The following is a 257843-nucleotide window of genomic DNA, read 5'->3' on the forward strand; positions in this document are numbered from 1 at the left end:
AATGTAGGAATGACATGCTTCTATTAAAAGAGAATTGATCAATCAAAACCCATCCGTGAATTTTGATAAAATTTATGGAATTGATTAATATATTTATGATAATTATTGATTGGTCACAAATTTTTGGAATATCATGTATTTTCCATATCATTATCGAACCTGTTGGTAGCACCAGGCACTTTATTAGGGTAAGGCAGCTAATTAGTTTGTCAAAAAACAAGTAATATTAGAATAATGTTAATGGGGCGTATCGTTAATCGTAAGAAATCAGAAGGGAGGTTAAATAATTTTTCCATCTATTTTTTTCTTTCAATCTCTTCGTTTTTCTGTCTTTTTTTGTTAATAAAATAAAAAACAAATCCGATTTTCCTTTGACTTGACTTCTCTCTTTACATGGCAACAAGCAAACAAGTGGTCTTGTTAGTCTTCGTCGACACGTAGGATTGGTTGACACGTCACCAAACTTATATAAATACTTATGGCACCAATTTCAACGCTCCCCTCCTCGGCTCCTCCCCTTCTCTTCCTTTCGCTTTCCCGTGTTTCAGTCCACAGCAGCTAGCCAGCTACAGGAAGAGAGAGAAAGACAGAGTCGCAGACAGAGAGAGAGAGAGAGAGGGATAGACAAAAACCCAACGACCAGCTTTCATTCCACCATTGACAAGCGTTCGAAATACGAAAGAGAGACTCCGAGATGCATATGCACTTAGAAAGACGATAGACAAACGGAGAAAGAAGATTCATATGCTTGGGAAAGAAGAAAAGATCTTCGAATTACTTTCCTTTAGTCTTCATCTCTCCTTCGTGAAAGGTTCGTGGTTTCGCGCAAGAGCTTTCTTTATAAATGTACATAGACCTGGCAATTTCGCTTCTCGTGATCGTTTTAGTCACATTTACTTTTGTTTCTCTTTCTCTGCCAACTTTTTTAAGAGCTATGAATTCTTCCAATCTGAGTTATGTATGCCGGTGACAAGCTAATTTCTTTCTAATTCGATTGGAGAAATCGTTTAGGCTATTAGCATGTATGCTTCTTTGGAGTACGCCTCTTGTACGATTCAGTTTCTGTGATCTGGTTGAGTTTCTACTATTTTCTTCTTTGACAATGTAAGTTTATATTTTTTAAATTACAGACAATGATACTAGTTTTTCGATTTTTTTTTCTCTTTTTTTCCTAGAAAGTTAATGTAGTAATGCATATTCAGGTCTTACATAGATTTATACAATTTTTTAGTAGATTTGGAGCTACCTTGTCCAATTGTAATTTGTTCACTCTTAAAATTCTCTCCTCTTTCAAGTCCTGTTCTGTTCTGTGAAGCTGGAATACTTATTTGTTCTATTTCTTGAATTTCTTATATAGACTTTCAGCTAACCTTTCCTATAAAACTTTGTTTAGCCCAACTAGATATTTAGCTTTTGTGTAATCGATGCACCTCTTCTTTGCTTTCTAAGGGTTTTATACTATATGCATTTTTTATCAAAATCTCTGCATTCTCCCTCCTGTACATCTGTATCAGGTAGTCAAACTTGGTTTCTTTTCCATTTTCACTTTCCAAAATTTTTCTTCTGGTCCCAAATCCCCTAAACTCTCAAGAGCAGCCCAGTGCACGAGGCTCCCGCCAATGCGGGGTCTAGGGAGGGATAAATGTTACTCTTGTCCTTGTCCTTGTTTATTTGGTGCAATGATGATTTCAAATCCACCTACTACTAAATAAGATTGTTGGGGTTTCTTCCTTGTATGGTCTCAATAGAGCTTCCATGGGGATATGTTATTATCATGTCCCCATATTTTAACATTTTAAGTAGGTGAACCATTTCCTAGGAATATCTCATGAGGATATCTAATATAATTTATGGATGAACTACTTCTTAATATATCTAATAAATATGATGCCTAATGTTGTTTATCTATTACTTATATAAAACAGGGGGTGTTTGACCTCCCTTTGGTTGATCATTCCTACTTTTCCCTCCTATTTCATTGCTTTTCTCTGTCATTAATTTCTTCTCTATCGAATAGGAAGTTCAAATTTTTGGTTTTGAAGTTATGGATAGGAGGATATGTGTTGCATGCTTCCTGATTGATTTTTATGGTGTTTGCTACCAGATTCTTAGAAGAATATGACTAGAAGAACCGCTACTGGAGTTCGATTAGTTAAATGTCCCAAATGCCTGGTAGTTCTTCAAGAGTCAGCTCCTCTGTATAAGTGTGGTGGATGTGACACTATTCTGCAAGGTATATACTCTTTTAGCCATAGCCATAAGGTACATATATTAACTTCATATATTACCTAGGGTCGGGAAGGACGTGGGCCCACCATTCATTTGGTTCTACCTAGGGAGTCTCTTGCACTTTAAAGAAAATAGTTCGGATTATTCTAACTCTCTGATCTGTAAAAACATGTCAGTAGACTTATTTTTTTCTTTCTTTTTTTTTTTTGAGAGAGAGAAAGAGTAACTGAATTTATTAAGAAAGAAAAGGAAGGTATATGAGATGATGTACAAAAGGAAACCCAAAACAGAAATTACAAAGGCAGGTTTCTGTCACTGTAAAGAGCTTCCCTAAGAGCGCCAGATTTGGCCCAACTATCAAATAAATGGTTCAACTCCCTATGAATCCAGATAAGATTCACAATTGTGGAATTCAAAAATGTCTCTTGCTTCCATCAGAAAGTGAGCAAGCCTCCAAGGACCGCTTTCTCTCCTAGCCAGTTTATCGTGTTGACAGAATCTCCTTTGATAGCTAGATTAGAGAATCCCTGTTCTTTTGCTGTTCAAAGCCCAGTAAGCGCAGCTAGAACCTCAGCCTTTCTGGAGTCAGTAATCCCAATGGATTCACTGAAAGCCCACAAAATGCTTCCGTCTCTTCTTCTTAACACACCTCCAATTCCAGCTGTACTGGGATTTCTGAAAGCACTACCATTAAAATTTTAAACAAAATCCTCCTCTTCCCTATCTAGAAGGAGCTTGGGAACCTCTTCGAGGGATGGGGGAAGAAACAAAACCTCCACCACATTCATCTGTAGATCATTCAAAGAAATCCCTTTGAATTCTGTAGAACTCAGCACCCACAAGTTACACAAGTAAGCTATATGAGAGATTAAATCACCCACAGATCTACCTTTTCCTTCAAAAATGTGGTTATTTCTCCCTTTTCTACCAAGATCACTACCTTGCAATTGCCAAAGGAAGTTAACAAGGTTAGTCTTCCTCCTTTTGAGAGATAGCCTTTCTTCCACATGGCCATCTGTTTTGGCATGCCATTTCTGTGATGACCAGAATACTAGGTAGAACTTAGGATCCGTTTGGTTTATGGGAATAGGGGTCTGGAATCGGAATCAGAATGGTCCATTTCGGTTCCAACCGTTTGGTTGGGTGGAATCGGAATCCCATTCCCATTCTTGGTGAAATGGCATTTCCCTCCCTTGGGAATGAGAATCCATTCCAGCCAATTCCAATTCCCGTCTGAACCAAATAGGCAGGAGGAATAGACCATTCCGATTTCAATTCCAATGGATTTCGATTCTGATTCCAACTACAAACCAAATGGACCCTTCGTTACTTTCACCCAATTTAGTTCATACTTTTGTACACTACACGTAGTAGGTGTCAACCAGATACACCTCATTGTTATGATAATTCATATCATATTTTGGATGTGAGAGATAGTCCTAAATAGAAGCCAAAAAATTCTTAATGCCAGTACTGTTATAACTTATGTCACTGATGGATTATCATTATGGGATCCAACAATATGTACCTTTACTTCCTGGTCCATTCTTGTTTTCTTTTCAAGGGCCATTGCCCAATGTTAGTCCTGGCTATTCAGAGTCTTAGGAAGGGTAGGCTGTATATGGAGCTAACCAGCCTAACCTTTGGCATTCTTTCATAAAAGTGGCAGATCTCAAAGTAGAACCTACATTCTCATGCTTGTCAGCCCGGCACTTTACCATTGCACCAGGAAATGGCCCCTAACCATGTTTTATCTTTTGCAGCAAAAATTCACAAAGATGGGAAAAGTGTAACCCCAGAAGAGCTTGAAAAGAATCCTATGCAGAAGAATGGCCCTGAGGCTAACTTCGAAGATAAAGAATCGGCAAACTCTAGTAAAAAAACAACTCCTTGCATGGGAGAATCCCCTCCTAGGTTGAAGAGTAGGAAAGAAGAAATTGAACCAGGGGATTGCAATGAGGTGTCACCTGGAAATAGGAAATATCCAAATGAACTTACCACATCAAGTGACCTGGATTTTTCATTGCAGAAAGAATCATCACCAGAAGCTGGAGCAAATATTGAAGTCAAAAGAAACAATAAGAACAGCTCTAACTTAAGATGCCCAAGTCCTGACAGCCAACTATCTTCTAAAGGGAGGAGCTCAACCTCGGCAATTCAAAAGGTGTCAGATGAGGGAAATCCCTCAAAGCCCAATTCCTTTCCTTCGAATGAACAGGTGGAGCAATCTCAGAAGATTTCAGCCCATGACTTCAACCACATTACCCCAAGAGATACAGTGGAAACTATAGAGCCTATTGACCATGGTATGACTTCTGAGGAGCTCATTGGCACACTTCAAGGTATTTCAAAATCTCCAACCAGAAGCTCTTATGCTTATGATGGTAGCGTATCTTCTTATGATAACTGGGATGATATGCTCTCTGTAGATTTTTTGGGTACCAAAGACAGGGCTATGAGAAATAGTTCAAAAGTACAATCTCAAGCTAGGGAATTCTTTTCAATGTCATCAAGTGTTAGTGAACATGGCCCCGCTTCGATGGAGGGCCTTAATAAAGATAATGATGAATTACAAGAGCCTATTAGACAGGGCATTCAGGCCCAAGGAAATCTGAAGTCCCAGGGTGTTAAAGGCTTCCATCCAGTACAACACTGGAGGAGATCAGAAAAAGATGGCTTCCTTTCTAGAAAGGCATTCTATACAAGGGGTTTGCCCACTTTTTATGAAAATGGTAGCTCTTCAAACTATGGGCATCAAAACTATAAACACAGTTCAAGCTTGTATTCATCTGACAAGTTTGAGTATTGTGAACAAATGGAACTCCTAAGAAAAATCGATGAACTAAGAGAACAGTTTAATAGACTGTACAACCAGAGAGGAAAGCTAAAGGGTAGGGTTATTGCCAGATGCAGCCAGGAAAAGCAAAGACCATTGTATTATAATTACAAAAAACCTGACTCAGAGACACTCCGGTTCTACGATGGAAAATATTCTCAGTATCCTTGTGGGGCATACATGCCAGTAAATAGTGGGCACCAACAATGTAAATATGTGCAAACGCCTTTTTCAGGACAGGCTACACATTGTCAACACCATGTTGATTATTCCTGTTTGCGTTGCTGCTCAGAAGACTGGCAATGTCTGACACAGTTCCCTTCAGCCAGCTTGTGTTATAACAAAGGACCATGTGGAAGCCATCCTGGTCTAAGAAGTTGCGACCCTTATACCTCCACTTCTGCCAGCCCACAGCAGCACAAGGACTCCAATTTCCACCCATGTGGTTGTAAAACACTCTCCCATGAGCAGAGGCTAGACCATGAAGTGCAAAAATCATATTTCAGGGAGAAACATCATTCAAACAAACGCCATTGCCTGCCCATTGGAGGTGGAGCCCCATTTATAACCTGCCACAGTTGCCGGGAACTAGTTCATCTACCTGCAGATTCTCTTGCACAAAAGAGATGTCTTCGGTTACAGTGTGGTGCTTGTTCAAATATACTATCATTCTCACTTTTTAAGAGAGGTCATATCATTCCTTACACTTCTAGTCAGATGTTTTTTCCACCAAGTGAAGTTGGTAACAGTAATGATGCCACTGCTGGGATGAAAGTGGCATCTTCATCTCATTCTCGTGACTATCCACCAGGGGATCCAGTGTCCTATTCTGAAGAGTATGGACTCCCTTCTTGCAAAAGTTTTTCAACGGATGGTGAACCTGCTTTCTTGCCACATCGATTGCCCAGACTTCAAAGTAATACAGGTGTTAAAATGGATCCTTTGAGTAGTTGGCCTAAGACAGTGGAAGAGAGAAATAACTCAGCCTTGAAAGAGCCTTGGAACATGTTCAAGAATTCAGGAGAAGCCTCTACGTCCTCCAGTCAGTACTCCAATGCAAAAAAATTGGAAAAGCTATCCATGGAAGTAGAAGTGGTACAAACTGCTTCGCCACTTCACCGGCTTATGGGATATTCTTCACCAAGTGAAATGATTTATGGGACTGCTGCTGTGTCAGACGCTTGTAGCGATCCAGAAAGAAAGTTGCTATCCAGGGTTTGACAGACGATTGATGTCCTAAGTGCATAGAGGGAAATCATGTGCAATTATTCAAAATTATATTGAAAGCAGTGAAAGGGGCTTTCATCAATTGAAAGATTTGAGAAAAGAACCATGAAAAATGGAGGCATGCCTTGAAAACTTGTGAGTGGAAGAGTTGTCCCTTCTGTCCAGAAAGTCCGGAACAAGCACAACCTGTTATCCTTTCCTTCATAATAAGTGCATTTTCCATTGCTTTTAACATCACTTTATCTGAGCTTCTGTAAGGGAGACACTATTCTTCTTGGTTCTCTTAGATTTTCTTTTCCATCCATTTCTTATACAAGTAGGAAAACATTTTACTTGATTTCTCCGAAACCTATCTTAATTCCCATGTACATACATATTCAACACTCAGCATTCTTGTTAGTTTGTTTTAACTGTGTATTCATAGTCCAGTGGTGGATATGACATGTGTAGAACATAGTTTGCGACTTTGTGTACCTCTGGCTCTGGAAAAATAAAGTCCTTCAAAGTACTGAGGTTGCACTTGCAGTGAAGGAACAGGTAAGGTCAAACCTCTTAAGAAACCCGGGCTCCACTTGCTGAAGCCCAATTTGGTTAATATTGGGCATGAGTCATCAGTCATCCAGACTAGCAAATTTGGGAGGTATCAGATAACAGAACATATTCACGGGGCGTTGTGATTGGTCAAAGCCTCTCCGGCATGATATCTTTTCTAACCGACTCACACGGGCCAATTATTAACTAGCATTAACATTAACATAAACAAAGGAACAAAGTCATGGTTTCTTTGGGAGTGCTATAATTATGTTACAGTAAAAAAGTCTTTGCATACATGCCACATGCGTACATATTTATATAATTTTTGCATATGCCAATACGTCGGATTTGGATCGAATGGGATTGCCAAAGCCTCAACCCTAACCCTATTTTTATGAGTTTTTTTTTTTTTTTTTGTCACATAACTCAACTTTAGGTTGTGTTTATGTTTTCAGGCCCTGGTTTAAACTTTAAATACTCAACCCTAGAAGTGTAATGTGGGTCATGCCGACTTTTTTGGGATGTCTGTACTGTAGTGGGTCATGCCATGCCAACACACGGGCATATAAATAATGTATTAATATATATGTGGGTCGGTCCAGGCCAGCATGCGGGCTGTGCCATGCTTGGGCCATGGGCCATGCCAGCACAGACCAATTGTTTGTGTCATATGCCTGCCCATGGACCTCAAAACCCCAGCCCCAGCCCCAGCCCCATCCCAGTATGGCACGGGTTTGAGCAGGGCCATGCATCCAAGTTGTGCTGGCCGTTCTGACCCACAGGCGGCCTGGCCCACTTTATAATTCTGTTTATCCTTTAAAGCTATTTTGTGTCAAAATACTAGATGGTCTAGCACATAATGAAAGCTTTACTAGGCCCTCATTTAGAAATGCATGGTTATGGTTTGAATTTTGGAAACAACAGTCTGCGAAACTAAGGGTGAGTTTGCTGATAGAAAATAAAATATAAATAGAAAGTTGAGAAAAAGCTGGCGAACAGAATAACTTGTTTAATTTGATAGGGGCCACACAGTTTAACAATGGGAAGAAATATGAAAAATGGGAGAAGAAAATTAAGGCCCCATTTGGCACGTCTTTTTGTGCGGGCCATTGGCTTTTTTAAAAATCTGGCAAATCATATTTTAATCTTTTCCCGTTTGATTGGAAAAAGAGATAATCGCCAAAAATCACAGCCCCGAAAAAACACAGAAAACCCATTTTTGGCATTTTTCAATAAGCTCTAAATAGAATTTTTTACCTTTTTTCAACTCATCTTTGCACAGACAAATGCACCACCTTAACCAAACAGTCTCTAAACTGTTAAAATCTTAATGCAAAAACTCACATTATCTTTTGACTGTCAGAACTACCAAAAGATATTTCAAAAAAGACTTGTCAAACTGCCCTAAATTATCTTCTTTTCAATTATTTCTTTAATTCCTTTTTCTTTCTTTTTTCTTTCTCGGGAAAAATAAGATGAGTAATTGAGAGGAATAGTAACGCAGATGTGAGATAGGTGACCATGCAAAAGAACGAAGACCACCAAGATAACCATAGAAAACTTCGAAGAGGCGACTATTATCCTGTAAAATGATATACACCGTATTCTAATTATGAAATGTAGAGAAATTCAAGTTGATGCTATCACAATAAAAGAAAACTTGGTTGTATAAGTTGATCAAAAAGTATTCCTAATGCTACTGCGGTTGGACACGATGGTGATTCTTTGGTCCTGGAGCATGTTCAGATTCGGAGCCAATAGCCGGGTATAACGGTCAAAATAGAGAAGCTGTTTCATAAGAAGTGCAAACTCCCGAGGAAACCGTAGCCCATATGATTCACTAACTCGAACCTGCATAACAGATTTATAGCATATAAGTGGGGGGCCACATGCAGGAAACTTGGGGCCTGTGGGGAAAAAAGGCTGAGACGTTTAAAGTGATGAAACGATTGGGAATCAGGTTAATTTTGTGCATGCATCGTAATATAGGCCAAAATAAACAGCTGAGACCTGGGACCGAATCCCTCCTTCACCCCAATTCGGATCTCCTATCCTCTACATGAGGAACATGTTCTCAATGTGCAGTTGTCGTGACATGTGGGTGTGGTTCTTGTGGGCAGGAGATCCGAACACCCTTCACCTAGGGTTGGGGGGTGAACACCTGCATGCATAACATTCCGGGTCCCTTTGAACAGGAGCATTTCCATGGACCATCTTATCTTACCACATCAAGAAATAAAGCATTCATCTGCCTCTCATCCACAACTAAATTAGCAGAAATGGCAGCTGCATTTGCATTGGGTCCCCTGGTTGCTGCAACGACAATCTCTGTATCCAAATCCTGCATTACAAAAAGGATCACTTTATCCATGGGATAATAACTCAAAAAAAAAATAATAATAACAGCTAGCTAACAAAATTAAAGTAATAAGGTCCTTTTCCTCCAGGTTTTTTAGACTCCAAGGACAATCATCTATCCACCAATAACAGCACTAGAGCCAATCCTCAGTTTCCTGCAAGATCAGTATCTCAGCAGAAGCTGTTGGTATTCTGCTAAATTATGATTATTCGTATCATCAGGAGAAAAAAAGAAAAAGAAAAAAAGGGAAAAGCATAAAGCACTTGGTGATTGTTTCTCCCTCCCCCCATGTGAAATATCACTACATTCCATGCTTTTTATGAATTAAGACTTCAACATGGTTGTTAATTCAATTGTTTGTGAAAGAATATGCTGAAGCATTTCCATTAGTTCATGATCTCTTAGGTGCATTCTAGCCTCTAGGGGGAGATAATTGACTTAAGTTCAGTTTCCATCTTGATTCCAACAAATTATAAATGGCAGTATTCCCTGAAAAATCTAAAAGTCACCCTAATTCCAAGAACTTATTTTGATTATTACCCTGATAGCAAGAACTTCCAGAACTGGGGTGCAAATTAGGTTCAGCAGGGGTGTCATAGCTTCATAGGCATAAATACCAAGCAAGAGAATGTGCTACCTATATAATAGAGTTGGATGGGGGTTTCGGGGGAGGGGAGAGAGAGAGAGAGAGAGAGAGGCGCCAAAGGAGGAAACCATCTCCATGCATGAACTCCAAGAGTTGTGTGTCTGGCTACAACTTTAAAAAGGCCCCCTTATATCTGAAATGTTGCTATTAACAGATAAAGTTATTGAGTCTCCACAGTACCCATTAGTGGTGTAGATAATTGTTTCCTTCACTTAACATTCTAAAAGCTTCATAATAACAAAAATACCCCTTATACCAATGTTTAAATAGAAAAACTGTAATGGCCACACTAATCAACAACTCAAAAATGATAATTTAATCAGGCTTCAAACATAAAAACAAGCTTTTATCCCAATATGATCTAATCAGATTTCAGAGATATCAGAATTCAGACTTCCAAATGCCACCGAAGTCAAAAATGAGAGAATACAACTAATTATAGAGGGGCAATGTTCCTTTTAAAAAAGAAACCCTAACCTTAGCTAGTTATCCAAATAACCTAATAAACAATACAAAGCATTGGGTTCAACAACAGAGGCAATGTTCCTTTTACAAAGAAACCCTGACCTTAGCTAGTTACCCAAACAACCTAATAAAAAATACATAGTATTGGGTTCAACCATAGGCTGAATGAAAAAGGTCTATTGGCCCTTGAGTGATGGAACTAGACCTAGAGAGATAGTAGGGCCTGCTCAGTTTAGCTGGGATTCATCTTCTAGGCTGAGCATGTATCAACAAGTCAGGAATTAGAGATGCTGAAATAGAGTTGGCCCCCCATATTTCGGTTCCCATCATTGCTAGATGAATTCAACCAAAAAAAAAAAAGGATTGTGAGATGAGTGGAATCCACAAGAACAAAGTAGGATTTAAAGTAATGCATTGCACTAAGTTGAGTAAATTCATTTGATCGTTTCAAAATCTGAAAATCACCATCTTATAGGCTGTGTCTTTGAGGACATGGGAAAGGAATGAACTTCAATTCTATTTCTTCCTGAATTCCTCAAATATGAAATGACTACTAGCCCATGGAAGGAATATTGATTCTGTTAAAACTTAGAACCCACAATTTGTGGGCCTTTTTTTCTGTTTCTCTGAACTCTGTGATGCCAAAGAATTGCCCAAAAAATTCACCCTACTCCAAACACAGTAATGCATACCAGCCCACAAATCCAGCCGAAGCCCCAATCTCAACTTGATTAAACAGACATAACCATCTCTTTTAGGCCCTAGGGCCCCCTTTGGGGTTTAAAGTGAGGTGAATTTGAGTGCTTATTGGGCATTCTTTTGCTTTGGTGAAATTGCATCTTTTCCTATTTTCTTTTTTAATATTTTTTTATTTATTATCAAATGATACCAAAGAGTATTCTAGGAAAATGTTCAGAAGACAATATTTTATTTCTTTTTCAGTTTTTGTTTATTTGTCTTATTGGGTTGCTTGATTAGCAAGCTAGGATTAAGGTCTTTTTTGAAGAGAACCTTGCTTCAAGGCACTGCAAATATCTCTATATGGAAGCATGCTGCACCATACAGCCTTAGGGAATTTGTAATCAGTGTTAGCGTAGGGGTATTTCTGTCTTTATACCTTAATTGATGTTGCTGATCTGTAATGTTGTGTTGAAACATGTGCTCTTAACTTAAGTAAGGGCACATAGGTCTTTTCAGTTATGTTTTAATAATAATATAAATACTTACTGGCCGACTGGGAGAAGTCATGTTGACTCTTTCAGTTCGAACCAGAATTCTCTCTTCTCTCTTTCTCTCTTTCTCTCTTTCTCTCTTTCTTTATCACTTTTTCTTCTTCTACATAACTGAACTCAGTCAGGCCGAACTCTAAGGCAGACCTGAATTATAACATGGTATCAGAGCTAGGTTAAATCTGCCTAGATTTCTGCTTGCCTAGGGTTCATTCTCTGCGCACCCTATCTAGGGTTTTCCTCCTTTTTTTCTGTGTTCGATTGGAGATGAGGGAAAGGGCTGAAAAGGAGTGATCGCCCTCTTCCCTTGGGGGTCTCTATGCCTCCAGTCAGGTCGTATGTGGTCGGTTGCTGTGATTTCTGAGATCGCCCTCTCCTAGTAGAGGAAGAATAGAGGGCCGAACTGTGTGGCTGTTGTGTGTGAAGCGGCTGTTGTGTGTGGACTGCCCTCCTGCTTGCATGGGTGTTACTTCAGCGATAAGGTAAGAGATTTCAGTGCATGATATCTGTTATGGATTAAATAGGAGGTGTGTTTCAGACCATTTGCTAGGGTTTCGGCCAGTAAGTGATAGGGTTTATGCTGGTTTCTTTGTGCATTTTGAAGGAAGAGATATGATCATATAGTGGTGAGATTTCAGGTAGTTGTAGGAGTAGGGTTTGTGGTGTGAGCACACTTTTCAGCAACAACAAGTGCTGAAATCAGTGTGACAGGTGTGATTTAGGGTTTGTGGTGTAAAGAGCACACATTCCAGCAACAATTAGTGCTGCAATCAGTGTGACACCTAGTGGTGTGTAGTGTGCAGATCTCAGTGATAACAGAATTCAGCAAGTGTGCAGAATTGGTGATAACATAATGAGAGACAATAATGATTATAAACCTAGTGTGATGGTGCCTACAGACTACCTGAATGTTCAGATGACCTCCATTAAGTTAAATGGAGAGAATTATGTGCCTTGGGCTAAATCCGTTGAAGTCTTTCTAAAGGCAAAGAAGAAGGTAAAACACATCAGAGAGGAGAAACCCTCCTCTAACTCTCACGAGTATGAAGACTGGGAGCAAGAGGACGCTCAGATCATCACATGGTTGTGGAACAGTATGGAACCCAGGATTAGTGTGAACTTCATGTTCCTTGATACTGCCAAAGATGTGTGGGACCATGCGAAGAAATTGTATTCGGGGCAGGACAATACAACCAGAGTTTATCAGCTTTATCAAGAGTACTTTAATCTGCAATAGGGCAATCAGAGTCTTGAGGAGTACTATGCCAACATGAGGAACATACGTAATGAGTTGAATGTCTATCATCCTCTCACTTCCGATGTCAAGATTCAGCAACAACAGAGAGAGCATCTTGATGTGACTAGATTTTTGGTGGGACTAAAGTCTAAATATGAACCAGTACGGGCTCAGATATTAGGGGGATCAGCTCTTCCGTCCCTAGAAGAGGTATTTGCTCGACTTCGGAGGATTTCTATCGGATCTACTGAGAACTCTAATATCTCAGATAGATCTGCCTTAGCTGCATCGAGAGGCCGTGGTGGTAGAGGTGGAGCTCGGGGAGCTCAGTCTGGCCGTGGTGTTGGTAGTGGTTCTGCATATAGCCGAAGTGGCAATGGTGGGTCTACTTATAATCGTGATGGTGGTCGTACTGGGAGCAGAGATTCAGGGGGAGCCCGTGGTAGATGACGTAGCTCAGGCCCAAGGAAGTGCACTCATTGTGGTATGGATGGACATACCATCAACTATTGTTATGATTTACATGGTCCTCCCTCAACCTGGGCCAATCATGCCACGACCGATGACTCAAGTTCCAGCTTTAGACAGGAGAATCATTCATCTGACCAGTTGCCTCCTACATCCACAGATGGTCCCATGAAGGAGATGGTGAGTGTTCCCCGTGATGAATATGAGAGGTTTATCCAATCACAACAGAACACAGCGACTTTTGCTCACTCAGGTATGGCTTGTCTAGCATCTACACCCAATCCCTGGATCATTGACTTTGGAGCCTCCGATCACATGACTGGAACTCCAGGTGTGTTTTCCTCCTTATCTCATTGCTCAACATCACAATCTGTCACCCTTGCTAATGGTTCCACATCCTCAATTTGTGGTGTTGGTAATGTTGACCTAGATCCTGTATCCCTCTCATCAGTTCTGTATGTTCCTAAATTGCCTTTTAACCTTATGTCTGTTAGTAAGCTGATCAAATCACTTAACTGCTCCATTACCTTTTATCCTTCTATGTGTGTCTTTTAGGATCTCAAGACGGGGATGAAGATTGGTGGAGGGCATGAAGCAGGTGGACTGTATTATCTTGACGGTGGTGGTGGTAGAACTTCAACAGCTCTCCAGTCATCTCTTTCTCCTCTCCAGTGACACTGCCGATTTGGTCATCCGTCGCTCAAAGTCTTGAAGTCCTTGGTTTCGTCCTTGAGTCAGCTTTCTGTTTTGGATTGTGAGTCGTGTCAGTTTGGGAAACACCATCGTGTTCCCTTTAGTTCTAGGGTTGATAACCGTGTGTTGAGTCCTTTTTCTTTAATTCATTCAGATGTTTGGGGTTCCTTATAAAGTAATGTCATATAATGGATACAGATATTTTGTCATTTTTGTGGATGATTTTTCAAGGATGACGTGGCTCTATTTAATGAAAGAAAGAAGTGAATTGTTTACCATTTTTCAAAAATTTTATGCTGAAATTCGTAACCAATTTGGTACCCACATCAAAGTTTTTCGTTCTGATAATGACCGCGAATATTTATCCTCATCATTTCAGGAATACCTGGACCAACACGGCATTATACATCAAACCTCGTGTACCTACACCCCACAACAAAATGGGGTGGCTGAGAGAAAGAATCGCCATCTCCTTGAAACAGCAAGATCCCGAATGCATCACATGCATGTTCCCAAACCTTTTTGGAGTGATGCAGTGCTTACCTCTTGTTTTCTGATTAATCGGATGCCCACATTCATCCTTGATGGTCAGTCTCCGTTTCAGGTCTTGTTTCCCACTTTGTCTCCGTTCCCTCTTACGCCGAGAGTTTTTGGGTGTGTCTATTTTGTCCATAATCTGGGTCCCGGGAATGACAAGTTTGATGCCCGTTCTCTCAAGTTTATCTTCCTTGGCTATTCTCGGACCCAGAAAGGGTATAGGTGTTACCATCCTGGTTCTCGACGGTCCTTTGTGTGTGCTGATGTCAGTTTCTTTGAGTCTACTCCGTTCTTTTTGGGGTCTGGTGATGCTTCCTCCTCCTCTTCCACCTCCCGTTGTCGATCCTCCTTCCTTTGTTCCAATCGTGACCAAATCCTTGCCTCCGGTGCCACCACCTGTTGAACGCCCACCTATCCGTCATGTGTATACACATCGCCCACATGCACCAGCTACTACTCCTCCGGCTACATCTCCGTTGACAGATCCGGCACCAGACCCCCACTTAGCATCTGAGATTGATCTACCCATTGCTTTGCGGAAAGGTAAACGTACTTGCACCCTTCATCAGTTATTGTTCCTAAAGATGTCTAGGAAGCCCTTGCCTCTCCAGGGTGGTGCCGTGCCATGGAAGACGAACTCTCAGCCCTTCATCATAATCATACTTGGGACCTCACTGCTCTTCCTCCTGGGAAGCAAGCTGTTGGTTGTAAGTGGGTTTATACGGTTAAGTATCTGCCTGATGGTAGTGTTGAACGCCTGAAAGCGCAATTAGTTGCAAAAGGGTACTCCCAAACCTATGGCATTGACTACACAGAGACCTTCTCACCGGTTGCTAAGATAGGGTCAGTTCGTGTTGTGATCTCTCTTGCAGCCATGTATGAGTGGCCACTATATCAGCTTGATATCAAGAATGCCTTTTTGCATGGTGACTTACTCGAGGAGGTCTACATGGAGCAACCTCCAGGGTTTGTTGCTCAGGGGGAGGATGGTAAGGTGTGCAGACTAAGGAAGGCAAAGTTGACCATTCTATATTTAGTCATGACTCTCCGGGAGGAAAAATACTGTTGGTGGTGTATGTAGATGATATTGTTATTACTGGGAATGATAACATTGGTATTGACAGGCTGAAGACTTGTCTGCAGGATCACTTTCAGACAAAGGATCTGGGTAAACTGAAATACTTCTTGGGGATAGAGGTAGCGAGATCCAAGTATGGGATTAACCTGTGCCAGAGGAAGTATGTGCTTGATTTGCTGGAAGAAACAGGCTTGTTGGGTGCCAAACCAGCTGAAACACCCATGGACACAAATACCAAGCTAAGCAGTGATATGGGTGAAGTGTTTGAAGACCCTGGCAGATACCGACGACTTGTGGGAAAACTGAACTACCTAACCATTACCAGACCAGACATCTCATTTGCAGTTAGTGTGGTAAGCCAGTTCATGCAAAAACCTCTGATTCCTCATTGGAATGCGGTTCTGAGAATTGTGAAGTATCTAAAAGGGGCCCCGGGTCGCGGTCTGATATACAAGAGTGGGGGAAAACTTGAAATAGAAGGGTATTCTGATGCTGATTGGGCCGGTTCTATGTCTGATAGGCGGTCTACTATAGGCTATTGCACGTTTCTGGGAGGTAACCTGGTGACATGGAAAAGTAAGAAGCAGACGGTTGTGGCAAGAAGCAGTGCAGAAGCAGAATATAGGGCTATGGCGCATACCGCTTGTGAATTAGTGTGGCTAAGGAACTAATGAGGGTGGATTTGGCCCTCTAGTGAAATTGTGACACCTGGCACCTCATGCAAACCAAGTGCAGCCTCTTGACGACTGGGCAGCTTGGGCAGCTCGGCATAGGCAGCTCGATACAGCTCGGGCAGCTCGACATAGGCAGCTCGGTACAGCTCGGGTAGCTCGGCATAGGCAGCTCGGCACCTTACAGGTAGCTCGGCATAGGCAGCTTGCCACAGGCAGCTAGCCACTCCGCAGGCAGCCTGGCGTCTTACGAAGAGCTCGCCACTTAGGGGCAGCTCGGCACTTACAGGCAGCTCGGCACTTAGGGGCAGCTCGGCGTATCGTAGGAAGATCTCCTGCCTGACAACTGTACCTGACAGATCCGGAGACCTGCGCCCACGTCTCTCGCTAGGCGGCGCCGTGCCTGCCAATCCTGAGAGCTGTTCCTGGACTGGCAGAGCCGTACTCCGTAGCAGCCGCCTGCACCCGCCACCTCAGCTCTGAGAGTAACGGCTGCAGCAGAGAGACAGAGGCGGTTACGCCTAACTTGACAGAGGCTGTTACGCCTGATTTGATAGGACACCACTATATAAGGACTCTGACCCCCAAAGACAAGGGGGAGAGAATGAAAAAATGGAGGTAATCCTTGCTCTCTAGCTCTCTCATTTCTCTCCAAGCTCCCTACAATCAGAATGCTAACTTAGGCATTGGAGAGTCCCCGCCAGGAAAATACCCCTGGGTCCTCTGATTCAGTTCTCGCAGGTCCCTCAGCTCCCACCGCCTACAAAGAAGAGGAGATCACCTCATGCAGAGGGCAGTCGGGTTGCGCTACACCAGGGAGCTCCACCATCCCCCGAGTTACAGGCCGCCTAGGAGCAAGTCAAATGACGAGTCCACCAAGGTAGTTCACCATCAGGGAGCTCGTCACCAAGTAGCTCTCCACCAGGGAGCTCGTCACCAGGGAGCTCGTCACCAAGTAGCTCACCGCCAGGGAGCTCGTCACCAGGTAGCTCTCCACCAGGGAGCTCTCCACCAGGGAGCTCGTCACCAGGTAGCTCACCACCAGGGAGTTCGCCACCAAGTAGCTCATCACCAGGCAGTTTGCCACTAGGGAGCTCCACCATCCTCTGAGTCACAGGCCACCTGGGAGTAGGTCAAGTGACGAGGTACTTAGCCAAAAAATTGGTACATGACCAGAAACGGTTACATCAGGAACCTTCTACAGGAAGTAGGGTACAACATTAACACTCCAATGAAGCTCTATTGTGATAATCAGGTTGCAGTTCATATCTCCTCTAATCTAGTGTTTCATGAAAGAACCAAGCACATTGAGGTTGACTGTCACTTTGTGAGGGAGAAGGTGCTGAATGGAGAGCTAGACACTACACATGTTAATACAGGAAATCAGTGGGCTGACTTATTTACAAAAGGCTTGAGTAGGGGAAGAGTGGACTACATATGTAACAAGCTGGTGAGTATATAGTTGGTGAGTGGACTACGCTAACACTCCCCCTCACCAGCTTGAGGGGGAGTGTTAGCGTAGGGGTATTTCTGTCTTTATACCTTGATTGATGTTGCTGATCTGTAATGTTGTGTTGAAACATGTGCTCTTAACTTAAGTAAGGGCACATAGGTCTTTTCAGTTATGTTTTAATAATAATATAAATACTTACTAGCCGACTGGGAGAAATCATGTTGACACTTTCAGTTCGAACCAAAATTCTCTCTTCTCTCTCTCTCTTTCTCTCTTTCTTTATCACTTTTTCTTCTTCTACATAACTGAACTCAGTCAGGCCGAACTCTAAGGCAGACCTGAATTATAACAATCAGCAAGAGGAAAGCATTTTGAAATCCCTTCAGTGGTAAGTTTGATATTTCCAGAATCCAAAGAAAAGGTGAGGCAACTAATTACTTCAATACTAAGCTCATATTCCATGAACTTACTGATATGTCCTGGAAATTTTCACACACAATTCTCATACACACAGCAAAAATTGCACAACTCAAATGAAAAGAAACTGGTATTCATTCAGAGGAAAACATTAACAGTTGGTCGGTTCTTCGAGAGACCGCCGGCTCTCCCAAACACTCAAGATATTCTTCACTCAAAAAAAATCCCCTTCCCCAACCCCCAAAGACCCTTCTTATACTCTTCTGACAGCATAACTGACTCCCCCTATAAATGCCTAGCTGGCCTAGTTATCAATGTTCAACACTCTTCTTATTCATAACTGACATAGTTATAAATGCCCCAAGACTCTTCTTATTCCCTTCTGACTTCCTCTATAAATGCCCAGCTGGCAAGCCCCATGTGTTCAATCATTTCCCCCCTTAACCGATTGCTGCCCTTTCCTTCTCCTAGCATTCGTAAGGTTAATTGGGGGCCTATCACTTACCTATGTGAACAAGTCGATGAAAACAGAATGTTACAAATAAATGGAAACATATGTAGGTAACAAAATGCTATTGCCCAAATATCATGTACATCATAAGTACATGAACCATTTCTACATAGAATGAAAGTGGTCCCAAAAATCCAGATTGTCCATCTAATGAATCCTTAACTGGATTTACTGTATTAGTTAATTATTGTAGAAGTTCAAGACTGCTATCAACCTTGAACCCTAATAGATTTCAGGTTCAAAAATAGAAGGAAAATGTAGAGAAGAGAAGAGGAAGAGAAGAGAGAACTGTAGAACACAAAGGGTTGAAAGGAGGGACAGAACCTGAATGTTCTGCCGCCGCCACTTCTAGTTAGTATTTATAGATTATGCTCATTACATGGAAAGGACAGATCTGCCCTTAGTATTTACATAACAAATAGAACAAAATAAAACTGAAATAACCGACTGACCACCAACTAACCCTAGGATGACTAGAACACATTCTACCCTACGAACACAGTGGGATCATAGCTATGGGGCCCACATCAGTGTTCTCTACACTCCCCCTCAAGTTGGGAATAAATGTTTATCATTTCCAACTTGGACAGATCCGCCTCTAGCTTCTTCCTTGGTACAGCTTTGGTGAGGATATCTGCTAGCTGCATGTTGGATGTGATGTACGGGAAACACACTTCTTGTGATGAGACCCTCTCTCGTACAAAATGTCGATCAACTTCAATATGTTTAGTTCTGTCATGCTGCACCAGATTGTGCGCTATATTAATAGCCGCTTGATTATCACAATACAGCATCAAGGGCTTCTCATACTCAATACCCAACTCCTCAAGTAGTGATCTCAGCCATAGAATTTCAGCCACTCCGTTAACCATTGACCTGTATTCAGCTTCAGTACTAGATCAGGAGACAACACTTTTGTTTTTTACTCCTCCAAGAGACAAGGTTACCTCCCACAAGGGCACAATATTCAGAGGTAGACCTTCTGTCATCAACACTCCCAGCCCAATCGGCATCTGTATAGACCTCCACCTTCATGTGGTCATTGTTCTTGAACAGTATACCTCTACCCGGGCATCTCTTCAAGTATGCTAATATTCTTTCTGCTGCAAGAAGATGCGTGGTTCTAGGAGAATGCATGTACTGGCTGACAACACTAACTGCATAACTGATATCTGGCCGAGTGAGGCAGAGATATAGGAATTTTCCCACTAATCACTGGACCATAACTTTGTCTTCAAGAGGCTCCCCACTCTCTGCACTAATCCTGTAGTTCTGTTCAATGAGTGTATCCGCAGGCTTGACACCTAACTTTCCAGTTTCCGCCAACAAATCTAGAACATATTTCCTCTGAGAGACAAAGATCCCCTGTTTAGATCTAGCAACCTCAATACCCAAAAAATACCGTAGTGCACCAAAATCTTTCATCTCAAACTCTTGATGAAGGAGCTGTTTGAGGGACTCAATCTCATGGCTATCATTTCCTGTCACCACAATATCATCAACATATACTGCAAGTAGTGTTAGAGAGGACTCCACCCTCTTGATGAACAGTGTATGATCTGACTGGGCCTGTACATAACCGAACTTCCCAAGGGCTAGTCTGAATCTATCAAACCAAGCTCTAGGTGACTGCTTCAAACCATACAATGCCTTATTGAGTCGGCAAACCTTCTTACCTATCTCTGTATCATAGAATCCAGGAGGCAACCGCATGTAAACCTCTTCCTACAGGTCTCCATTCAAAAAAGCATTTTTAATGTCCATTTGGTACAAAGGCCAAGTGTGGCTTGCTGCAAGAGATAATAGAACTCGAATGGTGGTCATCTTGGCTACCGGGGCAAAGGTCTCCAAGTAATCTATACCATAAGTCTGGGTGAACCCTTTTGCAACTAGCCGAGTTTTGTACCTCTCAATGGAGCCATCCGCATTGTGCTTCACAGTAAATACTCATCTGCATCCAACTGGTTTCTTTCCTTTGGGTAGATCAACTAGCTCCCAGGTATTGTTTTTCAACAGGACATCCATTTCAACTTGCATTGCATCTTTCCACTCCGGGACTAATAGGGCTTCTTGCACTGTTCTTGGAATAGGGACATTGGCAACGGAAGTAAGATAGGACCTGTAGGAGGGAGATAGACGATCATAGGATAAAAACTGGGAAATGCAGTGGGTTGTAGATGTGGTACAATGTCGTTTCCCTTTACGGACGGCAATGGGAAGGTCAAGGTCGTCTGCAGGGGGTGAAGTGGCAACAATGAAAGGAGTCTCTGTGGGCCCTGGGACTGTAATACCTGGACTTGGAGCCGCAGAAGAGGTTGGAGCTGGCCTGGACTGCTGATGACCGGGATCAACCTGCCTGCATCGCCTGTGATAGACTCTCAACTCCTGATCCCTCTGACCACCCTCACTATTGCAGCCCTCATCACCCAATGGAATAGGTAAGGGAACAGCCCCAAAAGTATTAACCCTACCCTCACTGCGCTCCCCCTAAAGAAAATGACCCAAATCCCCACTCTCACTGCTCTCCCCTTGAGGTGAAACCTGAGAATAATAGGGTGTCTCCTCAAAGAAAGTGACATCCATGGAGACAAACTTCTTCCCTGAGACAGGATCACAATAGCAATAACCCTTTTGAGTTTGTGCATAACCAAGAAAGATGCATTTGGAGGCCTTTGGTTCGAATTTGGAGTGATGGGGTCCGAGAAGCTGAACAAAATAGGTACAATTAAATGTTTTAAGGGGAACAGAAAACAACTCTTCATTTGGGTATAGAAGGGAAAAAGGAGATTTCATATCAAGAACCCAAGAAGGAACCTGATTAATAAGATATACCACCGTGAGGATAGCATCACTTCAAAAGCAAATAGGGACATTAGAGGTAAACATAATACTTCTAGCCACCTCCAAGATGTGCCTATTCTTCCTTTCTGCAACCCCATTCTGCTGAGGTGTATGAGGGCAAGTGCTCTGGTGGATAACCCCATGATTAAGAAGGTAAGAGGCCAATGGCTTAGCAAAGTATTCCTAGCATTATCAGATCTAAGAACTTTGATCTTGGCATCAAACTGGGTTAGGATCATTTGGTGGAAGTTTTGGGTCAGGGTGGGAACCTTATCTCGTGAACGCATAAGATAAGCCCAAGAAAACCGAGTATGATCATCAACAAATAACAAAAAATATCTGTACCCACCCATAGAAGGGATGTGATATGGCCACAAAACATCAGTATGCACAATATCAAAAGAACTATTACTCCTTTTATTACTCAATGAATAAGATTTTCTACAATGTTTAGCAAACTCACAACTTTCACATTTCAACTGAGACAACTCAACAGACTCAAACAAAGTAGGAAACAGACTCTTTAAGGATCGAAAAGACAAATGACCCAATCGATTATGCCAAAGCATAACCGGACTCACAATTTGAGAAACAAGTGACTTCTTATCCACTGACTCTTCCCGACAAGAACTCTCCCCGAGCAGATAGATCCCATTCGTCTCACGGCTAGTCCCAATCACCTTCTTCGTCTCCAAGTCCTAAAAAACACATCGGTCAGGGAAAAAAGTTACTGAGCAGTTCAAATGTTTGGTAATACTACTAACTGAAAGAATGTTAGTATCAAGCTTAGGAACATGCAAGATAGAAGACAAAGAGATAGTATCTGACAGCTTGATGTCACCCTTGCCAGAAATGGGGACAAGAGAACCATCAGCAATAGATACTTTATCCCTACCAAAAGACAAATGATAAGTGGTAAACAATGAAGGCAAGCTAGTCATATGGTCGGATGCACCTGAATCTATTACCCAACAGGGTTCAGTAGTACCTGGAGCTGAGGCATGGTAGGCTGAGGCTCGAGTACCTGAATGTGCAAAATCAGATGTGGCAGGGGCTGGTGGTGGCTGCGGTGGCTGAGCTGAGTTCCCAACTTCCTTTTCCAACTATATTAAAGCAGCCCGAACTGCAACTAAGGTCTCTAAAGGTGTGCCTCTTGTGCCAGACGAGGATGCTGAATCAGTGTTCACGGCCACATGAGCATTACCCTTCTTGCTTCTCAACTTTGTCGGGACCAAATGAGGATGCAGTTTCCAACATGTTTCTTTTGTGTGTTTGGGTTTCTTACATATCACATCTCTTTTATCTTCCTTCTTCCTGTCCCTTTCTGAATCACCTCCTGATTTGGGTTTAACAGCTACAAGGGCTGGTGTAAGAGGCTGAGGTTGCATCATGACTTTCCTCCTGGTCTCTTCACCATGCACTAAGGAGTATGCATGGGAGAGAGTCAAACTATCTTTGGTCAATATCTGTTGCCGCACAATATCATACTCTGAATTCAGACCTGCCAGAAACTCAAACACCATGTTTGTCTCGACTTGCTTTCTATGGGTCTATGCATCTTTGGGACTCTTCCACTCAAGAGTCTTTAAGTGATCAATCTCATGCCACAGGGACTTCAAGGTAGAGAAGTAGACCGAAACCGGTTTCTCTCCTTGTTTAAGAGTGCTCACTTCACATTTCAATTCATAAGCTTTGGTAACATTAAGGGGTTGGGAATAAGTTTCTTTCATAACATCCCATATCTCCTTGGTTGTCTTTGCCCACAAGTAATTTCGGCTTATATGAGGCTGCATAGAATTACACAGCCATGTCATAACCAAGTAGTTTTCTTGGACCCACTTGTTATATACATGGGGTCTCCCTTGGAAGGTTCTTTCACATCTCCCAAGAGATACCCTAATTTACCCCTTCCCCCAATAGCCATCATGGCTGATTGGGCCCATTCCAAATAGTTTGATCCATCAAATCTTATGATTGTAATCTGAAAACCTGTCTCAGAAACACTACCATAACTGTTGTTCCTAGACTGCCTTCTGCCTGATTTTTAAACTCCATTTCGTTCAAGAACCAATAGTCTCAAAAAATAGGGTTACTACAGTCGAAGAACAGCACTTGGACTATCAATCACAATCAAAAATCAGTGTAGAACTAATCTGTACTCACGGTATATGTGCATGAAACCAGTATAAGTCTGATCTGAAACCAATTAGCAAACACAACAGCAACAGTTCGTACTGTTTTCACTCCTTAAAAGAGTTCGAAACCCCAAAAAAGATCTGAATACAGTTTGGAGAATGATCTAATATGAAGAGAATGTTGTTCGCTGCCTTCCAAGGTTACCCGAACCCTAGTCTTCTCTGATTCTTCCTGATCACCAACACTTTGCAACCGTGGCAAGTCTTCAACAGCTGCTAAACCCTCAGGCGATCTCCAAGAATCAGTCAACGAACTCTACTTTCTCAGCTTCCAGCCCTAGATGGTTTTCATGGGGTCGGTTGGACTAGACTCACATGAGAAACCCTAACCTTGCTCTGATACCATGTAGAAGTTCAAGACTGCTATCAGCCTTGAACCCTAATAGATTTCAGGTTCGAAAATAGAAGGAAAATGTAGAGAAGAGAAGAGGAAGAGAAGAGAGAACTGTAGAACACAAAGGGTTGAAAGGAGGGACAGAACCTGAATGTTCTGCCGCCGCCACTTCTATTTAGTATTTATAGATTATGCTCATTACATGGAAAAGACAGATCTGCCCTTAGTATTTACATAACAAATAGAACAAAATAAAACTGAAATAACCGACTGACCACCAGCTAACCCTAGGATGACTAGAACGCATTCTACCCTACGAACACAGTGGGACCATAGCTGTGGGGCCCACATCAGTGTTCTCTACAATTATCTCATAGATTACATTCTTTTGAGCATGACATCGATTTATGAACTCAAAAGGAAAAGAATTAATCGATTAGCCAGGCCTATCAATTTCATTCCATATTAGAGATACAACTTATCTGAGAGAGGTGGCCCATCATTAAACAGAATTGGTCACTCAGTGAACTCCATCGCAGAAGACCACAGAAAGTTTTTATTCATAAATCTATATACACCTCATACAAATTTCATGGAATATGGCCTGTAGGTTATGATGCCTTGCCTGTATTGATGAAAAAATCTTTTCCAGGTCTCTTGCAAAGGTCTTAACATCCACATCCTTGCCTGTAGCACCCATTTGGATTAAAGCGGATGCCATTTCCTCATATTCTTGACTTGCAATAGAAGTCAAAAATACCTCAATAGCAGCCCACGTTTTTGGGCATATGCGTCCAACAATTCCTGCAGAGTACATTTCAGATCAAGTTACTCACTAGTCACTACCTTCTCACATAGAGTACTAAACAATGCAATGAAAACACCTCTTCAGATTCCTGGGCAATAACAGAAGAATATGGGACACCTAGTAGAGCAGTAAATTTATATTACTGGTATTTTAGAATTAGGAATTCAATCAACATGTCTATGAATTAAGTTCCAAGTTGAATTTAATAAAGAATAATAATAGCCAACGAATGCAATCAGAACAAAAGTAAGAAAACTAAATGATGGCTATCAAGATTTAAGAATGATACATATGCTTCATAAGAAAAGAATAAGCTCAAGAGATTTTGGCAAAGCTAAATATCTCCAAACAGATATATTCCTAGAAACCATATGAAAAGGTGATAGCTCATTCCTTTTTCAAGTTTTTGGTGCCTGATTAACATTTGGCCCAAGTTACTATGAAGATACAGGTATGCTCATTATTCAATGTTATAAAATTCTACCTCTAGTGAGCTTTTTTGTATAAATAAATTATTGTTTAAATAATTAAAACAAGAAAAGGCCCTTTACATAATTGTATGGACATACACCCTGTTAAGCCTGTCAATGGACCGGATATTGGTCCAATCCAATCCAGTCCAGTATGAGTCCATTATAGATGGACCAGGTCCAATCTAATCCAATGAATACTTTGGACCATTCTGGATGGTCCAATTCAATGTCTGGACCATCCAAACTGTTCGAATTGGTTTTGATTTAGATTGATCCAACCCAAACATGGCTCATTGACACCCATATTCTTATCTTATGTCAATGGACCGGACATTGATTCAATCCAACCCAGTTCAATATAAATCCTTTACAAATAGACCAGGTCCAATCCAACCTAATAAATACTTTGGACCATTAAGTCTGGACTGGTCCAATTCAACATGTCTTATTGGTCCATCCAGTCCATTCAAATTGATTTTGATTCGGATGAGGTCCAACCCAAACCTGGTCCATTGACACCCCTACACCCTGTAATACAAATAAATCAGGAGAAATCCTTGCTAAGTGTCTTCTCAAACATAATCTTATACATTATATGTAAACCATTTTCAACCTTTCATTCTTATCCAATCAATTCATCCCTTATAGCCAATTTATCTGCCTATCTAAAATCATTAAATAGAACCAACAGATGTAAGATAAGTTCTCCAACCCACCCCCACCCCCCCAAAAACATTCCTTATGGGAATGCCTAAGACACAATCCCCTCCACCAGGGTTAAAATGAAAAGAAATAAAGGAAAAGAAAATAACAAAATGTCAAACACCACTATTTTCTAATTTCAAACTACGTTTTGGAGGTCTGGGTGTCTTGCTTGGGTTTTTGGTGGGCATCAGGATGGTTATGATGTTCTGGGTACTTTTTGTCATTTTTTGTCTTGTATTCTATTGTCATATGCTAAGGGGTTTTCGTTAGTTGGATCTTAATTTAGTTTGGTCCTGGTTCTGGGTGATTGGGTTTATTTATGACTCCTCGAGGTTTCTTTTTGGGTTGGTCTTTCTTTTCAGGTGATTGCTTATCACCTTCTTTGTATCTTCTTTTTTTTTGTTTCAATAAAATTTTCTTTTATCTTCAAAAAAAATCTAATTTCAAACTTATAGGTATGGTGATACTTTTTCAATTTTTAAAAAGTTTGCTTATTTATGGTACCTATTTTGCAATAAGAGGAAATTTCACTGAATTTTGTTACTTTGATGAGACTCTAGCATTCCAATTGCTAGAGTTGAAATCAGGTAAATCAGGAGGTAAGTTATATTAGCACAAACCAAAATCAAGAAATCCAATTCGCCCATCACGAAGTAGCCACAAGTTCCCTGCATGTACATCAGCATGAAAGGTTTCACAGGAAAGCAAACTTCCAAACCTGCACAATAATGTAAGGCAACAATTGTGGGAAAATATTTAACGAAAAAAAAAAAGGACAATAAAGACATCTAATCTTTGAGTTAAGGTTGATTTAATAGATAAAAATGAACACTTTGCAATTTGCAAGCATACAGTTAAATGAAGTACAAATAAAGACCTACCATACATTAAGCGCATTTATAAGACTTGTCTCTGGACTAGAAACAAGTGAGCTTATAGAGTCTAGGTCAGTCAGGGGAACTCCATATAGCCTCTCCATGGTCAACACTCGTGAAGTGCTGCATTGATGATACACCTTTGGAGCAGTAGCCTGCCATGTGAGTCCCATATCTTCTAGATATCTCCTGAAGGACTCAATATTTGTAGCTTCCTTTTTAAAGTCAACTTCTTCAAGCATAGATGTCTTTATATCCTTGACAATACCAACCTATATAAAGAATGTAATAATATTAACAGAAGCATCTAAATTACAATTCTCAGAAGAAACACAGGGAAGGGAAGCCTGAATAAAATGAAGACAGTACTATCACAAATTCTTTGTCAAAATGAAATAGAAGGAACAAAACACTTGGGAGGAAAAGAAAAATAACAAGGTTGTCAACTTTAAATGAACTACTAAGTATCAATATTTCAGTTGAACTCTATAAACTATCCCTGAATATACTTCATTAGCACTTGATGGTAGCTTCTCAAAGCTAGTAGTACTTGTCATCTTCTACTTCTAATACCTTGTAGATAACATTGTTTAAAAGGCTTAAGCCTTGAAGCGTGAGGTGTACACCTTGAAGCGAGGCGCACAGATTTTGCCTCAAGGCTTGCCTTACAACTTTGGTTTGAGGGTTAAGCCTTTGTCAGAATGAGGTGTAAACCTCAAGCCTCAAGGCATGAGGCGTAACTTGATGCGTAAAAAAGTGTAAGCCTCAAGTATCAACATTATTTAGTGATTTCATGCAAAAAATACATATTTTTACGCATTTCTTATAGTTCAAAATTTTTAGAAAAAGCACTTCAATGATTATGGGCCAAATAAAAAGAGTGAAAATGAAAAACCAATAGGGCAAATCAAGTTCTATTAGTTTCTCTTAGTATTTTAGCCTAAAAAGAGTTCAATGCAAGAAAAGGCCAACCAAGTTATTAGTTTCTCTTGGATAAATCATGTGGATTTTTTTTCTTAATATTCTAATTTAACATCCCAAGTTTGTTGTTTTCTCATTTCTTTTCCTAATGGATTTATTTTTCTTTTTATTGATTGTTTTTGCATAGATCAAATCAACTACATTGTTTCTTTTCTCCCTAACTGTTGGATGACCATAAATCTAATGTCCATTATATAGATGATTCTTCATATGAATAATTTCATAAGATTGAAATTTGAAACATAAAATGTAAAATGCTTACAATTGTTAGATGATTAATTATTATTTTATATAATGCTTAAAAGTTAAAACTTATTGCTTATCAACTTCTATTTTATGGATATTTGTACCTTTTATCATTCTAACTTGGTATATTACATGTCATTTTTATTATTTATAAACTTTAATCAACTTTTTTCTTAATTTTTAAGGCTTACACCTTGAGGCTTACAACCCACCTTTTTGGGCCATTATGCCTCAACTACACCTTTAGCCTTTTAAAACATTGGTAGGCAACAGCAATTTACAATGTTTTTTATCTTTCTTTTCAGTGGTAGTAACAGTATTATTATCGTACTTTTCTGTAGAAAAAAATTAAAGAATGAAACAAGGGATTCATCACTTATCAATCACAAATCAGATTCTTTATGAAGCATGGATATGCTAATCTACCACATACTAGTGATGTACGGCTGAGCTCCGGGTTCAAGAACTCCAGTATGCGGGCAACAATGTATACGAAGTTCAAATCTGCAACTAATATATCCTCTATTCCAGGCTTTAAGACCTTTATCACAACATCCTCTTGGGAACCTCTGAGCTTTGCACCATGAACCTGGACAAGAATTAGTTTCCATTTCCTATTATCTTCATTGGTTGCCTAATCATGACAACATACAAAATGTGAGCAAACCTGTGCAATTGAGGCTGATGCAATTGGCACAGGATCAACATACTCATAGACACTTTCTATGGGTCTTCCTAATTCTTCACGCAGAATAGCTTGAATTTCATCAAAAGGAACTGCTGGAGCCCTGTCAAAGCAATTTTGGAATTCCTGGACATATTCTGGCGGAAACAATGTTGGCGCTGATGCTATGAACTGCAATTAGAAGATCAAAATAAGCATCAACAGAAATATCACCCTGGACATGGAGGTTAGTCAAAGATAAGAAAAGAACAAATTTCAGCACTAATTAAAAAAAATGTTAGAAGTTTAAACTGATTCAAAGGTTGAGGCAACAAAAACAAAACCATGAAGCCCAATTCTAATTGACTTTTTACCACAACGATAACACAATAGTTCACTTGCAAGTTCAAAACTCAACTACAGTATGGACAAATATAAATGGAGCTCCAACATATTACAAAGATGTCAGAACAAGGATATAACCAGATATATCCTAACCTGACCTAATTTGATGTATGTCGCCCCCATGCGTTCAAATAATCTCCTTAGATAAAGGGGTGAAAGCAACCCAAGCTGCATTTGAGTTGGCAATCCAGCAGATGCATTTGCTACCTGCAGAAAATTGAGAACTGTTATTCACTGTGGCATTGCTTTATTTCTTCCAAGATCACAACAACAACAACAATATGATCATTGGCCATTTGGAAATAAAAGAAAATTTATCCAGTCTACTGACCTATTTTCTCTCTCTTTTTCCTGTGCCCGTAAGTGTTTCTAAGGTTTTGGATAAAGCAATAAGAAATATCGTCTAGAAGAGTTGGAAGAAGGAATTTAAATTCCACCGCGTGGATTGGAATAACGTTTTCTTATCAACAGCTAAAGGAGGTATTGGTACAAGACATTTGAGGACAGTCAAGATTTCCCACTTCATCAAATGAATAAAGGATGTACAAAACAGAAAGAGAGAACCTAAGGACAGAAAAATAAGGCCCCGTTTGGCATCACTACAGAGAATTGGTTCTCCCAATTCTCCAAATGAGAATGCCGTTTGGTGGTGCTCTTTCATGAAATCAGACTTCATCCTGGAATGAAAAATCACTCCAGATTCCCATTTCTCAAAGTGAGTTTTTCACTTCTGAGGATGGATTCTTTCGTCTTGGCAATTCTTGTTATGTCCATTTTAATCAACAAACAGACATGACAATAGGGGTAAAATGGTAAGTACACATGAAAATTAGATTTCAACTTGTTCCAATGCCCTAAAGCTATACATTTTCACTGCTGCAAACATTTGACCTTCTCGATCATGACAGCCATTAATTGGAACAATTGTTGCTCTCAAACAATAACTAATGTTCAGCCCTATAACCTTTCTCCAACAGCCATTTTATCTTCATTTTCTTATATTTGTTTCATTTCATTGATCCATCCAATACATCAAATTTTCTCTAGTGGCACAATAACTACTGTTTTGTTTCGTTCTCCCATCAACAAATAAGCCCCGTTTTTCTAGATCTGTAAACGCCTAGAATGAAAGCCCCAATTTCTTGTTCAATCCATTATATTTTATGAAAAATATTTACCTGATTTCTCTCCTGTAGGAGAGATGAGGGTTTATTGTCGTACAAGGATTGCCAAATGAAAAGGTTGGATTTACAAATACTACAAACACAGCTAGCACCGAAGAACGACCGTTGTCAATGTTTCGTAACATGGTCATCCTCTGTTTCATGCACTGTTTGGAAACCACCAAAGAACAACCATCATCGGTGTCGATCATGGTCTTGGTATTTTGGTGTCCATCCCCAACCAGTGAGTGTTTATAGTCTTTTTTTACCCTATATTTGGTTCTATTATGCAAAATCCTATGAGTGACCACTCACCTCTATTTTGGTCACAGAAAAACAAAGAAGAAGAAGTAGGAGGTGCCAACTGCCTATATTATTTTTCAAAAATCTAGAAAATTCAGAATCCATTCTTTCCTGGATGGATTATGGGGATGAGAAATTCTAGAATTGATGCCAAACAGGGCCTAAATTACTAACAAAAACAACAATAGTAGTTAGATATGGTCTGAGGACCAACAAGTGGAATCTCGGTGAACCTAGACAGTCATGTTGTCGTTCCTTATAGAAAGGTACGGGAAAATCATTCCTCCACTTCATCAAAGGAATCAGACATAAAATACAATATGGCACTAAGGTGAAGTGTTGGAGAGACATGGCATGAAGATAGACCTCTTATGGATAATTTACATGCACTGTTTATGGATTTCCAAGAAAGTGATACTACAGCACCTGATTGCGGTTCCTTACTCTATTCCTGCTTTTTATTCGGTTCAGCTTAGGGGATGGTAACCTCATCAAGTTTTGGACTGACCCTTGGTGGGGTCACTGTCCTCTTAGTGAAACCTTCCCTAGCCTTTTCAGACTTACTCTTTATAAACAAGCCCCAGAGCCCTCCGTCCTATCCCATGACCACACTGGTTTATCTCATAACTTCAACTTCTGAAGGAGTCTCACTGAGCAGAAACTTTTAGAAGTCTCCACTCTGCTAGCCAGCCAACCTAGTAGATGTCTCTCTCTCTGTCTGCCCTGGATAAAATAATTTGGTTGCTTACCCCAAATGATACTTTCACTATGAAATCTTTCTTTCATCATTTGACTGCTGGCCTTACCCCAAAAGATGTGGCTCCCCTCAGTGCCTCCTAGAGTTTCTTACTTTTTTGGGAGGTGTTTCATGAGTGTATCAATACCTTTGACATCCTACAACAAAGAAGAAATTGCAGCTCTACATCTCTCCCCATGTTTACATTGTGCCTTCAAAAGGGGAAATCCATTGGGCATCCCCTCATCAATTGCAGTGACTCAAGGCATTTGGCAGTTCTTAAAACTTTGTTGGGATGGAAGCTTCCACTAGGTCCCTTCCAATAGTCTTTGTGGCTTTTTGCATCAACGGAAGGGCATGGGGAAGAGAGGCAGTATGTACTGGAAAGCAATCTTACATGCAGTCATGTGGAGAAATTGGGAGGAGAGGAATAAGAGGATTTTGAAATAAATATAATTCTCAAGAAGACATTAAAAGACATATCTTGATATGATTAATTCTTGGATGCTCACTAGTAAACTCTTTGTAGGGATTAGCTTTGATGGTCTTAATAGAAACTTGCTTGACATCTGGAACTCTTCCCCTTCAGTGCACCAGCTCAGTTATTCTCTTCCCCCCAGGCCCACCACAGCTTTTACCCTACAATTTGATGGATGTCTAAGAGCTTCTAATGAGACTTGATGATGCGCATGTTAGACAGTTTTGTATGCCCTTAGCTTCAATCATTTTGATGTACTTTTGTTATTTAGTGGAAATAAATAAAGTGCATGTTTGATTCATGTTGTTTGGTTTAATTCTGTGTAAAACCCTAAAACTGGACATTTGTAGAGACTCATGTTAGTTTTAAATGTTCACAGCCGTTGGATAAGTCTGGGGAGATTTATCCTGCCAAGGCTGATACTGGTGTGCCACCAAGTGTTGGGATGGCCTGTCTCAGCCATCAGGGTAAGACCCGAGGCACATACAGCATGGGATTACTTGAATCCTTGAACCGGACCAGATTTCCAGTCTTGCCCTGGACCTTGGAGATAGATGGGCAAAACTGGAAAGTTACACCTGACCCCTAGACTCGATTATGACACTTCACTAGGTGCTAGATCAGGCTGCCTTTGATATGCCAATCAGTGAGATCCTTAGTGGGGATCAAAACCTGGGTATGTTGGGGCAGTTTGAGAATTCATCTGAGTGGGTGGTCATAGTGACAGAATCAGCCACTTTGTCGGACAAAGGGTAATGATCGGGAATGCACTCTCTCTGATGGAAACCAAACTGCCGGCAGTTGATTTCAATCGTTGGAATTTTGTTTTTGCAAAATTAATATATTTACATATATATGTACGGTTTCAAAATGTTTGCAAATGGTTTTAATTCCCGGGATCCATGTGAGAGGAGAGTGCGGCACTGTTCCTTGCAGCCGAGGGAGAGGTCCTCTCTTGTCGGGCAGTGCTTGATCATTAAGGGCTGAGAGGTTAAGTGTAAGACCATTTAGGATAATACCTGATGGGCTAATCTTGCACCTGCCCACAGTCCCTGGGTTTTTATAAGATGGCTTGGCCCAGGGACCACTTAATGTAAGTGTTGGGCCCATAGGGTTCATACGATGGACTCAAGGGGTTCATTGAGATTTTCAGTGAATTTGGCTGGGCCTTGTATTAAAGGCTGGGCCGAACCCATGTGGCTGGTGTGTAGATCAATGCTTGGGTCCCATGCCATACAAAGAAGCCCAACTGGGCAGCAGATTGGAAACTAATTAAACACTGAATACTTAATGGGCCAAAAGCCCATTTCGAAGTGGGCTGATATGATCACCCATCAATGGGGCGAATTTGAGATTGAAGTTAGCAAAAAGGATTGGGCTCTTAGCCTTATCCACTCTTAGAGACCAAATTCAAATCAGATTTGAATCTGGTAACCTCCTGATAAGATCAGGAGTAAGCTAACTCTATCTGGGAAAGGGATTAAGATTATCCCCTATCCAAATACTGATTTGGATTGGGATAACTCCTAATTAGGAGATTTCTTAATCAAGAAGAAAAGAGAGGAGATTTTCGAATGAACCAAGACAGGGAAATCAGATTTCGACCCAAGAGGTTCTGGTAAGCAAGAAAGGTTCCTGCGAATTGAGATTAGATCTCATTCTCTCCAGAAAAGAAAACAGTTCAGCCTTTTCGTTTCTGGAAATCTCCTCCTGCCGCCGCCATCTGCATTGTTGCAAGATTTGATCTTTGCAGAAAAGAAAGTCAAGAAACCAGTTCTTGACATCAGTCTTGCAAGAAAGACTGAAAGAATTCAGTGTTTAGTACATCCAGGGGATTCTTGTGAAGGATCCAGTGTGTAGGACGCACCCTGCTGGTTCTGTTCCATCCACAGCTGTGTCATCTTCAGCAGGGACAGATCTTGGAGCATTCTTTGGGCGTGAACACCAACTTTGGGAGATACTGCTTCTCCGGATCAGGTATAATCCTCCCATTTATCTTTTGGTACAGATCTGGTTTGATTAGGGTTCAAGTAGATCCTTGAATATTGTATTCTAAATTCAGGGAATATGATTCCCAGTTGGGAGAAGGTAGGAAATTTTTGAAATTCGCCCCACCCATTCCGCAACCTTTATGGCGTCCATTAGATGGATCCTACCATTCTTTCAGTGGTATCAGAGCCACAGGTTCGAATCTTGAACCAAAAGAAAATCAGATCTGACCCTGCGCAGATGGATAGAAGGTGTTCTTTCAAGATTTGCGCAGATTGTTTTCTTTTTTTTTCATGAAACTGTTTCTTGTTAAGGGCGATTGATCTGAAATTAATTTCTATTAAATCCAAAATTTATTTGGAATTGTTCTTTATTTATTTTGATTTAATGGACTGTTCAAACCTGGAGATCGCAGTGCAGTTTTAGCGCAGATGGTCTGCGCACCCTTTTTCTTTTCTATTTATTTATTTCATTCAATTCGGTCTGTAAATAATTTTTTTTATTTTAGACTGAATGTATAGGATTTGATCAAGAATGTAATTAATAGAAATAGGATTTCTGTTATTTTTCTTGATTAAAGAAGATGGAAGAAGATGGCGGCGCTGGAGATTTGCAGATGGAGAAATCGTTTTCTGCGATTTGCAGTTTATGAAACTGCAACCCTTGTGATTAACCTCTGTTTTGCAGGTGGTGCGAACAGTCCATAATTGTTTTGTGTTTGCTAGAAATCAAAACTATTAATTTCAGATCATTCAATAATTAATTCTTGAATTGAAAATCAGTTTTGGACCATTTCGGACTAGATTGGACCAAAACTGTTTGGACCAAATCTGGGTTTCGAAAGGGGCTGTTCTCAGTCCAATTGTCTCACACTTTTGTTCCAAATCTGATGTTCAATTACAGGGATTAATTCGGCCCACCTGTAAAGCCCAGTTTTAAAGGGTTAAAACTGCAAAAGCCCATTATTGTGAGATAAGCTGTATGGGCCGAACTGCTATCTGCGATTCAGCCCATACACCTAGTGGACATTAATCGTTAATGACTTGGTTTTTAAATGGACCGTTGAATGGGCTTTACAGCAATTAATTGATTGGATCAATTCCTCCTTTACATGTGATGTTTGGATGTTTGATGTGCTGCGGCCATGGGCCATAAGTACTTGGCCCGTGATGACTCGTTAGTGGCTCTTGCGCACACCATGGCTGAATGCACATCATTGCCATGGTGTCCCTGAAGGTCATTGGATGACCCCCCTCTTTGCCTGGTGGGCCCCACAACCCTGAAAAGGGATGCGTACGGAACCCCTAGCCGATTAAGGCCCACCAGAAATCTGACTTTATGAAAGTCAGTGGGAGCCACTTTGGTTTGACCTAAATTAGAACTAGGCCGTAATTTTGTTCCCTCCAGCAAATATGAATGCAAGTGATAGGGAGATCCATATGATGGACTCTCTAAAGGCCTTTCGTCATTAGCACAATGATGGGTCCATCAGTAATGAGGAAACGCACCATAAAATTGGGCTATCCATTTGCTGTTGGATCTGTTAGAGTGTTTCATAAGATGATAGGGGCGTCATAGACCGATGTGGGAGGGGCTTCACCAGAAAATGGGAACTCTCTCACGGTACCTTGGCGTAACCTGAATATGATGGGTGTGCACTCACTGGACAGAAGGGTTTACCTGAAAACGGCTCTGAACCTTGTCTGACAGAGGCCAAAGGGAAACTCATTTGATGAGTGGATATGATCCGTCACAGAAAGGTGGTGGGGTTATGCAGCTGAAACAGTTGGCTTCACGCACCCCATGTGATTTCCCACATTTCCAGAGACATTTCGTCGTCTCCGTCGCTGAGATAGGAGGGAAATCTCAGAGATGAACAAATGGGAATGGAACATAGATTAAAAGCCATATCTATGTAGGTAAACATGAATCAAACTAAGGTTGTGGACTAATGATTTTGCTGTTTTATCAGAAAATGGCAAACGGTCAATTTGCAAAGCTTCTAGACGATAACAAGCTTAAGGGCCCAAACTATGCCGACTGGTACAGAAATCTTATGCTGGTCCTAACTTCTGAAAAGTTAGACAAGGTAGTGAAAAATCCTGCCCCGGAACGTCCGGGTGATAGGGCTTCTGAGGCCCGTAGGAGGGACTACCAAGATTGGGAGGATAAGAACTCCCTAGCCCGCTGCTTTGTCATTGCCTCATTAGACAACTCAATACAGAGGCAGTTCGATCAGATCGAACTTGCCAAGGACATATTGGACAGTCTAAGGACAATGTATGAGGAGCATAACCGTTCTACTCGACAGAAGGTCCTGAAATTGTTCATGACCGCGCAGATGACCAAAGGGCAGAAAGTTCATGACCATTGTCTTCGGATGATGGGATACATCAACGAACTTGAAGCTCTTGGATCCGGGCTAGATCTTGGCACGCAAGTGGATGCCATCCTAAATTCTTTGCCCTCTTCCTTCAATGCGTTCACTATGAACTACAATATGAATAAGCTGAATGTCAGCGTCCAGGAACTCAGCAATATGTTGCAGAGGGCCGAGGATTTACTCAAGAAGGATGAGCCTGTGGTTATGCTTGCTGAAGCTAACAAATCGGGCAAGAGAAAGAGAAAGGCAAAGAAGCCCCAGAAGAAGACTACCAAACCCAAGAAGCAGAAGAAGAACAAGGCATCTGATGTCTGTCACTTCTGCAAGCAGACCGGCCACTGGAAGAGGAACTGTCCTACCTACCTGGAATCTAAGAAAGGTAATATCGAAACTTGTGTCATAGAAACTAATATGTTAGTTACTTCTGTGTCCTGGTGTGTTGACTCCGGGGCTTCAACTCATGCGTGTAACTCACTGCAGGGGTTCAAAGTTAGCAGAAGGCTGAGTGAAGGTGAAGTGACACTGTTCTTGGGAACAACTGCAAGTGTTGCAGCTGCGGCAATAGGAACCGTAGAATTAGTTTTTAAAGAAGGAGTCCTTGTACTTAAAGATTGTCTTTATGTACAGAACTTGAGAAGGAATTTAATTTCTGTTTCAAAATTGTGTGCTGATGGATATACTGTTTACTTTAGTAATATGATTACTGTTAAACGGAATAATAAATTCATCGCATGCGGGGAGCTAGAGAACGGTCTCTATGTTCTGCATCCTTCTTTGGAAACTAACTTAACCGAAACTACGTCGGTCGAAAATCCCAAGAAAAGGACTCGTGATACAGTAAATCTCACGTGCCTCTGGCATTACCGACTTGGCCACATCGGTATCGACCGAATCACAAGACTGGTAAAGGATGGTCCTTTGGATTTTCTAACCGTAGAAAATCTTCCCACTTGTGAACCTTGCCTCCAAGGTAAGATGACTAAGCGGCCATTTGACGGTAAGCCTGAAAGATGTGCAGGCACACTTGACCTAATACATACTGATGTATGTGGTCCCCTGAGTGTTAGGACACGGAATCAACACGTGTACTTCATCACCTTTACAGATGATTTTTCACGATATGGTTACGTGTACCTAATGAGACATAAGTCTGAATCATTTGAAAAGTTCAAAGAGTTCAGACAGGAAGTCGAGAAACAGTTAGGGAGAGAAATTAAGGCCCTTCGATCGGATCGAGGTGGCGAGTATCTCTCTGACGAATTCAGGGACTACTTAAAGGCCAATGGGATAGTGTCACAACTAGCTCCTCCTGCTACACCTCAACTCAACGGTGTTTCAGAGAGGAGAAATAGGACCTTATTAGACATGGTCCGGTCACTTCTCGTACGCTCAGAATTACCCACATCCTTTTGGGGATACGCATTAGAGACTGCTATCTACGTGCTGAATAGGGTTCCAACCAAATCAGTTCCGAAAACTCCATATGAGCTTTGGACCAGAAGGAAGCCAAGTGTGAGACACTTGAAGAATTGGGGTTGTCCTGCACACGTTAAAAGAACAAGTGCGGACAAGTTGGAATCTAAAACCAGCCGTTGCCTGTTTATAGGCTACCCAAAGGATTCGGTGGGTTATCTATTCTATGACCCAAGTGAGCAGAAAGTGTTCTGTAGTCGAAACGCCCGATTCTTAGAATCCGATTACATCCTGGACACCCATCGTCAGGAAATAGTTCTTGATGAGGAGAGCTCAGGAGCAGTGGGAGATGACCCACAAGTTCCAGGTAATGACCAACCTAGAAGGTCCACCCGGGTATCCAGACCACCAGTCCGATATGGTTATGACCAGGATAGTTACCTGGTGGAAGCCTTGACTAGTGAAGAGGATCCCGTGTCTTACGCGGAAGCTATGTTAGACATAGACTCCCAGAAGTGGGTGGAGGCCATGAGAGCCGAGATGGACTCAATGGAGACCAATGGAGTCTGGACTCTAGTGGATCCGCCCTCCGGGGTAAAAGCAATTGGTTGCGAATGGATCTACAAGAGGAAGAAGGGCCCCGATGGCAGGATTGAGACCTTTAAAGCTCGTTTGGTGGCGAAAGGGTATACTCAGAAAGAAGGCATCGACTATGAGGAAACCTTTTCACCGGTGGCCATGCTTAAATCCATTAGGATCCTGCTAGCTGTAGCAGCGTACCATGATTACGACATTTGGCAAATGGATGTCAAAACAGCGTTCCTGAATGGAGATCTTAGTGAAGATATCTACATGCAGCAGCCGCAAGGCTTCATTGCTGCTGGTCAGGAACACATGGTATGTAAACTTAGTAGATCCATATATGGACTTAAGCAGGCTTCTAGGAGTTGGAACATCCGTTTTGATTCTGCAGTCAAAACGTTTGACTTTGAGCAGAATCCGGATGAGCCCTGTGTTTACAGGAAATCCAGTGGGGATAAGATCACCATTTTAGTCTTGTATGTGGACGATATCCTACTCATTGGGAATGATGTAGGAATGTTGAGTTCGGTCAAGGTATGGCTATCACAGCAGTTCTCCATGAAAGATCTTGGAGAAGCTTCATACATACTGGGTCTTCGACTCTATAGAGATAGATCGAAGCGGATAATTGGATTATCCCAGGCTGCTTACATTGACAAAATTGTCAAAAGATACAGCATGGAAAACTCCAAGAAAGGAAACGTTCCTTTCAGGCACGGAGTCACTCTCTCCAAGAAGATGTCTCCCAAGACTTCTGAGGAGATTGAGAGCATGAGAGACGTTCCCTATGCCTCAGCTGTGGGGAGCATCATGTATGCCATGTTGTGCACTCGCCCGGACATAGCTCAGGCGGTGAGTGTGGTAAGCAGATTCCAGGCAAACCCAGGACAGGAGCATTGGACTGCTGTGAAGAACATACTCAAATACCTTCGAAGGACGAAAGAGTTTTGTCTGGTATTCGATGGTAGTTCACTGCAAGTTCTAGGGTATACCGATGCTGATTTCCAGTCGGATCCAGATGATAGAAAGTCTACATCTGGGTATGTTTTCACGATAGGATCGTGTGCTGTTTGCTGGAAAAGCAGCAAACAGGGGTCCACTGCAGACTCCACAACCGAGGCCGAGTACATTGCCGCAAGTGAAGCTGCCAAGGAAGCCGTGTGGATGAAGAAATTCATACACGAATTAGGAGCGATTCCATCCAGCACATCACCCATCCCGTTGTTGTGTGACAACAATGGAGCGATCGCCCAGGCTAAAGAGCCTCGGGCCCACTCGAAGTCAAAGCACATCGAGAGGAAGTACCATGTACTGCGGGAGATCGTTGGTAGAGGGGACGTCCTAATTCAAAAGGTAGCATCAGCGGATAATGTGGCAGACCCATTGACCAAGCCACTGACACAGAAGGTGTTTGAGAAACACGTGGAAAGTATGGGACTCCGGCTTGTACCAGATTGGACCTAAGTGCAAGTGGGAGCTGTTAGACAGTTTTGTATGCCCTTAGCTTCAATCATTTTGATGTACTTTTGTTATTTAGTGGAAATAAATAAAGTGCATGTTTGATTCATGTTGTTTGGTTTAATTCTGTGTAAAACCCTAAAACTGGACATTTGTAGAGACTCATGTTAGTTTTAAATGTTCACAGCCGTTGGATAAGTCTGGGGAGATTTATCCTGCCAAGGCTGATACTGGTGTGCCACCAAGTGTTGGGATGGCCTGTCTCAGCCATCAGGGTAAGACCCGAGGCACATACAGCATGGGATTACTTGAATCCTTGAACCGGACCAGATTTCCAGTCTTGCCCTGGACCTTGGAGATAGATGGGCAAAACTGGAAAGTTACACCTGACCCCTAGACTCGATTATGACACTTCACTAGGTGCTAGATCAGGCTGCCTTTGATATGCCAATCAGTGAGATCCTTAGTGGGGATCAAAACCTGGGTATGTTGGGGCAGTTTGAGAATTCATCTGAGTGGGTGGTCATAGTGACAGAATCAGCCACTTTGTCGGACAAAGGGTAATGATCGGGAATGCACTCTCTCTGATGGAAACCAAACTGCCGGCAGTTGATTTCAATCGTTGGAATTTTGTTTTTGCAAAATTAATATATTTACATATATATGTACGGTTTCAAAATGTTTGCAAATGGTTTTAATTCCCGGGATCCATGTGAGAGGAGAGTGCGGCACTGTTCCTTGCAGCCGAGGGAGAGGTCCTCTCTTGTCGGGCAGTGCTTGATCATTAAGGGCTGAGAGGTTAAGTGTAAGACCATTTAGGATAATACCTGATGGGCTAATCTTGCACCTGCCCACAGTCCCTGGGTTTTTATAAGATGGCTTGGCCCAGGGACCACTTAATGTAAGTGTTGGGCCCATAGGGTTCATACGATGGACTCAAGGGGTTCATTGAGATTTTCAGTGAATTTGGCTGGGCCTTGTATTAAAGGCTGGGCCGAACCCATGTGGCTGGTGTGTAGATCAATGCTTGGGTCCCATGCCATACAAAGAAGCCCAACTGGGCAGCAGATTGGAAACTAATTAAACACTGAATACTTAATGGGCCAAAAGCCCATTTCGAAGTGGGCTGATATGATCACCCATCAATGGGGCGAATTTGAGATTGAAGTTAGCAAAAAGGATTGGGCTCTTAGCCTTATCCACTCTTAGAGACCAAATTCAAATCAGATTTGAATCTGGTAACCTCCTGATAAGATCAGGAGTAAGCTAACTCTATCTGGGAAAGGGATTAAGATTATCCCCTATCCAAATACTGATTTGGATTGGGATAACTCCTAATTAGGAGATTTCTTAATCAAGAAGAAAAGAGAGGAGATTTTCGAATGAACCAAGACAGGGAAATCAGATTTCGACCCAAGAGGTTCTGGTAAGCAAGAAAGGTTCCTGCGAATTGAGATTAGATCTCATTCTCTCCAGAAAAGAAAACAGTTCAGCCTTTTCGTTTCTGGAAATCTCCTCCTGCCGCCGCCATCTGCATTGTTGCAAGATTTGATCTTTGCAGAAAAGAAAGTCAAGAAACCAGTTCTTGACATCAGTCTTGCAAGAAAGACTGAAAGAATTCAGTGTTTAGTACATCCAGGGGATTCTTGTGAAGGATCCAGTGTGTAGGACGCACCCTGCTGGTTCTGTTCCATCCACAGCTGTGTCATCTTCAGCAGGGACAGATCTTGGAGCATTCTTTGGGCGTGAACACCAACTTTGGGAGATACTGCTTCTCCGGATCAGGTATAATCCTCCCATTTATCTTTTGGTACAGATCTGGTTTGATTAGGGTTCAAGTAGATCCTTGAATATTGTATTCTAAATTCAGGGAATATGATTCCCAGTTGGGAGAAGGTAGGAAATTTTTGAAATTCGCCCCACCCATTCCGCAACCTTTATGGCGTCCATTAGATGGATCCTACCATTCTTTCAGTGGTATCAGAGCCACAGGTTCGAATCTTGAACCAAAAGAAAATCAGATCTGACCCTGCGCAGATGGATAGAAGGTGTTCTTTCAAGATTTGCGCAGATTGTTTTCTTTTTTTTTCATGAAACTGTTTCTTGTTAAGGGCGATTGATCTGAAATTAATTTCTATTAAATCCAAAATTTATTTGGAATTGTTCTTTATTTATTTTGATTTAATGGACTGTTCAAACCTGGAGATCGCAGTGCAGTTTTAGCGCAGATGGTCTGCGCACCCTTTTTCTTTTCTATTTATTTATTTCATTCAATTCGGTCTGTAAATAATTTTTTTTATTTTAGACTGAATGTATAGGATTTGATCAAGAATGTAATTAATAGAAATAGGATTTCTGTTATTTTTCTTGATTAAAGAAGATGGAAGAAGATGGCGGCGCTGGAGATTTGCAGATGGAGAAATCGTTTTCTGCGATTTGCAGTTTATGAAACTGCAACCCTTGTGATTAACCTCTGTTTTGCAGGTGGTGCGAACAGTCCATAATTGTTTTGTGTTTGCTAGAAATCAAAACTATTAATTTCAGATCATTCAATAATTAATTCTTGAATTGAAAATCAGTTTTGGACCATTTCGGACTAGATTGGACCAAAACTGTTTGGACCAAATCTGGGTTTCGAAAGGGGCTGTTCTCAGTCCAATTGTCTCACACTTTTGTTCCAAATCTGATGTTCAATTACAGGGATTAATTCGGCCCACCTGTAAAGCCCAGTTTTAAAGGGTTAAAACTGCAAAAGCCCATTATTGTGAGATAAGCTGTATGGGCCGAACTGCTATCTGCGATTCAGCCCATACACCTAGTGGACATTAATCGTTAATGACTTGGTTTTTAAATGGACCGTTGAATGGGCTTTACAGCAATTAATTGATTGGATCAATTCCTCCTTTACATGTGATGTTTGGATGTTTGATGTGCTGCGGCCATGGGCCATAAGTACTTGGCCCGTGATGACTCGTTAGTGGCTCTTGCGCACACCATGGCTGAATGCACATCATTGCCATGGTGTCCCTGAAGGTCATTGGATGACCCCCCTCTTTGCCTGGTGGGCCCCACAACCCTGAAAAGGGATGCGTACGGAACCCCTAGCCGATTAAGGCCCACCAGAAATCTGACTTTATGAAAGTCAGTGGGAGCCACTTTGGTTTGACCTAAATTAGAACTAGGCCGTAATTTTGTTCCCTCCAGCAAATATGAATGCAAGTGATAGGGAGATCCATATGATGGACTCTCTAAAGGCCTTTCGTCATTAGCACAATGATGGGTCCATCAGTAATGAGGAAACGCACCATAAAATTGGGCTATCCATTTGCTGTTGGATCTGTTAGAGTGTTTCATAAGATGATAGGGGCGTCATAGACCGATGTGGGAGGGGCTTCACCAGAAAATGGGAACTCTCTCACGGTACCTTGGCGTAACCTGAATATGATGGGTGTGCACTCACTGGACAGAAGGGTTTACCTGAAAACGGCTCTGAACCTTGTCTGACAGAGGCCAAAGGGAAACTCATTTGATGAGTGGATATGATCCGTCACAGAAAGGTGGTGGGGTTATGCAGCTGAAACAGTTGGCTTCACGCACCCCATGTGATTTCCCACATTTCCAGAGACATTTCGTCGTCTCCGTCGCTGAGATAGGAGGGAAATCTCAGAGATGAACAAATGGGAATGGAACATAGATTAAAAGCCATATCTATGTAGGTAAACATGAATCAAACTAAGGTTGTGGACTAATGATTTTGCTGTTTTATCAGAAAATGGCAAACGGTCAATTTGCAAAGCTTCTAGACGATAACAAGCTTAAGGGCCCAAACTATGCCGACTGGTACAGAAATCTTATGCTGGTCCTAACTTCTGAAAAGTTAGACAAGGTAGTGAAAAATCCTGCCCCGGAACGTCCGGGTGATAGGGCTTCTGAGGCCCGTAGGAGGGACTACCAAGATTGGGAGGATAAGAACTCCCTAGCCCGCTGCTTTGTCATTGCCTCATTAGACAACTCAATACAGAGGCAGTTCGATCAGATCGAACTTGCCAAGGACATATTGGACAGTCTAAGGACAATGTATGAGGAGCATAACCGTTCTACTCGACAGAAGGTCCTGAAATTGTTCATGACCGCGCAGATGACCAAAGGGCAGAAAGTTCATGACCATTGTCTTCGGATGATGGGATACATCAACGAACTTGAAGCTCTTGGATCCGGGCTAGATCTTGGCACGCAAGTGGATGCCATCCTAAATTCTTTGCCCTCTTCCTTCAATGCGTTCACTATGAACTACAATATGAATAAGCTGAATGTCAGCGTCCAGGAACTCAGCAATATGTTGCAGAGGGCCGAGGATTTACTCAAGAAGGATGAGCCTGTGGTTATGCTTGCTGAAGCTAACAAATCGGGCAAGAGAAAGAGAAAGGCAAAGAAGCCCCAGAAGAAGACTACCAAACCCAAGAAGCAGAAGAAGAACAAGGCATCTGATGTCTGTCACTTCTGCAAGCAGACCGGCCACTGGAAGAGGAACTGTCCTACCTACCTGGAATCTAAGAAAGGTAATATCGAAACTTGTGTCATAGAAACTAATATGTTAGTTACTTCTGTGTCCTGGTGTGTTGACTCCGGGGCTTCAACTCATGCGTGTAACTCACTGCAGGGGTTCAAAGTTAGCAGAAGGCTGAGTGAAGGTGAAGTGACACTGTTCTTGGGAACAACTGCAAGTGTTGCAGCTGCGGCAATAGGAACCGTAGAATTAGTTTTTAAAGAAGGAGTCCTTGTACTTAAAGATTGTCTTTATGTACAGAACTTGAGAAGGAATTTAATTTCTGTTTCAAAATTGTGTGCTGATGGATATACTGTTTACTTTAGTAATATGATTACTGTTAAACGGAATAATAAATTCATCGCATGCGGGGAGCTAGAGAACGGTCTCTATGTTCTGCATCCTTCTTTGGAAACTAACTTAACCGAAACTACGTCGGTCGAAAATCCCAAGAAAAGGACTCGTGATACAGTAAATCTCACGTGCCTCTGGCATTACCGACTTGGCCACATCGGTATCGACCGAATCACAAGACTGGTAAAGGATGGTCCTTTGGATTTTCTAACCGTAGAAAATCTTCCCACTTGTGAACCTTGCCTCCAAGGTAAGATGACTAAGCGGCCATTTGACGGTAAGCCTGAAAGATGTGCAGGCACACTTGACCTAATACATACTGATGTATGTGGTCCCCTGAGTGTTAGGACACGGAATCAACACGTGTACTTCATCACCTTTACAGATGATTTTTCACGATATGGTTACGTGTACCTAATGAGACATAAGTCTGAATCATTTGAAAAGTTCAAAGAGTTCAGACAGGAAGTCGAGAAACAGTTAGGGAGAGAAATTAAGGCCCTTCGATCGGATCGAGGTGGCGAGTATCTCTCTGACGAATTCAGGGACTACTTAAAGGCCAATGGGATAGTGTCACAACTAGCTCCTCCTGCTACACCTCAACTCAACGGTGTTTCAGAGAGGAGAAATAGGACCTTATTAGACATGGTCCGGTCACTTCTCGTACGCTCAGAATTACCCACATCCTTTTGGGGATACGCATTAGAGACTGCTATCTACGTGCTGAATAGGGTTCCAACCAAATCAGTTCCGAAAACTCCATATGAGCTTTGGACCAGAAGGAAGCCAAGTGTGAGACACTTGAAGAATTGGGGTTGTCCTGCACACGTTAAAAGAACAAGTGCGGACAAGTTGGAATCTAAAACCAGCCGTTGCCTGTTTATAGGCTACCCAAAGGATTCGGTGGGTTATCTATTCTATGACCCAAGTGAGCAGAAAGTGTTCTGTAGTCGAAACGCCCGATTCTTAGAATCCGATTACATCCTGGACACCCATCGTCAGGAAATAGTTCTTGATGAGGAGAGCTCAGGAGCAGTGGGAGATGACCCACAAGTTCCAGGTAATGACCAACCTAGAAGGTCCACCCGGGTATCCAGACCACCAGTCCGATATGGTTATGACCAGGATAGTTACCTGGTGGAAGCCTTGACTAGTGAAGAGGATCCCGTGTCTTACGCGGAAGCTATGTTAGACATAGACTCCCAGAAGTGGGTGGAGGCCATGAGAGCCGAGATGGACTCAATGGAGACCAATGGAGTCTGGACTCTAGTGGATCCGCCCTCCGGGGTAAAAGCAATTGGTTGCGAATGGATCTACAAGAGGAAGAAGGGCCCCGATGGCAGGATTGAGACCTTTAAAGCTCGTTTGGTGGCGAAAGGGTATACTCAGAAAGAAGGCATCGACTATGAGGAAACCTTTTCACCGGTGGCCATGCTTAAATCCATTAGGATCCTGCTAGCTGTAGCAGCGTACCATGATTACGACATTTGGCAAATGGATGTCAAAACAGCGTTCCTGAATGGAGATCTTAGTGAAGATATCTACATGCAGCAGCCGCAAGGCTTCATTGCTGCTGGTCAGGAACACATGGTATGTAAACTTAGTAGATCCATATATGGACTTAAGCAGGCTTCTAGGAGTTGGAACATCCGTTTTGATTCTGCAGTCAAAACGTTTGACTTTGAGCAGAATCCGGATGAGCCCTGTGTTTACAGGAAATCCAGTGGGGATAAGATCACCATTTTAGTCTTGTATGTGGACGATATCCTACTCATTGGGAATGATGTAGGAATGTTGAGTTCGGTCAAGGTATGGCTATCACAGCAGTTCTCCATGAAAGATCTTGGAGAAGCTTCATACATACTGGGTCTTCGACTCTATAGAGATAGATCGAAGCGGATAATTGGATTATCCCAGGCTGCTTACATTGACAAAATTGTCAAAAGATACAGCATGGAAAACTCCAAGAAAGGAAACGTTCCTTTCAGGCACGGAGTCACTCTCTCCAAGAAGATGTCTCCCAAGACTTCTGAGGAGATTGAGAGCATGAGAGACGTTCCCTATGCCTCAGCTGTGGGGAGCATCATGTATGCCATGTTGTGCACTCGCCCGGACATAGCTCAGGCGGTGAGTGTGGTAAGCAGATTCCAGGCAAACCCAGGACAGGAGCATTGGACTGCTGTGAAGAACATACTCAAATACCTTCGAAGGACGAAAGAGTTTTGTCTGGTATTCGATGGTAGTTCACTGCAAGTTCTAGGGTATACCGATGCTGATTTCCAGTCGGATCCAGATGATAGAAAGTCTACATCTGGGTATGTTTTCACGATAGGATCGTGTGCTGTTTGCTGGAAAAGCAGCAAACAGGGGTCCACTGCAGACTCCACAACCGAGGCCGAGTACATTGCCGCAAGTGAAGCTGCCAAGGAAGCCGTGTGGATGAAGAAATTCATACACGAATTAGGAGCGATTCCATCCAGCACATCACCCATCCCGTTGTTGTGTGACAACAATGGAGCGATCGCCCAGGCTAAAGAGCCTCGGGCCCACTCGAAGTCAAAGCACATCGAGAGGAAGTACCATGTACTGCGGGAGATCGTTGGTAGAGGGGACGTCCTAATTCAAAAGGTAGCATCAGCGGATAATGTGGCAGACCCATTGACCAAGCCACTGACACAGAAGGTGTTTGAGAAACACGTGGAAAGTATGGGACTCCGGCTTGTACCAGATTGGACCTAAGTGCAAGTGGGAGCTGTTAGACAGTTTTGTATGCCCTTAGCTTCAATCATTTTGATGTACTTTTGTTATTTAGTGGAAATAAATAAAGTGCATGTTTGATTCATGTTGTTTGGTTTAATTCTGTGTAAAACCCTAAAACTGGACATTTGTAGAGACTCATGTTAGTTTTAAATGTTCACAGCCGTTGGATAAGTCTGGGGAGATTTATCCTGCCAAGGCTGATACTGGTGTGCCACCAAGTGTTGGGATGGCCTGTCTCAGCCATCAGGGTAAGACCCGAGGCACATACAGCATGGGATTACTTGAATCCTTGAACCGGACCAGATTTCCAGTCTTGCCCTGGACCTTGGAGATAGATGGGCAAAACTGGAAAGTTACACCTGACCCCTAGACTCGATTATGACACTTCACTAGGTGCTAGATCAGGCTGCCTTTGATATGCCAATCAGTGAGATCCTTAGTGGGGATCAAAACCTGGGTATGTTGGGGCAGTTTGAGAATTCATCTGAGTGGGTGGTCATAGTGACAGAATCAGCCACTTTGTCGGACAAAGGGTAATGATCGGGAATGCACTCTCTCTGATGGAAACCAAACTGCCGGCAGTTGATTTCAATCGTTGGAATTTTGTTTTTGCAAAATTAATATATTTACATATATATGTACGGTTTCAAAATGTTTGCAAATGGTTTTAATTCCCGGGATCCATGTGAGAGGAGAGTGCGGCACTGTTCCTTGCAGCCGAGGGAGAGGTCCTCTCTTGTCGGGCAGTGCTTGATCATTAAGGGCTGAGAGGTTAAGTGTAAGACCATTTAGGATAATACCTGATGGGCTAATCTTGCACCTGCCCACAGTCCCTGGGTTTTTATAAGATGGCTTGGCCCAGGGACCACTTAATGTAAGTGTTGGGCCCATAGGGTTCATACGATGGACTCAAGGGGTTCATTGAGATTTTCAGTGAATTTGGCTGGGCCTTGTATTAAAGGCTGGGCCGAACCCATGTGGCTGGTGTGTAGATCAATGCTTGGGTCCCATGCCATACAAAGAAGCCCAACTGGGCAGCAGATTGGAAACTAATTAAACACTGAATACTTAATGGGCCAAAAGCCCATTTCGAAGTGGGCTGATATGATCACCCATCAATGGGGCGAATTTGAGATTGAAGTTAGCAAAAAGGATTGGGCTCTTAGCCTTATCCACTCTTAGAGACCAAATTCAAATCAGATTTGAATCTGGTAACCTCCTGATAAGATCAGGAGTAAGCTAACTCTATCTGGGAAAGGGATTAAGATTATCCCCTATCCAAATACTGATTTGGATTGGGATAACTCCTAATTAGGAGATTTCTTAATCAAGAAGAAAAGAGAGGAGATTTTCGAATGAACCAAGACAGGGAAATCAGATTTCGACCCAAGAGGTTCTGGTAAGCAAGAAAGGTTCCTGCGAATTGAGATTAGATCTCATTCTCTCCAGAAAAGAAAACAGTTCAGCCTTTTCGTTTCTGGAAATCTCCTCCTGCCGCCGCCATCTGCATTGTTGCAAGATTTGATCTTTGCAGAAAAGAAAGTCAAGAAACCAGTTCTTGACATCAGTCTTGCAAGAAAGACTGAAAGAATTCAGTGTTTAGTACATCCAGGGGATTCTTGTGAAGGATCCAGTGTGTAGGACGCACCCTGCTGGTTCTGTTCCATCCACAGCTGTGTCATCTTCAGCAGGGACAGATCTTGGAGCATTCTTTGGGCGTGAACACCAACTTTGGGAGATACTGCTTCTCCGGATCAGGTATAATCCTCCCATTTATCTTTTGGTACAGATCTGGTTTGATTAGGGTTCAAGTAGATCCTTGAATATTGTATTCTAAATTCAGGGAATATGATTCCCAGTTGGGAGAAGGTAGGAAATTTTTGAAATTCGCCCCACCCATTCCGCAACCTTTATGGCGTCCATTAGATGGATCCTACCATTCTTTCAGCGCAATCCGGCCGGTCTTAGCTGTCAGCGATCTTGCCTCTGAACCGAGTAACAGAGAACCTGAAACGGAGGAGATGAGGAAGCTCCGGGGAGGGCCCGATGTAAAGGCTCCGAAGCTTAAGTTAGAATCTTTCAAAGGTAAGATAAACCAGATAGCGCAAAGTTTGCATACCTCCTCTTTGGGGGTGGAGAGCCTTTTATAACCACCTCGCGCACTCACTCCTAGACTCCTGTCAGGTCGGGAATGAGTATTTCCGTGCTTCTGCCAGTTCGGGCGTCATCGCCTCTGCTGGGGCAGAACCGTCACTGCTCCTTTTGTCGGAGCCGTCTCTGTAACTGGAGGCAGTGGTGACAGGTGACAGTGGCAGGTGGCCGTTGGAAATGCAGCCGTTAAGCGTCAGATCCCAAGTCAGTCAGGTGCGCCGCCCCTGGATACGGACTCCTTCGGTGTCAGGTACGGCGTGGTTCGTCCAGTTCAATGCTCCGGAAGCGAAGTGCCTGGAGTGGTGCGTGAGGCAAAGTCTCGAGTTCGGATAAGGGGAGGCCCCGAACTATCATAAGACAGGCCAGTTCGGGTCTCTGCTTTGTGTGACTCGGGGTCAAAGGGAGAGTTCGGGCTCCTCGCAGGGAGTTCGATCACTAAGTAGGGAGCTCGGGCACCTTGCAGAGAGTTCGACCACTAAGTAGGGAGCTCTTTCGAACTCTAAGTAGGGAGCTCGGGCCTCTTGCTAGGGAGTTCGAGCTCTAAGTAGGGAGTTCGGGCACTAAGTAGGGAGCTCGGGCCACTTGCAGAGAGTTCGACCACTAAGTAGGGAGCTCGGGCCTCTTGCTAGGGAGTTCGAGCTCTAAGTAGGGAGTTCGGGCCTGCTGGTCCCTTCCCTTTGGCGTTTGTACCCTCGGTATGCTGTCTTGAGTGCCGAGCTACTTGCCTTTTATGGTACGTGCCGTGATTTGCGAGGTCGGGCCAAATCTTCCTTCATCAATTGCCCCCCACTCCTCGTGCTAAGGTCTTGCCCTGGCGCGGGGAGTTCGCAAGGTGTCAGGTAGATTTGTCCTGCACTTTGAATCTTGGTTCTGCTGGCACGAGGTGCGCTGTCAGGGTTTCTTGGGTTTCTTCGAGTGTCCATTTATGCGGGAAGCGTGTTGGCCTGTCTAAATGCTGATAGATGTGGCGGTGCGCGCGCGTTGCTTTCGAAATTTCAAAAAAAAAAGGACACGCCACTTGGGGGCGCGAAAGCGGGTGTTTTTTCAAATTTGAAAAAGACGTGCCGCTGCCGTTTTTTCTGAGACGTGCGCTGACGTTCCGTCGGTTTCGAAAAGATGCGCGCCGTCGCTGTCAGTTTCAGAAAGACGTGCGCCAATCACGTCTCGGTCTCGGGCGACGTGCGGTCAGGGCGTCCGTAGGCCGTCGGATTGGCTTTGATCTGAGCCGTTGCCTTTTGGTCACTGTGAGCATAAATACCGGGGGGGGACCCCGGTTTGTTGTCGCTTTTGTATTTCTCTCGAGCTCGCGTCTGAGTTTCAGCTCGCATCCAGTTCGCGTCCAAGTTTTTTCTGTTCGCGCTCAAGGTCTTCCGTTCATCCGAGCTCCTGTGGTCTACAGCTTTCGTCCGGGTGAGTACTTTCCTGGGTCTCGTCACTCCCAATGTCTAGCTCGGATGGCTCAGACAGTCATTTAAGCGGGTCAGATGCAGGTTCTACGAACCAAGTTGCACCCCCCGATAGCCTTAGCGAGCCGGAGGTAGAGCTCGAGGAAGAGTTCGAGCCTGTAGGCCGTGGCGCTTCGGGTAGTTTGGCGTCCACCTCTCGCCGGGGTCAGATGTTAGACAAGTTCGGCCCTTCAACCATGACGCCCGAGGGGCTCCAATCCCTCATCACTTACTATAACTTGCCCGAGGAGTATGCTTATTTCATACCTTCGGGTAGCTTTCCTTGGGAACACGGTCCTGATGAGATCGTAATATTCCGGGAGCAGCTCACCGCAGGGCTACGATTGCCTTTCCACCCCCTCTTCGTCGAAGTCTTGAACTACTTCGGCGTGACAGTCGGCCAGCTTCACCCGAACTCCATTCGGAACTTGGTGGGGACAATCTCCCTTTTCTGTGACGAGAGCTTTCCGTTGGACTTGGAGATTTTTTCTTCAATCTTGATGCTCAAGAAGCAAGCGGGTCCTCTCCTCGGGCACAGGCGGGCTTACTACCTGTCTCCTCGCCCGGGTTTTAAGCTTTTACACGAGCTCCCCAACAAGGTCCCAGCATGGAAGTGGGACTATTTCGGGGTGCGAAGTGTGCTGGGGTGGCCTTTTCAGACCGGGTGGGGGATGGCCGCTCCCGACTCCGGGGTTACACTTGACAAGGAGACGGCGAAGGGCCTCCGGCAATGGGCGCAGCTTGGGCTGAAGTGTGAACAGTATCTGACGGAGGCCAAGCTCATTGCGGCCGGCCTGAGCTCGGGTAGGTCCTTCACTTAGAGACTCTTATCTTGTTGTTTTTCTTGCCTTTTACTGATGGCGAACTTCTTTTCGCAGGTGTGATGGATTCGCGAGGGACCCGAGGTGGGCACTTGTTTCAAGGTATGAAGAGGAGAAAGCGGGTTGCCAAGCGAACTCGCGCCAAGGTGCCTCAGGATGCGGAGCCCGAGGTGTCGGGCTACCAGCCAGAAGATCCGCCCAGGGGGCCCTTATGCTGAGACTACGTACACAGGGGCTCCTACATACTCCGGTGCTCCTGCTTACTTCGGGTCTGCTCATACGCGAGCTGGTCCCTCGGGCTCGGGGGCCCCGGGGGATTTCAGGAGCGTGTTGACGCCGACCCATGCTCTTCAAAAGAGTAAAGAGGCCATCTTCCCCGAGGAGGTCGCGGCATGGACTGATCTCCCTCTGCATCAAGTGACCTGCCGTGCTGTTACCCATGCCATGGTGGTAAGTGTTCTCCTTTTTTAGCTCTTTGGCTTTTGTTTTGTTGGTTCTTTTGATCATTCGGTCTCTTTTGGCAGGTGAATTCTTCCATTCACGCCTTGGCGGCTCAGGTGGAGAGGAGCTCGAGGCAGGCGCGAGCTGCCGAAGAGGCTTGTCGTGCGGCCGAGGAAGCCGCTCGTGCTGCTGAAGAGACTGCTCGTGCTGCTGAAGAGACTGCTCGTTTTTCCCGGATCAGGCAGGCGAGGTCTCAGAGAGATGCCGAGGCCATGGGAGTGGTGGTGAAGCACATGGCGGACTTGAGGCTGGATCTGCAGCATCAGGTCGAATATCTTTATGAGGACATCAGGGAGAGGACGCAGATCTTTTCCCAAGGTATCGAAGATGCCAAGAAGAAGGCCGTCGAAGAGTACACCACTTCGCCGGGTTTTGATGATCTGATGGTGGATTCATATAGGAGGGGTTTTAAACTAAGTCGGTGGATGATCCGGAATACGTACCCCAAGCTCGATGTTAGCGCCATATCCACTTCGCGCATAACTCAGGAGATGGCTAATGCTGCTGACGCCGAGCCAGACTCCGAGGGCGAGGCGGGGCCTTCGGGTTTTGTCGAAGTGCCTTCTGACGATGATGAAATAGCTCCTGGCTTGTAAACACATTTCTTTCTTTTTTTTTTTTTTGTACTGCTCTACCTTTTGGAATGGAAGGATTTGTTTAAGTGCTGAGCATATTTGCCGAACTGAGAATTCTCTCCCGAACTGAGCATATTTGCCGAACTTCATGTATTTGCCAAACTGACTATTTGTTCGGTCTGTTTTCTGCCTAAGTTAACCGCACTCGCGTGGACTGTTTTCTTTGCTTGCTTGTGCCGAGATTCCTTTGTTAGCTCGGCATCCTAGCCCGTAGGCTTTGGTGGTGATTTTACCCATTTCGCTTAGCGGTCTATAGGTAGTATCGCCTTAGGTTGACAATGTTCCATGCTCGGGGTACTTGTTTTCCCTCTAGGGTTTCGAGCTCGTATGCCCCCCCAAGTGCTTTCTTTACTCTGTAGGGTCCTTCCCAATTTGGTCCAAGTTTCCCTACGCCGGGTTCGGGCACTATGACCCTACGGAGAACCAGGTCGCCGACGCGGAAGTTCCTCTTCTTTACTCTGGCATTATAGTACCGAGCTACCTTTTGCTGGTAGGCCGCAATTCGGATGTGCGCGAGGTCTCTTACCTCGTCCAGTAGGTCGAGGTTGGTGCGTAACTCGCCTTCGTTTGTCTGTTCGTCGTATGCTTCAAGTCGCAGTGTAGGTACTTCGATTTCCACTGGGATTACCACCTCGATGCCGTAGGTGAGGTTAAAGGGGGTCTCTCCTGTGGCGGTTTTTTCCGTGGTTCGGTGAACCCATAGAACACTTGGTAGCTCGTTTGCCCACAACCCTTTAGCTCGGTCTAGTCGTGCTTTCAATCCGCGGAGGATGGCTCTGTTCATTACTTCTGTTTGGCCATTTGCCTGCAGGTGTGCGACCGACGTGAAGTTCTGACCAATTCCCATACTTTGGCACCATTCTTGGAACTTGATATCCTCGAACTGTTTGCCGTTGTCGGAGATCAGTACCCGAGGTAGCCCGAAGCGACATACTATGTTCTTCCAAAAGAAGTTCTGTATGTTTCGGGCTGTAACTATTGCCAGAAGTTCAGCTTCTATCCACTTTGTGAAGTAATCTACTGCCACCACTAGGAATTTTCTCCCGCCTGTCGCTGGTGGGAATGGCCCCAGAAGGTCGATGCCCCATTGGGCGAAGGGCCATGGACTGGTGAGGTATTTGAGGTCGGCAGCGGGCTGATGGTGGACATTGGCATGCTTCTGACACTTGTCGCATTTTCTGACGAGCTCGATGGCCTCTATCTTCATCGTTGGCCAGTAGTATCCTTGTCGAAGTGCTTTTTGGGCGAGGGCTCTACCCCCCAGGTGTCCGCGGCACAAGCCTTCATGAGTGTCGCGGAGTACCAGCTCGGCTTCGGCTGGGCGCAAGCATCGCAGGTAGGGGAGCGTGTAGGATCGTCGGTACAACCGTTCGTCTATCATGACGTATTTGGCTGCCTGGCGCTGCACCCTCTTGGCTGCGTTGCGGTCCGCGGGGAGGGATCCGTCTAGTAGGAAGCTCGCGAGTGGGTCAATCCAGCTCGGCTCTGCTTCAGAGACGGGAGCGACCTCTTCTGCCCCACCGAGAATGCTGGGCCGAGGTAAGTTCTCTACGTACACGGTTCTCATGGCGTTGTGGCTCGTGCTGGCTAGTCGGGACAGGGCGTCGGCCTCAGTGTTCTCTAACCTCGGGATTTGCTTGATGAAGTGTGACTGGAAGTTGAGCAGAGCCTCCTTTACCTTTGCCAAGTATGCAATCATTGTGAGCTCGCGCGCTTCGTATTCGCCTGTAACTTGGTTGACCACGAGCTGGGAATCACTGCAGATAACTACGTGCTTTGCTCCAACCTTGTGCGCGAGGTTCAGCCCGGCTATCAGTGCCTCGTACTCCGCCTCGTTGTTGGATGCCGCGAACTCAAAGCGTAGTGCATATTCCAACTTTGTTCCGCTCGGGCCGCGTAGCACTATTCCAGCCCTGCTGCCTTGCTGGTTTGAGGAGCCATCTACGTGAAGGATCCAGGGCTCCTCATCCCAGTTCGCGCTTGGTCTAACCAGGAGAGATGCTACACTGGCTACTACTTCACGGGGTTCGGACTCGATTGGCTTGGGAGCTCCGAGCTCGCCCGAACTAGGGATCTCGGGTTCGACCGGCTCAGGGGCTTCGGGGCTAAACGTGCATTCTGCGATAAAATCTGCCAAGGCTTGAGCCTTAATAGCGGTTCTTGGCTTGTACTGGAGGTCGTACTCGCTGAGTTCGATGGCCCATTTCGTTAGTCGACTGGAAACCTCGGGTTTGAGTAAAACTTGTCTTAGAGGTTTGTCGGTCAGGACGATGACGGTGTGAGCCTGGAAGTATGGGCGGAGTTTCCGAGCTGCTATCACCAGTGCATATGCTAGCTTTTCTATCTGCGGGTACTTGTCTCTTCTCCCTGCAAAATTTTACTAACATAGTATATGGGTCGCTGGACCCGGTCTGTTTCCTTTATTAGTACCGAACTGACCACCTCGTCGCTTGCCGAGAGGTACAGTTCTAAGACCTCGCCCTCCTCGAGCCAGGCTAAGGTTGGCACACTGGCGAGGTAACCTTTTAGCTCGTCAAACGCGAGCTTGCAGTCTTGGGTCCACTCGAACCCTTTGCCTTTGATTGCTTTGAAGAAAGGTAGGCAGCGGTCTGCTGACTTGGACATGAAGTGGCTTAGAGCGGCTATGCGGCCGTTTAGCCTCTGAACTTCTTTTACTTTCCAAGGTGGTCTCAATAGGGGGAGGAAAGGGGATGCTTGTGGCAGGAAGGTTTACGGGCGCCACTGCTTGTGGCGTATTCAAACTGGGGATTCCATCCACCGAAAGGGGGATGGTGAACTGTCCAACGCACACCACGGGAACTTGAAGCTGTTCCCCGGTGGTGTTTGTCTCTGTGCCGCGTCCGGCGTTGCTGGAAGAGGCCATGAGTGTTGGGTTTTTTGAAGAAGAAAAGGGGAGGCTTTTGGAAGGGTATGAGAGTTTGGAGGGAGGCTTTTTGAAGCGTTCCCACAGACGGCGCCAATTGATGATGCGCAATCCAGCCGGTCTTAGCTGTCAGCGATCTTGCCTCTGAACCGAGTAACAGAGAACCTGAAACGGAGGAGATGAGGAAGCTCCGGGGAGGGCCCGGTGTAAAGGCTCCGAAGCTTAAGTTAGAATCTTTCAAAGGCAAGATAAACCAGATAGCGCAAAGTTTGCATACCTCCTCTTTGGGGGTGGAGAGCCTTTTATAACCACCTCGCGCACTCACTCCTAGACTCCTGTCAGGTCGGGAATGAGTATTTCCGTGCTTCTGCCAGTTCGGGCGTCATCGCCTCTGCTGGGGCAGAACCGTCACTGCTCCTTTTGTCGGAGCCGTCTCTGTAACTGGAGGCAGTGGTGACAGGTGACGGTGGCAGGTGGCCGTTGGAAATGCGGCCGTCAAGCGTCAGATCCCAAGTCAGTCAGGTGCGCCGCCCCTGGATACGGACTCCTTCGATGTCAGGTACGGCGTGGTTCGTCCAGTTCAATGCTCCGGAAGCGAAGTGCCTGGAGTGGTGCGTGAGGCAAAGTCTCGAGTTCGGATAAGGGGAGACCCCGAACTGTCATAAGACGGGCCAGTTCGGGTCTCTGCTTTGTGTGACTCGGGGTCAAAGGGAGAGTTCGGGCTCCTCGCAGGGAGTCCGATCACTAAGTAGGGAGCTCGGGCACCTTGCAGAGAGTTCGACCACTAAGTAGGGAGCTCGGGCACTAAGTAGGTTGCTCTTTCGAACTCTAAGTAGGGAGCTTGGGCCTCTTGCTAGGGAGTTCGAGCTCTAAGTAGGGAGTTCGGGCACTAAGTAGGGAGCTCGGGCCTCTTGCAGAGAGTTCGACCACTAAGTAGGGAGCTCGGGCACTAAGTAGGGAGCTCGGGCCTCTTGCTAGGGAGTTCGAGCTCTAAGTAGGGAGTTCGGGCCTGCTGGTCCCTTCCCTTTGGCGTTTGTACCCTCGGTATGCTGTCTTGAGTGCCGAGCTACTTGCCTTTTTTGGTACGTGCCGTGATTTGCGAGGTCGGGCCAAATCTTCCTTCATCAAGACTCATGCCAGAATTTTGGGGGTGGGGAGGGTTGATATTAAATGAACTTGGCAATCTGGTTTGGGATTTTAGTGGACCAGTTGTTGCAAGAGATGCCTCTGTCCTCTGAAGCCAAAGTAAGGACCCGTCTTGCTGGTTTTAAAATTGCTAAACATTGCAGGTGGTCTCTTTGCTGGTAGAGGATGATTCCAGAAACATGGTTAGCTGGGTCACCAATCCAAGAACTGGTCCTTGGTGATTAAGTGAGCTCATTTCCTTTCTTGTCTGCACCAATCCAGGAACTGGCCCTTGGCATCTTCACCATTTCCTGCTCGAATTAAGCGGGAGATGCCTCTGAGGCCAAAGTAGGATCCTTCTTGCTGCTCTCAAAATTGCTAAAACATTGCAGGTGGTCTCTTTGCTGGTTGAGAGTGACTCCACAAACGTGATTATCCGGGTCATCAATCCAGGAACTGGCCCTTGGTGTCTTCACCATTTCCTGCTTGAATTAAGCAAGCTCATTTCCCTTCTTAGCTGCTGCTTCAGATGGATTCCTAGAGAGTTTAATCAACGAGCTGAGTATTTAGCTAAAAGTGGTTCTGAGAAGACTGTTTTGTATAGTGCAAATAGATGTCCTGATATTTGAAAGGGTTTGTTTTCTTATTGTAGTCAAGCCATGTCTTTTGTACATCCTCTCATGCACATCTTTTTTGGTTGAATGAAAAGTTACCATTTCTCAAAGAAATCATTATGTTGTGTGACAGAAAAAACTGTCTACAGCCTAGTTTAGAAAATAGAAAACTTGGCTGATTGTGGCTCCACACCATGATAGCTTATAAAACCATTATTTGAAGGCCATCTACAGCCTTATTCATGAAAAATGGCTGATTAGGGTCCCTACTTAATTGTTGTGTATAGAAAAAAATATATTTATTTATATTTGCTGGTTTTCTCTCAAATATAGAAGGAATATACACTGGAAATTTCTGTAGTGAAATTCTACTAAGTTTACTCTGCTCATTTATCCTTCTAAACCAGAATTAAGAGGTTTTCTCTGCCCTTAGCAGAGATGTAATTAAAGGAATATCTACATGATATCCTGAATGGGACTTACCCAAATATCAAAAGCCCAGTTATTAAAGTTTTTTCACCAACACTGTAACACACATCAATGCACAAATTGAAACCACAATATAGTATAATGAAAGTTGATAACTATACCATTTCCTTGGAAGTCATGCATAAACTTTAATGATGTCAAACACCAATTGATGAAAAAACATTACAAGGTTTTCAGAAAATGGAAAGAAGATATTCCCTGCTTGCTCTTTTTCAGATAACTAGCATATAACAACATATCAACATCCTCTATTATATCTCCTCTATTTAAAGACCAGGCTTATAAACCAAATACAATGTTATCACAAATATGTGATCAGAACAAAGAAAACCAAATAGAAGTTACCTTTGACACATCTACCAACCACTCTCTACCAACCCCAATAACAGCTTGAATACCTTGAGCTAGCCTATAAGCTCCACGTGGCCCTGTGTTTATTGATGTCTGGACTATGTCTTCCACCAATTTGGGTAAATCATCAATACGGCCTGAATAGAAACAGGGAATTTAAAAACTTCAATAATACACCTAAATAAATATATAGTAAGTAATATTACTACAATAAACTCTCTTATTGTGCTTGCGTGTATCAATCAAGCCAAGGTACCTGTTTCCCAATCAAGTCATTGACTCATTGTAAAACTTGTATAGAAGTTAATGGGACTTTTCAAACAAGATTAAGATGAAAGTAAAACGAGGCTACCTTGAAGACGAGAAGAAAAATCCTGTGCCTGTGCATATCGAGCAAACAATGCTAAGCGATTTGAGCGGACACGAAGCTTCCTTGATCGGATAGAGGTACTTATACTTATACAGGGCAACTGTAACCAATGGGATCAAATAATTCTGTTTTTCAGAGGGGAGAAAAAGGAGTGCTTAAAAAAGTAAGAAAATAGGTAAGTAAAGAAAAATATAGTGACGGAAGCACCATAGACTTAAGACTCCGATGGTCCTAGCCAACCATCCAGTCCACTAAAGGTGGATAACTTTTAATTTGTGATCAAATGGTCAAGATTCCTAAATATGCAGGATTCTTGGAATATTGGTCATCAAATGAAAGGCCCAGAAGGATGAGTTGGTAGGACACCTTAGTGATAGTAGATGCTGACCACCACAACCATACATTTCCGCGAATTCTTAAGAGCATGATTCTTATGTATGTATTTATTTTAAAATTAAAGAGAAATTGTTTCTAAATGCATCAAAACTAATGGAACGGACTTGCCATAGAAAGTGAATCTACAATAAACCAGAACTCAAAAGGGGTTGACGTAAAACACCATGAACAATAGAAGCAAGCTTAAATATATCTGCTTTTAGGAGACATGCAACGATCAGGAACCAAAGTTTCTCGAATAAAAATGAAAACGTTTTCAGCGAGAAGCGGAAAAGCACAGGGAATTCACCTTTGGACAGAAAAGAAGCTCCCAATAAATATAAAATAAAACAATGATCTGGGCAGGAAAAGAAAACTGAAGTACTTTTTTTTTATAATTAAAAACTAAAGTACGTGAAACAACAGAATTACATCTCCAGATAGAAATCAACCCTATAAGGCTTCTAACAAAACAACACAACTAAGGAATAACAGCTCTTATAAATCGCGCATTTGGATGCCGAAAGAAAGGTTCTAGTATAAGAGGGAAAAAAGAAACAATTAAGATAGGACTCTAGCTTAGGAGTCAGCAAATGGATACCTTAGGCTTAGAGTGGTGAAGGAGAGGTAATCGTGCATAGGTTGCGCCTCTGAACGCTGAAACCGCCATTAATTTGAGATACCTTTACTTGCCTTGGCTCTTAGTAGCTGTTTCTCCTGCCCCGCAAGCGCCGGAACCCCGGAAGAGTTTTATTTCCCTCATTTATTTTCTTGATCTTTTCTTTTTTATAACTGCGTGAAAGAGAAGAAGCCAAGTGGCACTCTTTGCAGCAAAAAAATCCCAAAAAAAAAAGGAGGTGGCACTCGTCTCGTATTCAGGTGCTCAGACTACCTGTTTTGGGACTTGGGAGGGCTGAGCTGAAGATTGCCTTATTGGTTCGGCTGTTGTTTTGCAAAAGCTACATTGGTTCAGACGTTCAGTTATATAAATAAATACTAGCGAGGCCCCGTGCAATGCACGGGAAACCCGATATCCAATAAGAAAATAGGAGGGACTAAAATATTAAAATGTATATGTTACAGTAGTTTACCAAAATTAATTTGTAAATTAATAATTTTTGGTTATTAATTTTTAGTTAGCTTTATAAAATTAAATATTGGTTAATTAGTAATTTTCTGTAAATTAAATTTATAGTTTATTGTCAATTATATTAATTCATTAATTTAGTGTGTTAAATTTTTACTGCTAACAGAAAATTAATGGTTACTATTTTTTTTTGCAAATTAATACAGGATATTTAATATTTAATAAGGTTAGAGATTTGGGATAAATTGGCTTGCACCTAGGTTGAGGGGCTTATGGGTTTGGGGGATGTGTAGTCCCACGGACCCAAAGAATAAATAAATAATGTAAACATTTATAGTTAATTTATTGTCAAATTTATAATTTCACTATTAATTTGTTGTGAAATTACTGTTAATTGAATTTAAATATATACTCGTGTTTTTCTGTTAATAATTATTGTTGCTTTCTATTAATTGATGTTAAATTTATTTTTAACAGAATTAGTTAAGGGTCCATTTGATTCCTAGTTGATATTGGAATCAGAATCCCACAAAATCAGAATCAAAATAGTCTATTCCTATAGTTTGCTTGATTCAGATGGGAATCAAAATCAGAATTGGAATCAACTGAAATGGGATCTCATTACCAAGGGAGGGGTAGGAAATGGAAAATTCCTCATATGGGAGAATGTCATTCCACCATAAATGAGAATGGGATTCTGATTCTACCCAACCAAACAACTGGGACATTCCAATTCCAAAGCCCTATTTTCCACGAACTTGACACTAACCATAGACTAATAGACTATTTTTTTAACCATGAACTTTAAACCATTTTTCACCAGTTTCAACTTGAAACTAACTGATGAGGGGTAATTTGGCCCTCCAATGACATCACACCATGTCTCACTTCTAAACCGTTGCATAACACCTCGACGTCATGTAGATAATGACTTGCCTTTACCAAGATGATAGAGTCTACCCCGGACACACCTCGCACACCTTGAGAGTGTTTTGACGCCACCCCGGTAGGGCTGACCTATAGGCACCTCGGCAAGATCAAGCCAACAATCTCAGGACCAAGCTAGAGACCTTAGCACGAGGGGTGACCTCCCATTGAGGTCCCACCAACCTGACTAAGGTCAAGTTGGCAACTTGCGTGATGTAGCGACCAACCTCCGCTACATGTGACTTATCGTCTTTGAATTCTCTTGGATCACATTACCTTGCTGATGGAGCTGGCTCCCATGCCGCCTGCTTTGGAAGTAACTGGATAAGCTTTATCACTTTATTTAAAAACCATTTGCGAATGTGAAACCACCTAACGTGGCAAGCCAATAAGCTGCATCCTCATAGAGATCTCAAACGTGCTACATAAAGCTCAAGACTATTTGCGTCTATATAAATGTAGCCCCTTCAACTAGAGAAGGTGTGCATGCGATTTAGCTCTCAAAAGTCTCTAACTCTCTCAAAACACTCTTCGCTAACTTAAGCATCGGAGTGCCCACCCCGAGTACTCTGACTATCTTCTTGCAGCTCGGCCATCTGACCTCATTAAACAAGCATCTGAACCATCCTCAATAGGGAGCACCAAAATCGCACATCATCACTAACCATAGACTATTTTCAATTAAACAGGAAGTTTTTATTTTTTATCCTTTTCTTCTACTCATTTTCTCTCTTATTCTTAAACCATTGTTTGAGAAATCAATATCCATTTTCTCACAACATGATTCCTATGTTGGAATAACAAAGACTAACAATCCCATTAAGCAATGTACCTGGAAGTCGAAAACAATAAGATTAAGTTCAAAACCATTCAATACGTGGGTTGAGATTTAGCAAATACTAATAGTAACAAACAGCCCAAAAGATAGGAAGAAGAAGAATACTAATAGAGACTAACAGACCCATTGAATAGCGTACCTGAGAGTAGAAAATTGAGAGGTTGAACTCAAAACTGCTTGTGTCTGGGTTGAGATTTCAAAAGAGACTTGAAAGCAGGGACTTCAACGAATACTACTCATTTCTTGGGTTTATTTGTGGAAGGAGAAGTAATGGTTTAAGATTTGGTTGAAGCATCAATACAGTATGGAAAAAAGATTTGGAAGTGAGGGCTTCAACAAAAACTACTCACCTGCTCACTAATGGCATTTAGATTCTGATTTCCCGTGTATGCATGTTGGAAAAGATTTTCATGGATGAGAACCTTGGAAGGACAAGTTACTAATTGAACAAAAAATCTCTAGTGGGGAAGAAATAGGATAGAAACCTTCCAAAAGACATATGCAATCTAGCAGAGGGTCGATTTTTTTATGGCCAGCTTCCATAGATTACTTAGTGAATGGGTGGAAATGGGAGCAAGGAGAGACAAGTGATTTTCTCTCATGAAAGGGAAAATGGGATGAGAAAGTCTTGTTGGCGTGGCCTAGGGAGAAGGATGGAAAGGGAACAAGGAGGAAGAAGGAGAAGCCTTGGTTGGGATAAGGGAGAAAGAAGAGGCCATCTTTGTTTTAATATATAGTAATACATAATCTAGACAAGAAAGAAGTCAAAGAAGTAAGTTATTCAAAGAGATTGGCTGATCAACAGAAAATCTAGTTCTATGGATATTTCACCAAACATATAGCTTATATGTTGTTCATGTGGGTAGCCAAAACCATTGGATTTCAGTCCTCAACTTTTGCTAATTATTAGGGTTAATCCTCAGTCTTGAGATCTTTTGAGAAGATTATAAGGGGAGAGGAAAGTCTAGTTAAAATGTCAAGAGTCTTACTGGAGATAGAATTCTAGGTAGCTCTGGCTTAGAGAGGGGGATAGGAACACTACTTTCTTCCATCATTATGCATCAGGTAGGAGGAAAAATAACAGAATTAATTGGCTAAAAGATGAGGAAGGAAACTGAACAAATGATATCACCAGAAAATTTTCCATACTATTGTTGATTATTTCAAAGACCTGTATTGTTCACAGGACTGTCAGAATTTGGAGTCCCTTTTTGAGTTATTTAATCTAGTTATCTCTGAGGAAGAGAATGCTAGTTTTATTTTTGCCCCTTAAAAATAGGAAATTCTGAAGGTTCTTTTTTCAATAGGAAGACAGTGCGTGATCGGAAGTGGCCCGTGCAGGCAGAACTATGGGCTATTGTTCGTGCTTTACAAACTGATGTAGATATGAATCTCTTTGTTGTGGTTATCAAGTCGAATTCTTTACAAAGCATTTTATCTTTGAATGGACATTTTTTCTTCTCTTCCTTGGTCTTCTTTTTCTTTTTTAATATAAACCAGAGATCTAAAAAGGAGCTACACACAATGGGGGGTAGCCCATCCCCAAATGTCAACACAAGAAAGACACTTTAAAAAGAAAGGGAAATAAGAAATAGAATTAAGATTTGAATGAGTGCAATTAGCAAGCCAATCAGCAACTCGGTTCCCTTCCCGGAATGTGTGTCTGTACTCCATCACGCTGTCCATCCTCTCGACCAAAGACTTGCAACCTTCGATGATCCTTCTCAGTCTTTGTAGAGGGTCCACCTGGTTCTTTAGACAGTCAATAACAAGTTTTGAATCGCCTTCAATGCTAATGGATTTTCCATTGAAATTGAGAGCGAGATTGTGAGCTTCCCAAGCCATCTACGCTTCAGCAAGATTGATAGTTGAGGTTCCTATACCATAGGCTTTGAAATCCAAAATCTGGCCAAGGTGGTTTCTGGCCACACAAGCAATGGTGCATCTGTTGTTTATGCAAAAAACATCAAAGTTTATTTTGATTCCATCCACTTTTGGCTTAATCCACTTGATAGGGATGACCATATTTCTTGGAACCATCATTGAATCACTATCATAAATTGCATTGGCTTCCAAAAAAAAGCTTTTAGCTCCATCAATGATAATTGGAGGAGGAATTTCCTTGTTATTGAAAGTTATGTTATTTCGATTCTTCCAAATTTGCCACAACAAGATAGCAATTTTTTCTTTTGCAAAAGGAATCTTTGGATGATGAGAAATATCATCCAGAGATGCCCACCATTCCAGCACCGAATTGCAATTCCCTTGAGGAGTCGGAATAGTATCCTTCGTTATGATCCAAAATTGTTTAGTAAATTGGCATTTTAAAAAGATATGAGCAGAATCTTCCTCTTCACCACAAAAATCACAACAACCGTCAACATCAACACCTCTTATCCTAAGAAGCTATCTTGGAAGGGAGTTTATTATTAAGAAAGATATATAAAAAAATCTTGATTTTGGGGGCCACTTTCAGATTCCAAACTTTGTTAATTTCCTTTCACCCTAGTAGGGATACCATGCATCCAACAGGCCTCATTATATGCCGATTTGACAGAGAAGTCACCTTTTGGGTTAGGTCTCCAAATTTTACTATCCTCCAATTCATCCGATGGAATAAAAATATTTTTAATATTTTCCCATGCACTTAATGGTACAAGGTTCTTAATCAAGTCTTCATCCCAAGTTTTAGTCTCGTGATTAATGACATCACAAAATCGGAGGTCAATGTTACTAATATCAGCTTCATTATCCAAGTTGATAAGGGGAACTTCATCAGACCACTTATCCAACCAAAAATTTGTTTCATTACCCTTGCCAATAATCATTCCTAACCCTCTCTTAAGTAAATTACGGGTCTCAAGGATGCCTTTCCAAGCCCATGAGTGATTCTTATTTGGCTTAGTCTCCTAAAAGTCTTTTCTCTGGAGATATTTGCTACTTACAACTTGAACCCATAAGTTATATTTTCATTCAGAACTTTCCAACTTAACTTGGCTAGGCAAGTTTCATTCATCTAGGCTAAATTCTTCAGGCCCAACCCACCCCACCATTTAGAAGTGCAGACTCTGTCCCAGTTGATGAGATGGAGGGGTTTCCTATCTTTACTGTTAGCCCATAAAAAATCTCTTTGCTTCTATCAAGGTCTCGAATGACTCTCCTTGGGACCTTAAATGATCGCATAATATATTGTGGAATCATGTTACAGGAAGCCTTAATGAGAGTGATTATACCAGCAAGGGAGAGAGAGTTCCTTTTTCATCCTACCAGTTTACTCTCCATCTTTTCTCTCAAAATTTTGAAGGTGTTCTTATTATATTTGTTGCTAAATACAGGAACACCTAAGTAGTTTTTGTTCTTTGCCTGTAAAGAGATTTTGATAATTTTTTCCATGATTTTCCTACATCTTGGGTGGATGTTCTTTGAAAACAGTAAGGTTAACTTGGAAAAATTAGGGGCTTGCCCTAAGGCTTTGGCAAAATTGGACAAGATGTTATTGATTGTACAACAAGCCTGTATGTCAGTCTTGACAAAAATAATGCAATCATCAGCAAATTGAAGAATAGGTATAGAAGGCCCAACTCTAGACACCCAACAACCAATAGGACTCCCAAGGCCAAAAGCTTCCTTCAAGAGGTTAAGCGTGAGCGCCTCCGCACAAATGACAAAGACTTAGGGGGAGAGGGGGTTCCCTTGTCTAATCCCTCTAGAAGGGGTAATATCTCGAGTAGGGACACCATTTACCAAAATCCCATACATTACCATCCTAATACACTCCATAACCCAGTTCACCCATGTATTGTGAAAGTCAAATCGTCTAAGCACTTTATCAATAAAGTCCTAATCAAATTTATCATAAAGCTTTCTCCATATCAATCTTACAGGCCATAAGCCCCTTCTTACCCTTTTTCTTCTTCATAGTATGCATGATTTCATGGGCTATGAGAACTTTATCTGTGATTTGCCTAGTAGGAATGAAAGCACTTTGAAAAGGGGAGACAATGTCATTAAGGAAAGGTTTGATTCTATTCACTAAAATTTTTGAGATAATTTTATAAATGATGTTGCACATACAAGCTTATAGGCCTATAACTATTAGCCATTTCTGGGTTGGCAGTTTTAGGAATAAGTGTGATAAACATTTTGTTGATAATTTTATTCATCTTCCAAGAGTGGAAGAATGCTTTTACCACACTACATATGGAATTTCCAATTATGTTCCAATATTTTTTAAAAAATAGTGCATTAAGTCCATCCGGGCCCGAAGCCTTGAGGTCCTTCACAGCAAAAATTGTGTCTCTGATTTCTTCATCTGTTACTTTTCTAATAATGGATAAATTCTGCTCATTTGTTACGGAGGAATTTATTGCCTCAATAAATTAATTCATCAGCATCAACTAGACCATCAGTTTTAAATCTCTGCTCAAAATTATCACTTAGATATTCAGCTATATCATTTTGGTCACATACCCAGTCACCCTCATTATTTTTTATTCTAGAAATTCTATTCCTATTCTTTCTTTTTGTGGTCGTAGTATGAAAAAAGTTGTTACTCCCGTCTCCAAGTTTGATCCAATTAATTCCGGCTTTTTGGGCCCAATATGTCTCCTCTTTAATAAGTACAGAGTTGAGGTGTCTTTGGAGAGCCGACTCCAAATTTAAAAGGGAAATGTTTTGATCATCATTTACTATTCTTGCCTAAACATCCCCTAACTGTAGATATTATCTCTTCTTTGTTGTCTCAGTTTAGTTTTGTTTCTTTTGCCATGTATATAAAAAACTTTAACTCCTTTCCTCATACTTTGGCCTATAAAGCTAAATCTTTTATCAGGAAGTGTGGCTGTCTCCTACCCCTTTTTGAACTTTGTTTGTTCTCTTTAATAGAAGTGTTTTGTTATTAAAAAACAAGGAGAAGTGTTTGTTCTCTTTCTCCTACCTCCTCGTGTCTATATTTCTCTCTCTCTCCTCTCCCTCTTACACGTGCAAATACACCACTCAACTAGTGGCTTTCAAAATAAACTTGCCATTAGTTACAAGTGTTCGGTAGCATTCAACTTATCTCTCTATTCTGAAACATTTGCTTTTTAGAGATTGTATGGCCATCCGGCTAAACATCAAATACATCTTTAAGTTCTGAAATTCTTTGGTTGACCTTGTCACTGAATAGATTCAGTGACGAATATTTGTATAAACTAGATATTACAATATTGTAATAAATAATATTATTATATGTGAATAACATTTACTTTTAACATTATACAACATATATTATATTTATATAATAATATTATATTATTAATATTATTGTTATTAGTTTAATATATTTTATATAATATAATAGTATTATATGTATAATATTAAAGAATATGAAAAAGACCATTACCCAATTGTTCCCAGCTATTTGGGATATTGGGAGTAATGTACCAAATACAATCCTAATCTTTGATATCTACTCAATACTCACACAAAAGTCTTGTTTGCTTTTCGGTAAGTTACTTACCAGGGTAAATGCAATTACCTGGGCAAGTTTTTCCTGGAAAACACTTACCCGGGTAAGTGCATTTATTCATGTTCTTTTATTTCCTAGGTAAATAAGATAATGACCATTTTAGTCATAAAAATACATTATTAAAAGGGATATTTTTATCCCATTCAAGTGTTAACAACTTCCCCCCTACATGGGAAAGTTATTTACCCACCTAAGAGATAGGTTTCCCTAATCCCCGCATAAATCTGAAAAATGAATATAGGATTCTTGGTCAATGAAAACCAAAATCCCATTGACCAACCTCCCCCCCCCCCCTCAAAATCCAAAAAAAGAACACCCACAAAGTAGTTTCATGTCTGCATTTTCAACTTGAGAACCCAAGATTTTACCATTATACCAAATAATGGTTCGACTATGATATCAAAACTATATCATATCCAAAATTTTTTTCCCAAATAGGTGACCACACACCACCCATTCTATACGATATGAGAATGAGATGTGACCACACAACCCCACTTTCTATTTGCATGAATGCCACCTTTATAAACCTGGATCCCACTTCATGACCTCAGCTCACATGAAACTGAGAGGCTGAGGTGTTTCTGTATCCCATATCATCAATAGTGATCCAACGTGCTAGTATAACCCCATAATAAAATATTAACATGTTGAATGGCTACCATTGATAGGCGTGTGGCTGACGTGGATTGAGATAAAGATACGTCACCAATCCAAACTCTTGGAGGATCTCTAGTCCCAACTCCCAAGTCCTAACAATTGTTTTGTGTGTGTAATATACATTTGAGTGCCCATAGGGCGGTCATATGACAGGCTTGGGGCGGATTCTCCTCTCACAATAAATAAGCTGAGTTTTAACCGCTCATCACATCCCAAACAGATGGTTCAAATTAATTACGCATAATGATAAAAATCTTTCACATAACTATAATTTTTGCTGTAGGGTTGTTTTTGTTAGAAAATATAAAATCATACATAGGACGCCTTAAGTGGAGAACTCATATGTAGAGTCTTCATGTTACTCCTGCACCTCGTTAAATACCCAAATTTGACGAGTTCATATTGTTAAATGGATTGAATTCAGATTGCCTTAACTGGATCAAATGTGACTTCGGAGAAATGGATACCATTTGCAGCCTTGTCCATCCAATGGTTTAAGACTCTATATCTGAACATGATTCGGAATCTGAACAGAAATTGGGTCTGCTTCTGTTTAGATTTGCCTCTAGTGGAGGGAGACCATCGTCATCGCTTGAATTCCACTCCTCTTCAGGTTGAGATGCAGGTCTCTGCAGGTGGGAACATGAATCATCCTTGTTGGTTGTTTTAAAGATTTCTGGCCTGCATCAAGTATTAGAAGCTAGCACATTGAGTAAATACATTGAGAAAGAAAATCAAAATGATAAAACTTCGTGCCAAAATAGGAAACAAAATATGATATGCAGTAGTTAAAGGTATATTTTCAGCATGCTCATGCATGTTCAGCCAATTTGCTCTCCAATAATCTGATTTGCAAATTGGGTTGCTTAAATTTTTTTTATAATGGGTTGTTTCAATTTTGAACCGTTAGAAAAGTCAATTCATACAAATTTGGTATAAAACATAACGAAATAATTTGGGTGTTTATTGAATATGTTATTTGTTAAAAAGAAACAGAAAAAGTATTTAAATGACACTTTTCTTTAGATCCATTCCCTATTGTCTTTTCCTCCTCTCTTCATAATAGATCTCATTTGTTTTTCCTTTTTCTTCTCCTTGAGTTCTGTACATTGAAACCCATTCCTCTCCGCCATCAATTTTTTCCTCTCTTTTTTTATAAGTTTTCCCTTTTCATTTTCTATGGTCAGATTTTTGCTATTTGTACTGTATAATCATAAAAAGCCTTGATTTATTGTAACTGAACATTTTATTTTTCATTTGACAAGAAGAGATTATAGACTACAAAGAAAAGGTATCTCATGTGTGTGGGCATGTGTGAAAAGAACATGTTGGTTCAATTGCAAATTTCACATATCTATACTGTAGTAGCACATCAGGTAAATTTTGATTATAAGGCGCACCAAATAGTAGATTTCTGAAGTGTGCGAACTTGCTCATAAAAGAGCACTTGTGAAACCATGCATGCCACCTTGCTACCTGATTCAAGAGCCTTCTCTCTCCCACTTTCATCTACCACAACGAAGCTTCCTGTGTAGTGAAAGCATAACCAAACAGTAAGTATCTCTATCAGACATACTTATGATTTTGACATTTTAATGATTCTTCAGGACCACCTCTATGCGGGGTTAATTTGAAAGAATGGAACAGCTAAGGTACACAATGAATGCCATTTTTTCTATAAAATGTTATCAAGTAACAACCAAGCTTCCAGGGACCTTTTTCTTAAGGTCTATAAAGTTATAAATAAAGCAAAACGGACTATTTTAATTAATTTTACTTTTTCTATATGTAGTTGTGAATCCTTTTCCATTCACCTTGCTGAGTCAAAACTCTCAGATACATGCCAGGTTCTGATTCCATGTCCATGTCCATGCAATAACTAACTAAATGTAGGCTTACACTTTGAAACTACAAATCCTAATGATGAAAAAAAGAAAATGTTGTTCATGGAGTTGCTGCAGGGTAGATGGCATGGACAGGTGTTTTTGGAGTTGTATGGCCAGAGTAACCAATCAGATTGAAATGTAATTCTATAAGATATCTGTAAGTTCAGCAACTGCATGGAGTGTCAGGCAATCAAGAAGCAAGACAACCATAAGATAATTTAATTGGCTGATAAGGAGTATGCAGGTTTCTATTCAGTAGTTGGGGAGATCAGCAAATGCTTTGGCTGATGTGTTAGCAAAGCAAGGGGCAAATTGGGAAGAATTGTTCTGGGCTCAGCTGTGATTTCTGTGGATACCAAAAAGGTTATGGGTTGAAGAACCAATAAATGACCTAATGAGCCATAATTTAATAGAGGATAATGTCCATTATACAGGAATGATCAAACAGGGATCACAGCTAATCCCAAATGGGGGGAATAAGGCTTTCTTGGGCTGAGATTTTTGCATCAAACCTAGCACAGTGTTCCTCCCCAAATAGCTTGTCCTAACCCAACTGGCCTGAAAACATTATTTCCAATATTATTAAAAAATACCTGTACAATTAATAACAATAAAAACATTCTGGAACACTCAACTGGTAGGAAAACGTAAACAGAAAGAAAAAATATCATAAAACTAATGCTGAACGGAGACAGGAAAAGAAATTGCTCAAGACAATAACATTGCACTATGATATGAACAATCATCTAATGAGAATGGTCACCCAAAAGACTTCTATGTTGCAATGAAGCTGTTCTTGTATGGAGAGTCGGTGAGAAGAACAGATCCTCTATGATCAACTAAGATTATTTTTGAAGGAAACGGTCATAAACTGGTCAAACATAAAGTCAAGAGATGTGAAACAGAAATGTGCTAAACAAAGATACCCAAGGAAAAAAATTAAGATAAAAATAGTTCTTGAAATACACCCCCCCCCCCCGCGTGGACATGATTTGCACCCTTCCATATGCATCCGCATCCTTATCATTCTTGTCTTATAGTTGGGGTTAATCCCCCAGTACAGTCCATATATTGTTTTTCTGGGTATAATGTTTGGACAAGACAGGGCTGGCCCTTGAGAGTTTTAAGGGGATGCATGGGTACTAACTTCTCTTGAACTACAATCAATCAACAAATGTATGGTCAATTACAGATCCAAAAACACCAAAATATAATCCAAGCAAAAGTTCGAGTGAAGAATAGTATAATGAAAGAGACCATGGCCTTATGGAGAGAGAGAGAGAGAGGAAATTTTGCAAATAAAAAACTTGGGAACAACTTTTTAGTTTTTGTTTTGCCATGACCCAGAAATAGCTCTTTTTGGAATATAAATGCCCTTGCATCATTATAAAGCACTGTTTGGATCTGCATAAATGTGTATGGTCAATTACAGATCCAAAAACACCAAAATATAATCCAAGCAAAAGTTCGAGTGAAGAATGGTATAATGAAAGAGACCATGGCCTTATGGAGAGAGAGAGAGAGAGAGGAAATTTTGCAAATAAAAAACTGGGAACAACTTTTTAGTTTTTGTTTTGTCATGACCCAGAAATAGCTCTTTTTGGAATATGAATGCCCTTGCGTCATTATAAAGCACTGTTTGGATCTGCACAAATGCGTATGGTCAGTTACAGATCCAAAAACACCAAAATATAATCCAAGCAAAAGTTCAAGTGAAGAATAGTATAATGAAAGAGACCATGGCCTTATTCATCAAAAAAAAAAAGAAAGAGACCATGGCCTTATGGAGAGAGAGAGAGAGGAAATTTTGCAAATAAAAAACTTGGGAGCAAAAAAAAAACAAGTTTTATCCACATCAAATGCCAAGGCTTAGGCGCAAGAATCACATGGCACAAACCTTGTTTTATCCACATGCTCTTCTGAAATTTGGCTGGAAACAGTGCCAATGATTTCTCCCCTCCCGCATCCATTACCTTCAGCAATAGAAAAACATTGAAACAATGAACAAAGGAAATAAAAAGGATATCAAAAGGTAAACCACAATGAACATGCAGTAGAAACATAAACTGCTTTGTTGGATTTTGTTACCTAGAAGGTAAACCTTAGTCTTCAGTGTTTTTTTTTTTTTTTACTTTTTTTTTCTTTTTGATCAGCAAGTTGTGATCTTTAATGTCAATAAGAGAAAAAAGTCAAAGGACTAGAGTAACACCTTTCTCCAATTTCTCAATTACCTCTCTCAACCAGTAAGGACAATATGTCAGATTTGGTTATCATTTTCCAATCCCAATAATGTAGCTCTATCTAGCCTATCCCCATTCACCACCAATTGCCATTATTAATCAGAGCTTGTCATCTCAAGTATCCAAATGAAAAATTAAAATTAAGAATTCTTTTTAAATTTGAGCAATGAAATTTAACATTCTGAGTATTGACCAAGTCCTGTAAAAGGCTTCTAGCAATTCAATGAATATCCAAAGGAATTTGGAATACATTATCATTTAAAACTTTAGTTCAAAACAATCACAGGTGAAATCTTACCACTTGACCATCTAATGAGATTTTAAGATGCATTTTTTTTTAATCCTTTTCTTTGTTTGCTTCTCCATGGTACCTAGCACAATTTGGAAAATTTTGATCTAGTGCTTTTAAGGAAGTTTATAATACGAACTCAACATGTCAAAAGATCCACCAAGAAACACATCTTGGCTGTGTGTGGTTAAACATACTTGTGCTGAAGAAACCTTAGAATTTAATGCAACAGACCAAAAAAACAACTCTCCATCACATATATCAGCCATTTGGAACAAGGACAACAAGGAGGCCTGATTCAACAAGGAAATCATGACCGAAACCCACTCAAAAATAAACAGAACCAAGATTATCAACCAGACTCCAGCAAAATAGTCAAATCTAGGCATAGAAGATTCCTTATAAGAAAATCCATAGATCAAATCTGGATGGGAGAAACGCAGTAGAATATAAGCAAGGTAGGAGTCAGGACTTAAATTAGCCATATAAAATCTTTGAAAAAGGTGAGAAAGGGCAGGCTTTTGAGTTAACTACAGTAACTTTCAGTCCAACAAAATTCTAATTGATCTCACAATTAACATCAAAACAGAAAAAAAAAAATGTGAGAATGGAGGTTAGAGTCTGACTGGTGAGTTCCTGTTTCTCCTCTTTATATAATAGCCTTCACATTTGGTTAATTTTGTTACAACTACCTACAACCAACAGGTATTGAACTTCCTTACATGGACCTTTGGTGTACACCTTCTTGATGGGCCTGACTTAAATGGGCTTTTGTCTTGCTCAGCATCCTTACCAATTCCATCTCCCATGAGAGCAACCTTGTCCCCAAGGTTCAGATGACTGAACTGGCGCAAGATAGTGTGGTAGTCCTCCCATGTGGCTGTTGGACAGTTTTGTATGCCCTTAGCTTCAATCCGATTTGATGTACTTTTGTTATTTAGTGGAAATAAATAAAGTGCATGTTTGATTCATGTTGTTTGGTACAATTCTGTGTAAGACCCTAAAACTGGACACTTATAGAGACTCGTGTTAGTTTTAAATGTTCACAGCCATTGGATAAGTCTGGGGAGATTTATCCTGCCAAGGCTGATACTAATGTGCCACCAAGTGTTGGGATGGTCTGTCTCGGCCACCAGAGTGAGACCCAAGGCACATGCAGTATGGGATTACTCGAATCCTTGAACTGAACCAGATTTCCAGTATTGCCCTGGACCTTGGAGATAGATGGGCAAAACTGGAAAGTTACACCCGACCCCTAGACTCGATTATGACACTTCACTAGGTGTCGGATCGGGCTGTCTTTGATATGTCAATCAGTGAGATCCTTAGATGGGGATCAAAACCTGGGTATGTTGGAACAGTCTGAGAATTCATCTGAGTGGGTGATCATAGTGACAGGATCAGCCCCTTTGTCGGACAAAGGGTAATGATCGGAAATGCACTCTCTCTGATGGAAACCAAACTGCCGGCAGTTGATTTCAATCGTTGGAATTTTGTTTTGCAAAATTAATATATATATATATATATATATATGTACGGTTTCGAAATGTTTGCAAATGGTTTTAATTCCCGGGATCCATGTGAGTGGAGAGTGTGGCACTGTTCCTTGCAGCCGAGGGAGAGGTCCTCTCTTGTCGGGCAGTGCTTGATCATTAAGGGCTGAGAGGTTAAGTGTAAGACCATTTAGGATAGTACCTGATGGGCTAATCTTGCACCTGCCCACAGTCCCTGGGTTTTTATAAGATGGCTTGGCCCAGGGACCACTTAATGTAAGTGTTGGGCCCATAGGGTCCATGTGATGGGCTCAGGGGTTCACTGAGTTTTTCAGTGAATTCGGTTGGGCCTTGTAATAAAGGCTAGGCCGAACCCATGTGGCTGGTGTGTAGATCAATGCTTGGGTCCCACGCCATACAAAGAAGCCCAACTGGGCAGCAGATTGGAGACTAGTTAAACACTGAACACTTAATGGGCCAAAAGCCCATTTCGAGCTGGGCTGATATGATCACCCATCTATGGGGCGAATCTGAGATTAATGTTAGTAAAAGGATAGGGCCTTTGACCTTATCCACTCTGGGAGACCAAATTCAAAACAGATTTGAATCTGGTAACCTCCTGATAAGATCAGGAGTAAGCTAACTTAATCTGCAGATAGGATTAAGATAATCCCATATCCAAATACTGATTTGGATTGGGATAATTCCAAAAAATAAGAGGTTTCTTAATCAAGAAGAAAAGAGGACAAACCCTAAGAGAAATATCAGATTTCGAACCAAGGGTTTGGTGTGCAAGAAATTATCCTGCAAACAGAGATTAGATCTCATACAGACTCCAGAGAGAAGAGAAGCAGTTCAGCCATCTTCGTCCCAGGAGTTCTCCTCCAGCCGCCGCCATTTCCTCTTGCAAGATTTGATCTTTGCAGCAATAGGAAGTCAAGAAATCAGTTCTTGACATCAGTCTTGCGAAAAAGACTGAGAAAGATTCAGTGTTTAGAGTTTCCAGAGGATTCTTGCGAAGAATCCAGTGTGTAAGACGCACCCTGCTGGTTCCGTTCCACCCACAGCTGTGTCATCTTCAGCAAGAGCGGATCTTGGTTTCTTCTTTGGGCGTGAACACCAACTTTGGGAGATACTGCTTCTCCGAATCAGGTATATTCCTCCCTTTTGCTTTTTGGTTCAGATCTGGTTCGATTATGGTTCAAGTAGGATCCTTGAATATAGTATTCTAAATTTAGGGAATATGATTCCCAGTTGGAAGAAGGTAGGAAAATTTTTGAAATTCGCCCACCCATTCCGCAACCTTATTGACGTCCATTAGATGGATCCTACCATTCTTTCAGTGGCATCTTCCATTGGGAGATGCTTCCAAATGACCACGGATTGTTGAATTGTGGCCTTACCCTCCTTAATGATTCTGAAGTCCACGATTTTAGTTGGTTCTGGCAGCAAGATCCCCTCTTCTAAGAACTCTGGTAGTGTTGGTGAAACAGGAGCTGTCGGCCCTAGGTGTTTCTTCAGTAGAGAAACATGGAAGGTGGGGTGTAACTTGGATGAGGTTGGCAGGTCTAGCTTATAGGTAACCTTACCCACCTTCTCAAGGAACTGAAATGGTCCATAGAAACGCAGAGCCAGATCCTGGGAGATTCTTGTTGCCAGGCTACTCTGTCTATATGGCCAAAGTTTTAGATAGACCCAGTCTCCTGATTCATAAGAGACATCCTGGTGCTTCTTGTCATAGTGTGTTTTCATTTGTTGTTGGACCTGCAAAAGATTGGTTTTAAGGTCCCTAAGGACAGCATCTCGCTGGGTTAGATAATCATCCACCTCCACCACTGCAGTTGAGACTTTTTCATAGGGTAACAAGGATGGTGGGTCACGTCCATATAGAGCCTTGAATGGGGTTGCTTGTAGTGAACTGTGGTATGAGGTGTTGTACCAATACTCGGCCCATGGTAACCATTTGAGACATGCCCAAGGGAAATCACTTGTAAAACATCATAGATAAGTTCTAGTGTACGATTAACCACCTTGGATTGGCCATCTGTTTGTGGATGGTACCTGGTTGAGCGATGTAGCTTGGTTCCTTGGGCCTTGAAATATTCAGACCAGAATTTGCTCTTGAAGGCTGCATCACAATCTGAAATGATAGCTCTTGGTGTCCCGTGAAGCTGCAAGACTTCCTGAATGAAAAGCTTGGCCACTTGTACCATTGTATATGGGTGAGCCAATGGTGCAAAGGGGGCATATTTAGAGAGTCTGTCCACAAAGACTACAATGACTGTCTTGCCTGATGAGGTCAGAAGGCCTGTGATGAAATCCATTGAGATTTCCTCCCAAAATTTATCAGAAAGTGGGATGGGCTGAAGTAGTCCAGCTGGTGTTTGGGTATCATACTTGTGTCTTTGGCATGTCAAGCAGTGGGCTACAAAATAGAAATGGGAAGCCAACCTTTTGTGAGTGCGCAAGACTCCCGAATGACCACCTTCTAGAGAGGCATGAAACAGTTCCAGGAGGGCCGGGATGTGAGCTAACTGCACGGGAATAACCATTCTCCCCTTGGAACATTAGGATGCCATTGAAAACTGAATATCCAGGTACATGGCCCTTGCCTTGCACCAGCTGACTCTGAATATTAGTAAGGTGTTCATCTTGAGAGGCTTCTTCTTTCAGCTGACCCGCCAAGGGGTAAATGGGCTGAGACACTGATAATTGACCCAATTCATGCTGCCATGAGAGTGCACCAGCAATCACATTAGTAGGACCTGGTTTCTATTCAATTGTGAAATCAAAACCTAGCAGCTTGTACCACCATTTTTGTTGAACATCTGATAGGTCCGGTTGTTCCACCGAATGTTTTAAACTTTTGTGATCTGTACAGATAGTAAAATGGCAGTCCAGTAAATACCCTCTCCACTTCTGGACGGAAAGGGCCATGGCCATCAATTCTTTCTCATATGTAGATTTTCCTTGGGCCTGTTTTGGGATGACTTTGCTAAAGTAAGCTACTGGTTTCCCTTCATGTAGTAAATCAGCTCCTATCCCTGTGCCTGACGCATCTGATTCCACCACAAATTCTTTAGAAAAGTCTGGTAATGCTAACACCGGATGTGTTGTGAGAACCTGCTTTAATGTAGTAAAGGCGGACTCAGCTGCTTCACACAAATCAAATCTGTTCTTCTTTAGTAAGTGTGTTATGGGAGCAGCCAGAGTCCCACAATTCTGTATAAAGCAGCGATAATATCCTGTAAGGCCAGCATGCATTGAACCTTTTTTGGGTCTGCTTCAGTACCAGCCAAGATGATATGCCCAAGATAATGAATTTGTTTCTTTCCAAAATACATTTGGACATTTTGGCATACAGATGGTGTGCAAAATGTCCAGTGTAGTACATAAGTGCTGCATGTGAGAAGTCCAATCTTTGCTACAAGAATGTCGTCAAAGAACACCAATATAAATTGCCGTAAGAATGGCCGGAAAATTTCATTCATTAGTGATTGGAATGTAGAGGGTGCATTAGTGAGGCCAAATGGCATCACTAAAAATTCATAACGGCCCTCATGTGTTTGAAATGTTGTCTTACAGACAGCATGGGGGTGCACTCTAATTTGGTAATATCCAGCTCTTAAGTCCAGCTTGGAGAAAATAATGGCCAGCCCGAGCTCATCTAGTAGCTTATCTATAATTGGAATGGGAAATCGGTCTCGCACTATGATTTTATTTAAGGCGCAGTAGTCTATACAGAAACGCCAAGTTCCATCTTTCTTTTTAACTAAAAGTATGGGGACCGAATAAGAACTGGTACTGAGTTGGATCATACCTTTGTCTCGTAGTTCCTTCACCATCTTCTCAATTTCCGTTTTATGACGGTGTGGATACTTATAAGGCCATAACATTTGCTGGTGTGGCTCCCAGTTGTATCAGAATCCAATGAACTTGTTCTCTAGATAGTGGCAACTCCATTGGTTCTTGTAAGATATGCAAGTAGTCTTGCAATAGTGATTGGAGTTTGGCCTCTTGGGCTTCTGAGGCCTTCGAAGTCCCCACCCCATCTGAGAGAGTCAGGCCTGAGTAACTAAGGCCTAGACTCATAAGAGTGGTACTTGTTGTTGATTGACAGACCTTGAGTATGGTTTGCAGATGACTCGATTGGACTGTGTTTGGCCCTATCCCTTTGATGTGGCATGGCTTCTCATTTTGGATGAAATCCATGGTGAGCTTGCCCCAATCATGTGTCACTAGGCCCAATTCGCTTAACTAGTGGATTCCCAATATGATGTCTGATCCATAGAAGTCCAACGGATGAAGGTCTACCTTAAATTCACATCCTTGAACGAGCAATGCCACCTTAGCACAACCCCCCTTGCACCAGATACCTCCCCCATTCACTACATATACAAAGGATGGAGCAATGGGTTGCACGGGTAACCCCAATTGTTTGGCAAGCATCACTGTTACAAAATTTAGAGTACTCCCACTATCGATGAGCATCAAGACACATCAGCCATGAATCTGACCCACCACCCTCATTGTAAGGGCTTGCAGAGAGATGGTTGGTTCATTGGGTTTGATTTCTTGTTCTGACTCGCCTATGTTCTCAACAAGTTCTTCTTCCCATTCGTCAGAGTCGGTTTGTAGAAAGAATGCTTGTTGTTTCTTGCAATGATGACCGGGGAGAATTTTTCCTCACAATTAAAATAGAGGCCTTTCCCCCATCGATCTTGCATCTCCGCCCAAGATAGTCTTTTTAATGAAATCGCATGGGCTTGTTGTGGTGTGAAATGTCCTTGCAGATACAATACGATGGTGTCACTCAACAAGATGGGTCCCAATGGCCAATTCTTCTTTAGCCCATTGATATGTTCTTCATGGAATCTAACTAAACTGATTGTCGTGACTACCGTATTTGGTTGCATGGCCTTGACCTCAATTCAAAGATCATTTCGGAGACCCCTAACGAAGCAACAAACAAATCTTGTCGCCAACCACTCAAATTCCATTTGATATTTTCGTAATGTCCCTATTTGACGAATCTTGGCTAATGCTTCATTGAAATCTCCGAAGCAGGATGGCCTAAATCTGATGCAGAGAGCCTCCGTGAAGTTGTTCCACGTTGGTTAAGGATGCAATCATTTGCACCACTGAAACCAGTTATTTGCTTCTCCTCCCAAGTAGATTAAAGCCATTGCTACCCTTTGGTGTTCAGCAATTTCTTAGAGTTCAAAATACTTCTCTGCCCGATAAATCCAAGACAAGGGATCTTGGCCACTGAAGGTGGGAAAAGTCTATCTTGGCTAGAATCCTCACCTCTACTTCTTTGGGATTTGTCGAAAAGGTTTGATTTTTCACTTCATGCCATCAAAATGACAAGGGTTTGGAAATTGAAGAATAGCCTGAACTCGAGTATTGAAAAGAAAGCTTTACTGAGTACCATTGAAGAGATTGACAGAGCAAAAGAGGTGGGCCCCTTATCTAAAGAGTTGAGTCCGAAAAGATCCCAAGCAAAAATTAGTTTTGATAAAATGGCTGTAAAAGAAGAAATTAAGTGGAGACAAAGAGCTAAAGTCACTTGGTTAAAGGAGGGTGACAAAAACACACACTTCTTTCATAAAATGGCAAACGCCCCAACAAGAGCCTCCTCAGTCAACAAGCCGGTGTGGGAGGGTAGGAGTGGGAAATCAATCGAAGAGATTGACAGAGCAAAAGTGGTGGGTCCCTTATCTAAAGAGCTGAGGCTGAAAAGATCCCAAGCAAAAAATAGCTTTGATAAATTGGCTGTAAAGGAAGAAATTAAGTGGAGACAAAGAGCTAAAGTCACTTGGTTAAAGGAGGGTGACAAAAACACACTTCTTTCATAAAATGGCAAACGCCCGAGCAAGAGCTTCCTCAATCAACAAGCTGGTGTGGGAAGGTAGGAGTGGGGAATCAATTGCAGAGATTAAGTCAGTGGCAACCTCTTTTTACAAAAAATCTCTATAAGGAAATTGGACCCACAAACCCTTTCCTATAGACTTTCCTTTCAAGCAGCTGAGTGAAGATCAGAAACTTTGGCTTGAGAGATCCTTCACAGAGGAGGAAGTTAGGACAACAATTAAGAAGTTAGAAGGTGATAAATCGCCAGGGCCGGATGGTCTTACAAACCTTTTCTACTTAAAATGCTGGGATTTTGTGAAAAAAGACTTGATGAATGTGTTCCAGGCTTTTCATTCAAATGCCTCTCTACAAGGAAGTTTGAATGCCACATTTATTACTCTTATTCCAAAGGTTGAAGGGGTTGTGAATATCAAGGATTTTAGACCAATCAGCCTCTTGCACGGTTTTTATAAGATCCTGGTTAAAATTCTGGCAAAAAGAATGAAAGGGGTGTTAGGCAGTGTAATTTCTAATAACCAGAGTGCATTTGTTCCGGGGAGGCAAATGATAGACTCAATTCTCATTGCTAATGAACTGATAGATTCCAGAAGAAGAGAGGGAACTCCGGGTGTGATTTGTAAACTTGATATTGAGAAAGCCTATGGCCATGTCAACTAGAATTGCCTGAATCTTGTGTTGGAAAAAATGAATTTTGGGCAGCAATGGAGAAACTGGATCAGAGTTTGTATTAAATCCCCTAAATTTTCAATCCTAATTAATGGACAATCTACGGGGTTTTTTGGTAGTTCCAAAGGCTTGAGACTAGGTGATCCCCTCTCCCCTTTGTTGTTCATCTGTGTTATGGAAATCCTCACTCTTTTTAGTAAGAAGGCCGCAAATTCTGGTTATTGGGAAGGATTTGCAATCTCCCCTAATAAGGATAAGGTCAATATCCTCCAATTTGCAGATGATACCCTATGTTTTGTTGATGCATCTCTGATTCAGTTGGAAACAGTGCTTGGAATTCTGAGTTGGTTTGAAGCCGGTGTCTGGTCTCAAAGTTAATATGAGTAAAACTCAGATTATCCCAGTGGGCCAAGTCTAAAATTTAGAAGAATGTGCAGAAGTGATGGCTTGTCAAATTGAACTCCTCCCAGTAAAGTATTTGGGGCTACCTCTTGGGGCAAAATGTTCTTCCTCCTCGACCTGGGTTTCAATTATTGAGAGAATGGAGAAAAAATTGGCTTCTTGGAAGGCAAAATATTTGTCATTTGGGGGTAGAGTGACGTTGATTAAGAGTACCCTTTCTAACCTCCCCACTTATTTTCTCTCTCTTTTCCCCATCCCAAACAAAATAGCAAATAGGCTGCAGCAAATTCAGAGGAACTTTTTATGGAGGAGATGGGAAGATGAAAAGAAGATTCACCTTGTAAAGTGGGAGAAAGTGCGTCTCCCTAAGGAAGTTGGTGGGCTGGGAAGAAGAAATCTGAAGAAATTTAACTCAGCCCTTCTCAGTAAATGGTTATTAAGATTTGCTACTGAAAGGAATGCATGGTGGAGTGGGGTGATTGGAGATCTAGGGAACTTCATCCAAGCTGGGGCAGATCTCATTGGGCAGGCATATTGAAAAATCTTCCTATCCTCTTGGATGGGATCAGACTTAAGGTGGGAAAAGAGGATAGAATTAAGTTTTGGAAGGATCCCTGGTGTTTGGAGGGCTCCTTGGCAGAGGCTTTCCCCCTCCTTTTCCAAATTTCTGTGAATCAAGAATCTTCAGTAGCTGAGAATTTTAATTTTTCTGGTGGTTCCATTGTTTGGACACCTCTTTGTAGGAGAAGTTTGTCTGACTGGGGGTTGGATGAGTATGTGGAGCTGTTGGGGCTACTTCAAAATCAGAAGATAGATATGAGTCTGGAGGATGAATGGAGCTGGAAATGGAATTCAGACGGCTGCTTCTCTGTAAAGTCCCTGGTCCTCAAGCTGAACAGTTCGGGTCAGTTGGATTTCCCTGCCAATCAGATTTGGAACCCAATTAGTCCCTCCAAGATTAACTTTCTGGTTTGGACAATGGCTCTTGATAAATGTCTGATTAAAGCTAATCTGAAGAGGCGTGGCATTCAGATTCTGGATCCCTCTTGTGGTTTGTGTGGATCTCTTGCAGAAACTACAGGGCATTTGTGTATTCACTGCCCAATTCCCTTCATGGTTTTGGGGCACTTCCTAAAGGCTTTGGACATTAGTTGGGTTATGCCAAGATCTGTGAAGGAGCTGTTGGGCTGTTGGAGATTTGAGGGCCTAAGCAAGAAAAGAAAGCTTGTATGGAGTACCATTCCTGCAGCTGTGTTGTGGCCTATTTGGGCTGAGAGAAACAACAGAATCTTCTGTAGTAAATTTAAAAGTCTGGATGAAGTACTGCAGAGAGCTGTGGGCAAGTTAATCTCTTGGGTGTCAGTTACTGAGGAGTTCAAACATCAGAATTTGGCTCTTTTGTTTAGTTCTCAGTCCTGGATGTGTTTGTAATTTGATTTGTACCCAGGCAGTCTTAGTGGTCTGGGTTTTTCTGTACTAATTCTTTTTTTCTGTGTTGAATAAATTACATTACCTTTTCCAAAAGATAAAATTACAAGGGATTCCTTGATGTCCCTAAATTCGCTCGTGAACTTGTGCAGATCCACTTCGATTCGATCAACTCGGTCTTCGATGGAGGCAGAACGGGTGTTAGTCATCTTAACCTTTCTTGTGGATTCTGATACCAGAATTGGTGTGTTCCTGCTCACCCAGGAGTCTAACTTCGAGGGAGACTCTACCTCCAAAGAGAGAGAGAGAGAAAGAGAGCAACTTCAAAGGAAAAACTATGATTTCTTATTCTTGTTTATCCTCTTTATATACAGCCTTTACATTTGGTTAATTTTGTTACAACTGCCTACAACCAACAGGTATTGAACTTGCTTACGTGGACCTCCTTTGTACACCTTCTTGATGGACCTGACCAACTTAAATGGGCTTTTGTCTTGCTCAGCATCCTTGCCACTAACAGTGTCACTTTGTACCCAAAAAAAAAGTGCTAGGAGGAAGGTTCGTATCCAGTCCACCCTTCCCAAGACCCAGGATAGCCTGGCCCAACATTGAGTAATGTCCTGGTTTGTTCTTGAGGTTACATGTTAATCAAGCAACTACTAAACAAATAATAATAAAAAAGTAAATAGATAATAGATAATTTGGAGGTGCAAGATTATCAATGACATTTCTCAGACATTGTTATAATCATTTCCTAAAGACAGCACCACAATGTTCTAACCTCAGATTCCAGATTTCTCAAAAATAAAAAGTCATTACCTAATGTTAGCCCCAGCAATCTGGGCTCTTAGTAGGGGAAGACCAGATATGGACCTAATGATGTAGCCTGTAGAACAGGGTAGGAATCTTACAAATTTTAGATCTGGTGGTGGGCTTTGTAGGGTGAAGGACTATAGTCAATTAGGGATGAAGAATGGGGATGGAAAAGCAAGTAGATAGCTTGCTATCCACCAAAGAATGAGCAAACTAGAGAGAGGAGTGCTCTTGCTGTTTGGATAAATAGCAATGAGATAAGTCACTTAGAAGAAGAAACATGTGAGAGAGGAGTGAAAAGAAGATAATTTTCTAGCAAAAACTAGAATTCATTGAACCAAACTATATTTCTTCAAACCAACTATTCTTAAAGCAAGTAGATAGCTTGCAATCAACAGCAATGAAATAAGTCACGTAGAAGAAGAAAGAGGTGAGAGAGGGGTGAAAAGAAGAAAATTTTCTGGAAAAAAACAGAATTCACTGAACCAAACTATATTTCTTCAAAACAACTATTCTTAAACTGCAATTACAACGACTCTATTTATAGACTCAAGATATGAGCTCAAGTGTCCCTTTATAGCCTTAGATTTGGGCTAGGAAACTGAACAACTTCTAATTGCTTCGAAACTAAGACAAATCCTAAGGTAACCCAAAGGGACACTCCAATAAGAACTCTAATTCCTCAAACAACTCCAATAACCCATTATTGTTCCCATTAAGACTAACTTACTTTAAAGACACCTGAACTAAAAATAGAAAACAGCAGGTTTATTAAACATAGTAATTGCAAGAATTACTAAAAATAGTAAAACTCCAAAGTTACCATAAATAGGAGTTTTCAAATAACAATAAAATTCTAAAAAAACAGAACCCTATTCTTAAGACACCTACAAGTAGGAGAAAAAATGAAACACTACCAATATCCTATCACCAAAACATTCTGAAATTGGTGTAGGAATTGGGTAATTGGTTTGTTTTCCCATGACTTCTTTCCTTGCTTTTGCATCTGCATCACCTAACCTTCAACTTCTTTTGGCACAAAGTGGCTTCTCTCAAACTCAAACATGTGTTTTGACGTTTTCACAATTGTTAGCGCAAGATTTTAATTTTACCACTACACCAAGCAGTGGCCCCTGAATTTGAGATTGCTTAACTAAATTAAAACGGAAATAAAATAACAACAAAAACAAAGGAGGAGCAAAGGAATTAGGAGAATTACAATAAAACTGCAACGGAACCCAATTTGATAGTTCTAATGCTTAAATAGTCCAAGTACATGGTAGGTCAGGTAAGAAAAATGCAACCAGATAGCAAGCTAAAGAATAAATATGTACGCTATAAAACAACATCAAGAAGAAGACAGATCTAGTTCAGAATTTCTATAGAATCAAAGGGGACAAAAAGAACTTTGAAGAAAAATACCAGGACAGAAAAATCAGATTACAAAATAAATAAATAAATAAACATTAAAAAGAGGCAAGAGAAAGCAATTAAAACATAAACACCCACCTCAATGACATTTGAACCTCGAAGGGATACAACTCGCATTATGCTTTGTCCTTCTTGTAGAGTAAGGACTTCTTCCCTAGCAGCCCTCTTTAGATTCTTCCGTCCTTTCATGAGGTTTTTTTCCTGCTATTATGCAAGACCTACAAACTGAAAACGAATAGGTTATAAGTGAAAAATGAAAAACAAAGAGGAATACCATAAAGAATTCCATACAGGTAAATATATACTGGATAGGTTATTTGTATAACTACACTACCACAGATAAAGTATGGCGAGTCGCATGAAGCTATAAATACAGGCAATGTCTATTTAGCGGTCAGCAGGTTCTTATTTTTCATTTATCATTATCTTTTTTTTATCAGCAAAGGAGAATTTTATTTGAAATTAGAGTTAAAAATTTTACAACTTTGTGTATGGGATTCGGGCTCCCACATTATTACATATTTCTGTCCCTCTTTACATTGCAGCCCAAAACAATTGTTGCCTCAAAGCCCCTTGCTTAGCAACATAATCAGCTAGCCCATTTGCACTCCTTCTAACACATTTGAATTCAGCCTCTACCTCCCTTGCGACCATTTCCACTTCCCTTATCACTTGTTTGAAAGTCCACGGAGTAGTTCTATTGTTTTTAGCCCAAGAGATGATAACCTTGGAGTCCCCTTCAACCTCAATATGCCTCATACCTAGTTGCCTAACTATCTTTAGTCCTTGTAGCAATGCCATTAACTCAGTTTTTAGAGAGTTGCCCATGCAAATAGGTCCAGAAAACAATGCTAATATTCTCCTTCCAGAATTTCTGATTACATGCTAATATTCTCCTTCCAGAATTTCTGATTACATGCTAATATTCTCCTTCCAGAATTTCTGATTACTCCCTCGATACCTGACAGTCCCGGATTTCCAAAAGATCTTCCATCAAAATTCAGTTTGATTATGTTACCATCTAGAGGTTTCCATTCCATCCTTACTCTCTCTTTCACTCTTGAAGATTGTGCTACCTCTGTCCAGAATTTTATAATGTCTATGACTGAGAAATCTTGAAAGATATGCAAAGATCTTACCCAATGAGCTACTTTAACTTTAATTGTGCCAATTGCCTCCTCAAGTGTTCTACTCTTGTCCAAGAATATTCTGTTATTCCTTGCTTCCCAAACCACCCAACAAATAGTTGTCTTTGTAGCCTTACACATAACCATCCCTCTTTTCTTTGGTTGCCTCAAAAAGTCTCAGTTGAAAGGTCTTGCCACATCTTGAGGGGAAACCCACCTGCAACCAAAGAGAAAACAAAAAAAAATTCCCAAATGTGGTGCACAAAGGAACAAGATAATAATAGATGTGTCAAGGTCTCACCACTTTCCTTACAAAGGGAGCACATGTGAGGAGAAAGGCAAGCAAAAAGGCCTTCTTCTCTGCAACATATCACAAGTATTAACCTTGCCAAGGAATAGTTCCCAACAGAATGCTTGATTTTTGGGAGGATAGGCTTACTCCAAATTTCTTTTACAGGGAAGTCCCCAACCGGGTTGCTAGGTGTGGCAAGAACACTAAAAAAGGAGGAACAAGAGAAAAGACCATCTGAGGAGCCTTTCCATATTCTAGAATCTTCCAAGGATGGGTCCAAATGAATTTGTCCCATTAGATCCAGCAATTGAACTAAAGAGGCACATTCATTTTCCCTAAGGCCCCTTTTGAAACCCAGATTCCAATTGACCCCATTTGGGCCAGGATTACCCAAAATGCTTACTTTTTCCCCTTTGAAGTTTGACAAAGTGTATAGGTCAGGGAAGAGGTCTTTGAGTGGGCTATCTCCCACCCAAAGGTCTTCCCAGAAATGAACATTATTACCCTGGCCCACATCAAACCAAACAGAATTAAGGAATGTTGGGTAAAATTCATAAATTGCTTTCCAATGAGAAGATGAGGAAACATGAGGGGCAGTTTTTGCACCCCAACCATTTCCAACCAAACTATGAATACTCACAATGACTTTGTTCCATAGCATGTCTCTCTCAAACGAGAATTTCCACAACCATTTTCCTAACAGAGCTGAATTCCTAAGTGAAATATTTCCTATTCCCAAACCCCCTTTATCCTTGGGCTTTCTAACTTGATCCCAATTAATCAAGTGAGTCTTCCTCTCCTCACCTAGGTCCCAAAGGAAATCTCTCATGTATTTTTCTAACCTCCTTACTACTCTATAGGGTATTCTAAAGGTTGGGAGGAAGTAAATAGGGAGGTTTGCCAACATGGCTCTAATCAGTGTTATCCTACCACCTAGAGAGATATAATTCCTCCTCCACAGAGCTAGCTTCCTAGCAAATCTTCCAATGACTGGCTTCCAAAAACCTTTTAACCTAGGGTTACCACATAAAGGTAACCCCAAGTAGCTAATTGGCCAATTTCTAATCTCACGCCCCAAAATCTCTACAAATCTATTGAGTTTCCCTTCCTCCAGATTGATCCCTACAATGCCTGTTTTGGTCCAATTTATCCTTAAACTTGCCACCCCCACAAAGTAATCCAATAGCAACTTTAGGCTAACCACTCCTTCCTCGTTGCCTCCCTCACAAAAGAAAATTGTGTCATCTGCAAATTGAAGGTGGGTAACAACCACTTGATTACCTATCCTCTACCCTCTTAACAATCCTTGGAAATCGGCTTTCGCCACCATTCTGCTTAACACCTCAGCCACTAAAGTGAAAAGAAAAGGGGATAAGGGGTCTCCTTGCCTATTTCCTCTCTCAACCGGAAAGAAATCCTTCGCTACTCCATTAATAAGAATTGAATAAGAACAAAACTTAAACATCCCCTAATCCAAGATCTCCATTTGGTTCCAAAACCCAACCTTTCTAACATTTGAAGTAGCACTTCCCAGTTGACCATATCATAGGCTTTCTCTAGGTCCACCTTACACACCAACCCTTTTCCTCTACCCTTTCTTTTTTCTGCAACACACTCAATGGCTACTAAAATTTGATCCATAATCTGCCTACCTTCCACAAAGGCACCTTGGAATGGTGAATGATCAATGGTAGCACTTTTTTTATCCTTTCTAAGAGAACCTTTGCAATAATTTTGTATACACTCCCAACAAGACTAATTGGCCTATAATCTTTAGGGGTTTTGGCCCCCCTCCTCTTCGGGATTAAAGTGATAAAAGTGGCATTCACCCCTCGAGGCACCTCTCCTTTGAGAAGGAATTCATTGAACACTTCCAAAATATACGTTTTCAACCAATCCCAGTATTCTTGATAAAAGGCCATTGAAAATCCATCCGGCCCGGGGGGCTTTTGATCTTTCCATGGAGAAAATTGCATTCTTAAGTTCTTCCAAAGTGAAGTTCCTCTCCAAGAACAGAGACTGCTCTTCTGAGAGCCTATCCCCTTCCATTTCTGGTAGCTCTATTGTCACCCCGCTTGAGCTTGTAAAGACTTCCTTGAAATGGTTAAAAAGATCCTTGTGATTTCCTGACTCTCTCTTACTTCCTAACCCCCCTCCTCCACGCTAACGATTAAATTTTTCTTTCTCCTTCCATTTGCAATTGCATGGAAAAACTTAGTATTACCATCTCCTTCAACAATCCATTGACACCTTGACTTCTGTCTCCAACAAATTTCCTCCTTAAAATCTCTTCCAATTCTTGCTTGATTTTCCATCGATCCTCTCTCTCTTCTTCTGATAACCTTTTGATTGCCTCTTTCTTGTCTAGCTCCTCAATCTTCCTCACTAAATTATCTTTTATTTCCTCTACCCTCCCAAAATGCTCTTTGTTCCACTCTTTTATTTTCCTTTTTATCCTCTTTAATTTCCATGCAAAGCTTAACATTTTCATACTCCCCAAAGATCTGAGTTCCTGCCACCAATCCTTCAGTCTAGTTTTAAATGAGTGATCCTCAAACCACATGTTTTCGAATTTGAAAGGAGTCAGGCCTCCCCCCGGAATTTCCTTCTCAATGGAGATGGGGCAATGGTCTAAGGTAACCCTAGGTAGCCCTTTTACTACTATTGAGCCTCATAATTCTTCTCAGTCGGGAGTAATGAGAAATCTATCCAGTTTGGAGCAGGTTGGGGGGATTGAAAATTTGACCATGTATAGTCCACCCTTAACATCGAAGGTTCACTCAATTCAAGGGAATCAATTAAGTTATTAAACTTTCTCATGATGGTAGTGATTCCTTGGTTCGGCTTGTTTGTTTCTCCCGAATATCTTATAACACTGAGGTCACCTCCCACACACCATGCTCCCTCCCAAATTCCTCTAATAGCAAATAACTCCTCCCAAAAAGCCTCCCTATCTCTATAGGAGTTAGGACCATATACATTTGTTATCACCCATTCACACCCATCCGAGGGTCTTCTAATTTTTAAGGAGACTGAGTATCTACCAATTAATTCCTCCACACATTCCATTTCCTCATTTCTCCAAATGGTCAAAATCCCTCCTGAGGCTCCCCATGATGGGGCATATGACCAGCTTAGACCCCTGGCTCCCCAAATGCTTCTTATCCACCTTCTATTCAGCTCTGATAGTTTGGTTTCTTGAATCAAATCAGATCTGGTATTTCTTTTCTGAGAGTATTCCTAATTATCCTCCTCTTTTTGGCACTTCCAAGGCCTCTTACATTCCAGTTGACTATCTTCATTTCAATCTGCTTAAGACCCCTTATCAATGGCTGCCTATTGTTCCCCTCTTTTTTCTTTTCAGGCTCCCCTCTTCCTTCTTCTCATAATTAATTCCACACTTAAGTTTCTCTAGCTCACTTTGCTTTCCTTTCTTCCTTAAATATAAATTATTTCCTTCACTCTTCCTCCCACTCTTCTGCTTCCTTCTAACTCTTCTTTTTCCTCCTGATTCAGCCTCCTAGCATCCTCCTGGATTAAGGTTCGAGATACTGACTTTGGTCGGGTGAAGGGGTGGTTTACTCTATTTTCAACATTCTCCACTCCTAGGGTTGGATCCAATAGGTTTTCCAGAATTAGGGACTAGATTCTAGTTCTCTCTTGTTCTAAGCTATTGTCCAGATGGTTCTCAGAATCTTGAGTTATGGCACAATCCATTAGGATATTCAAGGGAGGGATGGCATTGGTTGTACCTGCGCAATTCGACAAACATAGCTTAGAGGGGTATACACAAGGACTCACAGACTAAAAAGGTAAAAACAAAGAAACGGGGTTAGGGACTCCCTGTGCCAGCAAGTCTGAATCCTTCCCTTTATCAATACCCTTTAATTCGAAAACCTTGGCAAGCAATCAAATTTCCCACTCGAATATATCACCACCATCTAAGCTTTATCCCAACTATATGTGGTCGGCTACATGAACGATGAATCTTGTTTCACCATTCCTTGACACAACAATCGGGTTGCTCCATTGCGACCTGGGTGACCAGGGTTCAAAACTTGGAAACAGCCCCTGTATGTACAAGCTAAAGGCTTCATACATCTGTAACATGTACGGTGTACCTCCCCAGATCCTGCATTGGTGGAAGCCCCATTCACTGGGCTGCCCTTTATCCATTGTTAAATTATGAACCCTTGAATCATTTCTTACTACTTTAACCCATGTCCTTTTTTATTTACCCCTAGCCCATCTAACTAACTTCATTTCTGACTCTATCCTTTCTACTTTTCCCACTCATCCATCTCAAATGCATTTATGTAAAACTCAATTTTTAAGCATGTTTCTTAACTTCCCTCTCACTAGAATATATACATGTGCAAATTATAAATAAAATGCTATAAAATAATGAATACTAAAACAAACTACTTGTGATCATATAAACAAATAAACGAAGAGAAAACAAATAAAAAATCATTGGTAATACCAAAACCTAGATGCATTGGGAGAATGTAATCAATGGAATCCCAAAGTCTTCAATTGAGCCTGATCCAAGGAAGAGCTTAAATAAACAAAGGCAAACAAAAATAGAAGAATCAAATTTTGGGAAGAGAGAAACAACAGGATTTTCCAAGGGCAAGAAAAATCCAAGGAAGCGCTTGTTGAAGTCATTACCATCAAGTTTCTGCATTGGTTGAAAGTGCAGCAACTGTTCAAGGACTTCTCCTAAGATGACTTAGTTAGAAATTGGAGTTTGGAGTTCTATCCATATCCTCTCCCTTTTCCCCGTCGGGAGTTGGGGGTGTCTTCAAAAATGAGGAAGGAAGAGTTTTGGCCCTTTACTCGGGCCCGATTGGGGTGGGAGATTCTTTGAGGGAAGAAGTCATGGCCTTACTCCAAGGACTGAAATTGGCGAAACAATGGGGAATGCAACACTTAGAAGTAGGAGACTCCAAACTAGTAATAGGGTGGATGAAATATAGAAACTTGGGAAAGGGACTTAGGGTGCATTTTAATTGGCGAAACAGCATCTAAGAGAGATTATTAGCTTAGCAAAGGAACTTGGGGTGCATTTTATATGGGTAAGAAGGTCAGCAAATGGAATGGCTGATGCTTTAGCTAAGCAATGAGTTGTTAGGGAGGCATTGTTTTGGGCTTGTTTGTAGGGCTTTTGTTCTGATTTTCCACCCACCCTGTGGGCGGTGGTGATATTTGTACTCTGTTTAATATCTCCAATGAAAGTTACATTTCATATAAAAAAAAATAGAAGAATCAAATATGGGAATGTGAAGCAACCAATCACAATGCCCTCTTCTCAACCTCTTGTCATAACTTTTCTTTCTTCCTTTTTTGTTGATAACAGCAACATTTTTATTAGTTGATGAAAAGAATGAAATATGTAAAACATGCTTTACATTCCAATTATAAGCTGGCATGCACCACCTAACCCCCCATTTGCTATATCGCAATTGAGACATATACAATTTGTCCCTGTTCACCCCTAAACTTGCCCTGCATATTATCCAACCCATTAGCTAATCTTCAAACCCAACAAAATTTAGAATTCAATTTGCCAGCTATATTTATCTCCTACATTCATTTCTTCCCAAATTGTCCCGATAACTACAGCTTAATTATCTCCTACATTCTCACCTAACCCCCCTTAATTAGTAGCTTGTTTTTTGGTTTGAATTTCTGAAAACACCCAAGCTTCTTTCTCCTCCATTCTTACTCTCAGTCTCAAAAAAAAAAAAAAAAAAACCTAAAAGAAGAGTAAATGTTGGGGCTAGCTCCGACATTTCATTTGTAATCCAACATCTCTATATAATAAATTAATAATTCGATTGTTCTATAGTATGTAATATTTTGGAAATTTTTGTTTAATTTATTAGTATCATTCTTGCAAGTCCAGATTAGCTGCAATTGGTGGGGCCATGTTAGGGGATGTTAAATCAATGGTACCACCCCACGTCAAGCTTACAAGTGAAGGGAGGTAGATTCATGTGAGCATTATAAGCCTCTCTCAATCAAATGCAGTAACGTAGGCTCTTTTAACTTGTTTTTCTTCTTCTTTTTTTTTTCTTTTGATAGATAAAATTCAATTGATTTCATTAGAAGCAAATGAAAATAGTTCGTTACAAGCATCCCAAAATGAGGCGCGAGGTGGAACCTCACTCATTGATACAGAAACATCATAAATTTACAATTGGGCCCAGTACAACTGTTCCCTAGTTACCCCTTGTTTAGCTAGAGAATCAGCAAAAGCATTTGCCTCCCTCCCCACCCATTGTATAGTTACCTCCATCTGCTGAGTTAACCATTTGAATTTCTTCAATTCATTTCTGTAAGCCCAGATCACTGAATCTAGGTTTTTTAGCCAACCCCACCACCACCTTGGAGTCCCCTTCTATGACCAAATTTTCCAATCCCAACTCTCTTGCAATCTGTACACCTTGTAAGGCTGCATACAATTCTGCCTTTAAGGAGTCTCCATTCCCCACTGGTCCTGAGAACAGTGCTCTTAAGTTTCCTTCCTTGTCTCTAATGACCCCTCCTATTCCAGCTGGGCCTGGGTTGCCTTGACTACTCCCATCGAAGTTTAATTTCAGAAATCCTTCAATGGAAGGAACCCAAACCAGCCTTGCCTTAACCTTCTTAAAGCAAATATTTTTTGAAATTTCTAGAGATGTATAGGAGTTGTGCATTAGAAGCCTCAATTTCAAGGTCAGCAAAACCAAAAAAAGTATGCTAAGGATAATATCAATAGCTCCAAGATGTGAATCTGTCCTTCAAATCTGATATAAAACTGATAAAAAATAAGAAAAGTGAGAGAGAAAAAAAGGTTACAACAGAATAGAAGAAGATTGAGAAGAAGAAGGGAAAGGAGAAGAGAGTTCGATGGGCTTCTCTCTCCCTTCAAGTGGGCGGCCAGCAAAGCAAGAACTTAAAAGAAATTAAAAAGAGATTAACAGGCCCATTAACTCATAAAACAGATAGAACACTACTTAAACATAAAACAAATATTAGGGCCTATTCGGCCCAGTCTCTCTAAACTCCAAAAAGCTAGAAATCAAACACTCAAATGTAATTTATGGAGGAGAAGGATCATGAGATTGTGAAAACCATTGAATGTGATAGGAAGAACACCATCAACACTGTTGAAGCCTGGGCAGCCAAGGAAACAATTTGTGTGACTTTGAGGATGAATCACTCGTGTACCATCATTGAGGGCAATTCCAAGCTTATTATTGACTCGTGTACCATCTTTGAGGATGAATCACTCGTGTACCACCATGGAACATCTTAACCACCATTGATGATATTTGAGGCATCATGGTAAGTTGCAGTGTTGAGATCTTTTTTTTAAGATAAATAAAAAAAGGAATTTATTAAAGAAACAAGAGCAAGCCAATACAATAGGTGATGTGAGATGAAAAAAGAAAGATACAAAGGACAAGAATAAAATACATCAAGAAGGTTCACCCAATTCCAAACAAGACCAAAAACCAGCCCCAAAAGATTCTCTAGAATCTCCTGAAAACTCTGGCAGAATTAAGATCTAATCCAATATTCTTCTTCCAATGAGAGAGCAAAGTTCCTCCTTAGATTTTTCCTTGCCTTCAAAAAGCCTTTTGTTTCTTTCCTTCCAAAGCTCCCAGCAAACAGAAAAAGGAACAGAAGACCATACAATTTTTGCCTTCTTGGAACCTGAGAGAACTGGCCAGCAAGCGAAGATATCCGTAGTTTGGGGTTTGGAGAATTCCCCAACATGACCAAAAATGTTAAAGAAGATGAAGGACTTCTTCCTCAGTTTCACAACACAAATAACATCTATTAGACATATGAAATCTTCTTTTTTTAATTGATCTTGAGTAAAAATGTTTTCCAAAGCTGTCAACCAAAAAGCTGCAACTCTAGGAGGAACCGGATTCCCCCAAACTCCTTTTTAATTGACTAATGCTTTAGATCAAATTCAACTTCCAAGCATGTGTTTTCTAGAAGCTAACAAGCTAGCTGAGCCTGCTCTTCTAAATACGAAGAATGGATTCCTTAATCTTGTTTCTTGATAGGAAAGCATCCACTGATCAATATCAGAACAGCTCTTTTCAGGATGATGTGGAGTGCTTAGACTTATCAACTGTGTCATTGTGAGGCAAGAGAGCTTGGTCAATAAAATTCACTAACTGAGAAGTATCAACCACTTCATCATTGGAAGAAGTAGTGAAGCATCGGTGGTTGAAAAAGAGCTGTGAAAGGATATTACACGTGTACCTCCATTCTCTTGATGAGATAAGAGTGCACATTAACAGAAGTTTGAGGGAGAGAGATATACCTAGCACACAGTTTATCAGTAGCCACATCCAAAGTTCAAAGTATCAAATAGCAGCCGATACATATGAACCGGTGTGAACGTCGGAAACCGACCATTCACTTCATGGCTGAACAGATGGAGTCGCCACCCCTCAAAATACACAACTGCGAGTAATTGGCCTTTTGGGGTTGGATTTCATAAAATATTTAGAATTAACGGTGACTCCATACCATTCTGGGTAAGTTGAGAGAGAAAGGGAAGGGGCTCTCTCCAATTCCCTTCTCTAATTTTTAAACAATGAAAAACTGCAAATTCAAATTGAGAACCTGCATTCCCCAGCAAAATCCTCCCTCTCCTCCTCTACACCAGACATCACCTGAGCAAAACGTGAGAAAATACGTCCCCACCCCTTTTCTATCATGACCCCACCTTCGGACTCGCAGACTAACCAGAAGGATTGAGAGAGTGAAATCGTTGCCTCCTCCAAACAGAGGAGAAATGCAGATACTTTCAATAATCAACAAACGGAACGAGAAACCGACAAACAACATTAGATGAGAAATTAAAGAAAAAGAAAGAACTCCTTGAGAAAACGCAACACTGTAACTAATCCAGGGAACAAAAGTGAGGTAAAAAAGTTTACCTCTATATACCTTCGGTTGATGGAATGACTCTGCTCAAGCAGTACAGAATGTAAGCTTTCAGATAGTATTTGGCGATGAATAAAGCACCGAAGTGAGGGTATTAGTCGAAACAACTGATGATATTCGCAATAGTGGCGAAGACAGTTAGTGCTGTAGACGTTCCCTGTACGTCGACGACCAAAACAATGGCTGTGAAATACAGTATTCCCTATCGGCTTGGGTCACCGGTAATGGGCGAGACACTGGTTTAGCGGCGGAGATCTTCTGGAACCGAAGAGATTTATCTCTTCCCGACGTCAGATACTACTCGCTCTCCCTCTGGCTCGAGATCCCCTCTACAGACTTCTATTCTCCCTCGGTCAGTTTCGACACGGTAGAGAGAGTCTAGATAGTAGACAGAAAGACAGTCGTTGGCTGGAGAAAGTTGATTTTGTCGAGGGGAGTTCCGTGGGTAAGTAGGGGTCGCAATTTTCCCCGTCCCCGACGGGTACCCGGGATACCCGACCCGATTGGGTCGGGTATGGGATAATTTGGCGGGGTCGGGGTCGGGGATGGGGCGATCCCTGAATGTCCGATCGGGTTCGGGGACGGGGGTGGGAAAAGCAAGCCCCGCCCCAACCCGGCCCCGATTAATATATATAACATTATATATTATATAATTATAATAATTATTATTCGTTTTTTTCAAAGATTAAAACTTAAAAAACAGCAAAACACTAAAACCCTCGACAATAAAACACAAAACACTTCGACTTTGAGTCTTTGACAAAGAGAAGAGAGAATTCTTTGAACCCTAAGTTCGTGCCTTTGTCTTCGTCGCTGATTCATCGACCGCCATCACTATCACCACCCGCTCGTCAGACATCGAACAGAGGTACTCAAAGAAGAGTTTAATTCTTTAATCTTCCTTCAACCTTCGTCTATCGTTGCCAATCACCATCGCCCATCGGGCTCTCTTTCTCGTCGCTGACCTCAACTCTCGCAATGGTCCCCTCTCTCTCTCTCTCTCTCTCTGACTCTCAGTCTTTCTCTCAATCCCTCTCTCTCTCTCACCGACCTCACTCTTAGTCTTTCTCTCAATCTCTTTTGGAATTGGGTAATCACTCTCAGTCCGACGGAGAATTCATCTCCATCGGGATCGGGAATGGAGGGGGGATTCCTTTCCCCACTGGGGATTGGGGACGAGGATGGGGGGTGATTTGGGGGTCAGGATCGGGAACGGGGAATGTAATCCCCGCCCCGTTGCCATTCCTAGGTAAGAGAAGGAATCGACTTCGATCAATGCAAGCCCCATTCGCATGAGTTCAAATCTGCGCCCCACCGTCTCTCGCCCCACGTCGAGCGTCCGCCATCTGTCCTTCCGCACGCGGTCAGAATTTCAGCGTGCGGGGCTAACGGGACGGCCGTTAGCTTGTCCCGTTAGCCCCAAGACTAGCCCAAAACCGAGTCAAAACCCTCATTTACTCATTTCTACATTCCCGCGTGCTTGAACTGGCCTCCCCTGAACCACGTTCTTCTCCCTTCACCCGAGCTCGGGTCCAACTACAACGACCGGCCATCTACAATGACCACCGACGATCATCCAGCCATTTCACTGTTAGAGGTACTCTCCAACTCTCATATCATCACTCTTTCACACATTTTTTTATTTTTTTCCTGGTATTTTATTTTTTCAGAAATCAGAGAAACCACCGGTAACAGTGCTTTTTTCTCCAGCACCAGCGATATCAGCAGCGGAGGCAATCTCCTGTGGAAGTTGATGTTATTTGCCATTTTCTGGAGCCTCTAGATTGAGAGGAAAGCAGTATTTGACAGAAAAATCAAACCCAGGGAGAAGATAATTGCTAAAACAAAGATTTCAGGGATCATCAGGCGCAGATTGTTTTTTATTCAAGAATTTGATTTTGATTATTCAAAGAACAACAAAATATCAGAAAAAAGAAAAGAAAAAATCCACCAAAGCGTTGGATCTCTTTCTTCTTTCTCTTTTTTATCCAATCGGTCTTCTACCCGCATATCACTTTATTCAGGTCTCCTTCATAGAGTTTAATTAATATATTTTCAGAGAGAGAGATACAATTCGTGCTTTTCGAAAAGCAGTACATAAATCAAAAGAATTACATCAAATAATTTAGAGGATAAACAACAAATGAATTTAAGTTCAGTGATTTCCCAATGTCAACCGCAGTATGAAAGGGAATGTACAGAACCATTTAATTCTCCCATACTAACAAGTATGAAGTTCCCGTCATGTATCCTACTAGGAGAGGAACAAAACACTTCAGAAACCTACACCAATCAGATCACATATGTATCGACAAAACACTTCGCCGGTGCCGGAGAAAAAAGCACTGTTGCCGTGGTTTCTCTAATTTCTGAAAAAACAAAATATCAGAAAAAAAAATAAGAAAATGTGTGAGAGTGATGATATGAGAGTTGGAGAGTACCTATGACAGTGAAATGGTCGGATGATCGCCGGTGGTCAATGTAGATGGCCGGTGGTTTCTCTGATTTGAAATGAGAAAACAAAATATCAGAGAACAGGGTTGAAAAAACAAAATAGCAAAACAAAATATGAGTGTTGGAAAATACCTGGTCAAGGTGAATTCACCGGAGCGGTCGCCAGTGCCGAAGAAGGAGAGGTTGGGTAAGGGGAAAAGAACGGGGTCAGGGGAATCCAATTCAAGCATGTGGGAATGTAGAAATGAGTAAATGAGGGTTTTGACTCGGTTTTGGGCCAGTTTTGGGGCTAACGGGACAAGTTAACGGCCGTCTAGTTAGCCCCACACGCTGGAATGCCGACCGCGTGCGGAAGGACAGATGGCGGACGCTCGGCATGTGGAGCGTTTGTGGGGCGAAAGGCGGTGGGGCACAGATTTGAACTCTGTTCGCACACCGCAAGGATGCGCCACGCGTCCTTCCACGCATGCAACATCTAAACCAGCGTTTAGCATTCCTCACCATTTAGTTCTATGCTCAAATGAATTATTTTCAGGGTAAATTCCAGCGTGCGGAAGGATAGATGGCGGGATGCTCCAAAATAAAACAAAGAAAAGGGGAAAGAGACGCTAATTCATCAAAACCCTAACCTTTCAAACCTAGAAGTTCCACTATGTGGTGAATAAAAAAAATGAGATGAAGAACTCGACTGTTCATATGAGATGGTGCGTGTTACCCAACTTTGGAGTTTGGTGGAAAAAGATGAGATGAAGAGAATTTGGGAAAGAGTTCAACTGTTAATTGAGTGTGCTAGTGGGAAACGCTGCAATAGGATCTACTGATGAGCTTAGTTTTAGGAAGTAAGGGTGGACACCATCAAAAGGTAGGTGGAATTTTGGGCGTAGCAGTAGAAAAAGAAATTAAACTCATTTTGAAAAGAAGTCGTAAGTATGTTAACAGATTTAGTGACGAGAAAATAAGCTAATAAGTCAAAATTATGTTTTCAGAGTTGGAAATTAATAAAAATAATAGATATTCTTTGAAACCAACCAACACAAGTTAGTAGTATCGATCACTCATAAAATGCGACATTAACATGCATTTGGTTTCTGCATCGGCTAAAACTAGATACCACTAGGTGAGAGTAATGGGTAGAAAAAAAATCAGGAGTGATCGTAGTAACCAAGCAAACAAGATTGATCGAACAACTTTCTCTCTATGGAGTTAGGGATGAACTGAACAAAAGAATAACTCATTTTCTTCTACCGCATTTTCAAGACTCCAACCAAATCTCTCCTGCTTTCCAATTAGAATCCATTCTTCCGACTGCCACTTGTTTAAGAGCAGAGTTGATCTTCGACCAACTTTCCAGCAATGCTGATCTCTCGTCCTCTTTTTCTTATTTTGGTTCTTCACTCAGCTGTTATGGTCACTTCTCAGAGATCCAGTACTAACAACTTTATGGGCAATCTCACGAAGCAAGAGGGTTCGGAGTTGGGTTTTATTTTGAAAATTCTTTTCAAACCCTGATGGTGCTGGTGTCAAAACGCTGTTCCAAATCAGCAAACCAACCGTTTTGTGGATGTTCGTTCCAAACCTTTGGAGATACTGGTCGTCCATTTCCAACCGCAAGTAATAGATGTCGGTGCCAGAGATGCCAGTGCTGGTTGCCAGAGGAGACAATGAGATATTTCATCGGAACCGGTGTTGGTGGTGGTGCTGGTGTTGGAAGTAATAATAAGGGTAAGTTGGATATTTTTGAAAGTATAACAGTCACATGATATACATCTGAATGGTTTATGATGGAACATTAGCGGTAAGGGAAGTATTAGTCAATTGTCAAAAACGGTAAGGGTAGTGTTAGTCAGTTTTTAAACAGTAAAGGTACACTTAGTCAATTAACTAAACCATAAGGGTAATTTAAGAAATTTGCCATTATTTTTCATTTTCTTTCCCGCTTCTCTCTCTCCATAACCACCGAACCCCGTTCTCTCCCTTTCCAACTAGCAGCCATAAAAGGCATCACTAGCGACTGGCAGCAAAAAACAGGTTTTGGTTCTTTTTTTTTCCCTTTCCCAAAGCCGAATGCCTTTTTGTCTTTTAGAGTGTTGTAGTGTATAGCTTATGGGGTTGTCCACAAGTGGAGCCTGAATCATTGGGTGAGTATCATTGCCATCAAACCGGTTATGGTCAGGTCTTTCATGGCAGAAGAAAAAATACAGTGTTTCGGCTTTGAGAAAGAAAAGAGGAAAGAAAACGTAGAGTTAATAGGGGTTTTTGGTTTTGAATAGAAGCGGAAGGGAAATGAAAATAATTCATTTAGAGGAGAGCTAACGGTGTGAGAGCTAAACGCCATTTGCTCTCCTGGCTCTTCTTGCATAGATTTAGACATAAAACGTTTGACACATCCTTGTTCTAGAAACAAAGCCTGCACTGAGTTCATATCTGCTCCCCACAAAGCATGCCTCACACCAACCTCACAACACGTATCAGTCGTGCATCTGAAACATTTTCCCATGAATTAGAAATTTATAGACACAAGATGTTCTAGGCGCTATATATCCTAAGAGATCGGTGTGAGGCACGGTCTGTGAGGAGCAGCTCCTATCTCGCTTGTATTAATCAAAACCCATTTCGAGCATTTCACACGAATTCAGTATTCACAAGACTGTACATGAACTGCTTGCATTGAGAATATTTTCTTATAAATAAAAACATATAACTATAGAGTTATTTTCAAATACACGGTTCACGTGGCTGTAGTGTGAAAGCATAAAAAAGTAGTTGTAGTGTGAACATGGTGTTGTGAGTAATGAATCTAACCTCAAAATAAAGTGCCCTTAAGCCTCCGTTCAGTTTGTGGAATGGGGATGAGAAAAAGGGAATATTCTAAAAACATTCAATTTTTTGTTTTGAGGGAAAGAGGGGATGGGATGAGAGAAATGTGGGATGTGAAATCCCAATATCGTGGCTTCGGTGTCACACCAAAACAATGCAACCCTGATGGGAAAACTCAAGAAAACTCGAGTTTCCATCTCCTTCCTCCCTCCCGCATGCCTCGTCCATTTGAGCTTCATTGGTTTCATAGGGCGTTGATAATGATGCCCTCTAACAGTGACCAACTCAACTGCCACATGATTAGTAATAACAAGCGAGACATTCGTGGTTGTGATTCTCCTTTTTGCAGTTGATGAGATGTGGCCTGAGACCGAACAATGAAACAGGGGAGATATCTTCTCGCCTCTAATCGTCTTCTCCAACAACAATGATAGTAGAGACTTAAAGAACAATGAAACAGGGGAAGTTTCCTCTCGCCTCTCATTGCCTTCTCCAATAACAATGATAATAGAGACTTGAAGCCGAATGAAAGCCAAGAGAGGAGAGATTTTCAAGGGATGACTGCTACAATCTTCTCTGTACGGGTGAGGCTAATGACAAGCGGGATAAGGCAGCCGTTACTAAGAGTTGTAGTGGCAGCGATTGGGAGGAAGAAATAAGGTTGCCGCTACTAAGAGCTGCAACGGCAATGAAAAGGGAGGAAGAAATAGGGACGATGAATGTGGCAGGAAGTCGGATGAGGGAGGAGAAATAGAAAAAAAAAAGAATGGAGGGAGAGAGGGAGAGAGAGAATGAGAGATCAAAGAGGAGAGAGATCGCCGTTGTCACTCCTCTGGTTCGAACGACAAGGAAAATGAACAGTTGATTCCCTCCAATACTTCGATCCCCTTTTACACATTCTCATCCCATCCCATCCCAATAAAACCAAACAATGAAAAATTAAATTTTTACACTTTCTCATCCCATCCTATCCAAATCTTCCCACAAACCAAACGGAGCCTAAAGGTTTAATCCTTGTCGATGGATTTTTTTTTGTAAATATAAAATATGACTTTAAAATTTAGAGTAAGCAAGGTGCAAATTTGTTAGTTTGTAAGGATTCCTCATTGTATCGAAGGCTTGGGATCGAATTCTGTTAGATGGGCTATTCTTATTGTGTAGTCTCATGGAGCAAAACAAAAAAAAAGGTAAGGGCAAATTTTTTAAATTACTCTTATGATTTAACTAATTGATTAACTCCACCCTTAATGTTTAGAAGTACCCTCTAAGTTTTATGATAATTGTCAGTGTTAAACATTGGCGGAAAAATCAAAAAGGTCAAATTTACTCTTCATTTTTTTTTCATATTTTCAAAATAAAATAAAATATAAAATTTACCCTCCAATCCCAAGCGTCGATCCTTGTTGGTAATCCGAAGACCGGTAATTGAGCAACAACCACAGAGATCTCAAGCCATCGAGGAGCTGATCAAGGACAAAGAACTCTGCATTTTATTCTCGGATCAGAATTCTACATTTTCAATGATAATCTCTCTCTCTCTCTCTCTCTAATCAGTACTCAGTATTTTTCTTCTCGGATTATCTACGTTAGAATCCGTTCTGATCAAAATTTCTATTATCGATACTTTTGAAAGATTCAGCTTTGGTATTGTTGGCTTTGTTGATGGTGGTAGTTATAGTTGAATTGTTGATCCTTTATCCAAACCGAAGAGGAACTCAGTATTATTTTGTGTTGCAGATGCTGAAAGAAGATGCATAGATTGTATGGGGAGTTGTGTGTGCAGAAGATTCTTGAGAAAACTGCTCTCGTGCTATCACTTGTTCCAGTGGCAATACCACATCTTGTTAATACTTATGATATGAGAAGAAAATCAGAATTCTAATTAGAGTTTCCAAACCGATGTTGTGGTTTCATACAATAGAGCTTGAAGGAGGCAAGGGGTTTGGATGATAAGGTCGATACTCCTGGTCTGAGAAGAAAACCAGAGTTCTGATTTAAGAGAGAAACAGAGAAAATCAAAGTTTTGATCAGAGTTTCTAGACCGATGTTGTGGTTTCGAATAATAGATCTTGAAGGAGGTAGAGGTTTTGGCTAATGGTTAAAATGATAAAAGAATGGCAAGGGAGCGGAAAAAGAGAAAATTAGGGGAGGAAATGAGGCTAGAAAAGGGTTCTACATTGGAATCAAGTGGAGATTATAGGGGAGTTGTGTCGTTGGAACTCCTTAGTTCTTGCCGAAAGGGACGATGAACAATGGAGAAACAAAACAGTAGAAAATTGCTAGAGCCTAGAGGAGGGGAAAAGAGATTGGGAAGGAAAGAGAAATGGGAAAAAAGGAAGAACAAGAAGTCTGCCCAAAAGCAGGAGGATTTTTCCGCCGCTGTTGGTCGATGCTTCGGGAGGTTGAGGACGATAGATAGTATTGGTGAATGGGGAGTTGTTCACGGTGGCTAAGCTTCTAGTCGCTGATGATTGAAGCTTATAGTCGTTATTTGATTTATAGCGGTGACCATTCGATTAAGGAAAATGGCATTTTAGTGGAAAAGACATTTAATGAATTTTTGATAATAGACCAGCTACGTGATGTCGCATGTGAACAACATATGAAGGAAAGTTAATGGCAAGGGTGGTTTTAGACAATTGTTAGAAAACTTAAGGGTACTTTAAGTCAATTTCCAAACACTAGGAGTGACTATGTCCATTTTCTAAACCATATGAGTATTTTAAGAAATTTTCTCAAAAGGTAAATTACACTAAAAAGACCTCCTTGGGTCAATGATAAAGATTCCCTTGTACTTTAATTTGCGAAAAAACCCCTGAATTTTTATCATGCGACAAATACCCCTATTCATTGAGTTAAATGATAGGATGCATTAAATTATCAAAATACCCTCTTGGACTTTCTTTGTTTTCTTTTCATTGTCCTTTTATCTTAAACCCTAACATAACCTAATCTTCATATTCCCTTCTATGGTCTTTGTTGCCAATCACCATTTTCTCTTCTCCCATTGCTTCCATTTATACCCCTAGCTGGTGCCAATCACCACTCACCCTTAACATTCACCATCAATTACCCACACGAATAGCAAAACATGACGATCCTTTCCAGGACAAAAGATACAAATTGAAGAGAATAGAACTAATCAATCGTCGTTGTGTCGCTTGAATCCATGGTGATTTGGCTGGTGATGTCTTCTCACCATTCAAATAAATAAGAAAGGATAGTTTGGGGATTTAAAAAATTTAAACAACTGAATGATTTTTTTTGAACTGACGAAACGCTAACAGAGAGGGGGATTTGTCTAACGGCTAAAGTTCAGGGGTCTTTGTCACAAATTAAAGTACAGGAGGATCTTTTATCACTGACCCAAAAAGGAAAAAAAAACTTTGCGTAGGCCTGTAATTAGATAGGATGTATATAAATTAGATTCAATCATGAAACCTTTGATTCAATCTGATCATATGCATGTGAGGTAAATTAGAATTCAATCGAGTCAGCTAGATTTTGGATTTCACTAGAAATTGATGGAATCAAACAAACAAAACTTTAAAAACAAGGGAATAGAAAGAACCTATTAATACAATCGTTCAGGTTTCTTGTTCTCATAGTATCATTTTTCGAGGTTGGTGCCAGTAGTAGCTACTTAGATATTAAACTAATTGACATTTGAAAAATAGAACCAAACAAAATATATAATTGGAAGAAAGCAAATATCATTAAAAAAACTAAGGCTCCGTTTGAAAGGAGTAAAAATACAAATATGTAGAGTGTAAAATTATGTATTTTGTATATATTTGTACTGTATATATTTGTGTTTGTATTTCTTCCAATTTGGAAAGAGTACAAATGCAAATATGTAAAATGCAAAACCTTATATTTTATATTGTATTATATGTATTTGTACTGTACGTATTTGTATTTGTACTATTTCCAAACTGGCCCAAGGCAAAAGAGGAGTGACAAATATTGGATGGTGGTCCAGCAGCACTCCCACAATCAGTTAGTGTAAATGCTCAATTGGGGGTTTAGCATTTTGCGGGTAATTTCAAGGAGGGGTTGGGAATAATTTTTAGTGTTAGTGTAAAAGTGAATGTGGAATGGCTGAATGACATGTTTACTTTTCAAACTTACCAAGTATTTCAATTAGGGGTGATCATGGGCCGGGCTTTGCACTTATGAAAAGGGCTATAGCTTAGGCCCGGGCCTGGCCCGGCCCAGGGTTCCGGACTAATGTCACTCATATATAAAACATTATATATCTATATATTAGATGACATAACATGCATATAAACTTATTTTATACATTATATAATATAAAATATTACATATAATATAAATTATACATGTCATGTTATAATATTTATATATAAAATATATAATATAATGTAAAATAACATGTATACATACATACATATATATATATACACACATTATACACAAAATATGTAAGTTTAAATATATGCGGGCCGGGTGAGGCCCGGGCCGGACTTAAAATATTAAGCCCAAATCCAACCCTAAAATTTGCGGGCCTAATATGGACCTGGGCCCGAGCTGGGCCTGAACACAAAATCTAAGCCCAATCCCAAAATTTTCGGGCTGGACTTGTGCAAATTAAGCTGAAATGATCACCCCTAATTTCAATCGATGCATATAACAATAAATATACTGAAGTCGAGTTTTTATCGAATTAGATTGAGGTATATCCGAATCTAATCCAATGACTACTTGGATGCTGTTAAACCATTCAAGTCCGATCTGTTTATTATATTGATAATCCATACGAAACAGTATAAGCCGATCAGATATTGGATCAGGTCACAGGTTTTCAGGTACCATTGGGCAAACTGTTTGAAGCATTCGCCACCCAAAAAGAGTTGGGTTGGGTTGAAGTGCGATTTAGAGTTAGGGTTGAAAGTATAAATCCGACTTAATTTTGGATTGAAGCCTTGAGCGATAGACTTGTTCATTAGTTGCACTCAAATCTAAATATTGACAAATTCCATATGATTCATTTGTAGCCTAGCTAAAATATGACGATTCTCAATCTTTCCAAACTCCAATGCCATGGTTGTCCATAAGATGTCATGGATGAATTTGATATATTTTGATTTAATACAAGGTTGATAATTTATCTTAAGAACAATTATCCCTTCCACTAAGATATGTTTGGATTGGGGTTATGAGTTTGAGGGATGAGCTACCCCCGTTTGTGTAGCCCTATGGAGCAAAAAACTTATATATGTTTGGTTTGATAGAAAATAAGGGAAAAAAAAAGTTGGGGCAATTCCTTTCACTACCAAGGCAACCTTCTATTTTTTCCTTAATTTCTATCAAATCAAATACAACTTGAATATCAACATAGAAGAAAAAAATATGAAAAAAAAACTAAAATTATATTAGATTCAATGTCATCTTATTATAAAAGTGCCACCAATGTAAATAATTTAAGATGATTAATAATAAATCCATAGTCATATAATATAATGCTATTTAATAATTATTAATTTCATGATAGTGCATAGAGAATCATTGACGACATAGTAAGAAGTGATTTGTTGCAAATTGAAGGAGGTTAAAAGGATAGAAATAGACCAAAACATACATGGATGTAAGCTGTAATGATTTAAATGACAATAGTTTAACAATTTACATGCCACTATGGAATGATGAAATAGGATTTTGGATGTTGATGACAAATGAATTATTAATTTCATGATGTTTAATTAATTGTTATATATACACACAAGCATTAATTAACAAAGTAATCATAATTAATTGTTTGTTATCATTTAAATAATTTAGACTTGTTTTTTATTAATGGATGATTAATAATAATTATGGTTATGATGCCAATAGGTTTTCATCAAATTCACAGGGGGTGCGATTGGTCAAAGCCTTCTTGATATAATGTCTTTCTGGCATCATGTATTTACCCTAATAAATAATTAAAACATTGTATACTAAATAACTAATATGTAATATATAAATAATTAGTAAATGTTTGTAACTAATTAAGTAAAAATTATAGTAATAATTTTTTATAACATTAATTATTGAAGTACTAGTTATTTGTTATCGTTAATTATGGGTAATAAACATTAAATTGTTGTTTTTACACCAAATTAAATTGTTAAAACAGGCATTCCCATTCTTGTGTGTAAAATTCCAAACTATCTAATTTCAAACATCATATATTAGAGCAACATTATTTGTGGTCCCATGTGTGTGTGTGACAAGTCCGGATCTTCTGTCCACGAGAATTTTGCCCATGTTTATCGCAATCACATATAGAAAACATCTCATCCCCTGCATAATATTTTATAGAGGGAGATATTCCCAATTCACAGGATGTAGTGTATTATGAATAGACGTAACCAAAGTTCTCGTGGACAGAAGATCCGACTCATACACTACACATTTAATGCTATCCAACATGACCTTACTCAAAGTCGTGCAAATTGCATCCTCGCCTTAAACCATTTGTGTACAAGAAATTGGCAACCGTTTTGCCAATTTGTTGACTATCAAATAGCAATAGTTGACATTGGTGTTAATTCTTCCCTCAAATACTATGTATTTTTTATTTATTATCATTTGAGTTATCCTTGGTGCTCGGAGAGTTTCAAGGATCCAAATAACCAAACTTTTAAATTGGCTTTAGAGTTAGGTTATGAAAGATCTCTCTCATACCTAGATTTCCCTTGGGATATATATCCTAAATATTAAAAGCACAATTGTTATAATAAATGTTAAGTTGTTTTGGTAAATTTACAACCCTACCACGATTTCAACACCAACAACACTAATACATAACAGGATGGAATCAACACCAACAACACTAATAGGAGAGTAAGAAGTCCTCTCACCATGGAGCTCACATGTATTTCATCTTCCTATCCTTTCTTACATATGTATATATTTATTTTTAAATTAAATCATTTAAAATATAATAAGTCAAAATTAAATCCCTAAAGGGTCTTCATTATATAACATAAAATCAATATTTACTCCATGATAAGACCATTCTTAAATCCCAATTTTAATAAAAGTCAATTAAGTAAAAATATATAGCCTTGTATTTAAATATAGTCACATGTCAAGGGAGAGTTGTATTAGGGATGGGTACATAAAATAAATAGATTGTACGTGAATGTTATGGATTTACTTGAATATTTCAGCCAATATATGGTTCTTCTAAAATATGCAATTTTAATTTATTGAAATACGTACAAACATTGAAATATAATGCAATGAAACCCGTCCACAACCAATTCACATACATTTTTTCAATTGAGAATCACATGAAACACTTTGACGCATTGAAATGCACAAGTCACTCATTATATTATCAGGATTGATCTTAATGGGATCAAAAGGCGAGGCATCAAATGGATAATATTCCTGGCTTTGATTTGCTTAGGTGGTGTTTGGTTTGTGGTTTAAAAATGGGTGGTTGTGTTTCATTATCATACCACCTCTTTCTGAAAAATAAAAATATTGGGTTCTGATGGTGCTTAGATAGCCCACATTCCTATTGAATGATAGCTTGGACGGAGGGATGCTAAGGTCGACAGACCGGTCTGTAAGATATACAAAGTCAGAGTACTCGGGGCTTGGACCCGAGTTGGGCACTCCGACGCTTAAGTTAGTTGAGCTGATTGCAATGAGGTAGGGAGTTAGAGAGCAAGAAAGTAATATATTTTGCACTTAATTGCATGAATTTTGTGAAGGAATGGAAGAGTCTTTATATAGGCTTTGGGGTCCAAGAGCCATGTTCGAGATATTCGGGAGTGATAGGCCTTGTCAGCCCACTGTCTTCGGGGCGTGTTGCATCGACGTTGGCGACGATCCTCATCTAGTCTCTCCGAAGCGTGCAGGGATCAGGGTCACCCCTGCCAAGTGGGTGACGTGTCAATCGCTGGTTTTCGGATCCAATAGGTATGCTAACCAGATTATGACAACTTGCTACGTAGGTTGGTACCCCATAGGCCGATTGGCTACTCGAGTCGCTGGCTGCCCAAATCGGGGAGGTCAAACCAACATCCAAAGCCATCGGCTTGTGTCTCATGAGGTGATGTGCTTCACTCATCGGCTTAGTGCCCAGAGATCGGCTGGCTATTCGCTGCCCAGGTTGAGGAGGTCAAGCCAACATCCAAAGTCATGATGTTCTTCCTTAGGTTGAGATGCAAGTCGGGTTAGTTGAGATGTCGGTAAATGGTTTGGATTAACAACTCGCCCTGTCATAATTGGTTGGTTAAATCTCTTCTCATCAGGTTTGAATCATCGCAAGCATACTGTTATTTATTGTTGTGATTTGTTTCGAATCACATTGAACCACAATCATTGTTATGTTCAAGGTTTATTTACACACATATAAGCAATTCATCTATCACCATTCCATTTCGATTGGCCAGTAGAGAAACAAAAAGAAAACACAAGACAATTACATTATTGTAAATCTCACCAAAAGCCATCTTCCAATACACTCACCGTTTTAGCTCTCATATTTTTCAAACACCTTTTTCTTGGCCCCTAATATACGAGATACAATGTTACTTTTAAGGTGGGATGAAAGGTTATTTATACGAGAAAAGCCTATAGGTTTCATAGCTGAGATTGGTTCTGCTCTTTACAGATCGCATCTCACACCAATCTCACAGGTACATTCCATTGCCTACAGGGAACATCTCCTATATTTATGTGTTATTATTCATGGAAGATGTTTCCAATACAAGAATGATGTGTCCATAATATCAGTGTGAGATGCACTGTATGAGGAACAAATCCCAATTCCACATAGCTACGGGATATCACAAATCCCGCAAAATCTCACTACGAGTATAAAGTATAGACTCGAGAATCCAGGCTATCATACTAGGCTTTTGTTATTTGCAATTTCAGGCTACTTGAACTTGCAAGTTGCTATGCCATTCCAATGCAATCTGAGACACCACCCTACCATGTGTCCAAGTGACTTATCCATTTCATATGCAATTTTATATAATCGCGGCATCCACCTGATCTGCGACGCTAAATCCAATTGCAACTGATTAAACTGTAATTCCCTTGACGCTATGAGTCCATATTGTGAGAGCTCCACCACACCCCTTGGGTGGCCATTGCCATTGATTGGCTATGTGTTGCTTCCACCACAAACCAATTTCGTCTACGGGCTTTTCTCAACTTTACCTGGGTCTAAATCATGGAGCAGATAAAAAAAACTGGAGTTCAATGCATAAACACAATCATTGTATAGCTATTTATTTGGCGCATAATAATAATAATAATAATAATAATAATAATAATAATAATAATAATAATATTAATACACTGAAAAATACAATATAATATGCTAAAATATAATTATATATTTTGTTACATATATCAAATATAAATTTTATTTTATAGATAAAATAATATGGCCCGACCTTAGAGGCACATTTCACCATGCTCCTGTATTATTAGAGTTCACATCTACGCCCTACAGTACATCTCGACCTTGTATTGAGAACATCTCCGGGTACCGTCGACACATGCACGAGCATGTATGTCATGCTCATGCATCCGTTCTTCGACCAGTAGCCGATATAACCGGGTTTAAGCAAACGATTGGTTCATATCAAACCGTAGAGGCAATGAGACCAGTAAACCCGACTCTCATCGATCTAACCGGGTTAGAACACGAAAACAAAACCACCGCAGGTCCTCCACTCGAAATGCAAGTGCAGGAAAATCTAAAATCTATCCGTGAGACCGTGACTCCCTTCCCCCACCCCTCTGGCCCTCTCCCTTCCCTCGCCTCCGAAGTTCTGTAACGTCCACTTAAGAGGGAATGCACTAACTCGCGAATTCATCCAATTTCTTCTAACTGCATTCCTGGAGGACACTTCGATTTTTCAGGTTAGAGTCACTGGGCTGTTCTTATATATTGAGTTCGCTGCATATGCAGTTGGGCATCTACGAACTTTTTTTTTTTTCTCGTTGGAAAATCAGAGCTAATTTAATTATATCATTCTGAAACTAGAGTTTATTTTCCTACTTTGTTTGGTCTAATTCGGAAGATGTGCTGTAATAAAAGTTTATTACCGTGGAAGTTCACATAGTTTTGCAGTTGAATTTCGGGAAGGTCTAGTTTTCCAAGCACTTGGTGGAAACAAGAAACCTGTCAGTTGTAGTTTGTACATTTGGTTTTACGGGTTTATCCCTGAATTTCTCCTCTTCCTGTATTCAAATTTGATTTAATCAGGTGAAATCATTACGTGGAACAAAGATTTTCGAGTAAACCAAACATTAAATCTAGAAGCCTTTATGGTTTCGTGTATGGATTTCTTGAAATCTCAGCAAATATATATAACTTCATTCTTTTTGTTTTAATTTGTTACATGTAGTGATGGGTAGAAAGAAGCAAGCACGTCCCCGACGGTCAGGAGGAATGTTAGAGGACCTTCATAGCAATGGAAGAAATTTAGAAAATTCCACTGGTTTTGAAGATGCAAAAACTGAAGAAAAGTTTAGTGATTCTAGTGAACCATTTCTCGTAGAAATTGATTGGAGTTCCTATAACTTGGATGAGCACCATGACATTGCGGAAATCATTCTCACAGATTTGAAGTTCAGTGAAGGGTATTGTGGCTACAGATTCGCAGAGGATTTACGCAAGGGTTCTAAGTTTTCACTTCGTTTTCTGCTGCAGAATGTAGAAGAGTTCAGTAGTCGTCTTAGGTTAGGTCACTGGCCTGTGATATCTGCCGATTGTATCTCTTTGGAGTTCTTAGAAACACGTAGGTTGGAGGATAAGGAAACAAAATCTGTAATATTAACGGGGAGTTTTGATGGGCCAGATGAGGGAGTGTCAGGTCTTGTACACTTGGTTAGTCAGAAAATTTTGATGCTGAGGTTGGTTAATGATCCTGAAGTTGAGGAAGTTTCATCTCTCAGTGTGAGAGTGGAGATATTTAATAATGCTTTTGTTACATGCGACACACTTCTGGAGAACACTAGGCAGCTTTGGAAAAGGAGTATGATGAATGTTATGGCTTGGTTGCGGCCAGAGGTTATAACACCAGAAGCTATATATGGTAGTAGTAAAATGAACCTTGTGGAATTTAGTACACATAAAGTGACAGGTTCTGGCAGCTTTGTCTCTAAGAAACGTGCTAGGTTTGATGCTGCTCAGTTCTATGAAGCCATTAAACCATCCAAGTGAGTAATATTGTTTCTTAATGTTGTTTCATCTTCTTGTATATTTTGTTCATGTAGAACATTAAAACCCTGGATGAAATGTAATGCCTCTGACTTTTGATTTTTATTCTCTATATTATTTATGGCTTATTAGCCAACGCCATATGGTTGGGACAAGGCTTACATGATGATGATTATTTATTGCTTACAGACTGGAGCCAATGTTGGAAGATGAACTTCATGATTTGCTTCCTGAATTGAGACCATACCAACGCCGTGCAGTTTATTGGATGGTTCAACGAGAGAAGGGGGCTTCTGGAAATTGGATCCAAAGTGATCAAAATTATTTCTGTAGCCCCCTCTGTGTACCTGTGGGTTTCCTTGATACACGTTTGAAAATGTTTTACAATCCATTTAGGTATGATTTTCACCAGTGGTTTCAATTATACCTGGTTGGAGATATATCTTCACATACTTTTTCATGGTAATTATGTATAACAACCTATATGGGCTACACAACCGGGGGGAGCCCTCCACACCCCCCCAAGCCAGGTGAAGGGGCTTGATACTTTGATCCCAAGTCTCTGCTACATCTAGCCAGAGACCTTACCAGCAAGCTAGCTAGCATCTTATATCATACACACCATAATCATATGTTACACATGCATAAATGCATAATTTTGACACATCCAGTTTACTTCTCTTGTCTTTTATAATTAATGGAATTTTCTGAAAGTTAAAGAAGAGAGGATCACTTAAAATAAATTCTCTCCCCAGAACTTCGAATGAAAACAATGAATAAGATTTCTACAAGCTTCTTATTGGCTCAAGCCAAATTTATGCTTATTTCTTGTAGACTGTACTTTTATCCTTGTGGTCCATAGATTTTGTCATATATCAAGCTCCCATTGTAAAGAGAAAGCATAAGAAATCCTCTTTGGTAGATGCATCTCTTACATCCCTATATACGTTTGAAATAATTTTTTTTGATCAATAACACACCAATTTTATTAAGGAGATAGAAACTTTTCTTGTATCAAATGGTACAGAGAAGACAGTACAATAATAAAAGCAACTGCTGGCTGAAACAAAACAGCTCAGAAATATTACAAAGTTACATCAATCCCTGGACCTGGTGACCCCTACACAAGACTATCATTGTTTTTTTATTTTTGATAAATAAAACTATCATTGTTAACTCACCGTCCTTGCAAGCCCAACAGCTAATCCATTAGCTGCTCTAGGTATCCATTGGAATTAGCAGTTCAGGTTAGATGTTAGACTTTTAGCTTCTCTTATCTTCTGTCCTAATATCCAAGGGCCTTCTATTTCATTCTCCAACCAGCTGATTACTACTTTGCAGTCCTCTTCCACCATCAAGTTGGGAGCACTAAGAGAGCAGGCTAGTTTTAGTCCTTGAATGAGAGCATGTATCTCTGCTCGTAGAGAGTTTGCAACACCTAGAGGGCCTGAGAAACTGATTTTGATAATGCCTTGATGGTCTCTAACGACACCCCCTTATGCCTGATGGCCCAGGGTAACCAAGCCTACAGCCACAAAAATCAGATTAAGAGTCCTCCTTTCAGATACAGTCCATGAGCCTGTTGCCTTTAAATTCTTTACTGCTCAATACTCAATACACTGTCTTAACCATGATTGTCTCTAAGAACATATTTTTTTCTACTAAATCCTTACTTTTGAAGATTCTTGCATTTCTTTCCCCCCAAATATTGAGAGTTGTTTCTCTGAAATATTAGAAGGACATGGCCAACTCAGTTTGTAAAGAAGGAAGATTTGAGATGATATCTTACATTAGTAGGAGCAAGGGAGAAATAGATGATCAATACTCTCCCCATTTGAAAGGAAAAGAATGCATACATGAGGGGATATGCACCAAGATTTACTTTTTCTTGGAGATTGTCACAATTATTTACTATCTTAAGAATCACTCCCCAAATAAAGTCTTTAACTTTTGGTGGTGAAGGTCCATCCCAAACCTCATAACATGGAAAAGGTATAGGTGACAAAAGGGGCTTTGTTTAAAGCTTTAAAAAGGATTTGCAAGAGCATTTACCCAAAGGATCCACTAACCATACTCTTTTGTCTTGATCCTCTCTAAGGAGGAACACCTCATTGAGGATGTCAAACAATTGAATTACTTCCCCATTCTCCAAATTTCCAAGACAACCCCTAAAGCCCCAAGTTCTAAGACAATCCATAAAGTAAAGGGAGAGACAATTTCCCCAACAACTTTATTCTTGTGGGTGGACAACGGATATAGTATAGGATATTGTAGTGCTAATGTTAATCTTCCCACCACGTATCTTCCTAAAACCTCACTTTGTTCCCTGCAACAAGGTCCATCTTCACAAAATCAAGAAGACAACCCATAAAGTAAAGGGAGAGAAAATTTCCCCAACAACTCTATTCATGTGAGTGGATAGGGCACATAATGTCTAGGAGATTGTAGTGCTTATGGTTTATCTTCCCCCCAAATATCTTCCCAAAACCTCATTTTGTTCCTTGAAACAAAGTCCATCTTCACGAACTCAAGAAAACCACTGGAGATTGATTTTTAAGTGGCTCTTCTTGTGTGTCTGGAATCCCAACTATTAAGATGATGATCATATTTACCTTTTATTAAGGAATGCTAAAGATATTGATTTTCAACCAGTAATCTTCAAAGCCATTTCCCTGAAAGTGCTGAATTTCTATCTTTAAGCTTTTATATCTCAAGTCATCCATCCCTTCTCAGTTCTCTCTTACAAATATCATGTCAATTCAACAACAAGCAACTCTTTTTTGCTGCACCAGGTTCCCAAAGGAAGTTCCTAATGATTCTTTGTAAGCATCAAATGATCTTATTTGGGGTTCTAAAAATAGACATTTAGTAGACAGGGAAGTTAGAGAGTGTAGACTTAATGAGGGTGATTCTGCCACCAAGGGAGATGTAGCTTTTTTTACACGTGGGTAATTTCTTAGAAAACCTCTCAACCACTCCATCTTGAAAAGAAGAGGCTTTAGGCTGTCAAGGGTAATACTTTATGGATCACATCATCATCCCACAACGTAAAATGTCTGGACACTTCTCCAAAACCTTATGGTTCATATTTATCTCTGCCACAACAGATTTTGCAAGGTTGTGTCATTTGCAAAGTAGATGTGGGAGATATTCTCATTGTCACTACCGATCCTTAACTCTCTAATCACGGCCTTGCATGCTTTAACATTTAGCCTACACAATACCTCCACATCCTAGAGGAAGAACAAGAGAGGGAGATAGTGGGTTCCCTTGCCTTATGCTGCGGGAGGCTTTAAAAAACCTTTTGGAGACCTGTTAACCGGTATAGATAAATAATGAGGACAGATAAACCATCATTCATTTGATCCACCACCTACCAAATCCCATTTTATTCACCACCGACCTAAATAAGCCCTAGTCCACATGGTTTCTAAGTCGAATTTTCATACGAAGAATTTCTTCCCCAATCACTTAGCTTCCTCTATCGCCTCATTAGCAACCAAAGTTTGATTAATAATTTGTCTTCCCATTATGAAGGCCTTGGGGCTTGGATATCACAGAACCAATAGCTGCCCTCAATTGCCTAGAAAGAACTTTAGCTATAATTTTTATAAGCTAGATATGAAGCTGACTGATCTGAAACCACTTATGATATGTATGAAATAATTGCATGTCTTGGGTCCTCTTCTTTTGAATCAGATCACTAGTGTTGATTCTTTCTAGAAACGTTTTGCAACAAAAACTACCCCCTTTGCGTGAAATAATTGGTGTCATGCCAGTTTGCAAAGACTATTTGGGAATGGGCTTCTTCTCTATTGGGTGTAGTTGGATCCCCCCTTTGAATCTGCAGAGCCTTTTTTTTTTCTTCTTTTTTCAGGTGGCATCTGAAAAGGGGTAGGACTATGTGGAGATGCCTAAGGGCTGTGGTATGCTGGTCTCTATGGGAAGAAAGAAACTCTAGGATTTTCTCTGAAATAGAGAGAAGTGCTGAAAACCTGAGAGATATGATTCATATAAGGGCGGTGCAGTGGCTGAAATCATCAGAGCTGTTCACAGATTATACAGAGGATGATCTGTTAAGGAAATGGGGAGAGATTGCTAGATGCACCCAGGTTAAAACAGGACTGAGTTTGTCTTGGACCCCTCCCCCCTTTGGCTTTATGAAACTGAACTTTGGTGGTAGTAGTAGAGGGAACCCTGGGCATTCAGGGGCTGGGAGTGTGTTTAGGGATGAGAATGGAAATGTCTCAGCCCTGTTCTCAGGTCCAATTTTGGTGGGTGATTCTCTCAGAGCCGAGATCTATGCAGTTATGGAAGGTGCCCAAAGAGCAAAGGAAATGAATATAAGAAGGCTTGTAATTGAAGGGGATTCGGAGGTGGTTGTAGGGTGGCTGAGTGAAGACAATACTGGGTTTATGGAATTACAACAATGAAAGGAGAAAGTTTAGGTGGCTAGTTAAAGACATGAAAATTAAGTTCAGCTGGGTGAAGAGATCTGCTAACTCGTTTGCTGATGGGTTAGCTAAGCAAGGGGTGGTGAGGGAATCTATGTTCTGGGCTCAGTTGTAACTCTAATTCCTATTCATGGGGGCTCAAGCCTCAGTTGGGGGAGATAAGAAAGTTTATCTCCTTTTTTTTTTTTTGACATCTGATAAAATTGGAACGATACAGAGAAGATTAGCATGGCCCCTGCGCAAGTTTATCTCCTTCTTTGTAATTAATATTTCTGATTGATTAATGAAATGTGTTATTGATAAAAAAAATGTGTGAAATAATTAACATGATCTTATGTGGAAAATAAGGACATGTTGATATACTTGGAAGGTAGAGGTATGTTATCCCGGTTCTCGAGTTATAGATAAAGTTAGAAGAAGTTCCAGCTTTGTTCTGATAATATTATTCAGATAATTTTTTCTCCAAAACCATTGGAGGAAAAATAATCCTCTTTTGCATTTTTTGCTATCAAATTAATATTTGTTTTGTTCACGCATTGCATTTATTAACATATTTTTTGAGGGTAACAATCATAATCTCTTAGTTCTCCAACCGTAGTTGACCTTAATCCATTTTCTCACATTGGTTCCATTTCATTTCCAGTGGAGCTGTTTCATTGCATCCGGAGCCTTTCTCATATGTCCCTGGTGGGATTCTTGCTGGTGAGTCCTGCTGCCATAATCTGTTAGACTGTCAAAACTATATTTAGTATTTTGAAATCTTGTGTAAGATACTATGAGACATGATTTCTCACCAACCACAGATGAGATGGGACTGGGAAAAAGTGTTGAATTGCTTGCTTGCATCCTTGCTCATCGAAAATTTCCATCTGAGGATGAAGTTCCTTTTCACAATGAAAAACAAGTTACTGGTGGTTGGAGAAATAGCCTCAAAAGATTGAAAAGAGAACGTGTTGAGTGCATATGCAGAGCTGTAAGTGAAAGCTCTAAATATAAAGGATTATGGGTACAATGTGATATTTGTGATGCTTGGCAGCATGCAGATTGTGTTGGTTATGTACCTGTAGGAACGAATTTAAAATATGACAGTTCACATGTAGAAGGCCACTGTAAGAATGGATCTGTAAAGTTACAAAAGCAGTTGAAAAAGAAAGGTGATACTAAAATAGTTGAAATGGATGGGAGTCATATTTGTCAGCCATGTTCAGAATTGATCCAAGCTACTGAATGTCCTGTTGCTACTGGTGCTACTCTTATAGTATGTCCAACACCTATATTGCCCCAATGGCGTGCAGAAATCATTCGGTATGCCCCTTACTTTTTGTTCTTGAAGTGGTTATATCTCTCAGAAATACAATATGATTATGATGCTGTATCTTCTTTTGGTTATCTTTCTCTTTAGTATTCTTGAAATCCATAAAGATGAGAAAAGTAAAGCATTCTTTATGCCAAATTTAGCAGTAAAATCATCTAATTTGTTCCTTCTGTTTGGCACGGTCAACATGGTTCTCCAAGCAAGTTCTCCCAAGGTACACTAGAATCCATGGTTAGGCACTTGAAGAGTCACCTTGAAAGAGGAAGTGTCCATTTGGGTTGGAAGGGGGCAGTCCACAAGATAAGGTTTATAATAGAAAAAAGAGGATTTTGGGGATTTCACCTAGAGAAGTTGGTCTGAAGGAGGTAGGGGGTGCAAGAAGGGGATGAGATTTTGGAGGCAGGGGGGGAGGGGGAGAGGAGGCAGAGGTGAATGGGGTTGGTGGGCAAGAAGTTAATGAAGGATCTCTAAAAGGGGAAGTGGAGATCGGTAAGTTAGTGGAAAGGGAGGTGTGGGTGGGTAGATCACTTGGCCTGTCTTTTGGGGTGGGGAAGGTTTTGCGAAAATTGCCTTTGAACAATTCAAAAGAAATAAAAGAGAGGAGAAAATTAGAAAAAGAACTGAGAAGATAAGAACTGGAACAAAAAAGGGGGAGAAGAGGAGTTCTTAGGAGAGGAAGAGTGAAGATCTGAAGACTCAAGAATATTGGGGGCATGAGGTCAGAATGCAATTTGCAAGCTGAGCTGTGCGGGTCTGAGGGAGGAAGAAGAAGGGCAATGGTAAGATTTCTGACTTGAGGATACAATTAGAGGTAGTTTCACTGCAGGATTAATTCTGGAAAGCCTCGATGCGAGTCTGAAGGGTGATCGAAGGGGGATGGACATCGGAGAGCTAATCTTGAAGGGTCACTAGTTTTCAGGGCAGTAATGTTAGAGTTCTTCTCTGCTGTTTAGCATTTCTGGTGTGTCATCTTGGACACCCATTGAGGTTGTAATACTTCTTATTTATTCTTCAAAAAAAAAAAGACCACCAGATGGATCTTTGAGAAATTTTTAGCTTTTTATTGTTTAAAATACTGAAATTGGTGGTTTTTCCCCATTAAGTATGGCAATTGACCTTTCTGAGTTTTTACTTAATACTTCTAAGTAAACCTCTTTGAAAGCTTATCAATTTGATTTTTCAATACAACCCTGTGTATGCTATTGATGACAGGTCACAGGTTGATGTAGAACTAGGGATGATTATGGGCTTGGGCTTTATCCCTAGACCTGTTCACGGGCTGCGCTTGAGCTTAGCTTTTTCCAAAATTTGAATGGGCCCGAAGCAGTGTAAAATGTTCATAGACTGAGCCCGAAGCCTGCCTGTGAATAGGTCTACCTACCTCCTAGTATATGGGTCTTCATGCAAAGCCCAGGCCTAGTCTACATGGGCTTGGTTTTGGGCTTTCCAAGTATGTATGTATGCATGTATGTATGTATGTATCTATATATATATCCACATGTATATGTATACATATACATATATATACACAGGTGTATACATACAAGTAATGAAAATTTTATTTATAGAATCAAGAAGTGCAAACGATACAAGCATCTCTTAGAGAGGTGTGTGAGGTGCAGCCTCTCCCATCATAATAAGCCAAGAAATTACAAATTACACCTGAGCCCAATACTATTGCTCCCTATTCACCTCTTGCTTAGCTAATGTATCAGCCATCCCATTAGCCAACCTCCCCACCATTATCTCCTCAAATTCATGTAACTTGGTAGTCATTTGAACTTTCTTAGTGTAATCCTTGTAGGTCCAAATTATTGACTCCGGTTCCTTCAGCTACCCCACCACTAGCTTTGAATCTCCTTCAATCATCAAGTTCTCCAAATTTAGCTCTTTTGCAATATCTATTCTTTGTATTACAACAAGAAATTCAGCCCTAATAGAGTCCCAAGCCTATATATATTGTGTATATAATAGAGCATAATGTAAATTATGTAATACGTATTATGTTACATAATATAATATTTTATCACTTGAATTCCAAAGAAGAGAGGCCAAAACTCCTAAAGATTATAGGCCAATGAGCCTTATTGGGAGTGTATACAAAATTCTTTCAAAGATTTATTTTTTTCATCAGTAATTCTTTTAAAGGTTCTCTCATAAAGGATCAATAAGGTGCTGCCCTCGATCATCTCTCCTTTCCAAGGTGCCTTTGTGGAAGGAAGGCAGATTGTGGATCAAAGTTTGGTAGCCAATGAGTGTGTGGCAGAAAAAAGAAAGGGTAGAGAAAAAGGGTTGGTGTGTAAAGTGAACCTAGAGAAAGCCTATGATCTGGTTAATTGGGAAGTTCTCCTATAAACACTAGAAAGGTTGGGTTTTGGAGCCAAATGGAGATCCTGGGTTAGAGGATGTTAAGTTCAGTCCATTACTCAATTCTTATTAATGGTGTAGCGAAGGATTTCTTTCCAACTGAGAGAGGAATTAGGCGACCCCTTATCCCCTTTTGTTTACCCTAGTGGCTGAAGTTTTAGGTAGAATGGTGGCAAAAGCTGATCTCCAAGGACTGATTAGAGGGTGGAGGTTAGGTAGGAATCAAGTGGTTGTTAACCACCCCCAATTTGCAGATGACACAATCTTTTTTTTGTGAAGGGGGCAATGATGAAGTAGTGGTAAACCTAAAGTTGCTGCTGGATAACTTTGTAGGGGTGATAGGTTTAAGGATAAATTGGACCAAAAGTGGTATTGTAGGGGTTAATCTGCAAGAAGGGGAACTCCTAAGATTTGCTGAGATTTTGGGGTGTGAGATTTGAAGTTGGCCATTTAGCTACTTGGGTCTTCCTCTAGGAGGAAACCCTAGATCAGATGGGTTCTGGAAGAGCCAATCATTGAAAGATTTGCTAGGAAGTTAGCTTTATGGAAGAGGAATTATATTTCTCTAGGTTGAAGGATAACCTTGATTAGAGCCACATTGGCAAACCTCCCTATTTATTTCCTATCAACCTTTAGAATACCTTGTAGGGTAGCAAGGAGATTAGAGAAATACATGAGAGACTTCCTCTGGGACCCAGGAGAGGAGAGGAGAGGAAGGTTCACTTGGTTAACTAGGAACAGGTTAGCAAGCCTGAGGACCAAGGGGGTTTGGGAATAGGGAACTTTTCACTTAGGAACTCAGCTCTTTTTGGAAAGTGGCTCTGGAGATTCCCTTTTGAGAGTGATAGACTGTGGCACAAAGTTATCTGACTGAAGCTTGGGATTCTTTGGATGGTTTGAAAGTTAATTGAGTTTGGATTCCTAGGGAACACAATCATACTGTAGATGGCCTAACTAAATTTGGTGTGTATTTGGAGCATTTGTATAGCGACAAGCTTCCTCCTTTGTAACTTGTAGGGGTTCCCCCCTGCTTTGTATATCTCCCCTTGACCCCCCCCCCCTTTTCTTAATAAATTCTGGTTAAATTTTCTCAAAAAAAAAGTTGTTGAGAGCATTCATGGGTTGAACAGAAATGGCTAGGATGCAAAAGTTGCCTTTCATGTTTCTTCAACTTCTCCTTGGAAAGCAATTCATGAAATCTGCCCTACCTTCCTTAATTCCATTCGGCTTGATGTGGGAAAGGGCAATAAAGTTCATTTCTGGGAGGATCTTTGGGTGGGAGAAACCCCACTCAAAGATCATTTTCCTTATCTCTACTTTGTCAAACCTACGTAATTTGGGAACACCTGGTCCAAATGTGGTTAACTGGACTCTAGGTTTCAGAAGGGGCCTCAGGGAAAATGAATGTGACTCTTTAGTTTAGTTGTTGGATCTACTAGGACAAGTTCACTTGGATCCATCCTTGAAAGATTCTAGAATCTGGATAGGCTCTTCAGATGGCCTCTTTTCTTGTTCTTCTTTTTTTAGTGTTCTTGCATTGCCTAGTATCTCAGTTGGGGAATTCCCTGTGAAAGAAATTTGGAGTAAGCCTATCCCCCCCAAAAATTCAAGCTTTCTGTTGGGGAATTTTCCTTGGCAAGGTAAATACTTGTGATATTTAATCCTCGGAAAGGATGGAAATATTTAATGATTTAGGAAAGAGGGAAGCTGATAATGAGAAACTAGAGGACATGAACTCTTTAGTTGTGAATATTCTGGGTGACTCGAGTAGGCTAAATGACTTAGGAAAGGTTAGCGGGTCGGATTTTAGGGGAAAGTGCTCTAAACCAGGTGGGATTAGAGGACCTTTAGCAACTCACTGGATAATCCCGATGAGTTATCTCTTAGGTTTGACAATCGATCATCTGAGTTCTTCCACCACAATGATGAGAGTTTGAATGGCTGCCCCAACCCAGTAATGATACAAAATTTGTCCTCTACAGGGGAAAATGAAGCAAAAGTTAGGGATGTTTTGGAAGGGGAAGTCGGAGTGAGTAGTAACGAAAGTAAAGCCAGGGAAGAGGGAGAGAATAGAAAAGGAGATGAGGAGATTGGGACGGAAGGAGCAAAAGAAAAAAGAGGTGTGGACGAAATGTGGGGGAATAGAGGAGGAGAGGAGGACAGAAGTGTTGAAGAGGAGGAAGGAGGGAAGAATGATCTAGGAACAGAGAAAGAAGGAAGTGAAGATGAAGAAGGTAAGATGGAGGGGAGGTAAGAACTTATCAAAGGAAAAAATACAGAACTTTCCCACTAGAGGAGAGTGGGGAATAAGAGCTAGAAGTGGATTCAAGGGAAGAAAATAAGTCTGAACCAGTGATGGATGGGACCCATATGGTAGAAAAGACTGCTAACATCGATGAAGTGGTGAATAGGGGAGTAGAAGTTAGCAGGATGTTGGATCTGTTTTTTCTAGGAGGGGAGGACTTTGCAGAAGAAGCATTTAGATCTGTGGAGGAAACCTCTGGGAAGAATGAAGGTTCGATAGATTCAGAGTTTTATCCTGATGGCGATAATTCGAAGAAGAAAGAAATGGAAGTGATTACCGGAGGTTGTGGGGATATCATAGAGAAGATTGAAGAAGAGGTCGAGGGGGTGGCTATTGAAGACAGGGTTTAGAAACCAACAGAGAATACCGAAAAAACGGTGGAAAATCTAACAAGCTTGTCAAAAAACCCAAAGGAATAGTAAAAAAATGACAACAAAATGGTTCTCAAAAAGCTGAGAAAGATGCTTGAATTGGTATCCTGAGGTCGGAAGTTTTTGTTTAGATAATTTTGGGCATTGTTGGGCGTTGGGCTGGATCGATATCTTGGTTTTTCGTCTTTTGGTTTTATATGTACTGTTATGGGGAAGGGATTTCATAGTAGGGTCTTATTTGAGTTTGGGCCAATCTTAGTTGATTTGGGTTTGTTTTTGCCTCTGAGGGTGCTTGCTTGAATTGGCTTTTCTTTTCGGTGATTGCTTATCACCCTCCTTGTAATCTTCTTTTTGTTTTAATATTTTTTTTTTGTTATCTTCAAAAAAAAAAGGTAAATACTTGTGATATGCTGCAGAGAAGAAGGCCTTTTGCTTGCCTTTCTCCCCATATGTGCTCTCTTTGTAAGGAAAGTGGTGAGATCCTTCTACATTTATTAATATCTTGCTCCTTTGTGCATCACATTTGGGAATTCTTTTGTATTCTCTTTTGTTGTAGGTGGGTTCCCCCTCAAGATGTGGAAGGACTTTTCAACCGAGATTTCTTGAGCCAATCAAAGAAAAGAGGGATGGTAATGTGGAGAGCTACGAAGGCAGCTATTTGCTAGGTAGTTTGGGAAGAAAGGAATAACAGAATTTTCTTGGAGTCAAGTAGAACAGTGGAGGAAGTGATAGACACTATAAAAGTTAAAGTAGCTCATTGGGTAAAATCCTTGCATAGATTCCGATATTTCTCAGTCACAGACATTTTAAGAACCTGGACAGAAGTAGCACAATCCTCAGGAGCGAAAGAGAAAGTAAGGATGGAATGGAAACCTCCAGAAGGCAACAGGATTAAACTGAATTTTGATGGAAGCTCTCTTGGAAATCCAGGACTGTCAGGTATAGGAGGAGCAATCAGAAATTCTGAAAGGAGGATATTGGATTTGTTCTCAGGGCCGATTGGCATTGGCAATTCACTAAAAGCTGAGTTATTGGCACTGCTACAAGGGCTGAAGCTAGCTAAGCAGTTAGGACTTAGGCATATTGAGGTAGAGGGGGACTCAAAGGTGACCATCTCTTGGGTTACAAACAAGAATTATTCCGTGGACCTTCAAACATGTGATTAGGGAAGTGGAAAAGATTGTAAAGGAGGTAGAGGCTGAATTTAAATGGGTCAGAAGGAGCGCAAATGGGCTAGCTGATTATCTTGCCAAACAAGGGGCATTGAGGTAACAATTGTTTTGGGCTGCACTGTAAAGCGGGACAGAAATATACTAGTTTGGACATTATTCCCATCTACAAGCCGTAAAACTTTATTTTAAACCTATTTTAAATAAAACTCTCTTTTGCCGATCGGAAAAAAAAATTCTTGGCTAGGTTGGGCTTGGCTTGAATGAAAATGGAATGGTCATCCTTGTGCATTACCTGTAGGTGTTAGTCTTCTGATCTTAAGCCTACACTCATTGAGCTACTATAGTGCTTACATGCCCCTACCAAAGTTTAAAATGTTGGTGTCCGTGGAAATATTGCTCTTCCAGATATAGGAAACATATGGAATGTCATACAGAAGTAATGTAAATTTTGATGGGAGCTCTTTTGGTGTTCAAGGGATGGCTGGTATAGGGGGAGTATTCCGGGATTCATTTGGCAAGCTGTTGACTTTGTATTTGGGTCCTATAGGAGGAGGTAAATCGTTAAAAGCTGAGTTGATGGCATAGCTACAAGGACCAAGATTTGAAAAGCAATCCAGTTTCCAGCAATTGGAAGTGGAAGGGGACTCCAAAGTGGTCATTTCCTGGACAATATTCAATAGTCAACTTCCTTGGATCTACATGGGGAAATTGAAAGCCTATCAAGGGAGTTAAATGTTGCTTTTAAGTGGGTGAGAAGATGTTAGAGGCACAAGGAGACAGGAACTACAAGTATATTCTAGAAGGAGGAGAAGGCCACCTCAGCATAAGGAAGCCAGTGCAAAGACAACTGGAGTTAACTGAATCAACTTGGAGTTAACTAAATCAAACAAGTTGGCAAGTTGTTATAATTCTGTTATAAATCAGTTAAGGCCACCTCAGCATAAGGAATCTAGTGCAAAGACAGCTGGAGTTAACTGAATCAAACAAGTTGGCAAGTTGTTATAATTCTGTTGTAAATCAGTTACATTGAAGGCAAGGTTGAATATAAATACCGAGTTGTACTTACAATAAGGGGATAATAAAAAAGATTTGATCTTTTTCTCTCTTCACTCTCACTTTTCCCTATTCTGGAGGTTATCCTCCCTCGAAGAGGATCTGAGTTGGGCAGCTACCCAACAATTGGTATCAGAGCCTGCAACAAGCAACACCCTGCCAAGTACAAGGTCAGAAACAGTGGATGATCGGATGGATCGCATGGAGGTCCATCTGCACAAGACCACAGGAGAATTACAAGAAATCAAGGGGGCAGTCAGCGTGGTTGGGCCTCAACTCGTTCAGCAAAACTGGATTTCCCAAAATATTCAGATGAGGATCCCATACCCTGGATCTTTAGGGCAGAAAAATATTTTGAATACCACGATACACCTAGCCATCAAAGAGTTCTTGTCGCTTCATTTAACCTGGAAGGAGAAGCGATCTTGTGGTTCCAAACGGTTTCGGCGAGTCCACCCACAAGTTTCTTGTTCTGAATTCACAGAAGCTTTGTGCATCCGTTTTGGACCCATTGGCTTTGATAACTATGATGAGAATCTCTCAAAACTCAAGCAAACTGGATCTGTGAGGGATTACCAAGTCAAGTTCGGAAGACTGTCGACAAGGGTTCATGGGTGGCCTGAAACTGCATTGCTTGGCTGCTTCATCGGCGGCCTAAAGGAAGAAATAAGAATAGAAGTGAAGTCCCTCCAACCCACCTCCTTATCGGCGGCAATGGGTTTGGCAAGATTGCAAGAAGAAAAGTTTAATCGATTGAAAAGATTGGGTCGACCGAACACATTGTACCCGCCCCAGTGCCATTAAGAAGATTATCTTGGGCCGAGATGCAAGCCCGAAGAGATCGTGGTCTTTGTTATAACTGCGACGATAAGTTCGGTCCAGGCCATAAATGTAAGAATCCCCAACTATTATTACTACAAACAGATGAAGCTGAAACTCGGGAGGAAATCCCTTGAACACCCATTGCGATACCTACTGAGTTAGAATCTGAGGATGGGCCAGACCCACCTGAGATATCCTTTAATGCATTAACAGGACTGACCTCCACCCAGACAATGAGAGTGGTTGGGTCAGTACAGGGCCAAGCAATTTCAGTTCTAATTGACAGCGGGTCATTTCTCAACTTTGTGACCCAAATGGCAGCCAAACAATTGGGCCTAATACAAGAACATGTGTTGCCATTCAATGTACATGTAGCAGATGGCAGCAACATCAGCCGTGATAGCATATGAAGAGGGGTCCACCTGAAGTTACAACAACATTCATTTCTAGTGGACCTTCATCCATCAGAGATGAGTGGAGCATATGTGGTATTAGCCTATTAGGTGTGTAGTGGCTACAACAGTTAGGACCAGTTGTATGTGTGATTGGTCAAGACTAACAAGGGATTTCTCCATTAATGGACAAAAGTATCATCTAAACGGGGTGGTTAAGAGTGCACCACAACGGGAAGGACTAAGAGCCATCCTCAAGACTAGTTGCAGTGAAGGGCAACCCCTCCTATTGCATATGGGATTGAATACCGGCCCAGTTTTAACAAGTCCAAAAGAAGCAGGCACACCACTGGAAAACCAACAAGCACTCTAGCGGTTACTCAACACCTATTCAGATGTCTTTCAAGAACCTAATCAGCCACCTCCTTCCAGACCCATGGACTATAGAAGTGAGATCATCCTGGGGGCAGCTCCATCAAATGTTAGACCTTATCGCTACCCCAGATTTCAAAGGGAAGAGATGGAGAAAATTGTTCAAGAATTACTAGAGAAAAATTCATACAGCCCAATTCAAGCCCATATTCAGCACCCGTCCTGTTAGTCAAGAAAAAAAATGGAACATGGAGGTTTTGTGTAGATTATCGGGCTCTAAATCAGATCAATTTAAGGACCGGTTCCCCATTCCAATCATTGATGAGCTATTGGATGATTTACAATCTGCTACCATATTTTCTAAGCTTGATCTACGAGCCGACTACCATCAAATTCGGATGCATCCAGCAGATGTACCTAAAACGGCTTTTGTACACATGATGGTCACTATGAGTTTCTTGTCATGCCTTTCGGATTGACAAATGCACCGGCAACCTTTCTAGCCATCATGAACGAGGTATTCCATCTCCACTTGCACTGCTTTATTCTAGTCTTCTTTGATGATATCTCGGTATATAGTGTTGATTGGACTTCTCATCTACAACATTTATCTATCACTTTGGAACTTCTAAGAAAACATCAACTATATGCAAAGGCTTCTAAATGTGTTTTTGGACAAAAACAAGTCCAATACTTAGGCCATGTGGTCAAAGAAGGGAAGGTAATGGCTGATCCGGAGAAAGTTGCTTGCATTCAACAATGGACAACCTACATCAGTCGAGGCCTTGCGGGCTTTTCTAGGCCTCACAGGCTACTACAGGCACTTTTTACCATATTATGCAAGGCTAATGGCACCTCTCACCCAATTATTAAGGAAAAATGCATTTCAATGGAGTGAGCAAACCCAACAAGCCTTCACTAACCTAAAGCAAGCAATTTCCACACTACCAATTCTATCATTACCCGACTTCTCAAAGCAGTTCACACTTGAGTGTGATGCTTCAGGGACAGGTCTAGGAGCTGTTTTAATGCAAGAGGGGAAACCATTGGCCTATTTCAGCAAAGTACTCTCACCACAAAATCAAGCTAAATCAACATATGAGAAGGAGCTCATGGCCGTTGTACTTGCAGTCCAAAAGTGGTGGGGGGCTTACCTACTGGGCCGCCGATTTGTCATCAAGACAGACCACAAGAGTCTGAAATTCCTGCATGATCAGAAATTCCACACACCTGAACAGCAGCAGTGGGCCCACAAACTCATGGGCTATGACTACATTATAGAATATAAACCTGGTACAACTAATCAAGCAGCTGATGCTCTATTTAGGCTACCTGAGTTGGCACAACTCACCGTCTCCAGGCCCAGTTATCCATTACTCGAGCAGCTCAAAGCTGAAGCCTTTCAAGATACAAAACTAGCCCAATTAAGGGCCAAATGGGCCCAGAATCCAGCTTCGACCCTAGGTTATTCAGTTCGTGACTGAACACTCTTTTACAAGGGTCGATTGGTTATCTCATCCAAGTCAGCCCACAGCAGAATTACTACTACTCTTTCATGATTCAACTATAGGGGGTCATTTAGGCATATTCAAAACCTACTAGCGTCTGGCAACACATTATTATTGGAACGGCATGATGAAAACAATAAGGAGTTACATCACCTCTTGTGATGTCTGCCAAAGACAAAAGTATGATGCCCAACAACCAGCCGGCCTCCTACAACCCTTGAGCATCCCAGATCAAGTATGGGATGAAATCTCAATGGATTTTATCATGGGCCTACCTGTTTCAAAAGGCAAATCAGTCCTACTTGTGGTGGTTGACCGGCTATCAAAGTACAACCACTTCATACCTCTAACACACCCTTACACAGCGGCTACGGTGGCAGAAGCATTTGTTAGAGAAATCACCAGATTACATGGGACACCAAAGGCACTCGTCTCTGACAGAGACCCAACCTTCCTTAGCAGTTTTTGGAGAGAGTATTTCAAGTTACAAGGCACTTCACACAACACCTCTACTAGCTATCATCCTCAGATGGATGGGCAGACCGAAGTTGTCAACAGATGCATCGAGACATATTTACAATGCTTTGTGGGGGACAGACCTAAACAATGGATACAATGGTTGCCTTGGGCAGAGTTTTGGTACAACTCCTCATTCCATGTCTCAGCAGGTATGGCACCATTTAAAGCATTATACGACAGAGACCCACCATCAGTTCTACCCTATGAAAAGGTGTCTTCAGCTTATGCAGCGGTCGATGAGTGTCTTTCATCCCGAGATGAAATCATTCGTGAATTGAAGGCTCACTTGACACATGCTCAAGAACTGATGTTATGATGCAAAACACAAGCCTGTTGAGTTCCAGGAAGGTGAGCTTGTCTACCTAAAACTCAAACCATATAGACAGACCTCAATGGCCTCCCACCCCTACAACAAGCTTGCCCCTAGGTTCTATGGACCATTCAAAATTCTACAGTGCATAGGATCACTGGCCTACAAGTTGGAACTGCCAGTAGCACCCAGTTTTCCATGTCTCCGTCCTCAAGAAAGCTGTCAATCCACAAACCACGTGCAACATTATTGGAATTCACAGAAGAAGGGTGGCTACAGCTACGACCCAAGGACATCTTGAAATATAGATGGGTGAAACAAGGTCAAGCCTTTATTAAAGAAGCATTAGTCTGCTGGGAAGGGGTACCAAATGAAGAAGCCACATGGGAGCCCTGCACCAAGCTGATGCAACACTTTTATTAACAGCTGAACAGAGGAGAAGAGAGGTAGGAGAAGAGAAGAGGAAGAGAGGAGAGAAGAGAAGAGAGAAGAGAGAAGAGAAGAGAGAGATTTGGAGTCTGCTACAGTGCCGCTACAGTGTTGGCGGCGCCAGCTTATATTAATATATATAGGGCAACCATAATTAGAAGGGAAAGGACCCTTATGCCCCTACTTAAGTTACAACATAAAAAACAAAAGAAAAAACTGCTTTAATTTGTCCAAACGGACCCTAACTCAGTAGAATACAAACATAATAAATAAAGTTAACATTCCAACGCTCCCCCTCAAGTTGGGACATGGATGTCAATCATGCCCAACTTGTCACACAAATTATTATGCCGCATGTGTTGAAGGCCCTTGTCGAAGATGTCTGCAAGTTGTTCCTCTGAACTAACATGAGTGCACACTTCTCTGCTCACAAGTTTCTCTAATAAAATGCTTGTCCACTTCAATATGTTTTGTTCTATCATGGAGGATTGGGTTAGCAGCAATGCTGATAGCAGCCTTGTTGTCACAGTAGAGTGACATAGGTTTGTTAATTGCAAAACCCAACTCTCCTAACAATTTTTTTATCCACATCATTTCAGCAACTCCATGAGACATGGCTCTGTATTCTGCCTCAACACTGGATCTAGCCACCACATTTTGCTTCTTATTTCTCCAGGTGAGGTTTCCTCCTACAAAGGTACAATACCCACTGGTGGATTTTCTATCATCGATTTCCCCTGCCCAATCAACATCTGTATACACCTCCACTTTCAAATGCCCATGTTTTTGGAAAAGCAAACCAGCTCCTGGGAACTTCTTGAAGTATCTAAGGATTCTTTCTACAGCTTCAAAGTGAGTTGTCTTAGGATTATGCATGAACTAACTAAGAACACCCACTACATAGGCAATATCAGGTCTGGTCATAGACAAATATAAGAGTCTCCCTACAAGTCTTTGGAACTTCTTTACATCTTTCAAACACTCCCTTGACTGTCTCCTAGCTGATGGTTGGGTTCAATGGGTGAATCAATTGGTTTCACTCCCAACTTGCCTGTATCCTCTAATAGATCTAGTACATATTTTCTTTGGGAAATAAAGATGCCCCTTTTTGAGCGGGCAACTTCAATTCCAAGAAAATAACATAAGGGGCCTAGATCTTTCACCTCAAATTGAGTGGCTAGGAATTTCTTCAGCTTTTGTATTTCAGTCTTTCAGTCTTCTGTGATTACTATGTCATCAACATAGACAATTAAAGCTGCAATTTTCCCTTCACCTTTTTTCACAAATAAAGTATGACCTGATTGGCATTGTTTGAATCCCATCTGTTGCACTGCTAAATGAAACCTACTAAACTAGGCTCGAGGTGATTGCTTCAACCCATATAAAGATTTTTTTAACTTGCACACCTTCTGCTTACTACCTTTGGCATAGAAACCTGGAGGTTGAGTCATGTAAACCTCTTCCTCTAGGTCACCATTCAAGAATGCATTCTTGATATCCAATTGGTGAAGTTCCCAATCAAGGTTAGCTGCCAGTGAGAGGAGGATTCTGATTGAATTCATCTTGGCTACTGGAGCAAAGGTCTCTGCATAGTCTACTCCATACACTTGTGTAAACCCTTTGGCCACTAATCTAGCTTTGTATCTTTCTGCTGAACCATCGGTTCTATGCTTTACTGTGAATACCCACTTGCAACCCACTGGTTCCTTCTCTTCAGGAAGATCCATTAACTCCCAGGTGCCATTTTTGTGTAAGGCATTAATTTCTTCCTTCATTGCATCTGTCCATTCAGGTTTGGATAAAGCTTCTACCACATTCTTAGGAACAAAGACACTGTCAATATAGGAAAGGAATGCATGATATGAAGGTGAAATATGATCATAGGACACAAAGTGAGAGATAGGATGATTAGTAGTACAAGACCTAACACCCTTTCTCTTAGCAATAGTAACATCAAGATCATTAACAACAGGAGGATCAATGTTCAGAGATTCAGGCATATCAATGGGAACAAGTGTACCTGGTTGATGAGGAGGATCTACCTCTGGAGAGTCTGATGATATTGGTTGCATAGTTTTAGGTTCCACGACTCTTGAACTGTACTGGCTCTTATGGCGGTGAAGAAAGACCTGAAATGGAGAAGGGTCGGGAAGAGAAGGTTGTCGAACCTGAGTGTGTTTCTCCTCAACCCTACTCTCCCCCTGAGGAGAAACCGAGAAGAAGGGTTAACTCTCAAAGAATGATACATCCATAGACACATAGTACTTGCGTGAAGCAGGATCATAGCAGCGGTAACCCTTTTGAGATAACGGATAACCAAGAAAAACACAAGGAGTGGCACAGGGATCGAGTTTACCGCGAGTAGGAGACAAGTCATGAACGAAGCAATGACACCCAAAGACACGCATTGGAATGGGGGACAACGGAGCTGTAGGAAACAAGAGTTGATGTGGGGACTTATACTCTAATAACCGAGATGGCATACAATTGATGATATATGCAGCACGCATAACAACATCCATCCAAAAACGTTTCGGAACATTCATATGAAGTAATAAACCGTGAGCTACCTCAAGTAGATGACGATTTTTCCTTTTGGCAACACCGTTTTGTTGAGGTGTCCTGGCGTAAGATCTTCGATGAAGAGATCCACACGAAGCAAAGAACTCCGTGAGATCACTATGGAAGTACTCCTTTGCATTGTCCGACTGCAAAATGTGAATTTTAGTAATTGAGTGAAAACCATTCGTTGAAAGCTTTTCACAATTTTTGTCACTTCATCTCTAGATCGCATAGGATACACCCAAGTATATCTAGAGTAGTCATCGATCAAAGTAATGAAATATTTATATCTAGTCCCAGTAGGTAGAGAGATAGGGCCCCAAACATCAGAATAGACAATATGAAAAGGAAATTTAGATCTTTTATTTCTTAAAGGAAAGGAATTTCTACAATGTTTGCTCAATTGGCATGTATGACACTACAATTTACTAACTAACAAAGACTTAAACAACTCAGGAAACATAAGTTTTAAAGACTCAAACGAAAGGTGACCAAGACGATTATGCCACAAGTAGGCATGACTCTCACTAGAAGAACATAAAGACTCTGTAGCCACAAGACTAGCTTTATTCTCCAACACGTAGAGGCCATCCACCATGCTTCCTCTACCAATCGTCTTCCCCGAGGTCAAATCCTGAAATACACATGAATAAGGAAAGAAGGTCATTGAACAATTCAAGGAACGAGTAATACTGCTAATGAAAAGTAAATTGGTAGGTAATTTAGGAACATGCAACACATTAGAGAGGGTAAGACCAAGAGGAAGGGAGATGGTTCTTTGACTGGCTATGGTGGAATAAGACCCATCAGCCAGTCTCACCTTATCTTTCCCAGAGAGGAGGTTATATGCCTGAAATAAATTTGACTTACCAGTCATGTGGATTGAGGCTCCATAGTCAATTATCCAAGGGGAATCAGATGTATGAGATGACACATGTAAGGCAGTGGCAGTGTTACCTGATGTAGACGCAAAGGAGGTAGAAGGAGTAGGGCCAGAATCCATCTAGCGAAGTGTCCTACCATATAATTCCAAGTGGTCACAAAAGGAGTTGGTGATCTCTTCCTTGGGGTCAAAACCAGAGTGTCACTCTTGGGGTACCATGGGACTAGTCTCTTGAGATGCCACATTTGCTGAGTTATATTTCTTCTGACTCAGCTGGGTTGGCTTCTTACTCGAATCAGACTTCTTACTCAATTCTTGAGCCCATTTCAGCTTGCCATGAAGATCCCAACATGTGTCTCTAGTGTGCCTGGACTTTTGATAGTGAGTGCACCAAAGTTTGTCTTTGTCATCCACTATCTTCTGTGAATCTCCCTTTTAAAAAGAGCCTCCAACATTTGAACTTGTACCCCCTTGGACAGTTAGTGCAATCGATTCCCCTTCTGTACAATTCATCACACTTCTTCTGCTCTCTTCAGACTGAACTAGGGCATAAACATTTTGGGCTGAAGGTAGGTTCTTACTTCCTAAGATTTGTACCCTCATGGATTCATATGTAGGATTCATCCCCAAAAGAAAGCAAATACCCGTTGTTGGGAAACAAGTGATTTGTAGGCCTTTGCATCCTCATCACACTTCCAATTCACATTTTGATAATGATCCAGTTCCTTCCAAATTGATGTCAAGTCTGAATAGTACACCAATAGACTCCTCTCCCCTTGCTTGCAAGTGGAGGATTTTGCTTGTAATTGATATATCTTTGCATAGTGTCTCTGTTCTGAATAGGTAGATTTTGCTTGTTCCCATATTTCACAAGCTGTTTCAGCCCACATAAAGGTCTTCCTTACTTGTGGCAGCATGGCAACCAAGAGCCATGACATCACCATGCTATTTTCTTGGTCCCATCTGTCATGTTCAGCACTACCAATCTTTGGTTCCTTGACTTTACCATTAATATACCCAATTTTTCCTCTAGCAGTAATATAAAGTTTAATTCCCCTAGACCATTCAAGATAGTTCAGTCCATCAAAGGGGATTACAGCCATGGGGAAACTCATATCCATCCCCCCACTCATTCCATTTTGACCTCCTGAAATTCCTGAAGTTGCAGAATTCTCAGAGGACATGATTCAAACACCTTTCAGACCTTACACACACCTTATGATCCCTCCTATCACCAAACAAACAGTCCTAGAAACACCAAGGATGAAGCCCACATGCACACACTGCAATCTGGACACAATCTGACCACAAACCAGCCTAGATTGTCCAAAAAAGGCAAGATTTTAGGGTGATTCAGAGCTGATCTGACCTAGTAGTCACACACCACCAACTTCCAAACACCCCAAACACATCGACTGCTAGGAGGGGTCATAAACCAGTATGGTTACACCACAAGGGTTAAAAGATCTGGTCATCCACGACCTACAGATCTGAATTCTCAGACATGGGATCACACGATCCATAAAAAAAAAGAGGTCCGAACCTCACAGCTTCTCAGAAAACATTCAGCAGTCTGGAGTCTTCTTCTTGGTACACGACCAAGGAAAAGGAAAAAAACACAAAAAAAAATCTGTACCAGTTGTAGGTCTGCACTTTTTTGATCTCAGTTGAAGAAGGCAGCAGGTTGAAGCTTGTTCGATCTGCTCACAGGCCTAGCAGAACCGCTCTGATACCATATTAACAGCCGAACAGAGAAGAGAGGTAGGAGAAGAGAAGAGGAAGAGAGGAGAGAAGAGAGAAGAGAGGAGAGAAGAGAGAAGAGAGAGATTTGGAGTCTGCTACAGTGCCGCTATAGTGTTGGCGGCGCCAGCTTATATTAATATTTATAGGGTGACCATAATTAGAAGGGAAAGGACCCTAATGCCCCTACTTAAGTTACAGCATAAAAAACAAAAGAAAAAACTGCTTTAATTTGTCCAAACGGACCCTAGCTCAGTAGAATATAAACATAGTAAATAAAGTTAACATTCCAACAACTTTCCACACCTTGGCCTTGAGGACGAGTGCTAGCTTGAGGAGGGGGGGATGTTAGAGGCACAAGGGGGCAGGAACTACAAGTATATTTTAGAAGGAGAAGAAGGCCACCTCAGCATAAGGCAGCCAGTGCAAAGACAGCTGGAGTTAACTGAATCAACTTGGAGTTAACTAAATCAAACAAGTTGGCATGTTGTTTTAATCTGTTATAAATCAGTTAAGGCCACCTCAGCATAAGGAATCTAGTGCAAAGACAACTGGAGTTAACTGAATCAAGTTGGAGTTTACTAAATCAAACAAGTTGGCAAGTTGTTATAATTCTGTTGTAAATCAGTTACATTGAAGGCAAGATTGAATATAAATACAGAGTTGTACTTACAATAAGGGGATAATAAAAAAGATTTGATCTCTTTCCTCTCTTCATTCTCACTTTCCCCTATTCTGGAGGTTATCCTCCCTCGAAGAGGATCTGAGTTGGGCAGCTACCCAACAGAAGAACTGCAAATGGGATAGCAGATTCTCTAGAAAAACAAGGGGTTAATGGGAAGCAAGTGTTTTGGGCAAACGTGTAATCCATTTTGTATTTTGGGTTGGTTGAATCTTCCCAACCTATTGTACTCATTTAAATTACATAATTAATAAAATTCTGTTTGCTGATAAAAAATTATTGTAAAAATTATAGACATGGTGAAAATATTGTGAAATATGGAATGATATTTTATGAAGTGATAAAAGAAACAAAGTTAACCTTTTTTTTATCAGCAATAAAGTAATTTTATTAAATTAATTGTATATGTGAATGGTACAACTTGATGACCAGAATGTCATCCCCAAAATAACCAAGGGTAGTTTTACAATGAAGCCCTATATAGTTGCTGTCTTGTAGTACCTTGTTTAGCAAGGGAGTCAGCTAACCCACTTAAAAAGTTAAGGTTAATAGACAAAATAATACAATATGATGTTGTCCTGTAATTTTTTTTTGAGAAAAGGTAAAGTATAATTGTATTAATCAAAAGGTCCTTTGTACAATGAGAAGCTGTACAAAAACGAACCAGAAGGACCTCAAAAAAAGGCCATCCTCAAAAAAGTACAATCACATGTATCTTCTTTAAAACCTGTATGTATAGACAACCAACTTCTAACAAACTCTATAGCCATGTTGATGACCTCAGCTTCAGAGGAGGCTTTGTGATTAAAAATCCTACTGTTCCTTTCAGTCCACACAGACCACAGAATTGCCAAAGGAATAGAGGACCATCCTCAAAATCCTACTGTTGTCCTGTAAATTTTAACAGCCAAAAAACTACATGATAGAGTGAATTCAAGCAAAATTCAAACTCATAGAAAGTGCAAATTATTCTAGTAGACCAACCAAATAATATGTTACACAAAAATTAAGATTTAACTTAATATTTACAAAAAAATTTTAAGTTGGCTCAAAGCGGTAATCATGTCCATTAGGCGGGCAATACTACTACTAGTCTACTACTCCACAGTCCACACATCTATAACATTGTTGCCAACTTATGTTACATACCATCTCTTGTACTCTACATACGGAAATATGTTGTCATCATCTTATCCCAACTATATGGGGTGGTTACATGAATTTTATTTTGTCATTCTGTTTTGTTCAATTCCATATCTGTTGTTAAATTATGAGCGTTTAAATCGCTCCTTACTACTTTGAAGTTTGAACCATGTCCTTTTTGGTCTACCCTGGCCCTTCTAGTAATATTTCTTGTTCTTACTACTTGCAACTTGGGAATATGTTAATTCTAGTAATATTTCATGTTGGTACCCATGGATATGTAATGAAATTATAACTATAGTATCTTTGGGACATGTTATGTGATAATTAAAATTCCGTCCATGTTCCTTCTCTTTGTATTTTATGTAGATTATTGCTTGTACATCATTGCCATTATTGAAATAAAGACAATCTAACTTCTGATTAAAAAGACAGTCTGAAATATACTTTTTTTTTGGGTGATTGGTTATATTGTTAAATTTATCTGGTGTTGTTTTACTGTTGATACATCACATTTAGCAAATGGAGTTGACATGTTTATTCTATGAACCTATTTTTTCTTTGTGAAGTCATACAAACCCAGGTTCTCTCAAAACTTGTGTTTACGAAGGTGTAAGGAATGCTTCCCCTTCAACTATGTCTATAATGGATTTAAGTGAATTCATCAATGCTGACATTGTCTTAACGACATATGAAGTCTTGAAAGAAGATCTGTCGCATGACTCAGACAGACATGAAGGAGATAGACGCTCTATGAGATTCCAAAAGAGGTTTGTTCATACACTTGCTGCTGTTTTTTTGATCAGCAAATAAATTTCGTTTATTAATCTGAAATAAGATTACAAGTGTTTTATCTATTGAGCTGTCCACTTTACAAAGGAATCAAGAACTTTCAAGTACATAGTTCACCTGGTTTCTTTTTCACTGCAACAATTACAGCTTTGCCCAAAATAAGGTTGGTCCATCCGCCCCCTGTTTTGCTAAAGCTTCTGCCAATCCGTTTGCTGTCCTTCTTACCCAACCAAAATTTGCATTAACCTTTCTTGCAAGACAATCAATCTCCCTGAAAGCAAATATGCACTTCCAGGGTCTGGATTTTCTTTGCCCAAGAAATCGCCAAGAGTGATTTTTTTTTATCAGTAACAGAATCAATTCATTAATGAGAAAAGGATAGGTACAAGGCAGGGGAGATAAACTCTCTTAACTCCCCCAAGATTAAAAAATAAAAATTACATGTAAGCCTAGAACAATTGAATTCTTCCAACCCTTTGTTTGGCTAGTGCATCTACAAACGAATTAGCACACTTCTTTACCCATTGAAACCTCACTGTCATGTCTCGGGTCCACCATTTGAAAATTCTCTTCTCATTTAGGTAACTCCACATTCTGCTTTCCTCTTTTTGCAACCAATCTATTACCGGTTTTGAGTCTCCCTCAATAATCACCAAGAGTGAATTTCCTTCAACTTCCAATTCTCTAACTCCTAGTTGCGATTCTAGTTTCAAGCCATGCAGAAGAGCCATAATTTCAGCCTGAACTGAATCTCCAAAGCCTATTGTCCCTAAGAACAGAGCCATTATTACTCCTTGAAAGTTTCTAATAACTCCTCTTATGTATTGGGATGTGCAGCTTCAAGTTGGCCCTTGAATTATCTAGGTCTACCCCTGGGAGGCAATCCCGAGAAAGGAAGTTTTTGGAATCTGGTGGTGGAAAGATTTGAGAAGAGACTTACCATTATCATTCTCTTGGTGGGAGGATAACACTAATTAGGGCTACCTTAGCCAATTTACCTATCTACTTCTTGTCAGTGTTCAAGATTCCAGTAGGGGTGTTTAATGGATTGGAAAAGTTGATGAGAGACTTACTGTGGGAGCCAGGTGAGGAGAAGATGGACCATAGGGTGGGGTGGGAGATGGTGAATAGGAATAAGAAGTCGGGAGGGTTGGGGCTCTGGTACATTAGAAAGAGGAATGTGGCTTTATTGGGGAAATGGTTATGGAGGTTCCCTTTTGAGAAGGAGAAGTTGTGGGCTAGAATAGTAGCTAGCATTCATGGGCTGGACGACAACGGATGGGATCCTGGAATTTTGGCAAGGACTAAATGTGCCTCACTTTGGAAAGCAATCCATGACTTGTTACCAGTTTTCTCCCCTCTAATCAGGTATGATTTAAACTCAGGCAACCTCATAAAATTTTGGGAACAAACTTGGGTGGGGAATTCTCTTTTGGAGGATCAGTTTCCATCCCTGTATGCTTTTTCTGACTTGAAAAATGAGCCCATTTCTTCCTTTATTGTTTGTCCCTTCATCTTCAAACGCTGGTTTGGTTGGAATTTGGGTTTGAGAAGGGCTGTTAGAGATATAGATCTGAACAACACCTTGTCTCTCCTAGTTATTCTTGAAAATGTTTTCTTGGACTCCACAAAGGAAGACACCAGAATTTGGACCCCCACCCCCTTGGGCTATTTCTCTTGTGCCTCCTTTAAAGTCTTAACTCAGCCAACCAACATTGTAGGTTTATCCTTTCCTGTTAAAGAGATTTGGTGTAAGCCAATTCCTACTAGGGTTGGGAGTTTTTGTTGGGAAACCTTCTTGGAAAGAATCAATACTTATGATCTGCTTCAAAGAAAGAGACCCAAGACTTGTTTATCCCCTCATAGGTGTTGTTGGTTTAGTGTTTATGTTAGTCTTATTTATGTTTTAAGTTCTTAGTTATTGGGCCTAAACTTGTTTTATTCTTTTTTTATGTCTAGGTGTCCCATCACTAATCAGGGGCATTCTAGTCCATTCTTGTAACATTACTTTGTAAATATCTATATAAGATTATAGGGCCGGCTGAAGTGAGTATGCCGCCATTCTCAAATCTCTTTCTTTTTTTTTTCTTCTTCTTCTTCTTCTTCTTATTCAGCTGCTGTTTTCCAGCAAACATGGTATCAGAGCACTAATCGGTTTGACTGGTTACAGCCGCCTCTTTTCTCCACTTCTCTATTCCTTCTTTTTTTCTCTCTCTCCTATCTCGGCCACTGTGAAGAAACCGTAGGGCTGACCGTAGATCACAACAAGGTCTGTATCTAGGGTTTCCCTTGGTTGTAGGGCCCAAGGGGAGTTTGTTCCAGAAGCTGATGCCCTACTAGAAACCCTGCAGCAGGTAGTAGCCATTCGGCTGCTAAGAGAGATCTGTGTGGAACAGATCTAGGTGGAAGGACTGAGTTAGACAGTCCTAGTACAGATTGTAAGGGTGGTCATAGTCTACGACAGCAGAAGTCAAAGCCTAGTCCAGAAGTGTTCAGCACAGTACAGGGGTGGATTGTTCTTGGTTTCAGACCTGTTACGAGGGGTTCTCAGACTAGTAACAACTTCAGTAAGTCTGAAATCGTGTTCTTTGTTCTGAGTTTTCAATTGTGATCACTGTAAGAGGAAGGAGATGTCTTCAATATCAGGAGAAGTGTCTTCTAGGGATAATAGAACTGGTGGGAGGTCTTCTAATATGGAAAACCCAAATTTGCACAGCTTGCAGATCACCAGTGTGTTGTTGGATGAATATAACTTCAGAGAATGGTCTGTTTCAGCCATGCTCTTCATTACTTCCCGGGAACTTACGGGTTATTTAGATGGACAAAAGCAGGAACTTGAAGTGGGTAGTGTGGAGTACGCAATATGGCGTAGGGAGAATGCTACTGTTATGTCTTGGTTACTTGCTTCGATGACTCCAAGAGTGGCCAGGACTGTTCAACACTTTCCCACTACTGCGAAGATTTGGGAGAAAGTGTCTAAAACTTATGGGCAGAGAAAGAACAATGCAAGAATCTATAGGCTAAACCAAGACATTGCTGCATTGAGACAAGGAGATATGACAGTTGCAACTTATTTTGCAACCCTAGAAGGACTATGGGAAGAACTTGATCATCATCTTATTCTTGGTTGGGAGAATGTAAGAGACAAGGAGAGGCATGATAAACAAATTGAAGAAGGTAGAGCCTTTAAGTTCTTGGCTAGCTTAGACCCAATGTATGAGAGCATAAGGTCTCAAATTTTGGGAAGGGATGAAATGCCAGATTTACACCATGTCTACTATCTAGTAAGGAATGAAGAGGTTAGGAGGAAAGAGATGCAAGTTGACACTCAAATACAGCCTGTTGAACATTCAGCATTGACTTCTTCAAACCAAAAATGGAGCAAGCACTTGGACAAGAGGCATCTTAAGTGCACTCATTGTGGAGGTGAAAGGCATGTAAAAGAGACTTGTTGGGTTCTTTATCCTCATCTGAAACCAGCTGCGTTAAGGAAAGAGAAGAAGCCTTAGAGGAATCAAACAGCAAGTGGAAACTTTGTTACTAGTCACAGTGGTGAGAGCCCGAAGAACACATCTACAGTTACACTTCCTCCCATGGAACAGACTGCTAATTCCCACACATCCGGGTCCTTGGATTTCACTGCTAATGAGGTAGAGGTCCTTAGTCGGGCCTTAACCCGTCTAAGGACTAATTCCCTTGCTTCCACCTCTCTTGCCAGATCAGGTATTGTCTCTGCTTGTAGTGTAACTAGTTCTATAGAGTCTACTTCTTGGATTTATTGATTCCAGTGCAAGTGACCACATGACACACATGTCCTCTTTATTTTCTTCTTATCATTTGATGTCTGGCCAAGATAAGATGAGAGTTGTTGATGGTTCTCTCTCCACCATCTCTGGGAAAGGGGGGGATGACCTAAGCAAGGACCTCTCTCTTAAACCTGTTCTACAAGTTCCCAATCTTACTTCCAACCTCTTATCTGTTTCAAAGCTTACCAAGAATTTAAACTGTAGCATAACTTTCTTTCCTACTCATTGTGTCTTTCAGGGCAGACTGACGAAGAGAACGATTGAGAGCGGTCATGAGGGTGGAGGTCTCTACTATTTTGATGCAGACATCAGTTCGGCCCTACAATCATCTGCTGCCAGTAGTCAAAATAATGAGGAGTCAATAGCTAGGTTACACTTGTGGCATGCTAGGCTAGGTCATTTACCTTTTTCGTCATTGCAAGGGTTGTTTCTTGAATTATTCAAGGGTATTTCAAGTCAAAGTTTAGTTTGTGAAGTGTGTCAGTTGTTAAAACAATGTAGAACTCTTTATCCAATTTCTAGTAATGAAATTCAAGCTCTTTTTGATTTGGTCCATTCTGATGTTTGGGGCCCTTCACTTCTTGTTTCTGTAGATGGCTTTTGTTACTTTATCAGTTTTATTGATCACTATTCTTGATGCACATGGATTTACTTGTTAAAAGGACGTGATGAAGTGCCACGGATAACCATGGCATTTTGTAAAATGATTGAAACTCAATTCAACAAGAAGATTAAGCAATTCCGTTCAGACAATGCTGCTGAATATTTTGAAAGATCCTTGAACCTGTTCATGGAGAATGCAGGCATGCTACAGCAGTCATCTTGTGCTAGTACCCCTCAACAGAATGGGGTTGCTGAGCGCAAAAATAGACACTTATTGGAGACCGCTCGAGCTTTACTATTTCAGCACAAGGTTCCCAAGCACTATTGGTCTCAAGCAGTCCTTACCGCATCATATCTGATAAATCGGATGCCATCCAAGGTGTTGAGTATGAAAACTCCTTTCTCTGTCCTTTGCTCTAATCTTCCAGACTTTCCTCTTCCATCTAGAGTCATTGGTTGTGTATGTTTTATTCATGTAAAGGATCCAAAGAATACCAAGTTGGATCCTAGGGCTACGAAAGGAATCTTTCTAGGGTACTCTCCTACATAGAAGGGTTACAAGTGTTATGGTCCCGTTACCAAGAAGAAATACGACACAAAAGATGTGGTATTTTTTGAGTCTCAATCCTATTTTCATTCTTCCCAGAATCCTTTTCAAGGGGAGACTAGTGGGATGGAAGAGGATTCTTCTTCTCCCACTTTTTTTGTGCCTCTTTCAGCCTCGAGCCTTCCATCTTCTCCTCTTGATCCTCTTAGTTGTAGCATCCCAGGTGAATCTAGTGAGGCTCCCATTGAACCTGTTACCACTCTTGATGCTACAGATGTAATTGAGGACACTAGTAGGCAACAAAAAGATATATGAATCACCTACAACAGAAGGAAAAAAGACCCTCCAACTCATGGCAGCAACCAATTGGACTCGGATCAATCTGTCTCAACAACTCTAGGTAATCTTATCACTCATACTTCTGATTTGGATCTCCCTATTGCTCTTCGTAAGTCTACCTGTTCTTGTACTATCCGACACCCCATTGCTGAATATGTTTCTTACTCATGTTTATCTCCTCGTTATTATTCCTTTGTCTGTTCTCTCTTCCGTGCATGTCCCTACTAGGTACTCAGAGGCAGTGTCTGATCCAAGATGGAGAGAGGCTATGAATGAAAAAATGAAAGCCTTAATGAAAGCCAGGACTTGGGAATTAGTGGATCTACCAAAAGGGAAGAGCACTGTGGGATGCAAGTGGGTGTTCACTGTGAAGCATAGGGAGGACGGGTCCATTGAAAGATACAAGGCCAGACTAGTGGCGAAGGGGTTTATTCAAAAGGAAGGGATTGACTACAAAGAGACCTTTGCTCCAGTCGCAAAGCTCAACACAATCCGGGTTTTATTGTCATTAGCTGCAAACTTCTCATGGAAGCTACATTAGTTGGATGTGAAGAACGGTTTCCTAAATGGCGATCTACATGAAGAGGTATTCATGTATCCTCCACCAGGTTATGGTTTTGATGGGAAAGTGTGTAGACTGAGGAAAGCATTATATGGTCTTAAGTAGTCTCCTCGAGCTTGGTTTGAGAAGCTTTGTGGGGCCATGAAGAGAGTGGGATACACTCAAAGTGGTGCAGATCATACTTTGTTCATAAGGAAACAGGATAGCAGACTTACGACACTCATCGTCTATGTGGATGATATGGTGATTACAGGAAATGGTCTAGAAGAGATAAAAAGATTGAAGGAGTTCTTGGCATCTGAGTTTGAGATCAAAGACTTGGGCCATCCGAGATACTTCCTTGGAATTGAAGTTGCTAGGTCACAAGAGGGCATCTATATATGTCAACGGAAGTACGTCTTTGATCTTCTAGAGGAGACAGGTATGATGGGGAGTAAACCCGCAGATACTCCAATAGAACAGAATCATTGTCTACAGGAATTAGTAGGAGAGGACTACCTTGATAAAGAGAGATACCAAAAACTGGTAGGGAAATTGATATATCTGTCTCTCACTCGACCAGATATTGCTTATGTTGTACATGTTGTCAGCCAGTTCATGCACTCTCCAAAGATTCCTCATATGAGAGCAGTGGAAATGATTCTTAGGTATTTGAAGACTTGCCCAGGAAAAGGAATTCTGTTCAAAAAGCACAATAAAATTGAAATTGAAGCGTATATTGGTGCAGATTGGGCTGGTTCTGTTGGAGACTGGAAGTCTACTTCTGGGTATTGCACGTTCGTTGGAGGGAATTTGGTTACATGGCGAAGTAAAAAGCAGAATGTGGTTGCTAGATCAAGTGCAGAGGCTGAATATCGAGCTATGGTTCATGGTGTTGCTGAACTATTGTGTCTTAGGACCCTTCTTGGTGAGCTCGGGATAAAGGTCGAGTGTCCTCTCAGGCTGTACTGTGACAACAAGGCTGCCATCAACATTGCAAATAACCCAGTGCAACTTGATAGGACGAAGCATGTTGAGATTGACCGACACTTCGTTAGAGAAAGGGTAGTCTCAGGGGAACTCTGCATTCCTTATACTCCTTCCGAGATGCAGATTGCAGATGTGCTAATAAAAGGACTAGCTTCAACGAAATTCTTAGACTTACTTGGCAAGCTAAACATGACTGAAATCCATGCTTAGCTTGAGGGGGAGTGTTGGTTCAATTGGTTTAGTGTTTATGTTAGTTTTATTTATGTTTTAAGTTCTTAGTTATTGGGCCTAAACTTGTTTTATTCTTTTTTTTTATGTCTAGGTGTCCCATCACTAATCATGGGCATTCTAGTCCATTCTTGTAACATTACTTTGTAAACATCTATATAAGATTATTGGGCCGGCTGAAGTGAGTATGCCGCCAGTCTCAAATCTCTTTCTTTTCTTCTTCTTCTTCTTCTTCTTCTTCTTCTTCTTCTTCGGCTGCTGTTCTCCAGCAAATAGGTGTATTCTATGTAAAGCCGATGGGGAAGCTGGTTATCACCTGTTGGTTTCTTGCCAGCTTGCCAAAACTGTTTGGGAATGGGCTTTTTCTCTTTTTGGGTGTTGGTGGAATCCCCATTTGAATGTGCAAAGTCTATTTTCTTCTTCTTTCTTCAGGTGGCATTTGAAGAGGGGTAGGACCATGTGGAGGTTCTTAAGAGCTGCTGTATGCTGGACTTTGTGGGAAGAAAGGAATTCAAAAATTTTCTCTGAGAAAGAGAGAAACTTTGAAAGTTTGATAAACTTGATTCACATTAGGGTGGTACGATGGTTGAAGTCCTCGGATTTATTCATAGAATTCACAGTGGACGATTTGTTGAGGAAGCAGAAAGAGATTGCTAGTTCTGCCCAGGTGAAAACGGGTCTATGTATGTCTTGGACCCCTCCGCCACTGGTTTTATAAAGTTGAACTTCGTTGGCAGCAGTAGAGGGAACCTTAGGCATTCAGGCATTGGGGGTGTGTTTAGGGACGAGAATGGGATTTTTTTCAGCCATGTTCTCAGGCCCAACTGGGGCAGGTGACTCTCTCAGGGCTGAGATTTTTGCAGCTTTTGAAGGTGTTCAAAGGGCCAAGGAAATGAACATTAGGAGGCTTGTAATTGAAGGGGATTCGGAGATGGTAGTAGGGTGGCTGAGAGAAGACAAGGCTGGGTTATGGAACTACACCAATGAAGGAAAAAATTCAGATGGTTGGCTAAAGACATGGAAATAAAGTACAGCTGGGTGAAGAGATCTGCTAACTCGTTTGCAAATGGGTTAGCCAAGCAAGGGATGACTAGGGAATCTTTATTCTGGGCTTAGTTGTAATTTTGGTTTTTCATGTTGGGGGCTCTTGCCTCTGTTGGGGGAGTTAAGAAAGTTTATCTCCCTTCCTTTGTAATTAATTATTCTGTTTGATTAATGAAATTTTTGTTATTGATAAAAAAACCTCCTATGCCTGTTGTCCCCGGATTGCGAAAGGAGCTGTCATCGAAGTTTAACTTCATCTTATTTACCTCTAGTGGTTTCCAATCCATTTCAACTACTTCTTTATGTGTGTCTGTTTGTACCACTTCAGTCCACTTCCATAGTATGTCATTTGTAGAAATGTCTCTGAAGAGGTTCAATGTTTTTACCCAGTGTGCTGATCCAACTTTTATGGATTTAATCACTTTCTCCTTGGATCTTATCTTTTCATTAAATATCCTATTATTTCTTTCCTCCCAAATAGTCCAGACCGAAGCTTCCCTTACTGTCCTCCACAAACATCTTCCCCTTTTTTCTATTGCCTCAAGAAGTTTGGGTTGAATAAACTGACTACATCTTGTGGGGGAGCCCATTTGCAACCAAAGAGGGAACAGAAAAAATCCCATAAGCAAGACACAAAGGAGCAAGAGATTAATAAATGAGGAAGGGTCTTGCCACAAGCCTTACAAAAGATACACATGAGGAGAGAGGCATTTATTTGGCCTTCTTTTCTGTAGCATGTGATATGTGTAATATGTTAACTTTTCCAAGGAACACTTCCCAACAAGGAGTTTGTACTTTGGGAGGGATTGGTTTGCACCAAATTTCTCTCACTGGTAAATTTACCCCCAAAGATCAAATGGATGAGTAAGTTGAAGAAGGAAGCATACGAAAAAAGGCCATCTGGGGAAGGAAAACAAACCCTGTCATCCAGAGAGTTCTGGTCCTGAAACACCTTTTCCAAAACTGAAAGTAGCAGGCTAAGTGAATTGCACTCATTATCCCTCAATCCCCTTTTGAAGCCAAAGTCTGAGGGTGCCCCAAATCTAGAAACAGGTTCTGCCTTAAGGTTTGATAGAGAAAAGAGATGTTTATCTAAATCAAGCTTGTAGGACCCAAACCTCTGATTGCACCAACTAGGGGACTCCATTGCCCAATTCTAAGCTCTGGAAATCGAACCTGGTTTTGTTCATTCCTCAAAATATCAGTCTCCTCCACCCCACTCTTGAACGTGAAGATCAAGAAACCGGCATTCAACTTCCTAACCTGAAACGGCTTTCTTGGATGCCAAACAGCACCACTACATCTGGATCAGAGTTCACAAAATGACCGACCGGACTTCTATTCAAGACCCTAAGTCGATTGCTAATATCCCCTGCTGGATTCATGACTTCCTCCATATTTCAAGGTTATTACTCTATCACAGTGAAGTCAGGAATTCAGGATGACGAAACTGATATCGCCTCTATTCACAATGAAGTCAGGATATGGAAGTTCTTTTACTAGCTCTATAGAACTTGAGAACCCAGAAACAGGAGATTAGAGATTCTGCAATGCAAGGTACCATTTTGTTTAAATAGCTGTCAGGTGCTAGATGGTCATCTATGCATGTGATTAACCATCTTAGTCTACTTCCTCTCATTTGTATCTATTGGAGCTAGTAGCCACTTCTAGGTTCATTTTTTTTTTTTTTGAAGAGTAAACATATAAATTTTATTAAAATAAAAAGAGAGTACAATCTGATTGGGTGTCAAGGTGGCACGCCAGAACAATTAATCCAAATGGAAAAGATTCACATTACAAGCTTGAATCTCAAGAATATCCCAAAAGTTTCTCACCAAATCTGAGCTGTTAATTTACTCAAAGTCTGGAAGGGTCAAAACCCAGCTTGTGACAAGCTTTCCAACCGAAGCTACTACCATTTCAATGCCCGTTTCCTTATCCCCAAAGAGCCTTCTGTTCTTTTTGCACCATAATGTCCAACAAATTGCAAATGTCCAGCAGTAAGATCCATTCCTCCACCTCTTGATCAATCAGAGGCCTTCTGAAATTAGGACTCCATACTCCTAGGTTCTTGCGAATGACTTCATTTTTGACCCTATCCTTTCTAGTTTTTCCACTCATCCATTTCAGCATGCACATTTCTGCCACTTATTTTTTGGACATGTTGCTTCTTAACTGCTCAACACTTTGCTCCATACAGCATTGCTGGCCTTACAACTGTTTCAAATAATTTTCCTTTTAACCTAAGTGGTATTCGCCTATCACATAACACTCTAGATGCCTCCTCCATTTTGCTCATCCTGTTGGGTGACATCATCCTCAATCTCTCCCTTTTATGAGTTATTGAACCAAGGTAGTGGAAAAGGTCACGTTGAGTTATCTCTTGGTCTCTAATCCCAAGTGTACCCTGGTTTGCACTTCTATTATCATTAAAATTCTAATCATATATTAATTCCTGTCCTTTTATGAGCAGCATCTGGGAGCATTTTTTACTTTATTTGATTGTAGCTATGTACCTGGATACCCATAAAAGCCTAGTGTACCAGTGTTGGACATGTTACTTACAGGATGTGACATGGCACCGGATACTGCATAGACGCTTCTAGATGTATACAATGACACTATTACTTCTAAAATATATAAAATGGTATTTGTCTGTTATAACTAATTATACATAAAAGAATCTGTACATGTTAGAAATTTAAATAAATTTGGCAAGGCATAAGTCTTGAGAAATGACATTTAGCTTTAAAAACTAGTTATTAAAGCATGAGACAAACATTTTACATGGGACACCTTTATCTGTATCCATGTGCATGGTACAGAAATGTTTCCATATAAGAAATGTTATATGGAAACATCAAGCTTCACAAACTAGTTAAAGAAGCATGATAAATGCAGTAATACTGCTCCATTAGGAGTATTGGAGGAACAGTATGGATTTGCTATTGTACATTCTTACATTTTTTTTGATCAGAAAGAAATTTAAGAATCTTATCAAGTCATGCTAAAACTGTTTAATACGTAGTAAGCAATTCCAACCCCCACACATTCACAAAAGTTACAATGGTGCCCAAAACAACTGTTGCCTATATACCCCTTGTTTTGCTAAAGCATCAGCCATCCCATTTGCAGTCCTTCTTACCTAATTGAATGTAATGTTCAGCTCCTGTGTGATGCTCTCTATTTCCCTAAACTCATGCCTATAGACCCATGGCACTAACTGTTTATTTCTGGCCCAAGAAATGATCAGCTTCGAATCTTCCTCTACTTCCAAGTGCTGAAAACTTGATTGTTTAGTGAGTCTTAAACCTTGCAGCAGCGCCAACTTAGTTTTACTTTATTAGCTGCTGGGGGTATCCACTCCATAACTATCTTTTCCTATTCTTTAGAAGAGAATGCCACTTCAGTCCATGTCCTTCTGATGTCATTGACTGAAAAATCTTTGAACATATCAAGTATCTTTGTCCAATGTGCTGCTCTGGTTTTTATAACTTCACAAATTTCCTCTTTGGATCTACTTTTCTCATTAAATATCCTTCCATTCCTTTCCTCCATGACAGTTCACACTACTGCAGCCCGAATTGCTTTCTACATAATTCTTCCTCTTTTTCTTGGTTCTTAGGAAACTTGGGCTGAAATTGAAAAGACTTGCTACATCCTTGAGCATATGTTATATGCATACATATTTTCAGAACTGTGAACATTTTTCCTTCTACTTAGATATTTTAATGGTCCTATATAAAATTTTATTATACTAAAACTGGGCAATTTTTTTGTAGGTATCCAGTTGTCCCAACTTTCCTGACAAGAATATTCTGGTGGAGAGTTTGCTTGGATGAAGCTCAGATGGTGGAGAGTAATGCCACTGCTGCCACAGAAATGGCATTGCGATTACATGCCAAGCATCTATGGTGTATTACAGGGACACCTATACAGAGGAGATTTGACGATTTATATGGACTTTTGAGATTTCTTAGAGCAAGCCCTTTTGATATCTATAGGTGGTGGGTTGACGTTATAAGAGACCCATATGAGGTATGGAGTTTTTTTTTTTGCAATTTTCCTTTTTTTCGAAGTTTTTAAGCAATTTCTTCATATTTATAATGCTGTTTTTCAAGGGCTGTTATTGCTTAAGCAGAGAATACAAACAGTCTGGTTCCTTGTTCCAAGTTAAAACTCATTTGTTTTTGTATACAGACATTTGTTAGCGAAGTAAGGTCTATGTTTTTCACTTCAAGCTGTTTCTGATAATCCAACATGATCAATGCTCCCTTGAATGTGGTAAACTTTTAGCATTGTTGAAGTAGGATGGTGGGTAGATTTAAAGTTTATAATAGATAATAAAAGTTAGGGGCTGTTGCTTGGTGTTATGTTAAAACCTTAGGCTGACAACTGTGAGAATGTGGGTTCAAGTCGAAGATGTGCAAAATTTCCATAGGTTAGCTGTTAGGTACATATCCAATCCGCCCCTCCCAAAACTCTAGATATTCAGGACAAAGGTAATGGTTTTGTAAGATAAGGATAATCTGAGAGTTCTGAAATCAGGATCCGAACACCAACGGTGGGGAAGCGCAGGAAGCAGAGAAACTTGGTGAAGGGGTTATGACAGAAGCCAAGTGCGAAGATGGTAAAAGGTCATCTGTAAAGAGGCTAACCCCCTAGAGGTTTGGTCACTCCTAGTGGTGGTTGGATGAAACTGAATTTTGATGTCAGCAATGTGGGCAATCTGGGTCCCTCAGGAATTGGAGGGGTGATTAGGGATGAGGGTGTTGCTATTTGTGCCTTGTTTTCAGGCCCAATTGAGCAAGGTGATTTAGTAAGAGCAGAATTCCTAGCAGCAGTTTTTGGGGTTGAGAAAGCTAAAGAATTGGGTGTTGGTAGTCTGATCATTGAAGGTGATTTGAATATAATAGTGGGATGGCTGAAGAAAAAGGTGAGGGGGCGGTCTCCCTGGCCTTTTCCAGGTACTACTGAGTGCGGTCTCCCTGGCCTTTTCCACGTATCTCAACCCAAATACCCCTAAACACTTGTTCCTCGGAATACCTCATCATGTTCTTGAAATGGATACTCAGCCCGTGTAAGATCCTATATTACATTCATCTCATGAGTTCTAGGCAAGGCTTCCTCAGCATGGTCACATGCTGCGCAGAGAGCAGTCTTGAGTTTCTTATTACAGGGGATCTTGCTAAGTTTAGCGAGATTGCACTTATCTTGCCTTATCAATGGGGATACCATGATCTCCAATGGCTGTCACAAGGTCGTCATAAGGAACTCGCTGGATTCAGTAAGATCGCTCGTATCTTATATTTGTGATATGGCACCGTAATCCCACTGTCGTCATATACTTATCCACTCTCTCATAGGTTTTTAGTATAAAATAATGGTTTAGAGCAAAACGTAGTTCTTGCTAGCCTGATATCCAGAGTAGGAAAGAAGTCCAGCAACAAGCACTTTAGAAATGGATAACAAATAAGGGCAATCTTGCTATGTGAGACTGACAGCAGAGAAAAAAATGTGTGGAACTTGTGGAAAATAGTTAAAAAGAGAAAAGAAAAGGAAAGAAGGTGATAGGGGATCAGTTCTGTCAAAGGGAAAAGGAAGAAGAAAAAAGAGAAGAAATTTAGAGAGAAAAGAAGGGTTCACAGTGGAGAAGATTTGAACTGTCTTTCCCTTACTGTCGATCCAAGTAATATTTCATTTCTAATAATCACAGAATTACAAAAATACCCCTGTTAAGTAAATTACAAGTTACAACAGAGATAAAATAAAAAGCATATAAAAGACTACTTTTCCCCTTTATAAGGTTTATAATTTGACAGAAAACATGACTCCTGATAGAGGCATAGAACAATTGCAGGACAGTATTTGTGTAGCTAACCCAAATAGTTGGTATTGAGTAAATGAGGCTGAGTTGGATTGAGTAGAAAAAATAAGAAACTAGAAGAGAGGAAAAGATAAAATAAGTTTTTTTTTTTTTTTTTTTTTTTTTTTATCATTTACTAGGTAAAAAAGCTTCATTAAGGGTTGATATAAACTTACAGGAGGGGATGGGTGAGGAGCTAATGCTTAGTTTGGAAGGAGTTCAAATACAAATATGTAGAGTGCAAATACATACAAAATAAAACAAAATACAAGGTTTTACACTCTACATATTTGTATTTGCACTCCTTCCAAACTGAGCCTAAGTGTGGTGAATGGGTTTTTGGAGGTAGGAGCATGTGGCATTCTTTGTCTAAGGAAGGGTGTTTTAAAAGACATGTGTTCGGTGCACCTAGACATACAGGAAAGGCACATTTCAAGACATGTGCCTTGCTTGAACCCAAACACATCCCCTTTCAAAAGGCATGCACCTCTTTTAAATGTATCATTTTTTGTTATCTGTTTTTTTGTGGATTCACACCTTTGTAATGGTTTATGAACTCATAAATTACATTTTATTGTTGTTTGTACCCTAGTAATAGTTTATTAACTTTTAAAGTAAGCAAAACAAAAACTTTTTAAATATCTGAAGCCTTCTTGCAAATAGGATGCCAAAGCAAAGTTTCCATTAAAGAAGCAACAAAAATACAGCTAACATCTAATTCCTAATCCTAAAACAGACTGAACTGCAACTAAAATCACAAAACCAATCTTTTTATATCCACACGCCAAAAATTTAAGTTGAGGGCTCTACCTTATGCCCTTGCATGGACTTGTTTAGGCTTGCCTCAAGGAAGCCTTTATAGAGGCAGAGGGCTGATCTCCTAGGATTAGGAATACGAGATGTTTAACATCACATGGGTTACTTGAGCGAATGCAGTTATGACTTTTGGAGATGATAAACAAACTGAAGGTTTTACATGCTTAAAGCACTTTACAATACACATTTTTGCTTTCACTTCCACATTTTCATTTTGAAAATGTTTTATACGTTATGCTTATGTATTTTAATTTGAGCCAATAAACTTTATAAAGCATTTAATTTCTTTTAAAAATTAAGTTTACATTTTTTATTTTTTTTCCAAAAATTTGTGCCCATGGTTCAAAGTATCGATTCACCTGTGTATCGGTACTTTTACCGATATGCCTTCTATTTTTTGTTCTTTTTTCAAATTATATATATGTATATATATAATTTAATAAAAAAGAGTTCGTGAAAACACCTGTAAAAAGGTGTATTGGCACCCAATGATATAATGTGATACACTCCGTATCAGGCGTATCATGTCTATACTTTGCACCTTGTTTGTGCCTTCTTAAAAAAGGTGTGCACCTTGCCTTAGCCTTGGGTGCTAAAAGGCCCTTGTGCTTTTAAAACACTGATGGTTGGAAGTTATTTGGTATGGAAAAGTTGGTTCGAAGAGTTCTGGGTTTTAAGTTTGAGTTGGAAGAATTTTGGTATTTTTTTCTATCTTATATTTGCAATCTCTTATTGCCTCAGCTTGTACTTGATCTTTTTTCTTTTATGAAATTTATCTTTAGTCTACAATACCCAAGAAGGAGATCAGACAGAAAAAAAGCCCTCAAGAGAGAGGACCAGACAGCATGATAGAAGATAGAACTAAATAAACTGAAAATGGGAGAAATCTATCGTAGAAGTGATGCTCCTAAATGCGACTCCACCCTCCCCACACCTCCTCTAGCTAAATTGTCTTGTAAAGAGTTGTCCAACAAGATGTCTACAAAGACGCTAGATCTCTAACCTAGGGATGCAAGTTGGGTTGCCTGAATTAAAGAATTTCAACTACATTGGGTTGGGCCCATTCAAATTTTGACAAACACTCAACCAACCCTATCCAAGTTGCACCCCTTGGTCTGGCTCCTCTCACATGTGTCCCTTCTATCCTCTACCAACCAATCACCAGGCAATCCCCTCTCAACCTCCACATGCTGAACAGCCAATGCTGCTGCAAATCTAAAGGCCTTCAAATAATGAATGCTCTAAACTCATCTCTAAGTCAGTCACCTGATCCAACAAGGCCAAATATGCCACTAGGACCTCTCCTGATGTCTCCATAAAAGCAGTAAATCATTTCTTGTATCTGATGGTTCTGCATTCCCTAGAGGCAGCTATTTAAGCTTCTCTTTACTTCTCCTTGGGTGATGGAGGAAACTATGATTGTGAACTTTTCATGTGGGCTAACCAAAAATATGTGACCATCTGAGGATCATGTTGTCTAAAGAGAAAGAAGGAAAATTAAGTGCCCTTTTTTCTTGCTACTAAATTAATTTCCTCAGGATAGCTTGCCATATTCCTGGTTTGGGTATGTCTGGTTGAGTGCTTCTATATCCAGTTCCTCCTATGCTTCACCTCATTCCCTAATCTTACTCTTTTGTTTACTAGAGGAGAGATGCGAATGCTATGGAGTTTGCACATAAGTTTTTTAAGCAAATTATGTGGCGTTCATCCAAAGTACATGTTGCAGATGAATTACAGCTGCCACCACAGGAGGAGTGTGTTTCCTGGCTCTTTTTCTCACCAATTGAAGCACACTTTTACCAGAGACAGCATGAAACTTGTGTAAGTTGTGCCCATGAGGTTATTGAAAGTTTCAAGGATGACATTAATAAAAGAAAAGCTCTAGGTAATTTGTTATTCTTGTTATTATATTTAATCCTATCTATTTTGTATAAAAGGAAGTAACTGCCTATCTATTAAACATGTTTTCATTAACTTTTTATCCAGATTCTGAGTCATTTGATGCTTCCTGTGATCTTTTTCTTACCCACACTGAGGCTGCAAAACTGCTGAATTCACTGTTGAAGCTTCGGCAGGCATGTTGCCACCCTCAAGTAGGGAGTTCTGGGTTGCGTTCTTTGCAACAATCTCCTATGACCATGGAGGAGATATTAGTGGTGAGTTTCATATGAGAATTATGGAGGTTATATAACCCTATTTTTTCCCTTTTCCATTCTAAATGTACTGAATTGTTTTTTTCCCTGTTCTATTTATATATTACGACCTTGCTTTCAGGTACTTGTGGGTAAGACCAAGACAGAAGGGGAGGAAGCTCTGAGGAAATCGGTTGTTGCATTAAATGGGCTGGCCGGAATAGCTATAATTGAAAAAGATCTCTTCCGAGCAGTATCACTGTACAGAGAAGCACTTTCTTTAGCTAAAGAACACTCAGATGATTTCCGCTTGGACCCTTTGCTGAATCTTCATATTCACCATAATCTTTCTGAAATCCTTCCACTAATCTCAAGTTCGGACAGGAGCCAATCAGTTGGTGGACAGAGCCTAGAAAACCCTGAAGAGATGGCCTCAAAATTGCATGAAATTGATGATTTTGAACAGTACTCTGCAAAAAGACAAATAATAAGCAAGGCTAGCACCTTGGATTCAACTGGGCATCTTGAACATGAAGAGGAACTACTTAATTTTAGTTCTAACCTGTCAGCAATTGATGTTGAAGGGGAGAAAGGTACGGAAAATGATGCTCAGTCCTATGTATCATCTAGATCCTTTAGTGATGGTTGTTTGAGAAAGACATGTGAAAATATTAAACAGAAGTACCTATCTGTGTTCATTTCCAAGCTATCCTTGGCCCAGCAAGAGTTTAAAAATTCATATATGGAGGTATGTTTCCTGTTTATTCTCACCTAGTAGTAAACAAATTGGTATATTTCCTTTCAGAGAATAATGTGCTGGAAAAACTGTTCTTTGCACGTTTCAGTAAATTTGGCATCTCATTTATAGTCCAAATAACTTGGGCTTGTTTAAATCCACAATTTAGCTTGCAAGTCTCGATCCTGACGAGTCATAAAAAGTTAGAAAACAAATAAAAAAGGGAAAATCTATGATGCGGAAAAGATATGATATGGGAAGAGTTTTGACCAATCAAAACCTACCCACCCATGAATTTTGATAAATAACACCTTATTCGCTATCGCGTTTATGATTCCAGTTTATTGGTCAGTTGCTTTTCAGACATCATATCTTTTCCATATCATAGTCGAACCCTTTTCCAGACACTTTATGAGTGAATTTCTGTATTTATCTTTCATTTTGAGTTTTATATGGGAAAATCCTAGTCCATCTCATGAGTTGAGTTTTGTAGACTTGTTTTTATTGATAACATTGTGGCTTTTTATTAATGAACAAAAGAATGAGTTATATACATATACAGCCAAGATAATCTTCAATTTAGGCTGGTATTTTTCCACCTATTCTAGGGGCCATTACTTGAGGTAATGGTAATATCTTGGGCTGGCAAGCATGAGAATGCAGGTTTGAGTCTGAGAGCAGCTGCTTTGTGCAAAAATGCCAAAGGTTAGGGCTGTATACAGTCTACCCCTCTCAAGACCCCAGATAGCTGGAATCAACATTGGGTAATGGCCTTTTATTGCCACCTAACCTAATTGTGTTCATTATGCTATATTTGACACCAAAACAATTGATTCCTGCTCGTCCCTAGTTTGGCCAATGTATTTGTTAGTGTCGAGTATGTAGGGGTATTTCTGTCTTTATACTTATGTTGAGGTTGCTGATCTGTAATATTATATTAGAACTAGTGTCCCTCACTTAAGTAAGGGCACATGTGTCTTTTTCATTATGTTAGTAATACAAAACATGTCTGGCCGAATGGGAGAGGTAATTTTTTGTCTCATTCGAACCAGACTTTTCTTCTCTCCTTTCCTCCTCTTTTCTCTCTCTCTTTCTTTCTTCTTTCTTCTTCTCTCTTCTTGGCTGTTACCAGACTAACAGAACTCAAGGGCAGGCCGAATCATAATATGGTATCAGAGCACAACTAAGCAACTCGGATCTGCCCAGATTTCTGTTTTCTGCGCACTCAGTCAAGGGTTTTCTCTTGATTTCTCTGCCATCGATTGGAGATAAGGGAAAGGGCTGAAAAGGAGTGGTCGCCCTCTTCCCTTGGAGGTCTCTATGCCTCCAACTGTGCTGTTCATGGTCGGTTGCTGTGGTTTCTAAGAAGCCCTCCCCTAATCGATGAAGAGAAGAGGGCTGATTCGTGTGGTGCAGTGGATGTTTTGTGTGGTCTGATTTCTTTTTGTGTGGTTTGTTTTTCGGGTGATGAGGTAAGAGATTTCTAGGCATATTTTTGTTATGAATCAAATAGGAAGTATGTTTCAGATCGTATGGTGGGATTTCAAACTGTAGTGTGCTAGGGTTTATGCTGCTTTCTAGTGTGATTCGAAGGGGGAGTGGTCCTCATATAGTGTGGTGAGATTTCAGGTAGTCGTGGGGTAGGGTTTGTGGTGTAAAGAGTGCAATCTTCAGCAATAACAAGTGTTGAAACCAGTGTGATCAGTGTCATCAAGTAGTGTGCAGTGTACCGAATTCAGTAATAACAAAATTCAGCAATGGGAGATAGCAGTGGTAGCAAATCTAATGTCATGATACCTACTGACTACCTGAATGTTAAAATGACCTCCATTAAACTGAATGGAGAGAATTATGTACCTTGGGCTAAATCTGTAGAAGTTTTTCTGAAGGCAAAGAAGACGGTGAAACACATAAGGGAGGAGAAACCCTCCATTGATTCTCATGAGTATGATGACTGGGAACAAGAGGATGCACAGATTATCACGTGGTTATGGAACAGTATGGAACCCAAGATTAGTATAAATTTCATGTTTCTTGACACTGCCAAAGATGTCTGGGACCATGCTAAGAAGTTGTATTCTGGCCAAGACAATACAACCAGAGTATATCAGCTGTATCAGGAATACTGTAATCTGCAACAGGGCAATCGGAGTCTTGAGGAGTACTATGCTAGTATGAGAAACATTCATAATGCCAAAGATGTCTGGGACCATGCTAAGAAGTTGTATTCTGGCCAAGACAATACAACCAGAGTATATCAGCTGTATCAGGAATACTGTAATCTGCAAGAGGGCAATTGGAGTCTTGAGGAGTACTATGCTAGTATGAGAAACATTCGTAATGAGTTGAATGTTTATCACCCCCTCACTTCTGATGTCAAAATTCAGCAACAACAGAGAGAACAACTTGATGTGACTCGGTTTTTGGTGTGGCTGCTGGGACTCGATTTTTCGTTCCGATAATGGCCATGAATAATTCTCTTCATATTTCAAGAATACTTGGACCAACATGGCATTATATATCAGACCTCATGTACCTACACCCCACAACAAAATGGGGTGGCTGAGAGAAAGAATCGTCATCTTTGGGAAACAGCTCGGTCCCCCATGCATCACATGAATGTTCCCAAACCCTTTTGGAGTGACGCGGTGCTTACTTCTTGCTTCTTGATAAATCGGATGCCCACATGTACCGGCTGCTACTCCTCTAGCTCCATCAACGTCGACAGATCCGACAGTTGTCTCCACACCAGCCCCAAACCCAGTATCTGATCTTGATCTTCCCATTGCCTTGCGGAAAGGTAAACGCACTTGTACCCTTCATCCTATTTCTAATTATGTTTCACTCACTCACTTTTCCGCTTCCCATCGCCAGTTTATCTCTTTGTTATCCTCAGTTGTTGTCCGTAAGGATGTTCAGGAAGCCCTTGCCTCTCCAGGGTGGTGCCGTGCAATGGAAGAACTCTCAGCTCTAACTCATAATCATACTTGGGACCTCACCACTCTTCCTCCTGGGAAGCTGGCTGTCGGTTGTAAGTGGGTTTATACTGTTAAGTATTTACCTGATGGTAGTGTAGAGCACTTGAAAGCTAGATTGGTTGCAAAAGGGTACTCCCAAACCTATGGTATTGACTACACAGAGAGCTCCCCAATTTGCTAAGATAGGTTCGGTTCGTGTTGTGATCTCTCTTGCTGCTATGTATGATTGGCCCCTCTATCAGCTTGATATCAAGAATGCTTTCTTGCATGGTGATTTGCTCGAGGAGGTCTATATGGAGCAACCACCGGGGTTTGTTGCTCAGGGGGAGGATGGTAAGGTATGCAGACTAAAGAAGGCTACTTATGGGCTTAAACAGTCTCCTCGAGCATGGTTTGGTAGGTTTAGTGAGGTGGTAAAGAAGTTTGGTATGAAACGGTGCCAAGTTGATCATTCAGTCTTTAGTCATGACTCTCAGGCAGGAAAAATCCTATTGGTGGTGTATGTAGATGATATTGTTATTACCGGGGATGATAAAACGAGCATTGACAGGTTGAAGACTTTTCTACAAGAACATTTTCAAACAAAGGACTTTGGTAAATTGAAATATTTCTTGGGGATAGAAGTAGCAAGGTCTAAGCATGGTATTAATTTGTGTCAGAGGAAATATGTGCTTGATTTGCTGGAGGAAACAGGTTTGTTAGGTGCTAAACCAGTTGAAACACCTATGAAAACAATTACTAAGTTGAGCAGTGATATGGGTGAAGTGTTTGAAGACCCTGGCAGATACAGGCGACTTGTAGGTAAACTGAACTACCTAACCTTTACTCGACCATATATTTCATTTGCGGTTAGTGTGGTAAGCCAGTTCATGCAGAAACCTCTGGTTCCTCATTGGGATGCGGTTCTATGAATTGTGAGGTATTTAAAAGGGGTTCCTGGTCATGGTTTGATATACAAAAGTGGTGGAAAACTTGAAATAGAAGGATATACTGATGCCGACTGGGCCAGTTCTATGTCTGATAGGAGGTCTACCACAGGCTATTGCACTTTTCTTGGGGGTAATCTGGTGACATGGAAAAGTAAGAAGCAGACAGTCGTGGCGAGAAGTAGTGTAGAGGCAGAATATAGAGATATGGCACATACTAGTGAATTAGTGTGGCTAAGGAGCCTTCTACAGGAGATAGGATACAATGTTAACACTCCAATGAAGCTCTACTGTGACAATCGGGCTGCAGTTCATATTTCTTCTAATCCAGTGTTTCATGAAAAAACCAAGCACATAGAGGTTGACTGTCACTTTGTGAGAGAGAAGGTGCTGAATGGAGTGATAGACACTGCATATGTTAACACAGGGAACCAGTGGGCAGAATTATTTACTAAAGGGTTGAGTTGGGGAAGAGTGAACTACATATGTAACAAGTTGGGATTATATGATATATACTCACCAGCTTGAGGGGGAGTGTTAGTGTCGAGTATGTAGGGGTATTTCTGTCTTTATACTTATGTTGAGGTTGTTGATCTGTAATATTATATTAGAACTAGTGTCCCTCACTTAAGTAAGGGCATATGTGTCTTTTCCATTATGTCAGTTATATAAAACATGTCTGGCCGAATGGGAGAGGTAATTTTTCTCTCATTCGAACCAGACTTTTCTTCTCTCCTTTCCTCTTTTCTCTCTCTCTTTCTTCTTTCTTCTTCTCTCTTCTTGGCTGTTATCAGACTAACAGAACTCAAGGGCAGGCCGATTCATAATAGTATCAGTCAAACCATATTCTGATCCATACACCCAATTGAAAGTTGTTTGCAGTTCCCTCGCTACATTTCTATTCTTTCCTGATGTCTCAATATTGCCACAGCCCCTTGCTTATTAATTATTATTATTGGCCAAAAAACATTTTTTTTATTATTCTTGATCAAACCCATTACTACTTTTAAATCCTCTTTAATCACTAAATTCCTTTAGTTTAATGATCTTCCCACTCTCAACCCATGTAGCACTGCTAGTAACTAAGCATGTTTTGAGTCTCCATGGCTAACCCAGAATTTAGTGGAACTTTATAGAGAACAATATTTCAACAGGATGTGGAAGATAATAGCAACTGAACCAATAAAAATGTGAAAGTCTAAAAAGTATGGGATTAAGACCTATATTTTATGAGCCTCAATCCTATCACTTTGCTTTTGGCTTGAAATTTCTATGTCAAAGCATCTTTAGTTTCTTTTTCTAATTTTCACAAACCATTTGGTCCTTCTCGTCTCTTCAAGACACTTATTTGCAATTAGTCTCTGGTCTACTATCTGTCTATCCTGAATAATAAGCCCCCTGGAACTGTGTGATTAGTGAGTGAAGTGCTTCCTTCAGCTTCAGTGATAGCACTTCAGTTCAGCTAAGATTTTGTAGAGGCTACCAACCATATAGGGGGATGCCTGGCATCACTGTTTATATATACATTCTTCATTCCTTTAAATAAAGCATCTGGTAATATTAAAAAAATCTCCAATTTCCTTGTTTTTGGTACTGTTACAGAGGCTGTTGAGTTATCTATCCAACAACCTAATATGAGTGTTAGATGGATACAACATATCTAGAGATTTGTAAAAGTATTGTACCTTGACATGGCATGCTACCATATGGCATGCTTGGTATACATGCGCACATTACATATTATAATGGTTTACTTTATTACAATGCATAATGTTAGACGGTATAACAAATTTTTAGAATTTTAATTGATTCTGTTTTATTAACTTGCACCTGAAGTAGAGTATCAAAAACTAGAACCAAAGCCTTCCTCCATTGTCTTCAAGCATCATGGCTGCAATTTCAGGTTGGACTCTCTCTGTCACACTAACTCACCAGCTTTCCAGCCTCTCTTCCAAGCATCATGGCTGCTTCTTGAAGAAATTTTGAGATCTGTTGCCAAAGCCCTTCTTTCCTGATATATTGTCTCGATTCTTATTGGTTCGGACAAACAGACTCAAACCCTACCCGATATATATAAATGTATAATATATATAACATTAAACTATATATAATTTAATATATATCTAAAATTTTAAATGTATAATATATTAAATAAATTAATATTATATATAATATTTTTAGTAGGTTTATTATAATCTGGTCCATCGGGTCAGACCTGATTGTCCCGAGAACTGGGGAGTTTGGTTTTGGGTCTAAAATTAAAGACCCTATCGGGTCCGGTCGGTTCTGGGTCCTTAATTTTTCAGATCTGCAGCTAAGATGTTTACAAAATTTTCCAATTTTGGTAGTTTGCATTTTTTAGGTGAAAATGCCTACTCAGAAAACTTTCAAGACTATCGAATCCTTACATTCATTCATCTAAGCCCTCCTATAAACTTCCATTAAAATTTCATGCCTAAACTTCATTTTTGATTTTTCTTTGTTTTCTATCCTTAGGGAGAATTCTGCAGTTTTCTAAATTCAAGCCAAGGAAGATCACATTTATCTAATAACCCCACAACCTACCTAAGCCTAGAAGTTCCTAACCCACATGTATGTATAATCAATTCTTTTTATTTGTTTATTTATGGGGTTATTTCCGATAAGGGCAACTTTTGGCCCCTAATATCAATACAAATAATTATTTTAATATAATCTCTAGAAAAGGTTAACTTTTTTGAAAAAAATACCAAAGCAGGGCAGATATACTGTTCACCTTCTTCCTTCTCTGAACGGTGAACAACGGCGGTAGATCTCTCCCACCTCATCTCTCTCTCTCTCTCTCTCTTTCTCTTTCCCTTCTTCTTCACCTGAGTGTGTAGGGTTTGCTGGCTTCCTGTCTACGGCGAGCCAAGTGTAACAGAATGAATAGGTTGTGGTTAGGGGGAGGGGGAGGGGGAGTAGGAGCGGGAGCCCGGGAGTACAAACAAACAACTTACCAGGTTTGTTGAAGAACATTTGCTACACCTGAGTGCACTGGGTTTGCTGGCTTCCCGTCCACGACGAGCTAAGTCTAATAGAACGAATAGGTTATTGTTAGAACTCAGTGCGTAGGGTTTGTTGCACCTGGGTGTGCTGGGTTTGCTGGCTTCCCGTCCATGGTGAGCTAAGTCTAACATAATGAATAGGTTGTGGTTAGAACTCAGTGCACAGGGTTTGCTGCACCTAAGGGAGGGAGGGAGGGATTTCTAATATTTTTGAAGATCTCACCATTCACCGTTCAGAGGAGGAAGAAGGTGAACAATATATTTGCCCTTCTTTGATATTTTTTTTTCAAAAAAGTTAACTTTTTCTAGATATTATATTAAAATAATTATTTTTGTTGATATTAAGGGCGAAAAGTTGCCCTTATCAACAATAATCCCTTTATTTATTTATTTTTTTTTGGGGGGGGGGGCGGGTTGGACGATGTTTTGGAGTGGAAAGATGGACTACTTATTAGTTGTTATAATGCTAATTTTGTTGAGGGAGGTTATTCTTCTGCTGAGTGGATGAGTTTAAGGGAGGTTCTATTTAGAACTCAGATGCAGAGAGGGAGGGAGGGAAATTGAGGCTCCGTTAGGTTTGTGGGATGGGGATGAGAAAAAGGGAATATTCCAAAAATATTCCTTTTTCTCTCATTTATTGAGGGAAATAGGGGGATGGGATGAGAAAAAAGTGGGACGCGAGAACCCAAAATTGTGTAATCGGGGTTGCACCAAAACAGTGCGACCCCTGTGGAAAAACTTGAGAAAACTCGAGTTTCTTCATCCTCATCCTCTGCCCTGCCTTTACTTTCTCCTTCCCTTTTGGTAACCACCGCCACCACCGCTGCTGGGTTTGCCCTTCTACCTTCTGCCGCCACCACCTTCACTTTGTCCTTCCCTTCTGGTAACCACTGCCACCACCGTTTACCTTCTGTCGCCGCCACCACTGCTGCTGGTAATCACCACCACCACCGTTGCTGGTAATCACCGCCACCACCATTGCTGGTAATCTCCTTTGCCCTTCTACCTATTGCCGCCACCACCGCTACTAGTAATCTCCTTCCCTTCTTCCTTCTGGTGCTCGTAGACATAGATCATAGAACCTAAATCTGAGTTCACAGACACAGATTGAAGATGTTTCTGCCATGGTAGAACCTAGATTGACGCAAACATAGATCGGAGGTTTTCTGCCATGGTAGAACTTAGATATGGGTTCGTAGACACGAGATTCCAGTTTCGCACGAGGGATTCTAGTTTCGCACGATCCTCACCAAGGCATTCACTAGCGATGAAGGGAAACCAAACAACGGATTGGTCTCTGCAGATTGAACCTCTGAGAACTCTGTTGATTGAACCTCTGAGAACTCTATTTTGTGATGGTAATTTTCCTACTATTTTCCCATATAAAACCAAACAATGGAAAGTTAAATTTTTACACTTTCCTATCCCATCCCGTCCCATCCTTTCCCATCCCACCCAAATCTTCCCACAAACCAAACGGAGCCTGAGTGAGCGAGGGAACAGTCAGTAGGGAAGAAATGGTTGACAAGAGCCATTACTCAATGTTGGTCCCAGTTATCTGGGAGTGGTGACTGGATATGGACATAACCTTAGGCATTTTTTTTTCACAAGGTGCTGCTTTCAGACTCACATGTAGACTACATTCTCATGCTTGTTAACCCAATATTTAACAATTTTTTTTTTTGATAGGTAGCCCAATATTTAACAATTGCACCAAGCAATGGCTTCTTTGGGAGGAAATGTTTGCAAGGCATCTGAAATTGTAGTATAGGAAGTGTGGATGACTGAACCACACTATTGATAGACTTGAACAAAAGGATTATGCAAGGAGGAAGGAGGGAACACCGGGGTCAGTAGGGACTAGGGAGTAGGAAGGATATACTTTAGCATAGGAAGGAGTGGACCTAAACCATTAAGCTAGAAGGAGGTAAGGTGTAAGTACATGAAATTAGACATTGCACCATCTGTGATGAGTGACCTACCACAAAGATACATGGGTATCTAGTGCATGAGTAATAACGACGTGACGAGATAGTAAGGCAGTAATGCCAAGTTCCTAGTGCAGTTGTTTCCCATGCTTGCTGTCCTGGCATCTCTCATCGCAGAGAGACTTCATAATAGTGCACTGTGTCACAACCTCCCATTGCATTTCCTCATATCTCATGTTGCAATAAAGACATTTGCGATGTGTTGTGGCGCCATGACCTCACATCCCAAGACCGTTGCAATCCAGTGTTGCAGTTTCGTTCCTCCCTGTCATAGTCCCATGACCTCGCTTCCATAGCTTTCAAGGCGCCAAGGCGAGGCTGGGCGTCAGGGGGGTGCCTTGTTGCTAACGCCTAGGCGATGGATTTTTTTATATAGAAAACATAGATCCTGGGGTAGTTTCCTAGGTACCATAGCCATGTTTCCTTAATAGTTATTCATAAGAAAAGTATAGAGTTCATGTTAAAGTATAGAAAATCAACATATTCATGAGAAGAAAAAAAGAAGGAAAAGAAAATTCAAAAAATATAGGGGCTGAACCCTTATTTTTGTTATAGGAAAAGAAGAAAAGAAAAAAGTAGTAGTAGTAGTAGTAGTCGTAGAAAATGTGTTGATTAGACAAAATTTTAAGTTGTTCCTTAGTTATTGGTTCAGGTTTTAAAGTCTTTGAGGGTTCAATACAGCATTTAGCAATGTTTGTATTTATCAAATCCTAACAAATAAGAAAATGATAAACCTCCACAACCTTGTCTTGCGATTATACTTTGGCTCCATGCCACTCATCGCAGTTATCACGATAGTCACTTAGACATTTTCTAGAGTGATGCATCCTGTGGTACATCCATCCAAAGTTCTAGAAGAGGGAAGTAGCTACACGTGCTCAAATGCAGACTCTAGGAAAGAGCGGGAACTCAAGTACTAGTATAACTGCATTGATACATGGCAAAACCCTAACTTGGCTAGGTACCCCAAATCCAACGAACTCATAAAAACTTTCCCAAAGTGGAAAAATTTTCCTCCTTTTCCCAAGGAAATTTCTATAAATAGGGGTCTCCGAGGATCCCCCACACGATCCTTCCTCAACCTCGTGTAAGCTCTACCAGTTTGGAATCTCAGCTCCCTTGCTCTCTCTCATTTTAAATCTTCTGAAGCCTCCGTCCACCATTTATTGTCTTTCATGTAGACCACCTTAGTGACTCCCACCACACTAGGCCATGGCAGAGGAAAAGGAGTCCTATAGAATGTGACTTTGTGAACTTGATGCTTTATGTCTTGGATTGGTTGCAGGAATTGTATGCTTACATTTGAGCCTGTTTTAGTGAGAGGTAACTTTAGCGCTTTAGAATCAGCAAACATATTATCATTATGGTGTGTGTGTGTGGTAGCAAGTTGTTTTTTGGGTTATGGCTTGCTTATTATCCTTGTCATTACTGTCTATATCTTGGTTATGGTGGCAAGTGAGAGTAAAGGCTCTTAGTTTTTGGTTGGGGTCTTTGGTCTTTGTTTTTTTGTATATATTTTCTTTATCTTAACTTCTTGTATATGGCTTGTAAACTTCGTTCTCCCATGAAAAAGGGAGATTTGCTAGATTGGTTGACCTATTTTTACCATGTGGAGGAATTTGATGTCTGATCTGAATTATCATTATGGTGGGTATGCGTGTGGAAGAGCATGACTTATGCTGTATTAGGAATTGCATTGTCCGGTGGCAAGTTGTTTTTTGGGTTATGGCTTGCTTATTATTTGGCATTATTGTCTATATCTTGTATATGGTGGTGAGAGAGTAAAGGATCTTAGCTTTTGGTTGGGGTCTTTGATCTTTGTGTTTGGTATATATTTTCTTAATCTTCACTTTCTTGTATATGGCTTGTAAATTTTCTTGTATATGGTTATGCGAAGCTAAATTTTGATGGAAGTAGTCAAGGCAACCAGGATCCTCTGCAATAGGAGGGGTGATAAGAGATAAAGGACATTATTGCTTTGTTTTCGGGTCTAGTGGGAGTGGGTGACTCCACTAGGGACAAATTGCTTGCTGTAATTCAAGGGGTACAAATTGCAAATGAATTGAATTTGGCAAACGTGGAGATTGAAGGGGATTCAGAGTTGGTGGTAGGTTGGCTGAATGAACCAGAGTCTGTAATATGGGTTTTTAGGAATGAGGTAAAGAGATTAAAATGGTTTTCTTGAAATATGAATTTGAGGATACAGTGGGTGAGGAGGTTGGTGAATGTAATGGAAGATGCTTTAATTAAGCAAGGGGTGAACAGAAATCAGTTGTACTGGGCTCAACAGCTCAATTGTAATATGTAATTTTACTGTTTTTTGGGAGAGGCAGCACCTCATGCCTAAGGGTTTCTTGTACTGCCTATATTTTTTAAATTAATATAAGTTTATTTTACTGATAAAAAATTCTTTGTTCTTCACTGAAAAGGGAGACTCATTAGATGGGCCAACATTTTTTTGCCATGTGTAGTCATTTCTCTCTGATCTGAACCATCCATCTGGTTGAGGACCCTCTAGGTTGGCTATGTATAATAGCCCAATATTTCAGGATTTTCTTTTAAAATGCCCCAAAATAATTGCTTATTTTGGCCATGTGGCAAAGGGTTTTGAGCTGAAGCTTTCCCCTTGAGTATAGGGCAGTGGGAGGAACATGTGGGGTCCATTTGGGCATTCAACCATATTGTGATGTGGAAATTTTCTTTCTTCATTTAAAGTCTTTTACTAAATGATCCGAGTAGCACACCTACCCCTGGTCTTCATATTTTTTTTATTTATATGTTTGTGTGGACCAGTCTTACTACAGGACTTACCTTTTTGAGAGAAGTAATAATTGTATTAGTTCTAAAAAAGTACAGGAGCCCATGTACACTGAGGATCTGTGCAGTGGGTTATGTACAACAGCATTATTGCCGCTAAATATGTGGAAAAAGATTAAGTGAAGTTTGAGTTGCAAGATATATGCCTAGCCAAACATGTGTATCTATAAGTTTGAGTTTAATCTCATTGGTGCTGCAACTTTTGTTCTAAAAGATGCAAGCGTTCTTCTCGCCTTGGATCATCTAGACAATTGCTAAAGGAAAAAGAAGCCACATAACACCTCTGGAAATTGATTCTAAAGTCTCTGGAAAGTGAAAAAAAAACATATCAAGAGCCACCACCCAAAACACATCTGAGACCTTACAGTGAATGAAAAGGTGGCTATGGGATTCAGCAATATCCTGGCGCAAAACACAGCTGGTATCTTCAATCACCGTGTCTCTCAACAAGAGCCTATCAATGATGAGACAGTTTTCTGGGTAGCAGTCCAAGCCAGGGAAAAGATTTTAGAAGGGGTGGAGGGCTACCGGATGATGAGATAGGAAAGGGGGCAGCTGCTGGAGGGTTCAGCTTGATGGAAAATGATCTGACTGATAACTGACCTACAGTACCCCAGGCCCATTATGTTCTATATTGGTCAGGTTTTTGTTTGAACCTTTTAAGTCTTTGCAAAAGCTCCATGAGAGGTCCAATTTCCTAATTGTTAGGGACCTCCTGAAAATGGGGTCTAAAATGTGGTGCTGTCAAGAGTGTGCAATCAAGAAGAGGGAGGGGAAACCTGTCTTCAGGGGATTATTTCCACACCATAGGTGAAATGAGAAGCTGACTCTCAAGCCATTTTCAATTTGATACTCGTTCCCTTGAGGGAATTGGGGATTATATTTAGAATTCCTTATTATAGGGCTTTTTAGAGTGAAATTGTACTTGATTCCAATTGCCATCTGAAGGGCGCCATGGAAATTGTATCTGTATAACTAACTACTAGTAATTAAATGAAATTCTATTTTCAACTTTCAATAGGCAATGCTTCTTCGTTCATTTGCATACAAAGATCAGTACATGCTTTTTCTGATTTACTTGCTCAAGATGAATATTTGGTAAGAATTTGTATTTGGGGTAAAAAGCAAAAAAAAAAAAAAGTCAAAGCTTCTTGTATCAAAAGAATATTTTAAATGCTAAAGTAATTTAGTTTTATTATCTATTATCTTATATTGTAATCCTGTATAGGTTTAGTTCTTGACATTTTCAGTTGATGTCTACAATTCTTTCATGTTTTTGAAGGTCTGTGAGGCACTCAGTGATAGAAAAAAACAACAAAACTTGTGGTGGTTAGAAGCCCTTCATTACATTGAGCAGAAAAAGGATTCCTCAAATGAGTTGATTAGAAAGATAAGAGAGGCTGTCTCTGGGACTTTAAACAGTTCCAAGGCATCAAGATTAGCCTCAAGGTTAGTTCCAATTCTTTTCATATTACATTGTACTTATTTTCATGAATATGATCATGTATTCTTTCTGTTTCTTTTGGAAAGAACTAAGTTTGATTTAACTGACTGAGGAAAGTATGCTGTATATCATGTGCATTAGTACTTCATTTACTGAATGGTCATGGAATAATAGATAACCTCATAATTCTCATTACACTTGTGTATATTCTATGCTTTTGCAAAAACGTAATATATTTATTATGATTCGACCTGCCCTTGAGTTCTGTTAGTCTGATAACAACCAAGAAGAGAGAAGAAGAAAGAAGAAAGAAAGAGAGAGAAAAGAGGAGGAAAGGAGAGAAGAAAAGTTTGGTTCGAATGAGAGAAAAATTACCTCTCTCATTCGGCCAGACATGTTTTATATTACTAACATAATGGAAAAGACACATATGCCCTTACTTAAGTGAGGGAAACTAGTTCTAATATAATATTACAGATCAACAACCTCAACATAAGTATAAAGACAGAAATACCCCTACATACTCGACACTAACACTCCCCCTCAAGCTGGCGAGTATATATCATATAATCCCAGCTTGTTTCATATGTAGTCCACTCTTCCCCGACTCAACCCTTTAGTAAATAAGTCTGCCCACTGGTTCCTTGTGTTAACATATGTAGTGTCTATCACTCCATTCAGCACCTTCTCTCTCACAAAGTGACAGTCAACCTCTATGTGCTTGGTTCTTTCATGAAACACCGGATTAGAAGAAATATGAACTGCAGCCTGATTGTCACAGTAGAGCTTCATTGGAGTGTTAACATTGTATCCTATCTCCTGTAGAAGGTTCCTTAGCCACACTAATTCACAAGTAGTATGTGCCATATCTCTATATTCTGCCTTTGCACTGCTTCTCGCCACGACTGTCTGCTTCTTATTTTTCCATGTCACCAGATTACCCCCAAGAAAAGTGCAATAACCTGTGGTAGACCTCCTATCAGACATAGAACTGGCCTAGTCAGCATCAATATATCCTTCTATTTCAAGTTTTCCACCACTTTTGTATATCAAACCATGACCAGGAGCCCCTTTTAAATACCTCACAATTCTTAGAACCACATCCCAATGAGGAACCAGAGGTTTCTGCATGAACTGACTTACCACACTAACCGCAAATGAAATATTTGGCCGAGTAATGGTTAGGTAGTTTAGTTTACCTACAAGTCGCCGGTATCTGCCAGGGTCTTCAAACACTTCACCCATATCACTGCTCAGCTTAGTATTTGTTTCCATAGGTGTTTCAGCTGGTTTAGCACCTAACAAACCTGTTTCCTCCAGCAAATCAAGCACATATTTCCTCTGACACAAATTAATACCATGCTTAGACCTTGCTACTTCTATCCCCAAGAAATATTTCAATTTACCAAAGTCCTTTGTTTGAAAATGTTCTTGTAGAAAAGTTTTCAACCTGTCAATGCCCATTTTATCATCCCCGGTAATAACAATATCATCTACATACACCACCAATAGGATTTTTCTTGCCCGAGAGTCATGATTGAAGACTGAATGATCAACTTGGCACTGTTTCATACCAAACTTCTTTACCACCTCACTAAACCTACCAAACCATGCTTGAGGAGACTGTTTAAGCCCATAAGTAGCCTTCTTTAGTCTGCATACCTTACCATCCTCCCCCTGAGCAACAAACCCTGGTGGTTGCTCCATATAGACCTCCTCGAGCAAATCACCATGCAAGAAAGCATTCTTGATATCAAGCTGATAGAGGGGCCAATCATATATAGCAGCAAGTGAGATCACAACACGAACCGAACCTATCTTAGCAATTGGGGAGAAGGTCTCTGTGTAGTCAATACCATAGGTTTGGGAGTACCCTTTTGCAACCAATCTAGCTTTCAGGCGCTCTACACTACCATCAGGTAAATACTTAACAGTATAAACCCACTTACAACCGACAACCTGCTTCCCAAGAGGAAGAGTGGTGAGGTCTCAAGTATGGTTATGAGTTAGAGATGAGAGTTCTTCTTCCATTGCTCGGCACCACCCTGGAGAGGCAAGGGCTTCCTGGACATCCTTAGGGACAACAACTGAGGAAAACAAAGAGATAAACTGGCGATGGGAAGCGAAAAGGTGAGTGAGTTAAACATAATTAGAAATTGGATGAAGGGTACAAGTGCATTTACCTTTCCGCAAGACAATGGGAAGATCAAGATCAGATACTGGGTTTGGGGCTGGTGTGGAGACAACTGCCGGATCTGTCGACGTTGATGGAGCTGGAGGAGTAGCAGTCGGTACATGTGGGCGATGTGTATACACTTGACGGATAGGTGGCCATTCAACAGGTGGTGGCACCGGAGGCAAGGACATGGTCACAGCTGGAACAAGGGGAACAAAATCTGCAACAGAATCTTCCGGGAATTGCCAAGGAAGATGCACTTAATGGATCGTGCATCTAACTTGTCCTTCCTGGGGCCCAGATTATGGACGAAGCAGACACACCCAAAAACCTGAGGAGAAAGAGGAAACGAAGACAAGGTGGGAAACAAGCTAGTGAATGGGGAATGGCCATCAAGGATAGACGTGGGCATCCGATTAATCGAGAAGCAAGAAGTAAGCATCGCGTCACTCCAAAAGGGTTTGGGAACATTCATGTGATGCATGGGGGACCGAGCTGTTTCCAAAAGATGACGATTCTTTCTCTCAGCCACCCCATTTTGTTGTGGGGTGTAGGTACATGAGGTCTGATATATAATGCCATGTTGGTCCAAGCAGACACACCCAAAAACCTGAGGAGAAAGAGGAAACGAAGACAAGGTGGGAAACAAGCTAGCGAATGGGGAATGACCATCAAGGATAGACGTGGGCCGATTAATCAAGAAGCAAGAAGTAAGCACCGCGTCACTCCAAAAGGGTTTGGGAACATTCATGTGATGCATGGGGGACCGAGCTGTTTCCAAAAGATGACGATTCTTTCTCTCAGCCACCCCATTTTGTTGTGGGGTGTAGGTACATGAGGTTTGATATATAATGCCATGTTGGTCCAAGTATTCTTGAAATGATGAAGAGATTTATTCACGGCCATTATCGGAACGAAAAATCGAGTCCCAGCAGCCACACCAAAAATCGAGTCACATCAAGTTGTTCTCTCTGTTGTTGCTGAATTTTGACATCAAAAGTGGGGGGGTGATAAACATTCAACTTATTACGAATGTTTCTCATACTAGCATAGTACTCCTCAAGACTCCGATTGCCCTATTGTAGATTAAAGTATTCCTGATACAGCTGATATACTCTGGTTGTATTGTCTTGGCCAGAATACAACTTCTTAGCATGGTCCCAGACATCTTTGGTAGTGTCAAGAAACATGAAATTTATACTAATCTTGGGTTCCATACTGTTCCATAACCACGTGATAATCTGTGCATCCTCTTGTTCCCAGTCATCATACTCATGAGAATCAGTGGAGGGTTTCTCCTCCCTTATGTGTTTCACCGTTTTCTTTGCCTTCAGAAAAACTTCTACAGATTTAGCCCAAGGTACATAATTCTCTCCATTCAGTTTAATGGAGGTCATTTTAACATTCAGGTAGTCAGTAGGTATCATGACATTAGATTTGCTACCACTACTATCTCCCATTGCTGAATTTTGTTATTACTGAATTCGACACACTGCACACTACTTGATCACACTGATCACACTGGTTTCAGCACTTGTTATTGCTGAAGATTGCACTCTTTACACCACAAACCCTACCCCACGACTACCTGAAATCTCACCACACTATATGAGGACCACTCCCCCTTCGAATCACACTAAAAAGAAGCATAAACCCTAGCTCACTACAGTCTGAAATCCCACCATACGATCTGAAGCATACTTCCTATTTGATTCATAACAAAAATATGCCTAGAAATCTCTTACCTCATCACCCGAAAAACAAACCACACAAAAAGAAATCAGACCACACAAGACACCCACTGCACCACACGAATCAGCCCTCTTCTCTTCATCGATTAGGGGAGGGCTTCTTAGAAACCACAGCAACCGACCATGAACAGCACAACTGGAGGCATAGAGACCTCCAAGGGAAGAGGGCGACCCCTCTTTTTCAGCCCTTTCCCTTATCTCCAATCGATAGCAGAGAAATCAAGAGAAAACCCTAGACTGAGTGCGCAGAAAACAGAAATCTGGGCAGATCCGAGTTGCTTAGTTGTGCTCTGATACCATATTATGATTCGGCCTGCCCTTGAGTTCTGTTAGTCTGATTACAGCCAAGAAGAGAGAAGAAGAAAGAAGAAAGAAAGAGAGAGAGAAAAGAGGAGGAAAGGAGAGAAGAAAAGTCTGGTTCGAATGAGAGAAAAATTACCTCTCCCATTTGGCCGGACATGTTTTATATTACTAACATAATGGAAAAGACACATGTGCCCTTACTTAAATGAGGGACACTAGTTCTAATATAATATTACAGATCAGCAACCTCAACGTAAGTATAAAGACAGAAGTACCCCTACATACTCGACACTAACAATATTGCAAGATTACTATAGAATTTTGTTGGCATCTAGTATGATTGAATGGAAATATTAACCTATTTGAAGCCAAATCATTGCCAATAGATTGCGACAATCATCCATCTGACAAATTCCTGATGTCCAGAATAACATTATTCTGTAATCCGAAAGAAACTTAATCACATGGTTTGAATGCCAATAAGGAAAGAAAGAAATAATTGCCATATAACAGAAAATAATCAAGCCAGTTGCTTGTGATTGCTCAAGCTCAATTAAGATGCAAGTGGTATTATACTATTTTTTGCTGGCCTAACAATGTCACTATCACACTCACTAAGTAAGTTTTATGGTTACAAGAATTATAAAGGACCCATCTTCTGAAAAAATGCAAAATACAAATTATTATTATCTCCATTGTGAACAGTAATAACCAAACACACTTATGTGTCTTACAAGTTACAAATAATAGAAAAATAGCAAAAACAGTGCATTGTACAATATAATATTCGTAAAATCATCTCTTTGTACCTTTGGGAGTAGATAACTAAGCTCTTAAAGAACTAAAAGGGACAATTTTATGTCTCCAACAGTTTTGTCTGACAGTAGTAAACATATTATTGGTCCTACATTTCTAAGATCCAGAGCACGTGATCGATATATCATAGGATAAAGAGCATCATTTTGGAAGAAAAAAACTTGAACATCTAATTCCAATTCCTAAATTTTAATAATTTCTTTTTTAAGGGACATAGACCAGATTCGCTGATATATGCCTGTGTTAGCTATTCAGAAATTTTCTTCTCAAGATTGGACAGATGGGCTCTTTATTTGGTATTGTTTCTTAATCTCTTTATATATTTTTATCAATATTATCTTTTCATACTTTATTTATTTTTTGATTGTTTTGAACTTTTGATGAACTTTGGCTTGGAGTCAAGGCAACCCCTCCCTTTTCAGTATTTGTTTGAGGCATCTCAAATAAAAATGGAATGCAGAAAATGGGGAATTAACTCTTTTTTTTTTTTTTCTTGTGTTATCCATTTTCTTTTGGGTGTGGATGGGGGGAGGCATTGGTTTTTAGGGCTGCTTGCCTTGCTACAAGCCTGCAACGATACCACTGTAAGGGCTTCTCGCCTACCAAAGTACCGTGGACTTTTGGGGCTTGCACTATAGTCTTTAAATTGTGCTCTAGAATCAGTGATTTGAAATTCTTAGCTGTATAGCCATGTCTGTTGCTATAACTGTTATTTCTATTTCCATCCAGTTAGTAATCTATGATACCCAGATATGTTACATGCCTAGCATACCAGTGTCATAAGTATTGGATATGATATCGGATACTGCATGGATACTTCTAGATGTATTCCGTGGCATTAAGACTTAAAATATGTAAAGTGGTTTATTTTAACAAACTATACTACAATAATATTTGCATGTGTCAGAAATTTAATTAAATGTGGCATGACATAAGTCTTGAGACATGACATATAGCTTCAAAAACTAGATAGAAACATATGATAGAAGCATATTACATGGGATAACTATACTCGTATCCGTGTTCAGAATTTTAGGAAATGGAGAGTTGGATTCCTGTTTCCAACATTAGTGTCTATGTCCGTGTCTGTGCCCATATCCATTTCTGGGCATCATAGGTAGTGATTCATGATTTCTTTTAAATGCAACTTAGTTTTGCTTGTAGTTGTGTTTATTTTTGCATTTGATTCTCATTGCAGGTTTCGAAGCATAGATGGATTAAAGTATCTAATCCAGGGTGGCCTGGACTCCTTGGAAACTTCTAGGCAAGCAGTACTTGAACGACTTTTAGAAGTTGACCAGACAATGGAAAGACCAAGAGATGAGGATATAGAACGAGTACGATACTGCCCAAAATGTGTCAATGGTGATGGTCCTCTATGTGTTCTCTGTGAACTGGACGAGTTATTTCAGGTCAACTAATTTGTTCTTAATCTTGATGTTTGACTGTTATAAGTGATGCTTGAATATTCTCTTTATGTTCCCATCATTCTTTCTTCAGGTATATGAGGCAAGGTTATTTCGTCTTACAAGGGGAGATGATGGAGGCATGATTGCATCTGCTGAGGAAGCAGTAGATTTGCAAAAGAAAATTTCTGCACGAAACCGATTCTATATGTCTTTGTCATGTCCGGATAAAAGTTCAGCTTCATCCAATGTTGGAAATGAAGAGGATAAAAGGAAGAGGGATGTCAGGGCAAAAGTAGTGGTAAGTTCCTGCCCTTACAGTCAAATGGTACTTTGAACTATAGATATTACTTCATCGAATTGTTTAAGCATTTAGTGATGAAATCTGAAGTACCACTTGGTTGGTTATGAGCAGTTTCCCAATGGTGTAAATTTAGCATTCTGATACCCGTTACTTGGTGGATTGAGTCTCACCATTCAGTGGATCCTTTTAAAGAGATAAAGTACACCAAGAAGTAAACCTGATTGGATGACTCTGATAATCTATTCTGTTGTGTTTCTTGTGAATGGTTCAAATAAGTTCAATAAAATTCCCATCTTTTATTCATTTCATTTTTATTTTACAAGCTTGGGTTAGCTTTTGGACAATATTTTTTATTGGTAATATTGTAAGCTTTATTGATTATGAATAGTAAAAGACTGCTACGTCATTCCAAATATTCTAATAAAATCACTTTTCCATTGATAAAAAAAAGTAAAAGAATGCTATGTAAAATGGTGATTGCCCCTCATATTAGGCTAGTCCCTACTACTTAATCTCTTGCATATTCTTTTATAAACAACATTAATTGGTTACCCGTAAAATAGATCTTCCCTGTTTAACTCTTCCTCTGCTAAAGAATTGACAATGCCGTTTGCTGATCTGTGCACCCAAATAAATGTAGTAACTGGTTCCATTGGTAGATGTTTAACTTCCCTCAATGTTTACTGGTGTTGTAGTGTTCCTTGTTTATCATTCTTCAGTTCAGTCAACCCACCAAAACCTTGGAATCCTCTATAGGGCCCAAAAAGTGAACTAGAGTTGTCTCATAGATCTAAGTAGACTTCCTATTCCTGAATTGCCAGGACTTGACTAAAAATGCCTGTGAGGAATGAGGTTGTGAAGTGAAGGATCTGAAAACATTTTTAGTCGTGATGGTTGTCATTTCTGCAATCATAAGAGGCAATTGTTTTCTATGGCTATACCAATCAAAAAAATAATTTTATGTGGTTATTAGTTAATTAGTTGTACTATTTACCAGGAGGGTGGGGAATAATGCAGGAAGAAAGAAATGTGGTGCATATCAGCATATGGGAAGAATTTTGAAGCTCTAAGGATAGAATTCTCAACCTTCCTACCATTGGTGACATAGGTTCTACGGAAGCTGAAGTGAGAACTGTCCTAGTGGGAACCCACATTGCAAGACATCTTAGATTACCCTTTTTAGCTATCGAAGGTGATTCAGCCAATGCAATCAGATGGAGCCGAAGAGTTGGTACTAGGTAGTGGACCCTGGAGAGTAGCATATCTTTTGAATGAAATGAGAGAATTAACAATTGGAAGAGCTTAGATTAGTTTTTTTTTTTTTTTGAGCCCCAAAATTTACTCCCGGTGGAGGGGTGGCCACCGAAATTTTATTAATATGAAGAAAAATGTGGAGGGGGGGACGTGAAACCTTACCCCTCACTCTATACAAAGGGAGCCTGGCTCATATAAACATTAAGCGCCCAGGCAACCTAAAATCAATGAATTCTCAAAAAAGGAAGACCTAAACCATCTGCTGTAATCAAGTGTTGTACATGGGAAGGAAGTGTATCTGTGCAATCATAAACAGTTTTCTGAGACTCTAAGCATTCAAGCTTCGCAAGAGCATCTGTCGGTTGGTTAGCCTCTTTGTAAATATGGACACAAAAGAATTCCAATCTATTCCTAAGCTCCTGAACCTGAGACAACCAAAACCAAAGTTTCCAAGGGGTTGTACAAGTACCATTGAGAATATCAATCAGAAGTTTGGAATCTGATTCCACCATTATCTTCTGTAGATTAAGAGCAACCGCCAGGTGTAAGCCATCTAGCAAAGCCATAGCCTCTGCGACTAAATTGGAGTCTGAACCATAGGTGTTAGAGAAAGCACTAATGAAACCATTTCTTCCATCTCTGATGATACCCCCTCCACCACATGGGCCAGGATTTCCTCTAGAAGCACCATCAACATTCAACCTGAAGTAACCCTCCAGAACTGGTAATAAATGCACCACCTTGATGTACCTATTCTTAATTGGGTGAATTCGCAACCCCAAACCCTGTAAAGAGAGTTGTTGAGTAAAACTCACTCTATGGGTGAGATGTAGAGGAGAGGATACCTCATGAATCCATCGCACAATTAACCAAATCACCATATTAGAGCATCTGAATTAATTTTCCATTTTGCGCCTGTTTCTTTCCTTCCAGATTTCCTAGACTGCAAAACAAGCAATCAACCCTATTGTAACAACCCATTGTTTTTTTTCCTGAGGAGAGGAGTTCCTTAATACTCTCATTACCCCTGAAGGGAAGCCCAAACAATCTACTAAAGAAAAGCCTAACTTTTCGAGCTAGATAGCCATGCACTAGCAAATGATTAACGTTCTCTTCTGAGTGATCACGACAGCAGATACATCTGGATACAAAAGGGATCCCCAATTCCTTTATATCAGAGTCCACCCCTACCTTACCCACCATAAGTTTCCAGACAAAGAGGCTTATCTTGGTGGGCACTAGAGCATTCCAAACTGCTTTGTACCAATCTACCGTAGGATGAGCATCCCTATAAAAGGACCAAGCTGTTTTAACAGAGAACTCTCCTTTCGTTTCAGGAAGCCAAACTATCTTGTCTTGGCTATTAGAGAGCTTCACTCCTGACCTCTGAATCTGTCGGAGAGCCTCATCCTCAAGAAACCCCCTAACCTGATCCAGACTCCAAATTCCTGCCTCATCAACAACATCACAAACTCTCAACTGCAAATTAAGACCATCTAGCTGAATGGCTTTCTCAATTAAAGGACATCCATGGTCCAATTATCCAACTAGAAGCTGATTTCGCCCCTTCCCACTAACCACCTCGAGAGAAGGACTAAATCACCTCTTAGTTCCATGTTCACCTTCCAGGTACGAGAAGTATAGCACGGAGGGATGGCTGTATAGAAATGACCACCCTTCAACACCTTGGCTTTGAAAAATTCTGCCCACAACGAATTTTGGAACAACACTCGCCACAAAGCTTTCAACCTGAGTGCTTTTTGGACATCATATAAGCTTTTAATGTGCAGCCCACCTTCAGAAAAAGGTCTCACAATTTTCCTCCAAGCTATCCAATGGTGATGACTACCTGTCTCTGAATTAGACCAAAGGAATCCTTTCATCAATTGATCTAGGTGTTTGATAACCTTCTTGGGGGTTGCAACTACCGACATCAAATATATTGGAATACTGCTCAACACATGTCTAAGTAAGACCAACTTACCTCCCGATGAAATCATTTTCCCTTTCCAGCCCGAAATTTTTGCTGCCACTTTCTGCACAATCTCATCAAATGCTTATGCTTTCACTCGGCCCTTACCAATGGGGATCCCAAGGTAGGTGAAGGGGAGAGACTTATGCACGTAGCCCATGACTGAAGTTATGATTTGGATTTCGCTGCGAGAGGCTTTTGTTGAATTGAAACAACAGCTCTTCGCCTTGTTCACCAATTGACCCGAACATTGCTCGTACCTTCGGATTATTGACATTACTTTCTCTAACACCTTCTTGGACCCTCTTGTGAAGATAATGGTGTCATCAGCATAGAGGCTGTAGGTGATAGGAGGGCAGCCCCTGTGAGTCACATAAGCATTTGCAGGATACTGTACGCCTAGCTTGGACTCTGCTGAGTACCTCCTCTACAATGATAAACAAATACGGCGAAAGGGGATCCCCTTGCCGCAAGCCTCTGGTGGACTGAAAAAATCCTGTGACTCCTCCATTCCAAAGAACTGAAAACCAACAATTCACAACCATTTTTCTAATCAAATCAATCCAATGTTCACTAAAACCGAACCGTTTTAGGACTTTGAAGAGGAAGTCCCAATTCAGCTGATCGTAAGCTTTGGCCATATCCAGTTTCAGCACAACATTTCCCCCCCACAACCTTTCTATGAATATCAGTTATCACTTCCTGTACCAAAGCTACATTATCCATGATGTTTCGCCCCTGAATAAAAGCACCTTGCTCTAGTGAAATTAACTTAAGGTAAAATACCCGCCAGTCTTTTTGTAAAGATCTTTGCAATAAGTTTGTAGTAGAAATTACCTAAGCTGATGGGACAAAAACTTGTGAAACTCTCAGGGACCTTGCATTTTGGTATCAAAGAAATAAAGGAGGAAGTGTAAGTCACTGGAAGCTGGCCACCATTAAAAAAGAATTGGACAACCCCTACCACATCTGCTCCAACAATGTCCCAGCACGAGACAAAAAAATGTCCTATAAAGCCATTCGGTGCACTATCTTTGTCCATGGCATGGACCACCTCTTTAATTTCTGTCTCAGAAGGTACGACCAAAAGATTGGCATAGTCTTCCTGATTAACCACACACAGAATGATATCCAACAATTCCTCATCACCAACTGCTCCTTCCTCTGAGAGAGCACTACAAAAAATTTACAACACCTTGTTTTAACTCCTCTGGGTCAGAAATCCAATCACCTGTGGAATTTTTAATCTTGCTAACTCTGCTCCGCATTCGGTTCAGCTTAATAGACATATGAAAAAATTTTGAGTTTCTATCCCCCTCTTTCAACCATTTAATTCTCGATTTCTGCCTCTAGAAAATTTCCTCCTGTTTGTGAACTTCATGAAGTTTCTTCCTCTCCTCCCTTAACTCCGTGAGGCTAGCTGCAAAGTTCATCTGTAAGTGATTCAATTCAGCCTATTGGACCCTGTCTTCTGCCTCCTTGATAGCCTGATGAACATTCCCAAAGATCTCCCAGTTCCATTGCTTGAGAAATAAACTCATCAATGGGTTGGCGTGAACCTCCTTAGTTCAACAACCCCTGACCGTCGTTTGAAAAGAGTGATGAGAGAGCCACATCTGCTAAAACCGGAAAGGTTTAGGACCTGTCTCTCTTTTCTCCACAGTAAAAACTAGAGGGCAGTGGTCTGAACAGGTGCGATTAAGATGAGTCACAGGCTTCAAAGGAAAGGATTACGCCCAGCTTGAGTTAACCAGAACTCGATCTAGACGAGCCCAAACACAATCTAAGCCCTCTCTGTTATTGCACCAAGTAAATCGGCTTCTAGAGAAACCCAAATCAACCAGTCCTACAACATTTATTAGATCCGCAAAATCCTCTATTGCAAACACATCAGGATTTCTTCCCCCCACTTTCTCCTCTGTACAAGTAAACACATTAAAATCTCTAGCTAACAACCAAGGTTCAGAAATACTAGAGGCTAAGTTCCGAATTCTGTCCCAAAGAGACATTCTTTCCAGCCGATCACATTTGGCATAAACCACAGAAAGAATGAAACTATCATTGGTAGTGGTGGTGACTTTCACCGATAGGATTTGATCACAATCATCAATCAACTGTACAGAGAAAAGACTATTCCAAAAAATAACAATTTTGCTACTGATATTCACCATAAAACTAGTCATATTGAGTCTCCTAGAAATCTGGGAAAGTCTATCATCCCCAATCATGGTTTAGAAACTGTTACTACCCCTAACTTATGCAGTTTACAAAGTTTTTTCAGACGAGTGATAGAGGGATCATTTGCAATCCCTCTAATATTCCAGAAAAGACCATTCATTGAGAACACCTAGAAGTAGTCATACCTTGGTCAGTCTGCGATCAGGTAACTGGTCTGTTCTCACTTTGAACATATTTTTCCGAGGCCTTTTCTTGCGAACCACCTGTGTCCAAGTCGCTTCCACTTCTAGCCCGACTTCGTCCTTAGATAAGGCACAGGAAGAATTTTGAGCTCTCTCAGTAATTTTATCGAGCAGCTCGACATCAGAACTGAGGCCAGTGTTGTACCCCCTACGAGAAAGTCTCTCGTCCAATTCCAACTTGGATTGTTGCAGCTCCTCCAGACTCCAGATCCTGTCAGGTTTCCTAGACGAGAAAGAAATCGTCTCCAGACCGACTGGCCGAACAAGCTTCAAAATGACATCATCTTTAGAAGCAAAAGACATCTGCACCCCCTTTACAGGTAATGCCAGCTGTTCTGGAATTTCAGTTTGCTGATCCTGGATTTCTTCTGTATCTGTGTTTTCTATCACTACAGCTTCTGGTACCAGTGTTGGGGTTCTTCAAACCTTCTGGTAAACCTGCTTCACAGTTTGTATTTTTCTGGGTGCTTCAGGATTACCAGGCATTTTAGCTGAAGTGGGTTTAGACTTGGTGACTTCTTCCTCAAATTTCGAATTTCTCTTCAGTTTTAGTTTGCATTCCCCCTCACGATGACCATATTTGAAGCAGAAGGTGCAATATTTGGGGAGGTTCTCATAAACAATTTTCTACCAGAAACCTTACTTGTCGAGCCCAACCCAAGCACGACTAGGGTTTTCTTTTAGCAGATCCACCTCCACGCAAACCCTAGCCGCGGTTGTTCTGGTCAAACGAGCAGTAGCCGGATCAACTTTTAGCACCCTTCCTGCTACCTACACAATTGATCACAAGTACTTGTCATTGTACAAATTAATCGGCAACATTGGTAGAGAAATCCAAAGAGGAACCACTGACGGTTCCCAACCTAACTCTTCACTTTCAAATCTGAGAAGCACATGTCTCGGATGTAATGCAGTGACCACAATGGCTTTTTGGAGTCTAAAAGTACCTACCAGAAATTCCCTGATCTCCGCTAGGGAAGGACGACCATATGAACATTTTCCAACCAAAGCAAATTGGAGAGGGGAGAGAGATCTCTCAATATCTTCTTCTGAGAACAGCACTGCCGGTTCTCCCCATTTGATCGAAGGTACTTTCAAAGGAATATCCACTGCCGGTGGATCAAGAACAGCAGGAAAAGGATTCGCGGCAGCAGCAACCACCGAGGCAAAGGAAGGAGCACCTCGAGAATCCCCAGGCAGCTCCCCCATTTCGTCGAGAATCCCCAGATCAGCCCCCAAATCCCACAAAACTCTAGTTTAGTCAAATCTAGGGTGGGGAGGGTCTTTTTGTAGGGTGGCAGTTCTTATCTCATTTAATATTTTGTTTAGGAATGGGCCGCTTGTTCATATTTTGTGCATTCTTGTATATCCATCCGTATACATCTCTTAATCTCTTATTCTTTTTTTGTTGATTGATATATTATTCTTAGTTATCTCTTTGAAAAAAAGAAGAATAATGCATTCCGTTACAGTTTAGATCTGTACTGGTTTCAGCCCTAGAATAATAGAGAAAAAGAGCAGAGAAGAAAGAGAGAAGAGAGAAAGAAGAGAAGAGCAGAGAAGTAGGAGAGAAAGATTGGTTCGAACTAGAGAGAATCGTTCTCTCTCTAGTCGGCTAGATATTATTTATAGCTAATTAAATCACAAAGATAGTTATTCCCCTAATTAAGTATGGGACACAACACTTAAACCAGAATATAAAAGACATTACAGCACACTCTTAACATAAAACAAAATGACCAAACTACCCCTTTATGGACAACTCTAAAACTCCTCCTCAAGTTGGTGAGTATTTGTCATATAGCCCCAGCTTGTTACATATGTAATCCACTCTTTCCTTTTCTCTTTTTTTTCTTCTCTTTCTTTTTCTTTCCCTTCCCTTTCTTTTCTTTTCCTTTCCTTTTCTTCTTTTTTCTTTTTTTTTCATATCTTTTTATATAAGGTGTGCATGAGGCGTATGCCTCTAGCATGCTTCATGAAAAAGCGCAAGAGGTGTACACCTCAGAGGTGTCAGCTCCTCTGGCATACGCCTCAAGGCGTTTTGGGAGCACCGCACCTCTAGGCGTATGCCTCCCATGCCTTTTAAAACACTGGAGGGAAGGGTAGATTCACCCAGTATCTGTGCTCTCACCAGTTCATATTCAGACTTCAACCCTACTAAAATTCTGGTTACATCAAGTTGTTCTCTTTGTTGTTGCTGAATTTTGACATTAGATGTAAGGGGATGATATACATTCAACTTATTCCGAAGATTTCTCATGCTAGCATAATACTCCTCAGGCTTTGATTACCCTACTGTAGATTAAAATACTCTTAGCAAAGTTGGTATACTTTGGTAGTGTTATTTTGCCCAGAGTAAAGCTTTTTTGCATGGTCCCAAATCTCCCTGGCTATATCTAAGAACATAAAGTTCACACTAATCCTGGGTTCCATGCTATTCTATAACCATGTCATAATCTGTGCATCTTCTTGTTCCCACTTACTATACCCCTGAGAATTAACTTCTTTCACATGCTTCACCTTCTTCTTAGCCCTAAGAAAAACATTTATAGACTTAGCCCAAGGCACATAATTCTCACTATCCAGTTTAATAGAAAACATCTGCACATTCAGGTAATCAGGGGGAATCATAACACTAGATTTGTGTTCATTGCTGTCTCCCATAGCTGCCATGATTAAAAAGAAACTTTTCACTCACTAGTATGTCACACCACCTCGCTTGCTAGCCACCACACTGCACACTAATGGGTGGTTATTGCTGAAAACATCTGCTGTCACAGTTTTCAGCAATAATAGTCACTGCTATCCTACAGTTTCAACATCACAAAACCACCCGGATAGACCCCATACACATACCACTAGGTCTACTACCAATCAATACCTGTTTCACACTGTAACACCCATGCAACCCACCTATTTGAACCACACAAATCAGTTTGACACTAATCTGTCCATACACCACCTGAAACAGCCCTCTTCAATCCATAACCACCTGAAATGATCACTGCACCACCAACTGGAGGCATGAAAACCTCTAGAAGAAAACGACCACTCCTTTTTCAGCCCTTCTGCAAAATTTCTGGTTAGATCTGAACTGATTACAGTTGCTCTGATACCATGTTACTGTTCAGATTTGTACTGGTTTCAGCCCTAGAATAACAGAGAAAAGGAGCAGAGAAGAAAGAGAGAAGAGAAGAAAAGAGAAGAGAGGAAGAAGTAGGAGAGAAAGACTGGTTCGAACTAGAGAGAATTGTTCTCTCTCTAGTTGGCCAGATATTATTTATAGGTTTCTAATTAAAATCACAAAGAAAGTTATGCCCCTAATCAAGTATGGGACACAACACTTAAACCAGAATATAAAAGACATTACACCACACTCTTTACATAAAACAAAATGACCAAACTACCCCTTTACAGCTGACTCTAACACATTCCCTTGTATTCAACCCATGGCTAAAGGTAGGCGAGGAGGCATGGTTTTGTGAGGAAGTTGATCTATCAGTCTCTCAGCCCAAAATACTATTCAAAAGAGATATACAAGTCCACCCAGACAAATGATAATTACAAGTATACTTAAATCATGCAAAATCAGAAGAATACGCTTTCAATTATCAGAAATATTTCTCAACAGATAAATTTGATACCAGATTCTGTAGCAGTCTCTTCATTGATATTTAGTTGAAAACATTCTTAGATGATGGATGCACTTTCAGCAGCCAAACAAGGAGTCAGCTATGAAATTTACTCTAGAGTTGAAATGTTTAATTTTTCTTAATTAATCATTTAATCGGCAATTAGTGAACGCTTAGTTGAATATCAATCATTTCCCCCTATTTTCTATTTTGATTTTTTTTTTGATATGGTAATACATCACAGGTTTCAAGATCTCCTTCTGAATTGGAGATTGTCCTTGGGGTTATAAAGAATTATTCCAAAGTTCACTTAGGAAGAGAGGGTATGTCAGCTGCTACAAAGCAGCTACTTCTTTTCGAGGTATAATCTTCATAGACTTTTTTCTTTACACTTGTTTTAATTAAAGCTGTTACGTTGTTTTAGTTCATTAACTCATTTAGTTGTAAAGAAACATTTCTATTAGGAATCATTCATTTAGTTAATCTTTCCCTTGATATATATATATATATATATATATAAATTTTCTAGTAATATAGAAATTAGATTTGTACTAAGTAAATGAAAAAAAATCCATCATTCATTATGAATTTGTATTATAAAAGTCAGGTTATTGAGAGAAGTAAAGCACTTGGACAAGGGGTTGTGTCTCTTTAGATGTCCTAGTCATTGGGTCCTTCTATTAACTTTTTTCCAGTTAGAAGAGAATTGAGACAGGCCATCCTTTCTTGTCTTTACTTTTCACTGCTCTTTCTGTTTTGTTAAGCAAGCTAGTGAATACAGCTGATAGTATTGGTTTCAGGGTGGGTTGGGAGGATATGGTGGTCTCTTACCTTCAACTTGCAGACTATAGTGTCATTTTTTGTGAAGATCATGAATGGTGGGAGTCCATAATTTGCATGCATTGACCAAATGATGTGGAAGAATCTGTAGGCTTATGTGTCATGATTAATCTTCAGAAGACTAATTGCAAATTTACAATTGATTTGGAGGAGGCCACTAAAAGAGCTTATGCTAGTATCTTGGAGCTCTTAAAATGGTTGTCAAGAGAAAGGAATCATAAGGACTTCTTATGAGAGCCAAGTGATTGAAACTGTTTGTAGTAGGAAAGAGGATAGTTGCTTGGGATATGGAAAGCTTGGGGATACAAATACATCTTTGCCAAGGTAAATATCTTTTTTTTATCAGCAAAAGAGAGTAATTTAAAATAGGTTTAAAATAAAGTTTTACAGCTTGTAGATGGGAATAATGTTCCCAAACTAGTATATTTCTGTCCCACTTTACAGCGCAGCCCAAAACAATTGTTGCCTCAGTGCCCCTTGTTTGGCAAGATAATCAGCTAGCCCATTTGTGCTCCTTCTAACCCATTTGAATTCAGCCTCTACCTCCTTTGCAATCTTTTCCACTTCCCTAATCACATGTTTGAAGGTCCACGGAGTAATTCTATTGTTTGTAGCCCAAGAGATGATCACCTTTGAGTCCCCCTCTACCTCAGTATGCCTAAGTCCTAGCTGCTTAGCTAGCTTCAACCCTTGTAGCAGTGCCAATAACTCAGCTTTTAGTGAATTGCCAATGCGAATTGGTCCTGATAACAAATCCAATATCCTCCTTTCAGAATTTCTGGTTGCTCCTCCTATACCTGACAGTCCCAGATTTCCAACAGAGCTTCCATCAAAATTCAGTTTGCTTGTTCTTGGGAATACCTTTGGTTATTCCCTTTAGAAATTAAGAGATTCTGAAAACTAGCATTTAGACCTTTCTAGTACAGCTATGTTTGCTTGTTCTTGGAAATCCATTTGTGATGCTTTGCCTACCTTTCTCCACTTTATCAGGTATGGTCTTTCTTATTGGAACAATGTAAAAATCCTAGAGGACCATTTCTCGTTTCTTCTTCTTGTTTCTTGTGGGGTTCCTAGTTTATTTTGATTTCTTTGAACTTTATGCTATTTCCCTTCTCGTGATTGGTAATAGGTTGTGTTTGGTTGAAAGAAAAGGTGAGTGTGAGGTGGGATTCGACACTGTGAAGGTCCATCCCCGAAGATCCAAGAGGAACAACAAGCTAAACAAGGAGGAGGGGGAGGGAGGGAGAAGGAGCTGGATGGACCCCCAGAGAGGATGCCTACATACCCTCTGGCGAGGGATCAGGCTGTTGTAGTTCGTCGGTTCGGGAATTTTGGTGGGAGAGATGGATCTACAAAAGGGAAGTGGGGAGACTAAGAAAGGTTGCCAAGACAGGGTCTTAGATCTTAGATCTTAGATCTGAGAGGTAGGAGGATCTTAGGCGGGAAAGGAAACTCTGATGTGGGAAGGAAACTCACGTGGTCTGAATGGATAGGAACGTGTTGTGGATCCTCTGAGAGGATCCCCTATTTATAGATATCCTCGGAGGTTTGAGTGCCATGGGGAACGCAATGGAGTTAAGGATAATGCGGTGATAGGCTAAGTGCAATGCAATGGGAAGTTGCAATACGGAGCTGTGAAACGAAATTGCAATACTGATTTCTGAACAGATGGGTTTTACTTGTGCTTGGGTGTTGTCTCACCCATCGCATATCATAGGTGGTGTGATGGCTAACTCCATGTACTTACAGTAGGGAAAAGGTAGGAAAACTTATACAAGGTTGTATAATGAAAAGATGGGTTTCCCTACCTTTTCTTTCAAATCAAACATAGCCTTAATGAAATCAAGCTTTGAAGTAATAGAGTGTGTGCCTAGGGTCATCCCTTTAGAAAATAATAGGCCAGTCCTTATTACCTAGCTCCTTAATTTCACCGTTTTCTTACTTATAAATTCCAGAGTCTCAAGGGGATAATCTCTTCGATATAATTGATTCCTATGCACTCCTTGTATAGTAATGCATCAGCCAAACTGTTTGCTGATCCTTTTTTTTTTCAATCAACAACAGAACCATTTTATTAGAATTAAGAAAGAGGATACAAGATTCGAGCTATTAAAAACAGTTCAAAGATCAACTGTTTGCTGATCTTTGAACCCAGAAAGTCACTCTCAAGACTCAACTGTCTGACCAGGTGCCTCACTTCTCTTATGATGTGGCTGTACTGGCAAGATTCAAGCTATTGTTTTGGAACTAAACAATTATTATCTTAGACTCACATTTCACCACATTGTTTTTGTTGTTGAAAGCATAACCCAATTTCCCTTGTAGTAATGCAAATAGTTCTGCTCTTTTTTTATCAATAACAGAACAAAGTTTTATTAATTGAGTGCAAAAAAATGTACAAGTATGCACCTAGCACATAAAAAATGCAGCTAGCCCTTGCTAGCCCCCATTCTACACTTTTTACAAACCCTCGGTCTGAGAGATCACACCCCAAGATAGCTGATGTCTTGCTGCTCCCTTTTTTTTTCTATCCATCAACCAAGGAGTTGGCTGACCTTGGAACCCATCTATAGACCATATGTAGATTATTGATCCTTTCTTTGATCTCTCTTATAACATGTGCATGCCTCCAGGAGCCCGTTTCTCTTTTTGTTAGCCACCTCTTAATAACTTGTGAGTCCCCTTCCACCATTAAATCTGTAATATTTAAGGAATTGGCTAGTGTTAGGCCACGTCTAACTTGGTAATTCTGCTCTAGTTGAGTCTCCAATGCAAGGTCCAGAAAATAATGCAATTAGTTTCCTTCACAATCTCTTAGAGCACCTCCACAGTGTTGTAATGTTCCTTGCTGAAGAGGAGCATGCCACAACCTGCCAATTCTTTATAACGTCACCAGTAAAGAAATCTCTAAACACCTTCAGTGACTTGTGATCCACCTTAATGGAGATAAATGGTTTCTTTGGAGTTTGACATCTCTCTAAAGATTCTTGATTTCCTTTCTTGCCAAATGCAGCACAGTATTGCGGCCCTTGTGCATTTTAATATGATTTTGCCTAAGAAAAAAAATTCCAAGATAGGTTCTGAACATCATTTGGTAGAATCCACTGGCATCAAAACAAAGAAAAGAAAACTTTCAAATACTAGTGACGAAGAACAGGAGATTAGGTGGTGAAACATATTTTCACAGCTTACTCTGCAAAGAAAGCATATATTGGGAAACAAATAATAATTGAGCCTTTTTGTTTGGATCACCTTCCATGTGTTTATTTATTTATTTATTTGATAACTGAAGTTAGATTTTATTAATTCTGAAACTATAATCATTACAAGCATCCCTCAAAGAGGCATGGGATGCCCAAAACAGAAAAATTACAAGTGAGCCCAAAACAAAGATTGTCTTTTCAGCCCTTGCTTGGCTAGAGTATCAGCTAATCCGTTTGCCGATCTCCTCACCCATTGTATCCTCAAATTCATATTCTTGGTGATCCATAAAATCCTTTTTAATTCATCCCTGTAGCCCCATATCACAGATTCTGAATCCTTTAACCAACCCACCACCAATTTTGAGTCCCCTTCAATCACCAAATTGGTTATGTTCAGCTCATTTGCAGTTTGTGAACCTTGTAAGGCTGCAAGCAATTCTGCCTTGAGAGAATCCCTCTACCCCAATGGACCAGAAAACAAGGCTATTAATTTGCCTTCCATGTCTCTCACAACCCCTCCTATACCAGCAGGTCCTGGATTCCCCCTGCTACTCCCATCAAAATTCAGTTTTTACATAATCCTGAGGTGGGGGGTGCCATGCAACATTTATTCTTTCCTTTCTAGAAGAGCTTCTTGCAACACCTTCCCAGTTCCTCCATAAGTCGTCAGGAGAAATTTGAGAAAACAGGTCCAAAGATTTGATCCAATGGATCACTCTAACCATCACGCAATCCTTTATCTCTTCCTTCCCAAATGGTCCAAACCAAGGCTGCTCTAACACACCTCCACATTATTCTTCCCCTCTTTTTTGGCCAAGTAAACATAGAAGGATCAAACATCAAAGTTAACCTTCGCTGGTAAGGACCACTTGCACCCAAACAAAGAAAAAAACCAATTCTGTATCTGCAACAAAGAGCAAGAAATCAGTAAGTTATAGCAACTCTCATTATCAGATCTGCACAAAACACACCAGTTTGGAAAGAGACATAAATTGGGTCTCCTCTTTTGTAGCATTTCCAAAGTATTAATTTTCCCATGAATTACTTGATTACTTCCCAACAAAAAGCTCTTATTTTAGGGGGAATGGGTTTGCACCAAAACTCTCTCAAGGGAACCAAAGGAGAGGGCAAAGAATCACAAAGAGACCTGAAAAAGGAAGCACAAGAAAATAGACCCTTAGGGTGAGGGGCCCAAACACGCTTGTCTGACTTATCAGGATCACCTACCATGAATACTGGCTACCACCTTGTGCCAGAGTTTGTCCTGTTCCCGTGGCCATCTCCATAACCATTACCCTAGCCATTCCTCTTTTTATCCACTCACAGTCTCCCAATTAACCGAGTGGTCTTTTTTACCTTCTCCCGATTCCCACAAAAAATCCCTCATTAGTTTCTCTATCTTATTTATTTCCTTTTTAGGGATCCTAAAAACCAACAGATAGTAGATTGGTAGATTGGCCAGAGTAGACTTATTCAGAGTAATCCTACCCCCAAGTGAGATGTAATTCCCTTTCCAGGTTGCTAGTCTCTTGGTACACCTCTCAAAGATTGGACTCCAAAATCTACTTTCTCTAGGATTTGCACCTAGGGGAAGCCCTAAATAGGTCAAAGGCCACCTTGAGATGGAGCAATCTAGGACATTTGCAACAGCTATAAGGTCTCCTTCTTCCATATTAATTCCTACAATACAACTCTTCTCAAGATTAATTTTAAGATTGGAGACAAGTTCAAAATTCCTCACCAAAAGTTGATCTCCCCTTCACAAAGATTATAATATCGTTTGCAAACTGTAAGTGAGTAATCAATAACCTATCCCTTTCAACCTTCCAACTGCTAACTTTATTCTCCCTTTTGGCCTTGTGAATCATTCTACTCAAGACATCCGCAACTAGGGTAAAGAGGAAAGGTGAAAGGGGGTCTCCTTGCCTCAACCCTCTACGAGCTGAAAAGAAGTCTCTCACAATCCCATTGACCAAAATCGAGTAATGACAAGTTTTAATACATCCAAAGGTCTAATTACACCATCTCTCCCCAAATCTACATGATTTCATTACCTCAATTAAGAACACCCAATCCACCAAATCATAAGCTTTCTCAAGGCCTAGCTTACATACAAATCCTTTTTTTCCTAGATCTTTTCATTCTTCCACACAATCTTTTGCAATAAGGATTTGGTCAGCTATTTGTCTCCCTTTTACAAAAGCCCCTTGTTGTTGACTGATTAATGTAGGAAGAACTGTTTTTAGCCTTGTGGAAAGGACCTTAGCAATAATCTTGTACAAGGTGATCACTAAGCTGATTGGTCTAAAGTCCCTAGGGTGGCAAGCATCAGGCTTTTTTGGGACAAGAGCTAAAAAGGTAGCATTTATCCCTAGAATAATGAAAACCTTTTCCGCAAACTCGATGAATACCTCAACTAGATCATGTTTCACAATTTCCCAACAATCCTGATAGAAGGCCATAGTGAAACCATCTAGCCTAGGGGATTTAGATATGTTCATTGAAAAAACTGCCTTTCTTATCTCCTCTTCTTCAAAAATTCCTTTCCATCCAGTAAGCTTCTTTAGATTCTAGGCAAGTCCAATCAAGGTCCTCCATAACCACTCTATCAACCAAAGGTCTTCTATAGATGGATTTAAAGTGGTCTACAAATCTCCTAGCAATCTCACTTTGATTGGTTATCTCCTGCCCTTCTATCTCCAATTTAGCCACATAGTTCCTCCTCTTTCTCCCATTTTCCAAAGCATGAAAATAATTTGTATTACCGTCCCCTTCTTTTAACCACTTGCATCTAGATTTTTGTCTCTAGCTGATCTCTTCCCTTAATAAGGTTTCTTCCAACTCTCTCTTTAATTTGCACTTCATGGCTTGCTCCTCAACAACAATAATCCCCTATGCTTCCTTCTTATCTAATTCCTCTATGTTGAACACAAGATTGAGCTTTTTCTCCTCTAGTCCTTCCACCATGTTTCTACTTTACTTACAAGTCCTTACACCTTTCCACCTCACATTGCCTAAGTCCTTCCACCATGTTTCTACTTTACTTACAAAGTCCGAGGGTGAACCACATGTTTTCAAAACGAAATGTTGTGAGGCCACTTAAAAAGGTTTCAGGGCCTAGCTTGATAGGGAAGTAATCTGATGTGACTCTAGGTAAGGTTCTAGATACTAGGTTCTCCTCATAGTTTTCCCATTCTTCATTAAACAGAAACCTATCCAATTTTGAGAAATGGGGAACTTCTTGTAGATTGGACCAAGTGAACCTAGCCTGTAAGAGAGGTGTTAGAATGTTAGAGTTATGTTCGGCTGATAAGAGTTCTTATTAGCCCATTCTTATGTTTAACTTATCTTGTAACTGGGCTTGTGTTAATGGGCCTAATCCTGTTTAATGATTTAAGTCATCTGGGTGTCCCATCACTAATCAGGGGCATCCCAGTAATTTCTTGTACCTTGTACTATATTCATCTATAAATAAAGAACTGGTCGACTGGCTAGTACAGTTCGACATTCTTTTCTTTTCTGTCATTCTCTTTTCTTCCTTGCTACTTCGAGTATAGCACTTCAGATTACATGGTATCAGAGCATTAGCTCCTTCCTGGTTTCAGCAGGCGCACTCTCTTCTCTTGCTGTCTTTTCATCTTCTCTCTTCCTTTTCTGGGTTGCTGCAGTGAAGACCTAGGAGTGTAAGAGAGTGAAGCAAGTTCGAACCTAGGGTTTCTCTTGGTTGTAGGACTCAAGAGAAGTAAGACCCAGAAGTAGATGTCCTACTAGATTATCTCTAGCAAATAATAGCTATTGGGCTACTAAGAGAGGTCTGTATAGGACAGACCTAGTTGAGGACTGATTTCAGCAGTCCTAGCACTAGCCGAAAGAGGGAGAGCTTCCTCTACAGTTGCAGCTTCGTGCTCCAGCAAGACTTGCGCAGAACAAGTGGTAAAGACTTAGCCTTCTCTACAGTTGCAGCTTCGTGCCCCAGCAAGACTTGGGCAGAACTGTGGTAACTTCAGTTACAGATTCTCTTCAGTTACAGCCCTGTACTTGCTACTTCGGCCAGTCCTAAACAGCACTGCACAGTACCCGAACTGTGAACACTTCTACCAGCACGGTGAACACTGTGACCACTTCGGCCAGTCCTAAACAGAATCACCTACAGCACTGTGAACAACTCTTGGACTGAAGTCAAGATGTCCTCACTATCCGGTGAAGTTTCCTCTAGAGATAACAGACCTGTTACAAGGTCCTCAAACCTGGAAAACCCTAATCTGCACAGCTTGCAGATTACAAGTGTGCTGCTAGATGAGTATAACTTCAGAGAGTGGTCTGTCTCAGCAATGCTGTTCATTACCTCTCGTGACCTCACAGGCTATTTGGATGGAGACAAGAAACAACCAGAAATTGGCAGTCCTGAATACACCGTGTGGCGTAAGGAAAATGCCACAGTCATGTCTTGGTTGCTGGCCTCTATGACTCCTAGGGTGGCCAGAACTGTTCATCACTTCCCCACAGCTGCTAAAATTTGGGAGAAAGTATCTAAGACATATGGCCAGAAAAAGAACAATGCTAGAATTTACAGGCTGAACCAAGACATTGCAGCCCTAAGGCAAGGAGACATGTCCGTGGCAACCTACTTTGCAACACTGGAAGGCTTCTGGAAAGAGCTTGACCACCATTTGATTTTGGATTGGGAAAATGCTAATGATAAGGGGAGGCATGATAAGCAGATTGAGGAGGGCAGAGCCTTCAAGTTTCTGGCGGGTCTTGACCCTGTATATGAAGGTATAAGGTCACAGATTCTAGGGAAAGATGAATTACCTGAGCTTCACCATGTCTACTACCTGGTGAGGAATGAAGAAGTAAGGAGAAAGGAGATGCAAGTTGACTCCCAGACACAGTCAACAGAATAACCTGGAGAACATTCAGCCTTAGTCTCCACTAAGGGGAATAGATTTTCAGACAAGAAGTCCCTCAAGTGTACACATTGTGGTGGTGAGAAACACACAAAGGAGAAATGTTGGGTCCTGTACCCTCATCTTAAGCCAGCTGCTCTGAGAAAGGACAAAAGGCAACAGAAGGGCCACACAGCAAGTGGGAATCTTGCCACCAACAACAGTAGTGACAACTCACAGAGTATTCAGACAGTGTCATCTTCCACCGCAAGGCAGGCTGCCGACTCCTCTGGACCAAGTACTTTGGGCTTCACAGCTAGTGAGGTAGAGGTTCTCAGTCGGGCATTAGCCCGTCTGAAGAACAATTCTTTAGCTTCCACCTCTCTTGCCAAATCAGGTACAGCCTCTGCATTTAGTGCATCTAGTTCCATTAATTCTACCTCTTAGGTGATTGATTCCGGAGCCACTGACCATATGACACATATGTCCTCCTTATTCTCCACATATCATTTGTTGTCTGGCCAGGATAAGATGAGAGTAGCTGATGGGTCCCTCTCCACCATCTCTGGAAAGGGGGTGGTTGACCTAAGCAAGGATCTCTCTCTTAAATCAGTCCTACATGTTCCTAGTCTTACCTCAAATCTGTTGTCTGTTTCAAAGCTTACAAAAAACTTGAACTGCAGTATAACTTTCTTTCCTTCTCATTGTGTCTTCCAGGACAGATTGACGAGGAGAACGATTGGGAGTGGTCATGAGTATGGGGGCCTCTACTACTTTGATGAAGATGTCAGCTCAGCCATGCAAGCTTCTACTACTAGTCCGGAGAGTGTGGAGTCAATAGCTAGGCTGCACTTGTGGCATGCTAGGCTAGGTCATTTGTCCTTTTCTTCCTTAGCAATGTTGTTTCCCGAATTATGTAAGGGCATTTCGAGTCAGAGTTTAATTTGTGATGTGTGTCAAATGTCAAAACAATGTAGATCAATGTATCCAATTTCTAGTAATGAAATTCAAGCCCCTTTTGACTTGGTTCATTCTGATGTTTGGGGTCCTTCACCCATTGTTTCCATTGATGGCTTCCGTTACTTCATCAGTTTTATTGACCATTATTCTCGGTGCACTTGGATTTATCTGTTGAAAGGACGTGAAGAAGTTCCCCGGATAACTATGATGTTTTGCAAGATGGTTGAAACACAATTTGATAAAAAGATCAAGCAATTCCGTTCAGACAATGCAGCTGAATACTTTGAAAGATCCCTGAACTCATTCATGGAAGATGCAGGCATGTTACATCAATCATTGTGTGCTTACACCCCTCAGCAAAATGGGGTCGCTGAGCGCAAGAACAGACATCTATTGGAGACAGCTCGAGCCCTTCTTTTCCAGCACAATGTGCCCAAGCAATATTGGTCTCAAGCTGTTCTCATTGCATCATACCTGATAAATCGGATGCCATCTAAGGTACTGGGTATGAAGACCCCTTTCTCTGTTTTGTGTCCCACTCTTCCAGAATTTCCTCTTCCCCCGCGGGTTTTTGGTTGTACATGCTTCATACATGTGAAAGATCCAAAGAAGACCAAGCTGGATCCTAAGGCTACAAAGGGAATATTTTTGGGGTACTCTCCTACGCAGAAGGGGTATAAGTGTTATGATCCTGTTTCCAAGAAAAAATGTCACCAGGGATGTAGTCTTTTTTGAGTTTCAACCCTATTTCGGGTCTTCTCAGAATCCTCTTCAGGGGGAGAGTAGTGGGTTGGAAGAGGATTCTCATTCTCCCTTCTTTTTTGTTCCCATTTCAGCACCTTCCACTACTACTAGCTATAACATTCCGGGTCAACCTAGTGAGACTTCCACTGTGCCAGTTGCTTCTCCAGATTTGGCTGATACTTCTGAAGGTTCCAGTAAACAAGAGAAAGAGATACTTACATACAGTAGAAGGAAGAAGGCCCCTCAACCTCATGATTGCAACCAGTTGAACTCAGATCAATCTGTCTCTGCAATCCAAGGTAATTCTGATTCACTCAATTCAGATTTGGATCTTCCTATTGCTCTCCGTAAGCCTGTTCGTTCTTGTACCACTCGGCATCCCATAGCCGATTATGTTTTTTACTCACACTTATCCCCTGCCTATCATTCCTTTGTGTCTGCTCTTTCCTCTGTATGTGTCCCTTCCAGGTATTCAGAGGCGGCATCTGATCCAAGGTGGAAAGAAGCCATGAATGAGGAGATGAAAGCCCTAATGAAAGCAAGGACATGGGAATTGGTGGACCTGCCAGAAGGGAAAGGCACTGTTGGGTGCAAGTGGGTATTCACAGTAAAGCACAGGGAAGATGGGTCAGTTGAGAGGTACAAGGCCAGACTCGTGGCAAAGGGGTTTACACAAAAGGAAGGAATTGACTACAAGGAAACCTTTGCCCCAGTAGCAAAGCTCAACACAATAAGGGTTCTACTGTCACTAGCAGCAAAATTCTCTTGGGAACTTCATCAGCTGGATGTGAAGAATGCCTTCCTCAATGGTGATCTTCATGAAGAGGTATTCATGGAACCCCCACCTGGATATGATGTTGGAAAGAAGGTATGTAAACTAAGGAAAGCATTATATGGTTTGAAGCAATCTCCCCGGGCATGGTTTGAGAGACTTTGTTTGGCCATGAAGAAAGTAGGGTACACTCAGAGCAGTGCAGATCATACATTGTTTACAAGGAGACAGGATGACAAACTTACAGCACTCATTGTGTATGTGGATGATATGGTGATTACTGGAAATGATGTGAGAGAGATGAAGAGGCTGAAGGAGTTCTTAGCTTCATAATTTGAGATCAAAGACCTGGGAAATCTGAGATACTTTCTTGGAATTGAAGTTGCTAGATCAAGAGAAGGAATCTACATATGTCAAAGAAAGTATGTGCTAGATCTCCTAGAGGAAATAAGCATGATGGGGTGCAGGCCAGCAGACACTCCAATAGAACCAAGCCATGGATTACAAGAATCAATGGGTGAGAAATACTGTGATAAGGAAAGGTACCAAAAGTTGGTAGGAAAACTGATATACTTATCCCTTACTCGGCCAGACATTGCCTATGCAGTACATGTTGTCAGTCAATTCATGCACTCACCAAAGACCCCTCATATGAGAGCAGTGGAAAGAATCCTCAGATACTTGAAGACTTGCCCAGGGAAAGGAATTTTATTCAGAAAAAACAGCAGACTTGAAATTGAAGCCTACACTGATGCTGATTGGGCTGGGTCTGTTGGAGACAGAAAATCAACCTCAGGTTACTGTACATTCTTGGGAGGAAACCTAGTCACATGGCGTAGTAAGAAGCAGAATGTTGTGGCTAGATCAAGTGCAGAAGCAGAATACCGAGCTATGGCACACGGGGTTGCTGAACTCTTATGGCTCAGGACTCTCCTTAATGAGCTTGGTATCAAGACAGAGGGTCCTCTCAAGCTGTATTGTGATAATAAAGCTGCTATCAACATTGCCAACAATCCTGTGCAGCATGACAGGACAAAACATATTGAAATTGATCGACACTTTGTTAGAAGAATTATTTCAGGAGAACTCTGTGTGCCTTATACTCCATCAGAGATGCAGATTGCAGATGTATTAACTAAAGGGCTGGCATCAACGAAGTTCAGGGACATACTTGGCAAGCTAAACATGATTGATATCTATGCTTAGCTTGAGGGGGAGTGTTAGAATGTTAGAGTTATGTTCGGCTGATAAGAGTTCTTATTAGCCCATTCTTATGTTTAACTTATCTTGTAACTGGGCTTGTGTTAATGGGCCTAATCCTGTTTAATGATTTAAGTCATCTGGGTGTCCCATCACTAATCAGGGGCATCCCAGTAATTTCTTGTACCTTGTACTATATTCATCTATAAATAAAGAACTGGTCGACTGGCTAGTACAGTTCGACATTCTCTTCTTTTCTGTCATTCTCTTTTCTTCCTTGCTACTTCGAGTATAGCACTTCAGATTACAAGAAGGAGTTCCTTCAATTCACAAGAGTCTATGAAATTATTGAACTTCCTCATACTGGAGGCCACCTGCTGGTTTGGATTACTAAACTCACTTGAGAACCTTATCACATTGAAATCCCCTATCACACACCACGGTCCTTCCCATAAGCCCCTAACACCAAACAGCTCCTCCCACATTTCATTCCTTTCTCGATATCTATTTGGACCAGACATTGGTGAGAACCCAAGTAAATCCATCTCTTGTGTTTTTAAACTTCAATGAAATCGAGAATCTACCAATGAGTTCCTCTACAGCCTCCACCACCTCGTCCTTCCATGTGTTGTTCATTTCTAGAATGAACAACCTCTCAACAAAAAGCTCTAATTTTGGGTGGTACCACTAATAGTTTTTGCTCTTGTTGAATAACCATAACCAATAGATTGAGAATGATGGTCACTAATATTCTCAAGATTATCTTTAGAAACTCATAATGCCAATGTGGAAGCAAGGAAATAATTCTAGGGGAAACAAACCAATTTCTAATTCCTAAACTGATATTAGAATTTTTGGATGATAGGATATTGGTATTGTTTCAGTTTTTATTTATTTTCTAGTTGGTGTCTTAAGAATAGGGTTGTATTTTTGTGAATTTTAATTCTATTTTGAAATTACTATTTATGGTAACTTCTGGATTTGGTATTCTAGTTATTCTATAATTATTTTTTAGTAAACTCATGGTTTACTATTTTTAGTAATTTCAGGTGTCCTAATATAAGTAAATCTTACTAGGATAAGTAACGAGTTATTAGTTATTTTAGGAATTAGGTTCCTTATTGGAGTGTCCCTATGGATGTGTCTTAGTTTTAAAACAACTAGGAGATCTTTTGGGTCAGTTTTCTTGTCCAAATTGGAGTCTGTAAAGGGACATTGGAGTCCATAAGTTGAGTATATAAATAGTCATTGTCATTGCAATTTAAGAAGAGTTGATTTGAAGAAATGAGGTTTGGTTTAGTGAATTCTGGTTGTTGCTAGGAATTTTTATCTTTTTGTTTCCTCTATCACCTATTTCTTCTTGTTTGAGATCTGTGTCTTTGCTCTTTACCCAGCAGCAAGAGTTCTCTGTCTTTCCAAGTTCTTGCTTATTCTTTGCTGGACAGCAAGTTGTCTACTTTCTTTTCCATCTGATTTCTCCATCCCTAATAACACATCACCCTTCCTTCACCCTACAAAGCCCACCACTAGATCTGAAATCTGTATGACCCCTACCCTGTCGTACATCAACTTCCCTGATACCTAAATTTCTTAGATTGCCAATACTGTAACCATCAAAATTCAGTTTAATAAAATTAGAGAGTGGGTGACCAATTGATAGGTACAGTATTTCTTGTTAAAGATGAAGCTGCAATGCATTGACATCCTCTAATAATGTCATCAGTATTTCTTGTTATTGAATGATTGGCTTTCTAACTAGTTGTTTGATGTATATAAAGTTGAGAGAACCACTTAGCTGTATGAAGAAGATAATCAAGGCAGTCAACTCACCCTCATTCACTTATTCATTTTCTGCATCATCTATTTCAACTCTTTTTGGTGGAATCTAGACAATTTCATTCATGTCTTTTTCTCATATGGTACAACTAATCCATCTAGACAATTTCTTTGTTAATCTTATCTTATTTCTGGGTTGATGCAAGAGAAGCCACTTCATGGGAATTTCATCTTGTGCTTCTTTTGGTTCAGGCAATGCGGAAGGAATATACCCAGGCAAGGTCCTTGGCAACTGTTCAGGCCCAACTACTGCGTGCTCATGACGAGATTAAGATGGCAACTTCTCGATTGCGCCTGAGAGAAACTGAGAATGATGCATCTGCTCTTGATGCTTTAAGTTCAGAAGAACTAGTTGCAGCCAATGTGGAATTTTCTAATGAAAAGTTCATGTCCTTGTCTTTATTATCACGTATAAAAGGGCAACTTCGTTATCTGAAGGTATGCACAAAAGTGTGCTCATTTTGAAATTAAATATACTTCATAATTTCCTTTACCAAGAAATTAGAATTTTTAGTTGGGTTTTATTAAATTAGGGAAATCTAAGACAGCTACCAGTTAGGACCTAAGAACAACCACCAAAGTGGAGATGCAAAGAGATGAGCTTTAGGCTGCATTTGTTTGCAGCATAGTTTTCTGAGAAGGATAGAAGGAATAGCAGAATTTTAAGTGGAATTGTTAATGATATAAGGTGGTGAACTGAGAGAGCCTGATGGAAGATGTGTCTGGAAAGTGAGGTGGTCATGGCTTTTCATTGATTGAAGTGAGTCTTGTAGAAGCAGTGGTAAAGAGAATTTGTTCTTTATGGTAGTGAATGTGGTAATTACAAATGGTATATCAGTATTATTATTATTTTTTCTTTGGAGAATTTTGTGGGTTGGTTGAGATATCAGTGGAAGGAATTCTTGATAAGAAAAGGGGATAGGGGTTTCCTTTTTGTAATCTTTTTCCCTTTTTCCTTAATAAGATAAGAAAAGAACCACCACCAGTCATTCTAGTACACTAGTACACGTGGGACAGATTAAAGCAACATGTGAACAGGTACACCACCTAGTATCTCTTAAGCTGAGAATTTATCTGATTGGATGACTAGTAATTTGCTCACACTCTTCTGTTGCAATTGTAATTATAATGATTGTCTTCCTCTTAACATGTTTTAAAGTAAACAAAATAAGAATGAAAATCATTGGGTAAGGTGACATGGAGAATAACAGTCCTCACCATGAGATCTGCAATCTTGTAATGTCACTGCAGAGCTTTGGGTTTGGCTTTTCTCCTTGTTTGGATGCAGGTGGGTGATGCCAGCAGAAGTAAGCATCTTGTTTAACCCTTCTACTCTCTCTTGGCCCCATAAAAAGGGAAGAAGCATGTGGAGGTGTGCGAGAGCAGCTTTGATCTAGACAGTTTGGAAAGAAAGGAATGCTAGGATCTTCCAAGAGAAGGAGAGGAGCAGCCTGGCCTTGAAAGACTGCATTATGAATAGGGCAATACACTGGTTAAAGACTATGGAACTAGTAGAAGATCAAGACTGTAATCAGTCTTGAATCCTAATAGGTTTTTGATTTACAAAACAGAAGAAAAGTGAGAGAAAGGAGAAGGAATAGAAGAGAAACAGGAGAACACAAGGGGTTGAAAGGAGGGACAGATTCTAACTGATCTGCCGCCGCCACTCTCTTATTATTTATAGGTTATGTTCAGTACATAATGGAAAGGACAGATCTGCCCTTAGTACTTACATGATAAATAAAGTAAATAAAAACTGAATTAACAAACTTACACTACTATAACTAAAACAAATAACTACACATGCTGTCCTACGAACACAGTGGGGACCACTGCTGTGGGGCCCACATCAGTGTTCTCTACACTCCCCCTCAAGTTGGGAGTAGATATCTATCATTCCCAACTTGGATAGGTTTGTCTCTAACTTCTTCCTTGGTACAGCCTTGGTGAGGGTATCCGCGAGCTGCATATTAGATGTGATGTACGGAAGACACACTTCTTGTGATGTGACCCTCTCTCGCACAAAATGTCGATCAACTTCGATATGTTTAGTTCTGTCATGCTGCACTGGGTTGTGGGCTATATTAATAGCTGCCTGATTATCACAATACATCATTAAGGGCTTTTCATAGTCAATACCCAACTCTTCAAGTAGTGACCTCAGCCATAAGATTTCAGCCACTCCATTAGCCATTGACCTGTATTCCGCTTCAGCACTGGAGCGGGAAACAACACTCTGCTTCTTACTCCTCCAAGAGACAAGGTTACCTCCCACAAGGGCACAATATCCAGAGGTAGACCTTCTATCATCGACACTCCCAGCCCAATCGGCATTTGTATAGACCTCCACCCTCATGTGATTATTGTTCTTGAGCAGTATACCTCTACCCGGGCATCTCTTCAAGTATGCTAATATTCTCTCTGCCGCAAGAAGATGAGAAGTTCTAGGGGAGTGCATGTACTGGCTAACAACACTAATTGCATAGCTGATATCTGGCTGAGTGAGGCAGAGATATAGGAGCTTTCCAACCAACCGTTGGAACATAACTTTGTCTTCAAGAGGCTCCCCGCCCTCTGCACTAATCTTGTGATTTTGTTCAATGGGTGTATCAGCCGGCTTAACACCCAACTTTCCAGTTTCCGCCAACAGATCTAGAACATATTTTCTCTGAGAGATAAAAATTCCCTGCTTGGATCTAGCAACCTCAATACCCAAAAAGTACCGTAGTGCACCAAGATCTTTCACCTCAAGCTCTTGATGAAGGAGCTATTTGAGGGACTCAATCTCATGGCTGTCATTTCCTGTCACCACAATATCATCAACATATACTGCAAGTAGTGTCAGAGAGGACTCCACCCTCTTGATGAATAGTGTATGATCTGACTGGGCCTGTACATAACCAAACTTTCCAAGGGCTAATCTGAACCTATCAAACCAGGCTCTAGGTGACTGCTTCAAACCATACAATGCCTTGTTCAGTCGGCAAACCTTCTTACTTGTCTCTGTATCATAGAATCCAGGAGGCAACTGCATGTAGACCTCTTCCTGTAAGTCTCCATTCAGAAAGGCATTTTTAACATCCATTTGGAACAGGGGCCAAGAATGATTTGCTGCAAGGGATAACAGAACTCGGATGGTGGTCATCTTGGCTACTGGGGCAAAGGTCTCTAAGTAGTCTATACCATAAGTCTGAGTGAACCCCTTTGCAACCAGTCGGGCTTTGTACCTTTCAATAGAGCCATCAGCATTATGCTTCACAGTGAACACCCATCTGCATCCCACCGGTTTCTTTCCTTTTGGTGGGTCAACCAGTGCCCAAGTATTATTCTTCAACAGGGCATCCATTTTGACTTGCATTGCATCTTTCCATTCTAGAACTGATAAGGCTTCTTGCACTGTTCTTGGAATAGGGACATCGGCAATGGAAGTAAGATAGGACCGGTAAGATGGAGATAGACGATCATAGGATAAGAACTGTGAGATGCTGTGAGTTGTAGAAGTGGTGCAATGTCGTTTCCCTTTGCGAATGGCAATAGGGAGATCAAGGTCATCCACAAGAGGGGAAGTGGCAACAGTGGGAGGTGTCTCAGTAGGCTCTGAATCTGGAGCCGCAGAAGGAACTGGAGTTGGCTGGGACTGCCGATGACTAGGATCAACCCGCCTGCATCGCCTGTGATAGACTCTCAACTCCTGCTCCCTCTGACCACCCTCACCACTACAACCTTCATTACCCAATGGAATAGGTAAAGGAACAACCCCACTCAAAACAGCCCCACTTCGACTCTCACTGCTCTCCCCCTGAGGAAAGAAACCCAAAACAGCCCCACTCTCACTGCTCTCCCTCTGAGGAGAAACCCTAGGATAATAGGGTGTCTCCTCAAAGAAGGTGACATCCATGGAGACAAACCTTTTCCCTGAAACCGGATCATAGCAGCAATAACCCTTTTGAGTTTGTGCATAACCGAGGAAAATGCATTTGGAGGCCTTAGGTTCAAACTTGGAATGATGAGGCCCAAGAAGCTGAACGAAACAGGTACAACCAAAGGTTTTAAGGGGAACAATGAATAACTCCTCGTCTGGGTATAGAAGGGAAAAAGGGGTTTTCATATCAAGAACCCGGGAAGGAACTCGATTAATGAGATAAACTGCCGTGAGGATAGCATCACCCCAGAAGCGAATAGGTACATTGGAGGTAAACATAATGCTTCTAGCCACCTCCAAGATATGCCTATTCTTCCTTTCGGCAACGCCGTTCCGCTGTGGTGTATAAGGGCAAGTGCTCTGGTGAATAACTCCATGGCTAAGAAGGTAGGAGGTCAATGGCTAAGCAAAGTATTCCTTTGCATTATCAGATCTAAGGACTTTGATTTTGGCCCCAAACTGAGTGAGAATCATCTGATGGAAGTTTTGGGTCAGAGCAGGAACCTCATCTCGAGAACGCATAAGATAGACCCAAGAAAAGCGGGTATGGTCATCAACAAACAGTAGAAAATATCTGTACCCACCCATAGAAGAGATATGATATGGCCCCCAAACATCAGTATGCACAATATCAAAAGAGGAATTACTCCTTTTATTACTTAAAGAATAAGAGGTTCTACAATGTTTGGCACACTCACAACTCTCACACCTCAACTTTGATAACTCAACAAACTCAAATAAAGCAGGAAACAGACTCTTCAAAGACTTAAAAGACAAATGACCTAATCGGTTATGCCAAAGCATAACCGGACTCACAGACTGGGAAACAAAAGACTTCTTATCCACTGACTCCTCCCGACGAGAACTCTCTCCAAGCAGATAGATCCCGTTCGTCTCACGGCCAGTCCCAATCACCTTCCTCCTCTCCAAATTATGAAAAACACATCGGTCAGGGAAAAAGGTTACTGAACAGTTCATGTGTTTGGTAATACTACTAACTGAAAGCAGGTTAGTATCAAGAGAGCCATCAACAATGGATACTCTATCTCGGCCAGAGGACAAGTGATAAGAAGTGAACAATGATGGCAAGCTAGTCATATGGTCGGATGCACCTGAATCTATTACCCAGCAGTGGTCAGTATTACCTGGAGCTGAAGCATGGTAAGCTGAGGCTCGAGTACCTGAATGTGCAAATGCAGATGTGGCAGGAGCTGATGGTGACTGAGATGGCTGAGTTGAACTCCCAACTTCCTTTTCCAACTATATGAGGGCAGCCCGAACAGCGGCTAAAGTCTCTAGGGATGTGCCTGATGAGGATGCTGAATCAGTGTTCACGGCCACATGAGCATTACCCTTCTTATTTCTTAGTTTTGTTGGGACCAAGTGAGGATGTAGCTTCCAACAAGTATCTTTTGTGTGCTTGGGTTTCTTGCAATGTTCACATACCATATCCCGTTTGTCTTCCTTCTTCTGGTCCCTTTCTGGATCACCCCCTGGCTTAGGTTTAATAGTTGTCAAGGCTGGGAAAGGGGGTTGAGGCTGCATCATGACTTTCCTCCTGGTCTCTTCACTATGCACCAGGGAGTATGCTTGAGAAAGGGTCACACTATCTCTTGTCAATATCTGTTGTCGCACAATGTCATATTCTGAATTCAAACCAGCTAGAAACTCGAATACCCTATTCATCTCGACTTGCTTTCTGTGAGTCTGTGCATCTTTGGGACTCTCCCACTCAAGGGTCTCTAGATGGTCAATCTCATGCCACAAGGATTTCAAGGTAGAGAAGTAGACAGAAACTGGCTTCTCTCCTTGTTTAAGGCTGTTCACCTCACACTTCAGTTCATAAGCTCTGGCAGCATTAAGGGGTTGGGAATAGGTTTCTTTCACAACATCCCATATCTCTTTGGCTGTCTTTGCCCACAAGTAATTTCAGCTGATATGTGGTTGCATAGAATTACACAGCCATGCCATAACCAAATAGTTCTCTTGAACCCACTTGGTGTATGTTGGGTCCTCCTTGGAAGGTTCTTTCACATCTCCCAAGAGGTAACCCAGTTTTCCCCTTCCTCCAATAGCCATCATGGCTGATTGAGCCCACTCCAAGTAATTTGACCCATCAAATCTCATAGTTGTAATCTGAAACCCGGTTTCAGATACACTACCATAACTGTTGTTTCCAAAACTACTTTCTCTCTAACCTTTAAACTCCATCTTTGATCAAGAATCAGTGGCTACAAACTGTTAGAGCCACTATACCAGAAAACAGAGTAAAATCAAGCAGGTCTGAAATCTGATCTGAAACCAACACAAATCTGATCTGAAATCTGATCTGAAACCAACCCAAATTTATGGATTTCGGTTTACTGCCTTCCAGGGTTACCTGAACCCTAACCTTCGCTGCTTCTTCCTGATTACCAACTCTCTGCAAGCCGCGGCAAGTCCTCAACTGCTGCGAACCTCTCCGGGTAATCTCCAAGATTCAGCCACCGAATACTTCTTCATAAGCTTCCAGCCCTAGCTAGTCCTCATGTGGTCGGCTGGACTAGACACACATGAGAAGCCCTAGATAGGCTCTGATACCAAGTAGAAGATCAAGACTGTAATCAGTCTTGAATCCTAATAGGTTTTTGGTTTACAAAATAGAAGAAAAGTGAGAGAAAGGAGAAGGAATAGAAGAGAAACAGGAGAACACAAGGGGTTGAAAGGAGGGACAGATTCTAACTGATCTGCCGCCGCCACTCTCTTATTATTTATAGGCTATGTTCAGTACATAATGGAAAGGACAGATCTGCCCTTAGTACTTACATGATAAATAAAGTAAATAAAAACTGAAATAAATAACAACTGAATTAACAAACCGACTCAAACTGACACTACTATAACTGAAACAAATAACTACACATGCTGTCCTACGAACATAGTGGGGACCACTGCTGTGGGGCCCACATCAGTGTTCTCTACAGAACTGTTTCACCAAATCTCTTTAATGATTTATGGAGGAACTGGTTAGCAGTAGCAAGCTGTTCATCCTCAAAGGAAAGGGCTTCTACAAACTGCGCCCCCCCTCCCCCCTCAAGGTTTTTTTGAAGCTGAATTTTGAATGGAGTAGCCAAGGCAAATGGGCAACCCAGAGCTCTTTGGGTAGGGAGGTGTTTTGAGAAATGAGGCTGGAGAGGTTATTGTTATGGACGCCTTCCTCGGGAAGACGTACCATCGCCGCCGGCAGCAACAGGCCCCGGGCCCACCGCCAGCAGCAGCAAGGATTCAGTGATGTTCATCCTACCCAGTTCGGCAACAACAGCCTTATCTAGATTAGATTAGCTCATTTTGCTTGTTCTTATCTTATTGTTCTTATCTCTTATCTTATCTTGTTAATAGCATATCAGATTAGGATTAACTTAGCTTATCTTATCTTGTTAGTAGCTTATCTTATCCTTAGCAAGATAAAACTGGAAGTCTCCCTATTCAGCAAGGAGACTCCCTTTGATTAGGACTCTTGTAATCTCCTATTTAAGGAGATCCCATTATTGAATGAGATATCAAATTATTCAGTCAAGGGTGAGTTAGGAGAGTTGGTGATCTCTTGGACAAATCACCGAAGGTGCCAAGATAGGTTCATCACGAGCAGGAAGGAACAAGGGAAAACAGGAGGTTTTCCCCGTGGACCGACCCGTGACAAGATCCTATTCCCGGGCCCTCAACAACTTGGTATCAGAGCAAGGCGTCATGGGAGATCTGGAGCAGCTACCTTCCAGGGTCCACGACCTCGAGCACCAACTCATGGAGACCAGCTCTGAAGTTCGTGAGATCAAAGGTGAAGTGCGAGAATTGCCACGACTAATGGAGATGTTTCTTTCCAGCAGGGAAAGGAACTCTGACGGAGGGACAGCAGCTAACGACTGCCGGCTAGATCTGCCAGAGTCTTCCGGCGAACAGCAGTCCGTCGGCCATGGAGCAGCCATCATCCCCAAGTACAGCAGGCTGGAGTTCCCATCATACAACGGCAACGAAGGCCCCCTAGGCTGGCTGTATCGCTGCGAGCAGTTCTTCCGGAATCAACGGACAAATGACCAGGACAAGGTAAGCCTAGCCGCCTTTCATTTAACAGAAGAAGCACAGCTTTGGTTTTATCGGTTAGAGCAAGAAGAACCCGGGCTCAGTTGGCCCCAGTTTAAATCCTATTGCCTTCTTCGGTTTGGACCCCCATTGACCAGCAACCCATTGGGCGAGCTAATTAACCTTAAACAGACTGGAACAGTTGCTGAATACCAGCGACAGTTCCAAACCCTCCTCGCGAGGGCATCCTCCGTGCGACCAGACCAGCAAGTGGATATGTTCACAGCAGGGTTAGCAGAACCCTTGCGAGTGGATGTCGAGATGCAGAATCCCCCAAATTTGGTCACAGCCATGAACTTAGCCCGCGCATTTGAGCGCAAGCTGCAGCTCAACCACGGAATTTTTAATGTGGGTCGTCCACCGAACTCGTGGGTGCCCCCAAGACCAGCAGCAACGACCCCCTCTTCTGCTACCAGCCGGGAAATGAAGCCTCCCACGACCACCACCTCTAGAGCAGTGACAAGTACAGGCAGTAACATGGTCACTCCTCCCATCAAGCGCTTGACCAGGGCAGAAATGGCAGAGCGCCGAGCGAGAGGTCAATGTTTCAACTGTGATGACCTCTACTCGGCAGGACATAGATGCAAGAGGCTTTTTTTCCTTCTCATAGATGAGCAAGAGGAGGAGGAAGGGGAACCCGTCACGTTCGAACCAGAGATGTCTCTCCATGCGATCACCGGTATTAAAACCTCTCAGACCATGCAGTTACAGGCACAGATTGCAGGTTAGTCGGTGCGCATTCTCGTCGATTCAGGGAGCACACACAACTTCATAAGTGAACATGCAGCCCTGCAGTTAAAACTACCAATGGAACTCCGGCCGTGACTACAGGTAGTCGTCGCAAATGGTGAAAAAGTTCACAGTCCAGGGATTTGTAAGGACGTCCCAGTACAGGTCAATTCTGAACTAATTCTTGTTGATTTATTTGTACTCTCATTGGATGGGTTCGATATTGTTCTTGGGGTCAAATGGTTAATTACCTAGGCCCGATTTTGTGGGACTTCAGCGCACTCACCATGACCTTCCACCTGAATGGCAAGCAAGTTTCACGGTACGGTTGCAGGGTTAAAGAAAAGACACCGCAGGTTCATGCACTCCAGACAGAACCGGCAGCCATGGAAAAACTTCTCGCCGAGTTTTCAGATCTGTTCCAGGAACCGAAGGGCCTTCCCCCTTCCCGAGCTTGCGACCATCGTATTCCTTTGGTGGCGGGTTCAGCACCAGTCGTTGTCAGGCCTTATCGCTACCCTCACTTACAGAAGGATGAGATAGAAAAACAATGTACAGCGATGCTGAACCAAGGGATCATACGCAAAAGTCACTCCCCCTTCTCTTCGCCGGTTCTGTTGGTGGCGAAGCAGGACAGAACGTGGAGGTTCTGTGTTGACTATAGAGAACTCAATGACCGGACGATCAAAGATAAGTTCCCTATTCCCGTTGTGGATGAACTGCTGGACGAGTTGCATGGTGCCCAGTATTTCTCTAAGTTGGACCTCAGGTCCGAATATTTCCAAGTTCGCATGGCTCCCGGTGACGTGAAGAAGACTGCTTTTCGCACCCACCATGGCCACTTCGAATTTTTAGTCATGCCATTCGGACTCTCCAATGCACCATCTACATTTCAGTCACTAATGAACGAGGTATTCCAGCCCCATCTGCGCAAATTTGTTTTAGTTTTCTTTGATGATATCCTCGTTTACAGCAAATCATGGGTAGAGCATGTCCACCATCTGAGGACCGCTTTTGTACTCCTACGCCAACACAGCTTATTCCTGAAACGGTCCAAGTGCTCCTTCGGGGAGCGACAGGTTCTTTACCTCGGCCACATCATCCATGGGCAGGGTGTAACAGTTGATAGTTCCAAGATTCAGGCTATAACAGAATGGCCCAAACCTCAATCCGCCAAGGCCTTACGCGGGTTCCTCGGTTTAACGGGTTACTACCGCAAATTTGTACAAAACTATGGAGTGTTGGCAGCCCCGCTAACCAACCTGTTGAAGAGAAACTCCTTCCGGTGGGACGACACAGCTGATGAAGCTTTTCTGTCACTGCGAAATGCACTGTCTTCAACCCCTGTCCTGTAATTACTTAATTTCGCCCTTGAATTTATAGTCGAGTGCGATGCTTCCGGAGTGGGTATCGGGGTCGTACTACAGCAGCAAGGGCACCTGATCGCTTTCTTCAGCCACAGATTGGTTGACCGACATCTGAAGCTTCCAGCCTATGAGCGCGAACTAATCGGCCTTGCCCGAGCCATCCAGCACTAGAGGCCGTATTTGTGGGGGCGGTCGTTCATCGTCAAAACTGATCATTACAGCCTCAAATACCTGTTAGAGCAGCGTCTCACCACTTCCCCTCAGCAGCATTGGGTTAGCAAACTGCTCGGGTTTGACTTCCGGGTGGAATATAAGGCGGGATCCTCTAATCGCGTAGCTGATGCCTTGTCTAGGCGAGAAGAAGACGCGATGGTTCTATGTAGCATTTCCCAACCTCGGATCTCTTTGTTTGACGACATTAAGAAGGCAGCACCACAGTCCCCGGAATGGTCGCTCTTACTGCAGAAGATCCAGACCGGCACGGCCAACCCCGATTGGTCACTTCACGACGGGTTGGTACTGTATAAGGGACGAGTCCATCTTCCAGCAGACTGCCCGTTGATTCCCACCATCATCACCAGCATCCATAACTCCACCCACGAGGGCATTCAAAAAACACTATACCGCGTCCGGACTGATTTCCATTGGCGAGGTATGAAGACTTCTATTCGAGATTTTGTCCAGAACTCCACATGCCAACAACACAAATGGGAAAACCTACACCCGGCAGGCCTCCTTCAGCCCCTTTCCATCCCATCGCAGATCTGGGCCGACATCTCCATGGACTTCATTGAGGAACTTCCCAAGGTAGGGGGCAAATCAGTTCTCTTTGTGGTAGTCGACCGCTTCTCTAAATACGCGCACTTCATTCCTCTATCACACCCGTACAGTGCCACTTCGGTTGCCCTTGCCTTCTTTACACATATCTTTTGCTTACATGGGTTGCCGGAATCCATCGTCAGCGATAGAGACCCGGTCTTCACTAGTGCCTTCTGGAAAGAGTTATTTCGACTACACGGCACCACCCTGGCCTACTCATCAGCTTACCGGCCACAAACCGACGGTCAGACGGAAGTGGTTAACCGCACTATCGAGATGTATCTCCGCTGTTTCATAGGCGATCAACCTCGACGGTGGTTGGAATGGCTTCCTTGGGCCGAGTACTGCTACAACACAGCCTACCATTCCTCCCTCGGCATGACTCCCTTTCGTGTCGTTTACGGCAGGGATCCTCCCCGCTTGCTGTCCTACGAGCCCGGATCTACTCGCTTGGACGCAATCGATCACTCCTTACAGGACCGCAACGCCCTCCTCGCCGACGTCCGCATTCGCTTACAGCAGGCCCAGCTCCGCATGAAGCTCCACTATGATAAGCACCACCGGGAACTGTCGTTCGATCCAGGACAATTTGTTTGGTTGAAGCTCCAGCCCTACCGGCAGCGCTCCTTGTGCCACAAGGCTGCCCCGAAGCTGGCCCCTAAGTACTATGGGCCCTACAAGGTTCTGCGACGGATTGGCAGTGTGGCCTACCAGCTGGAATTGCCAGAGACTAGCCGAATTCATGATGTCTTCCACATCTCCTTGCTGAAACCATTTACGGGTGTTCCCCCGGACCAAGTTCCCTCCCTGCCACCCTTGAAAGATGGCAAACTGGTCCCCCAGCCTAAAACTGTCACCCGCTCTCGTTTCAATCGTGGAATCCTTGAAGTCTTGGTGGAATGGTGTGATCTACCACCAACAGAAGCCACATGGATCCCATTGGCAGAGTTCCAAGCCACATATCCAGCTTTTGAGCTTGAGGACAAGCTCGTAGTCCAGGAGGGGAGTAATGTTATGGACGCCTTCATTGGGAAGACGTACCATCGCCGCCGGCAGCAACAGGCCCCGGGCCCACCGCCAGCAGCAGCAAGGATTCAGTGATGCTCATCCTACCCAGTTCGGCAACAGCAGCCTTATCTAGATTAGATTAGCTCATTTTGCTTGTTCTTATCTTATTGTTCTTATCTCTTATCTTATCTTGTTAATAGCATATCAGATTAGGATTAACTTAGCTTATCTTATCTTGTTAGTAGCTTATCTTATCCTTAGCAAGATAAAACTGGAAGTCTCCCTATTCAGCAAGGAGACTCCCTTTGATTAGGACTCTTGTAATCTCCTATTTAAGGAGACCCCATTATTGAATGAGATATCAAATTATTCAGTCAAGAGTGAGTTAGGAGAGTTGGTGATCTCTTGGACAAATCACCGAAGGTGCCAAGATAGGTTCATCACGAGCAGGAAGGAACAAGGGAAAACAGGAGGTTTTCCCCGTGGACCGACCCGTGACGAGATCCTATTACCGGGCCCTCAACAGTCATCCTCCTCTACTCTGGCCCATTGGGCATTGGGAATTCTGTTAAGGCAGAATTGCTAGCTGCCATACAAGGGGTCCTCCTTGCAAAAGAATTGGGTGTGGAGCAGTTGCTGATTGAAGGGGACTCTAAAGGAGTCCGGATCTCCTACCCACGACGACTCTACCCACACCTACCCACATGAGATCGCAGCCACATGAGGAACTTCTCATGCTTTTACATGTTATTATGCATGGGGAGATGTTCCCAATGCATGGAGGTAGTGTTTTGTGGGTAGGTGTGGATAGGAGATCCACAGTCATTCTAAGGTAGTGGTGGAGTGGTTAAATGATCCAGAGAACGTTGTGTGGGGTTACAAGAATGAGGTAAAGAAATACAAATGGTTGACAAGGAATATGTCTGTTACTGTACAGTGGGTGAGGAGATCAGCCAATGCCTTCGCTAATAGCTTGGCAAAACAGGGCACAATTCAGGAAACACTATTTTGGGCTCAACTGTAATTTTGTATTAGTACTCATGTACCTTTTGCTTTAGATTATGGTTGACAAGGAATATGTCTGTTACTGTACAGTGGGTGAGGAGATCAGTTAATGCCTTTGCTGATAGCTTGGCAAAACAGGGTGCAATTTAAAAATACTATTTGGGGCTCAACTGTAATTTTCTATTAGTACTCATGTACCTTTTGCTTTAGATTATGTGTTTTGTTTTATGTGTTTTCATGTTTGGAGAAGCAGCATCTCGTGCCTTCCCAAGGGATTGATCATGTAATTTCTTTCTGATTTAATGGAAATATGATATTTTGTCTATAAAAAAGAAGGTGACATGGAGAATATAGCACTTCTCCTTTGACTTTTAGTTTTATGCAAGGCTTGTGATGTGGACATAAGGACAAGTTACATGCAGCTCCTCAAGTATACAGCAATAAAAACAAGAATACCAAGCTAAAAACAACAAAATAAGTTGGATTTTTAGGGATTTCGGACCTGAACCTGAAGTAAAACTCCTCCTGGAACAGTTCCGCTACAGTAACAATGGCAGCAAACTGGCCTCCCGTGTGGACACGCAGTGGAGGAATTGGAAGGTGCCAAAATGGGTCGACTCCTCAAAACCCAAGCTCCCAATGCTTAAAAACCCTAGCTGGGGCTGAGCTACAGCTCAAACAAGAGAGAAAGAAACAAAAAACCCCTACAGAAAACAGCTTCCTCTTTTATAAGACTCACTGGCTTGCTGGACAAGCTAGTTAAAATATTTACACCTAAGCCCCTAGAATGTTTCCCTCTCACCAACAACTCCTTAGGAACAAAACTAACTTCAAATGAACACCTAAAAGATAACTTTTGTAAAAAGACCCAAGAGACCAAAACCCAACAGAAATGCACCCAATTGCCCTTGACCAAAAAACCTTACTTATAAAATGACGAAAATACCCCTGGTCCCAAACTATCAACAAAGCTACCCAAAGACAACAATTTGGGATCCCACTACAAAAAACATGGAAAATAGAATACATTTACACGTTTCTTTTTTTTTCTTTTTTTCTTCTTTTTTTTGCCTCATCATTCCCGCCGAGTTAAAAAGAGCTCGACCCCGTGCGAGCAGAAATTTTAGCAGCCTTGCACATGTTTTCCATCTAGCTTCATAAACTCCTCTTCACTAATCCAAGAGTTCTCAATTGATGGTTTCCCTTTCCACTTGACCAAGAACCTAAAATAGGACCCATTTCGAGTATTGGTGACTCGGACATCTTCTACACCCTCTACTTGTTCAAACTCATTAGAACTACTGGCCCTTTGTGCTTGTCCTCGCCCATCCTTTGTTGCTGGTTCTAGGTCCCCATGGTAATCAAAGAGGTCCGCTACATTAAAAATGGGTGAAATGAACAAATCAGTTGGTAGCTCAATTTCATATGCATTGTCACCAATCTGTCTCAGCACTTGACATGGACCAATCTTTTTCTATTTCAACTTATGGTAGATCCCAACAGGAAACTCTTGGGCCGCAAATAAACCATGACTAGATCACCCTCATGAAACTCTTTCATCCGACGATGTTTATCCTTAGCTTCTTTATACCTTTGGTTGCTTTCTTTTAGCTTCTGTCGTACATTCTCTTGAATCTCTCGAATGGATTCAGCTAAGGCTTCGGCATCATCACTCACTCGCCGCAACCCTATTATAGGAGCTAGATCAACAACACTTTTAGGTGACCGACCGTACACAACCTCAAAAGGAGTCTTCCCTGTAGATCTATTAACTGAATCATTGAAGGCAAATTCAGCTTGTGGTAGGATAAGATCCCATTGTTTTAAGTAGTCTCCAACTAGGCTCCTCAACATGTTGCCTAAGCTTCGGTTAACCACTTCAGTTTGCCCATCTGTTTGTGGGTGAAATGTACTGCTATATTGTAGGGTAGTACCCATACACTTCCATAAAGTTCTCCAAAAGTGGCTAAGGAATCTTGTGTCACGATCTGATGTGATAGATCTTGGCAATCCATGCAACCAAATAACTTCTTTGAAAAACAAGTTAGCTACATGAGATGCATCAGAAGTCTTTTGGCAACCAATAAAGTGGGTCATTTTAGAGAAACAATCAACTACAACAAAAATAGAGTCATTACCCCTAGCTGTTCTTGGCAACCCCAACACAAAATCCATAATAATATCAGCCCACGGTGCTTCTAGTATGGGTAAGGGAAGATACAAACCTTTATTTTGATGCTGCCCCTTAGATGTTTGGCACTCGTGACATCTATCAACATAATAGAACACATCCTTTTGTAGCCTTGGCCAAAAGTACCTTTTGGAGACCATTTCAAGTGTCTTTTTGCGACCAAAATGTTCCTTGCAATGCAAATCAGCAATGAGTAATGCCCTCAAGGATCCTGATGGAATACATAACCTATTGCCCATGAATAAGTAACCATCGTTCCACACAAACTTGGCTCGAATATCCTTGTCACCTACTGTATAGCTTCTACAAATAGGGCCAAAATAAGTGTCATCTTGGTATTGGTCTTTGATGGAACTGAATCCCACAACATTATTAGACATTGTTGACACCAAGTGAACTCTCCTACTAAGAGCATCAGCTACCCAGTTTTGTTGTCCAGCCTTATGCTTCAAAACAAAATTATATTCTTGTAGAAAGTCAACCCATTTAGCATGTCTTCCATTTATCTTCTGTTGGGAGTTAAGGTGCTTCAATGCTTCATGGTCTGAATACAACACAAACTCCCGTTGGATAAGATAATGCCTCCAAAACTTCAGCGGTTGCACAATGGCATAAAACTCAACATCATAAGTGGAATACCTCCTTTTAGCATCATTGAGTTTCTCACTAAAGTAAGCAACTGGATGGTTTTCTTGGCTAAGGACAGCTCCAATCCCAACATGGGATGCATCACATTCAACTTCAAAGAGCTTGTTAAAATCAGGTAAAACCAATATCGGAGCCCTCATCATCCTCATCTTTAGCTCTTGGAAGCTTTTCTCAGCTGCGAGAGTCCAAGTAAACTCACCTCCTTTCAAGCATTCAGTAATGGGTGCCACAATAGTGCTGAAATTCTTTATAAACTGACGATAAAAGTTGCTAGCCCATGGAAACTACGAATTTCAATCAAGGTCTTTGGTGTTGGCCACTCTTGAATAGCTTGAACTTTTTCTTGATCCACCTCAATCCCCTTGGCTGAAACAACATACCCCAAAAACACCAATCGATCTGTCATAAAATTACACTTCTTCAAATTTACATATAGTTGATTTTGTCTCAAGACTTCTAGGATTGCTCTCAAGTGTCCTAAGTGACCGTCATTATCTTTGTTGTAGATGAGTATGTCATCAAAATAAACTACCACAAACTTCCCCATGAATGGCCTTAAAACTTGGCTCATGAACCTCATAAAGGTGCTAGGAGCATTAAACAACCCAAATGGCATAACCAGCCATTCATAAAGACCTTCCTTAGTCTTAAATGCAGTCTTCCACTCATCCCCCTCCCGGATACGAATTTGATGGTATCCACTCTTCAGATCTATATTTGAAAAGACTTGTGAACCAGCCAATGTGTCTAACATGTCATCAAGGTGGGGTATGGGAAACCTGTATTTAACTGTAATCTTGTTAATGGCACAACTATCAACACACATACGCCAACTACCATCTTTCTTTGGTGTGAGCGAAGCTGGTACAGCACATGGGCTTAAGCTCTCATGGATCAGCCCCTTCTTCAACAACTCCGTTACTTGTCTTTGGAGCTCCTCATGCTCCTTAGGGCTCATTCTATAGTGGGGTAGGTTAGGCATTGCTGCTCCCAGCATTAAATCTATATGATGTTGTACATCTCTTAGGGGAGGAAGGCCATCGGGTAGTTCATCAAGCATCACATCAGCATACTCATGAACTAGCTTCTTCACCAACTCTAGAACAGGTGTTTCTTTGCTAACTTCTTTTGTAACCAGCACGTAAATAACATCCAAATTCCCATCTTCTTGAGCCAATTTATTTGAGGTAGATGTGAATCAGTCTTCTAATATCAGATTTAAAATCAGTAATTAACAGTGCAAATCAGATCTGAATAATAGTGCAAGAGATGTGTATGTCGAAGAGAAGAGGTAAGAGAAGAAGAAGTCGAATTATTCACCCTTCTCCTCTAACCCTATTTTATTAATCTCTAAATATTAATGATGATAAGTATGCCCTTAAGTGGGCGGCCAGCTTGGCAATTACATAAAGAAAATAAAACAAGAACAAATAACAGGTCCATTAAGTGAGGCCCATCAACATAAAATAAAAGATAAAAATAAAGAATATCACACAAGCAGTTGTTAGGGCCCATTCAGCCCAGTCTCTTTACACTCCCCCTCAAGCTAAGCATAGATGTCAATCATGCCCAGCTTGCTTATATAGTGTGTCAATTTCCCTTTGGGAATTCCCTTGGTCAAGATATCATCCAGTTGCTCTTCTGATGTGATAAATGGCAAACAAACTTCTCCTGAAGAGACTCTTTCCCTTATGAAATGCTTATCAACCTCAATGTGCTTAGTTCTGTCATATTGAATAGGATTATGTGCAATGTTGATAGCAGCTTGGTTGTCACAATAGAGCATCATTGGTTTCTCGTAGTCCACCCCCAATTCCTCTAGAAGGGATCGTAGTCATAGTAGTTCTGACACACCATGAGCCATTGCCCTGTATTCTAACACACCAAGATGTGAATCAGTCTTCTAATATCAGATTTAAAGTCAGTAATTAACAGTGCAAAACAGATCTGAATAATAGTGCAAGAGATGTGTATGTCGAAGAGAATAGGTAAGAGAAGAAGTCGAATTATTCACCCTTCTCCTCTAACCCTATTTTATTAATATCTAAATATTAATGATGACAAGTATGCCCTTAAGTGGGCAGCCAGCTTGGCAATTACATAAAGAAAATAAAACAAGAACAAATAACAGGCCCATTAAGTGAGGCCCATCAACATAAAATAAAAGATAAAAATAAAGGATATCACACAAGCAGCTGTTAGGGCCCATTCGGCCCAGTCTCTTTACAGAGGTGAAGAGAGTAGTGGTTGGCTTTGTTTCCTTCTTTGGAAATGAATCAAGTTGCATTGGTTTAAGAGTTATCTTTTTATCGTCTTTCACAAAGTTGTATGTGTTCTTGTCCCCATAATGAATGGTCTTACAATCATATTGCCATGGGCGACCCAAGAGAATATGGCATGCATCCATTGGGACAACATCACACCATAACGATTCTTCAAATGTATTACCAATAGAAAAATTAACTAGGCATTTAGAATAAACTCTTACCTCATTTCCTTTGTTGAACCACAAAATACGATATGGTCAGGGGTGTTGAACAATCTTGAGCTGTAATTTATCCACCATCTCTTGAGAAACAAGATTCTCACTACTCCCACTGTTAATAATCAGGTTACTCAACTTCCCACCAGCTGTACATCGTGTTCTAAAGATATTCTTTCTCAACCAGTCCTCTGGTAGTGGTTCTTGAGGTGCAACCATAGAGTGTCGTATCACTAGAGCTTCACCCTCAATATCCCCATCCAAGTTTTCTTCCTCTAAAGCATTAGTTTCAGTAGTTTCAGCCACTTGCTCATCCTCAACATGGCCTATATCACCTTGTTGTTCATCAGTGACTTCATCAACCAAATGTGTTCGCCCTTCAATCCTTCTCTTAGGGCATTCATTTGAATGATGTCCCAACTCCATACACCTGAAACATCTAATAGTAGGCTGCCCTTGACTGCTCTTTGTTGCATTTGAAGTCCCTTGGACTGTAGGTCATGTTTGGTTGATCACACGACCCTTACCAGCCCCAACACTTCGACCTATTGATGAAGATGTACCTTGGACAGCACTTAGCCTCCGCCCTGAGCTCCAACTCAGTTGAGCTTCAACCTTTAGAGCTAGCTGATATGCATCCTTTACCTTATACGGGCAATGTAGGCTGACTTGATCTTGTATTGGCAACCTCAAACCATTGATTCATCTACTAACTTTTTGCTGTTCAGTTTCTGACATATTACTCCGAAGAGTTAATCTATTAAACTCTTTTGTATACTCTTTCACACTCTTTTCCCGTTGCCTTAAATTCTGCACCCTTTGGTAAAGAGTTTGCTCGTAATTTGGTGGTAAAAATTGGGATTTCAGCTTCTCTTTCATTCCTCCCCAGGAACTAACCTTTATTTTCCCCTTCCTTTCTCTGTCCCTTTGGTAATTTTTCCACCAATCTAAGGCTGTTCCATGCATCTTTGCTGTTACAAGCTTCACTTTTCTTTCTTCATTCATTTCTTTCCAATCAAAATAATTTTCAATGCTGTCCAACCAGTGTAGAAACTCTTCAGATTCCAACTCACCATCAAACTCAGAAATATGAAGTTGAACACCATGACCTTGATTGGATTGTAAAGCTTGCACTATTCGGTCTTCCCACCGCTGGTTGTTATTCCTTCCATGTTGATCACCTTCAGGTTGCTCAATGTCTTCACTTGATTCTTCACTAATAATGTCAGTGAGTTGTTCATCAACTCTAGGAGCTTGTCTTCTTCTTCCTAGCCCCAAATCATTTTCTACGTCACCATCCCTAGTAGCATTTTAGCTACAAGTTGAGCAAGATGTTCAATTTGTTCTTGCAGTCCTCTTATAGCCTCTTGGAAAACCTCTACAGTGACATGTTGTGGTCTTCTACCACCCCTACCACGTCCACCCCTTGCAGCCATGATAATATAGAAAACACAATAAGGAAATGAACTTTGAAGTAAAACCAAGGAAAGAACTTGCTCTGATACCACTTGATGTGGACAGAAGGACAAGTTACATGCAGCTCTTCAAGTATACAACAATAAGCACAAGAAATACCAAGCTAAAAACAACAAAATAAGTTGGATTTTTAGGGATTTCAGACCTGAATCTGAAGTAAAACTCCTCCTGGAACAGTTCCGCTATAGTAACAATGGCAGCAAGCTGGCTTCCCGTGCAGACACGCAGCGATGGAGGGAGTGGAAGGTGCCAAAATGGGTCGACTCCTCAAAACCCAAGCTCCCAATGCTTGAAAACCCTAGCTGGGGCTGAGCTACAGCTCAAACAAGAGAGAAAGAAACGAAAAACCCCTACAGAAACAGCCCCCTTCTCTTTTATAAGACTCACTGGCTTGCTAGACAAGATAGTTAAAATATTTACACATAAGCCCCTAGAATGTTTCCCTCTCACCAACAAGTCCTTGGGAACAAAACTAATTTCAAATGAACACCTAAAAGATAACTTTTGTTACAAAAAGACCCAAGAGACCAAAACCCAACAGAAATGCACCCAACTGCCCCTGACTAAAAAACCTAACTTTTAAAATGCCGAAAATACCCCTGGTCCCAACTGTCAACAAAGCCACCCAAAGACAACAATTTGGGATTCCACTACAAAAAACATGAAAAACAGAATACATTCACACATTTCTTTTTTTTTCTTTTTTTTTTTTTGCCTCATCAGCTTGATACATCATGATTATGATACTGATGTTGACCTTCTTCATGAACTCATATCTTTACACTGTTTGCTTCCCATGGCCAATGATATTATTTCATTCAGTGCTGTTCCATTTTGTATCTAATGTTATAAGATGAATCCTACCATTGTATTTTTCTTTTTACTTTTTGGTCAAGATGCCATTGCATTTTTCATATCATGGTAGAAAACTGCTAATAATTGTTAGGAATTAGGATGTGTTCCCCTTTTTCTGTGGCTGCATGCATGTGCATACATATGTATGTATGTATGTATATGATTTTTTCAACAAACATTTTATGCTAAATGTAACTACATTCTTTCAGGGATTAGTTATTTCTAAGAAAAAACCACAATCGGAGAGCTTTAATGTTTCATCCTTTTGTCAAGATTCAGTTACTTCTCTTCGTGCAATAGAACAAAGTGAGTGCACAGATAAAGTCGACGATGAAGCCTGCCCAATTTGTCAAGAAAAGCTCAGCAATCAGAAGATGGTATTTCAATGTGGGCATGTTACTTGTTGTAAATGTAAGCTTTTCCATCACCTTAAATTCACTTTTCTTGGTGTCCTTTAAGTGATTCCCTGCATAGAAGAGGAAAACTAGCCTGCCTATTTAAGGTCAGTTTTGTAAACGGTGCAGCAAAGAAGGATTTAGGACCTAGCATCCAATTGGTTTACACTACTAGACTGGCAACAGTGAAATTGTGCCAAATACTTTATATGATGAGCCATTACTTGGTGCTAGGGGTGTTCATTCGGTCGGTTCGGTTCGGAAATAGAACCTAATTGACATTTTGGCTAGGTCATTTTTCTTGAACCAAACCAAACCGAGTTGGACTTGAAACAGAACTGAACCAAACCAAATTTAAACCGGTTCAGTTCATTTTAATTCGATTAATTTGGTTAGTTAAAATAAATATATTTTATACTTATATTAGTAATTATTATTAAAATATTATCAACATTTATAATTAAAATACATATTATATATTATTAATATAAAAAGTAATGTTAATATTAATATATTTATAATTAAAATATAAATATATGTTTTTATTTTGGTTAATTCGATTTTTGGTTCAGTTAAGTTGAATTTTTTTCTCAAACCGAACCAAAACCAAAATTTCTAAAATCTTAAAGCCGAACCGAAAACTGAAATAACCAAACCAAATTGGCTTATTTGGTTCGGTTTTCGGTTTGATAACCAACTTTGAACACCCCTACTTGGTGCAATGGTAAAACCTCAGGTTGGAAAGCATGAGAATGTGGGTTTGATTCTGAGAGCATCCACTTTGTGCCATTAAAAAAGAATGCCAAAGGTTAGAACCATATCCGGTGTACCCCTCCCAAGACCCCAGATTGCTGGGAGTCTGGGACCAACATTGGGTAATGGCCTTTTTGATTCATGTGATGAATTGATGATCGTGAACATCCTAGAAATGTCATTTATTCCTATGGAACTATATCACAGCGTAAATAATGCTTATGGTTAGATTGCCTAATTAGTTTGAATTTTGGAAGGAGCATTCCTTAGTCAGGACCATGAATTAATGAATCAATTCACCTTAGTTAGACCTTTGATTTTCTCTTCAAATGTGGTGAAGCTTTTTAATGTATTGCATGTTTTTATTTGTTCAAGTGGATGTTTTGAAATTGAATATGTGACCCCAGCTTTCTTATATTCACATCCTTACCACCACGGTGTCAGGATTGACTCCTTATGCATATCAATAATGTTCTCTATACTCAAAAGGGTTTGGCAGACATTGAATGGAACCTTTTCATTTTAGTTTTTTATTACATTTAAAACCATGGTTTTAAATTTCAGTAAAATTTTTGCAGAATTTTGGTTTCAGTTACAGTAAACAAAATGATATCCAAAAAATTTAAGGTACATATATTTTCTACAAAATTTTGTATTTTTTAGAGAACTATAAAAATAAATAACATAAATAAAGAAAGTATTATAAAATATCAATAAAATGAAGATTCTACCAAAAATTTCCCCATTTTTTTCAATTTTATTTCAGATTTTAGGTCCAAAATGGATGAAATTTCTGAAATTTAAAACCTTGTTCAAAAGAGTGCATCACTAAAGTGTAACACTTGTGACCTACTTCAAAAGAAAAGGCCAAGTTGGTGTTTATCCCCGCACTGGTGCATCTTATGCAAGAAGAATGGTGAGAGCTGTTATCACTTATTAGTTTCCTGTACTTTTGTTTCAGAAATCTGGTGTTGGTTTTTCTCTCTCTTTGGTTGCAGGTGGTCCACCCCTCCAAGTGTGCAAAGCTTGTTTACCTCTACCTTAGTGAGGGGTTTAAAAAAGAGAGGTAAAATCTTGTGGAGATGTGTAAGAGTAGTTGTATGCTGGACAGTGTGCGTACTTTCCATGAAAAAGAAAAGAATAAAGAAGCCATCGTTGACTTAATCTTTGTTAGGGTGATTCACTGGGTCAAGTTTATGAAGCTATTTGAAGGATTCTCAGCAGGAGATATCATTAGAAATTGGAAAGAAGTAGCCTGGTCCGATTGGTTAATTAATTCCCCTGTTCCAACTTGGTCTCCTCCAACTTTGGGGTTCACTAAATTGAGCTTTGATGGCAGCAGCAAAGGAAACCCAGGCCCTTCAGGTATAGGTGGAGTGTTTAGGGATGAAGAAGGTCGAGTTTTGGCTATGTTTTCAGGGCCTATAGGTTGGGGAGATTCTTTGAGAGCTGAAATTTTAGCAGTATTAGAAGGGATAAAAAGAGCCAAACAGCTGAATATTAGGAAGTTGATGGTGGAGGGTAACTGTAAATTGGCTATTAATTGGCTGCAAAAGGAAGATGTTAGTTTGTGGAAATTCTTGAATGAAAAAAAGAAAATTTACCAGCTCACTCAAGACATGCAAATTAAGTTTCAGTAGTCCAAGAGGAGTGCCAATTTTTTCGCAGACTTTTTAGCTAAACAAGGGGTGGGAAGAGCTAGTTTCTTTTGGGCTGTGTTGTAATGTGATGTTTTGCTTTAGGGCGGGGTAAGAGTTTTTACCCCCCCCCCTCCTGTTGTATTTTCTTCCTTCTCCTTTATTAATAAAAGTTTATGCTATTGATAAAAAAAAAAAAAAAAATCCCATAGTAACCTTAGTGCAATTTTCATTAGTCTGCCTGAAATGAACCCATTTTGGATGGTAAAATTTGTGGCATAAAATGCAATGATAAACCAACGATATCACTTCATTCCAGTTTAGAATAGGCTGACAAACATGAATGCTTCAAGTCTGTGAATTGCCACAAAAACAAGGGTTAAATCTATATCCAGTGTATCCTTCCAAGACCTTTGGTAGTCAAGAGCATCATTGGGTAATAACCCTTGTCTCTGTATGTAGGGTAGAGGCATTTGGTTGTGAAGCTAACTTGCGTATTTGTGGGCAAGACATTCATTAACCATGTCTCCTCAACCTTGGAAATCTTCACCAATATCTGTTGCTTGCTCCCATTTCCCATTTACTTTTCATTTTCCTATGATTATATTCAGATTCTCTAAGAAGCTAAGTTCAACCTATGCATCATTTCATCTTTCTAGATTAACCACCTCATTTTCATAAAAGCTTTTCTTTCCTTTAGTTTCCTATTGACCTACTCTGTGATGCAAGGAACCAGAAAGTCTAATGAAACTGTTGGAAAACGTGGGGTTATTGGTGCAGATCTATATTTGGTAGTTGTGTAAAAATAGAATTGTATATATTCCTAGGATTGTGGAAGGATTGATTTAGAAAGTTTTTCTTTCTATTCTTGTACTTTCTATTTTCTTTCTTTCTATTTTTCTACTTTCTATTTTTTTTTCTTTCTATTTATTGCAGCAGCTTACTGTATAAATATGCCGATTGGCAATAGAATGAAATACATCAGTATTCTACCATTCCAAAACATGGTATCAGAGCTCTAGGTTTGTCAACCTTGAGATTTTTTTCAGCCTTCATTGCCAGTTTTTCGTGTTTTTCTCTTCTGGCCTTCAGTGTTGATCTGTAACTAGAAGTGTTCCTTTATTCTCCTTTATTCCGGCCAGTTCTTCCCTCCTTTATTCTCCCTTCTTGCTGGCCTTATTTTTTCTCCATTAACAATGTCCGACATGACTGCAACAAGTGCTCCCGTCCAAACCGATGAAGGAGCAACAAATTCTCATCCTCACACTGGTGATTTGCAGAATATTCAGACAACATATAGACCAAATGGCCAGAACTACTTGAAGTGGTCACACCTAGTGCGTACCTATTTGAAGGGAAAAGGAAAAATTAGTCACCTTCTTGGAACAGGGCCAAAGTTGGGCAAGCCAAATTTTGATGCTTGGGACGAAGAGGACTCCATGATTATGTCATGGTTGTGGAGTTCAATGACACCCGAGATCAGTGATACTTGTATGTTTCTTCCCTCTGCAAAGGCTATTTGAGATGTCCGACAAACCTATTCCAAAGCCCATGACGTTGCTCGTGTCTTTGAGGTCAAAATGAAGACAGTGGCGGCCAAACAAGGGAGCAGAAGTGTTACAGAGTATGCAAATTTGCTGCAAAATTTATGGCATGAGCTTGATCATTATCGGGTTCTTGAGACAAAGTGCCCTGATGATGTTGTGATCTTGAAGAATTTTATTGAAAGAGATAGGGTGTATGATTTTTTGGTCAGACTGAATGCTGAATTTGATCAGGTCCGAATACAAATTCTTGGCAAAGAAGAAGTGCCTCCATTGAATGAAGTCATAGCCCTTGTTAGAGCTAAGGAAAGCCGTCGTGGAATCATGCTTGAGCCTAAAGATCCCGAAGGCTCAGCCATGGTGGCAAGGGGAGGAAGTTACAGTGGTTCAAAGGGTGAGAACAATCACAACTTGGCTCGTGACACAACTACCCGTGACTCTAACGATAACCTCTGGTGCACCTATTGCAAGAAGCCCAGACACACAAAAGATCGGTGCTGGAATTCATGGGAAACCTCCCACATCCAGCAAGGAATGGGGAAATTGAGGAGTTTCAAAAGGAGTTCAACAGGCCCATAATGTCTCCACAACCCCGCAGCAAGAACACTCAAGTCAGGGACCATTTAATGATGAAGAAATTGAAAGGCTAAGGAGCTTCCTGAAATCCTTGAAACCAGGAAGTGGTTCTACCTCTCTTGCTCTCTCAGGTGAGTCTTCATCTCTAGGATTACATGCCTCGGCTAGTGTTTTTCCATGGATTCTTGATTCTGGAGCTACTGACCACATGACACCCTCTTCACTACATTTTCTCACCTATACACCCTGTCCTAGTAATAGAAAAATTTCTGTTACTGATGGTTCTTTCACCACAGTGGCAGGGATTGGGAATATTCAAATTACTCCATCCCTATTGCTTAAAAATGTGCTTCATGTTCCTAAGTTATCCACTAGCCTTATCTCTATACATAAACTCACCCAGGATGTGAACTGCAATGTTGTGTTCTTTCCTTCTTACTGTGTATTTCAGGACCAGGTTTCGGGGAAGAAGATTGGACTTGCTAAGGAAAGGGATGGACTCTACTACCTTGAAGCAACCAGCAAACCATCTCACACTATTATGCATGTCACACATGAGTCATTCTTATCTACCTCCAATAAAGATTTAATTTGGCGTCATCACTTCCATTTCGGTCATCCTTCATTTCCTGTTTTAAAAACAATGCTTCCTTCCTTGTTTAAAGGAATTGATGTTGAAACCTTTCATTGTGATGTTTGTGAACTTGCTAAGCACAAAAGGGTTGCTTTCCCAATCAGCAATAAAAGATCTTCAACTCCTTTTTATTTGATTCATTCGGATATATGGGGCCCTTTTCAAATTCCCAACATTACTGGTTCTAGATGGTTTGTCACCTTTATTGACGATTGCACTAGGGTCACATGGATCTTTCTTCTTAAGTCTAAATCTGATGCGGGTACCATTCTTCTCAACTTTCATAACATGGTCCAAACTCAGTTTGGTGTGAGAATTAAAAGGTTTCGATCTGATAATGCTACAGATTATTTCAATCAGAATTTGTCCCCTTTTTTTTCAAAAAGAAGGCATTGTGCATGAATCCTCCTGTGTTAACACTCAACAGAATGGGATAGCTGAGAGGAAAAATGGCCATCTTTTGCAAACCACCCGAGCCTTTCTATTTCAAAATCGGGTGCCAAAACAATATTGGGGGGAAGTTGTCCTTACTGCTGCATACACCATAAATAGACTACCATCTAAAGTTCTTGACAACCGAAGCCCAATACAAGTCCTTTCTCAATTCTACCCTGATATTCGAACCTCAAATAATCTCACACCAAGAATTTTTGGCTGCACTGCCTTTGTCCATGTCCATAATAAGGGAAAATTGGATCCACGAGCAATCAGGTGTGTCTTCTTGGGATATTCCCCAACTCAGAAAGGTTATAAATGTTATCATCCAGCCACCAGAAAATTCTACACCTCCATCGATGTCACATTTGAGGAGGGACAATCCTTTTTCACTCAACCTTATCTTCAGGGGGAGCCCTCATTAATGGAAGATAAGGCCTCGGATCTACTCTCCTTAGATGTATTACCCTCCTCACAGTCATCTAACCGTCAAGAATCACATCCCTCTGAGTCACAATCCTCTGAGCCCCACATTCCCGAGTCTCAACAAGAGTCAAACAACCCGACCATTGAACCAAATTCAGACACTGTTAACCCCACCAATGATGTGCATGATGATGTGAGATATATGCAGGTTTACTCTAGAAGAAATCCAGATCCTCAACTTGTGCAAGTCCAAGATTCAACTCCTAATCTTGGAACTGAGGGATATGCAGAACCTGAACCTGCACCTTCACAGTCTGAGTATGACCTACCTATTGCACTGAGAAAAGGAACCAGAGAATGTACCAAACGCCCATTGTACCCTTTAGCCAAATCTGTGTCGTTCCAAAGATTCCCTAAATCCCATAAAAGTTTTCTAGCCAGCCTTAACACCATTCCAATTCCTAATACTCTAGCCGAGGCACTTTCTAATAAGGAGTGGAGAAAAGCCATGAGAGTGGAAATGGAGGCACTAGAAAAGAACAACACATGGGAAGTTGTGGATCTACTAAGAAACAAGAAGGCTATAAGTTGTAAATGGATGTTCACAATTAAGTACAAATCTGATGGGTCGTTAGAAAGGTACAAAGCACGACTGGTAGCCAAGGGATATACACAGACTTATGGGGTAGATTATCAGGAAACTTTTGCCTCAGTAGCTAAAATGAATACAGTAAGGGTGTTGTTGTCTTTGGTTGCTAACTATAAATGGGATTTGCAACAGTTTGATGTAAATAATGCATTTCTCCATGGTGATCTAGAAGAGGAGATATACACGAACATTCCATCGGGTTTTGGAGAAGGCATTAAGGGGAACAAAGTTTGTAGGTTGAAGAAAGCACTATACGGCCTCAAACAATCTCCGAGAGCATGGTTTGGAAGGTTTACAAAGGTGATGCTTAGTACAGGTTACAAGCAAAGTCAAGGTGACCACACATTGTTTATCAAACACACAGCCTCAGGGGGAGTTACTGCACTATTAGTCTATGTGGACAATATAATCGTTACTGGGAATGATAAAAAGGAGAATGAAGCATTGAAAAATTGCCTTTCCAGAGAATTTGAGATAAAAGACTTGGGGAGACTAAAGTATTTTCTCGGAATTGAAGTTGCACATTCTAAACAAGGCATCTTTATCTCTCAACAAAAGTATGTTGTTGATCTTTTGAGAGAAACAGGAAATATGGCATGTAAACTAGCTTCCACGCCTATAGATCCCAATCATAAACTTGGAGAAGCCAGCGAGAATGCAAGTGTAGACAAGGAGATGTTCCAAAGACAGGTTGGAAAACTCATTTATCTTGCACATACACGGCCAGATATTGCATACGCTGTAAGTGTAATAAGTCAGTTTATGCTTAATCCTAAAGAAGTTCATCTGCAGGCTGTTCATCAAATTCTACACTATTTGAAAGCCAATCCAGGAAAAGGAATTTTATTCAGAAGAAATGGGGGATTGGCTCTTGAAGCATATACAGATGTCGATTATGCAGGATCTCCTGTAGATAGACGGTCCACTTCCGGTTACTGTACCTTCTTGGGGAGAAACTTAGTCACTTGGAGGAGTAAGAAGCAAAATGTAGTGGCTTGGTCAAGTGCAGAGGCAAAATTCAGGGCTATGGCACAAGGAGTGTGTGAATTACTCTGGTTGAAGATAATTTTAGAAGACCTGAAGATTCCACGAGAAGAGCCTATGAAACTATATTGTGATAACAAGTCAGCCATCAATATTGCTCACAATCCTGTTCAACATGACAGGACGAAGCACATCGAAATTGACCGACACTATATAAAAGAGAAACTGGGCAGCAAGTTGATTTGCACTCCCTATGTGTCTACAAAAGGACAACTGGCCGATGTACTTACTAAAGGGCTCAATAGTACAGACTTTCGAAGAATTATAGCCAAGCTGGGAATGGAGGATCTCTATTCACCAGCTTGAGGGGGAGTGTTGGAAAACGTGGGGTTACTAGTGCAGATCTATATTTGGTAGTTGTGTAAAAATAGAATTGTATATATTCCTTGGATTGTGGAAGGATTGATTTAGAAAGTTTTTCTTTCTATTCTTGTACTTTCTATTTTTCTACTTTCTATTTTCTTTTCTTTCTATTTATTGCAGCAGCTTACTGTATAATTATGCCGATTGGCAATAGAATGAAATACATCAGTATTCTACCATTCCAAAACAGAAACTTTTAAGCATCTCATTAGGTTGAAAGGAGGTCATGTATGTGTATAGTTTGTGCCTTGGCTTATAGTCTTTTACACATGCTTTTAGTCTTGTGATCTAATAGCTTTTCTTCTATAAAGTTGAAGCATCTTTCTTGGCTGTCCTCAATGCCATGTGGGTGTGGCTTCTGAGCATCTAAAGAGAAGCACTATGGAATTTAGACAGAACATCTAAAGAGAACCACTATGGCATTTAGACAGACTGTACTTGTCCTGATATATGAAACTTATCGCTTGAAAACCTTTAAACTGCTGAACAGCTGGGGGGAAAGATTCTTGCAACAATTATTGAAAGATTTTATTTGGTGGATAAACTTTGACCATTTGTATTGGTAGCTTCTCCCACAAACCTTTTTTTAGAACAAGGACATCAACTTAGGGATTCAGCTGAACTTCCTGCCCTAATTGAGAGGGATATGTTCACTTCCTTGGGACAGAAGACCTTCCCACCCTTACCAACGCATTTGCTAGCATGGTTTAAAAAGTCAGGAAATGTCAAAAATGTTGCCCGACATATGACAGTGTCGAGACCCAGCAACAGAAACTTTCATTTGCTAGCATGGTTTAAAAAGTCGGGAAATGTCAAAAATGCTGCCCGACATATGACAGTGTCGAGACCCAACAACAGAAACTTTCAGGTAATTAAGAAAAGTACAAAATGTCATTTGACATTAACGATATTTTAGTCAAATGTCAACCAAGTTGATCCAAACACAAAAAAAATTACATTATTTCCTAATATTTAGAACATTGTGAATCTTATTTAATGCCAAAAACTGAGAAAGGGAGAGATAGGTTTGAAAAGAAACAAAATAAAAACATGTGTAGCATCAAGATGAGAGCTTAAAGAAGGGGAAAAAGGAAGAAGCATGGTTTCAAAACTGGACCGGACCGGAAAAACAAGGAACCAGTCACCTGACCGGTTCCGTTTTTCCCCAAAACCGCTTTTTGGCCAAAAATCATTGATTTGTTTAGCGAACCGCTGACCCGAGTTGTCAAACTGTCGACCCGAACAACAGTTTTTGGCCTTTTTTTAATTTTTTTTTATTTTTCTATTAGAGCGGGCCATCCATTCGGACCGAATGGTCGGACCATTTGACCCAGTTCCCTATCCGGTCCGGTTTTAACACCCTTGGGAAGAAGTGTTTCATATTTCCATACCTAGGAGCTTGAACATCTGTATTGACAAGACTAGGGTTAAAATCAATTAGCCTTACCATTAGTGGAGCACTGAAAACCCCCTTTGGAGCAAGAATCAAGGAGCCAGTCCTCTGAAACTTGAAGCTTCAACCTCTCATCTCAGTTCAGGTATGCAGGAACTACAGACCCTCTTCTAGAGTTCCCATATGAAAAATAAGAGGAAAAAAACAAAAAAGAATGAAATAGGAGTAGTAGAAACATCTCCCTCAATCAATCTTGTGATCTTGCACTTGCTCTTGCTCTTGGTTCTTCGGCTTGAGAGTTGAGAGGAGTTGGACTCTAGAGTGATCATGCAGTCTTCAAATGTTCAAATAAAATGAACAGTAGCATGTCTTAACTCTTAAGGCATGTAAAATAAGAGTTTAGTTATCATAGGTGATGGTCTATGAAAGCCCATAGACCATAATCTTTATTATTTTAATATTTTATAATACCTGAGGATCTCTGCTAATATTGTAGACCTTCATTAAAAATGCCAAATCAAATATTAATATATAATATGTTACTATATAATACTAATATACTGTATATAAAATATTTATATATAAATATTATATTAATATACTATAAAATATATATTAAACTATTTGAAATAAAATATTCATAAAAAGGAATTAAAAAAACAAAGGAATAAACTAATCACTTATAAGAATATAAAGATATGCATGTATATAAAATATTTCTTCCTAATAATATAAATATATTAATATAAATTAGTATATAGTCACTACTTAGTAATAATATACAAGTTAATAAAAGTTAATATGCATGGTATATTAATATATATAGTCACTAGAAGGGTGTATTAATCTTTTATCATTTCACAAATATTTCCACAATGTCCATACTTTTTACAATATTTCCACCCGAAATTTCCGACATATGGCCTATATTTGGGTAACTGACATTTCCATCGATATCAACATTTTAAACCTTGTTTACTAGATCTAGGAATCTCCTAGATAAGCTAGCATTTCCTTTGTGTGTTACAACTCATTATTTCTTTCAGAAGGTTTCAAGGAATGATTCTCATTTACTTTTCTTTTCTTCATATTTTGTACCATTTTACATTGTATTTTCATGGAGTTTTCATTCTCATGTCTTTGTCTTGATGCTGTGATCATCATACACCTATAATACTGTTTCTGCATTCTGCCCTATCTATGCCATGTCTGTTAGCATAAGTTAATGTTCATTGTGATGTAATTCCTTAGCTATTGCTTTACAGGTTTTGTTGCAATGACTGAGCAAAGGCAAATTCATCATGGAAAATCTCAGGATAAATGGGTTATGTGTCCAACATGCCGACAGCATACTGATTTTGGGAATATTGCATTTGCCGATGATAGACAAAACAAAACATGTAATTCTGACATTCCAAGTGCATTCCAAGGCCATGATAATCCTGAAGGTGTTATAAATGTCCAGGGATCATATGGAACAAAGGTCTGTTTCCAAACATAAAACTGTTTTTTATAATTTGTTACACTATCATATTTGAAGGAAGTTTTCATTGGTTAATAATTTGGAGAGGCTTTCTTTGTTTTCCTAATTTTATCAATCTATATGGTTCTATACCGTCTTCAAATTGATGGAAAAACACGTCTTCAACCCTTCTGTTAATATCTAGTTGCAAAATTCTGTCATACAGTAGCAAATAGCCATAATTTGTAAAGATGCAAATGATATTTCAGATGTCACAAACCTAGCATATATAGTATATTGTTTGTAAGGAGATAATAGAATAGTCTGGTGGGTCAAAAAAATACATTATACTTTACAGTTTCAAAAAAAAAATCTGACAGGTCAATTTACAAAAATTTTACACTACATATATTGGAGAATACTGATAATTCATGCTACATTTTGGCTGAACACAACTATCTGAAATTTAAACTGAACCCTCCTTACATAAGGAAATGCTTAACTGATATGGAACATAAAAGTAATGTTCACTAGAACATTGTCCCTTAGTATTTACATTTGTGCTGTTACTAGTAATACCATGTCCTAAACTTAGGAACATAATGGAGAAAAAATCAGGAACTTTATTGATAGACATGTGGTATGTTCTTTTTGATTTCTGAACAGCATCTTTTTTCTAGATGTTATTTCACCTTCCTGCCCTTGACACAAATTCTGTGTCCTGAACTAGGTTGACAACGAGACATAACTATCTAATTTTACTAACTCTAACACGCATTCTGTTTTTGTTTTTGTTTTTTTTTTTATTCTATTTACGAATAACAGCATCTCATCTCTAGTAGATGTAGAGGTGGTTCCCCTGAGAGGATTTTGGATGTTATCTCCACCTGATGTCTCTGTTTGGCTATTGGAACCTGGTCCTTGATGGTCATTGGGTTTCTTTTGTCTCACATAAGGTGTAAAAAAATTTGAATTTCTTTCTAGTCCTTTGTTTCTCACACACAATATCTCTATTTGTCTTACATAAGACATGATGTGCACACAGACCTCCTTAAGCTGCTTAAGTTTTCCTTTTTGAAAGATAGAAGTTCCATACACACTTCTTTGGTTTACAGCTCTATCATATCCAAGTTGGGTAAAGGGTCTTTCTTTTCAACCAAAGAACTTCTGTTAAGGGTTATATATATATCAAGGATAGGTAAAAAGGGTGATGCAGAACTCAAGTGGTTATATAAAATTTTATCTAATTTTATATTTTTCAACAGTAGAAGTATGTTGGTCATTTCCATGTCTGTGGTTTTGGATTTAGAGTTTGGTTTGTCTAGTTATAGTTTAATTGTCTTCAAGTTTTATAGTCATTATTTAAGTTGTTTAAGAGATATTTTATAATGATAGTGACAATTCTATAATTCCTGTTTTTCCTAGGATTGTCACCCCTATAGTAGTTTCATGATAAAAATGTGGTGATTGGTATTGGAATAATATTTGGATGATTTTGTACATATGATGCTTGTAGTGAGTGGTTCCAATAAACCCTAGAGATGATTTTGTACAAACCCACAAAATGAATAATTTAGTTCAACATGTCTATTTATTATTATAATCTCTAAGATAAAGAATACACAAAATGTTTCACAGCGCCATGTACAAAATAGATTGGTGTTTAAACGAGGCAACCCTCTATGGATGCCTTGTCGCCTAAGCATTGCCTTGACAACTATGATCCAGGAATGGAAGTCTTACAGTTCTATCCTTCTAAGCATGAACGCGATAGACCTATAGTAGATATGTATATAGGAAAAATAGAGTTTGGGACAGATTACAATTACAAATTTGGTCGGGAGAAATCAATCTATGGAAAATAAGAACTACATTGTTGTTTAATAGGACTTCTATTTGAAAGTTCAGGAGTAAATTTGGTATACATATTTGTAATTTTGTATATATACACATATATTTGTTTGTATGTATGGATTATGGTTGGTGGGATAAAAATTTAGCATAAATCTTTTAGGTATCGTCTATTAAAAAAAAATCGCTTTGTATTGCTTAAAGTTAGGGATATAGAGATACATATAATATTATCAAGGGGATCAAAGGTATATTTTAGAAATATCGTCCTATTTAAATCATTTTCTAGTTAATCATATTATAAATTTTTTTATTCTTTTTGTGGCTTTTATTCAGTTAAAACAACCCGAATTACCTTGCTACACCTTTGGAGCATCCATGGGATGAAACAATTACCTCTTTTGTCTACCCTTATTGCCCACTTAAAACTTACTTGTAATTTGTATGGGATGAAACAATTACCTCTTTTCTCTCTCTCTCTCTCTCTCTAAGCTTTCTTTCTCATAGTGTACTTTTCACATGTACATATGTCTTTTCTTGTATATTCACATAAAATTTTCATTGTATTACAAGTCAATAGTTTTTTGTTCCAATATACAAAATATGCATGTTTACTAACTATGATCAAACCCTCTAGAAGTTGTATTAAATTAGATGTAATTTTCATTCTCCTTAGCAACCATGATTTTCTATTCAAGGACATATTTTCCAAATGGGTGCAACATTCCCCTCTACAATCTCAATTATCTTTTATTTAAGTTTTAGCAGCATTGGATAAAGACCTAAAAAGGGAAACAACAAATGTTAAAAGGCGATTTTGGGAAAAGTTGGATGAGACTAATTCAAAAAATTCCAAATGGAGAAAGGATATTTTTATAGTAAAAGAGAAATTTTATTTAAATATATCCATGCCAAAACAAATCCATAGAGAAAAGCTAATAAAAGAAGCAATGAAGAGTCCTAAGGCCTAACTCCCTTCCCTATCCAGAATCTAGCCCCAACAAAAGAAACCTACCACTCCCCAGCCAATGAACTTCAAATGACCCTTGCAGTATAAAAGTCCCAAAACCCATCCAGCTCTCATACAAACTCATCCGCCAATTCTTACGAAAAATTAGCCCCAATCTCCTCCATTCATGACACATTTGAAATCATACCAAAAATCAAAAGACAGCCACCTATCTCCAAACCGGTTCCAACTTCAACCTTTAATCTTCCTACTAAAACTCTGGTTAAATATTATAAGAAATACCATTACTCAATCTCTCTTTCTCTTCTAATTCAAGAAATGCTTCTCTTGTATGCTCCTCCCCTCCTAAGAAGAAAGGCCCAAGCTTCTTTCCAACCTGAATTTCTTTGCTTACCACTAGATCAATATCCAATTTTATGTCCATCTTATGAACTTGATGAATTGAGGCTGAATCAATTCCATGCTCCTCCACAGCTTCCCTAACTGAGTTATCCACATATTCTAAATGATATTTAACCGAAACATCAAGGTCAGCTACTGGTCAATTCTAGGTTCATTTCCTAGAAATGTTTTCTGACAAACCACCTTGGATCCTCCTCTTAAACTTATTAAAAATCTATCCCCATATAATCCCCGACTAGTCGGGAAAAAACTTTAGTAATATGGTCCAGTCTCTGACTTCTCTTAATTCACTTCCCTGCACTAGCATTTATCTCCTTCCTGTCTAGATCTTCTGTGGAACAACCCTGTAACCTGATTCCTTTGAATAGTGTTCCTTCTCTGCTGTTATTAATCCCATTCCCTTCTTCAAAAGCCATGACTTGCTCAAAACGTGGAGCAGACTCCCGGATCACATTTTGCATATGAAAGCCAGTTATATTGATTTCTGGTACACTATAATTTAGGTTCAAAGAATCATCCCTCTCAACCTCAAGAGGCCCACCTTAGATCTATTAAAATCTCCTGACCAAACACCACTACAACCTCTCTTCCCGAGAACTCAACTTCTCCCCAATAGGGCCAACACAAAACAAGGATCTTACAGCATTACCCCTGACTCAACCACTTACATCTCCACTCAAAACCTCCTTACTAGCCAAATCAGCCATGCCCAACAGCACATAACATCAGAGCCAACCCAAAGTTATTCCATCATCTGCCTTCAGCTTTTTGTCACATGATTGAAGAAGATCATGAATCTGCTTCAAAGTCCCCCAAACAGGAAAAGGAATCCATCTGAATGCTGACGTTCTCTCCATTAATCGTGTTCGAGATTTCAAGTCCCATGAGGCCCATATGAGTGGATTTAAAGGGACACATTGGGGAAATATTGGCATGATAGTGTTCATAGGAAATATGGTTTCAGGGAGAGAAATGAGGCAGGATAAGTAATATTAGAATTTGCAATAGCATATTATCTAGCAATAGAAAAGACATACTTTGGAAAGAATGATAACATTTGAAGGTAGACCAAATATGAGCCAAGCAGACTTTTTTCCTTACTATAAAAACAGAATGAACAATATGTGATGACTATAAAGTTATTCCTAAGAATAAATTTCATTATAAATCATAAATTGGTGGTTTTGGAAAGGAGGGAGGTAAATGGAACTTATATGTAGAAACTAATGATGTGTGGCCGAAATGATTAATTATATAAAATAAATAATAAAAGAGGTATTAGGAGAATTCAAAAGGGACAGGAAAGCCTCTGAGGAAAAGGTTATCGATTCAAAGCTATTCTATCACAAAAGACAAAAAAAAAAGGAAGAAAATTTGGAATTATAAAACCCACTAGAAAGGAGGCTAGAAAGCGAATAAGTCAAGTGTAAGGCATATGATGAGCTTAATCATAAGCTAGATACAAAAAAGAGAGAAAACAGCATGTTTTATTTCAAGGAAAACAACCATGAAAGTTTTCTTTTCCTTTGATAGGTAAGTCCTAGGAAAAGAACAGAGATCTTTGCTTGGTATATTATTTTAATTTTTTGCTTTCTATACACACTTAAGCATAGAACTGGTAGGGCCATTTTGAGTTTTGCTACTTTAGAGTAAAACTTTCAGTTTAAATTTTTTATTTAATAGGGTCTTTCACAAGATTTCTCTTGGTCGCTAATCCTTTTGTATGATTCACCAAAAAAAAATGATCCGGTATCTCAGCAGTCCTACTTATATGCTTCCATGTGCTCAATCCTGCATTCAACCAAACTACCACAGTCAATCTTTACACCATCTGGCAGCCTATTCTTTGGGTTATGTCATATGTGGTTGCTTGGATTTAGGTTTCCCACTGCCCAGGCTTAATCTAAACCTGTATGCATATATTGCTCACTTCAACCTGTAGTTTTGGTTCATTTAGCATGCCCTCAACAGTTTTCAGAAACTTTGTTTTGAACTTGTTCTTGATTACATTACCATCCAAATTTATTTGATCTAGTGAATTTTAACTGGAAGCGTTTTTGCTTCGTAAGTCTTAAATCTTGTCCTATCGATGTTCTTTTCTTCTGTACCATGCAGCTTGAAGCAGTCACAAGGAGAATCCTGTGGATCAAATCTACTGACCCAAAAGCAAAAGTCCTTGTGTTCTCCAGTTGGAATGATGTTTTAGATGTGTTGGAACATGCTTTGGTTGCTAATGGCATCAGTTATATCCGGATGAAAGGAGGCAGGTATGAGTATTGCCCAAACAGTTTATTCTGAATCTGTATTTTGATAATCACTTATTCAAGGCATATTTTCCTCTTCTACTTAAATAGAGAGTAGTAATGTGGGCATTCCATTTTTTAATGGGCATCAGAATTGGAAAGATAAATGTACCAATACTTCTAAGAATAAATTCTATTATTGATAAAAAAATCTCCAAGAATAAAAAGATGCATTCCATTATACGGAAGCAGGTTTAACCATTTCATGGTATTAATACCATGAAATGTCTTTTGTTACCATATGATTGGTGTTAAAATAATTACATGCAGATATCTTGTCATTTCAAAAGAGTACTAGTAGCTAAAACAAGGTATTCCTGAATCACCACTCCTAGTAAAATTCTTGTCATAATGAGGTCCTCTCCTTAGTAACCAGAATCACTCAATCGCTTTAATCCATGTATTCTGAAATTAGAAGCAGATATGCAACCGCAATTCCTAAAATTTGAAGACAAATTTTTACATCTTGCTCCTAGTTGCACAATTATGTTTTTATGGAGTGGGACATCTTAGGCTTCTTTTATGGGGTGTTGGGTAAGATTTCCCCTCCCTACCCTGGTAGGTCAGGAACCTACTCCCTCCCTTCCTCCTCAGGCATACTCATGCACACATTATATTTTCCCTCTCTGATAAAATCTCCATATCCACTCTTTTCCATCGTCTGTGCCATACTCTTTCTCTTTCATCACTTTCCCCCTAATTTGCACATGCTTATACTTGCATAGAAATGATAATAAATACTAAAAAATAGTGATTATGACTTGATATTGCTGCCTCCCAATGGACACACACATACATACGCAAATGCACTCTAGTTATTTCATGAGGATTTAGGACACAGAAAGCAACAAAATGAAATAAAATAATATACCAAAATACCTCTCTCTCTCTCTCTCACACACACACACACATACGCATGCACAAAAACACACCACATACACATTTATATGCATAAGTTTGTTTATACATATAGGGCCATTGCTTGGTTCTATGGTAAAATGTCAGCACTTATCATTCATCATCATCTAAGCCTTGTCCCAACTATATGGGTCAGCTACATGAATCCTGCTTTGTCATTCTGTTTGGTTTAGTGCCATATCCATTGTTAAATTGAGGGATTAAACTGTTTCTTACTGCAAAACATGTCCTCTTTGATCTACCCCTAGCCCTCCCAGCCCCTTCAACTGGCAACAGATCACTTATGGGTGCTGTTGATGGTCTTCTATGCATGGGACACATCAGCACTTACTATTAAGGCTAAAAAGAAAACTTTCTTGACTGACTTGAGAAACATACAGCATGTGCTTTGTAGATTATGTACATTGTTGGCTGGTGGAATGGCTTGCCACATGTATGGGGATGAAACCAGTATTCCACTTCCTACCCTAAAACCAGGCTGATGAAATGACTGGCAATTTGGTTGGGGCTATATGCCTGAGAACTGTTGATTGTGGTCCTTGAAATAGTTGAAATATCTTATTAATAGATAGTGAGGTTATTAGTTGAACTGATTTATGGGCTAATATTCTATTCAAATTACTGATAATTATGGCATATAATCATTGAAACTACAGGAAATCGCATGCTGCCATCTCACAGTTCAAGGGCCAGAACCGTAATGTGGAAGGAATTGGCAAAATACATGATCAGCAGGGAGAACCTAAATCCATTCAAGTATTATTGCTCTTAATCCAACATGGAGCTAATGGTCTTAATTTATTGGAAGCACAACATGTTGTTCTTGTAGAGCCACTGCTCAATCCAGCAGCAGAAGCACAAGCAATCAACCGGGTCCACCGGATTGGACAAGAGAAGAGGACACTTGTTCATCGTTTTATAGTATGTCCATTCTTCTACTTATGCAACCATCTTTACAGTTTATTTAGAAATATAATGGTTTTCATTACAAGTAAGCAGTCTGCAGCCCTACTGAACATTACTTGGTGAACTCTTTTCATGACAAGAGTTACAATTAGTTAAGCCATCTAGTCCAATGGTTTTCTGTAAGGAGGCTCTACCTGGACCTTGAGACTATTTGATAGGCTTTCCACCTCTGATCCTTTGTTACAGATCCTGTCCATGAATGCAATTAAAGAAGTGGTCATCAAAAGGAATGGTATCTGCACTAGCCTAGCAAAAAATATGGCATTTTTAAGTTTACAGTTATACACCATCACACGGTTGTGCAGTTCATGTTTGTGTTGAAATGTAGTGGTGTTATTATGAATTCGGTGCTAGAGTCGTAAGTTTAGAGGAAAAAACACTGTCAGTAAAACTATATAATGCCAAAGTCTGGAGCTATATAACGCCAATACTTGCCTTGGCCTCACGTCAAGACAACCATCTGAAAATTTTTGTCCATTTATGTTCCTAGTGCCACTCTACTAGTTACTATAAACGAAGAGTGGAACAATACTTTTAAGCACTTTCAAGGATCTCTTTTTTTAATGAGTGTATTTCTATTCTTTCTCCTTTCCGTTTATTGATTTTTTTATGAGCTTAAATATCCAGGGTGAAGTTGCCTTAAAGCACAGATAAACTTTTACAATTGATTTTCCTCCTGGTAGGTGAAAGATACTGTTGAAGAGAGCATCTACAAATTGAACAGAGGCAGGACAGGCAATTTTGTCATTAGTGGAAACACTAAAAATCAAGATCAACCAGTTCTGACGCTCAAAGATGTAGAGTCCCTCTTCTCAACATCGCTGCATACAATGCCACTTGAAAACAATAATGAGCCAAGAGGAAGTTTAATGCATTTGCCTCCTGCGGTAGCTGCTGCTCTGGCTGCTGAGAGGAGATTGAGAGAACGTTCAACATAATTTATCAGGAACCTGAAGTTGGTTGTATCCTCCAAGTAAGCTTGAGATCATCAAGGGCACGGATAGATATAGGGTCTTGCTCATGGTTATGTACATTGTTTCAGCAACACCCAATGCAGGTGGTTCTTATGTGCAGAATTCTAGATTTTCACCTGATCGGGTATTTAACTATTTCTTCATAAATCAATTTATTCATGTAAATGTGGATGTGCTAACTCTATTTATATAGTGATTTCAATTTCATAAATTAACAAGCAATAAGTCATCATTGTAATAATTTTATTCAATGTTAATATATTTTTTCTTGGCCCTTATTTCTCATCAGGTGTTTGATTTTCCAAGTGAACTAATTATCCACTGGTCTGGTAACTTAAAGAATTTTTTTTTTCTGGAAAGCAAAGATTTCATTAAAACCAACGTTCAAAGCATGGTTTTTAAACCGACCCGGAAATGGAACCACTTTGATCACCGGTTCCTGAGTCAAATGGTCCAACCATCCGGTCTGAACCCTGGTAAGATGGTTTTGGGTCCAAAACCGGACCTGGAACCCTGGTAAGTGATGTTTGACATTGATACTGATTCTTCACTATCGTTTTTTTCAAAAATCGATGATATGTGAAATTATTGATTTTTCAAAAATTGATGTATTTTGTTATTTGGTATATTTCAGTCATTTAAGCTTTTTTTTTTTTTTTGCGTTAGAGTTATTATTCCATGCTACATTGGGATTTTGGATGCATGTCACTCTCAAAAAGTTTCCAGAAATTTCAGCGCCAATAACATGGCTGATTGAAATTTTAGTTGTGACGGTGAGGAACAATTTTCTCCTCGATCGGATACGTCATATCATCATCGTCATCACATTGTTCGGTTGGTGGAGACACGTATCAACTTATTAAGCGCCACCGCTCGCTAATAATAATGACGATGCCTATGTTCACAAAAAGATTTAAGCTACACAGTTGACATGTGGATCTCAAGCGCCACGTGGCATGAGGTGTTGGATCGTTTAGTTTATATGAATAATAAAATTATTGAAATGAAATTGGTGGGAGCAGCTAGGGGTAAAGGATCACTCATTCATGAGTCATCATATATTATAGGACATGCATGAGTCATGACAGAAGTACAGAACTCGAACTCAGCCAGGAATGAGGAACCAGCAGTCAGTACGTACATGAAATTGAAAGCTAACCAAGTAATTACCTCTTTTTTTGTGTCCTGATTACTCCTACAATCGCTTTCACTAGATTAGACAGACTAGTGTTAATTTAAATGCACCATCACCATGGTCATGGAAGTCCGGCTTTATCAGGCCTACAACACTAACTACCGTTTCTCTGCTTCGATGATTTACCGGCCGACTGCTACTGAACCTCCTTACAGTCGTACAACTCAACGCCGCAAGCTTTGCGCGTCCATTGGAATGCCAGGGTTTCGTCAGGAGTTACTGCTATCGGTGTTCAAGTCCAAATATTGGCCAAAACAACAAGCATCTGTACATGGACGGAAGACACAGGCGCTGGTCTTCAACTTGAATAAGTCCGGCGAGGAATGGGAAGTGGTGGAGCCCAAACATGAGTATCCTCCGCCGGAATTGGATGGAGAATCAAATACGACGGCGGAGGGCTGGATGAAATTGGGAGCTACGAAAGAGAATTGCGAGGGGAAGAGGGGATTAGTAGAGGTAGTGGAATGCCTGGCGGAAGAGGCGATCGTGGGGAACGACGAGGGACGTGAGCCTAAGGACTACAGTCGGAGGGCTCAGATCTTCGATAAGAGCTCTAGAGTTTTCACGGCTCTTAAGCAACGTGATACTCATTCTCATGCCTCGTAATCGTAAAGAAGGAAACGCGTCTGCGAATGCAGCCATGCATGATATATATGATGGAGGGAAAGAACTTTTAAATTTCAATTGCACCTAGTTTTCCCTTAATAAATTTAATTAAAACCTGCTTGCGCATGCCTGCCTGCCTGTTGCCTACTATTATTAATTGTATACTAATGGTAATTGTTGCTACTGATCAGTACTTTGTGTTGTTATCAAATATGAAATATCGATCTTATGATTTTAACTTTAGTTTTTTCTTTCTCAGTCGGTTGCTTGCTTTTGAGTTTTGGTGTACGATTTAATTGATTTTGTAAATTTTTTTTCTCACTCAATGCTAGTTGCCTGCTTTTTGAACTTTGGGTTGTGAGTCATTTGGCTATCTAATTGATATTCTAAAATTACAATTTCAGGGCAAGCCTAATAAAAATCCTTAAGCTTTTTTTCCCCATTATTTTTTATGTATTTATATTGTATATATTTTGTATTTGATGTATTTGCATTCTTTTCAAAGAGCATATGGAAAAATTGACAAAACAGCCTAAAAAAGGCAAATATAATGGCCAGTTGCAAGCAAAGTCATCTTGCAAGAGATTCAACCATGTATAAAGATTAAAGATTACAAGGAGAGATGTGATGGCAGTAAATGATGGATCAAACCTTTCACTTAGGAGTTAGGACCCCTCAGTTTTTCAGAAATTAATTACCTAAAAAGACCATTATGATAAAATATATTACATTGTTTATAGGGTAAGCCTTATCAATCTTTGCTACCAAGGTTTCGTTTGTAATATAAAATTCGCACATCGCACCTACGGACCTACGGACCTACTTCAAATTTGAAGTCGCTTGTTTGTCGACGAGCTACCTCCTTTTCCCTACTACTGGCTAACATTTATGACTTATTTACATAGTATTTGGTATGGCTTTCATTTATTAGTAGATCAACGTTGGTGTTTGTCTTAAATTGTTATTTTGGTAGACCTATGACTATGTTTGGTTTGAGGGTAAAAGTAGGGAAAGATAAGGAAACTTAAACAAGTTTTATAAAGGTTTCCCTACCTTTTCCTACTTTTTCCTTCAAACCAAACCACAGCTGTTATTTATTATTCTGCTGTAACACCTAATAGCACAACCGTCAACAAATATTAAAAATAAATTAAGTAAAAGGTATTTTAGTTTTAAAGATAAATTAAATACAAACTTTTTCTGTACAAATATTTATTTAATAAACAAAAGCCTTACCAAACATTGGCGTTGCCTCTTTCAAATTCAAAATCGCCCCAAATCAGATCAGAGATAACACCACTCAATCCCCAGCCTCCCTCGTCCCGAAGCAAAACCCCAGGCAGAACACTGGCCGGAAACCCCTGCAACCCAAGATCATCAGTCAAAACCCAAGCCACGGATTGATATCATACTGGTGGCTAATTCAGACAAAGAGAACCCGCCCCTTCTTGGTTACACCGTCCAATATAGTACCATTTGATGCCTCCCTTACGGAGGAACTGAAAGCAATCAGGAAAAGGTTAGAACGGTTGAGACTGGACAACGAAAAGACAGAGAAGACGCTGAGGGAGAGGGACTTGATGCTGAACATATAGATGCAAGAATTAGTAAAGAGAGGCGAAGCACAGAGGAAGCTCGAGAACATGGTACAGTGGTTATACATTTTGGAGGAACTAAGGTTTTCTTGTATGGTGAGCACAGCCGCATTCAATTTCCTTACTAGTGCTTACATTCTCATTTCTTTGATTCTCTTTGTTGGACCCTCTGTTCCCACTTCTGAGACTAATTTTTTTCTCATCTCCACCATCAGAGAACCCAACTCGTCCAATCGCTCAGACTAATTTTTTCTCTATTATGGATCAGAAGTCGGTATCTTCTTATTCTCTTCTCCTTTATAAATCCTTGAAATAAGAAAACCAAACAAAAAAATCCTTTTTAGTATAAATTAAAAATTTTAAAAAAAAAAAGAAAATTCTCTCGTTATTTTGACGTGGAAGAAAGTTCTTGTTTTTCCTACCCATCCAAAACAATTCTTGCTTTTATTTTGCAAAATGTTATGTGCCCAATGTGTTTAATCCATTGATCACAGTATAAATAAATTTGCACTTAAAAGTTGATATTGCCATTCAAATGTCAGCCCATGAGCCTTCTTTTGTGTTTTTTTTTTTTGGTTTATGTAATTAAATCCAGCCATTAACTTTATTAGCCTAATTTAGTAAATCCTGCTTGTTGTTAATGGGAAATACATGGATACATTAGTTTGCAAAATTCATAGGCAAGGTGGACCCCGAAACTATGATCTAATGTCTGAACCATGTATATGTGCGTACAAAAGCAAAATTAAAAATACCTCACTATTTTGTTTCTGCGCCATCTGACCAATTTAGCGTTGGTTCATGCATCTCCGCTTCCCCTATCTGCAAGATGTTGTAATTTCTACATCCCCGTCCATCTGGATAGCAGCCAAGTCGACTGCAAAATATATCTGTCTCAAAAACCATCAATGCAGGCAACCCAGTTAGCAGCTAGCTCAGGAGAGACTCACGTATACCTTATTAAAACATTTTCCAGGTTCAGCTAGAGATAATCTCCGGATATGTTATCTAAAGAAACATTTTAGTTTTTACCACCTTCAGACTTGATTTCAGGTGCCTGTAGAAGAAAATTTTGGCATCATCATTCATGGAATAACACATTCCTAGTATTGGTTAAAAAACAATGACAGCCTTCGAATGATGTGAAATAAGAAATTAAGCGAGGAATACCATGTTTGCCGCCCCAAAAAAAAGAAAGCCGCCAAGGAATTGGTCCATGAATCTCTGACCTTTAAAAGTCCCTATACCCTGTAACTTGGAAAAACGAAAATCATGCAGATGAACCAAATGAGAAAACCATTCCTTAGAATTGATGCTTAAGCATGCACACTGGCATTGTTGCTATCGGAAATCTATAATGAGCTGAAAATCATAGCCATACCGGGTCACTAGCCCATGAGAAGGATCATGGATTACACAAAGGGCCTATAAAAAATCCCACAAACATCTTGAACCAGCAAAATAGCATCATATTTTGAAGGATATCCAATATATAAACGCATCTTAGATAACTGAAATGCCATGAAAGTTGAAACAAATTCTCCCTAATCAATTAACCAACATCATATTTTGAAGGATATCAAAGACCAAATTCATAAATGATGGATCACAAGAAAAAGAAAGATGGAGCTTCATGGCTCAACATCTAAAGGTCAATCTATTACAATGGTACGGTAGCTAAAAAGACAACCTAACAAAACTTCCAATGGTTGTTGCAGTTTACACACGTTACAAAGGTTGTCATAGGTTCATCAGCACTCCGGGTCTGCAATTGATAATAAGTGCATTTCCGCTGCCCACATCGACCACACTTGAACTGATCAGTTGTAGCCTTTGGCGGACCTCCACGCTCGCATTCAAATAATGCTTTCTCCTTTATTTGGTCATTCTCACGTTTTCTTCTATCACTTGCCATTTCTTCTGCCGTCATAACAAGAAGTCTTTCTGGCTTGACCTCTCCAAGAAGGACTCTCCTCCGTAGATCAGGGTTATTTGTGTCCTTGATGTTGAACATTATAGATCTGTATTTGAACTTATGGGCACCATTGGAGCGGCCCCACTTTTCAAACATTGCAGATTCCACAGAGACGGCTACCCGAATAGGATCACATGCATTTACTTCATCCCTAATATCTTCATCAGCCTCATCAGAAACTTTGGACAAGGCCTCTGCAAGAATTTCCCGGATTTTGTCACGTGCATCATCATTACATTTGATCATTTTAGTCAGTTTAGGAGGGCCATTAGGAGCTTGCAATGGTCTTTTACTACCAGAAACTTGTTTCTCCTCCTTGGGTACCTTTTCAACCTTAAGAGGCTCGGCATCACCATGTTTTTCAACTTTGACAGTTTCCAACCTCGAAATTTTCTCAACCTTTACATTTTCAACCCTTGAAGCCTTCTCGACCCGTACAGAGTCTGGTGCCTTTTGCACCTTCTCAACCTTGACGGTCTCTGCCTTTGCAACATCAGGCTTCATAGAATCTTTGTTATCTGAGCATCCATTTTTCTTGTTTTTAGTTGTTTCCTCAATAACTACTCTTTTCCATATCTCAATCAAATCAGATGCCATAGCCTGGATCTTCTGTCTAGGATGTTTTGTGAGTAGGCGAACACGTTTTCCAACCTGAAAGTTAGATATCATATGTAAGTTAAATAGGGATCAGGGAAAAAAACATAGAAACAAAAAGCTTTTCTTTAATTTAATTATGCACTTTATATAGCTCAGGAGTTTCCAACGCCATGAATATTTTAGCCAGTTTATGATTAGCTACTAAAATATCACCATATACAGCACAATATCAAAGAATGAGTTTATAATCTGACATGAAGGCAGCAATTCCAACTTTCGGCATCAATTCATTCACCCCAACAATTGATTGATAAGGCCACAACAAAAAAAGAAATAGCCTTTTTTGGGTAAACAAGGATTATTAAATAAAGCTTGAATATTACACAAGGATAGCTTGTTCTTCCCTGCAAACAAGCCAACTCAACTTCAATAGTATAGCCTTACCACATTTTAGATAGATCACTACTAAAGACTCGTTTATCAATCCAATTGTCAACAGAATTAGCTCTTCACACTAGTGTCCTACAACCATTAAATTGTTGACAAAAATTTACCATCCTGAACAAGGAGTTCAACATTCCAGGTAGGTTAGACATTTGTTTACAAACATCCAATAAAGCTACTTCAGTCACTTTACAAAATTAGTTTGCAAATCGCCACCATTGCTTCTATCTGCAAACCCTCGCTCGCTAGGAAATAACCACTTTATTCTAATGAGTTTTACTTTTTTTATTTTTCATTTTCAACCTAGTGTTCATTTAGCAGTTAGCACAAGCAGAGAGGGTAAGAATTATAATGGATAGATAAGAAGAATCATTTAAGGGGAGAAAAAACTATCTAAATGGGAAATTTTACTTTAGCAAGTAATTAGCAAAGTTATTTTAACCGAATGTGCGGATATAGCAGATAATAATCCTTCAAAAAAGGAAAAGAGACTTCTCTGCAGATAATCACATGTATTGCCTTCCATATTTCTCTCTATAAAGGCCAGACCATCTCATGTAGTTCTTCCACTTAAGCCAAATGTTTCGAGCGAAAGATATCCCTCAAGGAAAAAACATACAAAAGGTTTTTCGTTTTTCTTTTCTTTACACACACAAACCAAAAAAAAAAAACCGCAACACAATGCGTTGCAGAGAAAGTATAAAGCAATAATAAGAGGAAAAAATAAACAAAAAAGGGAATAAATTTCAACCCTAAAATCCGAATCGAATCCCTCGAACGAATCTGATACCTTAAAACATTATGCAAACCCGATAAAAAACGCATACCTGAGTATCGATAAGATCTTGCTTCGTCACGGGAAAACTCTTCAGCCGTTTCAATGCATCGATACATCGAACTTCCTCCGCTCCACCCGAGGACGACCTCTCTGCTGCAGCAGCGTCCGCAGCCTTCTTCGCGGCTTCGAACAACTCAAGAAGTTCTCCCGCCATGGATATATGGAAACCAGACTGGAAAACCTATTAAAATTCCAAACAGAATCAATCGAATACGAAAACAAAAGGGGACAGATCAAATCAAACAAGCATTGATAGAAACGAACAGAACAGAAACTCTAGAAATCACAAGATCTAGGGCATCTTTCTTAACAATGAGAGAGAGTAAGAATTGAGACCAATACGATCTATAAAGTACGAGAACGAAACCTTGATCTCTCCCCTTTGTTTAGCTGGTGAAACCCTGATCTCTCTTCGGGAGAGAGAGAGAGAGAGCTTCGTTTGGTCGGGTTCAAGCCCTAAATCAGTAAATTGAATTGGAGTAGGAGTAAGATAAGATAAACGAGAATTTTACACATCGAACGGCTTTTCCACCTTAACCAGTGAGAAATCGTGAGATCGGACGGATGGTCTTCCGCACGTGTATTAGAAAATATTTTTGTTGAACTTTCCCAATAGGTTTCATTTTGGGTCAATTACCAAACCACCCTCCATAATGTCACGGATTTACTGAAACCTACATACGGTACGGTTTGCGTTTTATTGAAAATTTCAGTTTAGTACCTGAGCTTCGGGGGATAGTGTCAAGGTAGTAACCCTAACTTTAAAACGTGACAATGTAGTGTCCAAATTTTTGAAAATTATCAATTTAGTACTCGCCGTTAGTAATTCATCAGTTAAAACTTGTTAAAATATCAAAATTATCCTTAAAAAATACTATTCATTGTGCTCTACTTTAAGATTGAACTAGAATAGATCTTGTTGGAGGGTTGTGTCTCGTTTGTTGCATCCCTCAGCGACCTCAATGTTTTACGGTTCCAAGATTCATTGGATGTTTAGTGATCTGGTGAAGAACAATTTTGTTGGCAGGTGGAGTGATCTGAAATAGAGGGAGAGGGGTAGAGATGCAGAAAGTGAGTTCTATTCTGGTTTGGTCATTCGTGCCTTTGGTATCATCTAAATGGGTGCTAAATTGGTTAATAAAAGGGTAGATGGTTATATTTAGGGAATCAGAGTATGACGGTGATGACGGATAGGATGGGAAGACAAACAATTCCAACCTATGGATGATGAAACAATTCCAACCAGATGGTATTCCTGTTGCGGTCTTTCAAATGTGTTGGGATATGGTAGGAAGTGACATTGTGAATTTGGTTCAGAATTGTTTCTCCAATCCAGAAGCAAATTGCTTCTCTATAAATCAAACACTCATATGTGTGATTCCTAAAACTGACCATGTGGAGTTTCCTTCAATGTGTGTGGTACAAGCTCATTGCCAAAATCATAGTTAATAGACTGAAACCTCTTTTGCAGAAAATTATTGACCCATATTCTCTCCAGGAAGGCAAATTATTGATAATATTGTTATTGCAAAAGAAGCAGTCCATACAACGAGGAAGCAAAGAGGAAAGACTTCTTACTTTGTGCTGAAATTGGACCTTTCCAAGGCTTATGATCGGATCGTGTTGAATGTCCATCTTTATTGAAAATTCTATCTTCTTTGGGGTTTCCTCCTAAGTCCTAAGTTTTGTGATATTATATTTCAATGCATTTCATCGACGAATCTGGCTGTTTTGGTAAATGTCCATTATCTCCATACCTCTATATTTTATGCACTGAAGTCTTATCCCGTATGCTTACTATGAAGATGCAGGAAGGAGGTTCAAGGGGAATTCATTTTGGGAGGACAAGGATACCATTAAATCATTTATTTTTTGCAGATGACATGCTACTGTTTGGTAGGTGCTCTTTGAAGGAAATTGATCGTCTAAAACAGCAATTAGATATTTTCTGTCAATGGTCGGGACAACTCATAAATTTTCAGAAATCAGCAATCTACTTCAGTTCTAATACAGAAGGCAGAGTAAGAAATCTTATTTCAAATGCTTTGAATGTACGACACATGGATAAGGATGAGATGTACCTAGGGGTTCCCCTTCTAAAAGGAGGGAGGGAGGAATATTGGTAGATGGTCTTATGTTTTAGAACGAATGGAAGCTAGATTGGCAGGATGGAAGATCCCTTCATTATCTCAGGCGCCAGGCGGGTAGGACTGTTTTAATCAAATCTACTTTAGATAGAGGCTATCCCCCTTATACCAGATGCAACCTTAGCTCATGCCTAAAGAAATTTGTCATCATCTTGATGTGTTAATGTAGAAATTTCTGGTGGGGTGATTTGGAAGGTAGAAAAAAGAACTCATGTATCCAAATGGGAGCGCATGTTGAAACCTAAATCTGAAGGTGGCTTGAGTTTAGTGGCACCGGAGCATAGAAATAAAGCTTTGCTATCTAAACTAGGCTGGCGATTTTTATCGGATCAATTCTCTATGTGGGCCCAGATTTTGGGAGCAAAATACTTACATGGTAAGCATTTCTGGAAAGAGAAAATTTCTGTAACACATGGTGAAACTTGAACTCTATAAAAGATATTCTTAAACAAGGGGTTTTATGGATAATTGGCGATGGCTGGTCAGTTGATTTTCTCCATGATCCTTGATGTGGGCCAAATATCTTTCTTCATGATTATGCACACACATCACCTGACACTTCAAAAGTTGCAGATTTCATTAATCAGTTTTCGAAACAACCAGCAGAGATTGTAACATTAATTCAATCAATTCCCCTCCCATGATATACTTACAGATGGATGATAATCAATCTAGTCTGGTGTAAAACACCCCATGGAAAATTTACTGTTTCATCTGCTTTGAAGATAATTGTCGCATCCATGCCTAGCTCCTCCTCTCCCACTACTATTTTACAGGATTTGCAGTGGAATCATCTTTGGTCACGGAAGTACTCACCGCCATCAGTCAAACTATTTTTATGGCGTTGTGCCCACGACTGATAGATATATTACGGAAGCACAATATAGTTGCCCATTCTGTAATCATTCACAAGACAATAGTATTGTGCACTCCTTATTGTCATGTTCAGCGGTTAAACCAATTTGGCTTAGGTCATGCTTGAATCTCAGAATTGATGATTTGCAAATTATAGATATACCGGCAATTCTCTATTGTTGGTGGCAGCGTGATTGTCAACTCGATTCCATGATGGATGGCTATTTCTTTCGAGGTGGAATTATTATGAAACAAATCTGGTATGCCCGAAATGCTCATTTATTTAATGGTGTTCAATTCGATCCCATTGTTGTTATACACAAGGCTCATGCTGAAATTGATTGGTGCTTAAGTCTTTTTTATCCCATGCCTTCTACAACTTCGACAAACATGACCCATGGATTGGCGGAAGTGTGGTCAAAACCTGCTGCAAATTCTTTAAAAGTGAACGTTGATTGGACTAGTCATTCGGGGTCATAATGGTAATTTTCTTCTTGCAAGAGCTTTGCCTATTAACTATGAAAGTTCTATCATGGCTGAAGCTTTGGCTCTTTATCATGGTCTACTTTTAGTCTAAGAGCTTCATTTATCCTCTCTTATTGTTGAAGGTGATGCTTTTAGTATTTTCAAACTCATGTTGGTGGATGATCTCCATCCATCGTGGCACTTGATCCACATCATTACTGCCTGCAAGAGCATTTTATCTACCCTTCATTCTTGCTCGGTGAATTGTGTGCGACGGACGACAAATGGTGCTGCTCATGTAATTGCCAGACGAGGATTATCTTTGTCTCGACCTTTTACGTGGTCTACTATTGCAGATTTTTTATGTAATACTGTTGAAAGGGCCTCCTCATCGAGCTGATACAATTCTACCTACGGGCTTCTTTCAAAAAAAAAGTATAATGTAGTAATATGAAATTTTCCCTATTAAATACAACACCTCATAATTTGCAACGTAACCCATTTACTTAAAGTCAAATTTTTTAAAGTATACTATGGCTTAGGAAATTAACTAACTATATTCTTATTGTTTACAGTCTTAAAGTGAGTTGGTCAATTTCTTAAACCATGAGGGTACTTTAAGAAAATTTCCCTTTACTTGGCGTCTATTTGGAACTGTTGTTGTTGCTCCAAAAAATGCACCACATCAGTGCCATGTAGGAAAAAACGGTGCTCCATGAAACAGCCTTCTATTTTGAACCATTTTTTCATAGAAAACAGTGCTCCAAGCCACGCCTTGGAAATCGGGAAGGCATGGCTTGGAGCAATGCCAAATTTGGCATTTCCTAGAGCTGCAGCTCGTTGCTGCCAACAAGGCAGTGATGTAGCAGTGGATAATGGGTAGAAGTGCAGAAAACGTTTCCTATAACATTGGTACCAAATAGAAAAAGTTGTTGTTGCTCCAGGAAATGTCCTACCTAGCAGTAACGATTCCAAACCAAAAAAATGCATTGTTTTCTCGATGCTCCAAGTCACACATCAGCAACACCCTGCAACTACAGCATTGATGCCAAAGATATACTTAATTAGCCTTATCTTAAAAACTATTGGTATTTCCTTAAAAATAGAGTGGAAATGATCAAGGGCATGCTTGTGGTTACTTGTTCTCAAAGCACCCCTAGCACTTTATAACATGTTTTTATAAAGTTATAAAGAAATGATATTTAGGGTCTATTTGGTTTGCCGGAATAGGGGTCTGGAATCCGAATTGGAATAGGCTATTCTGATTTCAATTGTTTGGTTGGGCGGAATCGGAATCTCATTCTCATTCCTGTTGGAATGGCGTTCCCCCATTTGAGGGAATGGCTATTCCCTGCCACTCCCTTGGGAATGAAATCCCATTCCTACTGATTTTAATTCTCATTCTCATTCTTGTCTGAACCAAACAGACTATGGAAATGGACCATTCTGATTCCAATTCTAAAGGATTTCGATTTTGATTCCGACTATAAACCAAACGGAGCCTTAATTTTTAAATCTATAAAACAATGTTTTGTTTCAAAAGAAGAAAGAGAGAATAATGGTATTTGGGTTTATTCACATTTTATTAGGGGCAAGAATGACATTTCCAAAATTATTTTGTTTTGTTCAATTTTCTTCGAATAGATGTTAGAGTCATGACTATGGGTGTAATCAAGCCGAATCTAATGAAATCCCATTCCTACTGATTTTAATTCTCATTCTCATTCTTGTCTGACCAAACAGACTATGGAAATGGACCATTCTAATTCCAATTCTAAAGGATTTCGATTTAAATTCCGACTATAAACCAAACGGAGCCTTAATTTTTAAATCTATAAAACAATGTTTTGTTTCAAAAGAAGAAAGAGAGAATAATGGTATTTGGGTTTATTCACATTTTATTAGGGGCAAGAATGACATTTCCAAAATTATTTTGTTTTGTTCAATTTTCATCGAATAGATGTTAGAGTCATGACTATGGGTGTAATCAAGCCGAATCTAATTGCTAGCTATTGAAATTCAGCTTGCTAAATATTCAAATTTGACTTAAGCAACTCACAAGCCTAATCTAGTATATAATAAAATAAATAAATTTATAATTGAGTTTTTTTTCACGTCAAATAATTGAGTTGTTAATATATATTTATAATATTTTAATATTAATGTATTTATAACCGAGTTGATCAACTATTAAATCAAGTCAAGTTAGAGTAAGAAACTTGAAACCCAACTGAGCACACAAGTTAACTTTTGAACTTCAAGCTTTTAAGTCGAGTTGAGAAAGTAGCCAGCCTAATACTTCACTCGATTCGGCTTCCTATGTATTTGGTTCCGTTTATGTTTATTGAATAAAATTTGTACTTTATTTGCTGTTAAAATCGAGAAATTCAATAATTGCAACTGTTTATGACAATTCATCAACATAACAGTGAATAAATGCCTGGCCGTTTGTGAAAGCTTTAAAAAATAACTTCTATTAATGACTCGCATGTACAAAAACCAAAGTTTACTTTTTTCATTTTCAATGCATGCAAAACAGCAAGAGAGAGAAAATGCTAAGATGGCACCTATGTGGCACCATCAATTAACATTTACTGAACAAACGTAAACAAAACCAAACACCCTCTAGTCATAACCATCATTTTTCACCTTCATTTGATAGAAGGTCAATTAAGTAAATTTATTGAAAACTATAGGGGTGTTATATATATATTAAAAAAAAGAAGTTTGGACATTTTCTACTTTTTTTGAGTTTTTAGTATTTTTGACCCATGTCATTTTTGAAACTACCAATTAGATGTTCTCTTTTCCCCCTTAAACTCTCTCTCACTCTCTCTCTCTCAACTCATGATCTCTAGCTTTCTCTACCAACTTAGCTTACCCTTAATTAACTCAATATATATTTTATCATATAATCTCTCTCCTAAATTATCCTCTCCTTCACTTCTATCTCTAAGTACCCTTTATTCTATTCACTTCCCTCCCCCCTCCCCCCCCCCAAAAAAAAGGCCCTTAATTTATTAAGATTTGTTTTCCTAAATCAAACGATCTATAGGGAATTTGATGTTTTCTATTCTAAATCTATTCACAACATATTCTATTTGAAGATGTTTCATATTCCCACGCTACTCTTACTTATTTCATTCATACTTGTTTCAATATTTTCTAAGTTCTTCTTCTTCACATTGAAGAATGCCTTCACAATGGCTCTTCAACTATAGGATGCCAAAATCCTAGGGCATTTGCCAAAGAAGCTAGGGAGAGGTGAGCGAAATGGGGGATCATGAAAGCAAGAGCAGGGAGGGATCATGTTCCTCTATGTGTACGCAATTATATTGGGGGGTGTTCTTTTTTCAAATTTTGAAAGGGGGGAAAGTTGGTCAATGGGATTTTGGTTCCCATTGACCAAGAAACTCATCTTCTTTTTTCGGGTATATGTGGGGACCAGGGAAAATTAATTTTTTTGGGTATTACTTACTCGTTATCAATAATTATGTACTTTCGTTATAAATTTTCAATAATTATTGGAAATTAAAATATTGTTATTTATTAGATATTAGACTATTAATTTAGCTGAAATTATAAATGTCCACAGGTTGGTTTGGTTCGATTGTAGGTTGTTTGGCCAATCAAATCGACCTGGCCAGGTTGGGGAGTTGGTCACCCGAAACTGACTGACCATTAGTAAAAATCGACCAATTTGGATTGTATCAATTTGGGTTAATTGTCAATTTGGTCGATTGGTCCAAAAGGTTTAAACTTTAAAAAAAAAAATCCACCCATAAATTTTGATAAATAACACTTGATTGGCTACCACGTATATGATACTAGTTGATTGGTCAAAAAAAAATCAGATATCATATATTTCCCATATCATAGTCAAACCCTAAATATAAATAATTATTAATTATTTAAAAAATTAAAATTATAAAACAATTATATATTCTTATATGTTTCTATTATTTAATATTCGTGTAACAAACTCCGTGCACCACACATGTTCCCTGTAGTATATTTCTATTATTATAATAGCAAAACATTGTTATCGGTACCTCTTTAGCAGCAATAACCAATAACTGAAATTTTGTTGAAATGAAGAAAAAGAAAGAAGAAATGACAAATTAATGGCTGATCAAGTAAAAAGAACTTCCCATCTCCATAATGGCTAGTATTGCAATTGCTAAATCGAAAAAGGTACTTCTTTTGGGCGGTGGTATTCGGATTTCTGCCTAAAAAATATCTTAATTATTTATTTATTTAACTTAAAAATGGATTTTAATTGATTTACAAGTCTACAATGATAGGTAAATAATAGACAGATTGGACATAGCCTACAAAATAATACTTGAGCTTAAATAGGGATGGCAATGTCCTCTGTCTCTACTGGGTATTTGGCTTCCTCGACCCCATTAGGTAGAGTATGGAGCGTGGAGACTATTCTAGCGAGGACATGGACGAGGACGATGGGGATTAATTCAGATATCTTATCAGGGACAAGGGTAGGGATGGGGGGTGAAGTCCCCACCCCGAGCCAACCTTAACTGTAATATATTAAATATTTTTAAAATATTAATTAAATTTTAAATTTAAAAAATAAATATTCATATATTAAAAATATATTATTTGTATATATGTTCTTAATAGACTTATATTCATTTCAAGTCAAATAGATGTTAATTAAATGTTAAACCAATTTGGAATAATGATTATTTTTCTTTTTTTAAACAAATCTTTTTTTCATATCAAACTTTTAATTAAAAATTAAAAAAAAAAAACGATTTGAAGACTAAGGTTCTTACAGGGAACTTGAACCTGACCCATTATCATTCCTAGACTCGAACTGATTTGGCCCAATTGATATGGTTACTTCAATTTCATCTTAACAAAGCCCATGCAACGCAACGCAAGGGTCCTGGCTAGTGTAACTTAAATTTATCTACTTCGAGTGAGACAATAGATCTCTATAGAGATTTTAATATTTGAAGGTTTTGACCTTGGGACAAGGTCAATTTCAAAAGGGAGGGAATGTTATGTGCTTGTTAGTGGGACAAGGTCAATAACAATAATAGGTCATGTATGTGCAGAGGCAGAGCCAGGGGGACCCAGGGGAGCAATGCCCCCCTATGGTTCAGAAAATTTTCACTTTTTATGTAAATTTTCCCCATCGCAAACAGCTTAGCTGAATCTTAATTAACCTCAAATCAACTGTGGCCAACGCATTGAGCTGCTTTAGAGAAGCTATTAAGGCTCTGTTTGGTTTGAATGGAAAAATGGAGAAAGGAAAGAAAATCTAGGGAAATTTTACAACTTTTGTATGTATTTTCTTACCTTTTTCTTCCTTTCCCTTTAAACCAAACATAGCCTAAAAGAAACTTTAGTGGAAAACTATACATGCATGTCTTTGGCTCTAAGATATATATTTTGGGTTTTGTGGGGTTTCACCAAACATTGCTTATAAGCCCGTTTAGTGCAATTTGGATGAGTTGAACACGATGGCTGTTCAATGAGTTGTGGAATCAATGACAATGGTCCATGCTAATAATAAATTCATGAGCTCCATTATAAAAGGCAATGTTTTCAACCCGTTCTTGACCTCGTCAGTCGAACAATTTGAACTGTCATCCGACCAAGATTTTAGGTCTAGTTCAGTCAAGACCTGTCATATGGTCAAAAATCATTGACTTGGTCAAAAACCGTTCAACTTGGCTGGTTCAACCATTTGCCAATTCGACCCAATCACCAAGTTGTGGGTTGCACACTCAATGTATGCAAATATTCAAAGGCCATAACTTTGCACTACGATATCCGATTGTGGTGTTTTTTTTTTATTTTGGGTAACTTTTTGAGATCTATGCATCTTAAGGAGCCATAGGCACCTTACCCTGTTATTTTTGCAAAAAAAAACCATTTTGGCTTCAAATTGCAATTTTTAATATTTTTTATAAATAAAAATAAATAAAAACAGAGTTAAAAATATAAATTAAATATAAAAATACATATGACATATCTAAAACATATTTATACATTATTTATTGATAAAATATATATTTATACACATATATACATATGTACATAAATACATATATATGATAAATGGAACAGTCTGAAGCATTCGACCTGGCCGATTGAACCAATGACTTGCGACCCATAAACAAAAACGATTCAGCTCCAGGATCAATTTTTAAAATATTGATAAAAAATATAGATCCCATATATTTTATTATATGCAACATTATCATTGATTCCACATCCCGCGAAACAGCCATCTCGTTCAGTTAATCGATCCTTTTTCCATTCCGTGGAGCTCTTGGACACTAACGATATTGGGACATTGTGTTTCTTGGGCTTTAAAAAACCATACAAATCATGAAGCTTGTCCAAACACAACATGATTTATTTGACTAAGAAGTGAACCTCATTCTATTAGTTACCAGTTACCACAAATGACTACTATACTTTTAATTAAATGACGTAGACGTTTAGACATAAGATGCATGGTCACTTGGCATCAATCCAAAATAGGTGGCGTAGGAATTGCAGGCTCTCCATGGTAAGCGTTCGGGTCTCCCTGCTCTGTCCCCACCTTCATCAGTCCCCATTAATGTGTATCATTACAAAATTGGACTTTTGCCGACCGTCCTAGAGTGGTCTTTTCTCCTCAGCTATACATTTTTACGTAAAAAATCAGGTTTATTGTTATGCATTTTTTTTAATGTAAAAAGTTTAACTTAATGAATAACAGTAATATATAAAAACTTTTTTTGCGAGATTATTAAATAAAAAAAGAAATAAAGAACAATGTCAAAAAGAAAAAGAATCTTTTCCTTGTATGCCTTACAAAACATCTTACATCATACCATACATATGCAGTATTATGTGTTAGATCCACTGATATATTGATAGTTACGGGACCTACTTGAGATGAGACAATATTTAAAGATAGTACGTCGGAAGATGAGTTGTAATAAGCCATATATAATAAGAAATATCAATTTTGTATGATCAACAATATCAATTTTGCAGAAAAAAAAAAAAAACTAATATCACACACCCATGAGTCCATGACCATGAGGGTCTGACTCTGAGGCCATGACCCAGCGTCCCAACTTGATAGAAGATGTTACAAAAATGGGGGCCGTGGGCGTGGGATTTAACAGTTAGCTTCAATTTAGGAAGAATATAAATACAAATTTGCACAGTTTATGAAATGTAAATACAAATATGTAATGTACCTGTACCGTATTATAAACACCGCTTACAAGGTTTTGCCCTGTACATATTTGTACGGTACAATTGTTACAAGCTACAGCACATAAAATTAACGACGCCCGCGCCCCCACATGCACTGATGCACATGGAATTGGTAGAGCCGTAGAGGCCACAGCACGCTGCACGCGAGATGGGGACGGTTTGCGAAGCAGAATCTCAGGGGTACTATCAAAAGACAAAAGAGTACATGGTAGTAAAACGACTCGAGGGACGCAAAGCATAACTCGATATTCCACACCATCAAAGAGATCTTGTACACGTTAGCATCAAATGTAGGTAACGACGTCACGTGTCATTTACTACGGAACAACGTTGTTCCGCGGCCCACAGAATCTTTCTTCTTCCTGCACTGCCGCCAATGTCTTATCTGCATTAACGTTATTATTTATGCGTGTCGCTTTGGGTGAGCTTTCACGCAGCGGCTTCTTAGTTCTGGCAAAATACAAAAATCCCAACAACACTTGAGCTGAAAAAATCAATATCAATTTTTAGATGAAGCTAATTTTGGTTATTTCTTTGAATAAATGCCTCAATCAACATGAACTTCTACCATACATGCGAAACTCAATTCTAACACGTGGTCTACATATACAAGCCCCGATTAATTTTCAATAAACATACTTATACTAATTAATTAAAATCATTATCATCATCCAAGCCTTATCAATTTTTAATGTAATATTTATTATTAATTTAATAATACTTAAATCATTTCTTATTACTTGAACTTGATTCTTCTCGAATCTTTTTTTTTTACATGTCTTTTCTTAAGGTTATGTTTGATTTGAAGGAAAATGTAGAAAAGTGAAAGAAAAGATAAAAAAACTAATACAAGATTTATAAAAGTTTTCTTATCTTTCCCTTTCCTATCTTACGTTTTCCTTCAAACCAAATATAGCCTAAATGATTAAACATCGTTATCTATTTTTTCTTAAATTTATCACCTATTAAAGTTAGTTTTAGATTCTTCTAAATGATTTAATTAAACAAATATAAATATAAATTGAATGGTCATGATCATCCAATTGAATTAAATTTTTGACTAAGAATGTCACGTTCATGATTTTTAACGTTTGAGATTATCTAGAGGGGGACCAGTCATTGGGCCTTCGGATTGGAGGGTTACAAGTTAGGACATACAGAAAGTTGTTTTGTCTACTTGCTAACTTAGTTTTCAGTCTTTTAACGGGATGCGCGTGAACCTGAAAAACAAAAATAATAAGGAAAGGGACAAGCGTGTAGTCATGATGACTAAAACAAATGTAGATCCATAATACCAAGTACCCGATGGTGTTAATTAATCTGACCCGCCATCCATGTCCCACCGGGTTCAAGGGTTTTGCTTTTTGAACAAGTTCAACTCGTGAAGAAGGTTGAGAGCTTTGATGTAATGTATTAAAAGGATAATATTCTTTTTACAAATTTTATGGCTTAATTCTTGAAACTTAAAAAAAAAAACAAATAAATCAATAAGGAAAAATCTATAATATTCCAATGACACTTAAAATGCTTTGACCAATTCCCCCGGTGAATTTTAATGAAAACCTATCTGATTGATTACCAATTTTATGATGCGAATTGAATGGTTATTAGTCTAACCTTAAAAATCAGAAC

General features: G+C 40.3%; 5 protein-coding genes, 1 long non-coding RNA gene and 1 other non-coding gene across 13 annotated transcripts; 3 read left to right on the top strand and 4 right to left on the bottom strand.

The window, feature by feature from the left end:
- The first annotated feature begins 518 nt into the window (after positions 1 to 518).
- On the top strand, positions 519 to 6728 carry LOC104588353 (uncharacterized). 3 transcript variants are annotated; one of them, XM_010246237.3, is made up of 3 exons: positions 519 to 811; positions 2105 to 2233; positions 3993 to 6728. In XM_010246237.3, exons 2-3 carry the CDS (start codon positions 2119 to 2121, stop codon positions 6284 to 6286), a joined length of 2409 nt encoding a protein of 802 aa, XP_010244539.1. In that variant the 5' UTR covers positions 519 to 811; positions 2105 to 2118; the 3' UTR covers positions 6287 to 6728. The 3 variants fall into 3 exon arrangements, with proteins under 3 accessions (XP_010244539.1, XP_010244540.1, XP_088753341.1); XM_010246238.2 differs by lacking the exon at positions 519 to 811 and adding an exon at positions 846 to 1104; XM_088897215.1 differs by lacking the exons at positions 519 to 811; positions 2105 to 2233 and adding an exon at positions 847 to 1104.
- Positions 6729 to 8373: 1645 nt separating this feature from the next.
- Positions 8374 to 60004, bottom strand: LOC104588392 (Protein kinase superfamily protein). 2 transcript variants are annotated; one of them, XM_088897527.1, is made up of 11 exons: positions 59645 to 60004; positions 58651 to 58768; positions 58293 to 58435; positions 29211 to 29324; positions 28716 to 28904; positions 28482 to 28637; positions 26828 to 27093; positions 26567 to 26664; positions 24586 to 24764; positions 9051 to 9167; positions 8374 to 8677 (listed from the first exon to the last, which is right to left on the bottom strand). In XM_088897527.1, exons 1-11 carry the CDS (start codon positions 59711 to 59713, stop codon positions 8504 to 8506), a joined length of 1623 nt encoding a protein of 540 aa, XP_088753653.1. In that variant the 5' UTR covers positions 59714 to 60004; the 3' UTR covers positions 8374 to 8503. The 2 variants fall into 2 exon arrangements, with proteins under 2 accessions (XP_088753653.1, XP_088753654.1); XM_088897528.1 differs by having other exon boundaries at positions 28482 to 28622; positions 59645 to 59996.
- Positions 60005 to 68274: 8270 nt separating this feature from the next.
- Positions 68275 to 97667, bottom strand: LOC104594460 (Nucleic acid-binding, OB-fold-like protein). 3 transcript variants are annotated; one of them, XM_088898986.1, is made up of 7 exons: positions 97550 to 97667; positions 97405 to 97464; positions 97251 to 97332; positions 84665 to 84811; positions 71848 to 71923; positions 69465 to 69591; positions 68275 to 68745 (listed from the first exon to the last, which is right to left on the bottom strand). In XM_088898986.1, the coding sequence occupies exons 4-7, from the start codon at positions 84773 to 84775 to the stop codon at positions 68559 to 68561; spliced, it is 501 nt and encodes a 166-aa protein (XP_088755112.1). In that variant the 5' UTR covers positions 84776 to 84811; positions 97251 to 97332; positions 97405 to 97464; positions 97550 to 97667; the 3' UTR covers positions 68275 to 68558. The 3 variants fall into 3 exon arrangements, with proteins under 3 accessions (XP_088755112.1, XP_010253036.1, XP_010253037.1); XM_010254734.3 differs by lacking the exons at positions 97251 to 97332; positions 97405 to 97464; positions 97550 to 97667 and adding an exon at positions 94957 to 95378; XM_010254735.3 differs by lacking the exons at positions 97251 to 97332; positions 97405 to 97464; positions 97550 to 97667 and adding an exon at positions 94967 to 95356.
- A 12291-nt stretch (positions 97668 to 109958) lies between these two features.
- LOC104594462 (RING-finger, DEAD-like helicase, PHD and SNF2 domain-containing protein) lies at positions 109959 to 238526 on the top strand. Its single transcript, XM_010254736.3, has 20 exons — positions 109959 to 110134; positions 110623 to 111436; positions 111627 to 111833; positions 116535 to 116593; positions 116695 to 117196; positions 136406 to 136606; positions 148509 to 148764; positions 153053 to 153293; positions 153395 to 153564; positions 153683 to 154288; positions 167294 to 167460; positions 173700 to 173913; positions 174002 to 174208; positions 183734 to 183850; positions 198123 to 198368; positions 218758 to 218959; positions 229663 to 229880; positions 235198 to 235349; positions 236960 to 237224; positions 237953 to 238526. Exons 2-20 carry the CDS (start codon positions 110625 to 110627, stop codon positions 238205 to 238207), a joined length of 5097 nt encoding a protein of 1698 aa, XP_010253038.1. The 5' UTR covers positions 109959 to 110134; positions 110623 to 110624; the 3' UTR covers positions 238208 to 238526.
- LOC148801860 (U6 spliceosomal RNA) lies at positions 116068 to 116172 on the top strand. The gene has a single exon (XR_016083344.1). It is a non-coding gene; the product is annotated as a U6 spliceosomal RNA (small nuclear RNA).
- Positions 238527 to 241162: 2636 nt separating the features above from the next.
- Positions 241163 to 242803, bottom strand: LOC148801861 (uncharacterized). Its single transcript, XR_016082577.1, has 2 exons — positions 242395 to 242803; positions 241163 to 241945 (listed from the first exon to the last, which is right to left on the bottom strand). It is a non-coding gene; the product is annotated as an uncharacterized LOC148801861 (long non-coding RNA).
- Positions 242804 to 243167: 364 nt separating this feature from the next.
- On the bottom strand, positions 243168 to 246015 carry TFIIS (transcript elongation factor IIS). Of its 2 annotated transcripts, none has more exons than XM_010254737.2 (3): positions 245861 to 246015; positions 245483 to 245674; positions 243168 to 244265 (listed from the first exon to the last, which is right to left on the bottom strand). In XM_010254737.2, exons 2-3 carry the CDS (start codon positions 245645 to 245647, stop codon positions 243330 to 243332), a joined length of 1101 nt encoding a protein of 366 aa, XP_010253039.1. In that variant the 5' UTR covers positions 245648 to 245674; positions 245861 to 246015; the 3' UTR covers positions 243168 to 243329. The 2 variants fall into 2 exon arrangements, with proteins under 2 accessions (XP_010253039.1, XP_088754430.1); XM_088898304.1 differs by having other exon boundaries at positions 245758 to 245882.
- Positions 246016 to 257843: the final 11828 nt, after the last annotated feature.

Source organism: Nelumbo nucifera, chromosome 2, assembly GCF_055504915.1.
Source record: "Nelumbo nucifera cultivar China Antique chromosome 2, China Antique-T2T, whole genome shotgun sequence".
Taxonomy (NCBI): Eukaryota; Viridiplantae; Streptophyta; class Magnoliopsida; order Proteales; family Nelumbonaceae; genus Nelumbo; species Nelumbo nucifera.

Bases quoted from the DNA above. Each gene is read 5' to 3' on its own strand.
- LOC104594460 (XM_088898986.1), bottom strand. From the start codon at position 84,775: ATGAAAGGACGGAAGAATCTAAAGAGGGCTGCTAGGGAAGAAGTCCTT. The intron at 69,592-71,847 runs GTTTGTGCCATG...TTCACTACACAG, and splicing joins GAGCATGTGGATAAAACAAG to GAAGCTTCGTTGTGGTAGAT. The intron at 68,746-69,464 runs GTGCGCCTTATA...TACTTGATGCAG, and splicing joins CTTCAGAAATCTACTATTTG to GCCAGAAATCTTTAAAACAA.
- LOC104594462 (XM_010254736.3), top strand. From the start codon at position 110,625: ATGGGTAGAAAGAAGCAAGCACGTCCCCGACGGTCAGGAGGAATGTTA. The intron at 111,437-111,626 runs GTGAGTAATATT...TATTGCTTACAG, and splicing joins GAAGCCATTAAACCATCCAA to ACTGGAGCCAATGTTGGAAG. The intron at 154,289-167,293 runs GTATGTTTCCTG...ATGTTTTTGAAG, and splicing joins TTAAAAATTCATATATGGAG to GTCTGTGAGGCACTCAGTGA.
- TFIIS (XM_010254737.2), bottom strand. From the start codon at position 245,647: ATGGCGGGAGAACTTCTTGAGTTGTTCGAAGCCGCGAAGAAGGCTGCG. The intron at 244,266-245,482 runs GTATGCGTTTTT...TCTAACTTTCAG, and splicing joins AAGATCTTATCGATACTCAG to GTTGGAAAACGTGTTCGCCT.
- LOC104588353 (XM_010246237.3), top strand. From the start codon at position 2,119: ATGACTAGAAGAACCGCTACTGGAGTTCGATTAGTTAAATGTCCCAAA. The intron at 2,234-3,992 runs GTATATACTCTT...TATCTTTTGCAG, and splicing joins ATGTGACACTATTCTGCAAG to CAAAAATTCACAAAGATGGG.
- LOC104588392 (XM_088897527.1), bottom strand. From the start codon at position 59,713: ATGGCGGTTTCAGCGTTCAGAGGCGCAACCTATGCACGATTACCTCTC. The intron at 58,769-59,644 runs GTATCCATTTGC...CATTGGTTACAG, and splicing joins TTCACCACTCTAAGCCTAAG to TTGCCCTGTATAAGTATAAG. The intron at 8,678-9,050 runs GTAAGATAAGAT...TCTGTTATGCAG, and splicing joins ATGCTTTATTTCTTGATGTG to GTTCGAGTTAGTGAATCATA.